The sequence below is a fragment of the Mesoplodon mirus genome (genome assembly GCF_964341445.2).
Source record: "Mesoplodon mirus genome assembly, chromosome: 3".
NCBI classification, from domain to species: domain Eukaryota; kingdom Metazoa; phylum Chordata; class Mammalia; order Artiodactyla; family Ziphiidae; genus Mesoplodon; species Mesoplodon mirus.
The window spans coordinates 32313869-32598508 of record NC_138978.1 but is presented as its reverse complement, the minus strand read 5'-3'; the positions used below and the strand labels follow the sequence as shown (position 1 = coordinate 32598508).

The following is a 284640-nucleotide window of genomic DNA, read 5'->3' as shown; positions in this document are numbered from 1 at the left end:
ACCTGCCTCTGTGCTCTGCCCACACAGCACATCACTTACTCCTCCCCAGCCCACTGTCGGTCGTGGGTCTGTGATTCTGTGAGGACAGGGACTTGGTTCCCTTCATCCCAGGATGTCCAGCTGGCAACAGAGAAAAGGTCCAGAATCATCATTATTGTATGAGGAAGGGAAGAAGGGAAAAACAGGCGGAAAGAAGACAGTTCTGGACATGCTCAGACCCGTGCCTGAGCCTCGGGGTTGATAACTGACGCTTACTGAGAACTTACCTGCCAGGCACTCTTCAAACTGCCAGTCCTACAAAGTGGGTGCTGTTACTCTCCCCACTATACAGAGGAGGAAACTGAGGAGCAGAGAGGTTGACTTGTCTGAAATCACACAGCTGGGAAGAGACAAAGGCAGGATTCAAACGGGAAATCTGGCAGGAGTCATTGCTCTTGACTGCCTCTGGAAAGGCAGATTTCTTTTAAAAAGAGAACTGAGATCTCCTCGCCCCTCAGGCAGCAGGTCAGTTCACTGGGGAGCCGCTCTGGGCTGAGCTGGTCTCCCAGAGGGCTGCATGGATGAATGAGGGGCCTGATCACAGAGGTGGAGACTACGGCCTCCCACCAGGCCCAGGAACATGGCTGTGCTCTGGGCTGGACCTGTCCCTTCTCCCCGACAGAGTAAAAGCCACTCGGTCTCTGTCTGGCTCGCAGCTGTCCGATCTACAAGTGGGCAGACAGGGCAGAACCAACGCGGCCAGGAGAGAGGGGAGATGGGAGCGCAGACAGGAGGTGCAGCTGGAGATGAGCTGTTGCCCTGGGGCCAGACCAATGCAGCCCCAGGGTGTGTGCACGCTCGTTTGTGTGTGTGTGTGTGTGCGTGTGTGTGCTGTCAGCAACGGGAGGCCTCGAGCCTGAAACAGGCAGTGGCGTCCACGTGTGGGGCAGCGAGTGCAGCTCCCCCGTCCCAAAAGGACATGGATTCTAGAAACCACAGGCCAGGGGCTCGCAGCCCCCAGCCCCGTCACCATTACCAAGCCCCCTGCACATTTGCCACCTGGCGTAGACCCAGACTTTGCCTAGACCCACAGAGCGTGCTGGGGGCTTCAGGAGAGGAGAGACCACGTGTGTGATAGGGACCTAGAGGCAGTGTTGATGGCCTTGGGGACTGTCAACCAGGACAAACCAAATCCAAACAAGGATATAGCCAAGGCTGTAGACCAGGCCTGGTGGGGAAACTACAGAATGAGAGCTTGCCTTTAGAAGCTTTCAAGATAGTGAGCTGGGCTGGTGAACGGGTCACCTCTGCCATCTGGCTGGGAGTAGGGAGGGTCTCTCCCAATATGTAGGTACTCAGCTAAAGAATCCTCGGCTGCAGCGAGCCAGCAGCCATCATCTCGTCCTCCCAGCTCCAGGCTGGGGATGGACTTCAGAGTTGATGGAAGAAAAGCAGAGAATAAAATAAGCAGTAATAGATGTTCCCCCGGAGCCCTGTGGGGGCCTGGAAGAGAGAGAAGTTAATCCTGCAAAGCCCTAGCAGGCTCCAGAGTGGATTATCAAAGCGCTAGACTGTGAGGACTCAGAGAAGTTGTGCTCATCTCAATCGGCGAGCCCCATTCGCTATTTTGGCGCGACCCAACCAGTAGAGAAGGCTACAATCTCCAAGTGTGTGGATTGCCAAGAGCTTTTTACATGAAACCTCATGCTCTCCTATGGGAAGTGGATACACAAAGCCGAGGTGATGGGGAAAGGGGACCTTTGGTGACTGTCTGTCTAGGGAAGTGCCCTGTGCTTGGGTCAGGCCGTATGGGTCAGCACATGTGGCTGTGGCTTGGATACAGCCAAAGGAGGTACCCTGATTCTATCTCCAGTGGAGAGAAAAAAGATGCAGAGAACAACAATGCACATTGGCAGTGGTCTGAGAATCACTGTTGGCTGTGATTGCCATGTCCCAGGTGGGACTGCCAGCATAGGACTCACAGACATCCCAGTGGGCCACGTTATCTAGTAGAGTAGGTTGAATTGTGGCCCCCAAAGGGTATGCCCACCTAGATCCTCAAGATGTGACCCTACTTGAAATAAGGGTCTTTGCAGATATAATTAAAGTAAGGATCTCAAGATGAGATCATCCTGGATTAGTGGGCCCTAAATTCAATGACAAATGTCCTCAGAAGAGGATGACAGTCCTAAGAAACAAGTATATTTGGTAACTGTGCCAGTTATCTACTGTTGCATAACAAACTACCCCTAAACCTAGTGGTTTAAAACAACAACAAGTTACTATTTCTGTAATTCTGTGGGCAGGAATTGGGACAGGAGTCAGCTGCATGGTTTTTCTGCTCTGTATGGGTTCAGCTGGGGTCCTGTACTGGCTGCATTCAGCTGGCAAGTGGATCAGGCTGGAAAGTCCAAGATCTCACTCCTATGTCTGGTGCCTAAACACTGCTCCACATGGCCTCTCTCCTCCACCCCCGGACACCCTGCCCCATGTGGCTAGCTTGGGCTTCCTCACAGTATGGTGGTCTCAGGGTAGTCAGCCTTTACATGGCAGCCTGCTTCCAAGAGGGAGTATTATAAGCAACAAAAGTGGAAGTTGCAGCTCTCTTTAAGATTTGGCCTTGGAAGTTAGTCTCGCTTTTGATGTTGGTAAAGGCTGTCAGGGGCCAGCTTAAATTCAAGGGGAGAGAAAACATACTCCAACTCCCAGTGGGAGGAGTAGCAAAGAATATGTAGCGTGGCCATGTTTAACCGCCATAGAGACCAAGACACTTGATGGGGCCACATTCTAAGCCCCAAGTGGTTATTCAAAACCTCAGTCAGGGGCTTCTCTGGTGGCGCAGTGGTTAAGAATCTGCCTGCCAACGCAAGGGAGATGGGTTCGAGCCCTGGTCCGGGAAGAATCCCCCATGCCGTGGAACAACTGGGCCCGTGAGCCACAACTAATGAGCCTGCACTCTGGAGCCTGAGAGCCACAACTACTGACCCCACGTGCCACAACTACTGAAGCCCACGCGCCTAGAGCCCGTGCTCCACAACAAGAGAAGCCACCGAAGTGAGAAGCCCACGCACCGCAACGAAGAGTAGCCCCCACTCGTTGCAACTAGAGAAAGCCCACGCGCAACAATGAAGACCCAACGCAGTCAAAAATAAAATAAATGAAGTAAATAAATTAAAAAAAAAAAAAAACCTCGGTCAGGGCTCTGGCAGGAGAGACACTGCTCGTTCAAAGGGCTCCAAGAGAAGGTTTAATGACTGGACTGTGTGCAGGGGTGGGTGCAGGGTCAAAGGGACCAACAGGCTGCCACCCGACAGAATTCTCCCATTGGCCAGACCCACCGGAAGCCAGAGGGGGTGGGCAGGTGATGCCCTCCGTAGAGGTTCTGCCTCCCGGGGGACTGAGAAGGGTGGGGGTGGGCAAACGCCAGGAGGATCTAGAGGACCTCTGTTTTCAGAGCCGTCCTACACTCACCCTGCTCTGTGCGCTTTTTGTATGTTGTGGCCTCCTCCTGCGCTTTCCTGGATGAGAGACTGAGGCGGGGCAGGGGTGGGCAGGCCTGGGCTGGGCCAGGCTGGGGGCTGAGGGGTGAAGGAGTGCAGGAGTCTGCCCAGCCTGAAGGGGGCCGTCAAGCACTGAGGCTGGGGAGGCTCCTGACCCTGATGCCTGGAGGAGGAGGTGGGATCCCTGCAGGCCTGTGCCCCTGCCCCCACTCCTCTGATGGGCCCCCTGGTCCTAGGACTCAGGGCAGGGCACCCCAAGCCCGACATCCCTCCCCCGGCCATGCCCCACCCTCCCCGCCTTAATGAAGTTCCCTGCCTGACACCTCCTAATTCCCCAGTGATTAACTTCCAGCAGATTAGAACCAGGACAGCTATTTAATTAACACGCATGTCTGAGATTACTCAAGACTCATTAAGACTCCATGATTGACTTGTTAACGTGCAGGAATTCAGTTACTTGCCTGGCACTGAACTCCTGGCCAGGCAGTGAGGGCGGGCTGCAGTAGGGGCTACAATGCCCAGCCCAAGTGCCCTAGTCTGAGGGAAGAGTCAGGCCCGTCCCAGAAGAGCCCCAGCTTGAGGGGAAGAGACACAACTTGACCCCAGGGGAGCCCCAGTCTGAGCAAGAAATCACAACCCTTGTCCCCAGAGAGCCCCAGACTGAGAGGGAAGAGACAGGCTCTATCTCTGAGCATCTCCCAGGTGAGGGGAGACATACATTTCTGACCCCCAGGGAGCTTCCTGACGGGGGAGACCCAACTCATGTTCCCAGAGGACCCTGGTCTGGGGAGGCACAACCTCTCTCTTTGGGTACCCCTGTTCTGAGAGGGACAAGGCAGCCGTCAGAGCAGGGCAGCCTCGCCCCTGTTCCGGGGGTCTCAGCAGAAGAGAAAGACACACACCCATCATTGGAGGCCCCAGGCTGAAGGCAGAGATGTAGCCAAGGCCATGGGGAGCCTGGTCTGAGGGACGACAAGTGGTCCCTTCCCAGGAAAGCCCCGATCCACACAGGGAGACAGGGCACGAGGCCAGTGTCTCCACAGGAGTGAACCACCCTCCACAGGAGTGAACCACCCTCCATAGGAGTGAACCACCCTCCCTCAGGAGGGACCAAGGAACTGGTATTTCCTCGGAGGCTGATGGAAAGGGGTGGGCAGAGTGGGAGAGAGGACACAGAGCCAGTCCCACGTTCCCTCTGCCCGGTCCTGGCTGCCCCATTGCACCCCACACTGGGAGCCTCAAGGATGGGGACCAAGACTGTCGATCTCTACAGCCGAGGTACCGCCCTGCCCAGCCTAGGACTTAAACTGCTCCATTGGAGGAGAATTAATGGTGGAAACTGAGGAGAGAGAGGAGGACCTGGGGAACTGAAGTCTGTCAATGAGGTTAGAATGGCCACGATAATGAGAATGGTAAGTTTCCTGAGCACCTCCTGGACACTGAGCATTCCACACATTGTCTCATTTATTCTTCCTACTTTACAGATGTGAAGACTGAGGTCCAGAGAGGTTAAGTAACTTGTCCAAGGCAACACAGCAGGAAGAGGTGCAACCTGGCTGAAATTCGAGTGGTCTCACCCCTAAACCTCTGCCCTTAATCATTACCCTTTACTACACTCCACCCAAGTCCTCATAAGCCCTGGTGGTCCTGTGGGATGGCCAGCTCACACCTGCTGCTGCAGTTCCTGTGAATTCACACTCCCCAAAGCTGCATTAAGGAAATTCACAAGGGCAGAGAAGCGTGGGTCACTTCTGGAGTCCCCTCTGGAGCCGGTGAAGAAGAAGCCCCACGAAGGAGCCTGGACCACTGTGCCAAGCGGGCCCAGCAGGATGGCGGCAATACAGGGGCAGAAGCTTGGTGCCAATCCCCAGCGAAATTCCCCAACGCATCATTCAGCAGACACTGGCAGCAGAGTGGGGTAGCCGAGACGGGGGGCCCTGGAAGCCAGCAGACCTGGGCTCCAGGCAGGGGCTCTGCCCCCTATAAGCTGTGTGGCCTCAGGCAAGTTACTTCATCTCTCAGAGACTGCTTCCTTACCTGTAAGTCGGAGGTAGTTAATAGTACCTTCCTTATAAGGTTATTTGGGGGAGTAAACGTCATCATGTATATAGAGTCCATAACCATACCTGGCAGATAAAGAGTGCTCACCGTGGTTTGTGGTCACAGGCATTTGCGAACATTTCAGGAAGAAAAGAGAAGGCCCCAGGATCCAACAATGGTTCCCTTTAAAAAAGTACATCTGCAAACCTCCCCTTTGAACAGCAGTCCTGGGATGAGGAGTGCCAGAGAGAACACTTTAGATATTTCAGAAACGCATGGGATGCTCTCCTGGGAGAGCCACATTGATTTCTATAAAATGTGGGCTGGGTAAAATACTGTCATATGTTGATTGAAGCTTGATGAGTGTTGATTAAATGGTTCGGAGGCCATGTCATTGGAGAGGGTCATTTCAAATACATCTGAAGAGGACGAGATGTCATAAAGCTAGAAAGGCCAACAGAAGAATGTCGAATGACTCCTAAAGTCCAAAACAGTGTATTCGGGACAAGAAGACGAAGTGTAACAGGAAAAGGTAAAAGATCTGCTCTCTGAAAACAGATAGGAAAAGAGTTCCACTGTGTGCTGTTTAGCAAACAAAGAAGTAAACAGAAATGATGGTGAGGAGGAAAAAGTGTGTGTGTGTGTGTGTATCCTTATAGAGCTTAAAATATCCTTTAAAATAGCCTGATAATACCTTAAAACATCTTAAAATAGCCTTATATACCTTAAAATATCTCTGGAAACATACATAAGAAATTAATAACTATTTTTTAGTCTGTGGGGAGGAGGACTAAGCCTAGAGGACAGGGGTGTGGGAGGGAACTTTTTCCCTGAAGAATAACCTTTTATAATTTCTTAAATTTTGAACCCTGTGAATGTACTGCCTATTCAAAAATTAAAGTAAAGGATGTTAACACTGGCTATCTCTGGTTGCTGGGGTGATGGATGGTTTTACTTTCTTCTTCCTATTTTTCTGTATTGTCTGAATTTTTCTAATGACCGTGTTTTACATTTTTAAATCAAGAAAAATAATAGAGCTATTAACATTTTCTTTAAAAGTCTGCCTCACTTGCACAGGCTGAGGACCTGGCTGGGCCACAACTTAGGTAACAAGAGTAACATTGCAGGCTTTGCTCTTCCAGAGAAACCATTTAAAAATGGGTGTAGGCTTGCCGAGTGGCCACAGAGAAGAAGAAAGCACGAGCAGAATGACACACTGCTACTCAGGGCAGCAGTCAGAAAGCACTTCCTATCCAGGTTGCTCTGGTAGGCAATGAGCTCCCCATCACCAGAGGTATGCAAACAAAACCTGACAAGTGTGGGCACACTCTTTCAAGCCATTGGTACTAAGCAGGGAACCCACCTCAGAGGTTTGGGCCTGGCTCACAGCCTCTGGCTGCCTGGACCTACTATTCATTACAGGCATAACATCACCTATAATGCAGCAAGTATAAAACTCAATAATATGTACTAAGAAATGATCACAAAAAAGCTAATACCTATTGAGCACTTACTGTGTGCCAGGAACCACTAAGCACTTCTGTAGATTAACTGATTAATTTTCACAACTCTATATGGTAGGCACGGTTATTATCCCCATTTTACAGATGAGGAAATGGAAGCAGGATTGGTTCAAGGGGTTTGCTAGAGAGAACACTATGCTGGAAAGTTTCTCTCTCCCAGTGTTATGGGCTGAACTGTGTCCCCTGAAATTTCTAAATTGAAATTCTAATTCCCAGTACCTCAGAATGTGACTGTCTTTGAAGAGAGAGTCTTTAAAGAAGTAATGAAGGTAAAATGAGGTCTTTAGGGTAGGCCCTAATCCGATATGACTGGTGTCCTTGAAAGAATAGGCGATTAGGACACAGACACACACAGAGACAAGACCATGTGAGGACACAGGGAGATGAGACTACAAGCCAAGGAGAGAGGCCGCAGACGAAACCAAACCTGCCAACACCTTGATCTCAGACTTCTAGCCCCCAGAATTGTGAGAAAATTACTTTCTGTTAAGCCACCCAGTGTGTGGTACTTTGTTATAGCAGCAGCCCTAGCAAACTAACACACCAGTTAGTTATGAACAGGCACCCAGGGATAGGACGTGGCCCCCCAATTATGGGGGCGGGGAGTGCCTGGGCTAGTGCGCAGGTGTGAGTGAGTGTGTGGATGGAACAGGGCCAGTGTGGGGGGGTGTGGGTAAGTGTGCACTGACTTGGGTGTGTGTGTGTGAAACCACATTTTTGGCCATGATGGTGGTGTGTGTGTACAGGCGCGTGGAGTTGTCTGTACACAGGTGTGTGTTCGTTCAGCCTGGCCTGGAAACAGATCCAGAGAGAGACATTGCTGTGCACACACACTCACTCACGCATGTACATCCCCAAGGACCTCCGCTCCTGAGTGCCCAGGACACCTTGGTTGGGAAAGCACTTCTGTACCACCCTTGAGGCTAATGCCAGCAGTGGGAGGTGGCCGGGCCCAGGTTCATTATCCCAGCACACAGTGAGCACTCGTTAGACATTGACCATGATTACCATTATCATTTTAACACAATTTTACAGATGAGGAAACAGGTAAAATGGCCTGCTCAAGGTCACCCATAATAAGCATATGGTAGAAACAGCAATCAAACTCACAGAACCCAATTCCCAGCCAAGTGTTTGTTTCCTCCAATTGGCTCTTTCATACACAGACCTCAACCTTCCCCGGGGGCCATCACACACAGACACACATACGGGTGTCCATCACATACACACCCATGCACAGGTGTCCATCACATACACACATACAGGGGTGTTGGTCACACACATACATGCGTGTAGACACCTGAGTGTAACAAGAAAATAATAGCTAATATTTAGCTCCATAACAGACAGGGCACTTTGTGTGCATGATCCCACTTCATACTCACAGAAACCCTGCAACGTGTCATCTTATCTAACAGACAAGGAAACCGAGGCACAGAGTGGCTCAGGAACTTATGTGAGGTCACCCCACTGTCAGCAGAGGAGCCAAACCCAGCGCTTTTGACGCTCTGGGTTCTGCCTCCCCACGTGCACCTCCCATCTCTCGAGAGCTCTGCAGAGGGATGTAATTATTCATCATACAATGACCTAATATTAAAATGAAATTAGCAGCGGCCTAGGCGTGGGCAGACAGGTCTCCTTCCCTTGTGCTCCTCCCAGGGAAAGCCAGAGCAGTGTTAAATGATCATACATCTGCATAATGGCTTCCTTTGTTCTTTTGCTTCCCGACTAAATTGGCCAGAATTCACACCTCTGTTAAACCCAGAGGCCTCCCGACCAGGGTCTAATTACTGCCACCCATACACAGGGGCGTGATCCGGAAAGGCAGAGCGTCCCTTTCCCTGTGTCTGGGCTGCACGGTCTAGAATTTGGGAATGTTCAAGTTTGGCTGAGGGCACCACGGGGTCGACTGATGGCCCATTTGGAAGATTAAAGGTTGGGCTAAGAGCCTCCAGGATGAAGAGCAAAAGTCATGGGGGCCAGGATGTCTGGTTGAGATGGAGATGAAATTGGTAGAAGGAGATATGGAAGATATGGTCCCTTCGGGGCTTATAAAGCCTGTACCAAACCCTTCTCTCTGGGTCAGGCTGGACCCAGGTCTTTGCTGCCCCTCACACTGTGGAACACGCTACCTGTCGATAAAACCCCCAGAACGTTCTGCCAGCCAAGCAGTCTTGGTCTTAACTTTTGTCACACCACCCACAGCGCTGAAGCCACAGCTATGGGAGGGTGGGTCCTGGTGTCCAAACACGCTCATGAAACGAATATTGAGCAGCTATTTATGTGCTAGGAGCTGAGGATGTCTCAGGGAAGAAGCCACGATCCAGGCCCTCGTAGGGTTTGTGGTCTTGCCTCTGGGCAGGAGGAGCCCCACTCCCCAGGGACAGGGCAGGAGCAGAGAGGGCCCTCCCAGGCCACAGCCCCTCCTAGGACTCACTCTGGGAGAGGCAGGACAGAGGGCAAGAGCCTCCCCCTGTGCACGGCCTGGACTCACAACTCACGGGCTGGAATCCCTAGTGCACAGAGAGAGATGCAGGCACATTCCCAGAAAGGGCAGTAGAAACCCCAGGGATGTCCGTGCAGGGGATGGAGAGGACCCAGCATGAGGGAAAGGGAAGCGTCTCCCTCGCATGCCCCCTCCCTACCCCGCCCCTGTCTACTTTTCCCAGCGCTTCCTCTCTCTCTCTCTCTCTCTCTCTCTCACACACACACACACCTACACACACACACACCTACACACACACACACACACACATACACAGACACATACGACCTCTGGCTCTAAAGACAGATGGTCACCCCCAAAATAAAGAAGTGAAACAAAGAAACCAAAGTGTCCCCCGTGCAGCTTTCAAACCGACACACCCTGTCCCTCACTGCCAACCATCCGAGGTGATGTTGGTGCCCATGGGTGCTCCCACGGGCCACGCAATGAGCAAGTGTTTTACATGCCTGTCTCACTGGTCCTCCCCATACCCGGGTACCCATGGCCACTGCAGCCTGTGCTGGCGTTGGGAGATGAATTTTAACGAGGTGCCCCCTTGAGCTAAGGGATTAGAACAAAGGTGCTGCTGGGAAGGCACAGTGCAGAGTGAGCAGAGGCGTCTTTGTGACTTAAGAAAGGCATCTCAAAGGCATCTCATTCAGCCCATTGGCCAGAGCCTTAAGCAGCGGCCTGGCTTTGTGGAAGCTGTTACTCCCTCCATCTTCCCAGAGGGATGAGGGGGAAGGGGACCCTTGCTGAGGTCACAGCTAGTCACTTACCAGAGGTGGGATTTGAACCAAGGTCTCCAAAGCCAAGGCCCATGCAAACTTTGCTCTTCAGCTTCCAAAAATGCACACACGCCTGTGTGCATACAACCAGATGTGCGTTTACAGTGTGCGAGCTGGACGATGCCTGGGGCATGCCGAGGGACACTTGACACTTTCTTGAGGGGTCTCCCCATCTCAGAAGAAATGTCTCTACCTTCAAGGGAGCCCCTGTCAGAGAGGGAGGCACAGCTGTGCCCTCTGTACTTCCAGAATGAAGAGGGAGATGTAGCCCACCACAAAGAGTCCAGTCTGAGGTAGGAGACATGGCCTGTTCCCAGGGAGTCCAGTCTGGGGGGGGACACATGGCCTTGTCTTCAGGGAGTCCAGTCTGAGGGGGGAGACACGGCGTGTCTTCAGGGAGTCCAGTCTAAGGGGGAGACATGGCCTGTCCTCAAAGAGCCCAGTCTGAGGGCACAGCATGGGGTCTGGACATGTTCTGGACACATTCAACAGGGACATGGAGCCCTATTCTGGGGCTCTCCGTTCTGAAGAGGGTGACAAGACAAACAGAGCGAAGAAGCTCTGGCAGATCAATTTGGCCCTTCACCCTCCAATCAGGCCGTGGACATGGGGCCCCCGGTCCTCCTGCCTGTGGGCCAGGATGAGCCCTGGAGCCGCAGGGGTGAGTCAGGCGGGCAGGGAGGTGGGAGCAGGGACAGGCTTTCACTCAACCACAGCAGCTCCCCGGGGAACATTTTACAACTTCACCTATTCCGAGTCGCCTGCTTGATGGAGCATCCAAAGCAATTCCAGGACTATATTTCATTGTCACATTTATTTGCTAGGGGTGTCAGTCAGGCCCGGAAGTGGGCTGCCCTGCTGTTCCTCGTTCTTTGTTACACACACACAGAGGCACACATCTCCTGAGCACAAACTCACAGTCAGGTACACCTGGAGACACACAGAAGACACCCAGAAACACATAATTAGGCACATGTCATGGTCACACAAACTTGGGGGCCACGAATCAGGGCTACACTGCACAATCCCAGGACACACCGTTCATGTCATTGTTGCTCATATACAGTCATTTATACACACACAACAAGGCACACAGGTTAGTGTCCTTGGTGTACACTGGCCCATGCGCGCACACACACACACACAAGTACACCCTCAGTCACACACAGACACACAGAGAGCCAAAGAACTCAGGCCGAGGGTACCACAACCAGGCCCTTCCTAGGCAGGTGGACAGGAGACACACCACACTCCCAGCCTTCTGGAGACCCCAGATCAGGAGACATGGAGGGGAAGAAGAGCAGGGAGCCCCAAAGGCCGCCTCCTTTCCCCATGAGCTGTGAGAGCTGAGAAGGCCCTGCTACACACACACCCCACACCCCCACCACCACACACACACACACACGCACATGCACACGCACACAGTGGGAACCTCTTCAGCTGCCGAGTTGAAGCCTAACCATTAGCACTAATTACCACACTTGGGGGGAAAGGGATTTAATTAACTCTCCGCTGGGGCTCAAAGGGGAGCCAGGGCCCAGGGCAGCCTTGCTGAGGCTAGGCCTCTCTCTCCTCTCCTCACGTGGCTTTTCAGCTGTGGGGAAGGGTCTCCGGTGAGGGAGTGGAGGGAGTCACATGTCCGGACACCTGAATATATACTGACGTCTATCAGACACATTCAGATGTGCACATGTCTGGTATACACAGACATACCTGGAAGTATCCCGACATACATGTGACCCCACACTTAAAAAGAGATGACAGATAGATAGACAGATAGAGAATGAATGGATGGATGGCAGGATAGATAGTAGATGAAGAGAGAGACAATAGATGGATGGATGGTGGATGGATGGATAATAGATGGGTGGGGGGGAGGGGAAGGAGGAGGGAAAGAGATGAGTGGGTAGGTGGGTGGTGGAGGGATGGAGGAATGAACAGGTACAGTTACACATGATCAGGTACACAAGGAACACACAGAGCCATGTCTAGACACTGTCCTACACCGAGACCTACATTATCATCATCACATACTCACCAGGTACACGGTCTCTCCCCCTCTTCCTCTTCCCTTTCTCTTTTCAGTGAAAGGAGGCTTTATAGCTTAGGGTCGAGAAGTGGATTTGGGTGGCTCTGCCATTTTCTAGGTATGTGCATGTGAACAAGTTTCTTAAGCTCTCTGGGTCTATTCTTCCTCATCTATCAGATGTGTCGGTGTAAGGAATAAAGAAGATGAAAAGTCCTTAGAATACATGAAAAGTGCTTGGAAGAGTACCTAGTACGTAGGAAAGGCTCAATACACCCTAGCTATTAGCGCTGAAGTGGGTATTTCTCCTGAAGGGAACAATCTGAGGATCCCAGAAATATCCAGAACAGGCCTGTGTCCCCAGGGAAAGAAGCTGAGCGCCTGTGGCTTCTCCCTTCCCCAGGAGGGCCCCCCACATACACACCCAGGAGACCAAGTCTTGGACGGAGTCCTAGGGGGCAGTAGGGAGATCCCCTGGAGGTCCCGTGGGGCGGCCATCAGGCAGAGAATCCGCATGTGCCCAGATGGGCTGAGCCAGGCCCGAGCGATCAGCCAAGGAGAACCAGGTTCCAGGGCCTCGGAGCCCCTGGCCCCAAACAATGATATATATTTTCAATTTTCTCAGAGATTATATTTTTCTTCCTCCAGATGTTCATCTTGTGCTTTTTGACCAGGATAAACTGAAAAATAATAGAATCCAGATGGGAAAGAGGTAGTCATTCGTCCTGCCTGCACGGACTGTGGTGCCAACATCAGCCCCCCACCCCACCCCTGGGGGCCGCTAGGGACCGAGAGGTCAGGCCAGAGCAAGATGGGGGATCGGCTGGGGGCGGCTTGCAGGCCCAGGGACATCGCGGCCGCCAGTGGCCTCCTCACAGCCTGGGGCATCAAAGAGCCAGGGTGTGGAACTGGGACACTAGGGTGTGACCTTAACTAACTCACTCACCTCTTAGAGACTCATTTTCCTCATCTGCAAAATGGGGACAATAATTCCTTATTTGCTACCCAAAGAGAGGCTGGGAAATTCAAATGAGTTGCACATGGAAGGGTTTCATGCTACCCCCACCCACATAGGTAGCATCTACAACCCAAAAGGCCCTGGCTTCTCCCACCCACACTCCCAGGGCTCTGGGCCCCAGGGCTGGGTCTAACAAATGGGCCTCCTTATCTCTTCTGCAATTTGCCCTGTCATATCTCCCTGACGCTGGCACATCCCACCCCCGGGACCCTCAACCTCCACTGGACAGATTTCCATAACTCCAGCACCTTGTCTAGCTTAGAAAGACTGCCAAGATGGTCCCTCTTTTTCTGAAAGAACATCAAGGAAGGCAAAACCACAGACTTGAGAGTCTCTGTTAGTGCCTGCTCCTTTGGGAAGTCCTTCCCAGTGTGTAACTCGAATCCACTTTGCTGCAATATAATTGCTTACTCTTATCATGGTGTCAATAGGATCAAAGCCTGGTTGACCAAGGTCTGTCATTTTCCGCCAAACAAAATCTTTCTTTTCCAAAGTTCCATTCATGGTAACGAGGTTGACTAATGAATAAAAAAGACACTGGAGTTGGGAGTTCAAGTACTAACTCTGCCACTTACTGGCTGTGTGACCTTGGACAAGTTACCTAACTTCTCTGAGCCCTGATCTCCATAGGGCTCAGAATCGTGCCTTGCCTGCCTCCAAGGCTGCTGTAAGGAGATGTGGAAGCCCTGGGTAAACGGAAATAATCCCCATCGATGTGAGGGATGCTGGCTCCCAGGGACTTGGTCCCTCCTCCCCTACACCCCAGCTCCATCCTCCCTGCCAAGGTTGAGACTTCATCTCCCCGGAGCAGGAGGGAGGTGATTTGAAGGAGAGAAGCAGAGCTGCTCCCTCTCCGCCCAGAGTAATTGGTGGTAATCCCGCAGCCAACCTATCGCCTCACTTCCAGCTGCAGGGAAGCTGTGGCCTCATCATCCGTCATTAACCGGGGCGCTTCTGGCGGCTCAATTGTAGAACATGATTTTAATAACCCTGGCAGGAGGGGATCATTTTTCTCTTGTCACTTAACTCCAATTCTGTGGGAGAGAGACAGAGACACGAAAAGAGAGAAAGACAAGCTAACTGAGCAGCAGAGACAGAGTAAAAGGAAGAACTAAGAGCAGAAAGTCGGGAGGGAGAGGCATCCAGAGAGCTGAGAACAGGAACGCAGTCGGGGAGAGGGAGAGGGACGGGCAGGGAGAAGCAGGTGAGGAAGCAGCAGACTGGGAGAGCGCCCTTTCTGCCCTGCGGTTCCCATGGCGGCTCCCTCGCCTGACCCCCACCCTTTGCACCCACAGAAGTCATGGGGCGGTCAGGATAAGACACCCCCAACCAGGCAGGCCCGGACTGCTCTCTTGGGCTCTCCCTTCGCGCTCAACTTAGGGCTTCACATGGATAGACAAAGTGCCCCGGGGCTGGGGTGGAGGAGGATGCAAGGAGGGTCCTAGATTTGGGTCCCTTTGCCTAAGATCAGTAATTCCTCCGGGACATGGCTACAGTCCAGTGCAAGAACACAGGAATGGGTCAGACAGATGCCAGGCTGCAGGCCCAGCTCAGCCACTTGCTAGTTGAGTGCTCTTTCCTGACCTTGATGTTCTCATCTATACAATGGGTACATACTTCACACAGTTGTGTGATGAATACATGAGCTGATGTGTGTGCCACACCCCATGTAGTGCAAAGCACATAGAAATAGGTGGGAAATAAAGCCCAGGCCACAGAGAACAGACAGCCTGGGCAACCAAGAGGCCTCTCAGGATAGCAAGGAGCTGGAACAAGGGGCATGCCATGAACTTGTGTTCAGACTTCAAAGGGCCTGACTCTGCCAGCCCTGGGAGACGCTCCACTCCACCAGAAATCACCAGCAGAGGCAGGAAGAGAGCCACAAAGGGGCCTTGGCAGGATTCATGGGACCCTCCTGGGCTGCAGCCCTGCCCCCAGCATAGAGGAGAATTACAAAGCCGCATGAGGTGGGCAAAGCTGGGGATATGGTGCCACCTGCTGGCCATTATGGGAAAGACACAAGAGACGCACTGGAGAGAGGAGAGGGGCTTCTGCAGCCCTCTCGGGTACCAGCTTTGGAGGCCTGACCCAGACTGGGTCCCTGGGTTCTTCTTCCTGCCTCAGGGCCCACCCAGATCTCCTGGCAGGCTGAGAAGAAGGTGGTGACCAGGGCACAGCTCTCCAAGTTGGGCGTTACAGCAGAGACAGCTCCAACGTCTAAATGGCACATTTCCCTCCAAGCCCCAGCAGCTGGGCCCAGCCCTGGGAAAGGAACATTCTTCAAGTTTGCAAGGCTTTGCTGTGGACTTGGGTCTCAGGGAAGAGGGAATCCAGTTCCCGCCTTGGGGGAGCCACAGTCTCGTTGGTGTGAAGTGGCTGAAAGCAGAACCTGCAGTGGCGTGGGCTTGGGAGGCAGGCTAGACAGGGACGCACAAGCCAAGGTCTGCAGGTGAGAAAGAGCCTGGGGAGCTTGGGGTGCAGCTGGGGGCTCTGGAAGTGAGGGGAACCCCATCATGACTCTCATTAACAAGGTGAGACTCATTTCCTCCAAGGACCAGGCCAGGGGACAGGCTTATTCCCAGCTCTGCCCAGTGACTGTAAATGTCATCCCCTCTCTGGGCCTCTGTGTTTCCCAATCTGTGAAATGGGATGATGAGGGGGCACCCAGGTCTGTATCCTGAGCTTAGGGCTCACAGCCCAACGGTGCCACTTCTGATTTCTGCTTTCTCATGTCCAGGAGGAAGCCGTGCTGTTATGAGACCTGCTGGTAATTCCTCTTTCCCAGGAATGGCAGGCAAGCCCAGCAGTGAACTCCGAAGCTGGGCAGGAAGAGGGGGCACCCCATCAGAACAGGGTTTGAGCGAGGGCAGGAGGAAGTGACCAGCATATCCTCAGGCCAGGAAGCAGAGGCTCACAGCTGTCAGACCAGCAGGTGTGGTCTCTGTGACCAAGGAGCCTGGGTCACGGTGTCCCAGGACCCTGGAGAGCTTCCAGGACCGGACTGATGGGCAGGCCTGTGGCCAGCTGAGGCCTCTGTCCTTAGGCTAGGACTTGAGTGGGAGACCTTGCCCTTAGCAGACTGGGGCCCCAGAGCTCCGAGGACTCCCTCACACCCTCCCACCTGGTGTGGGGCTCCTCTGGGCACCCCAACATGCCTGCTGACTCCAGGGATCTGGCAGCCTGAAAGAGGGCAGGAGGCAGCCACCACGGCCCCACTGACCTCCGGCAGAGCCTGCTCATTCCTTACCTCTCCCTGCATGCCTTCTCTGAACCAGGGCATGGTCTGCAATGTGGGGACTTGCCCTCAGAAAGCCCCCATAGGGTGTGGCCACTCGCGTCACGCTTGGGATCATCGTTATTTCCTCCTCCCATTGGAAAAAAAATGTGTCCTGTGTCACCTGTCCCTGGTCACATCCAATCAGTGTCCAAGTCCTCTTAATTCTCCCTCCTTGAAATATCTCAAGTCCATGTTTTTCTCTTATCCCAATGGCCTGGGCCACCTGTGACAGCCTCTGCACGCCCCCAGGTCCTTAACTGTGTGGAAAGATGCCAGTTCCCTCATTTTCCCCAAGCCCCTCGGTGAGTAATTCTCAAAGAGGAGCAGAATCAGATGCCCCGCCTGAGAAGTCACCACCCCCAAAGCACACCTGACTCTTGCTGGCCTGTCCTCACCTCTCACTCCCTAAGGGCTTGGGGTCACAGTCCTCAGGTTTAATCTATGGGTTCCCCCGTTGTCTGCCATGATGGTCCTCACCCACCTTGAGCTGCACAGGGGAACTTTCTCATCCTTGGGGCAGTCTGTCGCTATTTCTGTGGCTCGCCCCGACCCGGACCCTTGAACAATGGTAAAATCCCGCCTCCCGACCCGGGGAATAGAGGCAGCTTCCAGCGCTGGGCTGCTTTATGCTTCCAGCCCCAGGTTTGAGCTGAGGCAATGCTGAGTGCTGAGGAGGGCCCGGCATCACCCAGGGCTTGTCCTGTTTAGGATGCAGCAAATGGTACCTGCAGCCAGCTTGCTCCAACCTTTAACTTACCCCTGAGGTTGGTGGCCCTGCTAAGCCACCCCACCCCCAAGTGAAGAGCAGCAGGAGGGAAATCCCATGGCAGCAGCCCCATGCTGGTGACAGACAGAACAGCACAGGAGCTGAGAGCACAAACTTCAAAGCTAGGCTGCCTGGGTTCTCATCCTGGCTCAGCCACTTTCTGGGTAACCCCAAGCTGGTTACTTAACCTCTCTTGTTCATCTATAAAACAGGGATATTGCTAGTAGCTGCCTCATCAATTCTCATAAAGACTAAATGAGTTAATACGTGTAAAACAGAAAGAATAGTGGCTGGAACATAGCAAGCCATATATGAACATGACATAAATCAAAAATGCGGGCTTCCCTGGTGGCGCAGTGGTTGGGAGTCCGCCTGCCGATGTGGGGGACGCGGGTTCGTGCCCCGGTCTGGGAAGATCCCACATGCCGCGGAGCGGCTGGGCCCGTGAGCCATGGCCGCTGAGCCTGCGCATCTGGAGCCTGTGTTCCGCAACGGGAGAGGCCACAGCAGTGAGAGGCCCACGTACCACCAAAAAAAAAAAAAAAAAAAATACTATCAGTTGGTTCCACTGTCCTTTTGCTCAAGTCGAGATGTCTCCATATACGTATACAGGTTCCATTAGCCACCACCTCCAGTCGACATATGTCCCTTCCCCCGCAAAATAAAACCCACATGGCCCAGCCTCCCTTGCAGGTAGGTCTGGCGTGTCACTATACCCACGCTCTGAAGTGTGGTGTGGCAGCTTCTGGAACTTTACTTGAAAGAAAGCTGGAGCTTGCCTTTTGCAGCCCATCACCCCATCCTCCAATCTGTTTCCTAAAGCATGGATCTGCCATCTTGGGCCATGAGGGAAAGAGCCGCTCCCTGGGGATGGGGAGCAATAAGGTATAAGACTCCTGTTCCATGAACACCCCAGAGCCCCTCACCAGCCCTGCACCTTTACATGACAGAGAAAGTTCTCTCATGTTTAAGCCCCCCAAAACAAACAAATACACCTTCCCAGTTGCCATGTAGATGGAAATAGGGGCCCTGGACTTCGGTATTCCAGCTGGAGAAGCATTTCTCACAGTCAGCAGCCTTCAAAAATCTCCCAGTTCGGGCTTCCCTGGTGGCGCAGTGGTTGAGAGTCCACCTGCCGATCCAGGGGACACGGGTTCGTGCCCCGGTCCGGGCAGATCCCACAAGCTGCGGAGCGGCTGGGCCCGTGAGCCATGGCCACTGAGCCGGCGCGTCCGGAGCCTGTGCTCTGCAACAGGAGAGGCCACAACAGTGAGAGGCCCGCGTACCGCAAAAAAAAAAAAAAAAAAAACCTCCCAGTTCAAGTCAGTTCCAGCAGGGAACCCACATGCTGACGGATGCCTCGCTCACACCCCTGAGGCCACTGGGGCGCCTTCTGAACCCCACCCAGAAGGACAACCCCAGGTGTTGTAGGAAACTGATCAATCCCAGCCGAGAGGTTTTAATTCTCACAGGCAAGAAATGTGAGTACATTAACTTCTGAGGTTCAGCTCCTGGAAGGATCTCTGGTGAGCTTCTCACGCAGGCTTCCTCCAGCAGAAGTCAGGTTTCCCGCTGGGCCTTGACATCCTCTGCCTTCTTGGACCAGAAAAACCAAGCCCTACTAACTAGAGTTCTGTCCCTCTTCAGGTGGTCAAAACGGTCCTGCAGGACTCAGAAGGGCAAACGGCAGTATTTGGAGGCAACCAGGTCTTTCTGATGGTTCCCACTGCCCTTGGCAGTTTCTCATTAGTGAGTCTGCCTACCCCAGTCCCCACTAGAACACAGAGGAGCCTTGGGGAGGGTCCAGCTCCTTCCAGCCAGGCCCCCTGTTCTTCCCTTTGACCCCCACTGTCAGCCAGGGGCCTGATCAGCCCACTGCTCCTTCCTCCCCCTGGAAGGATGGTGCAGACAAGGGCCTGGGCACCACGTGGTGAAAAGCTGCTGTCCCTCACCGCCTCTGAAACTCCCACTCTTTCAAGCGTCCCATTCACCCTGGGGCTCACTTCTGTGGCCTGTAAACAAGTCCCTCACGGGCCTCCCTGGTGGCGCAGTGGTTGGGAGTCCGCCTGCCGATGCAGGGGATGCGGGTTCGTGCCCCGGTCTGGGAGGATCCCATGTGCCGCGGAGCGGCTGGGCCCGTGAGCCATGGCCGCTGGGCCTGCGCATCCGGAGCCTGTGCTCCGCAACGGGAGAGGCCACAACAGTGAGAGGCCCGCATACCGCAAAAAAAAAAAAAAAAAAAAAAACAAGTCCCTCAGGACAAAGCATCCTCATTCCTGAACCTGCTTCAACATGTTTGAAAGCCCAGAACTTGCTGGACATAGAACTGACCTCGGTCTCAGGCTGCCCAGCACGTGAGTGGGCCCATCACCCTTCCATGTTTTGAGACCTCACCCACCCATCGTTCTAGACCTCACCTGAGTGGAAGTCACAGTTGTCTCATCTCTGCTTCTTAAGCTCCTTGGTCTCCCTAGAGGACACCCTGTGGTACTCCTCGGGAGCTCATAACCCTAAGGGTATCAGCGGCCACTCGGCAGGATGGTTATGGGGGAGGTTCCCCTGGATCCATCACTGACCCCAGACTTCGGCTGTTAGTACACCTGAGCCAGGTGAGAGGCTAGATGCCTCTGGTACCTGGACCCATGCAAAGTACCATGAACATGAAGATCTTGCTGCAACCCCTTACCCTGCCCGTTGGCAGCCCCAGCAGAGACCCAGTCACAACTCTCCCGTCCTCCTTGCCTGCTGCAAGCCAGGAGACTGGGGCAGGGAATGGGGGTGGCGCCATTCGTGCTCTGCCGGTGGTGGGGAACCAACAGGTTAGGATCAGGGCTGGGGGAGGAGACAGACAGCTCAAAACCTCAGCTAGAGCTAGGGGGGAACTTGTGTGGTTCGTGGCATGGGGCCTCATGCGAGGTGTGTCAGGCTACCGGCCCACCCACGCATCTATTTAATGGGCCGTGAAAATGAACTACAAACTCTTCCCTTTTGATGCAGTCCTCTTAGAAAGGTGATCTCATCTCTGGCTGATAAAATTTTGTCAGAGTCAAGCCCACTGGGGAGATACCAGCAACAAGACCCGGCCTCAGAGAAATCATTCCTCCTGCCTTCCCTCCTAATACTGAGACGTTTGATGGGAATGTTGAGACTAGTTTCTTTTTCCCCTTCAACTCTCCGTCTGTTGACTATCTTTTAATTTTGTTGATGATGTCATTTGTTTTATAGGAGATTTTTACTTTTATGAGGTAAAAACCTCACGGTGTTTTCCTTTACAGCTTCTGAGCCGTGTGCCTTGCTTAGAAAGGCCTTCTCTGTGCCAAGGAGACACTTTTCAAGACCCAGGTCCAGAGGAAGGACTTGAACCCCGTCTGGGGCAGACAGGCTACCAAGACACTACAGGGGAGCTGCCCCAGGACACTCTGGAGGCTGAGGGAAGGTCTCGGGGCCCAGCAATAACACCTTAGTGGTTGTAGCCAAATGACTGTGCGCTTCTTGTTTCCAAAAGCTTTATATTATGGAGAATTCCAGCCAGAAGGGTAACAGCTCTTCTGGTATCCCTGCCCCCATATTTCTCCAGGCAAGTCCCAGGGCTGAAGTTCCCCTCTTGTTCTACCCCCTTTCCCAGATTCCGCCTCATACCCTTTCTGCAGGGTAGTGGTTCACAGTGGCCTTCCTGCTCAGATCCACTCTGACACCAGCTCGTTTTCTTCTCCCCTTTTGGCCAGCCCTGGAGCATCCAGTCTGCCCCAGGCAATGACCTCTCTGATTGTTTCGTTCCCCACGTCACCTGTTGGAAAAATTCTGCGTCCTAAGTACCAGGGTTGGGCTCAAAGGGACTCCTGATCCTAAGCTGGATTTCTCAGTCCCCATGCTACCAGTCACAGCAGTGGCTGGTGCTGGATTTCCTGGACCCCCTCCGGCCATCAGACCACAGGAGCCATTGGAAAGTTTGGGGCCTAGTAGTGAACACCTCTGGCCGTCCCCATGCTGCAGGGACATCAGCAGGATGGTGGAGCTGGGGACTAATGAAGCACAAGCACAAAGACAGGGGTTCGACCCTCTCCATCAGCCTTCAGCTCCCCCTCCTCACTGCCAGCAATCCTTCTAATAAACCAGCTCCTGGGGGTCCCCATCCTCCATCTCAGCACTCAGCCAGGTTTGCCGGGGGCCTACTCTGGGCCACACACATGGCGGGGAGGGGGGAGCCCTGTACTGGGGCCACAAGCCAAACTGCCCTTGAAACAAGTCAGCTGTCCCCATCACCCACAGCTTTTCTGTCCCCTCTGAGCCTGGCATGGACCACTCGTCTTCATTCGACTCCCCCATGTCCTTTCCCACCTCCGAAATCACCTCCACTGGAAGACTTCCTGGAGAAAACCAGCTCTGCCCGGCGGCTTCCTCTCTGCCAAACCCCCTGGACACTTAGGGACTCAGCCTATGGCACCTGACGCGTGCTCCTCCTGTGACTGCGTGTCTGGCCCAGTAAGATCGCCCAGTAGTCGCCCTCAAAGACAATGACTGTCTTTCCACCTTTCTACATACCTGCTTTCCCAGATCCATCCCCTTCACTCTCACCTCCACATATCTCGGAAACACCGCTGAACAAGCTGTTGGTGCCGCCAAGCCACTGAAGACCAGACCCAGGACAAGACGAGGGGTGTGACTCTGGGTGGAGCCTCCATCAGTAGGACTCCCCCGCACAGAAAGAGAGAGAGAGAGAGACCCAGCCACAAAGTGCAGTTCATTTCCAGGGCCCACCCTCCCCTCTATCCCACCCAGCAGGAGCTCTGGACTTTTCTCTTCCCCCACCTCTCCCCTTCCTCCCCCACCCCAGAGGTCAGCCCCCTGACCTGGGATTCGTCTTCTCTCTTCCATGCCTGGAAACAGCCCTTGTCTTCATTCTCCTATGCTTGTCTTCAGAATTCTATGCACTTATTTTACAGATGTAATAGCTGAGGCCCAGAGAGAGCTACAACGAGTCATGGACCCCCTGGTTCATTAGCTAAAGAGCTGGGGCCCCCCGGACACTTGCACAGCCCCAAAGGCTTTATCCACCAGGTGAGACAACGTGACGGCCTCCTGTCCCTCCACATTCCCTCCTCCCTTGCCCTCTGCCAGTCAGCGCTCCCTTGGTTTCCCCCACCTCCCCTGCTGCTACTGCTCCATCTCCTTCCCAGACTTTTCCTTGGGTCTTGCCCAGGGATCATGGATCCACACTCTGCTCCTCTCTCTCCCATTGATTCCATCCACTTCCTTCCCTTCAGCCCCTCCCTCTGGGTAAAGGGTCCCCAAAGCTCAACTCCAGTCCTTTACTCTCCCTGACCTTGGGTCGTTCCCGAAGTCACCTCTACCTGACCTTGGGGTTGTTAGTAGTAACCAACACTAGCTTATGACTGAGCTCAGTCTCCCCCTGGGGCTCAGATGCATCTGAGGGTTCCCAAGGGGAGAGGGAGGGGGCAGCCACCCTGAGACACGTGCGTGGAGCAGAAGGAACCTGGGCTGCAGGAGAGAGGGACCTCGGGTGGGGGGTGTCATGCTGAGCCTGCAGTCCCCAGGTCTGTCCCAGGGACTCACATCAGAGCTGAGAGCGGCCACAAGGGTTACTGACAGCGCAACTTTCTCCAGGATTTCTGTGATACGCGTGGACAGAAGCAGCCTGGCTTTAGCACCCATGCAACGGGGTGTGACCCAGACCCAGGGCGAGGGCCAGGCTCCTTACTTCTTCAAGGAGCTCAATATAACTTTGATGCCTTGAAGTCTGCAGGAATGTCGATGCCGCTCTGGCTTTGGGGAGTGTCCAGGGGAAGCACCCATGGCATGGCTGGCATAGGTGCCCCTCAGAGGGCCCTGGCAGCTGTGAGTGATGAGGCAGTCTCAGGCCACCTCACAGATGGTGGACATCGAGGGGGTGGGGAGCAGAAGCAGGAACCGGAGGACACAGTGGAGGCCACAAGGTAACTCACGTTAGTTGGCTCTTTTATGAACACCATGCAAACTCCCCTGGAGGCTTCCAGAAATAACTGGACAAGAACTGCAGGCTTCCAGAAATCCCGGTGAACAGATGGGAATAGAAGTCAGCCAAGGACAGGTCGTGTCTATTAAAGTGACTCCACTGATACCTTCCCAGGCTGGTGAGGCCTTGAAGGAGACTCTACACAAAGTTCCCAGCCACCACCAACATCATGAGTCCCTTAAAACCAAATCATTCGGGCTTCCCTGGTGGCGCAGTGGTTGGGAGTCAGTCTGCTGATGCAGGGGACGCAGGTTCGTGCCCCAGTCCGGGAAGATCCCACATGCCGCGAAGCGGCTGGGCCCGTGAGCCATGGCCACTGAGCCTGCACGTCCGGAGCCTGTGCTCCACAACGGGAGAGGCCACAACAGTGAGAGGCCCGTGTACCGCAAAAAAAAAAAAAAAAAAAAAAAAAACCAAATCATTCTTTCAATGAGGCTCCTGTCTCTTTGTCCAGCCACCCAGGCTCAGTGCTATTTTCAAAACAGCTCACATGTGGATGGACCTAGAAACTGTCATACAGAGCGAAGTAAGTCAGGAAGAGAAAAACAAATACCGTATATTAACGCATATATGTGGAATCTGAAAAAGAAACTGGTATAGATGATCTTATTTACAAAGCAGAAATAGAGACAAACGTAGAGAACAAAAGTATGGATACCAAGGGGAAAGGGGGGTGGTGAATTGGGAGATTGGGATTGACATATATACACTATTGATACTATGTATGAAATAGATAAGTACAGAACCCGTGTGCTACAACTACTGAAGCCCGCGCACCCAGAGCCCATGCTCTGCAACAAGAGAAGCCACTGCAATGAGAAGCCTGCGCACCACCACGAAGAGTAGCCCCTGCTCACGGCAGCTAGAGAAAGCCCATGTGCGGCAACGAAGACCCAATATAGCCAAAAATAAAAATGAATTAAATAAATAAATTTATTTTTTTAAAAAATAGATAACTAATGAGAACCTACTGTACAGCACAGGGAACTCTACTCAGTGCTCTGTGGTGACCTAAATGGGAAGGAAATCCAAAAAAGAGGGGATATATGTATGCATATAGCTGATTCAGTAGAAACTAACACAACATTGTAAAGCAACTATACTGCAATAAAAATTTTAAAAAAACACAGCTCACATGTGTTGAACATTTACTCTGGGGCAGACCCCATGCTATGGAGTTTACAGGAATGGTGTTCATTAATCCTTATGGTGACCTTTTTTTTTTTTTTTTAAATTAATTAATTAATTTTTGCTGTGTTGGGTCTTCGTTTCTGCGCGAGGGCTTTCTCCAGTTGTGGCAAGTGGGGGCCACTCCTCATCACGGTGCGCGGGCCTCTCACTATCGCGGCCTCTCCCGTTGTGGAGCACAGGCTCCAGACGCGCAGGCTCAGTAGTTGTGGCTCACGGGCCTAGTTGCTCCGCGGCATGAGGGATCTTCCCAGACCAGGGCTCAAACCTGTGTCCCCTGCATTAGCAGGCGGATTCTCAACCACTGCGCCACCAGGGAAGCCCATGGTGGCCTTTTAAAGTAGATACAATGAAGATCCTTATTCACAGCTGAGGAGATTCAGAAAAGTTACGTAATTTGTACCAGAGTCCTGAGCGAGTGATACAGAGAGCTAAGGTTTGTACGGAGGCAGTCTGGCTCCAGAAGCCCCACTCCTCACCAGCAACCTACACGGCTCCATTGATGGCCAATTCTTCCCCCGCCCCCCCCCCACATCCTCTTGCTGTCGTTGCTACTGCTGCTGTCAAAGTTTTGAAACTCACGTGTGCCTCATCTTTTTCCCAAAAGGACACGAGACGGCTTTATAACAGGAAAGGTTAATTCACTCAACAGATTCATATTCCTCAAGAAAGAAAAACAACACCACCACCGACCTTCAGGGGTGTCATGGGTGCTGTGACTGATCCTGAAATTTGGTTTTGAGCTTCCTGGCAGCCAGGGCAAAAAATGAAACACTGAGTTCCGACACTCTTATTATCGGAAAGGAGGAAGCAGATCAGTTCCTCCACAGGGACAGATATTTCCAGGAAGTAATTCTGAAAGAGGCTTCTCATATGGGGCCTCATGTCAGGGACATGGTGTGACATAATAAAAAAGCAACCTTCTAAACGATGCAAGAGCAGATGGAGGACTTTTAGTATGAAGAGAGAGGGCATCATGCAATCTTGGAAACGACAGACTTAGAGGCTCCAGCATGTGGATTGACTGTAGGCTAGAGCTCAGAAAAGCTAGAATTTCCCCCCACGTGTCTCAGCTATTGTTGGGTTTTGTCTTTTGAGAACTGAAAGCTGCATTTGATTTTCTGAAAGGTCCCAAAGTACTGTGGGGTGAGGGTGGGGCAGAGCCACAGGCTATGGAAACCAGAGATGCCCAAGAAGGGTAGTTCTTCTCTGACAGTTGAGGCTTCAGGCACATATTCATTTATCAGATACTTATTGTGTCCTTTTTGTGCCAGGTTTTGCTCTTGGTGGAGGGAGAACCAATGAAATAAATATGCAAGTTTCCTAACCTCAAGGAATTCAATCATTAATGGGAAAAAGAACATTTTCTTTTAATACCTACTATATGTCAAACCCTGAGATGGGTGCTTTGCATATAGCATCTCATTTAATATTTCTAACAAACCTATACGATAAGTATTATTATTGCCAAGCCCAAAGTACTGGACTCCACACAATGGCACGTGCCCAAACAAGGAGGCCAAAGACCCATCAGCCTCTACACGTCCAAAAGACCTCATCTGGTTGAAGGAACTTTCTTATTCCAAGCACTGATGGAGAGTGCCACATCAACAACATTAAATGATGTCTTCATATATAAAAATGCTCCAAATCAACAAGTAATTTCAGGCATGAGAAATTTCAGGATAGGAAAAAGGGCCTCTGTTCAATGAAACAAACATTTATGGACCAACTTCTCCAAGCCAGGACTTGTACCAAGCAGTGTGAATACCCAAACAGTGAGAAGCCATCCCTGACCTCCAGAAGCACCCCCAGTCTAGTGGAGAAGGAGATATACAAACAGTAACTTTCAACATGATTTGACGAATGCTAAGAGTGAGGTAAGCCCAGGGGTTTGGGGAAGACAGTGGAGTCTTCCCTGGAGGACAGAAGAGTCCTCCAACCTGGAAGAGGATCAGGGAAGGCTTCTGGAAGAAGGCAGCACATGAGATGAGTCTTATAGGATGAGTAAGGTGTATCCAGGTGGGAAAAAATAGTGGTGGGGAGAAAGGGAATTTCAGGCAGTAGAAAGAGCTTGGGCTAAGGCAAGGAAACAGGCAAATAACATGGAAAAGGACTCAGAGTAGAGGGTAGGAGCCACAGAGAAGTTAGGAGAGCATGCAGTTTGAGGCTAGAAGGCATGAAGATGAGATTGGAAAGACTTGAGGAGCTTGGTCTTTATCCTGAGGGCAGTGGGGATAGCTGGAAGGCTTTAACCAGGGAAGAGACTTGATCATATTTTTGCTCTGGGAACTACTCTCTAGCATCAATACAGAGGAAGGTTTAATAACCTGGAGACAGGAAGAACATGAAAGTCATAGAGAGAGAGCAGGGAGTTGCACGAAAAGGAGAAAACCTCTTCCAGCAACATTGTGGATATTGGGCCCTCGCACTACATATAACCAGCTCCTTGAAAGAAAGTGGCTTTGAAAGCATTGCTAGGCTGTTTAACTGAATCACTGTGCTGTACACCTAAAACTAACATGACATTATAAATCAACTATACTTCAATAAGATGAAAATAAAATTTTTAAGCATTGCTAGGCATGTGGGAACAAGGGACTGCTCTAAGCCCACCAACACCATCAGCAGAGAAATAGAAAAAAACTGAGTTTTTCCCATCTGAATGGGAAGGGAGCTGTAAGAAAACAAAGGAGTGAGAGCAAATTCTACTGTCAGGAGACCAAGCCTGGGATAGATTCAAAATGGGGGCCATTGCCTCAACATTAGCCCAGGACCTTCAAGAGAGGCTATAGTGATCCCAGGTCAGTGGTGTCCCTTGACCCCAGACAAAAGCAAAAATCCTCTCTAGAGGACAGCATCCTCAACTTAGATACTCAGAATTCCCAAGGAATATACATATAAACCCACAATTTAAAAAAAATCAAATACACAAGGTGAGAGTGAGCAGAAAAAGCAAACAATAGATTTGGATCCCTAAGGATGTCAGAAATTGTCATTGTTATAGTATATGAAATAAGGGATTAAAATTTTTAGAGAAATAAAGATGAAATTATAAGAGTAATTAAGAAGAGACAATTTTTAAAAATGACTAGTCAGATCTGGAAAAGAACAAAATGGAACTTTTAGAAATGTAAATGATAACTGTTGAAACAGAAAACTCAACAAATGAGTTCAACAGCGTATTAGACACGACCAAAGAGACAAAGAGTGAGCTAGAAGGTAGATCTGAAGAAATTACACAGATTTCAGCACAAAGACATGCAAATGGAAAATCTAAAAGAGACTGAAAAGTTATGGTGGATTGAGTGAAAGTCTCAGAGAGAAAAGGGGAGGTGAGGCAATATTTGAAGAGACGATGGCTGAGAATTTTCCAGAACTGATGAAAGGCATGACTTCACAGATATGGAGAGCATAACATATATCTAACAAGCTCAATAAAAAGAAATCCACATCTAGGCACAGTGTGTTGAAACTGCATAATGCCAAAGACAAAGATCTTAAAAGCAGCTATGTAGAAAAGACATACCACCTACAAAGGAAGAATAATTAGACAACACACCTCAACAGCAACCGTGAAAACCAGAAGACAGGGAATAGCTTCAAAGCACTGAGAGAAAATGACTGTCAACCTAGAATTGTGAACTTAGAAAAACTATCTTTCAAGGCTGAGGGTGAAATGGAGATTTTTTTTTACAGATAAGCACAAAGAGTTTGCCATCAACAAGTTTTTACTAAAGGAACCTCTGAAGGATGTGCTATAAGAAAAAGAGAGAGGGCTTCCCTGGTGGCGCAGTGGTTGAGAGTCCGCCTGCCGATGCAGGGGACACGGGTTTGTGCCCCGGTCCGGGAAGATCCCACATGCCACAGAGCGGCTGGGCCCGTGAGCCATGGCCGCTGAGCCTGCGTGTCCAGAGCCTGTGCTCCGCAATGGGAGAGGCCACAACTGTGAGAGGCCCGCGTACCGCCAAAAAAAAAAAAAAAAGAAAGAAAAAGAGAAATTATCCTAAAAGGAAGGTCTGTGTGGAAGAAAGAATGGTGGGTAAAGAAATTGATAAACATGTAGATAAGTCTACAGAAACATTGTATAAAATAATGACAACATAAGGGAAAGGAAAGGAAAGAACCAAAATACTGCACAGAAATAGTATGTAAACCCTTCGTAGGAGATCAAAGTTGAGGGTTCAAAGCTCTTTGTAAGGTTTGGAAAGAGGTTTAGAAATACTAATAATCTTAGACTTCATTAGGTATGTGGGATAGAATTTCAAAAGCAACCACTAGAAATATGGTAGAGTGTATAAATTCCAAATCAATAAAGGGCATAGAAAAGCATAGAATAAGACAATAAGCAAACTCAATCAATCCAAAGCAGGGAGAAGCAAGAAAGGAAGGGGAGAAAGCATAGGGGAAATAATAGGATACGTAAGAAAACAAAAGTAAGTCCAAGGATATCAATAATCACAATAAACTTTAAAGGATTAAATGTGCCATTTAAAAGACAAAGTGTTAGATTGGATTTTAATTCAGCTCTTTGCTGTTTACGGTGACACATCTAAAACATAAGGAGATGGGTTGAAAGACCATACAAACACTAATCAGAAGAAAGCTGGGATAGCTGCACTAAAATCAGAAGAAGGAAACAAACTTAAGGTGACAAACCTTATTAGGGATAGAAAAGGTCAGTACACAAAGAGTAAAAGTTCACTCTTCCTGGAAGACACAGCAATTCTAAATCTGCATGTACCTCATAAAATACCCTCAAAAAATAGAAAGCAAAATTGACGGAACTGCAGGGCAAAATAGAAAAACCCACTATCATGGGGGTAGATTTGAATACTCACCTCTCCATTATTGGTAGGTCAAGTACATATTACTGTTAAGTCAAAGAGGATTTGAGCAATATAACAAGTGGGGTTTAATGGAAGTTTACGGAACTCTGCATCCGACTACACTTCTCAAGCACAAATTTTTAAAAATTATTTTAATTGGCTACATACTAGGTTATAAAGCAAGTCTCAATTCCAAACAATCAACATCACACAGGTCACGTTTTCTAAGTGCAATGCTTTAAATTAGAATTCAATAACTAACTAATCTGTGGGTTCATTCTTTGGCACACTGTGAAAATACTGTTTCCAAACAAATTACTTAGTAATTGCAAAGGGGGGAATATATTTCAACATGGAGCAATCTGATCCTTGCTATTCTAACCAAGTGATCAAATTTGGCATCAGCAATGGTGAGACACTTGGACCTTTTATGACCTTTTATTGACCCTTTAAGCCTTGTGTTGTTATCCAATATAAGGTAGCAAACATCTCCTGTGACATGGTCTTGCTTCCAATGATTAACCCAAATTCAATCAGGCCTCTAGATCTAATGTTGGGTTTACGGAAAGACAATACTGTATGTAAACAAATTAAAAGCAATCAAGAAGAACAAGTCAGGGACTTCTCTGGTGGCACAGTGGATAAGACTCCGCGTTCCCAATGCAGTGGGCCCCGGGTTCGGTCCCTGCTCAGGGAACTAGATCCCACATGCCTGCCGCAACTAAGAGTTCACGTGCCACAACTAAGGAGCCTGCAAGCCGCAACTAAGAGACCCAGCGCACCAAATAAATAAATAAATAAATGAGAGACACCTAGTTCTCAAAAAAAAAGAACAAGTCAGACAAATCCCAAATGTGAGACACCTGTAACATACCTGGCCTGGATTCTTCAAAAAGGTCAGTGTTAAGGCTTCCCTGGTGGCTCAGTGGTTGAGAGTCCACCTGCTGATGCAGGGGACACGGGTTCGTGCCCCGGTCCGGGAGGACCCCACATGCCGCAGAGCAGCTCAGCCCGTGAGCCATGGCCCCTGAGCCTGCGCGTCTGGAGGCCTGCATACCGCAAAAAAAAAAAAAAAAAAAAAGGTCAGTGTTAGAATAACAAAAAGGTGGGAGGGGCTGTTGTTTAATCGGTTAAAAGTGATTAAACTCCATAAAAAACACGTGGAATTCACTAACCTTAATAGGATCTTGGATCAGTAACAGAGACAGGAAGAGAGGGGGTGGGGAGAGAAAGAGGGGAAGGAGGGGAAAATAGCCATAAAAGACATTCTTGGGACAATTTGGGGACTGAATATTAAATTATACATGCCTTAAAAAAATTATACATACCTAAATAAAAGAATTCAATAAGAAACAAAAATTTTAATCCCCGTACATTTGGAAATTTTAAAGTTTTCTTCTAAGTATAATAATTCATAAGTCAAAGAAGAAATCATAATGGAAATTTTAAAATACTTAGAAGGTTAGTGAAAACAGTGCCTATCAAAATTGTGGGACAGAGCCAAAGAAATATTTCTAGTAAAATAGAGATTCTTGAAAGTTTCTGTTAGAAAAGATGAAAAGACAAAAAATTAATGAACTAAACACCCAACTTAAGAAGTTATAAAAAGAATATAGAGTAAACCCAAAGAAAACAAAACCCCCCAAAAAGTAATGATAAAGCTAAGAAGAGAAATTAATTAAATCAAAGTAAAGAAAATAGAATTAGTGCAAAGCAAAGCAAAAAAAATAAAAAATAAAAACTTGGTATCTTGAAAAGACTAATAAAGAGACAAATCTCGGGACTTTCCTGGTGGTGCAGTGGTTAAGAATCCGCCTGCTAATGCAGGGGATACGGGATCCATCCCTGGTCCGGGAAGATCCCACATGCGGTGGAACAACTAAGCCTGACAGCCACAACTACAGAGCCCGCATACCACAACTACTGAAGCCCGCGCCTAGAGCCCATGCCCTGGAACAGAGATGCCACCGCAATGAGAAGCCCGCGCACCACAACAAAGAGTAGACCCTGCTCGCCAGAGCTAGAGAAAGCCCGCATGCAGCAATGAAGACCCAGTGCAGCCAAAAAATATATAAAGAAAAAGAAATTTAAAAAGAAGAAGACAAATCTCTGGCAATATTGATCAATAGTAAAAGAGGTCACCAAAATTTTGTATTAAAAAAAAATTTAAGGAACATATTACAAATCCAGAAGAGATTAGAAAGACAGAAAGTGAACATTATGAACAACTCTGTATCAGGAAACAGATCATTCCAACTTATACAAACTCTTACAGAGAACTGAAGAAGACAGAGCACTTCCCAGCTCATTCTATGGGGACAGTAGAGCCTTGAGTCCAAAACCTAACAAGGAGGGTATGAGAAAGGAATTCACTCAAGAGCACAAATGCAAAAAAATCCTTAAAAAGGGTATACCAACCTAAATCTAGCAGTGCATAAAAATGATAATATATTATGGCCAATTTGAGTTTACCCTAGAATTGCAAATATATTTAATATTATAAATCTATAAATGTTATTCATCACATTAACAAATTAATCAAGAAAAACTACATTATCTTTTCAATAGATGCAGTAGGAAACATTGGATATGATAAGTTATTCATGATTTTTTAAAACTCTTAAACTAGGGCTATAAAGGAGACTTCTTTTTTTCCAGTTTTATTAAAAAATAATTGACATACATCACTGTATAAGTTTAAGGCATACAGCATGACAGTTTAATTTACATATATTGTGAAATAATTACCACAATAGGTTCAGATAATTTTATCTTCTCATATAAATACAATAAAAAGAAAAGAAAGAGGGGCTTCCCTGGTGGCGCAGTGGTTGAGAGTCCGCCTGCTGATGCAGGGGACACGGGTTCGTGCCCCGGTCCGGGAGGATCCCACATGCCGCGGAGAGGCTGGGCCCGTGAGCCATGGCCGCTGAGCCTGCGCGTCTGGAGCCTGTGCTCCGCAACGGGAGAGGCCACAACAGTGAGAGGCCCGCGTACCACAAAAAAAAAGAAAATTTTTCTTCTTGTGATAAGAATTCTTAGCGTTTACTCTCAACAACTTTCCTATGTATTTCCTATATATATAGCTACAGTCATCATGTGTTGTACATTACACCCCTAGTACTTATTTATCTTATAACTGGAAGTTTGTACCTTTTGACCATCTTCCTCCATTTCCCCTGGAAATTTTTTAAATAATAAAGGTTATCTACCCAAAACCTTTAGAAAACTTTATTCTTAATGGGAAACATTACTATTTCCTTTAAAATAATAAATAAGACAAAGATGCTCACTATCACTGCTTCTCTTCAAAGCCAAACTGGTAGTCCTAGCCAGTGTAGTAAGACAAGAAAATGAAATAAAACACATAAAGGTCAGAAAGAAAGAAATGTGTATCATGCACAGATTACATGTTTATTTACAAAGAAAACCCAAAAATCTACAAATGATGTGATAGCAAAAGAGATTTAACACCGTTGCTAAATTTTTGAACAATGTATAACATTGTTTACTAAAGGCGGAATCTTTATGACCTCAGAACAAGACAGGCTTTCTTCAATAAGGTAAAAAGCAACAACCATAATAGAAAATATGCATAAATTCAATTACATTAAAATTAAGAAATTTCATCCATCAAGACATCACAAAGAAAATGAAAAGACAAGCCACCAACTGGGGGAAATTATTTGCAGCATACACAACTGACAACCCAGTTAAAAACACGAGCAAAAGACATGAACAGGCATTTCTCAGAAGTGTAACATGAAAGATTAATCAACGTATGAAAAGAAGATCAACCTTATTAATAATCAGGAAAATGCAAATTAAGACAACATGAACTACAATTTTACTCCATGCTGGCAAAAATGAAGAAGTCTGACACCACCAAGGGCTGGTAAGGATCTGGATCAACAGGAACTTTTACACTCGGCTGGTGGGAATGTAACTTCGTACAAGAATGTTGGAAAACAAGATTGTGCCAATTGCAAGTTTGAACATTTATATATCCCACTTGCCCAGCAATTCTTCTAAAGAAACTCATGAACTTATGCCTCAAGAGAGATATATAAGAATATCCCTAGTAGGAAAAAAATGGAAACTACCTTAACATCTAATAAGAAATGGGTAAAACTAATTTTTGGTATAGCTACATAATAAAAAAATGAAAATGCTTCAATCACCCATAGCAACATGGCAGAAACATAATGTTGAGAGAAAAAAATCAAGTTGCAGAAGACTGCATTCAGTATGATAGCATTGTTATAAAGTTCAAAAACAATCAAATCAAATAATATATTGTTTATAGAAACATACATATGTGATAACTATATTTTTAAATAGAAAGGAAATAATAGAAACAAAACTCAAGATAGTGGTTACCTCTGGGGGCTGAGGAGACAGGGAGGTAGAATAGGAAGAAATTTACAAGTGGATGAAAAGACATGGGTGAGGGCCTAGATCTGTGCAGTAATACAGTTACCATATCCAATCTGTGCAGTAATACAGTAACCATAAACCACACGTGGTTATTTTGATTTGTATTTAAATTAATTAAAATTAAATAAAATTTAAAATTCAGTTCCTCAAGTCATGCCAGCCAAATTTCAAGTGCTAAATAGCCACATGTGGCCAGTGGCTACTCTACTGGACAGCACAGATTTACAGAACATTTCCATCAACATAGAAAGTTCTATTGGACACCTCTGTTCTAGACCAGAGCTTGGCAAACTTTTTTGTAAAGGGCCAGATGGTAAACTTTTTGGCTTTGCAGAACATAGGGCTCTATCACAACTACTCAACTCTGCTGTTGTACCTCAGAGGCAGCCACAGACTATATGTTAATAAATGGATGTGACTGTGAGCCAGTAAATCCTTATTCATCAAAACAGGCTGGGCCAAATTGGGTTTGTTGACCCCTGTTCTAGACCTCTGTTCTAGTTGGGTGATTGATTGGTAGATGATTATTTTATTATTACATAATTTTCAAGCATTCTTACATATCAAATATTACATAATACATTTTAAAGTACATATCTAGGGACAATTGGTGAGATCTGAATAAGAGCTGTAGATTAGATAATATTATTGTAACAATGTTAATTTCCTGATTTTCATCAGCATACTGTGACCAGGCAAGAGAATATCCTTGTTTTTAGGAAATACAGAGTGGGACGTACTTATGGGTAATGCAGGATCATGTGCCATTTACTGTCAAATGGTTCAGAAAAAAAATCGCCTGTGTATATGCATGTATATATCAAAATACCACAGATCAGGTAGCTTAAACAATAGAAATTTATTTTCTCATAGTTGTAGAGGCTGGAAGTCTAAGATCAAGGTTTTGGCAGAGTTGGTTCCTTCTGAGGCCTCTCTCCTTGTCTTGCAGATGGCCGCCTTCTCCCTGGGTCCTCACATGGTCTTTTCACTGTATGTGAGCATCCCTGGTGGCTCTTCTTCTTCTTATAAGGACACCAGTCATATTGGATTAGGACCCTCTCATAATGGCCTCATATTAACTCAATCACCTCTTTAAAGCCCCTATCTCCAAATATAGTCACTCTCTGCTAGGGGTTGAAACTTCAAGATACGAATTTTGGGGGACACAGTTCAGCCCATAATAGATTGCTAGGTAGATGATAAATTTGGTAAAATGTTAAGGATTTGGATGAAGGGGAGACAGAAGCTTTCTGTACTATTCTTGCAACTCTTCTACAAACCTGAAATGATCTCAAAATTAAGAACTTAAAAACACATGCATATATAATTATATACACTTCCAATAAGGCTAAAAGTTACAATTACAATTTTGCAATGGTATATATGTTATTCTTCAATTACAATTTTACTTTAAAAAATCCATTGGGGCTTCCCTGGTGGCGCAATGGTTAAGAGTACGCCTGCCAATGCAGGAGACACGGGTTCGAGCCCTGGTCCGGGAAGATCCCACATGCCACAGAGCAACTAAGCCCATGTGCCATAACTACTGAGCCTGCGCTCTAGAGCCCGCAAGCCGCAACTACTGGGCCTGTGTGCCACAACTACTGAAGCCTGTGCACCTAGAGCCCGTGCTCCGCAACAAGAGAAGCCACCGCAGTGAGAAGCCTGCACACTGCAACAAAGAGTAGCCCCAGCTCGCCGCAACTAGAGAAATCCCACGTGCAGCAACAAAGACCCAACACAGCCAAAAATAATAAATAAATTTATTAAAACTTTAATTGATTAAAAATTAAAAATCCGTTAAGTCAAAAGGAATAGGAGGCTAATGTTGGCAAATCCAGCAGCACAGCTGAGTCAGGAGAGGACTGGGAAGAATCTGGTGATCAGAAGGTTGTGGGTGATCTAGAGACAGATGTTTCTATGGGGTGATGGGGTGGAAGCTGGGTTCAGCTGGGCAGTAAGGAAGTGGAAATAGCAAATGTTGACAACTCTGTACGACCATTTGGCTGTGAATGGGAGGAGACAGCTATGGTAGTACCAAAAAGGACATTATGTTGAGGGAATGGAAGAAACTGGATCGTGGTGCAGTGCTGCCGGCAGAGCCATGCAGCAAGAAAAGCCCAGAAGCAGCATAGCGTAGACATAGTGGGCACGCGTACAGGATCTGGAGTCAAGCCTCCAGGGCTCAGAACCAGATCTTAGCTCTGCCATTTGCCAGCTCTCTCTCAGTTTTCCCATCTTTGGTATGGGTGATAGTGATAACAGACTCTACCCCACAGAACAGCCATAAAGATTAGATACGTTAATGAATGCAAAGTGTTTAAAGCAGAGCACAGCACCCAGGAAGCACTCAGTAGAGGAAGTTATGGTAGTTATTATTAGTACAAAAGCAGGGGGAGAAATGGTAGTGATCGCTGCGGAAGTGAAAGGAACTTGGAAGAAGGGTGGAAGGAGAAGTTGGTTTTGGACCATGGGAGAGATTCCTCATTTTGGAAAAGGCCAGGATAGGCATGTCTGGGGGTCAGAAAATCAAAGTTAGACTCTCTTACTGGCCAGTTGAGAATTGGTGGGGGGAACTCTTGCAAAGGGACCAAAAGCATCGAAGGGAGAGTTTGGGGACAGAGGACAAGAACAGAGCTTGAGGGATGGTTGAGGGCCCAGGAGAAACTGGAGCCAGGACCAGGCTCCTGCCTGATCTTCCATGAGCATCTTCCCAGGCCCGCCACCAGGACCCGGCGGGCTGGGGAGGGGGAGACAGCCAATGACAGCACGACCCATGAGGTTCTTCTGACCAGGGAGGAGGGAGGACAGGGCTGCAAAGGCACTGAGGGTACAGGTCAGAGAGTCATCAGTGAGTCATTGCTGGGCTGCTGAGGGAGAAGGAAAGGAAGAAAGGCGAGGAGGAGGCTGACAGATGAGGACACGGAGGAACCAAGGCCTGGAGGCCTCTGTGCTCAGAGTGCAGGAGCTACGGGGGAGTGGTGAGAGCTAGATGGAGGGAGAGCTGTGGGTAAAGAGACAGGTGATGGAGTGTGAGGTTTTAGAGGCTGAGCAGTTCCAGGTGACACTGAGGTCCGTAGTGTGACCACAGCATTGGTGGCTAAAAGGGAAAAGCCACAAGGTGACTGGTCAAGGAACTGAAGAACCCAGGTGTGGGTGCATCATCCATGTGGCTGATAAGGCGCCCCCAGATGGTGGCAGGGTGGCCGTGGAGAGGAAGACACCCAAGTCAAGAGTGAGTGGAGGTCAGTAGAAGAGAGGAACGGGGAAAGGTAGAGGGTGAAACAGCTCCACGGGCAAGGGCTTCAAATGAGGGCCCAGGAGCCACATCTGGATGCAACCCTGGGATCAAGAGGAAATCCCACCATATTCCTGGCCCCTGTCGTACCTGGAGCTTGGGAGAAGGAGCTGCCTCCTTTCATAAGGGCCACAGGGAGGTAGTGTGGGAGGGATGGGAGGCAGGCAGAGGTTCTGTGAAGAGTCTAAGGGGGTGGAAGTTTTGCTTCTACAAAAAATATTTGCTGGATTGATGAGCAGGTGGGCAGATGGGTGAATGAATGGGTGAGTGTGATGGATAGATGGATGGATGGATGAGGGGGTGGATAGATGAGTGAGGGGGTGGATAAATGAGTGAGCGGATGGATAGATGGATGGATGGATGGATGGACCAGTGAGTGAGAGGATGAATGGAAAGAAGAGTGAGATGGTGGGACATGCGTGGTGGTGGCAAGGTGACGTGAATAAATAAGTGAATGAATTGAATGACCTGGACATTCCAGGAAACATAGCAGAACAGCGTGGGAGGTCAGAGAGGTGACAGAGCTAATAGGCCAGGCCTTGCCCCAGGAGTCTACACCACTCATTAGAACAGCTACAACCACAGGAGGTTGCAAAAGCCACCATCCCTCTACTCCCTGGGGGCCCCCAGCCCAAAGGCTCACCTGGGGGCAAAAGCCCCCATTTGTGGCCCCTGAGTCTAGACTGGAGGGACAGAGGACACAGGACTAAGGGAACAGACTGGCTACATCTGATGACCCCTCTTCCCTCTCAGGATCCAGGCCAGGTACCCCAGGAAGCAGCAGAAGAATGCAGACCCTAGGTTCTCATCACAGAAGTTATGGACCTGCCTTCACCTCTCTCTTGCCTTAACCATGTTATCTGACTTCTCCTGGCTACTCCTCCTGGCAAGATTTTGAAGAAAAATGTCCCTGTCTTCCACATGCCCACCCCAATGCATGGGGACATGAACCAGCTGCCTGGATCCAGCTACCTCATTTAAGGAAGCCCACGATCAGGGCAGAAGATGGCCCTGCCTGGGGACTCTCTGCCAGCCACAGGGTTGCAGAACAGATAGGTTTCCTCCAAGCCAAGATAAGCATCTGAGCTTTATCTCACCTCAGCCTCTGATTCCACCACCACCACCAGGACCATACCCCCCACCCAGACACACCATGTCAGGCCAAGGCCGGGAGAGCAGAGATAAGGCCCTCCTGGCCAGCAGACCACAAGCGGCAGATGGGGCTGGGGAGGGAGGGGGGGATCTTCCCTTTTGCCCACCCGAAGCTAGAATTCTGCTTCCTTCCCTAGAAGCAGGCCCTCCAGGAGAGCATCTGGGCAGCCATCCCAGCCTCTTCGCAGGTTGGGGCCCTGCATACAGCCCTCCAGCATTCAGCATTGATTATGTCCTAATTGATTTATCTCTCATTTGGGGCACCAATCAAAGGCAGAAAATCCTGCCAATCTGAGCACCAGGGAAGCAGGAGAGTGCAGTATGGGCTGCCACTGGGTGGAAAAGACTCTTCCAGATCCCTTGGCAGATAAACTGATGGCTACTGGTGATCCGTCCGGCCTGAAGACCCAGTCCAACATCCAAACTGCTCAGCACCCTTTCACAGACACCTCCTCCATGCCAGGCCCATGCTGGATACTGGGGTCACACATCCAGTCCTGGGCTTCACAGAGCACCTGGGAACCCGGATGAGCAGGACCTAACCCAGCCTGGAAAATCCAGGGAGGCTTCACAGAGGAGGTGACATTTCAGCTGGATTTTAAAGGATGAAAGGGATTTCTTCAGACACAAAAATAAGGGAGATGGGCATTCTGAGCAGAGGGAAGAGTATTGGAAAGCCCTGGAGCCTCAAAAAGGCAGCACATGATTGGACAGTGATGGTAAATGGAATGGCTGGGGTTTCAGGCCCCTAAGGGGAGGAGGAGGTTGGGAAAGGGGGTATGAAGAGATGAGGCTCCAGCATCGGGGAGGATTAGGGGCTGGCGACGAAGGGACTCAAAGGCCATGAGGATGACTTGGAACTTTATCCCATGGGCAGCGAGGAACCAATGGAGGGTTTTCAGTTGGTCAGTGACATGCTGGGACTTGTGTTTTGGAAGAAGCCCTCCAGATGAGTATAAGAAGGGTGGTAGCCCAGGAACGAAGGCAGGGAGACCGGGAGGAGGTCGTTGCCATCATTCTGAAGAGTAATGATGGTGGCCTGACTCCTGCCGTGGCAGTGAGGTGGGAGAGAAGGGGCAGAACCCACAGGAAAGGGTGACAGGCCAGACGTGGGGCGTAAGAAGCAGGGGGGAGTCCAGGCCAAGTCCAGGTTTCCGGATGCCTGGACAGAAAAGCAGGTTTTCAGGAGAAAAAGTGGAGGAGCTCATGTGGGGGCATGTTTCATTGGGGCATCTGCGGAGTATCAGGGGGAGATGGCGGTCTGAGAGGCAGGACCGTGAGATGCTGCCCGAGGTGGTGCAGAGTCAATGTCATCTCCGGGTCTAGGATGCAGCCCTGACCCCACCACCATCTCCCACCATTTCCAGACGTGTGCTACGTCTTCCTACCTCTTTTTTTTTATTTTTTTTTTTTTGCGGTACGCGGTCCTCTCACTGCTGCGGCCTCTCCCGTTGCGGAGCACAGGCTCCGGACACGCAGGCTCAGCGGCCATGGCTCACGGGCCCAGCCGCTCCACGGCATGTGGGATCTTCCGGGACCGGGGCACGAACCCGTGTCCCCTGCATCGGCAGGCGGACTCTCAACCACTGCGCCACCAGGGAAGCCCTTCCTACCTCTTTAACAGTCTTCAACACACTCTTCCCATTCCAGCCTCCATGCCTTTGTTCTTGCTATTCCGCTGCCCTGAATACCCTTCCCTCCTCGGTACAAATCCCACTCAGCCCTTAAGCTCCAGCTGGAGTTCCACCACAACCCAGGGGCTGGAGCAAAGATCCAGGGTCAGAGGTGGGGTGGGGGTCGAAAGAGAGGTAGTGAGTGTGGTAGAAAATGCAGAGACCTGATTTAGAGCCCAGCTCTGCAGAGAGCTGGCTGTGTGACGTGGGGCTGGTCACTTTCCCTCTCTGGGCCTCAGTTTCCTAACCTTTCAGAGGAGAATAAGGAAAGGTCCTTGTCCTCAGGGAGCTCAGAGTCTAGAAAGGGCCATAAGGGAAAACATGACCTGTGAATTTCGAGGTCTATCAAATGCCCACAGTATGCAAATGAGGGAAAAGTTTATGGAGATAGACTTAGGGGCATTTTCTCTCAGCCTTGAAGAATGGGTAAAATTTCAACAAGCAGAGATGGAGGTGGAGGAGGGCACTCCAGGAAGGGAGGACAGCCTGAGCCAAGGCTGGGAGGCAGAAAGTTCAGGGTGTGTTCAAGGAAGAATGAGTGTCCAGATTCTGGTTCCTTCTGAGTCAACAGCTCAGGGGCTTTTTGTAAGCGGGCAGCCCAAGCTGGGCAGCCTCCAGTAAACACCTGTTTGCACAATCGAGGTCACACACGGGGGCGTGTTTGCACAATGACCTGTTTGCACAATCTCAGCCGACTGCTGTATTCCAGCCAAACCAGCCCCTGGCAGACGAGCAGAGCCTCCGCTTCTGGACACTCACCCTGGCTGGCCCACCTGGCCTCTGCCTGCAGAAACAGAAACCACCCAGCCCGCAGTAGGGCTGCAGACCATGGGGTTCCCCATCCACTGCAGAACTCCCTGACTGGGGTTTCCAGCCCCCAGAGGCCACCCAGTCTGAGGGAGGAGGGGGCGGGGCAGGAGAGCTGGAGGAGGAAGTATCCACAAAGCAGACACTAGGTGTGAGGGAGGGGTTGACTTCACAGCTGTCTTATGCTTTCCAGCTCACCAGAGTAAACATTTATTGAGCATATACTGTGAGCCTGGCTCTGTCCCATGAGCCTCACACGCATTAGTTCACTGATTTCTCTCAAGGATCCCCTGAAGTAAATACTAACATTATCCCCATTTTAAAGATGATGAAACGGAGGCTCAGAGAGCCCAAACAACTTGCCCAGGGCCACACGGCATTAAGTGGGAAGTCAAAGCAGTCTACTCCTCACCCTCTGCTCTTAGCCTCTCTATCTGCTAATGCTTCTTACCTAAGGAAAATTTTTCCTTAAGTCTAATTTTCATTTCAGCTGCGGCAGCTCCATTGCTTGGTGCAGGTCCTCAGTGGAGAATGGAGCACCGATGAGATCAGTAGAGTCTTGCCCTGACATACTGAACTCTGCAGAGCGGAAAGAAAGGAATTTTCTTGAACACCTACCACATGCTTGTTACCATGCTAGGCTCCGTACCTCCCATAGCTCATTTAATCCTCACAAAACCCCTGGGAGGAGTTATTACTCCTGTGGCAGATAAGGAAACTGAAGCTTGGAGAGGGTAAACAGCTTCTCCAAAGTCCACAGTCCAGTAGATCTGCACTGAGAATTCTGGGTGCCCTGTGCTGAGGCCGCAGGCAGAGAAGAGAACGTGGTTTCTGCCCTCAAGGAGCGCACAGTCTAATGAAGGAAGCAGACAGCCAACAGCCGCTGCAGCATTACAGCACCACCAAGGAGGGAGGGCACCCGACCCAGCCCAGAGAGATGCTCAGGGCAGGCAAGGTGCCCAAGCGGTGGCAGTGCCAGGACTTGGCCAGCCGGAGGTGACGGGGGCTCAGCCCCGGAGGGAGGCAGCAATGTGTCCAGGTGAGGGGTGGGGAGACCTGACAAAGGCAGAGAGAGGAGATGAATTTCTGAGTTCTTGATAAGCCTGAGAGCTCCATCAAGGCAGAAACTAGGGCTGCTTTTGCTCACCATCACGCCCCTGCAACCTACTTGAGGAACAAGTTTTCTGAATGATGAACAAAAGGCCCATTCTCCTTCATTAGGAACAGACTGGATGTGACAGTGTGGGGGAGGGGCGTGAAGAATGACTCCTGGGTCCCTGGGTTGGGGGACTTGGGGGTGATATAATTTACCAAGATGAGGTTTGCAGGGATTGGGGACAGGTTTGGTAAAGTGGAGGGAAGATGCATCCATTCAATCGTTCACTCAACGAATATTATGTACTGAGGGCTTCCCATGTGACAGTCAGTGTTGAAGACCCTGGAGATAAAGTTGGTTTTGTTTTTGTTTTTTAATTTTTTTTATTTATTTTTTTTTGGCTGTGTTGGGTCTTCGTTGCTGCACGTGGGCTTTCTCTAGTTGCGGTGAGCGGGAGCTACTCTTCGTTGCAGTGTACAGGCTTCTCACTGCAGTGGCTTCTCTTGTTGTGGAGCATGGGCTCTAGGCACGCAGGCTCAGTAGTTGTGGCATGTGGGCTCTAGAGTGCAGGCTCAGTAGTTGTGGCGCACAGGCTTAGTTGCTCCGTGGCATGTGGGATCTTCCCGGACCACATTCCCCTGCATTGGCAGGTGGATTCTTAATCACTGTGCCACCAGGGAAGTCCCTGGAGATAAAGTTCTAAACAAAACAGACTAAAACACTTGCCCTCATGGAGCTTACATTCTAGTGGGAGGTGGGGCTGGGGGCAGCCAGTGTCAGATGGTGAAAAGGGTAATATTAGGGGGGAAAGAGAGCTAGAGAGTGAGGGGTGGTTGCAATTTTTTTAAAAGGTGGTCAAAGAAGGCCTCAATGAGAAAGTGACATTTGAGCAAAAAACCCAAAGAAGGGGAGGGAGTGACCCATAGAGTGATTTGGGGGAAAAGAGTCCAGGCAGAAGAAACAGCAAGTGCAAAGGCCCAGAGGCAGGAGGGAGCCTAACAAGTCCAAGAAATAACAAGGACAACAGAGTGGCTAGAGCAGAGCAGCAAGGGGGAGAATAATCACAGGAGAGGGGCCAGGGAGGGAATGGGCCCCGGGTTGAGTAGGGCTTTGGAGGTCATTGAAAGGGCTTTGACTTTGAGTGAGATGAGAGCCCTTGGGAGTTTGGGGCAGAGGATGACATGAATTGACTTCTGTTTGAGCCGTACCACACTGGCTGCTGAAGGAACAATAGACAGGTCAGGGGGATGAGGATGAACGGAAGTGGGAGACCAGGGAGGGGGCCACTGCAACGAATCAGGTAAGAGAAAGGATGGCTTAGAGCTGGCTGGTATTGGTTTAAGTGATATTTGTATTTTCCAATTTTTCATCAGGAAAATATCCAAACATATGGCCAAGTTGAACTTTACAGTGAATACCTATCTACCCAGGATTCTGGTTATATTTTGAAAGAAGATTCAATGGGATTTGCTGAGCACGTGAGCCTTCTGGGACACCTCGGGGAGGTTGCTGCAGACAGTTGGATATTTCGTACTGGAACGAGAACTGGAGCCCAGGTCTGCCCCATCACAACAGACTCAGAAACCCACTTTTTCTGAAAAGGATCGTATGTTATAGACACTCTGCTAGTCTGTTGGTACCTAATCTTTATTGCATCATAAACCCAATAAACTGTGAACAGTCTGAACCCTCTTTAGAAAAATGCACAGAAAATTATTTGTAAACAATTGCAGAGGAATTGTGAAAGACATAAAATGTAGTCTGTTTCACTCAATGAAAAAATATTCAGTTTGGCAGAATCACTGTGAGTTAATGTTACTAATCTCTAGTGAGGCTGTGAAGACCAGAGCCTCACAGGCAATCCCCTGCCTTGTCCCCAGAGTCTGCATTCCTCTGTCTGTGTGGCCTTTGGGCAACAGTAAGGAACATGCCATGCAGAGGGAGTGGGGAGGAAGGTACTGTGTTAACAGGATTCCCTGTAACCTGGAGGACGCCCCTCTGAATATTGGGAGGATCAGGGCCCCAAGGCTAGTGCTAAAAAGAGGCTTAGGGCCGAGGGAGCCTTCGAACCAGGGTCTGTCTCCAAGTGATGCTCCCCCAGGGCAGGGGGGTGCGGGGGCATGGGAATGGCACCCAGGCGGGTTGGAGCCTGGGCCCTGCCAGCCTCAGAGCTTTGAGGTCAGGAAATCCGGAGGCAGAGGAGGGGGACAACGTTGCCACATCCCTCTGCCCCTTTAAGACCCCCGAGGCAGGAAGGCTGCCCGGGCCCCACCAGCTTCCCTCCTAGGCTCCTTCCTGGGAGGAAGGGGCTGCCCGTGCCAGCTTCGACAATGCAAGGGCGGGAAGGAGGCTGGGCAGGTGTTGCAATCCGCAGCCCCTGCGCCTGTCAGAGGCCGAGCCATTAACGACAGGGCTGGGGAGAGCAGCCGGGCTGTGGCTGTTTTCAGGAACTTGCCTTGAAGAGGAGAGAAGAGACCAGGGAGGCCAGGCGGACGCCCAGCCGCAGGCTCCAGCGTGAGTAGGGGAGCCCCAGGGAGGGCTGGACCTTGGGCTCGAGGGGACCCTGGAGTCCCAGTTACGCTCCCCCAGCTCTGTCAAGGGCGTGCGTATGCAGGGGGCCTGGGAGCAGAGGTCCTGCCTTTAGGATTTGTCCCTTGGAACCAAGAGCCCTGGACACTGAGTTACTTTTCCTAGGGTGCCCCTGCTTTTCTTTGTATTGGGGAAGTCACAGACAAATATCTCTTTGAGGACACTGATCTGGGCTCAGGAAAGGGCTGGACTCGGGGAAGGGCATACTCATTGTCCCTCTCCCCATCTCTCCCTCAGAACCTATGTCTTAACTGCTCCCGTCTCCATCCCTGTCTAGTTTACTCTCCATCTCTCTTTCCTTCTCAGCCCCTCTCTGGCTTGCCATGCCTCTGAGCTTCTGTCTGTCTGTCTCAGAGTCTGTGCCTCTCTTTTTGTCTCTCATGGTTTCCTTTGTCTCTTGAATCTTAAAATCTCGATTATCTCTTCCTTCTCGGCCTCTGAGTGCCTCGGTCTCTATGTATCAGCATTCTTGTCTCTGGCTCTTTTCTCTCTCCTGCCCCAGTCTTTATCTCTGTGAGTCTCTCTCCATCGTTTTGGTCTGTGTATCTTACTTTCCTACTTTTTCTGCCTGTCTCTCTCTGTCTGAACCACATCTGGGAAGTCCTCTCCCTTGGTTCATTCCCAGCCTCCTCCTCCCCCCAACCCTCTTCCCATGGAAAGAATCCACGTGAAGGGGAGTAGAAAGAACAGGCGAGAGAGGGGTGTGAACTGGAGAAGGTTGGGTGTGATGGGAGGGAAAGGAGAGGAAAGCAGAAAGGGGGGGAGGGGGTGATGCAGTGACCCCAGGGGCCAGCGTGGTGTGCTGGGACTCAGAGAGAGGCCAGAGAGTGAGCCAAGATGGCTGGAGCAAGAGGGCAGACTGGGGGTCCAAGGAGCAGGGGACTCAGAAATGGGGCTTTGACATGTGCCGTGTGACACAGACAAAAGCAAGGTGGCAGTCCTAGGAGGCTGTGACCACGCAGCCTGTAAGCAGGGGAGGGAGGCACTAAACCATGCTGATTCCACAAGGCGGTGTCTTGCTTTATGGAGCCTGAAAATAACATGGTTATTGAGTGCTTCCTCTATGCAGGCTCCGTATTAAGTGCTTTTATCAGGGACCATCTCATTTCATCCTCACCACAACCCTGAGAAGTGGGTGCTATTGTTATCCTTCTTTCACAGATGGGGTAACTGAGGCTCAGAAAAGTGAAGTAACTTGTCCAAGGTCACCAAGCTGGTAAGTGGCGGAGCTGGGGTTCAGACCAGGTGGTCTGACTCAGGACTGGGCCCCCAGAGAGTGAGACCGTGCTCTACCTGGCCCCAGATCCCAGTCAGCTGGGGTAGGGAGCACCCAGGGCTGCCGTGGGGGACCAGGGACTGATGCCAAATGTGCCAACCCTTGGCAACCCTGGGAGAGGATGCCTGGGCCCCTGGGGGTTTGAGGTTGCATTGCCCACTCTGGATAGGAGCCAATGGAGAGGGATGAAGTGGTAATTCGCTGGGCAGGAGGGCTGGGATATGATCAAAAATACATGGAGATGGGCACCAGTGTCCCAAAATCTGGGCCAAGGAGGCTAAATCTTCCCCAACAAGTGTTCATGGGGGATAGTCATACTGGCATGCTGTAAGAAGAAAGTTGCCAACCACTGATTGGTAGACTGGGGTGCTCTGAACAGTTGTGCAGGTTTCTCACTGCACAAAGCTGCCCAGCAAGCAGAGGTTGAAATTCAGCCTATTCTCTAGTTGCCAGGTCCTAGTGTGGGGCTGCATTCGTCCAGAGGAAGGGGCACTTTTTTCTTGATTTGCAAAAAGGTGACTTATGGGCTAGCATTCACCTGGTGTCCTGATACTGCAACACGTAAGGATAGACCAGGGGTTTAAGTAAGACCCAGGCAGGCAGGAATAGCCTTGGGTATCTGGGCATTTCTTATTCACACCTCTGTCTTGGAGGGAGAGAAAAGGGAGAGGAGTTTAATTCTTTCTGAGCTCAGGGGATCAGCTGAGACATCACCTACATGTATGTGTTCATGTATGTACAGGCTGGTGATTCCCACTGACCTGCTACCAAGAGCGTCAATTAGTGCTGGAGGATCAGGTGTGTGGCCCCAAGACCCCAGTGGGAGCAGAGTGGAAAGGCTGGAAGCCCACCCCAGCGGTAGAAACCCATGCATACTTCCTGAGACTAATGAACTAATTAGAGGGAACTAATGCTCCCTCCATCTGGGCACTGTCACCATGACCACAGGATGCTTGGCCCCAGAAGGCCTCCAGAGGTCTGTGCCCAGAATTGGGGGTATCCTCCAGCCCCCCTTCCCTTTAGCCATCTCTGCGGCAGCCAGCTTCCCAAGGTGTAACCTGTCCTCAGCTACTCTGTGGAGTTGTCCCTTTCTGCCAGGGAGCGTCTCTGATATTCACCAGCGTCAGAGGAAAGGACTTTGAGCATGGCTCACCCAGGAGAACCTGCTTGGTACTCATGCATGTGCAACATGGACATGCCAGAGAATTAATACCCCAAGGGACAGCCCTTGACCAACAGGAGGCAGGAATTGTTGAATAAATGTGCCCATTCTCTCAGCCAGCCAAGGGATGAATTGTCCCTTGGGTGGACAGCTCTTGAGGTGTGTTCTACGTGGCTCCTTGGAAGTTTCCAGCAGGATCGAGCCCCAGTTGTCCATAAATGTGACTGGCTTGATGATGAACCCTTGTGTTGGCTTTCCCTCCTACCCATTTCATTCTCCCCACTCCCTCACTCTGTTCCTGGAATCTTCCCAAAAGAAACTCCCTGCATGCAAGCCTTCATCTCAGGCTCTGCTTTGTGGGGGGCTAAGACAGCTAAGACAGAACGGAAGTGGAGAAGAATACCGTTCCCTGCGGCTCCTTTCCCTGCTCTCTCCTGGAAGGCAAATAGAATAATAACAGCAGCTGTCACTTACAGAGTCGTCTCCTATGTGCCAGGCACTGCGTGAAGCCCTTGACTTGTATCATTCTGCATCGTCCTCCCAAAACCCTATGCAGTATAGGCTGTTGTTACCTCAATTTTGCAATGAAACTAGGCTCAGAGAGATCAAGTAACCTGGCCGAAGCCACACTGTGGCAGAGCAAGGACTAAGCTCAGCTCTGACTGCAAAGCCCATGACCTTAACCATCCCCCTCTGCCTCCAGGTGAGCACCAAGCCGGCACCATGGCGGGGCTGGGAGCCTGGAACCTAACGAGAGCTGCTCTGATCATCCTGCTGCTCCCCAGAAGTGAGTGTGGCCAGGAGCGAGGGTGCTGAGGGGAGAGGGGAGCACAGGGAGAGATGCTGGGGGTGGAGGAGGATGGCATTTCCCAGCACTGCCACAGTGCTCCTGGGACTCCCAGAGAATCCTGAAAGAATCAACTGGGCCACAGATGTGGGGTAGCCAGGCTCCCATGCATAGACCTCTGTAGGCAAACCACCACCTCTGAGGAAAAGTGAGAGGACGTGGGCTGGCCAGCCCGGAGAAGGTGGGGTAGACCCAGGTCTTGTCTGCAAATCTGTGCCGTGTTGTCAGAAGGAACCCCTGAGTCCTATGCAGCCTTCACGGGCAGCAAAGGGATCAGGGTGGAAGACGTAAGGAGGCAACTTTAATCATGAAATATAGAATCCCAGGGAATTCCCTGGCAGTCCAGTGGTTAGGACTCTGCGCTTCCACTGCAGGGGGCATGGGTTTGATTCCTCCTCATGAAACTAAGATCCCGCATGCCACATGGCATGGCCAAAAAATAAATAAATAAAATAAAATAAAAAGAATCCCAGGCAGAGCTTTCCAGATTATGGAAACTCTATCCTGATAGGTGGAGAGCCTCCCATCTCTGGGGGTATGAAAGCCAAGGCACAGCAGGGGTCGGCAAACTTTGTCTGATGTAATGTTCAGCTTTGCAGGCCACATACAGTCTCTGTTGTATGTTCCTGTTTGTTTTTTGTTTGGTTTGGTTTTCAACCCTTTCGACATATTAAAAATGTTCTTAGCTGGCAGGCCATACAAAAATAGGCCATCCTAGCCCTGCTGTGGAGGACTCAGTATCAGGTGGAGTTTTGAAGTAAACAGTTGGCAAGTTTCCTTCTAGTCTGAAATTCTGAGTGTGTGGAGTAGTAGAAGCCTCCAAGAACTTGCTCTGTGACCCTAAACAAATTGCTCCTCCTCTTAAGGGCTCAGCATCCCCATCAGCAAAATGGGCTGAAGAACACCTGGGAGAGGAGAGAAGGCATCGTGGGCAAAGTGCAGTGCTTACTCGTTTATTACATACGTATCCACCAAGGGCCTGCTCTGTGCTAGGTGCTGGGAATGCAGCAATGAGTGAAACAGCCAAGGCCTCTGGCCTCACAAAACCCATGGTCTAGTTTGGGGGACAAACAAGCAAATAATCACATGACTACATAATTATGAAAGATAATAAGAGCTTTGGGAAAGTTCAAGGGGCTTGGCCTGGTCTGGTTGGTCAGAACCTGGTCTGGTTCCCTGCAAGACGCCTAAATGTTAACCAGGTGAAGGAGGGGTGGGAGAGAAGCAAAGGAGCAGCTCCAAAAGGATCAGCAGGTACAAAGATCTGGAGATTGGAGGGAGCATGGCGTTTTCAAGAAATAGCAAGAAGGGGCTTCCCTGGTGGCTCAGTGGTTAAGAATTCACCTGCCAATGTAGGGGACATGGGTTCGAGCCCTGGTCCGGGAAGATCCCACATGCCGCGGAGCAACTACGCCCGTACGCCACAACTACTGAGCCTGCGCTCTAGAGCCCGTGAGCCACAACTGCTGAGCCCACATGCCACAGCTACTGAAGCACGTGCACCTAGAGCCCATGCTCCTCAACAAGGAAAGCCACAGCAATGAGAAGCCCGTGCACCGCAACAAAGAGTAGCCCCTGCTCGTTGCAACTAGAGAAAGCCCGTGCACGGCAACGAAGATCCAACGCAGCCAAAGATAAATAAATAAATTTATAAAAAAAAAAAAAAAAAGAAATAGCAAGAAGGCCAGAGTGATGGGAGCTGGAAAAGGATGGTCTGAGCTGGAACCAGGAGGGTTAGGCAGGGGCCAGGCCACAAGGGCTGTGAGAAGGATCTGAGTCTTTATCCTAACCATGGCAGCAAATATTTACATGACAGGCACTGTTCTAAGTGCCTTACACATGTTCTCACATCTAATCCTTCCAGCAAAACTAAGGTAGGGACTTTTTTATCCCCATTTTACAGATGAGAAAACTGAGGCACAGAAAGTCTCAGTGACACATCAAGGTCACATAATTAACAAGCAATAGAACCAGGCTCTAAACCTAGGCAGTCTAGTTCCAACATCCATGCTCTTATCCATCATACCATACTGCCTTTCAGAGGAATAACGTGCCATTGAAGTGCTATGATCCAGATGGGGTAACAATCAGATTTGAAATCTGAAAAGATTGCTGTGGCTGTGGGGTTCCTATCATTCTAACTATTGTTTCACCACTGCTGGGGAGGGGACTAATCTCCCATCTGGTGGTGTGCTGGGGTTGGCTTGCAAGTGCTGATTGTGTACATCTCTTCCCAGGTTCACATTCAGTGATGTCACACTGGTAGCTTGAAATCAGCCACGGTGGGAATATTTACACCAGGGAAAGCAGCCCAGGCTACAAACCGGGATCTGTTTCTCTCTGTATAGCCAGCTGATAAACATTCACCCACACACCGCTATCTTGATCTCACCCCCAGAGCCTCTCACAGTCCCCATACACGTCCTCCCCATTCCAGCAACACATCTTGGGAGGTAAAGCATGAAGGTAAAGGCACAGAGTCTAGGGGTACTGAGTCTAGGAGCCCAGCTCTGTCAGGCAGTGGAGTCACTTATGGCCCCTTCTCTTCCACTCCAGGCCTGGAGCAGTGCGGACACATCAGCCTCTCAGCCCCCATCGTCCGCCTGGGGGATCCCATCACAGCCTCCTGCGTCATCAGCCCGAACTGCAGCCACCTGGACTCGGAATCGCACATTGTATGGAAGCTGGAAGCAGAGCTTCAGCCCGGGGAGACACAGCAGTACCTGCCGAATGGGACCCTGCAGTCCACCATCACCTTGCCCCACCTCAACCGCTCTCGGGCCCTTCTCTCCTGCTGCCTGCACTGGGGCAACAGCCTGCAGATCCTGGACCAGGCTGAGCTACAGGCAGGCTGTGAGTCCCTGTAGCCATCCACCCACTCTGCCTCCAATGCCCTCCTGCCAATACTAACAAGAACTATTCTTTCTTAAGCTCTTGCTCAATAAGCACTTTAAAGGCACAATATCATGTCATCTTCCCTACCAGTGGGTAGTGTTATTTAGCCCCATTTTGCAGATGAGGAAACCGAGGCTCGGGGAGGGTAAGTGACATGCTAAAGGTCACAAACTAATAAGGATGGAGCCAAGATTTATAACAGGCAGTGTGGCTCGAAAGCCAGTATAGTAACCACTACTCCATATGGCTGCCGAGTAAGCCCAAGCCCTCAGCCGTAGGAGAGTGTCTCCAGGGAGCATATTCTCTATGAGCTGGGCTTGCTCCCAGCTTCTCCCCTACCCCAGTCTCAGCCTTCTGTTCAAACTGAGAAGGATGGATTTGTGCCAAGCCAATGCATAACTAGAAACAAAGAAAGACCAAGGTTCTCGTTTAAGAATCAACAATAGTGAAAGCTCACACTACAGAGTATTCACTATATGCCAGGCACTGCTCTGAGCACTGTATACATAGTAAGTCACTCAGCCCTCACAAGAACCCTAGGGGGTAGGTATATTACCATTACCCCCATTTTTCAGATGAGGAAACTGAGGCACAGAGCCGTTAGGTGACTTCAAGATCACACAGCTGATGAATGGCAGAACGAGGATGAAAACCAGATGCTACACTGTTACTGTCAAAGGGGGCAGAGTTGAGAGGGTTGGAGACTCTGTGGTACTTATCCCTGTAGGTGCCTGTAACGTAGCTTCCCCCAGGGCTGCCCCTCTGGGGTCACCCTGCATGGAGACAAGGGAATGACCCAGGGCAAGGAAACGAGGCCAAGTGGTCCCAGTAGGAGTTTTCTGAGTGGTCTTACCTGAAGCCCTCACTCTACCCACCCCATACACAGACCCTCCCGCCACACCCCACAACCTGTCCTGCCTCATGAACCTCACAACCAACAGCCTCACCTGCCAGTGGGAGCCAGGCCCCAACACCCACCTGTCCACCAACTTCACCCTGAAGAGCTTCAAGTGAGTAGGGGTCTCTATGCCAGCTCCCATTCCTTTGGGTACTGGGACAGAGCATGGGTAGGACTGTAGGGGTGGGGAGCCAGAGCCAAAGACGGGAGGGAGAAGGGAGCCTCGCTTTCTTCCCCTGCTTGACACCCAAGCCTGGCCTGTTGGCAGGAGCCGGGGCAACTGCCAGAGGCAGGAAGACTCCATCCCCGACTGCGTACCTGAGGACGGGCAGAGCCACTGCTCCATCCCCCGCAAACACCTACAGCTGTACCAGAATATGGGCATCTGGGTGCAGGCCAAGAACACGCTGGGAACCAGCGTGTCCCCGAAGCTGTGCCTTGTCCCCATGGACGTCGGTGGGTGACACTGAGTGTGGGGGAGGGGAGCGGCCCCCACCATGGGCGGACACAGAGAGGCACGGGGAGGGAAACACAGACCCAGCGACAATGAGACGCTGCAAGACCTAGAGGTAGAGGAGGAGGAGAGAGAAAAACAAAGTGGATGCAGTCGTAGACAGAGCTGTGGAGACACAGACAAGGACGTGGAAGAAACACAGAGGCAAAGAGATACACTCATTAATTCTTTCAGCAAATTTCTTGAAGTGCCCACTCTGCACTAGGCGCTGTTCTAGGTGCTGGGGATACGGCACTAAACAAAAAGGCAAAAATCGTGCCCCTGAAATGTTACATTCTAGTGGGCGAAATAAACAAAATAGAATGTCGGGTAATGGCAGGAAATTGAGCAGGGGGACGCGATGGGGAGAGGGGGCTGTTGCTATTTCAGGAAGGTGGTCAGGGAAGGCCTCACTGAGAAGGTAACATTTGAGAAGATCCTTGGAGGAAATGAGGGAGCAAGCCACTGGATATCTGGAAGGTAAGTGCTCCAGGCAGAGAGAACAACCAGTGCAAAGGCCCTGGGGCAAGAGTATGAAAGAGAGAGAGAAACAGACACATATACAGAGACAGACCTGCAGAAACAGGATGACACAGAGATGAAGAGACACAGAGAGAAACAGAAAGACACAGAGATCCCATAAATCGAGACCCAGAGAAGAAATGGAACCACAGACAGGGAGACAAGTGGAAGCTAGGATAGAGCCCGAGAGGACTGATCAGAGAAAGGGTCTGACGACCCCTCTCTTTGCAGTGAAACTGGAGCCCCCCACACTGTGGGCCCTGGGGTCCAGCCCTAAGGTGGCCCCGCCCCAGCCAGGCTGCCTGAGGTTGCGCTGGGAGACCTGGAAGCCAAGCCTACACATAGATCAGAAGTGTGAGCTGCGCCACCAGCCTCGGCTTGGAGAAGCCAGCTGGGACCTGGTGAGGCGGAGAGCAACCTCAGGAGACTGGGGTGGGGCTGGCTAAGGGCAGGGTAAGTTGAGCTGGCACCGAAGGGCACAGAGATCCAGGCTCAGAGCCACGCCCCCCCCACCAGGTGGGCGCCCTGCCCTCCAGGACCCTCCAGTATGAGCTATGCGGGCTCCTCCCATCCACAGCCTACGCCCTGCAGATGCGCTGCACCCGCTGGCGCCTGCCTGGCCACTGGAGCAACTGGAGCCCCAGCGTGGAGCTGACCACCACACAACGGGGTAAGTGGGTGGTGACAGGCTGGGAGCGGCCATCAGGACCCAGTCTGGCCTCCAGGGCCCTCCCTGACCCACTCTTCCTGCTCCACCCACAGCCCCCACTGTCAGACTAGACACATGGTGGCGTCAAAGGCAGCTGGACCCCAGGACGGTGGACGTGCAGCTGTTCTGGCAGGTAACCCCCTCTGAAGGCCATCCCTCCACCTCTTTCAACCCAAACAGACCCCTGCAAGCTGGGGCTTAGGACTCCAACAGGTCTGGGAGGCTTGGATGCATTTGTAGGTGATTTGCACGCACTTTGCATGTGCCTAGGAAGCTGGGCAGGGCCCTTCTGGAGAGACTACAGTGGAGGACTTATCTAGTTTGGTGCCTGCTGCATACACCGACTTGCTTTTTCCTTCCCTCCCTCCTAGGACCTGGCACAGAGGGAGGAGGGCTGGCTCCCAGCCTGGGGGGCTCAGTTCCTGGGACATGGCCACCCCATCTAGAAGCTCTCCCCTACTCCAGATGAGCTGGGCATCCCCTTATCTTTTTCCCCCTATGCCCACTGCAGCCAGTGCCCCTGGAGGAAGACAGTGGGCAGATCCAAGGGTACCTGGTCTCCTGGAGACCCTCAGACCAGGCTGGGGCAGACCCAATGCTCTGCAACACCACGGAGCTAAACTGTACCTTCCAACTGCCTTCAGAAGCCCGGGAGGTGATCCTTGAGGCCTATAACACAGCTGGGACCTCTCATCCCACCCCAGTGGTCTTCTTGGAGAACGGAGGTAAAGGGGGCCAGCAGCTAGTAGAGCATGATGGTTAAGCATGTAAATTCGGAGGCTAGACTGCCTGGGTTCAAATCTAGCCCTGTCACTTGCTAGCAATGTGATCTGGGCAAGCTACTTACCCTCCCTGGCCTCAGTTTACTCATTTAGCAAATGGGGATGATACAGTATCTAGCTCAAAGCATCGCTGTGAAGATTACGAGTTAAGACATGTGCCTGGCACAAAGTAACTGCTCCATATGTGTTAGCTATTATTATTACCATTAGCCAGAACCAGGTTAATCCGGTGGTGGTGCCTACACACACACAGTCTATTCTGCCAAGGAAATGGGAAAGAAAGCCCTAAGTTTTTCCAGCTAGAACACAGTCCCTGAGTTAACTGCTCATTCTCAGGGGATCAGCCACTACCAACCCCAGGTGCCCCTGAACATGGGTCCTCACGAAGTGAGACTCACAATAACAATAGCTAATATTCCCACTTCCCAGCTATGTGACCCTAGGCAAGTTACTTAACCTCCCTGTCTCAGTTTTCTCATTGCTAAGATGGGGACCGTAGTTGTGCCCCACCATGGGACTGTTAGCAGACTCCGTGAATTAATACCTACCAAGAACCACACAGGGTTAGCTTTCATCATCACCAAGCACTACTCCATGCCAGGCCTGTTTCATGTACCACCTCATTTAATCTGCACCATGACCCTACGAGGTAGAAACTTTTATCATCGTTTCCACCTTACAGATGAGGAAACTGAGGCTCAGATGTTGACTTACCCAAGGTCACCCAGCTTGTAAGTAGCAAAGGCCAGATTGAACCCAGGCATCTGGCTCCAGGGCCTGCATTCTTTTCATCTTCATGTCATCGTCTCCTACTCTGTCTCCAGGCCCACCCCTGGGCAGACTCCACACCGTGGCTCGAGACCCTTACAGCCTCTGGGTGGGCTGGGAGCCCCCCAGCCCTCAGCCTCGGGGCTATGTCATTGAGTGGGGCCTCGGTTCCCCCAGCCCCAGCGGCAGCCCTAAGACCTGGAGGATGGAGCATAATGGAAGCATTGCAGGGACCCTGCTGCAGGGTGAGGCAGGCCTGGGGGGCTGGGCAGGTGGGCAGGGCCCGGGAGAGGAGGGGACATTTTACCTGCCTGACAGTAGGCAAGGGGCGAGCTGAAGCACCCTAAAGAAGCAGATTCCCCAGTCTTTCCTGTTCTTTCACTGTTCTCATCTCACATCCTCAGAATCAGGAAGTCCCTCCTGCAGTCTAACTGGATCCTCTGTTTCCAGCCCTGACTCTGCCACCTTCCCAGCTCTCTCTTCCACTCTGCCCCTTACCCACACCAAATGGTCTGAAGAAGAGACTGCAGAGGCCAGCCCTGCAGAATGAGGCCCAGGTTATCCCTGAAGTCTGAGGTTAGCCCCCGAACATCATCAGAGGCTAGCCCCTAACCAGGGTGCCCCTATTTTCTCTCTACAGAAAACATCAGGCCCTTTCAGCTCTACGAGATCACTGTGACCCCCCTGTACCAGGACACCAAAGGACCCTCCCAGAACATCTATGCTTACTCCCAAGAGATGGGTTCGTCAGCCACCAAGCCTTTTCTCAGAATCCTCTCCTCTCTCTCAAAGCCTGTCTAGGCCCCCAGAATCAGGAATACGAGGGAACATTTTCTTCCTCCCCTACCTCTGGCCCAGAAGAGGCTCTCTCCCAATCCTAAGATTACCTCTGGCTTACACTGCACCCCTGCAGCTGGAAAGAAGTCAGGTGGTAGGGTAATAGAAATTGGGCAGCGAGCACGGCAGAATTCAGGGAGCAAGTCTGGCAAAAACTGATCAGGTGTCACGTGTGATAGAAATTAAACTGAGGACCTGGCATAAACTTAGAGAGTCAGTGGCAGAAATCAAATAATGAACCAGACAAAATCAGGCCTGGCAGAAATCAGGTAGCGAGGCTTTGGAGTCAAAAAGGAGCAGGTTCAAATCCCAGCTCAACCACTTACTAGCAGTCCGTGGGATTCAGGGAAAGTTCCTGGGATAATGAGGCTTGGACACGAGTCCCCCTGGACTCTCTTCTAGCACCCACCCCAACAAAGTGTCCCAGTTCTTGGGTCTGGGGAGCCACAAGAAGTCCAGCTGGGCTCTCCCCGCCGCCCCGCTCCCTGTCAGCCCCTGTACCTCTCTCTTCCGGCAGCCCCCTCCCATGGCCCAGAGCTGCATCTAAGGCACATTGGCAAGACTTGGGCCCAGTTGGAGTGGGTACCCGAGGCCCCTGAGCTGGGGAAGAGCCCCCTTACCCACTACACTATCTTCTGGACCAATGCTCAGGACCGGACCTTCTGTGAGTCTACCCTCAGTGCCCCACAGCCCCAGAAGGCCAGGGAGGGTGGGTTCAGAAGCCTTGGGGAGGCTCAGCAGCCAACCCAGACTCACCATTCTCCTCTCCTCCCAGCCACTGTCCTGAACGCCTCCTCCCATAGCTTTGTCCTCCATGGCCTAGAGCCTTCCAGCTTGTACCATGTCCACCTCATGGCTGCCAGCCAGGCGTGGGCCACCAACAGTACAAGCCTCACCCTGATGACCTTGGCCCTAGGTAAGGGGAGAAGGGGGCTGGCAGGACAAGGCTGTTGGGAGGGTGCCTCACCCAAAGGATCTCCATTTTGCAAGTAGATAAGCCTTGCATGGATCCCCTGATTTGGGGGAGGAGACCCAGCCCAGCCCTTGGATCCCAGTCTGAGGCGGAGACCCCCCAGCCCAGCCCTTGGATCCCAGTCTGAGGGAGGAAGCCCAGCCTCACCTACGTGCACTCTTGCCTCTTCTGGCTTCCCCCTCACTCTAGAGGAGTCTGAGCTGCACATCCTCCTGGGCCTCTTCGGCCTCCTGGTCTTGCTCATCTGCTTCTGTGGGGCTGCCCAGCTCTGCTGCAGACCCAGGTGAGTCCTTTTGAGAGACCTGACACCCAACTAACCCTGACTACAGGGAAGTGCAGACCTCAGTGAGCCGGTCTAGGCTCCTCTCGGCCTTGCCAGGCCTCAGGAGCCAGGTCTGGGGGTCGGGCCCTCCACCTTCTCCTCTCTACATGAAGGGGTCGTCCCTTCAGCTGCTGGGAGTAGGTGGGAGAAAGGATGGAAAGATGGGAGGGCATGCCTGTCCTAGCCTTCACCGGCCCCCTTTTCCAGCAGGAAGAATCCCCTCTGGCCAAGTGTTCCAGACCCGGCCCACAGCAGCCTGGGTTCCTGGGTGCCTACCATCACAACGGAGGTGAGAACACTGGAGGGAGAGGGAAATGGGGCTGGGGGTTAGGCTCCCACCCCGGGCTCAAAGTGAAGGGATACCCCTCTGAGGATGAGTACTCAGGCCTTCCCATCACTTCACCTCTTTGGAGCAAAGCAGACCTGAGTGCGAATCCCTGCTCTACCATTCAAAACCTCAGTCACCTCACTGTGAAATGGGACTAATCCCACGCAGAAGCATTGGGGAAATTCACCAGGCTAAGTCTGAACAGCACATAACACGTGTCAGGAACATATGAGATGCTTTGCATCCTTTGAGTAACCCTTTGAGTTTCAGCAAAGAGCAGCAGGAAGTGGCTGCGGCAGATATCTGAAATGAACCAGGCCCTCACCCCACATCTTTATGTCCAGGATACCTTCCAGCTGCCCAGCCTTCGGGACTCCAGCATGCCACCCATCACCAAGATCACGGTGCTGGAGGAGGAAGAGAAGAAGACAGGACCCTGGGAGTCCAATGACAGCTCAGGGACCTGTGGCCTCCCCAGCCTGGTCCAGGCCTATGTGCTCCAGGGGGACCCAAGAGTACCTTGTACCCAGCCCCAGCCCCAGTCTGGCACCAGTGACCAGGTCCTTTACGTGCAGGTGCTGGGCAGCCCCACAGGCCCACGGCCTGGGCACTACCTCCGCTGCGACTCCACTCAGCCCCTCTTGGGGGGCCTCAGCCCCAGCCCCAAGTCCTATGAGAACCTCTGGTTCCAGACCAGCCCCCTGGGGACCCCAGAGCCCCTAGTCCCAAATCCGGAGGATGACTGTATCTTTGAGACACTGCTTGACTTCCCTCTCCTGCAGGGGCTCCGGGTCAGTGGGGTGGAGGGTCTCGGGGGCTTCTAGGGCTTCCTAGAACTCCCCACCTGGGCCTGCTTCTTGATAAGCCTGGGCTATCCAGAGAAGAGGAGGTCAGTAAGCCCTTCACTAAAAAAAACCCCAGCCCCAGGAAAGGCAGAAAGTCTCCCAGTGTCCCCCTATCTCTGGCCCCTAGAATCCCTCCCCCATCCCCCCAATTTCCATGGGCTGGGCCTCCCACTTCAAAGGCCAGAGAATGTTTTTTCAAGCCCTGCCCACTAGCTTTTTGTACTTGTTTCCTATCATTTCAGTCTCTTAAACTGGCTTATGGTCTGATTTGGTTTGGCTTGGTTTTCAGAAACTCTTGAGTGTGCCTGAATCTCTGTTCTTTTTCTTTTCAGAGCCCTAGAAATCGGGGGGAGGGGGGCTTTACTCCTTAGAATCATTCATTTATTTATTCTTTCCTTAATTCCTTCATTCAGCCAGCCCTCACCTAGCATCTAGGCCCTGTGCTGGCAGCGGGGGTTCCAAAATGACTAGGCTCAGTCCATCCTCAAAGAGTTCCCATTCTAGGGACTTCCCTGGCAGTCGAGTGGTTGGGACACTGCGCTTCCACTGCAGGGGGCATAGGTTCAATCCCTGGTGGGGGAACTAAGATCCCGCATGCTGCACGGCGAGGCCAGAAAAAAAAAAAAAAAAAAAAGAGTTCCCATTCTAGTGATGGAGACTTGAGAAATGACCATTAGGGCACGATGGCCAGGGTTACCGAGGGAGTCACAGAGAACTGTGGGACATGGGGAACAGACCTCAGAAAAGAGTAGCCCCTGTTGCAGAAATGTAATTAAAAACAAAATCTCCTGCCAACCTAGAAAACCTCTCCACAAGGGTAGAAGAGGAAGAAAACTTTGTTTTAATTGGATGAGAATTAAACCAGAATGTCACAGGCATCAGCTCAAGAGTTTGCAAAGATGAAGAGAAATTGTATCTGTTTACACAGCCAAGCAGATACAACTCATTGCGTACATTTTCTCAAGATAATCACTAGTCCTCAAGCAAGAGGACTTGACCGCACTATTTGTCACACAGGAGTCATCCTAAATTCAGCTGGGAAATGGGGTAGCCACCTGGGTTTGCTAATTGCCATTAACCAAAGGAAAAATAAATTTCTCATATCTTTATGAGAGGAGGGAGGTTTGCAACTTGGAGCTGGGCACCTGCTGAAGTTAGGCTCCTACCCTCCAGCAGAAACTGGGAGACAGGGGCTCTATCTTTCTTAATGATTATATTTCAAAGAGCCGGCTCCCAGGTCCTTGAGAAACACATTCCTGGGTTGTAAAACCGGCAAGAGGCTTATTTGGCTTTTAAAAAGGTTTACATACATCTCAAAAGGGCAGAGAAAGAACTCACAGTTACGGGTATTCTAAAGTAAATGCTCTAAGAAAAGCAAGGGGGAGAAGAGTCTTTCCCTTTTTTGCACCAGGGAAAATTAAGATTTATTTTTCCTACTTTTAATTGGCATTTGTCCTTATACCCCTCATTTCACAAATATCAAAGCTAGTATTTCTTGAATACTTACTATATTCCGGGTGCTTTGCACACAACTGCCTCAGTTAACCCTCTAACAACCTAAAAGATAGATACTGTTATTACCACGCCCATTTCATGGTTGAGTAAGCACACTGTGGCCCAGAAAGGTTGAGCGACTTGCACACAGAATCACACAGCCAGTAAACGGCTACTCCAGCCCAGGGCTGTCCAAAATCAGCGACCTTAATCACCACGCTGCAACACTGCCAGAGAAGAGGCTGAAACCTAGTAGTTCTTACAGGGGTCCATCCTGCACTCTGGAGGGAGAGGGGGTGGAAATACTAGGTTGGGGGAAGAAGACACGACAGGCCCCAGGGAAGCCCCCAAGGTAATCGGGGCCCAAGGTCAGGTACATGGAGTAGGATTAAGGGCGGGAGGCATGCTCAAGAAAACGTGGCATCTTAAGAATTTATACAGCACCGCACGACACTAACGATGTCAGGCAACGACCAAGCTCCCTCAATCTCGCGCTACAGCTAACCAGACCTCTCCCCTCGACCCAACTTCGCGTCATCACTGAGTCCGGCCTGCCAATCCATCATCTCGGTCCTCATCTGCTCATCCGGTCTCGCAACTGCACTCGATTGGTCGAGCCTGAGCCAACATGGCGGCGCCCTATAACCAAGTCCGTACCGCGAAAGCGACGGCGGCCGTGGGGCGGGTCCCTCGGGGGTGAGAAGCCAGCATGCTGAGGGCGGCGTGGAGGGCGCTGAGTTCGATTCGGACCCAGGCAGTGACCCAGGCCCCAGTCCTCGGGCTGCCGGGCGGAGGGTGTGCCAAGCTTCTCTCCGTCCAGCGGGACCTTCCCTCACGTCTTGGAGGTGAGTAGCTGAGAAGCCGGACAGCGGAAGTAGGGAAATGGGGTTCGGCGGAGATAGAGGGTACGCGGGAAGAGGTTAGGGGGAGGGGGCGGAGTGTAGCGGCAGAAGAAAGAGTGGTGGGTGGAGAAGAAGTAAGGCGCGGTGGGAGAGACATGGGGTGTTCGGGGTGCGGAAGAAATGGGACTGTGGTTCTTGCAGAGGGGCCAAGACCTTGGAAGAAGGGTAACGCGAGGGCCGTAGACGAGAATCGAGGCTGGAGTGTTGAAGGAGAATGTCCTCAGCCCCCTCTTTTTCGTGTAGGTCTCATCCTCCGGGCCGCCCGCGGATATGCCACCCAGAAACCAGGTAGGAGCTCTTGGGTGGGATTTGGGGCGGAAGAGAGATTAGATTGCCTGGAAAGCTTGGGGTGGCCAAGGGGACAGAGGTCTCTACGTGGAGCCACGGGGGGGGAGGGGGGTGCGGGGGACAGGGGTGGGCCGGAGGTCCTGCGAAGAAGCCCACGTCCACCTTATGACAAAGCCGTGGGCCTGGAGCCTGCATGGAGGGCGAGAGGAGGGGAGGTGGAGGGTGGGATATAGCGCTTCGTGTCCGCCCTTCCGAGGGGGAGGGCCTGGTTTCCCATTCCCAGGCAGTCTGCATAGCTGTTCGGATCTCTTACTAAATCTTAGTGTTATTTAGTTAGTACTATTTGCATAGCGGCAGAGCAGGGGCTGACTGGAGAAGACAAATTGATCTCTCCCATGCCTCTCCCTCACCTACACGCACACACCAAGCCTGAGGGTCTCCTGTGATCTCTATTTGGTGTCTACAATTCAGGCATCTTAAAGTTCAGGGTCCCTCCTCAAGCCCCTTATTTCATTCATGCAGTCAGCCAGAGAGCATTAGTTGGATGTCTGTTCTGTGCTGGGCCGCAGACCAGACGTGGGGGATTCAAAGGGAGTCGACCTCAGTCCGTCCACAGGAGCACCCATCCTAGCGGGACGTCTGATAACTGTAGAGCCAGACAGGTGTGTGAGAAGTGCAGGCACAGCACAGGGTCTTGGGAAAGGCCACCTACTCCCAGCATGAAATATCAAGGCAGAGGCCCACAGGATTTGCAGAGGAGAAACTGAGCCCGGGGTTACCCAGTGCCTTGCTTGAGACCGTGGATGGCTCTGACAAAGTTGGTGAGAAGAGCCAAGTCCGGGAGGATGGGCAGTGAGAGTTGACCCTGGGTGCTTTCCATCCCTCCACTCGACAGTCCAGCCCAGCCGTGAAGATGACCCACCCCCTTCTATGCTGCTCAAGGACTACCAGGACATCCCTGGAATTGAGAAGTAAGCAGGAAGAAATCTCTTTGATGAGGCAGGGGGCCCTGGGAGGATTGGCAAGGAGGGGGCTTTGAGGTAGATGCTTGATGTATCTGCAGCTTGACTATGGAACAGGGCAGAGAGCTCTAGAAGCCCAGGCATGGTGAGGATGAGTGGGCAGCAGGGGCAGATGGAGCACACCTGCTTGTCGTTTTGGTGCTCTGGGTAAAGACCCTCTACCATGAGATACCAAGGAGGCACCATGCCTCACGGGTGTTTGTAGAAATCTTTCATCTCTTGATCCTGTGAGGGAAGAAACAGTGTCCCCATTTTGTAGATTGTCAGACTGCCCGTGTCATACAGCTCCTAAGGGGCAGAGCTGGAGTTTGAATCAAGGGCTGAAAGACACCAAAGCCAGGATCCTCTGCTCAGCCCCTGTCCTGTGCAGTGGGAGCTGGGCAGTCCCTCCAGTCCCTCCCTCTGTACAGTGTGACATGAGAAAGAAACAATGATTGTAGAATTGAAGTGTCTCAAGACAGATTGAACTATATTCCAGCTAAAATGGAAATCCTCTTTTTGCTCTCCCTGTGACAAGCCTGAAACACTTGAGCTGACAGCCCCAATTTTCTGTAGTTATCACATCATTCCACGTTCTCAGCCCAGCAAATCAGATCCGTGCTGACTTTGAATCCCTGAGAAATGGCACCCCACTTCCAGAGAGACTCATGTCGTAAAAGAAATTTTCACTCATCCTTGGTTTTCAAACTAAAATGAAAACAGCATTGCTCCCCTTCCTTCTTCCCACCCACCACCGCCGCCGACACCTGTCTCTCATTGCTATGGTTTTTCCACAGGGTTGATGATGTCGTGAAAAAACTGTTATCTTTGGAAATGGCCAACCAGGTGAGTGGCCTTTGCCAAGCCTTGGCCTCTCTCAGTCCTCTCCTCTGAGATTCCCTCCTACCCTGGTAACACCTCCCAGCCCATGCTTCTCAAGTCACAGCACTTATCCCACTCTCATTCTATATCCACTTGTCAAAACCCCCAGACTGAGCACCTCCAAGGCCAGGACAGTCTTGTTTCCCATTATACCCTTAGCACCTGACAAACAGTAGGTAAAGATAAAGATCTAATGCCTGAATGAGTGAGCACGGTTTGGGGACATTCATCCAACATTCTTCTGTCAGTGGCATTGGCCTTGGGCTCACCTAGATGTGAACAACCATGTGATTGGCCAGAGGCCATACCCTGATGAGCAGAGTAAAGTCACGCCCTGAGCCTTATGGCCTAGTTGCTATGACTGTGGCCCTGGCCCTGGAGGTATAAGGGCTAGTTCTTACAGGGTGGCAGACCTCACAGATGCTCGGTCTCTGTCTTCAACAGAAAGAGAAGCTAAAAATCAAGAAAGAGCAGCTGATGAACAAGGTCGTGGAAAACCCTAAGGACACCGGCTCCCTGGAGGCTCGAAGTTGGTCAGGGGGCCCTGGGGGAGTCAGGGTGCAGGGGAGTCTGCTAGCTGGTACTTGATCCAGGCCCCTCACCTGCAGATACGCTGGTATTAGATGTGGCTTGGTAAAGGGAGAGACGGGAAGGACCAAGGACAGTGAAAACTGGACTCTATCCGTGATGCTGTAGTCAGCACCCAGGTCCTGCCTCGTACCTCTGTATGAGCTCAGGCCAAGCTCCTCAGGAACCAGAGCTTGGCTCTCTCTCCACTCTGCAGCTGAGGTGGTGTGAAAGGGCATGGGGTCAGGGCCAGCACTCTCTGCACTCTCTGCAGTGCTCCCAGAGCTCAGTGTGTGTACAGCAAGGGCCTGCTGTAGTGACAGCCTCTCCTTGGGGCCACCTTCTGCTTTTGCCTTTGCAATATAGGTTTGAGTTAAACAAGAGGATAGCTGAGGGAAGGATATTCTGGGGCTTTAGGAGATGAGTGGGAGCTGATAATTCTGAAAACTCATTAATGAAAACACAGAGATAAGGATGGCAGCTGGAAGAGGCAAGGAGGAGACCCTTGGCAGTTTTGGGATCTTAAATTATTGCATTGGTGAGGACCTCCAGGGCAGTATTGAATCATAAACCATGATAGCAGCCATCCCAGACTAATTCCTGAATTTAACAGGAATCCTCTAAAGTTTTACCATTAAGAACGCTAATTTGGGATTTGGAGTTTGGCATGATACCTTCATGAGATGAAGGAACTTCCCTTCCTTATGCTTTGCTTTCTAAAGGAAAGATAATCCAAAGTCTTTTGAGATCTTGAAGTTCAGAGTGCTCTGGGAGTGATACAGAGGTGTACAAGAGCTTTGGTGATTGTTATTCCTTGAGGTCTTTTTAAAAAAATTTATTTTATTTTATTTATTTTATTCTTGGCTATGTTGGGTCTTCGTTGCTGCACGTGGGCTTTTCTCTGGTTGTGGTGAGCGGGGGCTACTCTTCGTTGCAGTGCGCAGGCTTCTCATCGAGGTGGCTTCCCTCTTTTGCAGAGCACGGGCTCTAGGCACGCGGGCTTCAGTAGTTGCTGCACACAGGCTCAGTAGTTGTGGCGCTCGGGCTTAGTTGGTCCGCGGGATGTGGGATCTTCCCGGACCAGGGCTCAAACCCGTGTCCCCTGCATTGGCAGGCGGATTCTCAACCACTGTGCCACCAGGGAAGCCCTTCCTTGAGGTCTTAAAACATAACCAAGGCCTGGCTCTTCCTTCCTCTGTGCCCGGCTCTCATCCTCTGTGGTTTGTGGTTTCAGTTGTTGCCTTGACTGTCAAGATCCACAGTTATGAAGAACACATGCAGAAACATCGAAAGGTAACCCTTGGGCCTCACTCACAGCTAGCTGGGGGAGAAGAGCCTGAGCGCTGATGGGCTCTGGGTCCAGAGAAACAGCTTGAGAAGCCAGGTGGCTAGAGCAGCAGAGCACCCACCCCTCAGCTGCGATGGGAAGCACACTTCCCTTCCACCTCCAGGGGTGCAATGGGAGGCTTACAGGTCAGTGCTGAGTGTCACTAACGGTCAAGAACACAAACTTCAGAGCAAGGGCACAGCGTGTGGCACATAGTGGGCGCTCAATAAATAGTTGTTGAATGCGTGCATGGAGTCAGATTGCCCCAAGTTCAAATCCCAGCTCTGCCACTGCCACTTACCTGGCTGTGTGGCCCTGGGGAAGTTACATGTCGAAGCCTCAATTCTCCTGTCTGTCAAACGGGGATCATAATAGTACCCGCCGACAGGATTGCAAGGACTCCCTGAAGTAATGGCAGCCAACATGACACGTATAAAGTATTTAGGCCTCATGCTAAATACTTTACATGCATCAGTTCATTTAACCCTTATACTTGTCTTTGTATCCCATTGTACAGAAGAATGAGCTAGGCTGGTGTCATTAAGTTACCCCTCCAGGCACAGGCACACCACTAGGAAATGATGTGCTAGGACTTGAAACTTGGTGATCTTGCTCCAGGGCCCACATTCCTAACCATTCTGCTGGATCTCAGCACAGTGTCGGACACAGAGCTGCTATAATTAGGCAATTGCTGGTATTTTTAATAAACACACAGTTGTGAACACTGACTGGCCCAACTCCACACCTAGCACCTCAGTGTTCCCTGAAGCTAGTTGGGCTGTTCCTTGGAGATCAGAGTTGGAGTCTGGAATGCCAGCCCCACTGAGGGAGCAGTGCCTGGCTGAGGGCAGGGGTTTTCCTAAGCCTTCCCTCCTCTCCACCCCAGCTGATAGTTTGCTGAGCTGTGCAGAGGCTGAGTGGGTGGTGCAGGGGAGAGAGCATGAGATGTGGAGTCAGACCACTAGACCTGGATTCAAGACCTGACCTAACACAAGGTCCCGACCCAGCAGTTCTAGAACCTTTAATGAATCAGTTAACATCTTTGAGCCTTTATTTTCCCATCTGTAAAATGGGAATGACAGTAACACTACCTACCTCAGAGTTGCACTAATATTTGCCTAAGACTGTGGGGAAGTTTCACTACCAGGGTAAAATGACCATCCTTTGTTACTGTGAAGTGGCACACCACTTATTTACATAATACTCAAAGTAATACCAACTCTCATACAGGACAAAGCCCACAAGCGCTATCTGCTGATGAGCATTGACCAGAGGAAAAAGATGCTCAAAAACCTCCGCAAGACCAACTATCCTGTCTTTGAGAAGACATGCAGGGAGCTGGGGATTGAGTACACCTTTCCCCCTCTGTACTACCGAAAAGCCCACCGCCGCTGGGTGACCAAGAAGGCTCTGTGCATTCGGGTACGAGTCGGGACTGCTGCTTTGGTTGGGGCCCCTCCAGGACCGCGGCGGGGAGAGCAGAAGGGAGGGGTCGTCTGTTTCTGAGCAAGGCGTGGAGCTGGCCCCAAGGCTTTCAGGTGGCTCCCAGGGCACGAAGCCCATAGAGAAAGGCTAGGGTGACCATCTGGGGGAGTCACTTCCCACCCCAGATGCTCGGAGTCAGGTTTTGCATAGCATTACAAAGTTTTTTCCTGCCCTCTCTCATCCCCAGGTTTTCCAAGAGGCTCAAAAGCTGAAGAAGCAAAAAAGGGCCTTAAAAGCTGCAGCTGCAGCAGCCCAGAAACAAGGCCAGAAGAACCCAGAGAGCCCTTCCAAGACTGGACCAGAGGCAATCAAAGAAAACCAATAAATGTTAAAATTATGTCTTGCTGCCTTAAAGAATAACAGTAGAGAAGGTGGGGCTCTTAGTGGCCTGAGGACGAGGAGGAATTCATTCCATCATGCAACTCTGGGGTCCCGGGGATATCTGAGGCAGAGTCCCTGCCCTCACACGCCACGGGACGCATTCTCATAACACGCCTCACACACACTCACAGAAACAACCCCCTGTCCTCCAGGGGGCCGTTCAGTGGAGGCAAGACTGAGCACACAGCAGCACAGAGGAGGCGTGAGGAGGCCAGCATAGGAACTGCCTTCTAGACGGGGCCCTATAGGATGAGTGGAAGTTCACCGGGCAGCAATGGGGAGCGAGGGCATCCCGGGCAGAAGGAATTGCAGGTGCAGAGGCAAAGAAGTGTACGGGTGCGTGCTGCATTCAGAGAGCAGAACTGGACATACAGCTTGACGGGTAAGCTGACGCTGGGATATGAGAGGTTTCATATGCTGGCTGAGGAGACTGTACACGGTCCTCTACGGAGAGGGGAGACAGTTATGGTTTGAAAACCAAAGGCGTGATGATGGCAACAAGGCTGTTTGATAGTTAAGCAGCATCAGTGTGGAGGTGGATGGGAGGGGGAGAGATCAGAGCGATTGATTGATTGGGGGGCAGGGGTTTTGGTGTTCAGACTGAGAATCTGGTAGAAGCTACAGGTCCTGTCCCTAAAACTGCACATGTACATAACATTGCTTATAAATTCTGGGGTGTCATGGATAAGCCCTTCCCCACAAAGCCCACCCACTTACACCAAGTTAGGTGCCAAGGCCTTGAAGCCTGAGTATGCTTAGCATGTTTGAAGAACCCAAAGAAGACAGTGTGTCCAAAACTGAGTGAGCAAAGAAGAGTAGGAGGTCTGAGAAGCAAGCAGAAGCCAGGTAATATGGAGCTTGTGGGGTGTATTAGTCTGTTCAGGCTGCCATCTTAAAATACCATAAACTGGGACTTCCCTGGTGGTCCAGTGGTTAAGACTCTGCATTCCCCATGCAGGGGGCCTGGGTTCAATCCCTGGTCAGGGAACTAGATCCTGCAAGCTGCAACTAAGAACCCACATGCCACAACTAAAAGATCCAGTGTGCCACAACTAAGATACAGTGCAGTCAAATAAATAAAATACCATAAACCGAGCGGCTTATACAACAAATTTATTTTCTCACAGTTCTGGAGGCTAGGAATTCCAAGATCAAGGTGCTGGTCTATTTGGTTTCTGATGAGGAATCTATTCCTGGCTTGCAGATGGCTGCCTCCTGACTATGTCCTCACATGTGGAAGGAGAGAGGGATGGGGTGAGAGAGTGAATCTCTTCCTCTTATAAGGGCATTAATCCCATAATGAGGGCTCTACCCTCGCTGCCTAATTCTCATGATCTCCTTAAGACCCCCAAATACCATCACATTGAGGGTTAGGGCTTCAACATTTGAATTTGGGAAGGACAGATATTCAGTCCATATCACTGTGGGGAAGACCTTAGACTTCATTCTGAGTGAGAAGGGAAGCCAGAATTTATAAGCAATGTTTTGTACGTGTGCAATTTTAGGGACAGGACTTGTAGCTTTTATCAGATTCTCAATCTGAACACCAATACCCCTGCCACTGAGGAAAGCCGGAAAGGAAAGAAGGTGTGTTAAAGTGATGTCCAAAGAGCAGCTGGGGACAGGTTTGGGAGTTATGTTTAAAGTGACCCAAGCCATGGGTGTGAGTGAAATTGCCCAGGGAGGGAATGTAAACAAAGAAGAAAGGACCATGTCTGGATGGGAAGAATGATCTCTGAGGGCATAGCCTGAGTCACGAGGAGTAGCTGAGGTTAAGGGGAAGGTGAAGTGAGGGTGCAACAGAGGGCCCAGGATCCTGCAGAATCAGAAGTGAGATGAGAGGGTCAGAACTGAAGATGGGCTGCTCAAATACCACCTCAGGAACAAGAGGGTAGGCCTTTTATGGGGCAGGACTCACAGCTACTTAAGAGGTATTGTGTGGAGGGCCAGGTGCCGACACGTAAGGGGGCTAGTGGAAAGAAGGCAAGAAAAGGAACACATTCGCACATTCGTGGAACAGGCCCTTCGGGAAAGGCATTGTTTTAAGTGCTGCGTTAGGCACATTAACTCATTTAATCTTTAAAGCTGCCTTTACCTATTTGCCCCCCCTCACCATATTGGCATAATTATCCTCATTTTACCGTGAGAGAATTAAGGCTCAGAGAGGTTAGGTAATTTGTCCAAATTCACACAGCTGGTTAGGGGCAGGCAAGGATTCAAACCCACATCTGTCTTGACTCCAAAGCCTATGTTCTGTTCATTATTGTCACACAGCCTAGGGCAAAAAGTGGTCTGAGAAGCTCTGGTAATTAATTACACTGTAGCAAACTCAAAAACCTTTAGCAACCAGGCAGATAGCATAATGCATGAAGGCCAGGTGTAAGATAATGATGCTAAGCTGCTTGTTAAATTCCCATCCTAGTTATATTCCCTTTTGTGCACAGACCAGGCAAGATCAAATCAAAGCCCTGGGCTGCGGCTTTCAACTACTGTATAGTATCCAATGCTGAGATGTCAGTTAAGGACCAAAAAGTCTTCATGGTGAAGCAGTTTCAGTAGAGTGGAGGGAGCTGAATCCAGTGGTAGTGAGGTGGGGAATGAGGATGTTATGGAAATTCAGGTTGTGAGTGTAGACTGCTTTTTTTTTTTTTTTTTTAATATATTTTGACTGCATTGGGTCTTCATTGCTGCGTGCGTGCAGGCTTTCTCTAGTTGCGGAGAGTGGGGGCTACTCTTCGTTGCGGTGCACGGGCTTCTCATTGCGGTGGCTTCTCGTTGCGGAGCACGGGCTCTAGGCACACGGGCTTCAGTAGTTGCGGCATGCAGGCTCAGTAGTTGCAGCACGCAGGCTCTAGAGCCCGAGCTCCACAACAAGAGAAGCCGCCGCAATGAGAAGCCCGTGCACCGCAACTAGAGAAAAGACCGCATGCAGCAACGAAGACCCAATGCAGCCAAAAATAATTTTTTTTTTAACTCGGCTTTGAAAGGAAGGAACGTAGACTCGAGAAGGTGTGGGAAGGACTTGAGCTTGGTATATGTTAAGGGAGGACCTTCCAGTGGTGGATGTGGTTATGAGGAAGAGGAGGTGATGCTCCAAAGAGGGGACGACGCTAATGAGCTGACTTCAGCTGGATTGGGGGGTTATTAAGGCAGTGCGGAAGAAGTCTCTGGAAAGGCAGTTAGAGCCAGAGTGGACAGCCTTGAATGCCATGCAAAGGCATTTCACCTGTGATCTGCCAAACAGTAGAGAGCCACTGAAAGGATGTCATACTGAAAGTGGTGTCTTCTGAAATTTAGCCTAGCAGCCAGGCCCGTGGAGAAGAAAAGAGAGCAATTAATATGGAGAAACAGTAATGCAGATAGAAAGAAATGAAGAGGTAAATTTGAGAAAGATTTTGGTGGAAAAAGCAAAATTGGTGACATAAGAGGACCAGGGGGAGGGAGTTGGAAACCAAGGCTAAGGTTTCAAGTCTGATTGTCTAGAGGGGAAGATGATGAGCAGGTCATAGAAGTATTGAAATTTACAGAAGTGGTTGCTCATCAAAGTAAAAATGTGCAACAGGTGATGAGAAGGTGACCCTGGAGCTCAAGATGGGGGTAAAGTATGTGGTCACTGCCCTCAAAGCAGAGAATTGGATGCCAGGCCTGCTTAACAGCGTGGGGGGTAGATTCGGAGAGCCCCCAGCACGCGTCTTCCGAGAGCGGGACAGACGTGAACAGGCCTGGTTTGCTTCCCAGTGTATGAAACAGGAGGGGCTACACTCCAAGTAGCTTTTAGGGAGGAAATGCAGATAATTCAAGGACTTCTGGTCCTTCCCCCACCTAAAAGTCAGTTACCATTTTATTGAGTGCTTTCGTGGCATTTTGTGATCGCAATAACTCCTCTCCGCCATCCTGGGAGGTGGGTGTCCCCTCCACTTTCCTATGAGGAAGCCCAGGCTCAAAACACCTGCCCCAAGTCAAACAGCGAGGAAACTGCAGAGCTGGGATTAAAACCCAGGTCTGTCTGCCCGGAGTCTGCTCTAAAGGAGTTTTGCTTGGGTTTTCCTGGTTCAGGGGCACGTGGGCACGTGAGCACGCGGCCCGGCGGGGTGAGGGTGACCGCGTGAAAGAAGCCGGGCCGCCAGCCCTGACGGGTACTCACCCATCCGTCGGGGCTCAAGAAACTCAAAACCCGCGCTCCAGAACTAAGGCCCACGCCGCTCCCACCTCCGGCTCGGACCAATCTACCCTGTAGGTCTTCGCCGCCCCGCCCAATACGCGTCCGCCCCCGGGCGCCTCCCAACAAGCGGCCTGTTGATTGGCTCTTCTTTGCCGTCCGCCGTGTTGCCTAGCAACCGGGCTTCGAGGATGCGTCTGAAGGGCCTCCAGGCCTCTGGCTACCAAACCTCCGGGCTCTGCACCAGCTGCGCTCGCTTCCGGCACCATGTCGGTGCGGACGCTACCGCTGCTCTTCTTGAACCTGGGTGGGGAGATGCTTTACATCCTGGATCAGCGGCTGCGAGCCCAGAACATCCCGGGAGACAAGGCCCAAAAAGGTGAGAGGGACCGGGCCCGCACAGCCAGCCCCCGCCCCCGCTCTCGCAGCCAGAGCTCCCCAGCCAGGCCCCTTTACAGACTGACCAACAACCCTGCACCCTGCTCTCTCGTAGCCAGGGACCTCTTTCACAACCCACAGCCCTATCCAGGCAGAGCCCCTCATGAGCAAAGTCCCCAAAAGATCGTTTCACCGCAGAGGGATTTAATACCCCCGTTGGATATTATTAGGGAACCTGAGCCCCCCGCCATTTACTCATCCCCTTAAATTGGAGATGATTTCCCAATCTCTCTTGACAACCGGTCCCTCCCAAATGTGGGAGTCCCAGTGGCCCACGACCTGGCGACACACTCTGCTAGTCCGAGCATCCTCCTTCCCCCCAGGGAAGCTTCTGAGCCTCCATTCCTCTGTGTGGTAGCCTCCTTCATAAACTGGAGGCCAGTCTTGCTAACTTCAGAAGCTATTTCTCGAAAGGTGAGGTTCTGAAGTAACATAGATAAATAAGAAGATAGAAGACAAGTTGTAAATCTTTTCCCTTCACAATTGTTTGGAGAGAATGCAATTGTGGAAGTAATGAGATGAGAGCTTCTAAAGTGCAAAATGTGCCTCCCATGCACAGCACATCTAACCCCAGAGGAATGGCCACCCAGAACTCTCTGCCACCCCTTTTCTCTCCCTTTTTCCCCCTCTTCTCAACCAACAACTGTTTTCACCAAGTTTCCTGGATTAACTATGAAGGAGATATTATATTTCAAGGTAGCGGAAGAAAAGTTGGTATAAAGGTAACTGACATAGCCGCTGGTTAAAACATTTATTCTCTCCAACAGTCTCTGTATGCTCCATTGATGTTAAACATACAAATTCAGATGTTAAGCATACATATTCAGATATTCACTACTCTATCTGTGCAACTGAGTCCAAGTCCATGCATAAAGAGATAAAAGAACTCCCTATAGCATACCTCCGCCATTCATTCTGTACACTGCTGCCAGTGAGTTTTCTAAACTGCAAATCCGTCCATACTTCCTGCTACTTGAAACCCTTTGTCAGCTTTCCACTGCTGTCTGGATGGAGGCCAAGTCCTTGGCAGGACATTTCAGGACCCTTCCTGATCTGGCCTCTGTCCACCTCTGCAGTCCCACCTTTCACCACTGCCTGCCTCCTACTGCTTCTAGGTCTCCATTTAAAGCATGTTCATTCGTGTTTGCATGCTAGTAATTCCCATTCTACCCCACACCTCTCATTTCCATGCTAGTTATCCCCTTGCATCCTGCATTATTCAGCTTAAGAACCATCTCCCTCTCATCTCCGCATGGGAAAGGGCCTGCGCATACTCCCATAGCACCCCAGTGTGTCCCTCTCCACCTCATCGCTGGCCACATTATACTGAAATGGTCTGTATATGCGTCTGTCTCCCCCGTGTGATTGTCTTATTCATCTTTGTATTCCAGCACCTAGCATAATGCCTACAACAGAATAAATCAGTGCTCAGTAAATGTTTGTTGAACTGCTGTTTTGTATGACATTGCCATTTCTTCCTCAAGAGGGTTCTGTTTTCCTTGGCACTATGTTATGTGATTTCTTCTGGGCTATTGGCACTAGTGAGCTGACAGGTAGTTCTTGGACTGGTAGTCTGCATCTTGGAAGGCAGTGTAAATTAGCAGTTAAGAGCATGCTCTCTGGAGTCATACAGATATGGGTCCCAATTCCAGTTTTGCCATTTAACTAGTTGTGTGACCTTGGAGTGTAACCTCTATAAGCCTGTTTCTTTCTCCATAAAAGGGGAATAATAATATGCACCTTACAGTGAATTTGTAACGATCGAATGAGGTCATGTATTTAACACGTTTAACCCAATGAGTAGCAGATGCGGGTCTTTCAGGAGGCAGTCTGGGCAAGACCCTGTGAGTACTAGGGGACTGGCTTCCTTTGTGTTCGGGAGCTGCAGTCCTTCTGGGTTTGCTAGATACAGCTTCAGGGAGTTTCAGCCACCTTTCGTAATTCACCTTCACACACTCATTCCTTCCACAGTTGGGCTGAGTGTCAGATGCCATGTGAGATGCTGGGTGGAGCCTGATGCAGCCCTTCTGCACATTCACTGGAAGTAGGGCTTTTGATCAGTCTGTCCAGTAACTGATTCTAAACCTGGGGGATATGTCTTCCTAATACAACAACAACAAACATTTTGTAAATTTATTTATTTTATTTATTTTATTTTTTTGACTGCGTTGGGGCTTCGTTGCTGCACGTGGGCTTTCTCTAGTTGCGGCGAGCAGGGGCTACTCTTCATTGCAGTGCGCAGGCTTCTCATTGCGGAGCACGGGCTCTAGGTGCGTGGGCTCAGTAGTTGTGGCACGCGGGCTCAGTAGGTGTGTCTCGCGGGCTCTAGAGTACAGGCTCAGTAGTTGTGGTGCACAGGCTCAGTTACTCCGCGGCATGTGAGATCTTCCCAGACCAGGGCTCGAACCGGTGTCCCCTGCATTGGCAGGCGGATTCTTAACCACTGCGCCACCAGGGAAGCCCCAACAAACATTTATTAAGCACTTACCATGTACCATAGACGTCTCTGAACACCTTAGTCCCCACAACTATCTTACCACATAGGTAATACTCCTGTCCCCATTTTACAGATGGAGAAAGTAGGCTAATTTGCCCAGGGTTACATAGCTGGTAAGAGGAAGAGTAAAGGATTTGAACCCAGGTCATCAGACTCCAGAGCTCATACTCTTCACCCGTATCCTTAACTGCTGCCCTGTACTTCCATACCCGAGGGGACTGTGTCAGAATCTTTGTGGGGGGAGTGGGGTGGGGAGGGGACTGGAAGATTGGGAGGAGACAGAGAGGTTTGAAGAAAAACCCAGTATAACCACTGATTTTATAAAAGAAATGACAGAAAGTAGTTGGTTGATGAGGACCTGCAGAAGACAGAGCAAGAAAGCAGGGCAGAGAGTGCGGGATTCAAAACATCGAGAAACACTCATCTCTTCCACCACTTAGAGTTGGTGTAGCTGCAGGAGCAGGGGCCTCTGTGACAAATGCCCCTGCACAGAGGCCTATAAAACACCAGACACGGTAAACTAGTCCTCATTGAAGCTTTGAATGGAAATCGTATTTCTTCTAGATGTTTTCACTGCCTTATACAACTAATTGGTCTCCTGGAGGCCATCCTGCTCCCACAAGACCAGCGCAGATCTTGCAGTTTTCCCCCCAGTGCAGCCTCTAGTTTAGCATTCAACAGAAAGGAAGTGCTCTCTCTGTGGGGCAACTTTTGAGTGTTGCATATTGAATGCGGTCCCATGTTTAAGCAATTGCGAGAATAATAAAAGCTGCCTTTGCCTCACTCCCACCCTCTTAAAGATACTCATCAGTAAGACCCTCTTACATTCTGTCTACGTTCCTCAGTTGACAAGGGGAAACTGGGGCATGGAGCCATTAAGTGATTTTCCCAAGATGCGCAGATCACAGTGTAGTACTGAGCAACCAAACGCTGTGAGGTTCTGTTTTTATGTTTCTAGTTCCAACTTAACAGGCAGCTCTGGATATCCTTGGGCCTACCTCCCACTCAAAATACAAGTAAAGTGGAATTGTCACAAACAAGTCATCTGGAGAAATAATAGAAAAACAGGGCATCCTTTACCTTCCCCGGATCCTCAGGAGGAAAGGGGCCAGAAGCACATAGTACGACAGAGACCTCTGCTGGAGCTGATTGTCACTGCCTGCAGGGATGCCTGGTAGCCCTGGGCATGTGTTCGCCAGCTCTGTTTTGTCAGCAGCAGGTAATCACTGTCCCTTAGGGTAGGTGAGCCCCTCTGTTCCCAAACACACCTTCAAGACGGTTGCAGCTGAATCTCTCTGAATTCCCACAAGCCTATCAGGCAAGACCGCCTGTAAAATAAATGCCACGAAATGATAGAAGATGCGGACATTATGCCAAAGAAGCCAGCATCTGCTTTAAGAAGGCCAGACTCTTGGTGCTGCTTCCCCAGTGTTTTCTCTCCTAAACCCTGTGACTCTTGTGGGAGAAAGATGATGAATTTTCCCAGAGGAGTCTGACATTGCAGTGGGAACCCTTTGCAGTTAGTTAGGACATGGTACTGGCTGTGCTTCCAGGCCAATCTCTTCGAAGCTGTTGGTATTGTGTACTGAAGGCACATATATGCTTTGCTTATAACCTCAGAAATCACCTCTCAAACAATCTAGTGCAAATGTTTCCAAACTACACCAAAATACAAAATGTTTTTGAAATGTGGATGTGTGTAGAACTCTGTTTATCTGTGGGTGGTTTCTCTAGATTGAAATCTCTCCCAAAAAATTAAGGAAAAAAAAAATCACCATTCTTTATGGGTGGTGTCCAAAGTTCTCCAGCAGAGAAAGCAGAATTAGGAGAGAAGCCAGCTAAGTGCCTGATGTGTCTGTTTCATGCCCACAACAACCCTACAAGGTAGGTGCAGTTATCATTCCCCTTTCACAGATGAAGAAACTGAGGTTTAACAAGCTGTTTGAAGTTATCTAGCTAGTAAGTGGTAGAGCCAGGTCTCAACCCATAAAGGGTCTTGATTCTCACAGATTTCTCTAGCCAAGTACATTTTTCCTTATTTGGTCTCTTCTTGGCATCTCCCTGACTACCTTTGTCCTCAGGAGCTTTCTGTACAGTGGCCCCATCGTTATTTCCCTCTTTTTACATGGAAGTCATGCCTCTCTCTATAAAAAGTAAATCAGAAACAAATAGACTTTTTTTCCCTGTTAATTCACATTTCAAGTTTTTTAATTTGAGCGGTTCTGTCTGTACTCTAGAAAGCGAAATCTTACAGTAATAAGAAAATCTGGTTGTGAAGAAAGAAAATCCTTTCTCTCCCTGTTCTTGGGATTATTCTTCCTTGTGGAAGTTAGTGTTTTTAAAAGCCTTGTATTGAATGATGTGTATTTTCAGAGTGTTAGAGGGGATGACTTCTTGAGCCTTTCAAGATAAACCCCAGGGTAGCTAGTCCTCCTGAGCTTCCTCTCCTCCTAAGCCACCCTCTGTAAGATACAGCCTCCCTAGGGCTTTTTTGGAACTTGTTGTTTAACCATCATCCTTTTAAGAGTTTCAAATGGAAGGCAGAGCATTTGCATTAAACATTAATGCAAACATGAAAAATAAAGTTTCATAAGCCAGGTAATTGGAATTGGTATTTTTAAAGCCTCATTGAAAATAACGTTCTTGCTTCATGAACTGGTGTTTTCTTTTTATATGCTTCATGTAGATGAATGGACAGAGGTGGACAGAAAACGAGGTATGCTATTTCGGGGCTGCATGTATTCAGTCTGCATCCACAGGTTCACCCAGTCCTTCATCAGCGGGGCTTAAAGTGGGACCACTCTAAATATTTCCAAATAAAAGAATAGGTGTGAGTTTCTCTTTAGCTGAGACATCGGTTATACATTTGAATCTTTTACTTAAATAAATACAGAGTGGAAGATGAAAACCAAGGGAACATTGGCCAAAGGACCATATTGCACCTGAGGTATTTGTCCCTTTTCATCAGTTCCAAGCTTTGCAAGGATAGCTGGAGCAGTAGCTATATTTCTGGATAGGCTGTCCTATTTAGTCATCCTTAAAACAATTCTGTGATAGCATCGTGTAGCCTAAGAGCTGTTCTGCTTAGCACACGGAGATAACTGTTGAACAACCGAGAAAAATGGAAGCTTATGGCTGCATGGCCGCCAGGATTGCGTGCAGAAGGCATGACACGCATGCAGTATGGCCTTATCATGCCAAATCTTCAGTTTCCTCTTCACCTACAACTAGCAGCAAACCTGAAAAAGTTGTCAATTCCTCAGAATAAAACCTTAGCCTTTCTCACCTTTGACTGTCACGAATATCTTCCATCATTTGACATTTGGGTATAGTTTACCCACGTCATAGCCAATGTCCTCGATATTTTAAGTGCTCTCCCCACACCAAGTATGCTGAGGAGATAATGTATATAATATTTAAGAGCACAAGCATTAAAATCAAACAACCCCATTCTAATTTCAAGTCCACCGTCTGCTGTGTGATCTTGGACTTTAACCTTTCTAAGGCTCACTTTTCCCCCTTGACAGAATTGGATAATAATTCAGAGTTGTCCTGGGGTTTAAATGAGATAATGCATGGAAAGTTCTAAGCCCAGTACCTGGAACATAATAAGGCTTCAAAACATGGTAATCATCCAGAAGTAGTAGCTTCTCTGTTTTACCCTTGGTTCCAAGTTGTATGTTCCCATAAACAATAAAATTTACAGCAGAGGTAGCTGATAAAAACTCAGTTGCTTTCATCAAGAGAATTATTTCATCAGGCCAGGCTCAAAGAAAAGCCCAATCGAAGTGGTTGATACTCTTTTATAATATTTCACAACCATCTTTCACCACTTCTCTTGAGCAATTTTTGGCCCACCTCTTGACGCACGGCAGAATTTCAGGTGAGAAGTGTGGATTTTGAAGACTCTTCGTGTAAGTAATTGAATCACTGGAATTTATCTTAACTTAAGCGTCCAAAAATAATAAGCAGAAACTGACTTCATAATCTGAACCCGGGATTAGAAGCCTGTTATGTTAAGAACTCAGTTATTGACCCTTCCAGTGCACCTGTGAAAAACCACCCCACTCCCTGGCTTTAGTCTCCTGATGAAATCTGGCTGCTAGCACATTCCTGCCTCATGAAAGAATGCAGAGCTCATGAGAGTGCCAGAAACTAACACCAGCACCAACTGACAGATCAGGTTAAAACTATTTCTCAGGTTTAACCTGAATACGGTGTGGGCTGCTACTCTTGGGCAGGGACAAAGGTTACTTCCTCTTTGTGCCCTGATGTTTATGTCAGTGTCTGGTACTCAGCAGGCCTACCTCAACCAAGTGCCAGGTGAAGCACACTGTGAGATATAAGCATGTTAATTTGTGCCCCCAAGCTCTTTCCAAAGAATTAAGTGAAAGGTGGGCTCTCTGGGTGCCAGGGCCCAACCGTAAAACTGCCATTTCCTCTTGGGGACATTTGTGTTCACTGCTCTGCCCACAGGGACAGGGCCTGTTGTACTCTCTTTCCAGCAGGAGGACTTTCTGGAAGTTCTTGTGCAAGGAGCCATGGTGATACATAGCTTATTCACTTCCCCAGGGGAAAGGCTTCATTTTGCTTTTTACTTTGCCAGAGTGGCTAACAATCACCTTGGGATTTTCTTTCCTTTAGAGCTGATTTATTTGAGTCTAAGCTATTTTCCTAGATTCTGCTAAAGGCTCAAAGACCCTAGGGACATATTTCAGCCCTAGGTGCATGGGAGCTCTTTGTAAGCGTGAACATAATCAGAGCTGATGTGATTCTTTAACTTGAATTCTTCCTCTTTGGCACTTCTCCCTGGCCTACATACACCTATAGAAAATTCTTCAGATTCTCTCTTCTGAGGCTTTATATGTGTCTTTCCATTTGTAGCTATTTCCTTGCAAGTTCTACACGTTATATAGGCTGTGGTAAGAAAAATTTCCGAAAGCCCAATTTATTGCAGGTCCTTGCTTGGTTAGGTTAAAGGCAAAAAGGCTGTGCTTGAGGCAAACCCAGAAGAGTTCATCTGTCTCTAGGGAGACAATGGGGAAATGTTAGTGCACATCGAGGGTAAGCTGCGCTGGGTTGGAACTGTCCAGTGTGAGGGATGCCCTGTGTTGGTAATGGATCTGATTCTTCCTCACTAATGGGATGGAGTATAGAGTAAAATCCAAAGGTCAAGTGTGAGTTCAACACTTCTGGAAGGAGTCAGAGTCAGTTCGTTCTTTTGTGTCTGATGGGGGAGTGGGGAGGGAGGTGTTTCCCTTCCCCCTCTCCCCTCTCTCTGTAGCCCTTCCATTTAAGATTTAAGTACGACTAGCGCTCAGCTCCCCGTTCTCCCCAGAACTGCTCTTTGAGATACTTTAAAATGCTGGCCTGAGCCCTCAGTGTACGTCTATCAGTTACTTACAGGGTGCCCGATATCATGACCTTGCCTTCACTGTCTAAGATACAAGGCCACAGCCAGTCACCTGGTGTGTCCCCTGTGTGAGAAAGAGGCGTCTGTATCTTTCAGCAATAATCACCCACGTTTGATCATTGATTTTGTATAATTATGTTAAGTAACCAGTTTTCTTTCAAATTTTAATTACTACGAATGTATCGTCTCAGCATCCATATACACTCACCTTTAGGCAGGGATATATCTGGCTTAATTAAGAATAATCTGTGTTCAACCATACCTGTTCTTATTTCTTGTACCAAAGGGTTTTCCTAGCCCTCAACTAATGTTATTTGAGTAGCACAAAATATCTAAATGAATGAGTGAATGAAAAACTAGAATTATAGAAACTTTGGTTTGCACATGCCTTAGGACCTTTTATTCTCACCGTATGGACATTTTCCATCTGAACAACAGTATGAGACATATCACTACAGTATAATATCAATATTATAGATCATATATAGAAATTAAGGCATCCTAAAATGGTGTTTATCTGAAGTACATATCTTATAGAAACATTAGAAATGTTTTAATCTCTAACCAGTGGGTAGACTTGTCTATTTTTGTAAACTGTTTTGCAAGAAAAAAAAAGAGTCAATTACCATTATAGGTCCCATTTTTATAAAATTTAATTTTAAATAAAAATGTTATAGACTTGCTAAACAAACAAACAAAACAGCATAATGCTGTTTCTCATTTTAAGGTAGAACTCTAATCGAAAAGAATCTTTTTTAAAGATTCTAATAGGAATCTATTTTAAAGAAAGAAGAAACTTATCCCCTATCACCAAGTGAGACAATGTATGTAAAAGTGGTTTGTAACCGTTGAAGCACAGCATATTTGTACATTGTCACATGTATGTTTGCCCTGAGATGGTCTCATAAAGCACTCCTGACCCTGCTTTCTACTGGGACACCTGTGTGGTTTCTCCCCAGGGAGCAGATCTCACCAAACACATCCACATCCACATCCCCACTCTACATAGGCCCAGCTCCTGCATTCCATTCGTACACAGGGAGCATTTCCTGAATAAAGCTTCCGCCAGTACCTTGCTCAGCTGCATCTTCTCTTGTCTCTCCAGTTCTGAATGACATCATCTCAACCATGTTCAATCGAAAGTTTATGGAGGAATTGTTCAGACCCCAAGAGCTCTACTCCAAGAAGGCCCTGAGGACAGTCTACGACCGCCTGGCTCACGCCTCCATCATGAGACTAAACCAGGCCAGCATGGATAAGGTGAGCAGACAGCTGCCTCTGTCCCCTGGGCTGCATTTCTTGTGGATGATCACAGACTGGAGTCAAATGAGATGACGTATGCAGTGGTGCCCGGCAAAAGACAGGCACATGTAAACATGGGTTGTTCTTGAGTTTCAAGTTGGGAAGGACCTCAGAAGTCATCTGCACCAACCCCTGTGTTGTTTATTCCATTATGTCACCCAAAGAGTGTGCTGATTTGCATGTCCATGTTTAGGAACACCTTAACCCAATACAAGCACCCAACCCTAAAAGCTTTAATTCTGCTTCTTCCTTAACAAAGCTCAGCTCTGCAAACCAGGCTTTTTTTTTTTTTTTAAGAAGATGTTTGGGGTAGGAGTTTATTAATTTATTTTTTATTTATTTTTGCTGTGTTGGGTCTTCATTTCTGTGCGAGGGCTTTCTCTAGTTGTAGCAAGCGAGGGCCACTCTTCATCGTGGTGCGCGGGCCTCTCACTATCGTGGCCTCTCTTGTTGCAGAGCGCAGGCTCAGTAGTTATGGCTCACGGGCCTAGTTGCTCCGCGGCATGTGGGATCCTCCCAGACCAGGGCTTGAACCCGTGTCCCCAGCATTAGCAGGCAGATTCTCAACCACTGCGCCACCAGGGAAGCCCCCGGGCATTTTTTTTTTAAAGCAAATTCAAAACTGCTCAGTCTTTATTGGGTTGGCCAAAAAGTTCGTTTGGGCTTTTCCGTAAGATGTTACAGAAAAACCCAAATGAACTTTTTGGCCAACCCAATATTTATAATATATACATATCTGTTTCTTTGCGAAACCAATTTTTGGGTACTCTGATTTTAAAAGGAATAATTCCAAATAAATAATGGCAGAAAATAGATAAATCTCCTGTTCATAAGAATTCCAAACACTTATATAGATACTCTGCCCTCAGCGATAGAGAGCATAACTCCCCACTGCTTGAATGTGGCTGCACTTGGTGACTTCCTTCCAAAGAAGACAGTATGGAAAGGAGGGGGAAAACAGCTAACTTCTCAGTGGAAAAACATGGCAAATATTACCTCAACCAGGTGGTAACATCGACAGTGATAAGCCACGGGGTGGTACCCTGATATGATGTGATGAGGGTAACACTTTGCCTCTGTGATCTTGCCCCCAAAAACCCACAACCCCAGGCTGATCATGAAAAAAACATCAGACAAATATCATTCGGGGGTCATGTTACAAAATACCTGACCAGTCGTCAAAGCTGTCAAGGCCACCAAAAACAAGGAAAGCCAGAGAAACTGTCACAGCCAAAAGGAGCCTGAGGAGACATGATGACTAAATATAATGTGCGATCCTGGAACAGAAATAAGACATTAGGGTAAACTAATAAAATCTGAATAATACATGGACTTCAGTTAGTTTTTAAAATAATGATAATAATAATTCCTTTTCAAGTCCCTTCATTATGTGAATTTTTATAAATCACGAGGACTGACAGTGGGTGCCAGGTGTGCAAAAATCAACACTGTCTCATTGCTGGTACCTGGAAACCTCAGAGAGACAGGCTGCCTTGGACTATGCCCTCTTACCTTCTGCCACTTACCTTTAGAAAGTTACTTTCTTTCCCTGAGCCTTCGTTTTCTCATCTATAAAATGGGGATAATAACAGCTACTTCATCAGTTAGTGGGAAGATTAAGTGAGAAACATAGATATAATGACACTAGAAGGCCTGGCACATAGATGTTCAATAAATGTTCGGTATCTTCTCTTCTCTGCTTGTTCCTCTCCCTCTGCCTTTAAGAAAGTTTAGGTTTCCACTGAGAAAGGACACAGAACTTGGAATAAAAAAACCTGGGTTCAAGTCTTCTTTCTACCAATAGCTCTGAGACGCAATTGACTGAATAACTCATCTGAACTTTCATTTCTTCATCCTATACCTGTTTTTATCCTTTATTCCTAGCAAAGTGCCCTGTACACAACAGGTACTTAATGTTTTTTGTTTTTTATAAATTTATTTATTTGTTTGTTTGTTTATGGCTGCATTGGGTCTTCGTTGCTGCGTGCGGGCTTTCTCTAGATGCGGCGAGCGGGGGTTCCTCTTCGTTGCGGTGTGCAGGCTTCTCACTGCGGTGGCTTCTCTTGTTGCAGAGCACGGGCTCTAGGCGCACAGGCTTCACTAGTTGTGGCTCACGGGCTTAGTTGGTCCGCGGCATGTGGGATCTTCCTGGACCAGGGATCGAACCCATGTCCCCTGCATTGGCAGGTGGATTCTTAACCAGTGCGCCACCAGGGATGTCCCAGGTACTTAATGTTTGATGATGATGACGGAGAGTCTTAAGTCTACATCTTTAGTATCAGACACGCCTGCGTGTGTGCACGCACACACACACCAGGCTGCTCCTGCTGTATGCCACTTTCTAAGCGAGATGTTTATCTGCATGTTGGAGAAAGGGGATTGTGTAGAGGGTTCTAGCACGTGCTTCAGGATCTGACCGTCTTTAGTTTCAAATCTCACCCTACTACTAAGTACCAGCTATGTGAAATTAGGCAAGCTTCTTCATTTTTAAACTTGGGATAATACGTACCTCATAGAGTTCTTGTGAAATTAAAGGAGATCAGTTGAGGCCATGCATATCCACATGCTCGCACAGCACTCAGGTAGCTGTAGTTTAATTCCCAAGCGCACCTCAGATGTGTCCATACCTTCTCTCCCAAACTCCCCTGCCTCCGTCGTAGCATCATGTATCTCCCAGGCACTAAGTTGGAAATGCTGTGGTCCTTTTGGACAGCCCTCAGATCATCTCCCGAATCCAGTCAGGCAAGCACCAGGTGCTGACAGCTTTCCTCCTGAGTGTCACCTGCTCTTCTTTTCCCTTCCTTATCCATCCCCACCATCTTTATTCCAGGCCTTCCATCTGGGTCACTCCAACAAAATTTTTTTCATTCATGCAATCAGTAGATGTTACTGCCACCCTCTTAGGAGCCAGGCACCAGCTAATCCTCCCCACTCCAGTCTCTCCCTTCTCTCGCATCTCATCATGGCCAGAGTCACCAAACTCACTTAATTACTACTTTTATCACATCAGCACAGAGCATTTCAGTAGCCCCCTAATTCCTACGACATCGAGTCTAAATTATCTTGTCCATCTTTCTAAAACCTCTAATATTCCAACCTTGCCGTACCCACCTGTATTTCCCACCACCCCAAACACAAACCATCCCCTCCAATCAGGCTGCTCTCCTCTTTCTCCCAGGAAAATAGCATGGGTATGGCTGCCTCCAGACCCTCACACATGCTGTTCCCCTCCACTAGAATGCCTTTCCCCTCCCTCAGCCAGCTGGAACCTTGCCTTGAGTCTGTAGCAGGCCCAGTTCTTCCACAAAGCCTATCGTGACCACTTTGGTCCTCACCAGTGTCTCACCTCTGATCTTCATGGGTGGTCATACCATACTTGGGGCTTGTTGATCTCTTACTAAGTTTCATTTTTCATCTCATACAGTCGTGGAACTTCATTCTTGCCACTTTCACATGTGTTTTCTCATTTACTCCTCTCAGCTGTTCTGCAATGTTGGGAAATTAGGGAGGTTTTTTTAAAATATTTATTTATCTATTTGGCTGTATCAGGTCTTAGTTGCGGCATGTAGGATCTTCGTTGCAGCACGTGGGCTTCTCTCTAGTTGTGGCACTTCGGGCTCTAGAGCACACGAGCTCAGCAGTTGTGGTGCGTGGGCTCCAGAGCGTGCGGGCTCCAGAGAGTGCGGGCTCAGTAGTTGCAGTGCCCGGGCTCTCTGGTTGTGGCGTGCGGGCTCCAGAGCACACGGGCTCGGTAGCTGCAGCACATGGGCTCTCTAGTTGTGACGCACAGGCTCCAGAGCACACGGGCTCAGTAGTTGTGGCACACAGGCTCAGTAGTTGTGGCGCACGGGCTCTGTAGTTGTGGCATGCGGGCTCCAGAGCACGCAGGCTCAGTAGCTGTGGTACACGGGCTCTCTAGCTGTGGCACATGGGCTCTAGAGTGCACGGACTCAGTAGATCTGGCATTCAGGCTTAGTTGCCCCGTGGCATGTGGGATCTTAGTTCCCCAACTAGGGATCAAACCCGTGTCCCCTGCATTGGAAGGAGGTTTCTTAATCACTGGACCACCAGGGGAGTCCCAGGAATATTTTTTACACATGAGAAAACTCAGGCTTAGAGAGGCGAAGAGACTTGGCCAGGGCCATCCAACAAGTCAGCAGCATGGAGGGCTTGAATTTGGGTTTTCATTCTCCACGTCCAGCACCTTGTCCAGGGCCCCCCAGCTGCCCGTACTGTTTCATGTGTATTCCATCAACAATACATGTAAGCTGGCCAGAAATCCTGGTTTGCCCAGGAATATCCTGGTTTACTCCTGTTGTCCCAGCTTAATTATTACTATCACCCCTTTTTACTCTCAACAGTGTCTTGGTTTGAGTGATGACTAGATATGGTCACTGAGCTGCATGATAAGCCCAGAATTGGTTTCCGGTAAGTGCCGACTGAATCATTGTTTGAGGTTCTGATGTCTGCCTTTATGGTCCTATTTCTTTTATTCATGTATGGGTTGGCAGCTCTATGACCTGATGACAATGGCTTTCAAATATCAAGTATTGCTGTGTCCTCGTCCCAAGGATGTGTTGCTGGTCACTTTCAATCATTTAGATGCCATCAAGGGATTCATCCAAGACTCCCCAACCATCCTGCATCAAGTGGATGAGACTTTCCAGCAGCTGACTGAAGTAAGCGTATCGTCAGTTTATCACCCCTCAGCCCCAATACCCGTTCTCATTCCTCTGTTAAGGACAGGCAGATTCTATGACAAAGAGAACAGGGTGAGGAATGACAAAACCTGCCTCTCCCAGAAAACTCTCAAAATCTACAGGTATCCGTTTTGGAAACACAAGAGACATTATCATCTTATACCCTCTCACTGTTGCCTTCATAATTGGAGAAGCAACGATACAGAGAATAGCTGTTCTCTCCTAACTTTTCTGAAAGGGAGTTGGTGGTGGATGTTCTATAGAATCTTGGGGAACAGGGGAGGTAAAGTGCATGCTGCTCGGTGTGCCACCGTGGGGCTTGTCCCTCAGGCGAGGGTGCAGTGCTGGCCCTCCTGCCCCGCCTGCCCAGCAGCTGAGTCCTCTCCTTGCTCTCTGGCTCCCATCCCTGGGCGCCCACCCACCCCTGCCTGTCTGCACTCTCCATCTCACTTCTGAAGGTGGAATGCTTCTATCTGCTTTGCCTCCGCAGATATACGGGGGTCTCTCTGCGGGGGAGTTCCAGCTGATCCGGCAGACGCTCCTCATCTTCTTCCAGGACCTGCACATCAGGGTGAGTGAGTGGGCGGCCTGGGAACACCCTGCCGCTGCTGTCCTGGGGAGACAGGGTGCAAGTCTTCAGGGCAGACAAGGCTGGGATTCTGCCCAGTTAGCAACATCCTCGGTGTTTGGCTCCATGCTCATAACAAACCTCAGCAGTTTTTCAATGGACCAAGGAAGACAGTGATGCCACCGTTCCCTCCCAGTTACCTTATGTGTTTCTTTAAAATATGGCTTCTTCCCTTGCTTTCCCAGGCCACCAGCCTGATCTCAATTCCAAAAGCTTTTCTCGAGCCTTTATCATCTTGACTTCTCCAGTGTCTGAGCTGTCAGGAGGCTGCCCTCCTGCTGCATGAAACTGTCACCTTGCATGGAGTTTCCTGGCAGCATACCGTCCTGGCCTTCCCTTACCTCTCCCGTCTCTCTGCCTTTCACTCTTTCCTCCCCCTCCTCCTGTCTCCAAACCTTCCCCCTTCTGCCTCTACCCACCCCCTGCTCATGAGGAATCGCTTTCCTCCCCACTTTGGCTTCCACCCTTCCACCTATGACTCCTACAACCTCTACCCAACCCTTGCCCCAGCCCTGCCGTCCAGACCCACATCTCCGCCTGCTTGCTGAGACACTCCCCCATGCCCACAACCTAATGTCTGTAGCTAAACTAGTCTCCACAATTCAAGTCCTGCCCAACTTCCTGGTTTCTTTTCAGAGCGCCACCATTCCCTCACTCACTCGGCTCAGGACCAGAGCATCACACCTTTGAGTTCCCTTCTCTGATCTACTAATTGCTTCTATGGCCCATCGAGTCTGCCTTTTCACTCTCCACGCCCTCCTTTCCATACCTGTCACCACCAGCCCGGCTCAGGCCTTCACACTTCTTGTTGGCTCTTGCGTCCCAGTTGACCCTGCCTCCTCCAGACAATTCTACACCCTAACTTTGAAAAACACATTTCTGAGCTTCTGAATGAGGGGCCTGTCTCTCTTGCACAGGACTTTGTTCCTTCCCAGAATTTAACACACTGGTATGGGAGGGTGGTATGAGCCCAGGCTCAGGAGTCGGGCACTCCTGTGCTTGAATCCCACCTACGGCACAGCTCCATGACCTTGGGCAAATTACTTCCCTGGCGCCTTAGTTTCGTCATCTGAAAAATGGAAATGAGAGTACCTAATTTAGGGTTTTTCAGGAGGATTAAGTGAACCATCACATGTAATATATATGTATTTGCTTGTGTATATATATGTATACACTATAGAATGCTTCTGGAAGGATGTACAGGAAGCTGGTCACGGTGGTTGGCTCCTGGGAGTGGGGAACTGCATGGAGGATAGGGATACAAGAGAGACTGACTTTCCCTCGTGTACCCATTGAACCTTTTTTTTTTTTTTTTTTTTTTGGCCGTGCCACACGGCTTGTGGGATCTTAGTTCCCCGACCAGGGATCGAACTTGTACCCCCTGCATTGGAAGCACAGAGTTCTAACCACTGGACCGCCAGGGAATTCCCACCCTTTGAACCTTTTAAATTTTGTATATGTGCATGTGTAACATAGTCACAAAATAAAATTCAAAAAAAAGAAGAAATAGAATATGCTTAGAACCTGATTGTTATTTCCCTCCTATGGACAGGGAAAGACAAATAGATTTCAACGCTGAGGGCAATTTTATTTTTAACGCCCATGAATAATTTCATTTGCTATGGATGGAGCAATAATAACATCAATATAAATTAAGATCTCTAATAGTCATCAATTAAAATTTAAAATATGAAAGTACAAATAAGATTAAGTTTTGCATTGCTTTAAATATTAAAAACTCTGCATCATATGGCTGTCAAGACTGCATATTTGGACATTATTTTATGGACTGTAGTAATATAAGCAGCCACATTGATTTCTCAATTCTGGCAAGATAAAATTCATTATGATAAAAAGACTTGCCTAATAATAAGTCTATAACAAAATCATTAAAATATATTAAACCACAAAATATATTAAGCTTTAATTGCTAAATGGGCAGGCAATGAAACATCAGAATGTTTATCAAGAGAAATAGGAATCACATATCCTGACATTACTCAGCCACTGATCTGTAACATCTGGCTGCTTTTCCAAATCTGGTCTTTAATGGTATTTCTGCTCAGCTGCAATTTATGATTGCCTATACAGATTCTGTGTTCAAAACAATCTTCATAGTTTTTAGCTTTTTTTAGCAAAACTAACTAAATCAAGAAAACACAGCTCTGAAAACTCCCTTGCTCATTGTTTAACCAAAGCAAATGCAAGACTCCTCATCCTAATGTCCAAAGCTTTCTGTGATATCACAAAACAACGTGAAGTGGGCTTAGTATGGCCAAGGCCTGACCTGTGCCCCAGGCCCCAGAGGCTGCACGAAGATGGATTCCATTTGGAGTCCTGAGCAGTTATGTACAACCGTCTCAAGTCCCAGCCCCCTTCAGCTCTCCAGAGCCCCTCCAGAGTTGCCTCCTAAGAGGTGGGCCCTCAGGTCACCCACCCTCTTCCGAATGCTCCTTCCCACACGTGCATCTTCTATCATGGACTTTCTTCCTGTGCTCCCCCTCTTCCCGTTGTTGGAAAACATAACTCCATCTTCGCCTCTTCACAGCATGGTCCTTACACCTCCACTCTGTTATCCACTCCACTTGGAAATAGTTCATCCCTGGAAACCTAATCCGTCTCACAAATACGTATTGAGTGCCTACTCTACACCAGGCAGTTTTCAGTCCTGAGATACAGAAGTGAACAAGGCAGAGGCCCTGCCCTGCGGAGGTTCTGTACTAGTAGGTAGAGACAAGGAGGACACGTAAATCGTGTTATGGCTCTGATAACTCTTAGGAAGGTGGCCATATACAGTACAGTTATAGAAGGCAACTGGGACAGGATGTTGCCTTAGACCGGCACTGTCCAACAGAGCTTCCTGTCGGTGATGGAAATGTTCTGTATCTGTGCTGTCCAATATGAGAGCCACTAACCACATGTGGTTGTTGAGTACTTGAGATATGGCTAGTTCGACAGAGAGACTGAATTATTGATTTAATTTAAATAGTCATGCTTAACTGGTAGCTACCATACTGGACAGTACATTCGTAGACGATAGAGGCAAGGACAGCCTTTCTGAGGACAGATATTTCAGTTGAGAGCGTAATAACAAAGATCTCAGGGGAGAGCATCTAACCTGAAGGGACAGCGAGTTCAAATGCCATTAGGTAGGAAAAAGCATGATATTCTCCTTGGACAGAGCGAAAGCTAATGAGGATGGAGGGTATCTACGCAGGGGTGATATTTAAAATAAAGTTAACAACCTGTGCAGCATGGGCACTAACTAATCAGAAGAGATGCCAGTCATGAATAAACTGGTACCTACCTACCTAAGTTGACTTAGCTTTAGACCCTAGTAAAGGAGTTTATTCTAAGAGTAAAGCAAAGATCTGGAGCATCTTAAGGTGAGTGGTAACATGATTTGTGTCTGGAAGATGAATTAAATGGGACAAGGGTAGAGGGTAGGACAGCAGTTACAAAATCTAGGTAAAAATGAAAGCACTTGGATTAGGTGGAGACACGTATGGAATATACCTTCAGGGCAGGGCCAGTAAGATTTACTAAGAGTTTGGATGTGGGGAATGAGGGAAGGAAGAAGAAAGAAAAACCCCTAAGTGGCTGGTGCCATTTTCTGAGTGGGGGAAGGACTGAAGGGAAGTGTATTTGAGTAGAAAAAATAATCAATTCTATTTAAATTGGATTTGCTCTCCAAGTAGCAGAGTCAAGTAGGTAGTTGAATACCTAATCCTGGAGCTCAGAGGAGAGTGCCAGGCTGGAGACGTAAATGTGGGAATCGTCGGCATACAGCAGAGAGACGGTATGCGAAGTCTTCTGGCCACCTGAAGGAGGCTGGTCATTCTCCCTCATCCACAGGCAGGATGTGAGAAGCAGAGTCAGCATTCTGCCAGCTTCTCCCCCTCACCTTCCGATCATTATTTTCCTGCCCTCACAAACTTAGGCCTCCTCTTGTAAGGCCAGTCCAGCAACCATTACACCATCCAAAGCCCTGCACTCATCCCTCACTGCTGAAACCGACTGCCAAGTCACTCACCCACATTCACCAAGCATTTACATCCCTGGCTCACTTCCTCTTGGCCACCTGACTCCTACCATCATCCTGTGGAATGTGGGTGCTCATGGAGATGTCTCATCCAGCACTCCAGCCCCACAGCTCCGTGACCTTCATTCCCTCTTTCCATAGGAAACGTGGGTCCTGCCTTCAGGACCTCATCAGAGAAGGGAAAGTGCACTAAGTACCTTGGGTACATTTGGTTCTGACCCAGAAGAGTGTGAAGAGAGAGGACACAATGTGGGCCATGGCCACCTCTACCCAAGAGCATCAGGGAGTCTTCATAGCGGATCCAATAGCTTTTAAAAGAAATAGGTTTGGGGGCCCTGGTGGTCCAATGGTTAGGACTCCATGCTTCCACTGCAGTGGGCCCGGATTTGATCCCTGTTTGGGGAACTAAGATCCCACAAGCCATGTGGTGTGGCCACAAAAAGAAAGAAAGAAAAGAAATAGGTTTTCACCAGGACCATGGGAAAACAGGAGGAGGGGTTAAGAGGACACCATCTCAGTAAAGGCGTAGGCATGTAACCACCTGGTGTCATTGGTGCAGGGGGCCAGAAGGCTGCAAGCAATCGAGTATGGCGAGAACACAGGGTTCAGGGAGGAACGTGGCTATGGAGAGGAACAAGGGTCAACTGGACATTATCTGCCAGGCAGCAGAGAGCCAGTGAAGCAGGAGAGGGACACGGTCAGATAGGAGTTTAGAAGAGTCTCTCTAACAGCCAAATGGAGGATGGATGAAACACAGATGAGAGCGGAGGCAGGGAGACCAGTGTGGAGGCTCTGCAGTGGCCAGGCTGGAGGTGATGAAGGTCTGCACTAGGGAGCAGGGTAGAGAGGAGGGGCCAGACACAGAAGTGATCACCAGGTGGGCAGGGCTTGGCGACTGAAAGGCCGTGGGAAGGTGGTGGGCAGGGAACTCATACTGCTGACTTGGTGACCTGATGGTGTCATTCACTGGGATCAGGTTAGGGAAGACAGCTTGAGCCCTGTTCTGAGCAGGGTGAATTGGAGGTGCATCCCATGGAACCCATAGGTGGACACGTTTAATAGGAAATGGGGTAGATGGGTCAGATGCCCAGGAAGACTGAGTGGAAGCTCCAGATCTGGGAGCCGTCAGCACAGAGGTGAACACTGGCGTATGGGTGTAGATGAGATCACCTCGGAATAAAAAGGGTGGAGTGAGAGGAACAGGGCACGCGAGAGTCACACCTACAGCTGAGGGCCAGCAGAGGGGCTGGGTAAGCAGGCAGACCCAAAAGTCCCATCCAGCCAAGGACAGATTCTCAGGTCAAACACACAGTTGACTTAAATTTGTACATTTCAGATCTATGACATAGTCAACCCTGTTAGAATTAGCTAACAGAGAGTCCAGTACCTACATATGGTCTCACTTCTCTCTCAAAATTTTCCTTCTCCATGCTTATATTCATATCCCTTGGTCACAGAGTCTCAAGGTTAAAAATTCCTTAAAGCCAAACTCTCCAACCAACCCAGTGTGCACATTTTCCCCAAAACATGCCTTGTGCCTGCCCATCTCTGCTTCTGAAGTGTCTTCACACCCACCTTCCTCCTCCAGGCCCAGCTCCAAACCCGCAGTTGCACCTACCCACCCCCTCTGCCTGTGGTCATTCTCCTCAGTGGGCTCATTTGCATATTCCATTCAGCATATCGTGTTTTATAGTGTCGTCGTTTTTCCATTCTATGCTGTGTCCTGTGCCCAATTAGACTGTGATACTGAGAATATTAGTTATCTCTTATTGAGCACTTACTATGTGTCAGGCTCTGTGATAAGTGCTTTTTGTTCATTATCTGACATAGTGGTCAACTAACCCATTGAATAGGTTCTGTTATTATCCCCAGTTTACCAAAGAGAAAGGTGGTGTAACTTACCAAAAAACCCAGAGCCAAGTAGAGGCCCAGCTGAGGTGTGAGCCCAGGCAGTCTAACATCGGCAGGCCAAACTGCCAGCATACAAATCCTTACCACTTGGCACTTTCACTGCCTTGCATGCAGTAGGTGCTTATTCTTGATGATATTACTAATGAAATCTTGTAGAATTTTAGAGTTTCAAGGGACCTTCAAATGTATCTCACTTTACAGATGAGGAAGCTAAGCTCCAATAAAACTGATTTTTTTTTTTTTTTTTTTTTTTTTTTTTTTTTGGCGGTGCTGCGCAGCTTGCGGGATCTTAGCTCCCCAACCAGGGATTGAACCCAGGCCACAGCAGTGAAAGCACAGAGTCCTAACCACTGGACAGGCAGGGAACTCCCCAATAAAATTGATTAACTGCTACAATCTTGATGGGATTTAACCTGCCCAAGGCCTGAATACAGGGCGCACAAAGCAAGGAGTAGAAGTAAGCATCATGTAGGGTTTTCAGGCACAGAGAAGACCTTCAGACTCTAATGCCAGCTGGATCTACCAGTCCAGCACCTAGCTGAGAGCTTGGAGTCAGAAACACAAGGGTTTGAATCCTCAGCCCTGCCCGTTATGAGCTGGCTGGCCTAGAGGAAGTGTCTTAACCTCCGAGCCACCAATTCCTCAACTGTAAAACGGAGATAATGAGGTTCTTATAGCTCAAGCCTCACAGCTGTATAGAAAGTTTGCAAGGAACCAAGGAATGGGTGTGGCATTTGGTGTCAACCTTGGTTTTGAATCCTGGTCCTGTCTCTTATTGTTCTCTTTGGGCAATTTCACTCTGTGGACCTCAGCCTCCTCATCTTTAAGGCAGGGGTAGCACTACTCACCCGGAAGATTTGATGTGTGGCGCCAAAGAAGTTCTGTGTAAAAACGCTACACCTCTGCAGGTGTTAGTTATGGTGAGTTTTTCTCTCTTAGGTAGCATTCTTAAGCCCTTACACAGTTTCCATCCTCAGAATGCATATGTCTATGGAAATATACCAGGAAAAATGACAATAAGTATTTTTTTCCCCAGGTGTCCATATTTCTAAAGGACAAAGTTCAGAATTCCAACGGCCGCTTTGTGTTGCCAGTGTCTGGGCCTCTTCCCTGGGGAACCAAAGTTCCCGGACTCATCAGGTGAATTCTCAACAGTAATTGTGAGACCAACGTTTGGGGTGCTGGGAAACCAGTATGTGGGCCACCACGTAGAATGCAGCCCTGCTGGGGCCCCTCCTTTTCTTCAGTTAAGCACAGCAGTGAGGAGGTGAGGTTCAATCCCAGCTTGTCACCTCGCAGACACTTGAAGCAAACCACCCAGTTCACCAGGATTTATTTCTTCATCTATTGAGTGTTTACTGTGAGGATGAATAAGATAATACTGTAAAAAAAAAAAAAAAAAAAAGATAATACTGTAAATGCTCCAAAGTGTTACACAGCACCCGGCACATAACATGTACTCAGTAAATATTATTAGTATTATTATACTACTATCATTACATCAACCAGCATCTTTATCTTGAAGCAGTGCGTGAATTCCCTTTGGTCCCATAGTACCAAGATTAAAGAAGCCTCTGGGACTCTCCAAGCTTGGAGAACACGTCATCAGGTCGTACTTTGTATTGTAGAACGTTCAACAGCAAAGGCGAAGAAGTGAGGAAGGCAGAATTCAAGCACGGCGGGAGCTATGTCGCTGCCCTCAAAGAAGGGTCTTTTGAACTCTATGGAGACCGAGTCCTGAAACTGGGAACTAATATGTAAGCAAATTCCTCCTTCCCCAAATGAATTCAAGTCCAACGGAGGTCCCTTCACTTAAAAAACCAGCTTGACTTCTGCTATGAAAAATCCCTGCTGACAGTTGGAGGAATTTCCCCTTAGATACAAAGCATGCAGAGCCCCGATGTTTCCAAAGGGCACCTCAGATTTCCCAACATAAGGTAACTTAACAAGTTGAAAAGATAAATAATTTTAAATAGCCATGCAAGAGAACTAGCCAAAACCTTTGTTGCAGTGGCGATCCAAAAGGACCTGGCCTTCATGTACCGATCACGTTTTTTTCAGCGGTACACGTTACTTTGCCAGAGAAAACATTTCCACACAGCTTCCCAGATATTTTGTTTGGGGAAGAAGCAAAATTTGAGTGGTTGACACCCACTTAGTTGTATTCTGTATTCCCAGCGCCTTTCTGGACACTTTTTAATGCCTCAGAATAAAAACTATGCACTATATTTATGAGTTAGAAGGAAGTCAGGGTAAAAGGGCTGGACAATGTTTTCGTGGTTTTCTGTTGCCACCAGGTACAGTGTGAACCGGCCCGTGGAAACCCATATGTCTGGAGCATCAGAGAACTTAGCTGCACAGACACAGGTAAGCTTCTGCCTCCCTTGTTTATCTTCATAGCTTATTTCTAGATACAAGAGTCTGGACGGGGAGAGGGAGGGATCTCTAGATTTCAGAGCTGGCCAACATTTCCCTCATTGTTTGCAATCTTCTCCATTCCGCCTTACCAGTACACAGGTTTTTTGTTTTTTAATTTTATTTATTTATTTATTTTTGGCTGCGTTGGGTCTTCGTTGCTGTGCGCGGGCTTTCTCCAGCTGCAGCGAGCGGGGGCTACTCTCATTGAGGTGCATGGGCTTCTCATTGCGGTGGCTTCTCTTGTTGTGGAGCACGGGCTCTAGGCACACGGGCTTCAGTAGTTGCGGCACATGGGCTCAGTAGTTGTGGATCGCGGGCTCTAGAGCGCAGGCTCAGTAGTTGTGGCGCACGGGCTTAGTTGCTCCATGGCATGTGGGATCTTCCCGGACCAGGGCTCGAACCCGTGTCCCCTGCATTGGCAGGCGGATTCTTAACCACTGTACCACCAGGGAAGTCCCCATCACACAGGTTTTTAATTACAGTTTCTCATGGAGACTTCCAGTGATCTGAATAATTAGGTAATTTTAAGCTTGGCTCCACCACCATAATTAAGCAGGAACCACACACCAGGACATGTGAAATAGCATTGTACCCGTGCTACGAGGTCCGTGGTTGCTGAGTTTAGCACTTGTGTGTATTCTGATCCTTAAAACATCCCTTTTCAATGCTTCCCTGTGTAATGACGTGGAAGCTAAGTTCAAAATGGGGTTTTTGGTTCTCTGAATTCTGTTGTACAAATTTTCACTGAACTAGCTACCAGCTAGCTATAGGACAAATCATGGAATATTCAGTTATTCTGTAAACATTTACTGAACTACGTCTATGGGCTGGGTTCCCAGGACACAGAGCTGGCTTAGATGTGGTCCCATCTTGAGGGGCTTATAAAGACGGTGATGGAACAAATAACTACAACACGGCGGAAGACAGAAGACGCTCGCTGAGCATTCTGAGTAAAGAGCTGTGTCAGAACACATGTCCTGTCCAGCGGGTGGGAGCGGGGGACAGGGAACAAGAAGTCTTTTCAGGGCTTCCCTGGTGGCGCAGTGGTTGAGAGTCCGCCTGCCAATGCAGGGAACACGGGTTCGTGCCCCGGTGCGGGAGGATCCCACATGCCGTGGAGCAGCTGGGCCCGTGAGCCATGGCCGCTGAGCCTACGTGTCCGGAGCCTGTGCTCCGCAGCGGGAGAGGCCACAACAGTGAGAGGCCCGCGTACCGCAAAAAAAAAAAAAAAAAAAAAAAAAAAAAGAAGTCTTTTCAGCGGAGGCGACATTCAAGCAAGGCTGTAGAGTGAAGAAGATACTAAATAGCCCAGAGGGAGAAACAGGCATACAAACCCAGGTGACAGCATGAGCAAAGGCACCCAGAGGCATAGTGTTGGGGAAAGCGGGGAGGCACCTCTCTCCCACATGGCTAGATCATAACATGATAGCAGCAGTGGCCAGAGATTCGCCTGGGCAGGGACATGGGGCCTGACTCAAGAGGCAAAGCAGGGAAAGGCTGGGTTAGAGAGAGCCGGTTAGGAGGAGGGGGGATGGCTGCAGTGGGAGCAGGCAGTGTGAGTGGGAGCCACAGGATGGAAGGGATACGGTGGGGGGACGGGGGGAGGGGTTGTTCACAGTGACCACCTGAGCGCAGTGTGGTCGCTCCCATGGAATGAGTGCCCTTGGACCTGGAGCCTCCAGCCAGGCTACTTGTAAAGGCTGGGGGAACTAGATTGCCTGAAGGAGAAGCAACGTTCTTCTCCTTCAAGGAAGAAGGTAATTTGAGGAGAACGGGGATCCCTGGGGCCTTCCCCTCATCTTGAGAATCTCTGGTTTGTGCCTTGTTAGAGTCCCTCTGCTTCTGACACAGGTTATTTCTCTCTTGGTTAAGCCTGTTTTCTGTGTTTCATTTGGACCCAGTCCTTCCCAGCAGTAACTTAAACTGTTATCGTTTTGCCTTGTTTTATAATACCACCCCGGGGCTCTGGGGTCTCAGCAGAAAATGTGATCACCTTCATGTGGCTAAAAATCATGAAATTGTTCCTGTAGGAAAGCATTGCTCCAAACCCTCTTGCTAAAGAAGAGCTGAATCTCTTGGCCAGGCTGATAGGAGGCATGGAGATTAAGAAACCCAGTGGCCCTGAGCCAGGATTCCGGTTGAATCTCTTCACCACTGATGAAGAGGAAGAGTATGTTTTCAGCCTGTTTCTTTAAAGACCTATATAAAAATCCTAAGTGTGATAAGAACCGAAAAATGACTGTTATAAACCAAAGACACTTACAAACACAGATGTAAAGATCACAAATGAAATACCAGCAAACTCAATAACCTAGTTAAAGAAGAATCCACCAGTATTAAATAGCCTGAACTGTGTGGATTCATTCAAAAAATAGTTCTAATGTTTCATTTAGCAAAGCACAACTCAATGAGAGAATTGGAAGTCAAGGTAATCATGTTAACAAAAGACTGTTAAGAAACCAGAAGGAGATTGGAGCGTGATATCTTTGGGATCAGTCTCCCCCAGAACCAATAGTGGTGGCAATTCACTGAGACTGACGCAGCGCTTTACAGTTTACAGAGCACCTCTGCCTTCATTGTCTCATGTGATGCTCCTCGCAACCAAATATTTGGGATGGGGGCTGCCTTCTATTTCCCTCTCCACTGAAGTGGCAGGTACTGTGGTATGTGTGGGGACCCACAGATGGAGCGGAAGACCTGGGACCTGTCCTCAGGCACTCCCAGTGTCGTAGGAGCATGAACACGTGCACAAGTCACTCGAGCACCATGTCATAAACACTCCAGTGGAGGACACGGCAGCTTGACTTTGCGCCCGCGGATTGAAGGAGTTGGCCACTGAGCTGGGTCTTGGAGTTTGCCAAGCAGAGGAAGGGGAAAAACGTCCTTGGCAGTAGTATATGCAAAGGCACAGAGACATAAAAGGACTTCTTGGAGCGTAGGGTAGGGTGCACTGGTTGGGGACAGGGTAGAAAGTTGAATGGAAAGGGCAGAAGGGGAGGCAGAAAAAGTTGGTTGCCAAATTATCAAGGGCCAGTTTGCCACACTAGCAGGGAGAAAACCCTAACCTTTGACCCATTTCTCTACCATCTTGTGCAGACAGGCAGCGCTAACCAGGCCAGAAGAGTTATTCTATGAAGTTATCAACATCCAAGCTACTCAGGTGTGTGCACGGGGTTACACAAGTCAAATCTTATTCCCCTCCTCATCTTATACTAACATTGAACTTCAAAGGCCCTCCCTTCTCCTCTCTAATCGGCACGTAATGTAGTCCCTATTCTGACAAACAGGTGAGGAACTGAAATGCCTCACAGTGGTGGGAAAATTAACTACCAACTGCACAAAGAGGCCATGGTGCCCACACAGCCTCCTCATTCCCTTCCACCTCTCATTTCTCTCACAGGACCAGCAGACGAATGAAGAGCTGGCTCGGATCATAGGGGAGTTTGAGATCTTGGACCAGCCAAGGCGGAGTGCCAGCAAGGGCGATGATTTGCTTGCCATGATGGATGAGTTATAGCTGTGCTGACCAGGCACGACCCTCCCCCTACGGAGAGGCTTCTTGATGAGGACCCTGGGGGATGCCCCAGGGAGCCAAATGATGCTGCTAGTTTTCTACTAAGTGAAGCCCTTCCTTACCTCTTGTTCCTGTTTATGTCCTAACGGACTGTGCGGGTCTCCCTCGGGGAGCACAGTCTCTGGAAGGCACACACATATTCCTATTTTCAGCAAAATATATTCTGGCTTTTACATTGGACCTTTCCCATGTTCTTGCTAGTGTTATGGCAAAGCATCCAGAGCCACACGTTCAAGCCTGAGAGTCAGTAAGAGGGCGCTCCTGTTGCCGTTTTCATTATAGCTTTGCTCGGGGGACCTACTGCTCACAGATGCCTGTGAATCATCACAAAACTTCAGAGCTTTCTCGGATGTATTCTGCCTCGTGAGTTTTGACGTAAGTGGAAAAGGCAGTTGCCTCAAACAGTCGGGGCCCAGTTTATACAGCCCTCCTCTCCCTGGCACACTGGGAACTGTCACCTCAGAGGCAGAGGGAGCAAGGCCGTGACAGGGAATCCTCAGGCAGGCCCTGCGCAGAGCGCGTGGGTGTCTGTGGTTCTCCGCACATCTCTCTATCCATATGTAGTGTGCACTTATCCCATATGGAAATGTGTACCAAGGAAACAGTTTGCTTTTTAAGAATGATACTTCCTCCTTACCCCCAGAGTCTTCCTCTGCCACTTAGTGTTCTTGCCTTCTAAACACACGCAGCATGATGTGCCATGACATCTGTCTCCTCTGTTTCGCCATTAGTGGCCAAGCAGAGCCTTAAGTTTGATGTACGGGAGGTGCACATGGTGTACCACTTTCCCTTCCGTGCACCAGGTGAGTGACTTCCCTGGGCAGGATGCCAAGTCTAATTGGGATCCATGAGAACCATCTCAGGCCAGGGCTGCCCTGATTGCTTCAGGAAGGAGGGTCAGCCCTCCACCTCACATTCATCCTGAATTGAGTAACTAACTGGCAGGCTCAGGATCAGCCAATATCCAGAGGTCAAGGTACATTCAATCCCATGGAAGCAATATCCAGAACGGCAGAGGGTAGGGGAGAAACTGAGCTGAGCTGATCATTGCCTGAGATTGAGCCAGCCACCAGGACCACTCAGGACCCTTGCACCTTAGCAAGAGTTGAGGCGAACATATTTCTGGAATGCAAGGGTGCCTGTCCTTTAGCTTACCCAAGGCATAGGGTTTGGATACAGAAGGGTAAATCACCCAATAAAGTTGCTTCCTACCCATGAAAGTGACTTTCTTACCCACCAAAGCCCCCAAAAGGTCCACTGAGGAGGAGAAGCACACCGTGCTGTGTAAGCTGCTGCTTACAGGCTTACAAAGTGCCTTCTGTTTTAGTCTCTTTTAAGCAATCTGGCCACCAGTTGGGGTGGCCTGACTGGATGACAAGTGAAGGGGAAGGCTCTGTCCTAGGTCTGGCTGCCACCGCACTGCCACAAACCTGAACTTCACTGTCTGCTCCGAGCTTGTCCTGGGGCCTTGGAGGTGGGCCACGGGCTTCTGAGAAGCAGGCTCCAGCCTCCAGCCTCCACCTATCCCAGAGCCGTGCTGATGATTTCAAACCTATCTGTTCTCTCAGTGAATAAACAAGATACAGATCTCTGGTAAGGCAGCCTGGTGATGAGGCAGTCTTTGAGTTTCATGTCTCTAGACTTGCACAAATGTTGAGAAAAACAAGTTTATTTGCGTGGTGGTTCAGGGTACCCAGGGAAAGCAGGGGAGTCGGGAGGGAGCAAAGGAAAGAGAAGGCAAGGATTACTCTGGCAAGAATGTGGACTGAGTACTGACAAGGCATCATTGTTCATTTAACACCAGGCCACGGGGTCTGAGGGTGTCACACAACAGTGCCCAGTGCGCTCCGAGGGAAGGCACACCGTGGTCCCCATCCCTTCCCCAAATTCACAACGGCGTCTTAGGCAGTTACCCTCACCGAGCCTCAGTTCTCTCATCTGTAAGAAAGGAAAAGAACTAGTTCATTGACTCAAAGCCAGCTTGCCCCAGCTAAGTTGCTGAGTTTACAGATTCTTAGGCCCTGCCCCAGGTGGGGTCTAAGAACTGGAATTTTACCCACGCCGCACTCCCCCACCCCACTCCATGCTTTGGGAGTATATCTGCTCTCTTTCAGCAATTCTGTGACTTACCTCTTCTCAACTAAGTTTTAAACTGTCCTGCTCTTGTTCTTATCATAGTGTTGGAAGGCCCCGTAGAACATGCAAGGCAAAGCTCTAGAAAAGCCTTCTGAACAAAAGTACTTTTTAATGGTTCCCAGAAGAAAGATGTAATAAAAATTGAGAGTGAAGGGCAGGAAAAAAAGGAGGAAATGTACTTAGCCCTTAGTTCTAGGATGAAAGTCATCCCATGCAGTCCACATAATTATGTAACAATTTTAAAAGATAAACTCACTTTTTTCCTTATATCCAGATCCTGGTAGGTGAGAAACAAATTCAAACATCATAACCAGATCCTGGAGATCCCCAAGTCTGAACAGGATCAGATTCCCTCATCCTCTTCCACCTGTTTTGTCACTCTGGTTTACATCCATGGAGACTAACTCAAGCCTCAGGAAACCACAGAAAGACAAATGCAAATTTTAGGGGGAAAAAAAAAAAAAATATATATATATATTAGCATAATACCGAATCGTAAAGACCCAAATTAAAATCCAAAAACTGAAAAACTGATACACTGTTTACCTCCCCCTTCCTCCCTTTGAATTACTCCCTGGAAAACTCCTCATCAGCTGCCAAATTCCTGGACAGCTGGCAGCAGAGGGAGTGAAAAGAAGTGTTTTCAAGGGACTGGGCTGGAGAACCCTCTTCACAGTTGAATCTTTCCTGCCCAGTTTCATGATTCAACGTGAAGTAAATTCTTAGATCATAGTCACCTCTTTCCAGATGAGAATGTCAAGATGCGTTCCAAGGGCCGATGGAAATTATTCTGGATTACTTGATCCCCTTAACACCCCCTACCACCCCACATACACACGCTGTGTTCTTTTTGTTTCTGGCCAGTCGCTCCTCTGATGTCAAAAATAACATTACTTTCTCTGTTAGTTCCCAGAACCACAGGAAACCCCTGCTGCCTTAGGCCTAGCGAGGCCACACCACTAGGTGTGGCCTTTTTTTTTTTTTTTTAATTTCATTATGAAGGTGAAGGACCTGCCAGGGTGGGTCATTAACGCTAGTCCCATATCCTGGGAGAAAAATAAGAGGAAGAAAGTAAAAGTGACTTCTTGAAAGTCACAGAGACAGCTGAAATTACAATAAAGGAAGTTGTTTAAATTCCCATCTCTCACATAATTCATCCAAAACCACTGTCTATAAACTTCATATATTGTTTATTTTAGGGTTACTTGATACATACAACTTTAAAACACACAAAGGATAAAATAAGTATTATAAACAAAGATTTGTAGAGCTGGGGGCAAACCCAAGACTCCTAAATCCTAGATGCACACATTGGCTTCAGATCACTCCACCCTCCTGCTCTTATTAAAATTCCCCAGGGGCTGACTTTTTTTTCAGGTATTCAAGGGGAAGGTCAAGGATGCTTGACTTGGGTTTTCTGGATATCCAGAAGGCCTCTCAGCTTCAGTTACAACTGAGAAGATAATACCTGTGTCATATGCCCTCCGTCGTCTCTCCTCTCTACCTCACCACATCTTTTATCACTTTTTCCCTACCCAGACCCCTTTCTGCACCTCAGAAGTTCACCAGGGACTTCCCTGGTGGTGCAGTGGTTAAGAATCTGCCTGCCACTGCAGGGGATACAGGTTCCATCCCTGGTCCGGGAAGATCCCACATGCCTCAGACCAACTAAGCCCGGCGCCACAACTACTGAGCCCGCGTGCCTAGAGCCCGTGCTCTGCAACAAGAGAAGCCACCGCCATGAGAAGCCCGCTCACCGCAACGAAGAGTAGCCCTCGCTCGCCGCAACTAGAGAAAGCCCGTACGCAGCAATGAAGACCCAACGCAGTCAAAGATTAATTAATTAATTAATTAATTAATTAAATGTTTTTAGAAGTTCACCAACTGGCAGCTGGGGAGCTCCTCGGTCCAAGCCGCTCCCACGCAGCACGGCCTCTGCTCCTCCAGGGCCTCCTCAGCTCACTCACCAGCTCTACAGACTTCTGAGCTGCCTCGCCTTCCTCCCTCCTGCCCCCCATAGCTCCTGCCACTACACAGGTAGGTCCCTTCTCAAGTCTCCAGGCCTCAACTTTGCTGGACCCCACGACCTTCTCTGCTCCCCATTCTCCTTGGCCCTGCTCAAGACCCTTTTCTTCCTAAAACTCTCTCACCCTTGGCCTCGGGGGCTCCAATCCTACTAATTTATTTTCTTTCCCCCACCCCACCAGCCACGCCAGGCCCACTTGCAGGATCTTAGTTCCCTGACCAGGGATCGAACCCATGCTCCCTGAGTGGAAGTGCAGAGTCTTAATCACTGGACCACCAGGAAAGTCCCAAATCCTACTGATTTCTGACCACACTTCCCCTCTCTCCCTCGGTTGCTTCTGATTGAGGATGGCCCGTCTTTGATGCAGGCATTTATGTAGCTGTTTCTAAGTCTGTCAGAACGGCCAGGGCAACTGCTGGAGGATCCTTATTTCGTCCCTGGCGTTTTCCCCCACCCCCATCCTCACTCTCACCTCATCTCTCTCTCACACTCCATTTCTCACCTTCACCCTATCCCCTTCCCTCACCCCAGCGCTCTTGCCCCAGTGCTGACCAAACGTTTTATGTGCCCTGCAGTGCTTAGTTTGCATTCTTCTGCAAATTGTTTTGCATCCCTTTTTTCAGAGAGGCCATTATTTTCAACCAGTACTATTAACTCACAAATCTCTGTATCCCCCGCCTCACTTTGACTGCAGACTCACTTTCCCTGAGATGCTCCATCACCCTAAGCTTAGTGTCTAACACTGATGTCATTTTTATTTATTCAGGACATACTTCTTAAATATAAGACAGTTCTCCATAAAAAGAACCAGAAGTGATGGGTAGAAGTTACCCAAAACTTCTCAACAATGGAGTAAAACAGCTGGCACAGGAGTGAGTTGCTGGTCACTGGAGTCTCAGGCAGTGGTTACAGGGGGATCTGTGGGGGGGGTGGAGTGGGGATTTGGACCCTGGGTGGTAAGTTGGAGCAGGTGACCTGGGAATCGCCCTAACTCTCAGGATTCTGTGATCCTCTGACAACTGGATACAGAACCACAACAGGGCTCATCTAAAGGGGACAGGGAAATTCAAGGCTCTTGAACTCAGTTCAAGTGGACCCTTGTCTGGGTTTGAGGTTGCAAAAAAAGTTGGAACTAATTCTGGCTACTTAGGTAGAGAAGGAATCTACTGAAGGGCTTCAGGCAACTCACAGTTGTCAGGAAGACTGAAGGACCATGGGAAATGGCCAGGAACCGAGGAAGGGCAGGCAGCATAGGAAAGCACTCCAGCGCCAGCAGCATCCCCAGGAATGAGGCACTGGATGACGCAGACACCAGGACGGAGCCTAAACAGTTCCTGCTGGTTCGTGTCACTTGCTCCAGATTTAGAATCTGATAATGCCTGAGTTTATGTCACAAGGCCATGCCATACCTGACAAGGCCTTTAAATCATCTGGAGCGGGAAGCAGAACCTCACCTCCCACTGAAATTCATAGAATGTCAGATTTCCCCAAATGGGAAAGGAGTTCGGTGGCTGAGTAGCCAAAAACTGAGATACCCTCCACAGGCATGACCCCCCAACCCTCTTATTCCTATCGATGGACCACCACCTCTCTGGATACCCAGTGTTAAAATTTAAGTCATTGATTTCCCCCTCTGCAAACCACACTCCAGATTTAATCAGCCCCCAAGGATTCTGATTAGCTTTCTTCAGAGTCTTTAACACTCATCCCTTCTTTCCACCCCACTGCCACCAATTCATTCAGATCCCCATCAGCTTCTCACCACATTCATAAAACCAGTCCCTCCCGCAACTGCTATTTGTAGGGTGAAGCATTTGTGCCTCCTAGGACCTTCTCCCTGTCTCAACACCCAAGAGATGAGCAGGAGAAGCAAGATTTATGTAAATAACTATGGTGAATCTGCATACAACCAGCAAACATATACCAAGCAATACGCTATCAGCGTCACTCCCAATTGGGGTAATCAGGGAAGACTTCAGAAAGGTACAGCAATGGAGCCAGCCTTTGAAGGAGGGATTGGACTTAACATCTATAGATAAAAAGAGAAGATCCCAGGCAGATGGAGCAGGATAGCAAAGGCAGAGACAAGAGTGCAGGGCTTGTCTGGGGGTTGCTGACTCTGGCTAGAAAGGAGAGCAGCAGGTCTCCAATTGTAGTGTACACTGTTAGATGTGCAGATCCCCGGGCTCCACTCCTGAGGCTGTAGATGTGGGGTTGGGTTTAACAAGCATTCCAGATAACTTTAAGGCAACTGGTTCCCAGACCACACTTTAAGAAACACTGGTTGGAGAGTTTGGGTAGAGAACCTGAAGGAGATTCAGCTGGAAAGTAAGTTGGAATCAAATCAATGTCAGCACTGGAAACTTTATTCTGCTAGTGAATTGATTTTTTTCTTAGCAGGTAAGTAAGATCATAACTGTACTTTGAATCTGTTCTCAAAGGATCATGGGACACAAAGGCCAGTAAGATGGCTTTTATAATGAATTAAATGAGAAAAAGAGGGTCTCAACTAGAATGGTGGCAGTCAGAATAAAAAGGCAAGTGAAGGCTGGGAGACAAGTTCCAAAGAATCTTCAGAGTTCAGTGACTGTGACAGATGTGGGTGAATCCGGAAATGATAGAAGTTGTCAAGCGCATTCAAGGTACCCAACTTGGGTAGTTGAAAAATGGTGGTAGCAACCACAGAAATAGAAAAATTCAGAGTAGCAATTCATTTGGGAAGGACTTGATGAACTTGTCCTGTAGACACGCTGAGTTCCAAGTACCAGTGACACATGTGAGAATAAGCAACAGACAGTTGGGAAATGGAGGTCTTCTGTGGAGCAGTCTGGGCTAGAGATGTAGACAAGCAATTCAGCATATAGTAGTAGGTGGCAAAGAGATACTCGACCAAGAAGAGAGCTGGGCCCGGAATACAGCCCCAGAAAAAGCACACATGTTTAGGTAGCAGAATGAAGTGGGGTTAAAAAAAGAGAGATGGAGAAGAAACAATCAGGGAAATGGGTGAAACCAAGTGATACAAAGCCCCAGGGGGAAAAAAATTACGAAGGAGGACGATGGTCAGTATGGTCAATCACTGAGAAGGATCATGGAAGTAAGGACTAAGAAAGAGACAGAGGTTCTCTTAAGAACAAGGAAATCATTAGTAACCTTCTTCAGAGAAGTTAATGGGAGTAGAACTCAAAATACTCGAGAAGAAGCCAGATTACAGTGAGGTGAGTGAGCAGGTGAAAGCCTTCAGGATAGAGCAGCAGTTCTCAAACTTTCAGTCTCAGGACACTTTTGTACTCTTAAAAATTATTGAAGGGACTTCCCTGGTGGTGCAGTGGTTAAGAATCCGCTTGCAAATGCAGGGGACACGGGTTCGACCCCTGTTCCAGGAAGATCCCACATGCCGCGGGGCAGCTAGGCCCGTGCGCCACAACTGCTGAGGCTGTGCTCTAGAGCCCGTGAGCCACCACTACTGAGCCCCCGTGCCACAACTACTGAAGCCCGCACGCCTAGAGTCTGTGCTCTGCAACAAAAGAAGCCTGCGATGAGAAGCCCATGCACCACAATGAAGAGTAGCCCCCGCTCGCTGCAACTAGAGAAAGCCCACGCGCAGCAACGGAGACCCAACGCAACCAAAAATAAATAAGTAAATTTATTTTTTTAAAAAATTATGGAAAACCCCCAAAAGTGTTTGTTTATGTGGGGGATATATATATGTGTGTGTGTGTGTATGTGTGTATATGTATATATATATATATATATATATATATATATATATATATATATATATATGGTAATCACATATATATGAAATTAAAATTTTAATATTAATTCTCTTTTAAATAACAACAGACCCATTAACATTTTTATTTAAAAATAACTATATTTTCCGGGCTTCCCTGGTGGCGCAGTGGTTGAGAGTCCGCCTGCCGATGCAGCGGACACGGGTTCGTGCCCCGGTCCGGGAGGATCCCACATGCCGCGGAGAGGCTGGGCCCATGAGCCATGGCCGCTGAGCCTGCGCGTCCGGAGCCTGTGCTCCGCGACGGGAGAGGCCATGACGGTGAGAGGCCCACGTACCGCAAAAAAATAAAAATAAAAATAAAAATAACTATATTTTCCAAAAGAAAAAATATGGTGAGAAGAGTGACACTGCTTTATAGTTTTGCAAATCTCTTTAATAATGTCTATCACAACAGAAGAGAGTTGGATTCTCATATCTGCTTCTGCATTCAATCCATTGTGCTATGTTGTTTTGGCTGAAGTACATGAAGAAGATCCAGTCTCACACAGAAATGAGGTTGGAAAAGGGACTGCAACTGGAGAACCACTGATATAGAGGCCTCTCCTGAGAAGTTCTACTGTGGAAGGTAGGAAAATAAGAGTAGCATGCATGGAGGAGAAAGACAATTTCAATTTTTAGGATAAGGAGAGACCAGCTGTGATGACTGGTAAAAAGAGAAGGCTCCTGGGGAAGGTGGAAACCAGTGAATGAGAGGATAAAGGAATGACACAAGCCTAACTCTTATTGAGCTTCTCCTGTGTGCCAGGTGCTTTCACACATTAATGAAGGTCACTCAAACCTTAAAACAATTCTCTGAGTTAGTCATTATGTTTTGTTTTTTCTAATGAAATTGAGGCTGAAGAAAGATAAGCAGTTTTTCCAAGGCTATACAGAATGACCTTTTAAAATGTAAATTAGATCCTGTCACTCTCCTTTGATGGCCTATCATTGCACTTCCAGTAACAGATGAGGAAACCTGACGCACAAAGAGGATAATTAACTTGTCTAAAGTCACACAGTTAACAAGGGGCAGATTTAAACCCAGGCACAGCCTCCAGAGCCTGCACTCCTAATCCAGAAATCCAAACGCCTTACCTTGGCTTGCAAAATCCTAAATACCCTGGCTGTTGCCTTCCTCTCCGACTTCTTGTCACACTACTCTTCCCAGTCTTAGTGGCCTTCCCGTTTGTCCAAATTGTCAAGCTCATTTGCACCAGGTCCTTTGCACAAACTGTTCCCTCTAACTGCAATGCTCTTCTCCTAGCGTTCACAAGCTTGGCTTCATGTAATTCATCTCAACTCAGATGTCAAATGTCACCTTCTCAGGACATCCCTGACCGTCCAATAAAAGATCACCCAGTCACTATAACATCGACCCGTTTTAATTCTCTGAAGAAATTTTATCATAATTTTCTTTTTCTCATAGGCGACTCCCCCGCCTCCCCCCCACCCAGTTGATTTAAGGGTCGGGTCATCAGATCACGGAGCTTGTCTCCTTGGTCACCCCTACGACCAGAGCCTGGGAAAGTGTCCGACACACGGTGAAGGTTCAGTGAATACAGCTGGCCCTCCGTATCCGCGAATGCGGAACCCTCCTATACGACGCCACTTCATACAAGGGACTTGAGCATCCCTGGTTTCGGTATTCGCGGGGGTTCTGGAACTAACTGCCCCACGGAGGAGGGACGACCGGATTCGCTGAACGGAAGAAAGACTCCAAAATAGGAGAGAATCCAATGACGTAGGCCGCGGCTGCAGGAGCGCGAGTCACGCGCCCGCGAGGCCTTCTGGGGATTGTAGTTCCGGGCCCGCCGCGGAGTCACGGGCCCTGCGCGCCGCCGCGCTCTCGATGCTCCGGGAGGGCAGAGCGGCCCCTCGGTTGCCATGGCTTGTCAGTTCGGCCGCGGGAGAGGAGCAGCCCGGCTAGGCGGTCGCTAGTTTCGGCGGCGACGCGCAGCGGGACAGCGGAAGGAACGCGCGCGGTGGGTCCGGGAGCCCGGGGCGGAACGCTGGCGAGCCAGGAGCCGCGGAGGCGGCGGGAGCTGGGCCAGCGTCTTCCTCCCGATTGCTGAGCGTAGCTCCTCACCCAAGCCCACTCCCACGCTCTGTGAGTAAAGGGTGACCACCATCCCCCTTTTAGGGATTGGCTAACAGGCTTGAAGAAGCCAAGTGGCTTGCTCGAGGTCGCCCTCCTAGGAAGTGGCCGAGTCCGTCCTCGAGACCAGACCTGCCTCTTTGCAGTCAGTGTGCTGCCCCAGACCCTTGCTTGGACACGTACTCCTGGTGAAGCCTGGGTGGGGTCGTTAGGGTCGGCCGGCCCAGCTCCTAGCCTCTCGTCAGTGGTATGGGTAGCTTGCCACACTTAATGCCACCCTGCACAGCCCTTTCGGTATCCTGAGTGAGGTCTTAAGGAAAGAAAAGAAAGTTCCACCAACTTGCACTCAGGGTCTGAAAATGGGGGATAGATAAGACAAAGTTACATTAATACAGCATCGGGGCATAATCGAAAGCAAAGGAAAATACATTCAGTGTGGTGAGAGCTTGTTAGCCTCATTTAGCCTGTGGTTTAATAGACGTGGAAACAGGTTCAGAGACATTAAGTAACTGTCCTACGTTTACAGAGTGTGGGTGGAGTGGGGAGTCGAACCTCCATTTCTTTACCTTCAAAACGTACGTGCTGCATATGCTACCATTTCTTGTTTTCAATCAATTATCTAGGTTTCTGGTTACGTGGTGGCAGCATCCTGTAGACCAGTCGTTCTCAGTGCGCCCCAGGCCAGTAACATCAGCATCAACTGAGAATGCTTTAGAAGTGCCCATTCTTGAGCCTCACCTCAGACCGACTGAGTCAGAAACTGAAAGGTGGGCCCAGCAGTCTGTTTTAACACGTTCTCCAGGTGATTCTGATGCAGGCGATTGTTTGAGAACTGGTGGTTCACCTAGGGGTCACGTTAAAATGCAGATTCTCTAAGTAGGTCTGGGGAAAGCCTGGAGATTCTGTATTTCTAGCAAGTGCCTGGGTAGCAAGGGTGTAAACTACACTTTAGAGCAGTGATTCTCAAACTCGGATGCACATTAGAATTACCTGGGGAGCTTTTAAAAAATAGGATACCTGGGACCCACCCCTGACCAAATGAATCAGAACCTCTGGGGTGTGGCAGCCAGGTAAAAACTCAGCAGATGACTCTAACATACAGCGAGGGCTCAGAACCACTGGTGTGGGGTTTGGAGTCAGGCAGCGATGGATTTGAATCCCAGCACCTCCGCTTATCACCTGTGTGACCTTGGGCAAGTGACTTAACCTCTCCCGGCCATATTTTCCTCATTTATAAAGTGAGTATAAGTGATCCTTGGCTTGCAGGGTGTTGTGAGGATTCTATGAGGTGTGTACATGAAGCACCTAAGGGTGCTTCATAGACACAGAAATTGGGGAGGTGGGCAGACTTGGGAATGTCTGGGCTGGGGATTTTGTGCTAAAACCAGGTGGAGGTGAGTTAGCAACTGCACCCGCTAGCCTGCCACAGCTCCCCTCTGTGTGCCCCTCCCAGAGCGAGCAGCCGCAGTGTGGAAGAATGGCAGTGAGCCACTCAGTGAAGGAGCGGACCATCTCCGAGAACAGCCTGATCATCCTGCTGCAGGGCCTCCAGGGCCAGGTCACCACCGTGGACCTGCGGGATGAGAGCATGGCCCGCGGACGCATAGACAACGTTGATGCTTTCATGAACATCCGCCTGGCCCAGGTCACCTACACGGACCGTTGGGGGCATCAGGTCGAGCTGGATGACCTCTTTGTGACAGGCCGGAATGTCCGTTACGTCCACATCCCCGATGATGTGAACATCACCGCGACCATTGAGCAGCAGCTGCAGGTCATCCATCGGGTGCGCAACTTTGGCGGCAAGGGGAAAGGCCGGCGGGAATTTCCCTCCAAGAACTATAAGTGAGCCTGTCCCCTCAGCCAGCCCTGGTCCCCACTCAGGTTCCTCCAGAGTTCTACTGAGCCAAAGCCTGCTCTCCCTCCCCGCCCAGCACCTGGGAAGGGAGCAGGGCCAGCCCAGAAGCTGGTGTCTGACAGACATCACCTGTCACAGCTGCCTTTCACAGGGTCCCACCTCCCAGACTCACCCTGGGACCCAGAATTCTAGTTATCTGTCTGTGGCCTTGGGGTAGATGACAGTCCCCCCTTTGGATCATTATTTATCTGAATCTCTGATTTACTGGTTTAGGGAATGTGTCAAATAGTTTTCAACCCTCTCCCAGTGAGGATTATTGAATGTGCTCGGCCTGAGCATCCCCATTTCTCTTGTAATTGTGGTTTTTTTCTCACAAAACTAAATGGGATGCAAACAAGTCTGTGCCTCATGCTTTTCCCTCTGCGCTGGGCTCCCTGTTGGTCCTGTGTCGTAGGGTGCTGGGTCGCAAGCATGACTGCACATTGGAATCACCTATCTCACCCTCACCTATTTGGATTTACTTGGTATGAGGTGTGGCCTGGGCAGTGGGATTTTTTAAGTTTCCCAGGTGATACGAATATGCAGCAAAGCTTGAGAATGTAGGAGAGGCCTTCAGTCTGGTCCGGGGGAAAGTGGCTCTTCTGTTCCGGTTCCCTGTTGAAGAGGTTGGTAGTCTCATTGCTCTTTCCTGAGGTGGAGAGGCTGGAGTAATCCTGGGCCCTCCCCTCAAGTGTGGGAGGTCATCCCACAGCAAGAAATCAGGCTCCGATTCTGAGAGTCATTGGGTCTTCAAGGAAGAAGGCGTTCTCGGGGTTAGAACCCCAGCCTCTGTTGTAGCTGCCTTGCAGCCGTACCAGCCCTGCCACCATCTTGGTAAAAGCGGCTCTGCCCTCTGGAACCAGAGAGTTTGTCTTCATCAAACAAACGTCCACAGCAGCTGCCATGTGCCAGGCCTTCTGCTGAGCGCACATTGTCCAATAAGCTTTGGTCCCTTCTGGAGAGGCGCTTAGAATCTAGCAGAGGAGGTAATCATTTCCTGAGGGAGATTGGAGAGGAGTGTTCATTTGGGCGCTGGCAGCCCACGGTCACTGCATTCACATTCTAGCCCAGTCTGTCCAAGTGTTGTCCCTGGACCACCTCATCAGAACCAACTGAGATGTGTCTAGAAGAGCCACCTTCCTGGCTCCCCAGATTTGAAACAGAACCTGGAACCCGAGAATCTGCATTATCAACACCCACCCACCCACCGTGAATCTTCTGCCTATTGTATTTACTTCATTTCCCAGAGGCCCCAGAAGGCACTTAGACTCTGCCCTTTGCCTTCCGGAGAGAACACTGGGTCCTAGCAGGGAGAAAACCACTTCTCTGAGTTTCCAGGCCCCTTTGACAGCTAGAGTTAAGGGGAGCAGCACAAGAAGACTGCTGGTAAGAGAAACCAGAGGGCAGGCACAGAAAGGGGTTCCTCACTGTGGAAATGTCCATGTTCTCAAACCCAGTGGGGAGAGAGCCACCCCTTCCGGTAAATGATGAACCGGAGGGACGTCCACACACAGCCTCCCTTGCAGACATTTCCCATGTGTCTGCAGATGCCCCCAAACTTGAAGAGGTCTCATGCTGGGAGTTTGGCCTAAGGATGGAGGAGAGGTCTAGGTCTGAGGCTTTTAAATGGTGTGTTTTTACATCGCGAGCAGAGTAAGGAAGAGCCCCCAGGCCAGGGAGCAAAGTGGTGGGGCTTGCACGGGCTGCTGGGAAGAGGGGTTCTGGACATGTTCCATGAGCGTTGTGCACAGATGCCCGCGGGTCTGTATGGTTCTGAGGCAAGGCACTGGGAGGACAGGTGGGAGGGAGGGAACCAGGGTCCACTGAGACACACTCATGCCAAGTCCCTGGGGTAGAGCACAGCTAAGTGTTTAAGCCCCAAGGTTATGGGTCTTGGCATCTGGTCCTGGATTGCTGGGAAAGGCTGGCAGGGGCCCAGGTGTAGGGGTGGAGGGAGCTCAGTGCCCGCCAAGCTATGGCAAGCCACGGGTCATTCATTCCACAAGTAATCTGAGTCACGGTGCTAGCTACTGAGGGAACATCAAGAGAGACAGAGATCCTGCTCTCAGGGAGCTGATGTTCTGGAGGGGGAGACTAACAAAAATAAACAGATAGGCATCATGAAGGAAATAAACAGGGCCCTTTGAGAGAAAATAGGTGGTTTTATTTCAGAAAGTATGGACTGAAGAAGTTAAACTGAGAAGGGGGGTGGGATGAATTGGGAGATTGGGATTGACATATATACACTACTATGTATAAGATAGATAACTAATGAGAGCCTACTGTATAGCACAGGAAACTCTACTCAGTGCTCTGTGGTGACCTAAATAGGAAGGAAATCCAAAAAAGAGGGGATATACGTATACATATAGCTGATTGACTTTGGTATACAGCAGAAACTAACATAACATTGTAAAGCAACTATACTCCAATAAAAATAAAAAGAGAAAGAAAGAAAGAGAAAAAAAAAAAAAACTGAGAAGGAGCGTACCATTTAAAGAGCCAAGGGAAGGCAGAGGAAATCGCCAGTGCAAAGGTCCTGAGGTGAGAAAGCTTGGGGGTTGGGGGCAATAACAGAATACCCTTGTGACTGTTGACAGAGGGGAGGGAGGCAGGAGAAATGGGAAGGGGGTGAGGCAAATGATACAGGGCCTTGTGATTAAGGAGTATAGCTGGTTCCAAGTTCAGGTGTGTAAGAAATATAAATTGAATTTTCTCTAACTCAACTGAATTCATATTTGGCTTCACTCAGCCAGAGTGGCAGAAGCTTAATTGCAGTCAGTTCAGAGTTCCCCATCAGTTTCCTCAGAATTGGTTGAATTCTAGGGCACTTCCTGTGAAGATGCCAAAGCTTGGGCAGGGTAGTCTGAGCTGATGGTGTCTGGTCCAGTCACACTAGCATCCCCTGAGATGTCTTAGTTTTGTACTGGTTTTCTGTCTTCAGCCTGCTCAGGATGCTGCTGAGTTGCTCCTTCCTGACCCATCCCCCTCTCAGTATTCAGATTCTTACTCTACTTTTTCCAGGCCACTCAGGCCCAGGAAATTCCTAGGGTCTTGGGTTAGTTAGGCCCCGCTGTTTGCCCCAGTGCAGCCCACAGCTGTTTCTTCAGAGGGTTTTATTACTTCTTGGTGCTCCACCAAGAAAAGGAGCACAACTCTTCCTGCTTCCCGGGCCCTGATGCCCTCTAGCTCAGAGGCTGAGGAGAAGCTTCTCTATTCTCAGGGACCACCCCCGAAAGTCTCAGTCTCCCAGATCCCCCTTGTTACAGTTTTCTAAATTTGGATCTGCACAGATATTCTTTCCGTTCCTCCCTGAAGGCAAGCCTCTTGGAATTCAGAAGCAAAAAATGAACTCTGCATTCTGTCGTATCATTTGCTTCCTGGCGTAATGTATGCAGAGTAACCTAACTACCTGCACAAGGGAAGGGTGGAGGGACACCAAGGAAAAGATGAAAAACATATTTCAAAACGTCATCGTCCAAGGGCTTCCCTGGTGGCACAGTGGTTGAGAGTCTGCCGATGCAGGGGACGCGGGCTTGTGCCCCGGTCCGAGAGGATCCCACATGCCGCGGAGCGGCTGGGCCTGTGAGCCATGGCCACTGAGCCTGCACGTCCGGAGCCTGTGCTCCGCTATGGGAGAGGCCACAACAGTGAGAGGCCCGCGTACCGCAAAAAAAAAAAAAACAAATGTCATCGTCCCATCGGAGTTTGGGTTTTGTGCTCATTGCTGCAGCCTTTGTTCAAGCCCGCACGTACACCGATGTGCGGATCCCAGTTGCTGACTGAGCCCCCTGGAATTCTGAGCGCTCAGGTGGGATGGCATGCCCCCTCCTCTCCCTCCCCTCCAGGCCTTGGAGAGAAGAGTACAGGATGCTCTCTCATTTGGGGGAGGAGACTCCCAGGGCTCTGAAGAGAGCTGGGTGGCCTGTGGCTTGAAGTTCAGATCTCCCTGGGGGCCACACAAGTGATGTGACATCTCCAGCTCTCAGCTGGATGGGACTTGCAGGAGAGCATCCAGTTCAGTGAGTTCCAGTCTGGCATCCCCAACTGAAGGGTCCCTGAGGACAGCAGGAGTCCCTTGAGTTCTTATCAGTGTTCCAAAGGGACCCAGAGAAACAGCACATAGTATGTGAAGGTTACCCAAGCTAGCTTGGTCTCTGCTTCGGGCTGGAGTTATACCAACTGCGTGGTGGTCACACTGGCTTGCTCCTACTGACCACAAGCTCTTATGGCTGTAATATGAGGCTGTAATGAAGAAAAAGGAAGAAATAACTTGATGCAGATTGTACGGGAGACAAAATCATACCAGATATGAGGCTCATGTGGGTGGAAAATACTAAAAGAAGCTTTCAAGGTGAGAAGGTTGGGAATCACTGATCCAATCCAACTCTGTCATTTTACAGTTGAGGAAACTGAGGTCCACTTTCCTCAGGGGGAAGGTGGAGGCATCTGCCAGGTCCTGTGATTAAGGTAATGGCAGAATGCCAAGATGGTCATCACAGATAGCTACTGCTTGTTGAATCTCACTGTGTGCCAGGCCCTGTGCCAGGGGCTCTACGTGCTCCAGGAGGGCAGGACTGTGGTCTGTTTGGTCCCACTGGATCTCTAGCATCCAGCTCCGTGCTCTGCACATAGCAGGCACTCCATAAATCTTTGTGGAATGAATGAATCATCTCATTTCATCATTACATCAACCCTGGAGGTTTATATTAGTAGCCCATTTTACAGATGAAAAAACAGGCCCAGAGAGGTGAGGTGACTTGCTCAAGGTCGAAGAGCCAGTGAAGAGGAGGGTGGGGATTTGAACTCAGGTCTGTATGCCTGAAACTCCATGATCTTTACTACTGCACTACACTATTCTGCCTCCCAGCCCTCCTGATGCTGGTAACCGGGTAAGATAAGCGGTGCCTCTGCTCACAGTGGTGGTACCCAGCTACCAGGTGTGGGCCTGGCACTCGGAACTTGCCATACCTTGGGTCTAGGGGCTTGGCCACAAAGAGAAGTCAGAAGTCAGCCAGTAGGAAGGGTTTGCTGGGTTCCAGAAGCCTGAGGAAGCGCCCCAGGGTTGAAGGTCTCATCCTCTCCTTCTGTAATAGGCAGATCTGCTGGTACATCCTCAAGCAACCATCTCATGCTGTTGTGACAGGCGTCACTTTGTTATGGCAGCGCCATCTGCCAGCATGCCCAGAGTTGGAGAGCCAGCAGGAGAGTATGTCACCGTGTGTGTGATGCAGCGGTCTCCTCCTGTTGGTGTCCTGGTGACAGTTTTTCATTTCCTCTGGCTGGCACCTTTCCTTTCTATTCATTACCTCTCCTACTCCTCTCTTTCTCTTCCTCCTCCTCCTCTTTGTTAAAATTCTATATTTTGAATTGGCTGAGAGCCTCCTGAGGGTGGGGATGGTGGTGTCAGCTCTAAGTGATTCATCTAGCTGATAATTAGAGCTCTGGAAAACCCAACACTCATTCCTGTCAGTCAGGGCTTCCGGAATCCCTAGGCTTTTCACTTTGTCAGAGAGAGGAGCTTGGGGGGCTGGGCCCCGCTTCTTTGTGCCTGACTTTCGGTCCCCCACTGCATTGAAGCTCGCTAACTGAGAGAAGTATGAGCACTCTTATTCACCAGGTCCCGTGAAAAGCCCTCTCCACACTCACTGGATCCTCACAGTGACCCCACGACGTGTTATCCCTATGTTGACAGATGGGGATAACTTGCACATAGTCACTCAGCTTGTAAGGGACACAGCAAGTACTCAAATCCAGCCTTTTTGGAATCTGCCAGACTTGGTTCAAATCACAGCCCTGCCATTATTAACTGTATGTGTCTTTGGACAGTTTACTTCCCCTCTCAGAGCTCTAGCTGCTTCATCTGTGAAGAGACTCCTTAACGTTGGTGTCTCTAAAGTGCTCAACATGGTGCGTGACATAATACTGGAGCTGCTTCGATTACTACTGTTATTCAGTCCCATCAGCTCAGTGTGCACTAGGCATTCAGGGACAAAGAGATGGACACAGGAGGAAGCAGCCAGACTCACACCAACTCTCACGTCCTGGCACTGCCTGTGTGGAGATGACAAATGCGTGCATACACGTAAGTGCCTGGCCACACACCCTAGGAAAATCCAGCAGAGTGCACACAGGCTTGGACACGTGTGCCCACATGCATACAGAATGACACAGCTGGAAAGACACCCAGGAGTTAGACAGTCATATGCAGCAAGCACCCTGGCTCACACCTGGGAGACAAAGGAGTGGGTCCATGATGGCTGGTGCTGCCACCACGGAGCCCTTCTAGCTGCTTCTGCATGCCAGCGGAGGGAAGCCAGGCTCTCAGAGGGCCCCAGTGAGTCACCAGCCTGATGCAATCCCTTTAAAGGGCTCATCTGCTGGTGCAAGAAGCTGATTCATGGAGGGCGTGGTTGCTGGAGGAGGAGGAGAAAGGGACCGAAACTGCAGCAGGAGGGGCTGAGGTTAGGTGGCTGGAATCGCTAACAGGAACTCTTCACTGTTAACCTCCCTGGTCGAGACTCTAGGGATCTTCAGATTGAAGAGTTGTTTCTACAAAAGCGAGGGCCCCAGAGGGAAATGAATTGTGAGGGCTATGACAGGAATTCCTATCATTGATTGAGCCTCACGGCAGCGCTCGCCGCACAAAGCTCCAGAAACAGAGAAATGGGGGTCAAGGAAGAGCCACTTTTCTGAGAAATACACTACAACTGGCCGACCTTTCAACTGCTGCAGACATCTCCAGACCCGGGAGGGCGAGTGTAGGGCACGCGAGGCTCAGTGGAGTAGGGGCGGGGGCGGTGCCTCCGGCCCCACCTCACCGCAGACATAGCGAAGCGGTAAGTACCGCCTCTTAGGGTCTCAGTGTCCAATCGTTTCCCAGATTTTGGCTCGGACCCCCACCCTGAACCAATCCTCAATCGGATTCTGGCCTCTTGCCTGAAGGCTTCCGCCCATTGTCAAGATGGCTCCCAATCCCTGCGCCGTGGGCTGTAGATACGGGCAAGGGGCGGGGATGCGGCTCGTCCGGGAGGAGGGGGCGGTGCGTCACTTCCGTTGTCAGGTGGCGGCGCCGCAGCCATGGAGGGAGGCGGCGGCAGCGGTGGCGGCGGCTCGGGCGGCTGCGCCGGGAGGCGACGGTGAGCGGCTCCCACGCCCCTGGACCGGCCCCGGCCCCCCGGGACGGAGCGCTGAGCAGCCCCGGCTCCGGACTACGGACTATGGGCGAGCAGCGCTGAGCACCGGGGGAAGGTGAGGGCAGGGGTCCGGGAGCGGGGAGCCGGGCCGGGAGTGCGGGTTGGTGGGGCGGGCCTCAGCGGCCGTAGCGCGGGGACCGGGGTGACAGCCTGAGGCCGTCCGGCTGCGACAGAAATGGCAACAGCGATTGTGCCGTCCTCCGCTGTGGTCTGCCCTTCTCGGGCGGCGGGGGCGGGGGCTCCTGCGCGCCGGGTACCCGGTGGCTGCGGGGCGTCTCGGTCCCGCCGCAACCCTGGGAGGTGGCACTGCCAGCCTTGCCAGGAGTCACTCGTCCAGTCAGTGAAGGCGCCGGATTTGAACCAGCCAGGTTTTTCCCAAGAGACACCCTCTGCCTCTCCACGCTGCCCTCCTAATCCCGAGAGTGACATGAAAGTTGAAACGAGTCCCCAGATAGGACCAGCCCGGGCTTCCACCAGGAGCCCTCACCCATTAGCACGGGCACCATCGCTGCTGGGGAATTTTCGAATCCCGGGAGGTGTTCAGGTGCGGGTCAGAGCTATCTGCTTGCCGGTGCTACGTTTGGCTGGCCTTTTCCAAGGAGAGAGTCTGCTGCTATGGTCACTGTTTCACCTGCTGTGCCCTCTCAGGCCCGCCCATTCCCACACCGCTTGGCAGCACCTTCCAGCCAGTAGATGGGGGCATCGGGATTCCCGATGCCGAGCACCCTGCCACCCCCGCTTCCTAGGTTTGATCCCCGTTTGTTGGCGGAAGGAAGAGATGACAGCCGCCTTCGCTGTCAAGATAGACTTTGCTCTGTATTAAGTCACTGGAGGAAACCGGTTGGCTTTGCTTGGTTTTGAGAGCAGTGAAGAAGAGGGTAGTCACTCTGGGCTGGGCGCCTTCCCTCTTGGCTTAGCTTTGCATGAGATAAGGAAGAGCAGGATATGTAATTGTCAGGCCCAAAGAACCCCTGTTTGTAAACAGTGCTTGTGAGCTGGGCCAGTGCTTGTGAGCTGGGCCAGTGCTTGGTGGCTCTGCTCTGCCAGTTGTTTGTCCCTTAGATCTAGACAGTGTGGAGATAGCCCTCCTTCGTTCATTCATTCATTCATTCATTCCCCACGTGATAACAGCAATGTCCTTGCCTGGAGAGGCAAGTACCCTATATTACAGAGGTTAAGAGTGGGCTTTGGGGCTTCCCTGGTGGCGCAGTGGTTGAGAGTCCACCTGCCGATGCAGGAGACACGGGTTTGTGACCCGGTCCGGGAAGATCCCACATGCCGCAGAGCGGCTGGGCCCGTGAGCCATGGCCGCTGAGCCTGTGCGTCCGGAGCCTGTGCTCCGCAATGGGAGAGGCCACAACAGTGAGAGGCCCGCATACCGCAAAAAAAAAAAAAAAGAGTGGGCTTTGGAGCCAGAATTCCTGAGTTCAAATTCTAGCTCTGCAGCTTTGTAGCTGTGTGACCTTGGGCACATTGTTTAACCTCTCTGTGCCTCAGTGTTCTCAGCTATAAAACAGGGGTGATAACATAGAGTTGTTGTGAAGATTTAAAAAGTTAACACATGTAAAAAACATAGAACCATGTCTGCCACGTAATGAGAGTTCAATAAATGTTAGCTATTCTTATTCCTATTTCAAGGAGCTCACAGTCTGGTTAAGGGAGACTGACCTGTAAATGAATAGTTGAAACGTAGTCTTGAAAAACTAGTAACAGCAAGAACAGAGGGCTGTGGGAGCCCAGGGAAGGAAGCTTCTAGCTCAGCCTGAGTTGGGCGGAGTCGGGGGAGGTTTTGGGGAGGCTTGGAAGAAGCGATGATGCTGGAGCTGCGTCTAGAAGGATGGGAAGGCTCAGCCAGGTGAGAACAAAGGGGCAAGGTACTCCACTTAGACATGTCAACTCAGAGTTTTTCCGGAAACCTCAGATTGTTCAGTATGGTGGTATGAAAGGCAACCTGGTGCCAGGTAAAGCAGTACAGGTTGACAAGGGAATGCCACATTAACAATTTGGGATTTTGTACCAAGGGCAGTGGGGAGCAAGTGAAGAGGTTTTAAGCAGAGGAGTGTCGTGATTAGACTTGTGTTTTAGAATGCTCTCTCTGGAGCCTCAGCAGGAGGGAAGGGAGAAGAGAGGAGAGATTAAAGCACTGGAGACCTCTTCAGAGGCTACTGCAGGCCTCTGAGAGAAGAGAGATGGCGTGGGGTGGGGGATCTTTGCCGAGACAGCACTGTATGCAACTGGTGGCAGGTGACAAGCTCCCTGCATTGCCCTGGGCAGCTCTGCCTGCCCCAGAAGTGCCTGGCACATGTACCCCTCTCTTCCTGAGATTGCAGGTCACTCGAGCAGCTGGGCTGGTGAGGCTGTCCTCTCAGAAGGTCAGTTGTAAGGTCAGTTGCTCCCTGGGGCCTTTAATTTGGCCTTTTGGGAAGGCAGCAGATTGTAGTGGATAAGAGCCTATTTGGGTCTGCTGTCAGACAGAATCTCAGTTCACATCCCAGCCCTGCCAGTCAGTAGAGGTTACTTATTCTTCCAGTTCCCAGCTTTCTCATCTGAGGGAGAGGTGGGCAGTAAGAGTCCTTCCCTTGTAAGGCAGTTGTGAGGACTCAGTAAGATGTTGCAGGTTGGGCATTTAGCACACACTGAGTACAAAATGCTTGGTAAATGTTAGCTGCTGTTGCAGGCTGCAGGAAAGGACTTCTAAGAATTAGTTGAAGCAGTTAGTGGCAACTAAAACTGTGTCCCATTGAGCTGTCAGAAATGTCCTGAGGGATCACAAGACCACAGAATTGTATTGTATTCTCTCCAAAAAAGAAATCTGTGGGGAATTTACCGAGTCTGTATGGGAGCCATGCAGATGATTCAGCTCCGCTCTTTAAAAGAACCATTTTTTAAAATAGAAGTAGGACTGCTGAGGAAAAAAGCAAAAATCATGTTTTAAAGTATACTAGGAGAAAAAGTATTTAGAGTTTGTTCCATGTGTGTCCCTGTTAGTGACCCTAGTCTGTTATCTGAATTAGTACCATCAGGAAGCACACATTGATGTGTGTGGCGACTTAAAATCCGGAACCCCTGTTCCACACACATGAGCTCCCAAGCGTGGCTGAGGATGTGCCGGGTGCCAGGTGCAGAATGAGAATGGCGAGGCACGCCCTGCCCTGGTGGAGCTTGTGGTCTAACAGGGACCAGGCAGGTTCCTAACCAACTGACATTTGCATAGAGTTTGGTGAGTGTCTCATAGGAGTCTGTGCAGCATGTAGTGGGAGTGAGATGAAGGAGTGATTCTCCTGGGGGGTGGGAGAGGTGACTGGGGAGAACTTTGGAGAGCCCTCAGGACTTGAGCTGGATCTTGATGGAAATTGAATCTTGAAGGATGAATAGAGCTTTCTGAGGGTTCATGAAGCACTCCAGGCAGGGAGCAGCAAGGCACAGGCACGGATGCAGGCTGGCGTGTGTGCACACTGTAGGAACCACAAGAGGTTCTGGCACAGGGCGTGAAGGGATCTGGCTTTAGGACATGCTGGAGAGGTAAGCATCAGTGCTAAGATGCTTGAACTTCTTATTCTGTTGGTGATGGGATGCTTTGGTTTAAGGGAGGAAACACCGTTAGACCTGCATCTTGCCAGGAGCCCTCTGGCTTCCGGTGGGGGATGGACTGGGGATAGAACAAGTCTGGAGTCTCTGTAGGAGGCTTTTGCAGTAATCAGAGTAAGGGCTGGTGGGGGCCTGGATCAGGGTAGAGGCAGTTGGGACGCGGAGGAAGGGCATAGATCAGAGCTGTTTGGGGGGAAATCAGCTGGACTCCAGGAATGTTTGGCTGTGATGATTGAGAGAGGAGCAATGATGGCAGGTGACCTCGAGCTTCCCGATTTGGCTGATGGAGTGAATGATAGTGCAGATATAGAGACGGCAGAAGATAATGGTCAGTGAAATCCGCCAGCTCCATTCAGTAAGCCCTCTCATGGGAGAGGGTCAGTTGCAAAGTCTGTGGCACTCTGTCCAGCTTCAGGCCAGGCTTCTCTCTGGTTTTGCCTGCGTCAGCGCCTGGGAAAAGGGCAGCTTCCCTTCCTTCATCTTCCCCCTGCCCAGATTTGCCCAGGAAAGTGAACTTCTTCAGTATTTCAGAAACTCAAGTGGCTGAGTCTGCCAAACTTCTGTGACTTCCTCAGCCTTCCGATGGCCCTAAAGGGCAGCCCTTCCGTCAGGTGCCATCCACACTGATTCAGCAAGTGATGGGTCCTGGACAGCAGCATGCCCTCAGGGGAGAGATGGCCGTTCCCTCTCCCGTGCTCCTGGGGAGATCTTATCGAGAAAGAGACCTTGAGGTTGGATTTACTCCAGAGGCCGGGTCAGCCAACTCAGTCCCTCTTCTCCGGAAGAAGAGATGTCTGCCCCAGGCCACCTGGGATTCACTCAGAACCGTCAGGGAAGTGAGAGGGAGCTGCCTTTGTGCCCTTATCCCCCTGAGCTCTACGAGAGTACAGAGCTAGGCCTGAATCAGACTGGGCTGCAGAGAGGGATGTGCTGGTAGATGGGGCTTCAAACAGGCCCTTTGGAATTGGGGAGATTTTTGCAGGATTTGTCCTTGCGTTTGTGGTGTAAAGAAGGTAGAAGAGAAAGTGGCCTGAGACAAGGGCATTTCTTCCTCCTCCACCTGCTCAGGTGAGACTGTGGCCTTGAAGGTGGCCCCGGGCCCATAGCAGCCCTGCATCTCCTCTCGGGATCTGTAATCAGGATCCGAGAAGGGAAAGGATGGTGTTGCTTGCTTTGATTTACTTACTATCTTAGAGATGTTTCCACTTTGTCTCATGCACGTCTGGGTCATTTTTGGCAATGTTGTGTCATCATTGTTTGTGTAATTTATTCAATAGACTCTCTGCTGATGAACTTAGGTTATTTTCGGCCTTTTGCTCTCCAAACAAAGCTGAAGTGACTATCTGCATATGTGTGGTTTTTCCCACCTTAGGTATCTGCAGGATAAATTCCAGGAGGAGTTGCTGCTTCAAAGAGTATCCTTCATGTTCTTTTTTTTTTTTTTTTTCCCGCGGTATGCGGGCCTCTCACTGTTGTGGCCTCTCCTGTTGTGGAGCACAGGCTCCGGACACGCAGGCTCAGTGGCCATGGTTCATGGGCCTAGCCGCTCCGTGGCATGTGGGATCTTCCCAGACCAGGGCATGAACCCGTGTCCCCTGCATCGGCAGGTGGACTCTCAACCACTGCGCCACCAGGGAAGCCCCCATGTTCATTATTTTTAAAGTAATTTCTTGGCCCCCTTTTAATGAACTGGAGAAGCCTGATTTTCCCTCAGCAAGCAAAGATACTCTTTTGGGTTGACATCCCTCTTCCCAAGGGGCACTGAGAACCCCAGTGGCTGTCACCCTTTTCTGGCTCTTGGCGGTCTGTCTTGGTGTGAGTTGGGGTTCCCTAGAGCTTACACAGTCCAGCAGTCTACAGGTCTGATGGTTTCAAAGAAACTCTAGTTGTTGGAAAGCACCAGAGAAACTGAGAAGGGCTCTTGTCATTTAGGATGAAGCTGTCCCCTCTACATCTGTTTACAGACCATCACCTACTTGCAAAAGAGACCAAGGATCTTTTGGCTTTAGGGAGTCGGTGACCCAAGGGTCCAGAAGGAAGAGAAAGTAGCCTGGACATGGTAGAGGGAACTGGCAAGAGCAGGACTGGTGTGCCTGTCACCTGTCTTCGGGTTTAGGGCAGAGCTAGTTTGAGGTGTGATCAGGGGATAGCAGGTACCTCTAGGGAGAGGCTTGGTTCAGCCTCTTGGGAGACCTTGGGACTGGCATAGCCCAAAATCCTGTGGGGCTTTTGGAGCCCCACTGCTGGCATTGCCACCTTTGGAGAGCAGGAATCCTGCCCCTTTTTGTAGCAGACGTGGAGCCCCTGGCATTACCATGTTTGTGTGACTTCCATGGCTGTGTTCTCCTCCAACTCTGCTCCCAAGGTGGTCCCTCCTGAAGGAACAGGAAGGAAACCAGCCACAAAAGAAGGATCCCCACCACCTTCCAGGTCCTTTGCTAAGTACTCTGCAATATGTGTTGAGGCCTTCTCACAATCTAAGGAAGGAGGGCTTGACTCTGTTTTACAGAGAACCGTCAGACACTGAGGGGTTAAGGAACCCTCAGCCAGCAAGGGCAGAGCCGGATTTCCAGCCCACACTCGTGTGACCCTAGAGCCCATGCCATCCCTTTCCCCGATCCTGGCCAGGCTCTGGCCCCAGGGAGCCCAGGCCACGTGGAATAAAGCCGTAGAGCTGGAAGGGACCTTGACAAAGCTGAAGCAGTCCCTTCTTTTTTCCTAGAAGAATGGAAACTGCCACTGCCTGGAGACAAGTCCTTCCCCTCCTTCCTGCCCTGGGAGTAGTGGGTAAGGAGACCTTCAACCATGTCCCCCAGCATTTAAGGCTCAGATCAGACCTGGCTTCAGAAGCCAGTTCTGCCACTTGCTAGCTGAGTGACCTTGAAGAAATCACTTCCTATCTCCAAACCCAGTTTCCTGCAAAGTAGTAATGAGGATTAAACACAAGGTGTTATTGTCTGTGGCAGGTTCGGCCTGGTGCCTGGCCCGCAGTCAGGACCCAGGGGCTGGCTCCGGTGAGGCCTAGGTGAGCTCTTTGCTGGTGGGCCTGAGTGTCCCGAAAGAGGTGTTATGAACCAGCTTCCAGGTCTCCAGTTTGAACGGTTTGGTGGTCTTCGCAGCCTTTATAGAAACCGGGTGGTGAACAGGCAGTTCCTTACAGGCAAGTTTACAAGTCACCTGAGAGAGTTCCAGTGCACCCGAGTGGTGGTTTGTCCCTTCTGTCCCCCACTCTCCTGATGCAGCCTTGCATCAACATGCAGGCCCACACGTTCGGGGCATTCGCGTGCCATACTCCCTCAAGTGTGCCTTCCCTAAGACCCAGCCTCCCCTGATTCCATTACCACTCTTAATAATTCTAATGGGCTCAGAAATTTTTTTAGATTTTTCAAAATTATTATAGTAGCCTACAATGAAGCAGGTAAACGATATAGAAGAATATAAAATAAAACTCTCCATCTCCTTCGGGCCCCTAGTTCTATTACCTGGAGGTATCCACTGTTAAGTTTCTTCTAGAAATTTCCTATGCATATTCAAGGGTGTGTATAATCATCTTTTTTTTTTACCCAAATGAGATCATCTTATAGTACTGCAGTTTGCTTTTTCTTTTTCATTCATTCATTCATTCATTCATTCATTTATTTATTTATTTATGGCTGCGTTGGGTCTTCATTGCTGCGCGCAGGCTTTCTCTAGTTGCAGTGAGCGGGGGCTACTCTTCATTGCAGTGCGCAGGCTTCTCATTGTGGTGGCTTCTCTTGTGGAGCACGGGCTCTAGGAGCGCGGGCTTCAGTAGTTGTAGCACGTGGGCTCAGTGGTGGTTTTGGCTTGCGGGCTCTAGAGCACAGGGTCAGTAGTTGTGGTGCACGGGCTCAGTTGCTCTGCAGCTTGTGGGGTCTTCCCGGACCAGGGCTCGAACCCGTGTCCCCTGCATTGGCAACTGGTTTCTTAACCACTGTGCCACCAGGGAAGTCTCCTGCAGTTTGTTTTCTTTAGTGTAACATATCCTAGACATCTTCATCTACCAGCAGGTGTGGGCGTAGTCTTAAAGGCTGTGTAGTATTCCCCTGTCTGGACGTACCATGATGGAGTGAACCAGTCCTCTCTTGGCGGACATTTAGATTGTTTCCTGTCAGGGAGAGATGTGTGTGCGTTTTTTTTTTTGTTTTTTTTGTTTTTTTTTTTGCTGTACGCGGGCCTCTCACTGTTGTGGCCTCTCCCGTTGCGGAGCACAGGCTCCGGACGCGCAGGCTCAGTGACCATGGCTCACGGGCCCAGCTGCTCCGCGGCATATGGGATCCTCCCGGACCGGGGCACGAACCCGTGTCCCCTGCATCGGCAGGCGGACTCTCAACCACTGCGCCACCAGGGAAGCCCTGTGTGTGCGTTTTGATATTTGTGGTTTTGTCTTTGTGTTTTTTCCTGCTACCCAGGGCTCTCCAGGGACCCTTATTGAGCACATTCATCTTGGTGAACTTGTGTGAGTGAACCTGGAGGATGAATCCCTAGAACTGGATGTGCTGGGACTGGGGCAAATGCATTTTTGTCTGCTTTGCTGGCTGTGGTTTCACCTTGTCTTCTGCACACCTGTGGGGCCTGTGCAGGGGATTCTGAAGCGGTCAAGGCCTCAGGCCCTGCCCCCAGGAGCTCACCCTCTGGAGAGACACAGGCAAGCATGCTCTCACCCACTCCTGAGCAGAGTATGTGTCAGGGGTGGCTCGTGGCTGGCCTCAGCAACTCGGAGCAGGTGAGGCCCTCGTGTGGGTCCACTTGTCTGAACGGCCCACTGAGGGCCACTCTGATGGCAAAGCCTGCTGTCTGCCTCTGTAATCTTGCCCACCAAGCAGCCACAGCCAGCAGCATTCAGTAAAACTGCAGAAAGTGAACTGTATTGTTCATTCGCAAGGCTGTGAAATTTAATTGAATTTCATTTTTGATAGAGGCAGTTAGAGAAAGGCAGTTTGCTGGCCCCAATCCTAATTACCTTTCTCACGGGATGATTGTAGTGACTTTTGCTGTTAAAAACCATTTAAAGAAGGAGAATCATATGAACCTGGCCCTGGCCCAGGCTTTCCCCTCTGTCGCTCTGGAAATCTGAGGTGGAAGGAAGGAAACGTAACATTTACCTAGTGCCTCCCACACGCTGGCTCCCCGCAGTCCTCAGGGAACCCTGGGCAGGTACAACACTGTCTCTGTCCTCTGGGTGAGGACCCCGTGGAGCAGAGAGACACACGTCTAGGACACAAAGGTGCTCTCAGACTCAGCCAGCCCTTCTTTAGTCACTTGCTGCTTTCAGACTCAGCCAGCCCTTCTTTAGTCACTTGCTGCTTTCTCCTTGCCTGACTTGGGCCATCTTGGGTGTCAAGAACCTGAATTCGGGACTTCCCTGGTGGTCCAGTGGCTAACGCTCCATGCTCCCAATGCAGGGGGCCCAGCTTCGATCCCTGGTCAGGGAACCAGATCCCACAAGCCGCAACTAAAGTTCCCGCATACCACAACTTAAAAAAAAAAAAAGATCCCGAGTGCCGCAACTAAGACCCGGTGCAGCCAAATAAATAAGTAAATATTAAAAACAAAAAGAACCTGAATTCCACGAGGGACCTGTGGCGGGCCTTGTTCCCACTGAGCAAAGCAATAACAGAGGAATAACTGATGGTTTGAGCTGAGGAGGGGTCCCCTTTGTCGCAGGGCAGGCTGGCATGACAGGGGAGGGCTGTCAGTGACTCAGTCTCCCGTCACTGCACATGGCAGAAGGCCCGCCCCACAGAGCTGAGGGACCACCGGGAAGGTCTCCCAGCCAGGGTATTGGCCGCTTCCCCTGGCTACCTCTCTAAATAGGAGATACCAGGGCAGCACAGCCTGAGAAAGAGCTATTAAGTCTGTCCCTTCCTCTTCCAACACCCGCACACAGTGACGGCTTATTCGTTGTCACATCAGCTGCTTCCGGAGGCCCCTGGGAGGGGTGCGCTGGTGGCGGGGCCGGTGATGCTGCCCTGGATGCTCTCTACTGGCTCTCAGAAAAGCTGCCGCTGAAGCCCTTTACCCCGTCCCAGGGACTGGTTTCTTACTCTGTTTATCTTTTCCCCAGAGGGGCCTCCAGGTCCACCTGAGCCTCTTCTCCCAGGATCACTCCAGGATACATCCTCCCAGCCCGGGGCCTTCAGGCCCACTCCCCTCCCCGTCTCTCCCCTCAGCCTTCATGGAGGCCACGGAGGAGCCCAGTGGGGCTTGCTCAGGGCAGGGGGTGAAGAGGGACGTCACTGATTATGTCATCTCCTTGTGTGTGAATCTTGCCTTCTGGAGGAGACTAGAGTTGGACCTCCGAGCTCTAGATGGGTCTGGTGCGGATGTGCTGAGGGGGAGCAGGCTGGCCACTGGGCCCTCAGTCTGGCCGCCCCTCCCACTTCCCACTGGGCTGAGTCACTTCCTCTCTGGCGCTGCAGGTACTCTCCCACACACCCAGCACAGCAGCCTTCCGGGGGTGAGGTTCATCCCGGGCAAGAGAGGAGCTCCGGTTAGTAGCAGCCAGTTCACCTGTCACCCCCAAGGCAAGCGTTTAGAGGAGGATGTGATGGTATGTATTCCTGACAAACTGGAGCTATACGTATCCTGCATTTTAAAATGAACAAAATCGTCACTCTGTTTTGGAACCGTGGAGATGACAGCACATGCATGAATCTTTGTCCTCAGGGAGTCCTGGCTAAAGCTGAGGGTTTACTGATCCACCTCCCCATCCCCCCAGCATCCATCCTGAGCACAGAAGCATATGGCTTCCAGTGGGTTCCTAGGGAGATTGCTTGTGGCCTTCAGGCTCCCAGGGAGAGGGTCCACGCCTGCTTCAGGGATGGCTGTCATTCGACCTCAAAGGAAAAGCCCGTAAACAGAGCCGCCTTCTAGCCAGCCAGCAGGAGTAGAAGGGAACAGGCCACAGGCAGCCTCCTCTGGCCCGGTCAGCTGGGCTAGGGCCTCTAGGCTTTGGTTTTGTCAGCAAACCAAAAAAGGGGGGGAAATCTTTACTTTATAAAGTTGTGAGAATTAAAGAAAATCTAGGAAACACTAAGAATGAACGGTTCCTAGCAAGCAGTAGGTGTCCCTCAAATGCTAGTTTAAAAGGTAGGCACCTGGAGAGACTTGTCACCAGGGAGGTTACCTCAGCAAGGGGTGGGGAACGCTCACCTTTCATCCAGCAGAGACCTCGGGACACCCCTCTTTTACAGATGATGAAACTGAGGCCCACGGAGAGTAAATGACTCTCACAGAGGGTAGGTGACTAGTTCAGGGTCATAAAGCTGATGAGTGACGGAAGCTGAAGTTTGAACCCAGGCCGACCTGACCCCAGAATCCATCCTGCGCTCCCAACTGGCATTTGGGTAACTGGTCCATGGTTCAAAACACCTGGTTCCATGGGCTGCGAATTTCTCTTGGTTCCCTGGGTTGACTTTGTGGATGAAGAGCAAGCCTGTAGGGAAGCTGGGCCACTAGTAGCAGCATATACCTGTGAGTATTGAGGTGCAGTGAGGGTGGCTCCCCGAGTGCTTGGGTCAGGGAGGGGTGGGGGACACTGCCTTGTGGTCTGGTGGGAGGGGGTCTCAGTAACCCAGCCTCTGCGGCACCACAGATGTCTTGGCTGCATCATGTGTTGAGATTTCACACCTCCAGTCCCATTGTTTCTTTCCAGGTGTAGTCAGCTAAATGCATAGCTGGGCCAGAAGGTCTGAGGGAAACGAGTGGTAGGAATTTTTCTGACCAGCAGAAGGACCTTCACACTACAAACCTAGAGTGGCCCAGAGGACCTGTCCCTGGTGTGAGGGGCAGGCCAGGCTGTCACTCACACACTCCCACCCTTTGCTGCAGGAAAGCAGATTTTTTTGCTGGACTCAGCAGAAAGGGGTCTGGTCTGTCTCTTCGCCAGTGAGGGGTTGGTCCGAGGCTGCAGGCATGCTGCGGATGGGTTTCATTCCTCGGGGAGGTTGCCCTCCAGCAGCCAACACTGTCTAAGCACAACCCCTGGCTATCAGCCCAGAACCGCCCCGCCCCGGGCATCCAGGCATTTCTGACCTGGGACTTTTCCTGGACAGACTATTCCCAGCACCACTGCAGCCCAGTTACCTACAGCTGTGACCCCCTGTCTCTCTGGTTTTGGAGTCTGGCTCCTGTCACAAGCTGGTGGACTATCCGTACTTTCTTCTGGGTCCCAATCCAGCGCCTGGCTTCTCGTTGGGTCCTCTCTGTCCCCTGCCCCAATGTGGGCTTTAGTGCCTTCTGGGTGCATAACAGACAGTTCTACACTCTCTGTTTTCTCATTCAGCAGTTTGCCAGGCACTGGGTGGGTTCAGGGAAGCAGAGATGAACTGGGGTTGCTCAGCCTGGAGAGTGGTGGGGACAGGGGAGTCAGACAATGGATACAGCACGGTAGGAGTGGACAGAATGTGCTCTGGGAGCCGGAGGAGAAAAGGACCTGCTGCAGAAGGTGACCCCAGTGAGGACTGAGGGAGAAGGACCAGCCAACCAGGGAGAGGAGGTCAGGGCAAGCGTGTTTATGGCACACTCAGGGAACCGTGAGTCATTTGGTGTGGCTGGATTTATGGGGCATATAAGGGCAGTGAAGCTGGATAGGTAGCCTGGGTCTGGCCAGGCTCACTGAGGAGTTTAGGTTTCTTCTTAAAGACCACAGGAAGCAATGGAGGATGGAGATACTGCAGGCCCAGGTCCCCGAGCAGAGGAGAAAGAGTAGCCTGCTGGCATCTGTTTGTCCAGCCCCAGTTCCACAGGCAGCAGCTGAGGTGGGGGTCTTCTGATGGAGTTGCTCCTGCATCCTTCCTGACCAGCCTGGTGAAGAGCAGTGCCCCACCATCTTGCAGCGCGTGCAGAGAGAAACCCTGTGAAGAAGATGCGCTATAGAAAGACGCCACCAGGTGGCAGACCTGGAGATTGCGCAGAGACCTCATTTCTTTTCCCCCCCATTCCTTTAGCACAGTGTTTGGCCTGGAGAAAGGGGGGCATTCAAAACAGAACTCCTGTTCGCACCAGGCTGGCTCCGCCCAACAAGTGTGAGATTCCAAATTTTGCCACTGTGAGCTGTGTACCCACAAGAAATCCCTTTGAACCTGTAAATCTGGACAACAGATTCCTCCAGGGTCTTGGGAGCTGTTCCAGCAGGTTGCACTTTCTCTTCTGTCTCCGGGCACCTGAGAGTAAATTGCAAACATCATGACCCTTCCCCTCTAAGCACTTTAGCATCTGTCACCTAAGAACAAGGACATTCTCCTATATAACCACAATGCAGTTTTCAAATTCAGGAAATTTAACATCGTATTATCTAATATACAGTCCATATTCAGATTCTGCCAATTGTCCAGTCGTGTTCTGTATAACTTCTTCCTCCCAGGATCACCCATTTCATTTACTCGTCCCGTCTTCAATCTCCTTTAAGTGAGACTCGTTCTTCAGCCTTTCTTTAACTATCTGACATTGATGTTTTTGAAGCATACAGGCCTGTTCTGTTGAATGTCCCTCATTTTAGTTTGTCTCATGATCAGATTGAGGTTATGCATTTTTGGCAAAAAACAAATAAATAACTTAAATGAGGTGGCATCATATCAGGAGTAACATGATGTCAGTTTGTTCTGTTATTAGTGATATAACTGATTATTTGGTTAAGGTTGCAGCTTTGTTTTTTTTTAATTGAGGTATATTTACACATGGTGAATTTCACAGGTCCTTTAACAGTTCAGTCATTTTGACAAATGCACATACCCAGAGTTACAGCCTTTGATCGTAGAAGCTTTACAGCCCAGTGTGTGTGCTCTGTCCCCCTCCCACAATCCTCTGCAAGGGATCCCGGACTAGAGGCACTAGGTCTTAGTTGCAGACCCCTTGCTGCCCCCCAACTTGATCATGATGAAGGACCCATTTGGTATGGCCCCATCATCCTGGACCATCCCTTACTGCACCTTAAGTTGATAATTGCCAGCTGGTGCTCCAGCCTCTGCTCCCCCATAAACCAGTGAACAGAACAAGAGGATGTGATGCTGTGTGCCTCTGCCTGAAAGAATAGGCCCTCCCCTTGACCCGCAAAACAACTGTACTCTGCCCTCTACTACAGAATTGTACCTGGTACTGCCCAGCACCCCTCTTCCTCCTCAGCAGCTCAGCCAACCCCCAGGCCTCCTGTCCTCCCCACACCCAGTTGAACATGTCACTCAGGCTGGCCATCAGGCCACCCACCCCCACCCCGCCTGTAGTCTCAGGCCAGCAGACAGATGGCAGGTTCAAGGTCTCTTAAGCCTTTAGTCTGGTTACTGTCCTCCTTCTGCCCCCCACCCCAAGTCAGTGCCTAACTATCCCTTTCTCCTTGGGCAGGAAGAAAAATTCAAAGCTACTGTTGTTTAGGCTAATAGAAGCACAGTTTATCAAATGCTTATGATATGCCAGTAGGTAGTCTTGCTAACCCTTTTGCATGGGTTATCTCACTTAATCCTTAGACCAACCTTGTAAGGTGGATGCTGTACTCTGGGTTGTGTAGGTACAGCATAAGTATCTCATCTGAGATCTCATCATTGTTAAGTGATGGTATGGTGCTGGGCTTGCAACCAGGTTTGGCTTACTCCAGAGCCCTTGCTCTGACTCAGAGCTTCCCAGCCAGTATGGGTTATGTAGGTCAAGATGGTGATCCCTTTAGCCCAAGAATGACTGGGCTAAGCAGAGGACAGCTGATGTCCCCAGGCCTTTCACCCCCAAGTGCTGTACAGATGTTTCTGTCTGTACTGTGGCATGGGAAAAACCGAGACGCATTGCTCTGACCACATTGTCCTGTGGACAGAGACCCCTTTCTACCTCCCTCCTGGAGCCTGGGTCTGGCCACACAGACCCTTAACTCATGCGTGGCAAATAGGACTGAGGCCAGGGATGGGTGGGAGCATCTGTGTTCATTTCCACATGCCGGGTGGGCTGGACAGAGGGGCAAGGTCCCTGCCTTCGGTAGACACTACCAGAGATAAAGTCCAGAAGACAGAGGCCTACACAGCTCAGGACCTTTTTACTTGTTTTGTTTTCACAGAGCCAGGAAACATGGGGGCGGGGATAGGGACAGCTTGAATCCTGACACCATCGGCTCAGCCTGACCCTGCAGGGTAGACAAGTCCTTAGGCTCCTAGCAGGCATTAGAAGCTGCTGACAAATCGTGGTTACCAGCTGTGGTGTCATCACACACGTACACAGAAGTAGCGCACCGGGCCAGGGTCTGCTGCTTGCTCCTTGCGGGGACCGCCCTTGCACTCTGCCTGCACTTGTTCGGTTTGCAAGGCCACCCATCTCTCCAGGAGCTCTGACGTTGCAGCAAGAAGCCTACAGCGAGAATGAGTGCAGAACTCTCTGCGCGTGTGTGCAGGCCCCATGCTGCCCCTCGTGTTTGGGGGCTGGGGCCTCACGATGGCTCTGCGCTTGTGAGTGTCCGCCGCCTGGGCCCACGCATCTCCTCCTGTGTGGAGGCCTGTGGGCATGTTTCTGGGTGCGAGTAGTGGGCCCCTCCTTGCCTTGACCAGGCTTCAGACTGAGCCTTCAGTCAGGCTACAGCCAGGCTTTCAGACTGAGCCGGGAATGCCTCAGTACCCTCTCTCTGCAGCCCACCTCCTTTGGGGGTTGGTGGTATGTCTACCATATTGAACCATGCCCTGCCATAGGGTGCCCTGCCTGGCTCTGCCCTGCCCAACTGTCCTGTACCCTGTCACACTACAGCACTGGACTGGGCCTTAGAACCTTATGTGGTGCTGATGGCCCAGCCTTTGTTTCCTTCTGGGAAAGCTGGGCTCACATCACCCAGCCGCTTTGGTGCAGGATGACCTTAACAGCAAACTGACAGAGTAGGGCCGGCATCCCCTCCTCTGGGCATGCTGTGATGGCGGACACAGAGCTGAGGCCCACAACTTGCACCCCAGGTTGGGCCAAGCAAAGGGAATCTGCTGCTTTCAGGGTGGAGGAGTGCAGCCTGCAGGCGGGGATGCCTCCCTCCTGGCCTCACCCCTCACACGATTGTTGCCTCCCTGAGCTTCCTGTTGAATCCAGGTTCTAAAGAAACTGGCGTTGACTTGGGAGGACAGCACGTGGAATAGTAGACAGATTTAAAGTTCCAGAGACTTCTAAACCAGGCCTGCTGAGTTCCTGGCAAGCTGAGCTGTGGGCCCAGGAGACACCAGGCAGATGGCTCCCCCTTAGCCAGGCTGGGCCAGGGCCCTTCACCCCAGCCTGAGGACCAGCATCTCTGGAGGGGCCTGGCCTCAAGCCCTTCTGAAACCAGGGTAGCCAGAGCTTCCATATCACAGATCTCACTGGGAAGCCAGGATCCCTCAGAGCGGCCTCCCCGTGGGAGCATCTGTGGGCCACTTAAAGGTGTGTCTCTGGAGGGGGACACATCAGGATGATTTGGGGGGACAGGAGGGGCTTGTTTTTGCTCATCCCACCCGCGAGCCCGCAGCAGCTTCCAGTTGCCCAGACCTGCCTCCTCACACTGCTTGCATCGCCTTCACCAGCTCTGGCGGCGTGAAGGGATGTTCGGGAAGGGAGACAGCCTTGCTGCCACTTCGCCTGCCAGCATCTTTTCCCTCTCCCTGCCCATCTGCTCTCATCCTTCTGTCTGCCTACATTTTGGAGCAACTCCCATGCCATTTGCTTGAGTTGAATCCTTAGTGGGGTGGGTGGGGTCAGGCTGAGCCCACTCACTGTCTGTGCTGCAGCTGCTCCCGGCAAACTGCTGTCTAGACTATGCCTGTGCGTGGGCACCTAGGCAGTGTCTACACAGGTACAGTGACACCACGTGGTGCTCTCCTAGGAACCGGTAAGAGAGGAGTCTTAGCGCTCCAGGGAAGGCAGAGAACAGCGCCAGAATGGTAATGAAATCAACTCATCCACCAGGGCAGGGCGGCTGCAGCACAGGGCTGCTGACCCAGTAGGAACCATCAGCAACTGGAGGGAAGGCGTCCAGCCATTCATAGAGTATCTGCTGGGCCAGGCACTGGGGGTAATTGTTTTATGTAATTTTTTTTCTTTTTTTCTAGTTCTGAGGGATTTTTAGTCTAGTAGTGGGGAAAAGACATTAAGCATATAAGCACACAAATAAATGCATAATCACAAAATATGGAAAGTGCTATGAATGAAAATTACAGGATACCGAGTGAGACTATGACCGTTGGTGTTGGGGACATCAAGAAGGCTTCCCTGAGGAAGTGACATTCACATTGAGAAGGATGCATAGACGTTAGGCAAAGAGTGGGAACACTGTTCTAGACACATTACTGCTGAGCTTTTTAGGATTTTTCTAGAAACAGTTGTGTTCTTCCCTGCTTTTGTGTGAATGACTGAATCTACTTCCAGCATGAGCCTCTTTGGCAGAAGTCACAGCTGAGCCTAACGATGGCTTCTGCTCTGTCTGGGGACTGTCAGGGCCTACTGAGTTACCGGATCCTAGTTACTCTCAGGATGAAATCATGGGTCTGCTCCTCGGCACAGCTCTGAAGACAAATTAGGGTTTGATGGGAGTCAGACCTGGTAGATTGGACTAGAAGGGCATCAGGCCATCTCTCCTACTTTCCAGTTCACTGCATGGAGTCAGTCTCCTGGGGTTTAGAATAAGGGCCAGAATGGCAGCATATGAAGTTATAAGCTAACTAGTGAATATGCACCTGTTATCAGAGTAAGGGTACCTTCTAGGCATAAGAGCAAAAACAAACTAAAGGAAAAGAAGACTATTTGACTACATAGACATTTAGTCTTTTTTTTAAACTAAAAAAAAGTTAAAAGATTAAGAAAAACTACATCCTATGTCAGTTATAGCCTTAATATATAAAGAGCTCCTAAAAACTCACTAAGACTAATACACACAAAGCAGTAAAAAAATAGAAAAAGAATGTGAACTGGGAATTCATAAAAGAAATAATACATATAGCTAGTAAGCATGTAAAACAAGTCCAACTTCATGAATAATTAAGGAATTGTGAAATTAAACAATGATATACTTTTTATTACTCATCAAATCGGCAGCTTTTTAAAATACACATTCCTGGTGCAGGTTCTGGGACTTACTCTACCACACTGCTGATGGTATCAATATATAAATTGGCACAGCCTTCCTGAGAGCAACCTGGCAGTGTATGTCACACACCTTTAAAAATGTGTGCCCCATCTGACCCTATAGTTCCATTTCTTGGAGTTTATCCTGAGGGAGAGAGGCAAATATGCCAAGATGTGTGTGCATAACTGCTAATAAAAAATATAAAAAGTGGGAAGAATCTCGATGTCCATGAATAGGGGTGTGGTCTGATAAATCATGCTATATATTCTTACCAGGGAGACTGTAGCTATTTCAAGTGACGCTACAAAAGAATATGGTCATGCAAGGACGTTAATAATGTTTTTCTTGTTTTGCTCTTTTACGGCTTTATTGAGATATGTTTCACATACCATAAAATTCACCCTCATAATATATTTTAGGTGGGAGAAAAGGAGGCTTAGAAATGGTATCATAGCATGGTCTGAATTTTTGTAATAACGAGAACTGTAAGCATACACACACATACACACAAACAGACACACAGGAAAGTCTGCTTGAATATTAAGATTATGGGTACCTTATTTTTGCATGTCTGTATTTTCTAATGTTTATGCAGGAAATGCCAGTTACTTTTATAAAAAGAAAAAATTACAGAAGCTTAGGGTTCAGTGTTCCCAAGCCCCCTGTGCGAGGGTAAAGTCTACACTCCTAACGTGGCCATCAGGTCCCCTAGATCTGGCCTTTGCTCCCCTCTGTGGGTCACCTATCACCACTCCCTGTACACTCCAGCGACACAGACTACTTGGAGTTTGTTGCTTACGTGCCGTTTCTTACTATGTACGTTTGCTTACCCAGGCCCCTCTGCCTGGAATGACCTTGCTTATTGCCTGGCCCACTCCAGTATCACCTCCTCAGGGAAGTTTTCCCTGAGCCCCTGCACCCACTCTGGGCCAGAGACCGCGGGATTGGGCAGCTGGCCTTCCCCGGGCATCCCTATGACCCTCTGCCCTCCGTATGTGGAGCTCCTCCGTGTACGTGACTTTCCTCGCCCCCCCTCCAGCACACTGCCTTCCCGAGGCGTGAACTGTAGAGAGCTGAAACGAGCAACTGCTTTTTGTTTTGTTTAAATCCAGGTCTAGAGGTTAACGTCTTCTAGAATCTGGCTCCTGTGTCCCCTTTCCTTTTAGGGGAAAGGGATATTTGGGGAGAAGGCCTCACTTTGGGAACAGTCGCTCCAGGGCCAGCTGTCTGTCTCAGGGGACCCCAGTTGGCCTCTGCACAAAACTCTGTGTCCTTCTCTCTGCATTTGACTGGTCCCTTTGAGGTGGGCCAGCTGCCCACCTCTGTAGCCAGTGCATCCAGCTTGAGCCCCTAATTAATCCCCAGTAAAGGAGCCGTGGTCCTTTGTTATCGAGAACCTTCCACGCTCCTCTGGGAGGGGGAGGAGGTGGCAGCGGCAGCTGTGGGATGCGTCCTCAAGTCAGACTCGCAGGCTGGGTTAGCATAAGGAAACTCGCTGACTTGCTCAGTGAGAAGGCTCTTTTCTGTCTCGTCTAGAGCCGAGAATGAAGCGGAGAGCATCAGACAGAGGAGCTGGGGAAACGTCGGCCAGGGCGAAGGCTCTAGGAAGTGGGATTTCTGGAAATAATGCAAAGAGAGCTGGACCGTTCATCCTGGGTAAGCCTCTGACGGCCGGGTGAGTGGGGTGCCGGGGCAGCACAGTTCGACCCGCAGACACGCAGGGTGCAGCGCCTCGCCCACCCCAGCGTGGGAGCCTGACCAACCCTCGGCCACTTTAAATGGAGTCTGTTGATGAGAGGGGAAGGTCGCTCTGCACCAAGAGTTGTTGTTTCTGTTGTAGCCGCACCAGCCTTAGATTAGTGTCAGCTGAGAGATAGACTGCCTCTTCCCCCAGAGAATCCTATGTGTGCCCCCAGGACATCACCCACAGGAAGCAGACAAGCTGCCTTAGAACCCAAGGTACATCATCCAAGGCACTTCTTTGACCATTTTTGGAGGGCACAACTAAGTTCACAAAGTGTTTGGTACAGCTGCAAACTTCTTACAAATTTGGCCCCAAAACCCTGTAGAACTGGTGGTCTGGAGGAGCAGCGGGACCTTTCTGCATGATGTTCGAAGCCCAGCAAGTCTAGACTGCATGTGTAGGGTTGCAGGTGATTTGGGCTCTGAGGACCCCAACTCTCCTAGCAGCCAGAGACTGGGTGTGACTTTTGCTTTGGGACAGCATCTTGGACTTACGAGTACAAGATAGTTCCAGTTCCAGTCACTCGGCAAACAGTTCATGGAGCCTGCTACCTGCTGGGCCTGTGCTATTTGTCAGGGATGCAGCAGTGATTAAGACAGACAAGTTCCTGGGGGAGTTTCCTGGCAGTCCAGTGGTTGGGACTCCACGCTTCCACTTCAGGGGGCGCGGGTTTGATCCCTGGTCGGGGAACTAAAATCCTGCATGCTGAGGGGTGCGGCCAAAAAAAAGAATTGGGCATTGGGCAGGACAGTTGGTTGGAGACACAGAGAGACACACTCTAAAGCTAAAAATAAAGACCATTAAGTTAAAAAAAAAAAAAAAAAAAGACAAGTTCCTGCCCTCACGGAACTTAACATTCTAGTTAGAAAAAGAAACCGAGAGTAAACAACACACGAGGTCATCATGGGGGTGGGGAGGAGGGGTAAGGGCCTTGAAGGAAGCAAACAAGATGGTGTGAGAGTAAGAAGGGTCTAGAGAGAGTGTAGACAAGGAAGGTTCTGTATGAGGAAGTGACAGTCAAGGGTAAGACAGCCAAGGGTAAGAAGGAGCAGCCATGTGAAAAGCAGGGGAAAAGCATTCCAGACAGAAGGAACAGCAAGTGCAAAGGCCCAGAAGCAGGGAGGGGCTTAACATCTCAGGAATGAAGAGTCCAGCATAGCTGGAGTATGGTGAGGAGGGGTGGGGAAACGTGATCAGTTGAAAGCTGGACAGGAACCAAATCATGCAAGACCTTGGAGGCCAAAAAAAGGAATTTTGATTGCATATTAAAAGCAGTGGAGTGCTGTTACGGTTTTTTAGCAGTGCACTGACACTGTGACATTACCTGATTTATGCTCTGAAAGCTCAGGGTGCCGTCACAGGACATCCAGCCGTGTCCATCTCTAAAAGTACAGAAGTTCCCCAAAGCTGATACGTGGCTGTATCAGACCGCCAGGGGAACACCTGTTAAAGGGACAGTTTCCTGGGTCCTCACCCTGGAGTCGCTGATTCAGAGGGCCCAGGTTGCAGCTGGGATCTCTGCTTTAATGCATACTCCTCAGAGATTCCAGCACGCACCCCGTGTTGAGAGCCCCTCTTGAGAAATGTGCCTGTAAAAGCCAGGTGTACGCAGGCAGATGCACACATACTGCTCCAGTTCTGGAGGGGAGACCATGGGTTCAGTGGATGTGAACGTGGTGCCCTCCAGGAGAGAAGATCCAGCCAAAAGCCCACGTGGTGGCACAGTGCCCCACGATGCCATGGTAGACAAGGCTCCTGAGAAGTAAGCCAGTGGCTGTCTGTGCCATAGGTCCCCGTCTGGGCAACTCACCAGTGCCAAGCATCGTGCAGTGTTTGGCGAGGAAAGATGGCACGGATGACTTCTATCAGCTGAAGGTAAGTGAGGCACCAGACATGGCGGGCTGGGGACCCCTGGGACATCCTACCAGCCCGGCTTCTCCCTCCTCCCACCTTCTTCTGCACCACTTGTGAACAAGAGCAGTGCACTTCCTCCTGGGGAGCTCTGTCTGTGCTTGTATCATTTTGCTGTCACATTGGGAAAGACCGTTTCACTTCGTCCACGCACGTGTGGGTGCGTGTGCCAGGGTTGCGTGGGAGGATGTGAAACCCTGCCCCTCCTGTTCTAGTCACTCTGCTCGGAAAAGTAAGGGTTGTGGGGTTTTGTTTTTGTGTGTGTGCCTTCCTAAAGATCCTTACACTTGAGGAGAGGGGCGACCAAGGAATAGAAAGCCAAGAGGAGAGGCAAGGCAAGATGCTGTTGCACACCGAGTACTCCCTGCTCTCCCTCCTCCACACGCAGGATGGGGTGGTTCACCACCACGGGCTCTTCCAGGTGAGTGGCACCTCTCCCGTCCCCACGCCGGCTGGCACTGCTGGGCCCACACCACAGGACCCCCCAGTCTTCCCGCATGCGGAGCAGCGACTTCCTGGCGGGTGGCCTGGAGATCTGGCTGGGCCAGCGAGCTCCTGCTCTGATGGTGGCAGCCTAGCGGGAATGCACGCGGTTTGCAGCTCGCAGGCTTTCTTTGAAGAGCCGCTTTTCCAAGAAAAGAAGAAAGTATGAAGTTATGTAAAGACACGGGCTCTTTCTAGCTGTGTTGTCAGGAGTCAGCCAGGCCAGGGTGGACGGGAGGGCGATGAGGAAGGACGGGCGCCGGGGCACTGTGGATCCCCGCAGTTGCCTTTGGTACCAGTCCTTCTGCCTGCCCAGGCATTTCAGCTTCTCTGGCAGGGGTCCCTGAACCCCATACTCAGATGTTCCAGGTCCGTTAGGAAAGGTGCTAATTGGCGACTGGTACCCTGAAAAGAGCCCTCCCCGGGGCAGAACTGAAATTGCGTCTCCAGAAATGAAGAACCAGGTTCAGAATGCTGGAGGGTGGGGGAGGGTTCCTGCTGAGGCCCCTGTGGAGCTTCTGCACCGCTCTCAGCCAGATGCGCTGGCCAGGCCCACTCATGCTTGGATGGACCTGGTACGCTAGAGGCAGCCTGGTGTCAGGGAAGGCACACAGGTTTTGGAGCGGGCAGTCCTGGATTCAGGTGGTGTGACCTCGAACACGTCACTGCCTAAGCCTCAGATTCGTCATCTGCAAAATGAGAATAATGATAACCGTGCCTACCGTATATGGTGGCGGGAAGAAGAATGAGAGGGTGTAAAGCACCGAGCCGTCCCGGGACATACGTGCTCATCACCGTCGTTATATCAGGCAGTAAGAACTCCTTGTCGGCTTGATTTGTTGAGGGAAAACAAGGGGAAAATGCCTCCCAGCCCCACACATAGATCCCACCGAGGTCTTTATTCTTAGATGTGCAATGAGAGGCACCTCTGAAATCTAGCGTGTCCCTTAAACATGAAATCAAATCGGGGGTGATTATGATTTCCTAGTATTTCATCTCTGGTAGCTTCCAGAGCTTGACCCTGGTGTATATCATTTTGGATAAGAGAACCGGAGCGATTAGAGGTATTTCTAGAGTCCTCTGTGTGCCAGACACTGTGCTGGGCCTCTGGGGAAGAGAGGATGAGAGGTATGATCCTGCTCTTGAGGAGAAACGTGGCGTTCAGTCCCCAGGAGTCCCCCAGTCTGCTGGGGCTGGCACCAAGGGCCTCCTCAAGCTGGGAGGATCGAAGTCCTCATGTTGCACCTGTGTTTTCTCTTACTCGAAATACCTTTTCAGCAAGGAAAATGGGTCCAGAACTACCAACCTTGGGGTTGGTAGTGGTACCCGCTTACCGAGCCCTGGCTTACCGATACCGAGTCCAGGTGCTTACTAAGCACTTGGCATGGTTGTCTTTTCTCTCAGCAACCTGTGACGTAGGGGTTGCTGGCTCCCTTTCACACACGAGGTACCCGGGTTGGAGAGCTTAGGTGAGCCACCCCAGGTCCCGCAGCTAGGACAAGGTGGAGCCAGGGCCTGAACTCAGCCGTCAGGGGCCAGAGCCGTACTCTTAAGCACCATTACACAGCTGCCCAGAAGTCCTGCATCCACGTGATGCAGCAGTTGTCTTGGACACACACAACACTTAGCTTCCCCCATCTTGGACACTGGAAGGAATTTTACATCGGTCATTGCCAGAATCCCTGGTAGTGCCAGGAGGGGAGGATGCCCCGGAGCCCTGAGTGTGCTGCCTGCACACTGAGCTCAGAGGGCCCTTTGGCTTTCAGTGCCCAGCCCTGATCCAAACGCTTTGCAGTAGGATCAAAGCATGAAGTCTGAACCTGAGCTGCTTCAGTCTGAGCCACTGGCTGGGCCTGGCATGGGGGAAACAGGGCAGTGCTGAGCGGCCCATGGGCCTTGCTGCCCAGATCTCAGGCCTCCGCCGCTCTCACACATGCAGGCTTGTTCCAGGCTCCAGAAGAGAGCCCCAAGCCCCTGGCCCTGGCCCTGGCGGGCCCCCAGCCAAGCCCTGGTCTGCCCCCTTCCTCCCAGGACCGCACCTGTGAAATTGTTGAGGACGCAGAATCCAGCCGAATGGTTAAGAAAATGAAGAAGCGCATCTGCCTCGTCCTCGACTGCCTCTGCGCACACGACTTCAGCGACAAGACCGCCGACCTGATCAACCTGCAGCACTACGTCATCAAGGAGAAGAGGCTCAGCGAGCGGGAGACCGTGGTCATCTTCTACGACGTGGTGCGCGTGGTGGAGGCCCTGCACCAGGTGAGGTTCCGCCCCGGCGGCTCCCGCCTTCTCTCCATGGAAAGCCGCCCTTCTGCTGCCACTCAGCGGAAGCAGCTCTGTCCCACCCTCACCCAGGTGTGCTTTGCAGCTGGGAACACCCAGAAGGAAAGTGGCCGGATGACACGCACACCTGAGGACACGGTGCTGCAGGCCTCAGCCCACGGCCCTGGGGAGGTGCGGGCAGCCCAGCAGAGCCCCGCGCAGAAATGCCCCAGCAGTCTAGAGGCTAAGTGGGAGATACCCACTGGGTGCAGCCACAGCCTGTCTCTGAGCTTTTCCTAGGGCGCGGGGGGTGTCGGGAACCCCGAGGTGCAGGTTAGGAGAGCCTGGGCCTCCTGCAGACACACAGCTTCTGCGGGCCGAGCCTGCAGTACTTGGTCGTCGGAGCCATGAGAGTTCATCTCTGACCCCAGATCTAGGCAGGTGCTTGGGATTTTTTGGTTTCTTTTTTGATTCTTGGTTTTTTGGTGGGATGTTTGGTAAAGGCAGAGAGAGGAGTGGTTTTCTCCATTGGCTGCTGCCCTAAGGGGAGAAAGAACTGGCGTAAACACCCTGTGTGGGGCAAAGACTGCCTGGGCTCACACGTTCCCCAGTTCGTCCGCGTGGTTAACGAGGCCCTAAGTGGTCCGGATCTGTCTGTGGCTTGCAAGTCAAGGTCCAAGCCTAAAGAGACATGTCTTCCGCAACACCTGGAGAGCCCACCTCTTACAGGCTAGGCCCGACCCTGGCTCTCATCTTCACAGTGCAGACCATGTGCCTGTTGTTTTCCAGAAAAACATTGTGCACAGAGACCTGAAGCTTGGGAACATGGTGCTCAATAAGAGGTAAGCTTCGCTTTTCTTCTTTCGTGATGTAACCTCGGGGTTGGGACAGGCTACGTGCTGCAACTACCCAGAGCCCTGCAGCGTCCCCATGGGGATTCTGACTCATGGGGCCAGGGGATGGGATGCTTGCTTCTGTCTTTTGCCACATGGGAATATGGTGCTTGCTAAGAAGGGGAGCCTTAAAGGCCACAGAAAGGGAGCTCTGGGAAGGATTTCAGCAGTCCCCCTGGTCCATTCATTTGTCATGCCCAGTGGGTACACCGTAAATGACTATAAAAAATAGACCAATAGGTGACAGAATGACAGATGAGCAAAACAGGCTTTGTCGTGGGTCAGGTTCCCAGGAAACGGACTCTGAGAAGTACGTGCAGGAAGTTTACTGAGGCGTGCTCTCAGGGAGAAGGGGGCAGGATTGGGCTGAGGGAGAAGCTAAACTCGGGGCAGTCACGACGGGGCCTCAGCCTGGAAAGCCAGGGGGCCCTTCAGATGCCCCAAATCAAGTCCGGGGGCACATGGCCCTGTATCCCGACTGTGACCAGCCACCGAATGCAGGCTGCTCCCGGGGCCATAGCTTTGGGCAAGGCAGCTTCCTTTGGCTGAGGGGACTTCCTGGAAAAGGACACAGCTGTGAGTGGTCAGAAGCTGACATTCCCAGTAGCAGGGAGGGAGCACCTCGATATTCGAGGGGATCTGGGCGGCTCACCCCAGCATCCTCGGTGAGCCAGTGGCAGGGGGAGATCACATGAGGCTCCTGCCTCAGGCTGTCACCCCGCTCGGGCAGAGGGTCTGGGCCCCTTCTGAGTGATCTGGGGCAATGGTAGAGGGACACCAACCATGCAGGGTCCCAGGACCGATGGGAGGAGAGCCCACCCTGTGTGTCACCAAGATCCTAGGGCCGGGAAGGGCACACCTCCCTCACCCGCTCTCCCTGAGCCTCTCATCCTCACCTCTCTCTCACCTCCCGGTGTTAAAGTGGGTCGGAGGGTTTGCAAATGGCAGGCAGCACATGCCTCATGGCAAAAGTGGTGTGGTGGGGGATTTGTTCCATAACGTGGTTGCCCGCCCTGGAGGGGCCTGGGCCCACTATCCCTATGAAGTGGCCAGAGCCACACTGGTCACAGGAAAAGGAGCTCTGGAGAGGGGCATGGGGCACCCGACCCTGCAGTGCCAGCCCGAGATGCCACTGGGAGGATGCTGCTGCCCCTCGGCACTCGGCATGTCCCCAGCCCCACCCGGCACTGGTGCTGCAGACGGTCTCCCAGAGCTTGCCACCTGGGGGCGACCGGAGGGCAGCTGTCACTGTATGAGGGCCAATGTGCAGAGGACGGAGGGGGCAGAGACTCTGGCCATCTCAGTTCATGAAGGATGAGTAAAGATTTGCCTGCTTGGGGCTTCCCTGGTGGTGCAGTGGTTGGGAGTCCGCCTGCCGATGCGGGGGGCGCGGGTTCATGCCCCAGTCCGGGAGGATCCCACGTGCGGCGGAGTGGCTGGGCCCATGAGCCATGGCCGCTGAGCCTGCACGTCCGGAGTCTGTGCTCCGCAGCAGGAGGGGGCACAGCAGTGAGAGGCCCGCGTACCGCAAAAAAAAAAAAAAAAAAAAAAGATTTGCCTGCTTGAGAAAAGTGAAGTGGTTAAAACCTGGTCCTGTCGTGCTGCACGGGGAGGAGGGAAGGAAACAGGAGTTCCAGGGCTGCTTGAACCCTTGACCAGGCGAGAGAGAGTTAGGAAAGCCAGGGAAGAATGGGCCCTGGGGGTCAGACCTGGCTCACAGCACACCACTGCCTCTTAATTACCCTTGAGACCGTGAGCACTTGTTCCTTTGATTATTCACCTGTTGATTAAGCCATTCATGTGTTGAGAAGCTGCTGTGGCACCAGGCACTCTTCTGAGCTTCCGTGTCCTCATCTGTGAAAGCAGAGATGATTATGCCTTCCTGCAGAGACTGCCCCTCGTAAGCGCACCCTGTGCTAGCCAGCCGGGCCTGCAGGGCCTGTATGCTCGCTCCCTCTGGGGATGAGGCCTGCTGTGTGGCGAGTGGCCAACGAGGATGCCAGTGGCCAGGTCCCGAGGCACCCCAGCCCCAGCTCTGAACTGCACAAGGAGAGAGGAGGTGTCGGAAAGTGCAGGCCATCCTGGCCCTGAGAGCGTATTGTCTTCGTGTCGGGAGACTCGGATCCCAGCCTTCCGTGGGATGTTGGGCCAGTCACCATCCCACTCTGGGCTCCAGGCTCACTGTTCACAAAGTCCGTCTGGCTGCAGAGCCCACAGTCTCCCAGGCTTCCGTGCAGCCATTCATTGGCTCTAAGTGAGCATCCCGAGGGTGCTTATGGGCATGCACCATCAGGGGCTCCTGCGCTGCTAACCAGGCCAGCACCCCAGGCCTCTTTGTCTCTGTGGTGGCTTGGCTCCTGGCTCCCACTTCTCCAGGCCCCCCTAGGTTCTGGGAATGTAGTCGGAAGGTGACACCTCTCTTGAGTAATGCCAGTGTAGCTATAGCAGCTCTTCTGTGAGTGTCCATGCGTGTGTGTGTCTGTGTGCGTGCATGTGCACGCATGGGTGTGTTTCCCTGGGATCGCAGAGCACCCACACCTCATTCGGACCCTGGGTCTTGGCTGCACATCCTTTAACCCTATAATCCCCTGTCTGTCTTGGGCAGACAGAGGTTCTGGCCGCCTCTCACTTGAGTCACGGGTGCCAGGAAGGCGCCGGGTGTGCTGCAGGGACCCACGCTGGCCGCCCAGTGCCTGCTTCCATGTGTCCACGCGTGCACCCCTCCCCTCTTGGGGCCTCGCTTTCATCCTTGCGAAGTCAAGGGTGGACCTGGAGGAGCTCCAGCCCCTTCCTGCCCATCAGGCCAGGCCCTAAGTCCAGCTGGAGAGGCAGCAGACGAGCTGGAGGCTCCCAGCAGGACAGAGCGCTCCCAGGGAGGGAAACAGGGAGAAGGATTTGCAAGGCAGCTGCTAGTTCCCCTGCTGTGGATAAAGGGCAAGGGTCGCCATCTGAAATCCCCTCTGAGGTTGGCTGTGGGTTCTTTCTCCGTCCTCCTTGCTTTCCGCATGGGCACGTTGCACGCCCAGTTCCTAGAAAAGCAGACACACTGTGGTAGCCCAGAGGGCCATAGCTGAAGAGTGACTCACTGAGCAGGCCTTCCTGACACGGAGCTCTCTCCTTGCATCCCTGCTGCCCTTGCCCCTCCTGCCAGGACCAGCCTGGGGAGTCTGGACTCCCAGGGATCTGTGCGCTGCGCTGACTGGGGCAATGGTGGCGGGCAGGGAGCATCGCCAGGCTTCGGGAGGGCTGGGAGCTGACCGTGCGGTTTCCTGTGGGAGAGGCTCCAACCCGGTCCTGCCGCCCACCCTGCAGAGTCTCGGCCGAGCTTTTCTCGGGCCCCACGGGCAGAGAGGGCTGGCAGGTCCTGCCAGCAGAGTGGAGTGGAAGGCCAGCACGCGGGCACGTGTGCTCCAGGGCCTGTCGTCACAGTGTGGCTCCTCTCACCCGCGACCTCAGCACGCTGTCTTCCCTGGGGTCTCCACTGGTAACCTCCACCAGCTGTGCCCACCGTCTGAGGATGAGATATAATCCGAGCTGGCCCTTAGTAATCAGTCACTGTTTGCCAGGCCCTGGATTCAGCGCTTTCCCTGGGATTATCTTCTTATCTTGTTAAGTCCTAACACAGCCCTGGGAGTTAGGTGCTAATGTTTTCCGTTTTACAGATGAGGAAATTGAGGTTTAACAGAGATTAAATAACATGACCAAGATCACACAGCCAGGAAGTGGCAGAGCCAGGACTAGAACCCGGGGATCTGACTCCCAAGCCCACCAGACTCTCCCCTGCGCGGTCCTCCTCCCAGCGTCTCAGGCCTCCAGCTGCCGTGGCCAGCTCTGACCAGGCGAGAAAACGCAGTGCGTCTGCTCTGTGGGGCCCTCGTGGACAAGAGGCCTGAGCAGGCCGTATTCAGTGACACGGGCGGTTCTGAGCGGGGGCAGCCCACTTCTTGACGTGATCCTTGCCCGAGACCCTTCGCCTGCCCTCTCAGACTCTAACTGCCCCGGGGGCCACCAGGCAGGTTTCCATGGCATCTGCCAGGGCAGGCCTGTATGGAGGGCAAGGGCCAGCGTTTCCATTTGGAATGCCGGGGACAGACTGGCCTTTGTTTTGCACCAAGCCCTTGCCCGCAGAATTCCCCAAGAAAGCTGAGGGGCTCTCGGAGCCTCGTGCGCGCAGCCGCACACACCTGTGCCTCTGAGCCAACCTCTTCTCCCCCTGGAGGCTCTTCTACGGAGAGGCCGCCCGAGGCCCCTGGTGGGGCTTCCCTTCCTGCCGTCCTCCCAGGCTTCTCCGCCCAGCCAGCCGGCTGACACGGCAGAGGGGCCCTTCCTCCCTGTGCCCCCCAACACAGGCCGAGGAGGCTCTGCACCCGCACCCCACGTCCCCAGGGGTGGCGTACGGCGTCCTCTCTGGGCCCGTTCTTGTTCTCATTGTGAGCCTCCTAGAAAGGACCAGAGCCCAAAGCTGCACTCACCACGGCTCTCTCAGATGGGGGATCTGTGGTTTTCTAGCCAGTGCAGAGTCTGCTGTACAAGACAAGGGGTGAGTCAGCTTGGATGGAACGGAAGGGAAAGCCAGGTGCTGGGCATTGTCCCGGGACCCAGTGGGTACCCCACTGGTGTCACTCAGAGGGCGGAGTCCGAGGTCAGACAGACCTGGGCTGGATCCTGCTCCACTCCTCACTAGCTCTGTGACCCTGGGCAAGTCTCTCCACTTCTCTGTGTCCTGATTGCATCATCTGTGAAGTGGGCCGTGAGAATGTCTCCCTTGTAGGCTGTTGTGAGGGGTGAATGAAAACAGTCCCCGTCGGGCACTCCAGCCAGGGTCTGCGCTTACTAAGCATTAGGTTTTTTGGGGTTTTTTAAATTTTTCTTTCCTTTTCCTTTTTTTTTAAAAATTTATTTTAATTTATTTTTATTTTTTTGGCTGCATTGGGTCTTCGTTGCTGCACGTGGGCTTTCTCTAGTTGCGGCGAGTGGGGGCTACTCTTCGCTGTGGTGCACGGGCTTCTCATTGCGGTGGCTTCTCTTGGTGCGGAGCACGGGCTCTAAGCACGCGGGCTTCAGTAGTGGTGGCTCGCAGGCTCTAGAGCGCAAGCTCAGTAGTTGTGGCACGTGGGCTCCATAGTTGTGGCTCGCGGGCTCTAGGGCACAGGCTCAGTAGTTGTGGTGCACGGGCTTAGTTGCCCCGCGGCATGTGGGATCTTCCCGGACCGGGGCTCGAACCCGTGTCCCCTGCACTGGCAGGCGGACTCTTAACCCCTGCGCCACCAGGGAGGCCCGACATTGGTTTTTAGTACTGTTGGTGCCGCTGCGATAATAATAAAAGTGATGACCAAAGGGGTCAGCACTGGGGGACTGAAGGGAGGCACTCAAGGAAGGCCTCCAAGACTCTGCTGGACTTCCTCCTCCTCCTGTGTAAATGAGGGAACCAGACTAGGTCTCCAGTTCCTCCCAGTCTACTGATAGATACTATGTGTATGGAGATTGAGGAAATCTCTGCAGTTTTTCCAAGCCCTAAGCTGTAGCCCCAAGACTCAGCCAGGGCGCAGGTTCAGAGGAGCACCCTGAAGCTCCCCTGGTCAGAGCGACTGAGATCCCTGCGGGGACGGCTCAGCAGGTGGCAACCAAGCTTGACTGGCCTGTGTCAGCACCCCCAGTGGCACTCCCCATGCAGCTATGGGGAGGCCGGGGGGGCCGATGGAGAAGAAAAGGACGTGGGTGTGATTCCTCTGCTCCTTGGACGAGAGGTGGGGACAGCTGGGGCGCCCGCGGGTACAGACACCGAGGTTTGTTCACTCTCTGCCTCCCGCCCCCAGGACTCATCGGATAACCATCACCAACTTCTGCCTCGGGAAGCATCTCGTGAGCGAGGGGGACCTGCTGAAGGACCAGAGGGGGAGCCCCGCCTACATCAGTCCAGACGTGCTCAGCGGTATGTGCAGGGCGCCAGGCAGCAGGCCCTGGGGCCTCACACAGCCAGGCTCTGCAGCCGTTCATTCAGTCAACAAACTATCTATGGGTGTGCCCCGGGCTAGGTGCTGGGGCTTCAGTGGTGGCCCAAACCAGTACTGTCCCTCCAGGTACAAAATTTGGGGTCCCATGGAGGAAGAAGATGGTAATCATTACACTAGTTACTCTCTGAGATTAGTGCTTGGAAGGAAAGAAATGTGATTTTTGTGAGCATGAAGAATGGGCACTTGAAGACCCTCCCCAGGAAAGTGGCCTTCGAGCTGAGGTTGTGAGAATAGATAGGAGCCCACGAGGGGTGTGACTGGGCGAAGGTGGCGCCACATAGTTGAGGAACCACAGAAGGCCCCTGAGGCTGCCACTCAGAAAGTTCAGCGGGAGGCCAGAGAGGTGGGTGGGGGTCCGGCCGCGCAAGGCCTAATGGAGGCCCTGTTGAGAAACGCCATCCTTTAATTCAAGTGCGAGAGGACGCCGCTGAAAAGGTCTTCACTGAGGCTACCGTGATGAGACTTGCATTTCAAAGATATCACTCCCTTTGTTTGTTCATTCATTCATTCATTCATTCTGCTGGTATTTACCGAGGGCCTGCCACGTATGAGGCTCTGTTCTAGACACTTTGGATACAGCAGTGAACAGTCAGACAAACATCCTGCCTCCATGGATGGTGAGCTGACTTTCTAGTGGGGCTGAGACAGGTAATACACAAAATAAGTCAATTATGTAGCTGTCACCTTCTGATAAACTGTTAGTGCTGGGTGCTGTACTGAGCATATGACAGGCATCATCTGTATAAAACCACACAGCTACGCTGTGAGGTAAAATTTTTACAGATGGGAAAATTGAGGCTCAGAGAGATCAGACCTCTTGTTCGAAGTCACAGCTAATAGTAAACCAGAAAACCAGGAGGCTCGATCCCAGGGCTGCCTCCTGCCCAAGCCCACGCTTCTGTTTCACCGTAGGCTTTCTTTCCTTTCTTGCTTGTCCTTCGCCACATGGGGGTCCCTCTCTCTGTCCTGATCCCTCCGGGGACCAAGGGCTCACATCCTCTCCCATCCCTGCGATGCGAAGGTTTCAGGGTTGTCTACAGGGCCCATTATCCCCAGCACTCACACACGTGCCTCCCTCCTCACAGTGGCAGAAGCAGCCTCTTCCCGAGTTGTCACGTGTCTTCCTGTATAGCAAGGCCGCTGTAACTTGCCACGAGCCTTTGCGATCTCCTTGGAGGCCTTCTCCCAGCTGAGGGTTCCTCTGGAGCATCAGGCCTCTCCCAGGGCTACCTCTGCAGAGGGCAGTGGTGCCACTCTCCAGGCCTGGGGATTTGGGGTGGAGTCCCTGTGGCCTCTGCTAGAAGGATCTGAGTGCCAGGGGTGCATCCCAACTCCCTGAGCACCCCTCCCCCACCAGCCCAGCCCAGCCTGGATACCCTCCCTGAGAGTCCCGAAAGCATCCCTGTAGTTGACGGAGCCAGAGCTGTGTCAGAGGTGCGGTCTGTGACTATGTGCAGGCCTGGGGGTGGATGGGCTGCCTCTGGTCAGGCCTCCTCAGCAGTGCCAGGCTGGGGTGGCCTCCACGTGCAGTCACTCCCACCTGCTGCCCTCGGCCTCTCTCTCTGGCTCTTCCAGACTCATGCCAGTCTTGAAGGATGAAACAGAGGAACCCCCTGCATCAGAAAGAGACCTGGACTGGGAGACCAGAGACCCGGGCTCTGGGACTGGCCTTGTTAATACCCAGCTGTGTGACTTTGGCCCTCAACGCCCCTCTCTGAGCCTCAGTCTCCTTGTGGGTTAAAAGCTGAAAACAGTTCTGCCTCGCTACATTGTTAAGAGGATGAAGTGGGGCGACTCAAGTGGGTTTTGATCCCAGGTCTGCCTTTCATTGACTCTGTGTGCCAAGCACAGACCTCAGCACTGGGCCTGGCCTTGCCCTCACAGTTCATAGTCTGTTTAGTACCTGTGTGACCTTGGGAAAGGTACTGACCTCTCTCGGCCTCTATTTTCTCATCTATAAAATCGGGATGATAATAGCCCCTACTTCATTAGGTCCCTGTGGGATTAAATAAGGCCATAACCTAGTATCTGGCTCAGTAAACCATAACTGGCATTGTCATTACCAAAAGGAAAGCTTGAAGTTCACTGTCCCCTCAAAAGTCAAAGCTCAGGGAAAAGTCGCCTGACAGAGCTCCTGGGAGAGCTTGTCTGCTACAGAGGCCGGACCAGCGCCCGAGGGCTCGCGGTCAGTAGAGCAGGGCTGGTGCTGTGAGGAGGAGGCGTGAAATGTGCCCAGGAGGGTGGGCTGCACAAGGCCAGGTGTGACCCCTTCCCCTCAGGGGGTCACGCCAAGGCGGGGCATCCCCCTGTGGAGCCGGGTCTCCAGAGCACGAGTGGGAACCAGCCTGAGGAGCGGAGGAGGAACGAGCATGGCAGAAGCTCAAGGACTGGGCCCGTGTGGCTTGCTCTGGGAGGAAGCATGGGGCGGGGGTTGACTGGAAGTGAGGGTGCCAAGGCGGAGGGGCCCTGTGGGTAGGACTTCAGGCGCGAAGCCAGTAAGCCGAGGGAGTGCCAGGGCCGTTCTCCACCAGCCCTGGGCTGAGTGTGCGTGTGTCCGTGTGCCCTGCAGGCCGGCCGTACCGGGGCAAGCCGAGCGACATGTGGGCCCTGGGCGTGGTGCTCTTCACCATGCTCTACGGCCAGTTCCCCTTCTACGACAGCATCCCGCAGGAGCTCTTCCGCAAGATCAAGGCCGCCGAGTACACCATCCCCGAGTGAGTCCTCCCTCCCTGGAGTCCAGCCCTTCAGGCTTGAGGGCTGGAAACGACACAGTGAGGCTTAGAGTCCTGGGTCCAAGACCCAGCACCAGCCCACCCCGCCTGAGCCTCTCCCTCTCTCTCTCCTGCATCAGGGACGGGCGGGTTTCTGAGAACACCGTGTGTCTCATCCGGAAACTGCTGGTCCTCGACCCCCAGCAGCGCCTGGCTGCTGCCGACGTCCTGGAGGCCCTCAGTGCCATCATTGCATCGTGGTGAGTGGGCAGGGGCAAGGCCGGGTTCTGCCCACCTGTAGGCACTGCCCTGCCTCCCCAGAAAAGTAGCCTGAGGTTGGGCCCGTTTCTCCTCCAGGCAGAGGCAGATCTCCAGATTCTCCTGATGGGCAGGGTTGGGAGGGTGCAGGCAGAGCTCAGGGTTGAGCATCTCCTGCGTGCCAGTCCATGCCAACTATGGGATGGGTACTACCTCACTGAGTTCTCACCACAGCCTGCGAGGTGGAAGTTGTCCCCCATTTATTGGGTGAGGGAATTCCCAGGCAGTCCAGTGGTTAGGACTCTGCGCTTTCACTGCCGAGGGCCTGGGTTCAATCCCTCGTCAGGGAACTAAGATCCCACAAGCCTCGTGGCCGATATATATAGAGAGTGAGCTGGGACCTATCCCAGGTCTGTTGATTCCAGCCAAGTCTCAGAGCAGTGGGGACCTGGCCCTTTGGGGGAGGAGGGCCTGGGCTGCCTGGAGCCAGCCTGACTCACCTGCCTCCCCTGCAGGCAGTCCCTGTCCGCTCTGAGCGGGCCTTTGCAGGTGGTTCCTGACATCGATGACCAAATGAGCAACGCAGACAGCTCCCAGGAGGTGAGTTGGGGAGGGCAGGCTGGGCAGGGCTGCAGGGCCCCCTCGGGCCCTCTCCCAGCCAGGGCCTCCTTGGCCTCTCCCCAGCCCTTGGAGCTGGGAAAGACAGACCTGAGTCCTCAGCCTGAGCTGCCTGGGGCCTGCCTTGGGTCTGGCTCAGCTGGCAGTTCCGTGGCCTGAGAGAAGGGGTGTGAGGCAGTCGAGGAGGAGGCCCCACGGTGGGGAGGCCTCACGGCAGCTCAGCCTGGCCCTCCCTCAGCTTCCTCTTCCTGCCCAGGCCCTGGCTCTGCCACATGCCGGCCCTTTAAACGGTCACACTGGTCTGCGCCTCTGACTCACAGGGTTCTCTCTTGCCCTTCCTGCTTTTAGTTTTTCAGATGATTCATTTTCTCCCAGTTTTCTCTCCTCCCCTGTTGCCTGCACTGGAGAAAGTGCTGGGCCCGGGGTCGGGGCGGAGACCAGGGCGCAAGGCGGCAGCTAGCGGGGTGATCCTAGGGTGCGTCCTGGAGGGCAGGGCTTTGGTGTAAGGACCCTCCCTCTCTGGGCCACCCTGGAGTCCCACAGCAAGCACTGGGCAGGGAGGACCGGACAGAGCCAGCCTGGGACTACAGCAGAGCCTCTTGGCCCTCGAAGAGAGAGCTCCAGGCCCTGCCCCCCAGCTCCCACCCCCTCCCAGGGCTCTTCAGCAGCTAGCATGTAGTGAGTGCCCCCCCAGTACGCCTCATTCAATCCACACTACAGGCCTGTGTGTCCTGTGTTCTTATTTCACTGAAGAGGAAACGGGTTCAGAGAGGCAAAGTAATTTTCCCAAAGTCGCACAGCTTGGAAGTAGTGGCTGAGCCTTGAACCCAAGTCTGAGTCCACAGCCCTGCTCTCCCCCTCTGATGATTAGCACAGGGACCACCCACTTCAGTTTGTGACTGTGCCTGGGCTGTCCCAGGGAGCTCAGCCTGGGGCAAGACGGAGAAACAGGGTTGCCCGGGTGCTGGCACCCCAGCCCCAGGCCGCTCTCTTAACACTTGACCTGCCCCGGTCCCTCGAGAGCCTCTGTGAGGGGAGACTACTGCCCCATTTCCCGGGGGCGGGTGGGACACTAAGCCTTCTGAGGGACCTCTTCCAAGGTCAGTGAGTTACGGGAGATCACAGGTCTGAGCGACACCCAGGGTGGCCAGCAAGGCGAGGTCCAGGTTGGCTGGAGGGCTTCCGGGACCCACACCCTGGGCCACTAGATCGGGCCCAAGGGTGTGGTGCCTGGGGAGGGAGGCCCTTGAGGCGGGCCAGCTGACACGGCCCTGCTCTTCCCTCTTGCATTTCTGCCTCTCGCTCTCTGCCTCTCTCTCTGTCTCTGCCGGGCTCCGTGGGTCTCTCTCTGCCGCGCAGGCCAAGGTGACAGAGGAGTGCTCCCAGTACGAGTTTGAGAACTACATGCGGCAGCAGCTGCTGCTGGCCGAGGAGAAGAGCTCCGTGCACGAGGCCCGCAGCTGGGGGCCCAGGCGGCAGCTGGGCAGCGTGCCACCCGTGCGACGGCTGGGCCACGACGCGCAGCCCGTGAACCCCTTGGACGCAGCCATCCTGGCGCAGCGCTACCTGCGGAAATAGCAGCCTCGGGCAGGGGCACCGGCACCACCCACCACCTCTTCCCGGCCCCCAGCCGACAGCCTGGCTGCCCGGCTGGGCCCCGTAGCGCTGAACTCTCTCCCGGGCCGCACCGGGGACGGGGCAGGGACAGCCCAGGTCACACATGGGGTCAGCAGAGGTACCACGAAGCTACCTTTTGGAATGATTGCTTGATTGTTTGGTTTTTTAATCTGAGAAGCCTAGATAACTAATCTGCTTTTAATCATGACGTTTTAATCTACCTCTGTCTCTTTAACCATGCTGTCTCTGGACTGAGTGAGAGGGAGGAGGAGGGAGCCCGCCCGCCCGGGGCCCGACCGACCCACTGACCCCCCCGGGGGCAGCTGCCCCCCACAGTCCACATAAGCTGAAAGTGCAGCTCGCTGCTGGCTCCCAACATGAATGCCCGCTCCCCACTGCCCTCCCAGGCCCCTCGCAGTCTGTTTTCCTCCCTCCCCTTCTGACCCCAGGCCCCTCAGTCCAAGCTTTGGAAAACTGTCACCTCATCTTAAGCGGAATTCAAATGTATTTATTTTTGTACTGAAACCAACTTCTCTCCCATCTCTAGGTGGCTCGGCCCATGCCACTCCCTGCCCCCAGCCTGGCTGGACAGCAGGGAGTCCACAGCCCCCGATGGGCCCCCTCCTCGCCCCCAGGCTCAGAAGCCCCTTCTGGCCGGTCCCCTTCCACCTCCAGCCCACCAGTCCCTCCTTGTTTCTGGTGACGCGGAGGCCTTTCTACACTTGGTTCTTTCTCTCCCATCTCAGCTTCTCTGAGGTGCTGTACACCCGCATCAACCCTGGTTTCCTCTTCCACCCCTCACCGTGGTACCGAGGTGACGCCGACGTGGATGGGAAGGGTGCCTGGTGGGGGGCTGGTGAGGGGTGCTCTGGGCCAGCTGTGAACAGGCGGCCCTGTCTGCACGCCGTCTCACTCCCCTCACTCCTCTATGTTCAGAGAACCGTGGGGGCATCTCCTCTCCCGCCCCTGCCTCGTAGTAGAGGTGGTGTCTCTCCCAGCAGACCACCAGGGGCGCCAGGGTCCTTCCTGGGGGTGCAGGGCTCGTGGGGAGAACCGTAGGGACTGGGGGGCCCAGCCTGGCCTGAGAACAGCCCTGCTGCCCTTTTTGAGCCGAGATTTTGAAGTGGATGCCCGTCTTGCCAGAAACGCTGTTCTCACCAGAATGCCCTCCTTCCCGCTCTCCCACACTGGACTTGGCCCTGTCCAGTGCCAAGCAAAGACCTTCCCCTGGCCTACCCTCCCCAGACCCCTCAGAGCAGCTGAGCGTTCCCCTTCAGGCAGCCCTGGGCCCTCGGGCCCTTCCTGCCTGCATTCTCCCCAGTGGGGAGGTGACAGAGGCCTGTGTGACCTTGTTTCCCAGGGTGTGAGCTGCCCCCTCCCCAAAAGCTGACTCACTGTGAGTGACTTGGGCAAGGTCCCAAACCTCCTTGTGCCTCAGTTTCCCCATCTGGAAAAAATGGGGCCACCTCTTGCCAGCAGTAGCAGGGCCGCCCACGCCCCTTCCTCCCCAAGCCTCCATCCCAGCACGTGGGCGCCTCGTGCCTCTGCCTCAGTGGGTCCGTGGGAGCCCGCCTGAGCCCAGCACTTACTCCCCTGAGCACCGGCTCAGCCCCCCTCAGCCGTCCAGCTGCTGAGAGCCAGGGTCTCGTGCTGGGGTGGGGAGGGGCGGGGGCGTGGGGCGGGATGCCCTCTTTTCTATATTTATTTCAAAAAGAAGTCTCCTAAAGGAGTAGAAATGCAGTCCGGCCCAGGGCTCCCAGCCCCTGTGACTGTCCTCCCGTGAGGGCTTCACCCAAGCCCCTTGTCCGGCAGCCTGCCCAGACCCTCCGGGCCTGCTTGCCTGGTGGTCTTTCTCCTCCTTTTCATAGCAATATCCTCCAGGTCTGCAAAGCCTGTCAGACAGACTGGTCCCTTCCAAGGTCAGCCCATGTGTCTGATTAATTTCTGGCAAAGCAAATGAGAGGAGTTTGGGTCTGCCCTCACTGGGTGTCACACGCTGAGAGAAGTCCTATTGTAAAAAAACAAAACGGGAAAAGTCACAAAAAAGTTTGTATAAAGTCATATTTTTGTACTACATGGGGACTCTTCCTGCATGTCAGCAATAAAACTTCCTGATCTGGAGCCAGCGTGGCCTGTGTCGTCTCTTACCCTCCTTGCCGCGTCTCCCATCTCTCCCACCCAGCCAGGCAGCACAGGATTCCTGTAGCTCTTGGCTCTGCCACCAGTTGCCCTGGACGGGCGCTCCCTCACCCTGGCAGCCATCACTGTCTTGAATGGGGGAGGGGGCCAGAACCTCCCAGCAGTCTCCCGGCCCCGTTGGTCCAGCCTCCCGCCAAGTGCCCAAGGGGGAACTCACTCCCCCCTTGGCTTGGCTCAGCCCAGACCTGCAGACTTGCGCAGGAAGGAGGTGTCCCAGAGCAGCTGCCACTATCAGGGTATCGATCCTCTCTCCCCTCCAAACAGCCATCTGGGATGGGGGAACCCTAGCCAGACAGACTGCCCGTGTGCCCACGTGCCCATCCAGAGCAGCTGGGGTAAGAAGCACCAGGCCAGGCCTTTTCCTGCACCACCCTCCTCTCCATAGGAAACCAAGGGGGGTTCCTTCCTTCCTTTCTTCTTTCCTTCCTTCCTTCGCCTAAATTTAGACTTTGCAGATTGAGCACTGGAGCAGTGAAGCTAGAGGTGGGCTGGCCCTGTCCCCAGCACACCACGGCGCACAGGCAGACCCACTCTTGTGCTGGAACCCACACAGGCCCAGGTCACGAAAGGAGCAGAGATCCGTGCCAGAGGAGCCCCTTCCCTGGCAGGTGTCCACACAGCAAGAGGGGGTGGCGCCTCCCCAAGGTGTGGGAAGGCCCTTATTCTTTGCAAATTCTTCAGGGCAGGCCCCGGGGCCGCCATCCCTCCCTGTTCCCACAGCTACCCCAGCAGCCAGGTGGCCCCTATCTTCCTGGCCACTCCCGAGTCTGTACAAATGTTGCCTGTTGCCTTATCTGTGGCACTGCCCCGGATGCAGCGCCAGAAGCCGCCCCACTCCCAGCCCACCCGGGCCACACTCTGCTCCACCAGCCACGCCCCCTGGGCCTCATCTCCATGTTGGCCTCCCTCTTGTGCCCCCCCACCCAATCATCCTCTGTTCTGCACACAGTTATCACCTGGGCACCTATGTGTCAGGCTTAACTTCAGCAACACCCAAGACAGCAAGTCGCATGCGTCCAGGGACTTTGTATTGCTCATTGTGTCCTCAGCACCTAGAACTGGCTGGATGCGCAGCTGTCAGGCCAGAACTGTTGTTTCATTGATCTAAACTTCTTAGATTGCCCTTTACCAGTTTTTCTTGTGAGCCCTGGAAGCAAAGCAAGGGGAAAGTACCAGAAAGGCGGGTGTGATCAACAGCCTCCTAGGTTCCTGAGGAGTCAAACAAGAACCGAGATGTTTCCACCAGTGTTAGCCACCGCCTGGTCCCCTGTGTCCTCAGGCAGAACAGCTTCAGAGAGAAGCCAGCCTGGAGCTGTGGCGCTGTCGCCCGCGGGAAAGGAAGTGAGGAGACAGAGGCTCGGAGGCTGAGCTGTGCAACCTCCAAAGCCAGGTTAGCCTTGACTTCCTGCCTCTTTCCCTCTCGTACCCCATGCCCTCTGTTGAGCCTGCTGGCCAGCCAGGCAAAACCTGACCACGCCTCACAGCTCCTGAGACCACCCCGTCTGAGCCCCCTTTTCTCCCTGCTCCCACTCTTCCCCTGCAGCAGCCCAGGGGCCACAGGTCAGCCAGAGCGAGCCTTTTAAAAGTCCAATGTTGTTCCTCTCCTGCTTAACATCCCTCCCGCCATGGCTTCTGTACACACAGGGTAACATCCAGAGGCCTGTGTGTGGCTTAGAAAGCACTCTCCTCCAGGCCCCGTCTGACTTCCCAGCCCTCCCCTCCCTCACTGTCCCCAGCCACGCAGCCTCCTTGCTGACCCCAAAGGAGCCCTCCTTGCTGACCCCAAAGGAGCCAAGCAGCTTCTACCTCAAAGCCTTTGCATTAGCTTTTTTTCTGGGAGGCTCTTCCCCCAGATATGTGCATGGCTCACTTCCCTCGGCTCAAAATCTCACCTCCTCGGAGAGGTTGTCCCTGGCCACGGCCACTGGGTCTTCCCTAGCCCCTTCCCCTGCTTTATTTCCCTTCATTGTGCTTATCACAGCCTGACACTACAAGGTATGTGTGATTATCGATTATATCCGTCTCCCCTACTCGGATGTTGAGCTCCACGAGGGCGGGAGGATTTTCTGTGTGTCCATGGCGGGGTGGGGGGGGGAATTGGGGGGGTGGTCGTCACAATGACAGAGGTCAGGGGGTGCTGCTGGCATTTGGGGGGCGGGGGCCAAAGCTCCAGACAACCCCAGAAGGAGGACAGAGTCTACATCCTGCTCGACATGAGTGAAGAATGTGTTTATAATTACCAGAGCCAAGACTCTAACTACATTTTATATATAAACACAGAGGACTTGTGTATACATAATATACACTGAATTTTCTGGGAAGGCAACTACTGTGTAAAGTGAAGGAAATTTGTACTTTGTTTTGTTCAGAACTTTACCAAGAGTTCACAGTTTCAGACACAGACATAATATATCCCAGCATCGGTCTGCACTCGTAGCTGTCACCTTCCTGGCAATTAATTACTTCACAAATACACAGCATTGCCCTTTATTTCTTTTATATTACAGGACAAAAAGATATGTACATTTTTAAATTATATTATCTATATTAATTTAGTTATATAATTATTCGATTTAATTATATATTAATTTTAATTAGAGGTGGGTCTATTCGCCATAAATTTCATTTCAGGAGCATACAAGAAGCAATTAGAAAATATCATGAAGGGAATTCCCTGGCGGTCCAGTGGTTAGGACTCCGCGCTTCCACTTCTGGGGGCACAGGTTCAATCCCTGGTCAGGGAACTAAGATCCTGCATGCCTCACGGCACAGCCAAAAAAAAAAAAAAAAAGGAAAGAAAGAAAATATCATGAAAAGGCAGCTTTGGGTCTGACAGGATGGAGAACCATGGCCTAGAGCTGCCCAGTGGAAGACTGTTAGGGAACATAGCTCTGAAGTTCAAATCCAGGCCCTCCCATTTACCTCCATGTGACTGTACACAGGCTACTTGACCTCTCTGAGCCTCACTCTCCTCCTCTGTAAAATGGGAGTCATGCTACAAACTACACAGGGTTCGTGGGAGGATTTGAAGTGCTGAGACAAGCACGGCGTTTAGCAAAGTGCCAGGTACCTAGAGAATACTTAGTATCCATAACCGTTATTTACTCGTTTTGCAGACTTTCACAGTGCCTCTTCCCAGCAGCTGTCCCAGGTGCTGAGGGGGCATTCAGAGGACTGCGCAGGTCTTAGGAGGCCTTGAGTGAGTCCCCTTCCTCCTCCACCCAAGACCTAGGCAGCCCCTGACCTCCAGGTGGGCTGAGGCCCCAGTGTCTGGAGCAGAGCAGCCAGGGCCAGCCTCGACCTGGGCCACTGGGGAAGGGGGCGGAGTGAGGCTTTGCCTCGAGCCCTGAATGTGCCACAGGCCTCCCGAGGGCCCTCCCAGAGGCTCTGGATCTCTCCGCCTTCTGACCACCCATTAACACCCGTCTTTCCCGTATGTCATCTTAGGAACACTCTGCACCTCCCAAGGTGACAAATCTTTAGTCTCACAGGCAGACAGGAAGACAGAAAGGCAACCAACAAATGGGCAGGTGGGCAGGCAGCAGGTCAGCCACAGGCCGACAGACAAGGAGGAAATCAGGAGGCGGACAGGTGGGACGCAAGCCAGGCAGGCAGGTGACATATATGCAGAGAGATCCCAGCCAGCATGACCAGAAAGGAGGTGGCTGGGCAGACCTACAGACAGGCCGGTGGGCGGGCAGAGGCAGACAGAAAAGCAGATAGGCAGGTGGCCAGGAGGGCATGGGGATGGGGGGGGGGTGAGGGGGGATGGCCCACATGGACCAAAGGCTTCGGGCCCTCTCCCAGGGCCTCGAGGAGCAGCCCCCAGCTTCTTTGAACCCTCCAAGGCAAGGCTGCCCCTTCTCCCACCTGGCCTGGCTTGGCCACGTGCATCCCTCTGGAGAAGGCAGCCCTCTGGGTAGCTCTCTCTGAGGGACCAGCAACCAGCTCAAGCCCCACCCTGCTCCAACATAGCCATCTGCTTCACCAGGGTTGAGTCACACCTGACCCACTCCAAACACACAAGTCACACGCCAACCCAAACACAGACACACCCTTGTCCGTAGGTAGCGATACCCAGAGATCTGCATAGCACAGATGCGCGGAAACAGCTTAACACAAACACATCCAATATCTTAGAGCCCCCACTCAGAGAGGCATGCACGTGGACCCACACGGAGACACAGGTATGTGCCATACAAACCGACGCACAGCACCCTCACACTCAGGGTCAGTCATACACGCACGGCCGCAGCACACACTGATACCCAAGTGGACCGGCAGACATCCAACATGTCAGTGCAACCCATGGAAACCCACAGCCAGGGGTCAGATTCCAGCCTCAGCTTCCCCTTGCAGTCCTGGCCAGGTCTTCCTCCCACCCCGCCCCGGTCTCTCCTGGCTGACGCCTCCTGCAGGAGACCTGCAGTGCAGCATCCAGAACTCTCTTCTCTCCTGTCCCCTGGGCGACCTCAGCCACTCCCCGGTGTTCAGTCCACCTTGTCTTGAGGATTCGCAAACACACTCCCAAGGCCGGACTCCTCTGGACTGCGTCTGCGTGTCTGACGGCTCCACCCAGATACTTATGGACCTCTCAAATCTAACCACCTGAAATGAAACCTGGATTCTCTAAATCCTGCTCCCCACCTGAGCTTTCCTCAGGTGCTCAGGCCCAATACCAAGCAGCTGTCCTGCATTCCTGCTTCCCTCACATCCTCATGCAATCCAGGGAGTCCTGCTGCCGCTCCCTTCAGAATCTCAGCCTGGCTCACCTCCTCCACTGGCCCTCCTGGTCCAAGCCCTCGGCCACTGCTGGCCTGGATGGCTGCCAGCCTGCTCACTGTTCTCCAGGCTTCCATTCTTCCCCTGCGGCCCCATCCTACCCTGAGCGCCCAGGGGGACCTCTCCGAAGTGCATCAGAGAACCATGACACTCTCCTGATGGAAACTCTCCAGGGACCCCAACCACACTTGCGAAACATCCAAGCTCCTCCGCAGGCCCACCAGCCCCTTCACAATCACCCCATCACCCGTCCCCGCGCCTCGCTGCCCCTGGGAGAGGTGCCCCCAGACGCTCCTACCTCAGGGCCCTCGGCCTCTTTCCTGCCCTGACACTCTCCTCCAGATCCTGGCACAGCTGCCCGCTCTTCTGGATTCAAGCCTCTGCCCCGTGTCACCTGTGAGAGCTGCCCCAGGTGTTCTTCATCACCCTTCCCCACTCCATCGCCCTCTGAGCACTTCGGAGCACCCAAGACCATCTTCTTCACGTACTGTCTCTCCGCCTTAGCGTCAGTTCCAAGAGGGCAAAGATTTGTGTCTGTTCTGTTTACTGCTAAACCCCATTACCAGGAAGTGCTAAGCAGACCAGTTAGCATTTGTTGACTAGTGGCTGAACGGATTTATACACAGACATAGCCACCCCACAAAAATGCTCAAGCAGATACAACACGAAAATAGACACACAAATATAGGAATATGGGCAGAAATACCTCCACACATGCTCACAAAACAGACTAAACAGTCACAGAGACATCAAGAGTCCCTTCCCCTCCCCGTGGGAGTCATCCTAGTCGTTTCCCTAACCAGATCTGCCCTCTGCTTGAACCCAGTCTCAGGACTGGGAGTGGGGGTCTCCAGACTGGACAGAGAAGGGGGTCACTGGCCCACAGGCCTCAGGCTGTGCCTTCAGCTATGTCTGCAATTTCCTCTCCCCTTCCTTCCCTCCTCCTCTCTAAGGCTCCTGCCAAGAAGGCCTCCCCCTCACCCCATCCCAGCACAGGAAGGGGGGCCCAAAAGCGGGGGCCTGGGAGTCTGGGCAGGAAGAAGACCCGGCTGCATGCTGATCACACACACACTGCAGGCACAAGCCCTGAGCCTGCGTGGAAATGCGTGCACGTGCACCAGCAGGTTTAGCCCAGAGCCAAACACACCTCTGCCCCTGTGCAGAAGAGCACAGGGGCCAGCAGAGGCCCCGGGCTTGGTTCTGCAAGGCTGGCCTAGGCCTGGCTTGAAGCCAGAGTCCAACATTCATTAACCCTGCGTGACCAGAGCTGGGCCAGCTGGCCACACTCACTGCCTGGGCCCTGGGAGGAGGGGATGAGAACCCCGGCCCTGGATTGTGGCTGAGGGTCTGGGGGAGGAGGGTTGGTATCTGAGCTAGGGAAAGGGGCAGTCTTCCCTGGGTGAGGGGGCCTCCTGGGAGGAAGAGCAAGGTTTAGGGAAGGGGTTAAGAGCCCATGGTCAGAGAACAGTGGATTCAAATCCTGACCGTCTGGGTTAAGTTATTCAATCCCTCTGTGACTCAGTGGACTCATCTGTCAAGTGGGGATAATGGTCCCCACGTTATAGGGTTGTTAGGATTAAATGAAAAGATATTGTAAAGGGTTTAACATTGCCTGGCACCTAGGGAGAACTCCATCCTCGGTATTACTGTTGTTATTAGCAGCCTGGGGGCGGGTTCCTGCAACCGGCCTCCCCAGCGGTTTCCTGTCGGGGAGCAGACGGCCCCTCAGGCCTCGGCCCGGCCCCACCCCTCCTCCCTGCAGCCCTCCTCTCCCCTTCCTCTCCCGGCCCTTTTCCTCCCCGCCTCCCCCGCCCCGCCCCGCCCCGTCCCTCCTCTTTCCTCGGAGGAAACTTTCCGCCGGCTGGTCCATCGGCCCTTGTCCGGCCCGCGCTGCCGCGGCCTGGGATCCGAGCTGGGCGGGCAGGTGACCGGGACCGGACGGGGCGGGAGCGGCCGGGCCCCGGGTGTCTGCGGCCGCCGGACGCGCCGGGGCCGGGCAGCGGGGAAGCGGGGCGCTGACGGTGAGTGAGCCCGGGCCTCCGGGCCCGGGGGTCCCCGCGGGGCGGGCGGGATGGGAGAGGGAGGCGGCTTCCCTTCCCGGAGCCCGCCCAGGGAGTAAGGAAGGCGCCCGCGTCTCTCTCCTCCATCCCGATTCCCGGACGGCGAAAGCGGGCCTCGTTTAGGGAGCCCACCAGGGGACGGAGCCTCCTGCGGCTCACTCCCCCGACCCTCAGGTGTTGGGGCGTCCGAGCCCAGGGGAAGGGTCCCCCAGCCAGGGCCCAGGTCGGCAACGAGGTTAGGAAGCCGCTCTCTCCAGGGTGGAGCCTGGATGGGGCTGCCCTTCCAGGGAGCAGAGCTGCCCCGAGGAGAAAGCGGGGTCAGGGTCGGCTCCAGAGGGGGAGGAGGGTCTGACCTTGCTGACCTCGCAGGCTGACAGGGGAGCTGCGCCCCCAGAGAAGCATGGATGCCCCGCGAAGGGACATGGAGTTGCTCAGCAACAGCCTGGCGGCCTACGCACACATCCGCGGTGAGGGCAGACCCCGGGACCTGGACCCCTCCCTGCCTCCTCAGGCCCCACTCCACCCCTTCCCTCCCCTCCTCCCCGCCCCTGCCACTGTAACCACCCTTAGCCAGTCACTTACTCCCAAACCGCCCCCCACTCCCCCGACTGCCCGATGGCGGCTACCTAAGGTCCCTCAAATAGAGGGCACTGTCCTTGCCCCCCAAACTTAGAACCTGAGTCTTTTAGAGATGGGATGACTCCCAGGCACCAGGCCCCCTCCGTGACTTCTGACCTCTGACCCCCAGCTAACCCCGAGAGCTTCGGCCTCTACTTCGTGCTGGGTGTCTGCTTTGGCCTGCTGCTCACCCTGTGCCTACTAGTCATCAGCATCTCCTGCGCACCCCGCCCGCGGCCCCGAGGCCCCACTCCGCGCCGGGACCCCTGCAGCAGCACCCTGGAGGCCGAGGACGACGACGACGACGACGATGAGGACACGGTGACTCGGCCGGGCCCCGAAGTGTCCGCGGAGCCCGACGGGCCCCTGAGCGTCAACGTCTTCACTTCGGCTGAGGAGCTGGAGCGGGCACAGCGGCTAGAGGAGCGGGAACGGATCCTGCGGGAGATCTGGCGCACTGGACAGCCAGACCTGCTGGGCACCGGCACGCTGGGGCCCAGCCCCACGGGCACGGGCACCCTGGGCCGCATGCACTATTACTGACCGGCCCCCAGAGCCTACTGGATATGCACAGGGGCTTCAAGCTGCCCCAGGACCTTTGGACTGCCCCTGCCCATGGTGCTATGGAGGCCCCGCCCCCACGGCTCCCCTGGTGCTATTGGGCCTGGATTCCCGTCCCCTGGGAGACACCCTTCCCCCGTCCAGCCAGAAGGCCCAGGGGGTAGGGCAGGACGCAGGGTCCCCATCCCCTCTCTGGGGGACGGTTAAGAGGTGACGTGACCAATGAAAGCTGCATTCTCAGTGACTCAGTCTCCCTCTGTTATCCTTCCCCCTAATGACTCCCAAGCTCTTGCCATGCAGGGGGCCCTAGGGCTGAGACCCCTTTACCAGGCTGACCACCTCCTTCCACCCACCCGACGCCTCAGCACACATGCTTGCGTTCAATTCACACATGGCAAAAACACACTCCTGCACCCACACTTCACCGCCTCACCACAGACGCACACACAAAAATCAACCGCATTCCTCACAAATGCATTCCTTACCGGCAAACGCCCGGGTACACGTTGCCCCTATCCCTACAAATGCCCTAGGTTTATGCATCATTGCAATCACACACACGCGCGTGCGCGCGCACACAAGGCCTCGGAACCCTAACCTTGACGCTAAGGCGCTGTTAGCCCCAATGTAACCTGGGGTGCCTGAGCTGGGCTGTGGAGTTCCTGTGTCACTGCGTTCCTGGGAGTCCCTCAGAGCGGACAGTGGAGGCAACTGGGAGGGGTCCGGGCTGGAGAGCCGGCCCGCCCGGCCCCTCCCCTGGCGCACAGCTGGATTCTGGAATCCGGCCCCCGGGCAGAGGCCCGACCCCTCCTGGGCCCCTCCTGCCGGCCATTTCTCCAGCGCGGGGACTAGCGTCCGAAGGAGACACCCTCCCCCCTCGCCATCCGGTGGATAAAAATAGCCATGCGCAGGCCCTGGGAGCGGTAATGGAAGCCACATGTTGGCCAGATGTGCCCAGGAGCGGCTGCCAGGAAAGCGGAGGGACAGGAGCGCGGAACGCCAGCCCCGCCCTGCCGCGCAGACCCCGCCCTACAGGGACCAGGGAGGCGTGGCGCACGTACACGGCAGTTTACTTTCTTGCGTTTCCCAAGATCGTGTGCAAGGACGTGGGTGGCCGGAGCCCGACTTCGCTCCAGGTCCCGCTGTAGTCCCTCCCTGGCCCACCCTCAGTGCGTCTGCGTCTGCGTCTGCGCTTGGATGGAACCCAGGTTCCGGGACTCCTGGGTCCTCCGCGTCATCTGAACCTAGTGGAGAGAGGGCGTCTGGGGAGTGCCAGCCGCCCACCCCCACCCCATCCCCGCCCCGCCGGGGACCCGCACCCCACCCACCTCCAGCAACACGCGCTTCCCCCTCTCGCTCTTCAGCTCCTCCCAGATGTCAGTCAGCTTCTTTCTGCGGACGCGAGACCGAGGGGAAGGGGTGCGCCGGGCAGGCCCAGAGCCCGCACCCCTCTCCTCCCCTCCCCGCACCCCTCCCCACACCCCTCCCCACTTACTCCAGCTGCACCCCCATCAGCTCCAGCGACCTCCTTAAAGCCTCCACCTCGTCCTTTATCCCCACCAGGTCGTCTCTGTCACTTTTGCTATCTGTGAGATTTTGCGGGGCTAAGGGGTGGAGGGTGGGAGTCATTTGGGGCTCTGGAGTCCACACGATAGGATGTGGATTCTTCTGAGCAGGGGATACCTCTTCGGGGGACACCTCCTCTTTGGGGGTAGCCTCATTCTTCGCTGGTGCCTCCTCCAGGGGAGTGGTAGCCTCTTCCTGGGGGTAGGCCTTCTCAAGGGCAGGCATAGACCCTGACTTGGACTTGGACTCAGACTGGAGAGGGGAGCTGTCCCTCTTATCCAGGGGACGTTTCACCGTGCAGAGGGGGTGCTTCTCTGGCATGTGAACCTCCTCTTGGGATTGAGCCTCACTGGCCCCAAGAGACCTGGTGTTTAGCAGGGCTTCCTCCGGAGAGAAGTGATGGAACTGAGTGTTGTCTCGGGTGGAGGCCTCTTCAGAGAGCACCTGTTTGGTGGTCAAGACCTTTCCTAGGGTGTGGGCCTCGTCCCCAGGAGGGGCCATCTTTGGACCAGGTGGGACTTCTGCGACTGGGGCCTCATGCACAGAAAAGACCCTGTCTGGTCTGGGGGCTTTGTCCTCCAGAGTTGGGGTCTCCTCTAGTATAGGGACCTTATCTGGAGTTAGGGATTCCCCTGGAGTGGGGGCCTTATCTGGAGACAAGGTCTTCTCTGGGCTGCGGGCATTGTCCAGAGATGAGGTCTTCTCTGGGCTGCCGGCCTTATCCAGAGATGGGGTCTTCTCTAGGCTGGGGGTCTTGTCCAGAGTTGGGGTTTTATTCACACGAGGGGCCTTTGTAAGGCTGCTCTGCTCTTTGCCCTGTGGGGATGGGGGAGAGGTCTCAGCCGAGGGCTAGGTACCTTGACAGTTTGAGTCTGGTTACCCTTGGCCTGGGATCCTTCACACCACAGCCCTGAGAACCAGACTCTGCCCAAGATCCCCACTCTCCCAAGTCTTGGGCCTCTCACCTGACTGGCTGCAGAGCGTTGCTGTGAAGCCTGGGCTTTGGCTCCCCTTCTGCCACTCTGGCCTGGACACCCACTGAGGAAACTGGAGCCTGTGAGAGCAGACCCTCAGGGGCCCGGGCCTACTTGGACCCCAAGCCTCTCCCCATCTCTGTCCCTCAGCACAACATCCCAGGCCTCACCCCACTGCAGGGAGGCATCGACACTTACTGGAGTTTCGGGAAGGGCGCTTCTGACTGTCTCCGCTGGATGTCCAAGATGGCCTGAAACATGTCCCCATCAGAACCGGGGATGGGGGCAGGGAGCAGCATTTCTTCTGTACCCTCCTCTTTCCCCCTCCGCCACCCTGCTCCTTACTTGGCTTTGCTTGGCCCAGTCGGGGCTGTCACCAGCTTCTTGACCGTAGGGAGGGCTGTTCGGGGCATCATCTTTTTGGGTTCCTTAATAGGAGCTGGGAGGGGAGAGGGGAGTGGGGCCTTTGTTCACTCATCCATTCATCTGTCACCGTGCTGTGCACAGGGGACTAGTGACAGGAGATGAATTATATTTGACTCTGACTCCTGGGAGCTCTGGGGACATTGACCATGGGAGCACCCCAAAGAGTTGTCAGGGAAGGCTTCGTGGGGAGATGGCTCCATATCCTGCCAGTTTTTAATCCATGCTTTTCAAAGACCTGTACTCAGCTTAGTGCCCATGGCTGGTTCAGACTCTTCTCCTTCCTGGACCAAGGCAACATCCTTCCCCCTTCCAGTCCACGCTCCCTTTTCTGTCTTCTCTATCACATCTACTCCCTAAGAGATCTCACCCAGTCTTATGGGTTTTATTATCATCAATAAGCCAACAACTCCTAAATTTTCATCTCTAGCCCCTTCCTCTTCTCTGAACTCCAGACTCATACCCGACCGCCCTCTCAATATTTCCACTTAACTTAGCATCACACACTTACCACAGCCAGAACTAAACTCTTGCTTCCCAACCTCCTTGCCCTCAGAAGCGGCCCCTTTCCCACTGCTCCCCATCTTACCCACTCACTCAGACGACAAAGTGAGGAGTCCTCCTTGACGCCTTTATTCCCGTATGCTGCACATGCAAACCATCGGTAAGTCCTGTCTGCTCTAAACGCATTCTGAATCCAGCCACTCATCCACACCTCCACCACTAAGCACTCCAGATTGAGTCACACGGTCTTCACTAGGACTGTCGCAGCAGCCTCCAACCCGGGCTTGGGCTGCACCCACCCCGCCTATGGTATGCTCTCCCCACAGCAGCCAGAATGAGCTCATGTTCTACTGGGGAAGCAGACATAAACAAAAGGAATAGACTATGTAGTGTGTTAGAGATTTATTAGTAGTACAGAGGAAGAATAAGCAGGCGAATGTATGATTTTAAATGAGATGGTCCTGAGAAGGCCATACTGAGAAGGTGACATCAGAGTGAGCATCTGAAGGCAGTCACACAAGTGACATTCATATCCACGGACACAGGAACAGCTACTCTGGCACATGCACACATGCTGAAACTGACTTGCACACACAATATCACACATAGATACAAACAAAATCCCCTGAGGGTCGCAGTGGGCGAAAGCATGGATCCTATAGCCAGACAGCAGACTTGGAATTCCTGCTCTATTACTCGCCAATTGTGTGAGAACTTGGTTGGTAATTTAACCTTTCTGTGCCCCCATGTCCTCATCCATAAAACATGGATAACAAGAATACACATCCTGGGCTTCCCTGGTGGCGCCATGGTTGAGAGTCCGCCTGCCGATGCAGGGGACACAGGTTCGTGCCCCAGTCCGGGAGGATCCCACATGCCGCGGAGCGGCTGGGCCCGTGAGCCATGGCCGCTGAGCCTGCGCGTCCGGAGCCTGTGCTCCGCAACGGGAGAGGCCACAACAGAGAGAGGCCCGCGTACCGCCAAAAAAAAAAAAAAAGAATACACATCCTGTAGGGTTGTTGTGAGGTTTGAGTGACTTAATCCACATGAGGTGCTTAGTGTCTGCCATACAGTCAAAGCTCAGTAAATGTTAACTTTGACTCCTGCTTCTTGTAGTGTGGCTGATCAGGTGCTCTGTGGGGCCCTCCCACTAGAGAGCAATTATATCCTGCTTAGAATACAATTTTAAGGCACTGTTGGACATAAAAGAGGTAGGAGAAGCCCACAAAAAAGGGAGGAACTGGGGCCAGAAAGGAAGTGTGAGGGCAGCACGACTTTGTGGCTACAGAGCCTGGGGCCAGTGATGAGGGGCAGGTGCCCCATGTTCTGCTCCTCTGGTTCATCACAGGCCCAGAGCTCGGCAGCCAGACAGCAGCGAAAGCCTTGCACCACCTTCCTCCGGAAGGCTGAAGCGGTCTCCGGTGGTTGGTGCCCTCTGGCTACTGGCAGAAGTAAAAGCAAGTCATCGCTGGAAGAAGTTTTCCCCTACAGATGTGTACCGAACTCCCCCACACTGAGATCATACACAAAGATCCTAAAACACACGAGAGAGCAGGCCACTGAGAGCAGGAGTCAGCAGATGCAACACACAGCAGATACTGGAAGTGTCAGGAAAAGAACACAGCATAGCTACATATAGTATATTTGAAGAAATGAAGGATGAGCATGCAACAAAAGGACCATTAGGAATAAACAGGAAGATTTTGCAGGGAAAAAAAAAAGAATTCTGTACTACTAGAGATGATAAATAGCATACATGAAATAAAATGCAATGTGTAGGCTAAATAGCAGATTAAACCTAGATAAAAATCTAGAGAGAGAATTAGTAAACTAAAAGTAGAATGAGACAAGGAGTGAAAAATTGAAAGCAATGTTCAAAGGAAGAGGTAATAGAAGCAGGGTTTGACTATGGCCGAGTGAGGTAGGTGGTGGTTAAATACTCACTCCACACAGCAACTATAAAGCTGGATAAAAATGGCAAAACATGGGGCTTCCCTGGTGGCGCAGTGGTTGAGAGTCTGCCTGCCGCTGCACGGGACACGGGTTCGTGCCCCGGTCCAGGAAGATCCCACATGCCACGGAGCGCCTAGGCCCATGAGCCATGGCCGCTGAGCCTGCGCGTCCAGAGCCTGTGCTCCACAACGGGAGAGGCCACAACAGTGAGAGGCCCATGTACCACAAAAAAAAAAAAAAAAAAAATTATCTCCTTTAGGACTTCCCTGGTGGCACAGTGGTTGGGAATCCGCCTGCTAATGCAGGAGACACAGGTTCGATCACTGCTCCAGGGGGATCCCACATGCCACGGAGCAACTAAGCCTGTGAGCCACAACTGCTGAAGCCCGCATGCCTAGAGCCCACGTGCCGCAACGAGGAAGGGCCCCCGCTCGCCGCAACTAGAGAAAGCCTGAGTGCAGTAATGAGGACCCAACGCAGCCAAAAATAAAATAAATAAATAAATTTATTTTTTTTAAAAATGGCAAAACAACCATTTCAGTGCTTGGATACTGACCAAAGACATAAAATAATTAGAGAAGTACTTGTGCTTGACGGTGTTCTTGCCTGCTCCCATACCTCCCCCACCCCCTACTACCTTGGTCCATGTGGACGTTCTGCAGGGTGGGATAGGTGGAGGATGAACAGCTTTACTGCCATGGTTGAAGAAAACTCAATCAATATGGGGTGCAACCTTGGATTTGGCATTGGTTTCATTGATATGACACCAAAAGCACAAGCAACCAAAGAAAAAATAGGTCAGTGGGACTTCATCAAAATTTTAAACTTTTGCGCACAAAGGACACCATCAAGAAAGTGAAAAGAGGGCTTCCCTGGTGGCGCAGTGGTTGAGAGTCCGCCTGCCGATGCAGGGGACACGGGTTCGTGCCCTGGTCTGGGAGGATCCCACATGCCGCAGAGCGGCTGGGCCCGTGAGCCATGGCCACTGAGCCTGGGCGTCCGGAGCCTGTGCTCTGCAACGGGAGAGGCCACAACAGTGAGAGGCCCGCATACGGCAAAAAAAAAAAAAAAAAAAAGAAAGTGAAAAGACAACCCAAAGAATGGGGGAAAATATTTGCAAATCATATATATGATAAGGGTCTTTTATCTAGAATATATAAAGAACTCCAACAACTCAACAGTAAAAAGTCAACCCAATTAAAAAATGGGCAAAGGATTCAGATAGATTTTTTCAACATCATTAGCTGTCAAAGAAATGCAAAGCAAAACCACGATGAGATAGCATTTCATACCCACTAGGATGGTTGCAATCAAAAGACAGATAATAACAAGTACTGGTGTGAATGTGGAGAAACTGGAGCCCTCATACACTGTTGGTGGGAATATAAAATGGTGCAACCACTTTGGAAAACAGTCTGCCAGTTCTTCCCAAAGTTAAACCAGAGTTATCATATCACCTAGCAATTCCTTTCATAGGTATATACCCAACAGAAATGGAAACACGTCAACATAAAATCTTGTACACTAATAAAGTTCATAGCCAAAAAGTAGAAACAATCCAAATATCCATCAACAAATGAATGGAAAAAGTGATACAATAGAATATTACTGGGCAATAAAAACAAATTAAGTGCAACACATACTACAAAATGGATAAACCTTGAAAACATTATTCGACGTGAAAGAAGCCCATTAAGAAGACCATATATTGTATGATATCATGTATATGAAATGTAGGCAGATCTATCAAGACAAAGTAGATTAGTGGTTGTCTTGGGATGAGGAGGGGAGAATGGGGAGACTGGTGGGGTAATGGCTAAAGAGTACAGTGGGTGACGAAAACATTCTAAAATTGTGGTGGTGTTGCACAACTATGACTCTACTAAACACCACCGAATTGTACATTCAAATGAGTGAATTGTATGGTGTGTCAATATATCTCAACAAAGCTGTTAACCCCCATTCCCCAAAAACGGTGGCAGGACAGATTTGGCCCACAGACCGTAATTTGCTAACTCTTAACCTAAACACCCCAATAAAAGGCAGAGATTGTCAGACTGAATTAAAAAAGCAAGATCCAACTATATACTGTGGACAACAGATTCAAAGACACAAATAGGTTGACAGTAAAATAGGTTGACAGTAAAAGATTGGAGAAAGATATATCACATAAATAGTAACTATAATAATAACCATATATTAATATCAGACAAAACACAAACTTCAAGATGGGAAAAATTACTAAAGATAAAGAGGGAGAGGTTATAATGATAAACAGGTAAGTACATCAGGAAGAGATAACAATGACAAACGTACATGTGCCTAACAACAAAGCCTCAAAATATATAAAGCAAACACTGACAGAATTGAAAGGAGAAATAATTCAAAAATAATAGCTGGAGATTTTGTTCAGGAGAAAGGTTAAGACTTTGAATTTAGACTTGTAAAGTTAAATATACATGGTAAATTTCAAGAGCAACCACTAAAATAATAACAATAAAGTGTACTAATTCTAAATTGATGAAAAAAGTGAAATAAGAAAAAAAGGAGAAAATAAACATTTAAAAATATTGTAAAATAATTATGATTAATATAGTCTAAACTCATCAATTTATCACCAAAGAAAAACACTGACAAGCTAGAGTAAAAAAACAAAGGTGAGAGGGCAGACAGCAGAAGCAAGAAGAACTACAATCCTGCAGCCTGTGGAACAAAAAACACATTCACAGAAAGATAGACAAGATGAAAAGGCAGAGGGCTATGTACCAGATGAAGGAACAAGATAAAACCCCAGAAAAACAACTAAATGAAGTGGAGATAGGCAACCTTCCAGAAAAAGAATTCAGAATAATGATAGTGAAGATGATCCAGGACCTCGGAAAAACAATGGAGGCAAAGATCGAGAAGATGCAAGAAACGCTTAACAAAGACCTAGAAGAATTAAAGAACAAACAGAGATGAACAATACAATAACTGAAATGAAAACTACACTAGAAGGAATCAATAGCAGAATAACTGAGGCAGAAGAATGGATAAGCAACCTGGAAGACAGAACGGTGGAATTCACTGCTGCAGAACAGAATAAAGAAAAAAGAATGAAAAGAAATGAAGACCGCCTAAGAGACCTCCGGGACAACATTAAACACAACAACATTCACATTATAGGGGTCCCAGAAGGAGAAGAGGGAAAGAAAGGACCAGAGAAAATATTTGAAGAGATTATAGTCCAAAACTTCCCTAACATGAGAAAGGAAATAGCCACCCACCTCCAGGAAGTGCAGCGAGTCCCATACAGCATAAACCCAAGGAGAAACACGTCGAGACACATAGTAATGAAATTGGCAAAAATTAAAGACAAAGAAAAATTATTGAAAGCAGCAAGGGAAAAACGACAAATAACATACAAGGGAACTCCCATAAGGTTAACAGCTGATTTCTCAGCAGAAACTCTACAAGCCAGAAGGGAGTGGCATGATATACTTAAAGTGATGAAAGGGAAGAACCTACAACCAAGATTACTGTACCCGGCAAGGATCTCATTCAGATTCGATGGAGAAATCAAAAGCTTTACAGACAAGCAAAAGCTAATAGAATTCAGCACCACCAAACCAGCTCTACAACAAATGCTAAAGGAACTTCTCTAAGTGGGAAACACAAGAGAAGAAAAGGACCTACAAAAACAAACCCAAAACAATTAAGAAAATGGTTATAGGAACATACATATCGATAATTACCTTAAACGTGAATGGATTAAATGCTCCAACCAAAACACGCAGGCTTCCTGAACGGATACAAAAACAAGACCCATATATATGCTGTCTACAAGAGACCCACTTCAGACCTAGGGACACATACAGACTGAAAGTGAGGGGATGGAAAAAGATATTCCATGCAAATGGAAATCAAAAGAAAGCTGGAGTAGCAATACTCATATCAGATAAAACAGACTTTAAAATAAAGAATGTTACAAGAGACAAGGAAGGACACTACATAATGATCAAGGGATCAATCCAAGAAGAAGATATAACAATTATAAATATATATGCACCCAACATAGGACCACCTCAATACATAAGGCAACTGCTAACAGCTATAAAAGAGGAAATCGACAGTACACAATAATAGTGGGGGACTTCAACACCTCACTTACACCAATGGACAGATCATCCAAAATGAAAATAAATAAGGAAACAGAAGCTTTAAATGACATAATAGACCAGATAGATTTAATTGATATTTATAGGACATTCCATCCCAAAACAGATTACACTTTCTTCTCAAGTGTCCATGGAACATTCTCCAGGATAGATCACATCTTGGGTCACAAATCAAGCCTCAGTAAATTTAAGAAAATTGAAATCATATCATGCATCTTTTCTGACCACAACGCTATGAGATTAGAAATGAATTACAGGGAAAAAAACACAGGGCTTCCCTGGTGGCTCAGTGGTTGAAAATCCACCTGCCAATGCAGGGGATACAGGTTCGAACCCTGGTCCAGGAAGACCCCACATGCCGCGGAGCAACTAAGCTCATGCGCCACAACTACTGAGCCCGCACACCACAACTACTGAAGCCTGTGCACCTAGAGCCTATGCTCCACAACAAGAGAAGCCACCACAATGAGAAGCCCACTCGCCGCAACGAGAGAAAGCCTGTGAGCAGCAATAAAGACCCAACGCAGCCATAAATAAAATGAATAAAAATTTTTTAAAAACACACAAAAAACACAAACACATGGAGGCTAAACAATACATTACTAACTAACCAAGAGATCACTGAAGAAATCAAAGAGGAAATCAAAAAATACCTAGAGACAAATGACAATGAAAACATGATGATTCAAAACCCATGGGATGCAGCAAAAGCAGTTCTAAGAGGGAAGTTTATAGCTATACAAGCCTACCTCAAGAAACAAGAAAAATCTCAAATAAACAATCTAACTTCATACCTAAAGGAACTAGAGAAAGAAGAACAAACAATATCCAAAGTTAGCAGAAGGAGAGAAATCATAAATCAGAGCAGAAATAAATGAAATAGAAACAAAGAAAACAATAGCAAAGATCAATAAAACTAAAAGCTGGTTCTTTGAGAAGATAAACAAAATTGATAAGACATTAGCCAGACTCATCAAGAAAAAGAGGGAGACAACTCAAATCAATAAAATTAGAAACGAAAAAGAAGTTACAACAGACACCGCAGAAATACAAAGCATCCTAAGAGACTACTACAAGCAACTCTATGCCAATAAAATGGACAACCTGGAAGAAATGGACAAATTCTTAGAAATGTATAACCTTCCAAGACTGAATCAGGAAGAAACAGAAAATAGGAACAGACCAATCACAAGTAATGAAATTGAAACTGTGAATAAAAATCTTCCAACGAACAAAAGTCCAAGACTAGATTGCTTCACAGGCGAATTCTATCAAACATTTAGAGAAGAGCTAAAACCCATCCTTCTCAAACTCTTCCAAAAAATTGCAGAGGAAGGAACACTCCCAAACTCATTCTATGAGGCCACCATCACCCTGATACCAAAACCAGACAAAGATACTACAAAAAAGAAAATTACAGGGGCTTCCCTGGTGGCGCAGTGGTTAAGAATCCGCCTGCCAATGCAGGGTACACGGGTTCGAGCCCTGGTCCGGGAAGATCCCACATGCCACGGAGCAACTAAGCCCGTGAGCCACAACTACTGAGCCTGCGCTCTAGAGCCCACAAGCCACAACTACTGAAGCCCACATACCCAGAGCCCATGCTCCGCAACAAGAGAAGCCACCGCGATGAGAAGCCCGTGCACCGTAACAAAGAGTGGCCCCCGCTCGCTGCAACTAGAGAAAGCCCGCGCATAGCAACGGAGACCCAACACAGCCAAAAATAAATTAAATAAAATAAATTTATATATTAAAAAAAAAAAAAAAAGAAAGAAAATTACAGACCAATATCACTGATGAATATAGATGCAAAAGGGCTTCCCTGGTGGCGCAGTGGTTGAGAATCTGCCTGCTAATGCAGGGGACACGGGTTCGAGCCCTGGTCTGAGAAGATCCCACATGCTGCAGAGCAACTAGGCCCGTGAGCCACAACTACTGAGCCTGCGCGTCTGGAGCCTGTGCTCCGCAACAAGAGAGGCCACGACAGTGAGAGGCCCGCGCACCACGATGAAGAGTGGACCCCTATTGCCACAACTAGAGAAAGCCCTTGCACAGAAATGAAGACCCAACACAGCCAAAAATAAAAATAAATAAAAATTAAAAGAAGGCTCAACATTAAAAAAAAAAAAAAGCTTCATTAAAAAAAATCCTCAACAAAATACTAGCAAACAGAATCCAACAACACATTAAAAGAATCATACACCACGATCAAGTGGGATTTATCCCAGGGATGCAAGGATTCTTCAATGTATGCAAATCAATGTGATACACCATATTAACAAATTGAAGAAGAAAAACCATATGATCATCCCAATAGATGCAGAAAAAGCTTTTGACAAAATTCAACACCCTTTTATGATAAAAACTCTCCAGAAAGTAGGCATAGAAGGAACCTACCTCAACATAATAAAGGCCATATATGACAAACCCACAGAAAACATCATTCTCAATGGTGAAAAACTGAAAGCATTTCCTCTAAGACCAGGAACAAGACAAGGATGTCCACTCTCACCACTATTATTCAACACAGTTTTGGAAGTCCTAGCCATGGCAATGAGAGAAGAAAAAGAAATAAAAGGAATACAAATTGGAAAAGAAGAAGTAAAACTGTCACTGTTCGCAGATGACATGATACTATACATAGAGAATCCTAAAAATGCCACCAGAAAACTACTAGAGCTAATCAATGAATTTGGTAAAGTTGCAGGATACAAAATTAATGCACAGAATCTCTTGCATTCCTATACACTAATGATGAAAAATCTGAACGAGAAATTAAGGAAACACTCCCATTTACCACTGCAACCAAAAGAATGAAATACCTAGGAATAAACCTACCTAGGGAGACAAAAGACCTGTATGCAGAAAACTATAAGACACTGATGAAAGAAATTAAAGATGATACCAACAGATGGAGAGATATACCATGTTCTTGGATTGGAAGAATCAATATTGTGAAAATGCCTATACTACCCAAAGCAATATACAGATTCAATGCAATCCCTATCAAATTGCCAATGGCATTTTTTATGGAACTAGAACAAAAAGTCTTAAAATTTGTATGGAGACACAAAAGACCCCGAATAGCCAAAGCAGTCTTGAGGGCAAAAAACGGAGCTGGAGGAAAAAGACTCCCTTACTTTAGACTGTACTATAGAGCTACAGTAATCAAGACAATATGGTACTGGCACAAAAACAGAGATATAGATCAATGGAACAGGATAGAAAGCCCAGAGATAAACCCACGCACCTATGGTCAAGTAATCTATGACAAAGGAGGCAAGGATATACAATGGAGAAAAGACAGTCTCTTCAATAAGTGGTGCTGGGAAAACTGGACAGCTACGTGTAAAAGAAGGAAATTAGAACACTCCCTAACACCATACACAAAAATAAACTCAAAATGGATTAGAGACCTAAATGTAAGACCGGACACTATAAAACTCTTAGAGGAAAACATAGGAACAACATTCTTTGACATAAATCACAGCAAGATCTTTTTTGATCCACTTCCTAGAGTAATGGAAATAAAAACAAAAATAAACAAATGGGACCTAATGAAACTTCAAAGCTTTTGCACAGCAAAGGAAATGAAAAACAAGACGAAAAGACAACACTCAGAATGGGAGAAAATATTTGCAAACGAATCAATGGACAAAGGATTATCTCCAAAATATATAAACAGCTCACGCAGCTCAATATGAAAGAAACAACCCAATCCAAAAATGGGCAGAAGACCTAGACATTTCTCCAGAGAAGACATACAGATGGTCAAGAAGCACATGAAAAGCTGCTCAACATCACTAATTATTAGAGAAATGCAAATCAAAACTACAATGAGGTATCACCTCATACCAGTTAGAATGGGAATCATCAGAAAATCCACAAACAACAAATGAAAAAACTAAAAAAACTAAAAATAGAATTACCATATGACCCAGCAATCTCACTACTGGGCATATACCCAGAGAAAACCATAATTCAAAAAGACACATGCACCCCAATGTTCATTGCAGCACTATTTACAATAGCCAGGTCATGGAAGCAACCTAAATGCCCATCAACAGACGAATGGATAAAGATGTGGCACATATATACAATGAAATAATACTCAGCCATAAAAAGGAACGAAATTGGGTCATTTGTTGAGACGTGGATGGATCTAGAGACTGTCATACAGAGTGAAGTAAGTCAGAAAGAGAAAAACAAATATTATATATTAACGCATGTATGTTGAACCTAGAAAAATGGTATAGATGAACCGGTTTGCAGGACAGAAGTTGAGACACAGATGTAGAGAACAAACGTATGGACACCAAGGGGGGAAAGCCGTGGTGGGGTGGGGATGGTGGTGTGATGAATTGGCAATTGGGATTGACATGTATACACTGATGTGTATAAAATTGATGACTAATAAGAACCTGCTGTATAAAAAAATAAAATGAAACTCAAAAATTAACAAAAAACAAAGGTACTTTCTAGAGATCTTTTGCAAAACAACATGCATATAGTTAACACTATTGTACACTTAAAAATGGTTAGGATGGTAAATCTTACATATTTCTTACCACAATTTTTTTTATTTTTCTGTGCCGTGGCTTATGGGATCTTAGTTCCCCAACCAGGGATCGAACCTGGGCCCTTGGCATTGAGAGCGCAGAGTCCTAACCACTGGACCACCAAGGAAATCCCTTACCACAGTTTTTTTAAAAGGTACAATAGAGAAGTTTTTTTTAAAGTATGTGAATATAGTAACAAGAGACTGAATAAGAATATAGTAACAAGACATTGAACAAGATATAGTAACAAGAGATTGAACAAAAAAACAGTGGAAAAAATAAATATTAGAAATGAAAAAGGACTATAATGGCAAATACCAATGAGATTAAAAAGATTATAAGAGGGGACTGCCCTGGTGGCGCAGTGGTTAAGAATCCGCTTGCCAATGCAGGGGACATGCGTTGGAGCCCTGGTGTGGAAAGATCCCACATGCCGTGGAGCAACTAAGGCCGTGCACCACAACTACTGAGCTTGCGCTCTAGAGCCTGCAAGCTACAACTACTGAGCCCATGTGCCACAACTACTGAGCCTACGCACCTAGAGCCCATGCTCTGCAACAAGAGAAGCCACTGCAATGAGAAGCCCGCACAGCGCAATTAAGAGTAACTACCACTAGCCGCAACTAGAGAAAGCCTGCACGCAGCAACAAAGACCTAATGCAGCCAAAAATAAATAAATAAAATAAATTTTAAAAAAAACATTATAAGAGAATATTATGAACAACTTTATATAAATAGTCAGAAAACGTCGATTAAATAGATAATTTAAAAATATAACTCACTAAAGCTGATTCAAGAATTTTAGTGAGATTTTTGGCCAGCCATGGTTACCCAGGGACCAGGAGACAGAATGCTGTTTGTGCCAGTCTCCTGAGGTGTGAGGTTTCCTCTCCCTCTGAATTCCAAGGTGAAGCCCTTTAAAGAGCAGTTGTAAAGAGGTCTTTGCAGATGTAATCAAGTTACGAGGAGCTCATACTGCATTAGGGTGGACCCTAACCCAGTGACTGGGGTAGGTATCCTTATTAGAAGAGGGAAATTTGGACACAGACACAGAGGGCAGAAGACCTTGTAAAGACAGAGGCAGAGAATGGAGTGATGCATCTACAAGCCAAAGATTGCCAGGAGCTGAGAAGAAGCAAGGAAATATTCTTCCCCTAGAACCTTCACAGAGAACATGGCCATGCCAACATCCAGATTTTGGGTTTCCAGGTTCCAAAAATGTGAGATATTTGTGTTGTTTTAAGCCAGGAGAAGGCAGGAAGGCAGGCAGGCAGGCAGGCAGGAAGGAAGGGAGGGAGGGAGGAAGGGAAGGAGGGAAGGAGGGAAGGAAGAGGGGGAAGAAGGGAAGGAAGAGGGGGAAGGAAGGTGAGAGAAAGAAAGGGAGGGAGGGAGGGAAAGAGAGAAAAAGAAAAAGAGAAAGAAAGAGAGAGAGAGAGAGAGAGAGAAAGGGGGGGAGGGAGGGAGGAAGGGAGGAAGGGAAAGAGAGAAAAAGAGAAAGAAAGAAAGAAAGAAAGAAAGGAAGGAAGGAAGAGAGAGAGAGAAAGAGAGAAACAAAGGGAAGTGGTACAGGGAAAACTGGACAGCTACAAGTAAAAGAATGAAATTAGAACGCTCCCTAACACCATACACAAAAATAAACTCAAAATGGATTAAAGACCTAAATTTAAGACTGGACACTATAAAACTCTTAGAGGAAAACATAGGAAGAACACTCTTGGACATAAATCACAGCAAGATCTTTTATGACCCATCTACTAGAGTAATGGAAATAAAAACAAAAATAAACAAATGGAACCTAATGAAATTTAAAAGCTTTTGCACAGCAAAGAAAACCATAAACAAGATGAAAAGACAACCCTCAGAATGGGATAAAATATTTGCAAACGAATCAACAGACAAAGGATTAATCTCCAAAATATACAAACAGCTCATGCAGCTCAATATTAAAAAAAAAAAAACCCAATCAAAAAAATGGACAGAAGACCTAAATAGACATTTCTCCAAAGAAGACATACAGATGGGCAAGAGGCACATGAAAAGATGCTCAACATTACTAATCATTAGAGAAATGCAAGTCAAAACTACAATGAGGTATCACCTCACACCAGTTAGAATGGGAATCATCAGAAAATCCACAAACAATAAATGCTGGAGAGGGTGTGGAGAAAAGGGAACCCTCTTGCACTGCTGGTGGGAATGTAAATCGATACAGCCACTATGGAGAACAGTATGGAGGTTCCTCTAAAAACTAAAAATAGGGCTTCCCTGGTGACGCAGTGCTTGAGAGTCCACCTGCCGATGCAGGGGACACAGGTTCGTGCCCTGGTCCAGGAGGATCCCACATGCCACGGAGCGGCTGGGCCTGTGAGCCATGGCCACTGGGCCTGCACGTCCGGAGCCTGTGCTCCGCAATGGGAGAGGCTACAACAGTGAGAGGCCTGCGTACAGCAAAAAAAAAAACAAAACAGAAAACAACTAAAAATAGAATTACCATATGACCCAGCAATCCCACTACTGGGCATATTACCCAGAGAAAACCATAATTCAAAAAGACACATGCACCCCAATGTTCTTTGCAGCACTATTTACAATAGCCAGCTCGTGGAAGTAACCTAAATGTCCATTGACAGACGAATGGATAAAGAAGATGTGGTACATATATACAATGGAATATTACTCAGCCATAAAAAGGAATGAAATTGGGTCATTTGTAGAGACATAGATGGACCTAGAGACTGTCATACAGAGTGAAGTAAGTCAGAAAGAGAGAAACAAATATCATATATTAACGCATATTTGTGGAATCTAGAAAAATGGTACAGATGAACCGGTTTGCAAGGCAGAGAAAGAGACACAGATGTAGAGAACAAACGTATGGACACCAAAGGGGGAAAGGAGGGGGTGGGATGAATTGGGAGATTAGGATTAACATATATACACTAACATGTATAAAATAGAGAACTAATGAGAACCTGCTGTATAGCACAGGGAACTCTAGTTCACTTCGCTGTACAGTAGAAACTAACACAACATTGTAAAACAACTATACCCCAATTAAAATATATATATACATATATATATTAAAAACACTATGCACTTAAAAAAAAGGGGAAGAAAGAGAGAGAGAGAAAGAGAGAGGGGAAGAGAGAGACAGAGGGAGAGAGGGAGGGAAGGGAGGGAGGGAGGGAGGAAGGAAGAAAGAAAGAATTTTAGCCAGAAGCCAGACTTGCTTATAACTATAAAGAAATTGAAGTAGTTTAAAATCTTCCCATAATGGAAGAAAAGAGGACCAGATGAATGTACAAGCAAGTTTTACCAGCTTTCAAGGAAAGATGATTCCCATCTTATGTAAGATCTAAAAGATATTTTAAAAACAAAAAAACATATTCCTTAACTCATTCATGGGGCCAGTATAATACTGATAATCAGATGAAGACAGTAAAAACAAATGCAAAAATCTGAAGGAAAAGAAAAAAAACTGGGAAGGTATCCCAACAGTATATGAAAAAATAATAAACCATGACCAATTTGAATTTATCCCAGGAATACAAGGGTGGCTTAATATTAGAAAATTCTACAAATATCTTTATTACATTGATAGATTAAAGAAGAAAACCCATATAATAATTTCAAAAGATTCATATAAACAATTTGAGAAAATTCGACACCCATTCTTGATAAAAATTCTAAGCAAAAGAAACAGAAAGACCTTCCTTAACCACACAAAAATATACCTACAAAAGATCTAAGCAAACATCATCGTTAAAGGGAAAAAGTTTGAAGCATTCCATTTAAAATCAGGAACATGGTAATGATGTTCAGCATCACTATTTCTATTCAATATTGTATTGCGATCCTAGCCACTAGAGTAAAACAAGAAAATGAAATTAAAAGATATAAGATGTTGGGCTTCCCTGGTGGCGCGGTAGTTGGGAGTCCGTCTGCCGATGCAGGGGACACGGGTTCGTGCCCCGGTCAGGGAGGATCCCACGTGCCGCAGAGCAGCTGGGTTCGTGAGCCATGGCCGCTGAGCCTGTGCATCCGGAGCCTGTGCTCCACAACGGGAGGGGCCACAGCAGTGAGAGGCCCGCGTACCGCAAAAAAAAAAAAAAAAAAAAAAGATGTAAGATGTGGAAAGGAGAGAGCCAAACTGTCATTACTCACAGATTAAATGACTGTCTTCATAGAAAACCTATTAAGGATTTACAGATAAATTACTGAAATTATCAGCACTATGGCTGGCTATAAAATCAATATACAAAAATCAGTGCATTTCTATAGTCCTGTAATAAATAATAAAAAGGATATCTAGGGCTTCCCTGGTGGCGCAGTGGTTGGGAGTCCACCTGCCGATGCAGGGGACACGGGTTCGTGCCCCGGTCCGGGAAGATCCCACATGCCACGGAGCGGCTGGGCCTGTGAGCCATGGCCGCTGAGCCTGCATGTCTGGAGCCTGTGCTCCACAACGGGAGAGGCCACAGCGGTGAGAGTCCCGCGTACGGCAAAAAAAAAAAAAAAAAAAAAAGGATATCTAATTTTTAAAATGACACAATAAAACCACATGCAGAAATAATAAATGGCGCTAGAACAAGTGACTGTCCATATGGAAAAAAGTATAATTAGATCACTCATTAAAATCAATGCTGCATAGATAAAAGCATTTAAAAATGAAAAGCAACACTTTAAAAGTTTTAAAGAAAATATAAATGGACTATTTTTCTGAATTTGGGGCAGGAAGGATTGCTTAAACAAGAAAAAACCTGCTAACTATTAAAGATAAGATTGACATGTTTGCATTAAAATTAACTCCTAGATAAATATTGTATGTTATCATTTATATGTGCTTATCACTTATATGTAGAATCTAAAAAACAAAACAAACAAACAAATATAACAAAATAGAAACAGACTCATAGACATAGAGAACAAACTAGTGGTTACTTGTGGGGAGAGGGAAGGGTGTGGGGCAAGACAGGGGTAGGGGATTAAAAGGTACAAACTACTCTGTGTAAAATAATTAATGGGAATTCCCTGGTGGTCCAGTGGTTAGGACTTGGTGCTTTCACTGCTGTGGTCCTGGGTTCAATCCCTGGTCAGGGATCCCACATAAAAATAAATTTTAAAAAACAAACAAACAAACAAACAAATAAATAAGCTACATGGTGGGAATATAAATTGGTACAACCACTATGGAGGACAGTATGGAGGTTCCTTAAAAAACTAAAAATAGAACTACCATATATTCCACCAATCCCACTCCTGGGCATATATCTGGAGAAAACCATAATTTAAAAAGATACCGGCACCCCAATGTTCACTTCAGCACTATTTACAATAGCCAGGACATGGAGACAACCTAAATGTCCATCGACAGAGGAATAGATAGAGAAGATGTGGTACATACATACAATGGAATATTACTCAGCCATAAAAAAGAACGAAATAATGCCATTTGCAGCAACATGGATGGACCTAGAGATTATCACACTAAATGAAGTAAGTCAAACAGAGAAAGACAAATATCATATGGTATCACTAATATGTGGAATCTAATTTTTTTAATGATATATAAATAAATAAATAAGCTAAAAGGATTTATTGTACAGCACAGGGAATATAGCCAATATTTTGCAATAACTTTAAATGGAGTATAAGTTGTAAAGATTTTGAATCACTATGTTGTACACCTGAAACTAATATAATATTGTAAATCAACTATACTTCAAAAAAATTTTTTTAATTTAGAACTCCTATTCATCAAAAACCTCATTAAAAAAAAGAAAAGCCACAAACTGAAAGTATCTACAACATGTATAACACATAATTCAGAATATATAAAGAACTTCAACAATTATTACTAACCAGGGAAATACAAATGAAGTCCACAATGAGATGCTATTTTGTGCTAGATTCATGAAAATAATGAAATCTGGTAATACCAAGTGTTGAAGAGGATTTGGATCAGTTTGATCTCTTATACACCAATGGTGGGGTGGTAAAAGTGTACAATTCCTTTGGAAACCAATGTGACTTAACCTCGTAAAAGCTGAACATTTACATACCCTACACTCTAGCAGTACCACTCCTAGGACTATACCCTAGAGAAACATTATACCTGCACACCGGAAGACAGGCACATGATAGTGTTTATGGCAGCACTATTTGTAATAGTAAAGACTAGAGCCCTGCTGCGTCTGGTTCCAGCCTTGCAACCTCATCACAGCCCTCCTAGACCCTCTTGTCTTTACTACTCAGCTCCTGAAACAGGAGTCCTGCTGCCAGAGGCTGGGCAAGTCCCTGAAAACACACACCATATCCAGAGAGCAGCTCCCAGGGGACTGAAGGCTTGAGGCAGACCTGGGGTCAGCAGTGGCTACTGGTTTATATTGGAAAGATAAAGGAGATTTTCTGTTTCCTGTTTTATAAATGTACATTTTTCACTTGGCGTCTTAGCTAATGTTTGTGTTTAAAATATATTAAACATCTAGTATTGCCGTTTTCTACTTGGCTTTAGCAAACAACAATAAATGAATTAAAAAAATAAAATAAAATAAAAATAAAAACTAGAAACAACGAAAATGTCCTACATCAGGAATAGACCAGATACATAAATTGCGTTCAGTTCCACAAGGAATAGTATACAGCAGAGAAAAAGAAATGAACTCCGTCTACACACAACATGGATGAATCTTAGAAACATAATGTTGACTGAAAACAGCAAGTCCCAGAAGACCATAAACATATGATGCTATTTTTATAGACCTCAAAAACAAACAAAAATAAATTAAGTGATACATTGTTTAGGCACATACCAAAGTGAGTACATTTAAAAACTCAAGGGAATTATTCAAAATTCAGGGTAGTGGTTAGGCTTACCTTTGATGTGGGGGAAGTAGCAGAAGGGAAAGAGAGGGGCACACAAACCATTACCAATTTCTAGTTCTTGGGTTTGGGTGACAGACCATGGGCACTCATTATTAAGTTTTAAAACACATATTATGTATAGTTTTTGATTATGTGAAATATTACATTAAACCATAAATTAAAGACACATCCCACAAATACAGTGATGCATAAACAGAACTATTCACTGACACACTTAATAGATACATGAACACACAGTCTCAAAGACCCAGATACACTGATCCATACATTTCCTTACAAAATGAAACAAACCTAAATATTCATTCATGAGAATGACAGCCACATGCTCTGGAGAGAACAGGAACATACTAACACACACAAAGTGACACATTCCTAACACTGACCACATACATTCCTACCAGTCCCATGGGGAGGTACCTCCTAAGGGGGTGTACTGGACCACTGGGAAACTATGGGTGTTTATGAGCAACTCCCAGAGATCGTCTGGTGGATCGTCTCCCAGAGATCACCCCCCCAATCCCAGGCTTCCCGGGCACCCACCTGATTCCCGGGATACCACTTTCCGTGGGACCAGCTTCTTGATCTATGCAGAAAAGAAGTGTCAGAATCTGAAGAGGAGCCCTCACATTTCTAGGTCCACCCTCATTTGTGGGTAGCCCTCCAGCTGTGTCCCGTGAGAGCCACAACCCCCAACTTTGTCCAGAGTAGCCTGCCCCTTGCCACCTGAGTGCCTGGCTTCGTACTCACCGGGGGTGGTGGGAGCACAAAGTTATCTGGGAAAAGTCCTCTTCTGCCTTGAGACTCTCCTTCCCACCAGCCCTTATCCTCTGTGGTCTGGGAGAGCAAGATGCCGTGGGGAGGTGAGCCAGATCCCCACGCTCCTTCCTTCCCCAAGCCCACCCTTCTCAACACCCCCGTCCCTGTGCCCTCCCCTGCCCTGTGCCTTTCACACCTTCCTCAGTACTTTCACCTCGTCCCCCCTCCGCAGCGCCAACTCGTCTGGGGCCTCGGGATGGTAGTCAAACAGGACCCTGTAGGTCTCAGGGTGGGAGACTGAAGGGAGGTCAGTTCCTGATGCCAAACCCCCTCCCCAAACCATTCATCGGTTCCCTCCTCCATCAGTCTAGCTGGGTCCCCCCTCCCCCCAGGTCAGAGTGGCTTGTGGGGGAGGATTTGAAGGACCCTTTGGCTGGGTGCTCACCTGTCCGCAGGTAGTCTGGAGAGCTGTCATAGGTCAGGCTGCTCAGCTAGTGGGGGCAGGGGGAGGAACAAGCTGAGCCCCCCAACACCTCCGCCCGCCCCCCCCACAGCCAAGAGGAACTCACCACCTTTGCCCACTCCACCCAATTTACCTTGGGAGCCCGCTGGGGACCAAGGCTGATTGAAGGCATGCCTGGGTTATCAAGGCCTGGTGGGGGATAGTGAGGTTAGGGGCGGGTGCTAATTCAGTTCAGGTCATGGGAGAGGTCAAAGGGGTGATGGGGCAAGATGTGTGGATCACACGCTCAGGCCACTGGGGAGGGTCACTGAAGATTGTAGAGTCTGGTCACAGGGGTTCACGGGGTCACGGGGTCACAGGGTCCAGGTCTCACTTGGGGGCCCACTGTCCAGCAACTCCACAAAGTTGGATGGGAAGGCTCCCAGCTGCCCGTTCTTCTTCCCCAGCCACCAGCCGTCCTCAATCTGGGGAGGGGGGAGGACGAAGGGGCATCTGGTTCTGCCCCAAGGGCCTCCCTAGGCATCTTAAACCCTGGTTCACCCCCCTCTCCCGATTCTGCCCGATGACCCCTCTCCTCCCTTGCTCCCCAACTTTCCCATTTCTGTGCCCCTCATCAGTACCATCATCCATACCCTCACTGCACCCATGTCCCCTCATCCGGAGACATACTCCATTATCTCCCCCCAAACCCTCTCATCATCTCATCCCCTCACCTCCTTTATCATTTCCACAATCTCCCCAGCTTGCAGCTTCAGCTCGTCCTCCTGCTCCGGGCTGTAGCTGAAGTTCACTTTGCACCATCTTTGAGGGCCCGGAGATTCGACGGGGTGACCTGGGGTCGGACGAGAGTGAGGCCGCTGGAGCCTCGAGACCCAAGCCCCAGTCCGCTGAGCTGGGGGAGGGGCGGGCCGCGAGTGCTCCCTTAGTACCCCAGGCCCCGCCCCAGGGCGGAGCATTGTACTCGAGAACCAATCACGGGCCGCACAGAGGCCACGCAGTCCCGCCCAGAGCCGCGCCAGGCTCGGCGAGCTGGGAAGACCAGGGCGGTGGGGGGAGGCGGGTGCTGCGCGCGCCCGCCCACCGCCCTGGCTCTCACCTCGGCGGCGCGCACAGCGCGGTCTCGGCGCCTCCCCCGAGCCGCGAAGAGTCTCAGGGATCTCCTACGAATGAGCGCACGGGCAGGGGGCGCTCTCAGATCCCGGGGGCGCGCGCTGAGAGCCACCCCACCCCCCGCCCGACCTCCGGCCCGGCCTCACCTGCACCAGGCACTCGGGGAAGAGGCCACAACGGCCCCCCAGCTCTCCACGCAGCCAGCCCCGTGCGGGCCCCTTGCACACCTGCCGGACCACGTCCCCGGGCGCCAGGCTCAGCTCGTCCTTTTTCTGCGCGCTGTATCCGGCCAGGACCAGCACCTCTGCGGGCGGAGGATGGCGCGGGCACGCGGCTCAGAAGAGCCCATTCAGAGCCGACTGGCCATGGCGCGAGTCCCAGGCCCCGTGTGGACAGCGGGAGAGTGGGGTGGTGGTGTAGGCTTTTATCGCTATTTCCACGCAGTTGCATAGAAGAGCTACCCCAAACCCTCTGCACATACCCATGGCTTCCGGGGCGCCTTCCGGAGCCGAGCAAGAAGGATGGTGCAGTCGCGTTCGCAGCCGATACTGGGTCCAGGTAGGGTGGGACAAGCAGCGAGATTGTGAAGCCAAGGAGGCGGAGACGCGAGCCGATAGGTCGGGCTCCAGGTGCAAGGAGTGGGTATGGGAGAGGGGGCGGCCCAATTCGGCAGGTTCGGTCCCCGGACCAGGAGTGAGGACTCCGGGATCTCTGGCCAGTGCTGGGGTCACAGCTCCCCGACATGATCTTGTCCGCCTAGCCACCTAAGTTTCAGTCTAGCCACCTTCCTTCCTTCTCCCAGCCTTAGCCCTGAGGCTCCCACCCACCATTACTGGCCTACCCCCTCCGGGCTGACAAGCTTTTAGCTGCAGGGGAGGTGGGAAGAGGCACATACCAGCAGGCAGCAACCGCTCTCGGGCGGGTCCTGGGTGGACGGGGTGGTTGCTCTGTGCGCACAAACCTATTGCTGCTTTCCCTGGGAGGCATATTCCTCCCTGGACTCCCTTTCAAGGGAAGAGGAAGAGCACAAAAACCCTTTCTTCAGGCCAAGGGGGCCTCGTTTGGTTTCAGAAAACATCCCCGGATTCTCCCAGGGAGAAGACAGGAAGAAGGGAACTTCAGGAGCTTTCAAGGCTCCTGCTCTCCTGCAGCCAAGGCCAACGCTGGCAAAGGCTGAAGGTTAGTGCCAGTCCCACGTGGGCTAGGCTAACTTTCAGGTCATCTTCCTGCTTAGTGGCGAACGTACAAAGCCGAGCCTGAGCTCTACAACCACTTCATCTGTTGCTACCCCGGGTTAATGGAGACTCTTCACTGCAGCATGGAGCCCACTTTTGTGCTGCATCGAACAGCAGCTGGAGTGACTTAAGCAGCTTTATGAAAAGATATTTTTCAAAAACTCTGTGAGCCTCAAAAAAAAAAAAAAAAAGAAAAAAAGAAAGCCGAGCCTGTTATCCACACCCCTTGACCTCTGCCCCACCACTTTGGAAGCCAAAGTCCTTGCTTGACACCAGAGTGAAAAAATCTGGTTCTCCTAGGGCGTCCAAGGTACAGGATATGAAGCAAAATCACTGGAAAGGGAAAGAGGAGCTATTACCCAACGCAGGATTGGCTGAGGTCCTCCTAGAACAACCGAATGGGCTGGAAAGGACAGAGCTGAGCAACAGTCTGGGCCCAGCCCTCCCCCCAGACACCTGGTTTTTCAGGTTCCCTGAAGCTGCTATGGGAGACACCCCCCCAACACACACACTCAGGGTGACAATGACCAGAGCCCATTTACATCTGCCACTTCATTTATTTTTTTATTTGCAGGAGGAGTTGAAACAAATTTTAAGGGTATTTTCATTTTTTTTCCCTAAACATGAATCATTCAAGTAAAACCAACTTAACTATAGAAATGTAGCAAAGTAAGGGGAAAGTAGCATAACAACCCAAGAGGCAAAGGTTGGAGGGGGGGAAGAGGTGGGTGCAGTCCGCATATAACATATGCATAAATGCCATATGATTCACCTGCTCAGGACCGCCTCCCCAGAAGGCAAGCACAAGGACCCATTTTTAAGAGGATGTTTTCCCCCCAAACATCTGAGAATGTTTCAACTTAAAGCTTAAGGTTAAAAAAAGAAAAAGGAAAAGAAAAAAACAAAACAAAAAACCCCCACAAACCACCCAGCCATAACCACCTTCCTTAATCGATCATAGGAGTTTCTTTTCATTTTATAAAAAGATTAATAAAAAATATTGAAAAAATTATTTTCTCATCTTATATTTGTAAAGATAATAGAAGTCAGAAGTTTCTTAGAAAACAGACCAGAAACTGCCACATCCAGTTTCCACCCCTGTTGCTGAGAGGATCAGCAGGACTAGAAAGTTTGGGATACTGGAGCTGCTGGTGGAGAAGGGGAAGCCCAGCCCAGAAGAAATCAGAAAATATTGGGGGGGAGGGGAGGTGCACACATGGGGTGTGGTTAGGAACAACACCATGTGATACATGGCTGCGCAGAAAAGGGGAACACAAGGTGGTCAGAAAGGCCTTGAACTCCTCCTCGACATACAAAACCAACTTTTACAAAGATCCAAGCAGTTTGGTCCCAAACTGAGGTGAACACTTCAATGTTTATTCACATGCTTTGTTTTCTCTTTTCAGAATCAAAGTTGCCCAAATTAAATCTTTCCGCTAATGTTACTATATATGCCTAAAAAAGGGGGGGGAGGGGCTTTTAAAATCAGGATAAGGGAGAAGAGATTGAAAATCGTCAAATTAGTCCTCTTAGCTCCAAATGAAATGAAATGAAGAATAAAACTGTTGGTTTCTAATAGGGAACAAACCAAAATCCAAGTATCGCTCTGCCCTCCCTACCCCAGCCCCACCCCACACAGCAACAAATGAGAACCACACAGCTAAAGCCCAACGTGGTGTGTTCTGCTCAAGAGCTGGGCCTGACCCCAGGCCCCACAGCCGGCTGCCTCTGTCCGGCGGGACACAGCGCCAGGGATGCTTTCGGCTGTAGTAGGAGTTCTGCATGGCTGGTGGCGGGTAGGGGTGGGATTTTCAGAATCTTCTCGAGGCTCCTCTGTTTAGCTCCTCACCAGCCATCTTCCCAGCGCCTCTCCCTTGGGCAGGGGCTCCCATCAAGGTGGCCTCTACTCAGCTGTAGGCTGTAAATTGTCCTTCTCTTCTCGGTTCTCTGTCCCACTCTCGTCATCTTCAATCTCCCCTTCCTCCCCACTGAACTTGTCGTGGGCCCATTTGGGGCTGGTGCTGGATTTCCGGAACATGAACCGGCCCCGACCCCGAGGAAAGGCTCCTCGGCCCCGGCCCCGGCTCACCCACTTCTCACTGCCCTCACCTTCACGGTCATCATGCTGAAAGGAAAGAAGACTGCCATCAGTGCCAGAGTGAACAAGAGCAGCCAGAACCCTCTCCTCTGAACCCACCCAAATGTGACTTTCTCAAATGAACCTATGCCCTGTCCCCCACTCTAAAAATGCTACTGATTCAGATCTAAGAGAATATTCAGTTGAGTTCCTTGAATTCTAAGGCAGTAGTTTAGGCATTATAATGATGATGATGATAAAATCTTCACTCAAAGACCTTTTCCTGCATTATCTCCTTTAATCCTCACATCTACCCTACCCTGTCGTTATCACCCTCCACTACACAGATGCGAAAACAGGCAGAGGAACTTTAAGTAACTCCGTATTATTTAGAACACTGTCCCTCAAAGGGTGGGTTTGAGAAAGCAAATCACCCCTAAGTGTGAACCTATGATCTGAGTTGTCAGGAAGCTAAGAGATGAAGCAACACAGAACACACACATAGTTGGGACTCCAGCTCTCCCCAACACTCCCCCTCAGCCAAGAACAGGCGGTGAGACCAAGGGAAAGTGATCTGCTCATGGTCTCAGACCAGTTATCGGCAAAGGCAGGACCAGAACCCAGCCTCCTTGTATCCCTCCCCTCTTTAGTTTTATGCAAGGAGGCAGTGTGGCAGAGTAGGAAAAACAAAACCTACAATTCAAACAATCCCTGGTCAGATGATCACATGAGAAGAGAAGAAGGGATCCAATGAGAAAGAATGAATGACAAAGCATTTTGAAAAGTCACTGTTACCTCATCAGCCCCACGGCTTCAAAGAGTCTAAACCCTCCACCCACACAAGCAGTGCCTTAGGCCCCTGAGGGGTTAGCTCAGCTAAAGGGCCGGCTGCTTATTCACTAGCCTAAATGAATCAGGCTGGTAATGCTCCTTCAGGGGACAGATGGGGCAGGGAAAGGGGCTTTGTGTGGCCTTTAATCCTTCCCTTAAGCAGCCCCACTCCAGTACCTATCCTGGGCCCAGGCAACATTTCCCTAGATATAGGTTCAAGGGTTCTCTAGGAGTCCCAAAGTAGCTACCAGCAGCCCTAGAAAAGTGAAGTTGGCTATGCACAGTAATTTACACAGCAACCTGTTTCCTAGCTTCCTGTTTCCATGCCCGTCCTCGGGGGTGATGAAGAGACTCAGCTGCAAGTTGACCTTGGTTACAACACTCAAGAGTCACATCTGCTTGGATCTGAGCCTGCTGTTGAGCAAAGCCAAAAGAGCTCTCTCACTGGCCAGGTAATTCAGCTTAGCAGAGCCCTACCCTGAGAGGCAGAGAGGCTCAGATGGTGCCTGGCACCTGACAATGACCAACAGCTTAGAAGAGAGAAGCCCCAGTGGCGTTTCATTTTGGAGGCAGGTCCCCTTCCTCAAAAAGAGATCCTGAGCTGTCTTTCCTGTCAATCTTGTGCTGGGACAGGGTGGAACTGCAGCCTCAGGGGAAGGTTATGGTTCTATCCCTTGCATAAAGGCTGGAGGGAGGCTTAGGTTAGGGTGGGTGAGCAGTAAAACAACTTCACAGACTAGAAAGGCAAGAGCAACCTTTCCCGCTTACCCTGGAATCCATAAAACGTCTTAGATAACGCTCTCAAGGTCAGGACTACCTCTTTAGAGAAAACTCAACTCGCCAGCACTATGCCACCCCACAAGTACGCACGTACCCAGTGTAGCGCCTGCACACGTATTTAATCACAGTTCTGCAAAGACCAATTAAGGCCTCGGTATCAGCTAGTGTGTGTGCCGAAGGCCCCCTGGCCCTTCCTGGTTGTCCCCAGACACATACCAAGTAATACTTCTTGCTTTTGGGTGTGTACTCGGGGTCCCATTCTTCCTCCCGGTTTCTCTTCTGAAACTCGTTGTTGCTGCTGCTGCTGTTGTTACCAGAGTAGTTGCCTCTGCCCCAGCCTCTTCCTCTGGCTCGAAATTGCTGTGGCAATAAACGGGGGAAAGGAACAAAGGGACCATGTAAGGAATGGAGAAAAACAATTCCTTGCCTTCTATTCAAACACTTTTCTGGCACAAAGCAGACAACTGTCCTCCAGTCAGTATGCTGGTCAACTGGTTTCTAGTCATTCCCTTTCCATTCATCTCAAGTCTACAGCCTAGACAGAGGACAGAATGGCATAAGGGCCTCCCTACATACAGCAGGAGTCAAGACAAGTGAGGAAGTTCGGAAGAGAAGCCCTAAGAGACTTTCTGGCTAAGTGATTATGAACAGAAAAAAACAAACAAAAACACTAAAAACGGAAAGCCTGGGAATTGGGAAACCACAGATTCTAGGGTCTTTAGGCTGAATTACTTGTATCAAGGGCAACAAAATAAATATTCTGATAAGGACATAATTAGACTTGGTGGGAGTAAGGGCTTAGAGAAAGGGAGAGGGGGCAGGGCCTTACAAAGGTCCCTCGAGCTCTGCCTCCTCTGTCACTTGGACCCACAAAGTCTTTGGTCCCCAGTCTTGATTTGTCAAAGCCCGTGGTGCTCTCCTCTCTCTCCTCTGTCTCTTCAGTGTACTCTTCCGCTTTGTAGGAGTGGGATGACTGGGAGGAAGAGGATGATGACCTGGACCGGTCTCGTGCTCTCCGGTGCTTCCTTTGAAAATAGAAGAGGCAGGGAGATCAGTAAGCCTCTAGGGTACAGCCTTTGGCTGGGGGCTCATGGATAAGCAGCACAGGGCAATCAGGAGTGTGTCTGTGATGAATACACTGAAAGCTAGTAACCTGAAAAACGAACTCACCCCCAACATACACACCCAGGGAACCTGGGGAGCTTCCTCCCAATTCTGTCAGTCATGCTGAGTGACATATCTACGTCCAAGCCTGTGATGAACATGGGACATACACAGAAGGAGCAACAAAACATAGTCTGTGGCCTCTGGCAGCTCAGCCTAATACATGTGCACGAATCAGAAAAGCAGAAGGAAACTAACACTGTATTGAAAGTCACGGAGTATCTGGTACCAGGACAGGCTTTATATATTACCATCTGTTTTGGCTTTACATTCGTTTTATTTCTCATAAGAAAAACACTACCTGTCTTGGGACAGTGCTCTTAAGACTGAAAAAACAAAGTGCTTAAAAACTCTATACTGACACAGCAGGTATATAGTAAATGGCAATTATGATCATTCAGTATTATTTCCCTCTTTTTATAGCTAAGAATTGCAGGTGACAGAGCTGAGTAGGCCTGGATTCAAACTTGCCTCCGACTAATTATACCACTACTCCACAAACCACTTTCCAGTGAGCTCAAACAGCTTTTGTCATTAAGGACATGATCTGTCGAAACTCTTCCCAGAGTTATTTCCCATCCTTCCCTTCATCTGGGGGAAATTACAGACTAGGGACCCATCAGACTAATATGATGAGTCACGGTCTGTGGTCAACTGGTTTCTCGTTGGGGTTGGGGCCAGTCCTGCCATGTGGTGCTGGAGAAGGGCACCAACCACATCTAAGGTGGCAGAAAGGCTGGCTCCCAGGAGCAGAGAAGGACTTACAGGGAGAAGCCAGCCTGTGTCAGTAACCGATCACTGCCCTCCTCCACTACGGAAAGTACCTTGCAACCCCCCAGCCCACCCCCAAACATTCAAAAAGATCAAAGACTTAACATGTTTGAATCCTACTGGCGCCTTCTAGCATTTACTCTTAAAAAGGGGGAATCTAAGTTATTGTCATAGGATTCTTATAACTCAAATGTTTGACTCCTAGAAATCAGTGTCGTTTCAAGAGGTTTTCAAACATAAGACTCCAAAAAGCCCCATATGAGTCCCAACACTGCCTTTTATTAGTTGTGTGATCTTGGGTGAGCCATTCTTCAGTCATATGAGAAAAAGTTCTTCTAAACTGAAGTGTGATATACAATGAAAAGTGACATAATTATCATTTTTCTTCTTGCCCCAGTCACAAAATACTACGGTTGCAAGAGACTTGGTCAAGGTTACACAACAAGTCAGAGGTAGAGGCATGTGTCCCAGGGAAAGAAATCAGGATCAGTCATCCAAGTCCAACCCTGAAATGCTTGAGGGGTTCTGCTCCCTTTCCACCAGTGACAGTGCTGAAGACTACTATACCCCCACCTCCATTCCCTGTTGAGGATTATCAGATTTTTATCTGTGGGCAGCCCTGAAAGCTGCTAAGGCTCATAATGTGTAAGTAACTGAGTGGAAGGGTAGACAAAGTGGAACAGAAGATCTGAGTTTTGATGTCAGTTGTTACTGTGTGATCTTAGACAAATCGTTCTGAGCTTACTTCTTTATCTTTCAAATGGGCAAAACAGGTAGCTACTAACTATCCAACTTATCTCAAAGGACTGTTATCAGAAAATGGATACGAAAGTGCTTGCCAGCTAAAGTTCAGAAACACAGAAGTGGTGTAGCTTCTTACAGGAAGGTGTGGGGTTTCAATTGTGCTACCTTTAATGAGACATGATTGAAAAGTCATGGAACATTCAAAAATGTAAACAGAGACAAGACCTTGGCATAAATGCTGCCTTATGAAGTTCAACAATGCTACCTTTGTTTAAAGAATATTTGTAACACTTCTCTTAGAAGTGTCTGTGAAACCAGTTTAAAAGGCATTTAAGATCAACAATCTTGTCCTATCTAGTTCCACCCTGTTTCTCTGACCAAACAGTATTATTACCTGACAACAACTTTGAGCCATTTCTAAAACATAACCTTCCCAAGAAGATTTGTGATGAGAAAGGACATGTCAAAGAACATGGCCAAAACAAATGCAAAAGGAATTCCCCTATGATTTTCCACACTGTCCCTAGAGCCAAATTAACTGCCCATCTCCCAGGAGGCCTCCTTTAGACAAGGATCATGCCTACTTTCATGCTGAAGTTCTATTTTCAATCTAGGGACCTTAATTGACAGTTAAAAAAAAAGAAACTGTGTAAGTGGCCATCGTTCCTAACCCCAAGTTCTCTGGCTTGGAGGGTCTGCCATATAGCCTAATGGTGGGCAGACAAAGAAATCCACTCAGGAGTCTGAATGAGGTGACAGACAGGGGCTTACGTACTTCTGCTTCTTTGATCCTTTATGAGTTTTCTCAGTTTTCTCGGCTGATCTTTCCCTCGAGTGGCTTGAGTCTCGGGAATCCACTGATTCTCTTGATTTACCTCGTTTAAGATCTCTCTCTTTATGTTTTTTACGACGTTCGATATCAAGGCGGAGATCAACAGGATCATCTTTGTATTTTCCCTCAGCCTGCCAAAAGAGAAATCAAAATTTAGGTTTTGGGGATTCAGGGCTACCAACTCAACCACCCCACGAGCTGTGGCTTCCACTCCACTGGAGTGGTGCAGAGGAAGCACTGGGAATGTGAGGCACCTCGCCCAAGCTCAGGAGGGATACAGGATGGTCCACAGAAGTCGCTTCATGAGGATCCCTACAGAGCCCAAACCAGTTCTCTAAAATAATGATGATGACCTTCTGCATATGCTACACACACACGTACACGCACCTCACTTTGCTGTTTCCCTCTGTGGCCCAGTAAAGACTGGCTAGCCGACAAGTTGAGAAGGCCAAAATCAACTCTGGAAGGTGTTGGTTAGGCTGGCTCAGGCTTAGTCACCGCCAAGAATGGAAATGCTGTTATCTCCCCCTACCTACACTGTGGCAGCTGCCCTGGGCCTATCCTCTACTTGGAATTCTCTCTCAGTACTGAGTCCAATGACAGACAGTGGGAGACTCAATCAGCCTTCCAAAATGTTTAGTTGTATTAAATTTCTCTAGAAAAGGCATATCAAAACCCATAACGAATTCATAATGTGGCAATACTAAGTCAAAGTTTATTTTTAAAAAAAGGAAGGGAGGGAGGGAGGGAGGAAGGAAGGAAGAAAAGAGAAAAAGAAAACCTCTTTCGCTAACTTTCTAGGAAGTGTAACCTATCAGGGTATGTATGTTGCAGATACAGCATGAGCCCAGCAATAACAGTGGCCTTCTACCCCAAACTACCATGCCACGGGCTTTCAACAGCTCTTTAGAATCTCAGCGAGCAGAGGTGCAATGTGGTTTCAGGCACATAATACACTAAGATTTGTCTCATGGAAGTAAAGCCTCCCCTAGGGACTTCCCTGGAGGTCCAGTGGTTAAGACTCCATGCTTTCACTGCCGAGGGCCCAGGTTCAATTCCTGGGTTCAGGAACTAAGATCCCACAAGCTGCACAGTGCAGCCAAAAAAAAAAAAAAACCGCAACAAAAAACTCCCTAAAAAGAGGAAGCGAGGGCCTCCCTGGTGGCGCAGTGGTTGAGAGTCCGTCTGCCGATGCAGGGGATACGGGTTCGTGCCCCGGTCTGGGAGGATCCCATATGCCGCGGAGCGGCTGGGCCCGTGAGCCATGGCCGCTGAGCCTGCGCGTCCGGAGCCTGTGCTCCGCAACGGGAGAGGCCACAACAGTGAGAGGCCCGCGTACGGGAAAAAAAAAAAAAAAAAAAAAAAAAAAAGAGGAAGCGATGAGTAGTTCACTTAGCATTAACGTTTTACTTATACAAACAACTAAGCTTTTTGTTGAAATAATTTAATTAACAGGAGTGGTAGGTAGTAAGTTGGTTTATTTTATCACATGGTTTTCTTTTGACAGAGGGAATGGGGCCTCTGTACCCTCCAAAGACAAAAAAAGAGAAGAAAAACGCAGCTGCAGCTCCCTTAGGCAGTGCCCACAGCACCTCTAATGAGTAGGCTATGTGGGGCAGAGAGGACGGAATCTCTTCTGATGTTTCAAAACCTTGCATTTCACATGGTTAGTGCCAAGCCGGTGGGTACTTGGAGAAAAAAGAAAAGGGGGATGGGAGAGAAGAGAGATTGTGCAAGAGTGCCTCTCATTACATTCAACCAACAAGACAAATTTACTTGGAAAACTTGAAAATTACTATTTTTAGAAAAGGTTTCAGCAGCATCGGAAGAGCCATCTCTAATTTTAAATTACAACTCTATATGGGAATGGTGGTCAAGAAATACTAAGATTTTTAAGAACCCAAATCTAGTACCTCATAGTAAAAGACTGCACACAAGCTTTAACCTCTTAATAACAGTGTTTACGTGCACATCATTACAAATGTAGCTGGGCTATCAAAGCAATGCTTAGCTTTAAAGTAACAGTAATCGACAGATGATAGATATGGTACAATGTTAGAAAAAAATCTGGACTAGCTGCTTAAAACAGTCTACTAAGTTAAGATATGAATATTTCACTCTTCTCTGACATGCATGTCTTTTTGAAATCATGGTTGGAAATAGTGCATGTATATAGTTGATTTGATAATACTTACAAGCAGAAAAATATCACAAAAAGTTTCTTCTCTCATCATGGGCACTTGTTCCAAAACTCCTCTCTTTTTTTTCTCAAGCTCACCTCAATAGACTTTGGGGTCATTTACCATATTCTAACCACTTCACAAAGGTTGTTGATACATTTAATAAAAATTAACCCTTTGTAGTTCATTTTTAGAATTATGCCCATCCTTAAAAGAAAAACACAAACTTAAGTAGAGAGTAATTTAAACAAACACATTTCTGTCAAGTTCATGCCCAACGCACTCATTTTGTTGGAATTACTGATCAAAGCAACAGTTCACCTTGTAGCCAGGTTCCCGGGGACTTTTCATTTCGTCATGAGCCAAACCATGTTTTCTGAATGTACTGGGGGAAATGTCTATCCTCCTAAAATTGAAAACACAAAAATTGTTTAACATTCCATAGTGTGAATATAGCACCTCAGTTCGTAAGTAGAGTGGTGCAAATCATAGGCATTCCTTTTTATTACACTTCTGTTGTTTGCTTATATACTTACACTCTCCCATAGATGTGCATGAGTATGTGTGCATGCACAACACATACACACACACTCTCCCTCCCTCCCTCTCTCTCTCTCTCCCAACTTTCCAAACTCAAACAGAAAAAAACATCTTATTCCACCCAGTACCGTTACAGCCAGGAAAACAGACTCACCTACAGCCATGCCTATAATTTCAAATTCACATCAAGATTATCTATGCCCTGCTAACTTCAAAAAGCAGTTTTCATCTTGGGAATTAAAATATAATGGCCCTTGGGACTTCCCTGGTGGCGCAATGGATAAGAATCCACCTGCCAATGCAGGGGACACGGGTTCGATCCCTGGTCCGGGAAGATCCCACATGCCATGAAGCAACTAAGCCCATGCACTACAACTACTGAGCCTGCGCTCTAGAGCCCGTGAGCCACAACTACTGAAGCCCGCGTGCTTAGAGCCCGTGTTCCGCAACAACAGAAACCACTGCTCAAGGAGAAGCCTGCGCACTGAAGTGAAGAGTAGCCCCCGCTCGCCACAAGTAGAAAAAGCCCGCGCGCAGCAAAGACCCAACGCAGCCAAAAAAAAAAATTTTCATATTTAAAAAAATACAATAAAAATAAATACAATAAAATAAAATATAATGGCCCATTATTCACCAATAGGATGAGGTCTAAGTGAGAAACAACTGTCTGGCATGACATAAATCCCAAAAGACCCTAAATCCAAGACTGTTGTGCAAACATGGTCCTCCTACCTACTGCAAAGGCTCAAGAGCTGACTGTTAAATACTTAAAGACCAACTTTGTTTCTAGACAAAGTCCCTATTTGCTGAATGAATAGTCTCCAAAACCGAATGTTTAAACCTCTGGGCTTTTAAACCCTTTGACATAATCCTATAAGCTCTCCCACCTCCAGCCCCCACCTGCTGCAAATTCTTCCAAAGGAAGGACTAATATATGAAATACATGGGTTGCTTAAAGAAACAATATCTAGGGCTTCCCTGGTGGCGCAGTGGTTGAGAGTCCGCCTGCTGATACAGGAGACACAGGTTCGTGCGCCAGTCTGGGAAGATCCCACATGCCGCAGAGCGGCTGGGCCCATGAGCCATGGCCGCTGAGCCTGCGCTCCGCAACGGGAGAGGCCACAGCAGTGAGAGGCCCGCGTACCGCAAAAAAAAAAACACCACATCTACTCTATGTAAAGAAAGCTCACAGTGATCTTGGGTTACTGTCTGCCAGCTCCCAAGAATACAAGGGTTCATTTATACCAAAAGGGCTGTTTTCCTCAGGCCCAAAGTGAGAAACTTATAGTCATCAAAGCATACCCTTTCCACTACAAACCACCACTATCCTAGAGCCTGGAGGGTGTTACCTTAAATTCTGCTGATAATGCAACTAACAAGTTGCAAAAACAAGACAAGTTTATTATCTGATGAGCAGACTTTTATGACCGCCTCTAGTGTAAGGCTGAGGTCCTCACCTGTGAATCTCTGGGCTTTTCTTGTTTTTAGCTGCCTCCTGCTCGGTTCCTCTCTTTAGGTATTTAGTAAAGCGTTCATGCAATGTCATTCCTGAGGACCCAAAGTGATGCTCTGTGGGGAGTCAAAGAAAAACATATCAGGCTATCAAAGGCACACCCAACATTCAACTCGTGTGCATGGACCTGCAACCAGAGATGTGACTAAAGTAGTCAAGTCCATATAAAAAACATATTAGGAAGAAGAAGGAAAAATAGCTGGTTCAGACAAAATCCAACGTCTGATTTCCACTGTAGGACATGGATACAAAGAGAGAAACTAGAGCTTACTATCCTTTGATTCAGAACACCAGCTCCTGCTTGAGTTCCAATTTCAGATGGAACCTGTAACTGGCCCAAACCCAGCTTCTACATCACATTCCCCAGCCTGTCCACCTCCATTTGCCCAGGAGATGGCAAAATAATGTGGGGAAGATATCCATACCCCAAGATCTACAAGAAGCCTCTAGAGGATTCTACCTACTAGACAGGAAGAGACAGAGGGGCTGGGAAAGCCACCTTTCATACCTCCTTTTCAAGCAAGTTAAACCTTCACATGAAGGATTTTACCTATTCTCATGATCACAGGTTACCACTAGCATTTCATAATGTTCAGCTCTGTAATTAAAAAAATGGAAACTTCTCCCTGGAAGAAATTTCCTTCAAGCTAGCCCCTAGCTTCAAAGGCCCCTATCAATGAGATAAAGATCCCTGATAGACTCCCTCATTCCCCCACTCACATCCTTCTGCTTGTTAGAGAGGAAGCTAAGCACGTGGAAAGGGAGCCTGAGCAGGCTGGCGTCTGCACTCACCTTTAACATGGTGAACGATGGTCACTATATGCTGGGCAAACAGTTCTGAAGGGCTCCGCTGAGACTGAGCTGACTGTATGTGCTGGAAAATGGATCGAAATTCCTGTTCCTTTTTGTTGCTATGAACTAGATCCCGACAAAGCTTTCGTTCCTGAGCCAATAAGCCACTGGGTCTGAAAAAGAAACACAGGGAGGCCCAATGTAACAAGATATACAGAAAGTCAGAACGTTTAAATCCTGAAAATGAAAAGCGTGCTTTAAAAGAGTTAAATTTATCTGTAAAGTTCCTTTCTTAATTCCTACCAAAGTAAAAAGTAACCTCAATGCACCGTAACTATGGAAAAAGGCATCCAAGCTCTCTCTCTTCCCTTTTCCCTGTTGGAATTTAATAGGAACAAATGGGTAGGATGAAGCATTAAACCTCAGTGATTCTGTTCTGGGGGTCTCTGCTGGTTTTAACAGATAACGAACAGGAAGGTGTTTTAACAGACCAACTAGTTTGGCCACCCAGGGCCACTCAGTGAAGCGACACAATGCAGCAAGAGTGGGATGTGGCTAGAATGCTGTTCAGGAGACTTCCAACTGGCTTTGCAGTTTTTACACCACATAAAAAGCAGCCTGGGCCTCATCACTCTTTCCTGAAGTTCTCCTGCCCCCAGCCCCAACTTTAAAACTGTTACATTATTTCATGAAGACCTGTAATAATAGATATTGTGACTTAGCTAAGAATGGAAAAATGGACCCTGCATGGCTCCACAGGCAAAAGACATCTCAAGCACATTTAGGAAGGCAACAGGACGGGGGTGGAATGGGGCCGGCAGGGGGGCTTACAATGTGATGAATAGAGTGCAAGAGAGAAGCAGAGGGGACCCAGCATCAAAAAAGCCAGTCACGGGCTTCCCTGGTGGCGCAGTGGTTGGGAGTCCACCTGCCGATGCAGGGGACACGGGTTCGTGCCCTGGTCCGGGAGGATCCCACATGCCGCGGTGCGGCTGGGCCCGTGAGCCATGGCCGCTGGGCCTGCGCGTCCAGAGCCTGTGCTCCGCGACGGGAGAGGCCACAGCAGTGAGAGGCCCGCGTACCACAGAAAAACAAAACAAAACAAAACAAAAAGCCAGTCACTATAGTCTAAAAAGATGCTTCACCACTATGATACTGCCCCCAACATATAACCACTCAGTGATGCACACTTCTCCACTGAAAACAGAGACACGAAGGTATCCACACTGAAAATGAGACAGCGGGGAAATACATGAGGGGCCTGTCCTCGTTCCAGAATGACCTCGGGGAGAAAGGTTAGGCTACTAAAGCCCTGAGGGTCAAGATGGACTACAGCTCACCTGGCAAGGTCCTCATCAAAAGAGTCCATCCGGACATTGACCTGGGCCTCTCGAGTAATGGAAAAGGAAGACTTCCCCGTGGAAAAGTCTCCTTTGGCTCCTAGCTTCTCTCGGCTCTCAGAGGTCTTTCTTGGGGGAGGTGATGAGCTTTTCTCCTGGACTGCTTTGTAAGCAGTCACTCGGAAATTTTTTTCAGGCACAAATCCCCTGTGCCCACTTTCGGTTCTCTTGGGTCCTCCCCGATCCTCCTTTTTGGATCTCTCTGAGAAAGACTCTTCCTCCAACTCCTCCGTTTTTCTTTGCTTTTCCTTCCCTGGAGGTGCGTACATCAGGCCCTCCCATTTGCCTGACTTTTCCTCCTCCTGGTTTTTGTTTGCACCTGCTACAACTTTCGACATGAATTTGGGTTCATCATCAAACTCAGATTCCTTCCTTCCTTTACCCTTGTCTTTATCTTGATCATCCATCTCCTCCTTGTGGAAGTCAGCCATCTTCTTCTCAAAGTCATCTCGGAGCTTATACCTTTTAGGAGACTGGCTACCCCGAAAAGGCTTCTCAGTATCAGTTTTGGGAGCAAATGGATCAGATTTCATTTTTGTATCACCCAAGCCCGCATCAGAGAAGCTCCCTTTCTCTTTCATTTTCTCTTTATCAGTATTTGTTTGTTTCTGTTCCTTATCCTTTCCATTCTCTGTCTTCTGCTCATCTAGATACCTAGTTATGAAAACACAAGGGAGACACACAAGAGGTTTCTTAAGCAACTTGATCTAAAATAAACTAGCACCATGTGCGTACGGTCTTAGGTTTTTGCTTCTCTAACAAGCATGTCTTGTGGATTCCAGTGTTACAAAAGGAGTCTTGGTTACCTTCTATTAATTTCTAAAAAACTGCTCTTCACAGATCTATGAACTTGGCATTTAAGAGAAAACTATATGGTCTATGGAGTTGTATACTATAAAAACAAACAAAAAGAAAATAGCAAAGGCAATTTTTAGGATACTGAAAAACAAAAACCTACTTACCTGTAAGTGGTCTAGGAAAAAAAAAATTTAAGGTCTTATCCGACCTTCACTCAGTCACTTAAAATCTGCTTTCAGCAAAGTTAACATAGAATGTTCAACCTTGGACTGTTTTGCTTTTATACAACTCACATTTGGAAATACAAGTCTCAAAAGAGACTTCAAATTTGCTTCAAGTCACCTAGAAGATCTAAGTATGAATATACTGCAAACACAAATAAAAACAGAATACATGTTAATTGGGGGAGGGGGCAAAAACCATCCTACTCATTCTTATGGAAAAGCAGAGCTCATGCCCAAGTGTTCTAATGAGATTCACAGTCCTGGCAAGGAACAAAACTTGTATTTCAAAGCAGACTTACTGAAAGCTGCAAAGTACAGATTCTGAACGTCTCATTTGTACCATGAATGGAAAAAGTCTGATGTTACAGTTGCATTAATATGGCAAAAAAGAACCAAAGGACAGCAGGGCAGCAAAGAATATGCTAATAAAAGGAAAAGGTGGGGGCAGGAGGGGAACCACCTGCTCTGTAAGGCCCTCTTAACAACCTGGTCCCAATACAAATTCCCTGTATGTCTCTGCCACCCCAATCCATCCAACCACATAAAAAAGATTCAAGTTCCAACTCAGCGTGTCCCCCAGGGTAGAAAGACAGAGACACTGATACGTCCTCTCCTAATACACAGCCTGGTTGGCTTCTACTGGGACATACACCCACTTTGTGATTTTAAAACAAGGTCTTCCTGGACTAAGCCTTGGACTTTCCCATTCTGCCCAGTCTCCTCAACTGGAGGGTGTGAGGGTGGGAGGGTACAGCTCTTCACCATGATGGACTGACGCAGATCGATCACAGGAGATGGTGGGTCCTAGAGGGTCTAACAGCTCCAACAGCCATTTATTTTGGTAAAGACCACATTTTTTGATGGCTGACCCACAAATCTCTACTGTTCTCTGGCTTATACTGGTAGAATCCAAGGCAAACTTTAAATGTGAAAACATCATTGCAGAGTAGTCTAAAGAAACTTTATGCTGCAATACAAGTTCAGAAAGGCAGGAAAACTAGAGTTAAGCTAAAGGTTTCCTGGGGTGATGCTTTAAAGTTTGCTAAATGAAAAGTTAAGGAAATGGGATTACCTTATTACCATTAATCAGAGCTCTACAGATCACATTACAACTAAACTGCCAGCTGGTGAGATAAAAACAACCAGACAGGGGAAACAAGATACTTGCCTCTTTGTATAGGCTGCTCCGCCTGGAGCAGCAGCCTCCTCTTTCTGAGATGAGCCGTATGTGGAGCCAGTGGCCGGTGGACTCTTACCCACGGGGCTCTTTTTGGATGGACTCAAGGACCCCGAGCCATGGTCAAACTGACCTTGGTGTGTCCCAGCCTGGTACCCAGCACCACTCTGCAGAGCTGAGCCCATCTGGGATGTGCTGGAAAGCGGAGGGCTAGGTTTGGGCACAGGGCTAGGACGAGGAGACCGCCTCCTCACCACCACAGACTGGAGGGGGCTTTTGAGAGCCGGGCTTCGCTCCCGAGGGCTCAGCTCAGACACGGCTGAGGCCCGTGACGCAGAACCAGCACTGTACGTGCTGGCATCTGGCCACGGCTTTGAGCTCTCAGACGCTTTTGTGTCTTGAGAGGTGCCTCCAGAGAACGGCTGCTCCTTGGCCTCATCTCCCTGGTTATCCCCGGCAGCCTGAGACGGCCGGCTATCCTTGGAAGAAGACTTTTTCTCCTTTGCAGACTTGCGCTTAGAAGATTCAACTCGGCTGTGGTTGGAGGAAGAACGAGAGGATGAGGAACGCCTTGACCTGTCAGAGGAAGACTTATCGGAGTTTCTAGAATGGCTCCTGGACCTTGGTGAAGGGGACCTTCTCTTTGGGGACCGGGATCGGGAACGGCCCCGACGAGGACTGTATGCCTGCCGATAATTCTGCCAATTTGAGCGGTAGTTTCCATAGCCTCCTCGGTTATACTGGCCCCATGGATAAAAGCCTCTGTTGCGCCCACGGAAATAATAGGGCCTTCTATAGCCTCTGTTGTGACCTCGGAAATCCCGATTCTGATATACTCTTGGGTGATTTCTCTCTCTGTTATGAGCTGGAGAATATGATCTGGAACGAGACCTAGAACTGAAAGAGGGGCAGGGGAAGGAAGAAATGTTTGAATTTTTGACACAAGCATTTTTACTCAAGAAAAACCTGCCAACAAAGAGGTAAATCCCTCTTCTTATGTATCATTTAATTACAGTTGTTTTCAAACAAAAGGTACAAACCTAAATAATTAATTCTACTCTTATGGCCACATTAAGTACAAAAATAAAGAATCACTAACAAATGAGACACTGAGATGCTTCATTAATACTGTAGCACATTCTAAATGGAGATGTATTTCTATAGTGACTGAGAGAATATAAAAATGTTCCTAATGTAGTAAACTAAACAAACACCATTTTAATATAGTATACTAATTGCTAAGAGTTCCACAGGCACAGAGGATTTTACAGGTAGGTCCCTGGGTCACTGGAGGTGATCCCTGCATGCTGTGGTACCCAGACAGGTAACTATTCAGATCCTCTAGCCCCACACTGCTTACTCCCCATCCTATCCAACTCTCTCTGTCTGTGCAGGGCTAATTTCTTAGCTTCCACTAAGACTTGGGGTTGTATAAAAAAAGTTACAACAGGGGCTTCCCTGGTGGCGCAGTTGAGAGTCCGCCTGCCAATGCAGGGGACGTGGGTTCGTGCCCCGGTCCGGGAGGATCCCACATGCCGGCTAGGCCCGTGAGCCATGGCTGCTGAGCCTGTGCGTCTGGAGCCTGTGCTCCGCGACGGGAGAGGCCACAACAGTGAGAGGCCCACGTACCGCAAAAAAAAAAAATCCTGATCATAAAAAAAGTTACAACAGGTCTAAACCAAAGAATGCTTAAATAGGGACTTAGAGAACTCATCTGTTCAAAGCTTAAAAGAATTTTAACTGAAATCAGATCAGCAAAACATACAAATATTGTTTTTTGTTTTTTTTTTAAACTGGGAATCTGGAAATGGTCTCATTATCTAGGTCAAGTTTCTGTGGCTGAACTACAAGGTCTTACCCAGGTGCCACAAGAGGGCACCATGTGACCATAAGACACCGAAACACACAAGAGGGTAGCAAAGATGAACTACAAAAACAGTCCCACACTTGCCCATCTTTAAGGTCAACCTAAAGCCTAGTGTTGTTCTTCTTCATTTAACAATACAGAACTCTAATTTAGCAAAGGTACATTTCCAGACCGGTGGGGATTCAAAAGTAACATAACTCTGTAAAAATTACATGTTCACAAATGCCAGGCTTGTCAATGACAGGGAGCTGTTTCCATCAAAAGGCAAAAACTGTATTTGTTGGTGTGGAAAATCCAGTGGTGTTCTTTGATACCACTTGTCGTGTCAACTATGATATAGAGCATTAATTAGTCACTACTCCTAAGCAGTTAACTAGAAATATGTAAAATTACTAGAAAACTCCAAAAATATTTTCTTTACATATGTAATAAAAACCCTTCAGTTCATAAGCAAGGCTTCTCATATCAGACCTAACTGGAAACAAATGCAAATGTGACAGGTTTTAACAACTAAACAGAATGTTATTTTTAGAAAGAAACTTACACTTAGAAGATAAAGTGGGATTGGTTTCCCACTACTTACTACCCACCACGCTCAGGTTCTTTATCTACTCCAAGAACAACAGGAACCAGTGAAGATGCAGCATAGTGATGGTTGTTAATGGTTGCTATTTAAGTACAATTTAAAAAAACAAACTTACCTTTCACACTTTTCATTCGAAAATAGAACAATATAAGAAGGAAGGGAGAGGCAGATGCAGCTATGAAACTGAACATGACCCAATTTAACGGCTGTACTTGAGGGAGGTGATGCACCAGCAGCACTAAGGAGGGTTTTATTCATGTCCCCATCCTCAGAGGCTACTGCTGCTTCTGTCACCAGTTACTAGTGAGGGCCCTGCGGCATACTGCATCCAAAACCCGCAGTCACTGCACAGGTGCAGGAATATGAGTCTCTGCAGATTGCAAATTAATTTATTTATGAGAAGTCATTTAAAAGGATACAACAGTCTGTGAAATACAAGGAAACAACCAATTTTCTCCAATTCTGTAGAACTCAGCAGTTAAGTTAATTTAAAGGCAGGGTTTCTCAAACTCTCTGGACAGTATACTTTCCTTGTAGGAGAGGGAAAACAAAAGAAAAAAAATCACGAAACAGATAAGCCAGAATTAAAAATTGAACATCCAGTGGCAAATTTATCTGTTTCTAAAAAACAGAGAAGTCAGACTTGAATCAAATATAAAAACATGTTTTCTAGTGGAGATATTCCTCCAAAATAATCTTCCAGGTATTAGGACAGCACATGGAGTGGCTCTAGACCTACCCCAGCACATATTGCCTGCGTAAGATATCTTTCCCTCATTTGCCAAGTTGATGACCATGCCAAATGATCTGTAGAATAAGGAGAAGCAATCTGTCCAGACAGATCCGCCCAGAACTCCAGCTATCACAAATACTTCAGAGCTGGTTAACATTTTTCAATTTGGGTTATGTCAGTTCAATTTTCTCTCTCAGTTTTGGTTGTACAGCCTCTTCTTTTTGAACCAATTATTTAGTTTCCATTTACTAGATTAAGTTTTAAAGAACCAAATGAGCTGAAACTGAGATTTAAGCAAACCAGATCAAAGACTCTGGGTGCAAGGTAGGAGTTTACTAAGAGTCTCTGCTCGGTCCAATGGCCTTGATAGCAACTTCCTGGAGTAGATATATTTAGTGGACTTTCCCTCATTTTGGGGGGTTGGGGGGTGGGGGTGGGGTTTGAAAAGATAAAAGAGAATTTTACTTACATACAGACTCTGACACAATTGGGCAACAGAGAGACTACCTAGCACAGGCCTCAAACAAAGTTTGGTATAAAAATGTGTGTCCAAGAAACATGGGAGAGAAAAATCATGTTAGGATTGGTTACCCTCAAGGTCTAATGTTATCTTAAAAAAGAAAAAAAAAAAATGGAGTGCTTTTGAGTGAGAGACTCAAAGTTTATAACTTCCTGTTCTACACTATATGGGAGTCATTAACATTTATGCACACCTATTTTTTGTTCAATCTCTGCTCTGAAATTAATTTTCAGACAGGCTTCTCACAGATTCCACGTAAGAATTAACTTATTCTTGGGCTTCCCTGGTGGTGCAGTGGTTAAGAATCCACCTGCCAATGCAGGGGACACGGGTTCCAGCCCTGGTCCAGGAAGATCCCACATGTCGTGGCGCAACGAAGCCTGTGTGCCACAACTACTGGGCCTGTGCTCTAGAGCCCGCGAACCACAACTACTGAACCCACGTGCCACAACTACTGAAGCCCGCATGCCTAGAGCCCGTGGTCCGCAACAGGAGAAGCCACCACAATGAGAAGCCCACACACCGCAAGGAGGAGTAGCCCCTGCTCGCTACAACTAGAGAAAGCTCGCACACAGCAATGAAGACCCAACACAGCCAAAAATAATAAATAAATAAAAATAAATAAATGTATTAAAAAAAGAATTAACTTATTCTTGTTGGGAGGGTGGGGGTGGGGGGGAAGCCTACCAACCATTTGTTTATAGACTCTTTTAGAAGTAGGACTATGGAAACCATCAAGAATAAAGATTAATAACAACTATTCCTGAGTTTATTTTAAACTGCATAATTCATTTAAGAGAAGGGCTCTAGATACTCATCTAAAATAATCAGCAGGGGCGCCAAGTGGTAAAACTGAGAAATTGTCTCCTTGCCTACTGCAGCTCTGACAAAAAGAATGAAATTGTACAAAGATCCCCTTTTGGTATTTAAACATTTAGATACATCAATATTTCTCTAATACACATATAGAAACTTATATTTACTAACAGGTTCTTATCTACTCACAAAAGAAAGTTTTAAAGAATGAAAAACCGAACTCATAACACAACAAAAGAGGAAAGATGCTGGAAGTTTGGCATTATATTCCAAGACATAGCTGAAATAGGAAATAATCCAACTAAAGGTGTAGAAATTGACTAAATTAAAGAATACCAGCAATAAATTCAAAAGAATTATTTGCACATTTACTAAGGCAAAGTGATGTCTACAATAGTGATTTTTAGGCAGTTGCAAGATGTGTTTTACTAAATAGATGCAGCCTGTTAGTAGTTGGCGTATCAGGTATATATATACAAAGGACTCCTGATTAAGTTTTTTAAGGTTTAATTATTTTAGTGAGTTAAGGTTTCTTTTCCTTGCAATGTTGATCATACTATTAATCCTCTTAGCTATCCTTTCTTTGCTGATGATGCAAATAAACCTTGGTCCAAGCCTCCAAAAATAATCTGAAAAATAATCAGGTGTAGAGGTTTGAAGCAAGAAGCTTAAATAAAAATAAAATGCTCTTTCTTCCACAGTGGATGAAAAACAGTTATGTGCTGGCAGGAAAGAAAAGGAATTAGGCCAACAGCATGGCAATCAAAGATGATTTGAAACTGTAACATTTGAAGAGATCTGGAATATCTTACAGCCCAACACTCCACCTCAAGCCAACCCCGCACCTCCATGTGACACTCACAGAAAGGGTCTAACAAAAGATCTTCAGAGACCTATACTGACCAATCAATGATTATCTCATTATACAATCACACCCCCTTACCTCAGCCTGCGTTTCCTTGAACGAGAGACAGACCGACTTCTGGACCGAGACTTCGAAAATGAACGAGAACGAGATCTTGATGCAGATCTTGATCGAGAAGAGCGAGATCCAGACTTAGATTTGTTTGTTTTTGACATCTCTAAAGAGAGGGTCGCTTTTCAATTACACCTAATGTAAGAAAATAGAATCAAACAAATGAGTGAGGCCCTTTGCAAATGAGTGAGTCTCTTGAACTTCCATGGACACTTAGAAACAAACAAAAAAAGATGAAATGACTGTTAAAACCAAACCAAACAAAACACCCTTTGCCCTTTTACCAAGGGGGATTTCTAAGCAGTACAATTCCCAACATACCAACCCACAGCAGCAAATGGAAAACCTGACCTGTAACTCTAACTGGGGAACACCATGAAACACAGACAAAAATGAGGAGAGCTATCGATAACCTGGGGCACACAGTCTTTTCTCAATAAGCAGACAAGTTTTGCAAACTAAGTTAACTGTTAATAAAAGTACTGAGGGCTTCCCCGGTGGCACAGTGGTTGAAGAGTCCACCTGCCGATGCAGGGGACACAGGTTCGTGCCCCGGTCCGGGAAGATCCCACATGCCGCAGAGCGGCTAGGCCTGTGAGCCATGGCCGCTGAGCCTGCACCTCCGCAACGGGAGAGGGCATGACAGTGAGAGGCCCGCGTACCGCAAAATAAATAAATAAATAAATAAAAATATAAATGAATGAATGAATGAATGAATGAACTGAGATGACCTGAGACAGGCTTCCCAGTCCTCACAGAAGAAACTCTATGCAATGACATCTTGGTTATAGAGTTTGTGGCACATCTTTCCATTTCCCTACTTCCTGGACCCTGAATCCATGAGGCATATCCTTAATATTTACTTCAAAGGAAAAGGTTTAAAGTGTGAGAGATTCTGTAATCTCCTTTACACCTACAATTATGTATTACACCTATAATTATAATCATACATCTGCTCATTACATCTATAGTTATATCTTTCCATTTTGTATTTTTCTAATTTTTATCTTCTTTTTTATCTTCTTCAGTATTACCAAGTACCTATGTATATTATTTATCTTAGCAAAGAATTAAAATCTGTTTATTTGTGCTCAAAAAAAACAGTGTGACAGAATATCCTCAAATATTGTAACACCACAACAGGATGTACTACATCCTGTAAAATATAGGATTTTTTTTTTGGCTGCGTTGGGTCTTCGTTGCTGCGCACTGGCTTTCTCTAGTTGTGGCGAGCAGGGGCTACTCTTCTCGTTGCGGTGCGCGGGCTACTCATTGCGGTGGCTTCTCTTGTTGCAGAGCACGGGCTCTAGGCGCGCGTGCTTCAGTACTTGTGGCTCGCGGGCTCTAGAGCGCAGGCTCAGTAGTTGTGGCGCACGGGCTTAGCAGCTCTGCAGCACGTGGGATCTTCCTGGACCAGGGCTCGAACCCACGTCCCCTGCATTGGCAGGCAGATTGTTAACCACTGCGCCACCAGAGAAGTCCCAAAATACAGGATATTAATCCATAAACATAGGACTAAAGTAATTTATAAGGAGAAGAACCTCTACTTTCTTCTAGCCCATCACTAGCTTCAAGAGTCAACCTTCTTTCAGGGTCATTTTCCCATGAAAAAAGCAAAACTGTTTTTTCTTTTTTTTTTCAAAGATCAGAAAGCTAGTTAATACCCAAACCAGACCAGAACTCCAGGACTTATCCTATCACACCTCGCTGCCTCACTGCCTAACAAAAGAGTCTTTTATGTAATGTTGCGCCTGGCTTGTGAAGGGAAAACAATAGAAAACAATAATCAATGAACATTTCACCCTCCCCTATCTCTCAGATTTTCTTGCTATTCAGATCCCAACTCAAAAGCTATCTCCCCAGAGGTTTGCCCTGGCCACCCAATCAAAAGCAGCCACCCAGTCATTCTCTAAGGTCTAGTCCAGTACCTTGTTTTCTTCTTCCCAGCACTAAATCCAGTACTTGAAACTTGTTTACTTTGTACTTGTTTACTTTGTTTTTCCTCCTCTACCCAAGTAGGATGTAAGCTCCCACCAGCAGAAATCTCATCTTTCTTATTTACTGCTGTATCCTCAATGCCCAGAACAGCAAACACTTAAACAGTATTTTTATTAACTTAACCTCAAGGAGGGTATTATTACATCACTTTTTACAGATGCCGATACTGAGACATAAAGAAGGTAACTAACTTGCCCAAGGGCACTCTGCTTTAAGTGGCAGGGCTGGGATTTGAACCCAGGTGACCTGGCTCTAAACCAGTGCTCTTAACTACCATTATACAGCCTCGGCAGAGCAGTGTCTGGCACACAGAAGGCATGCAGAGACTTGTGGGATGAATAAATGATTCAAGTCTCCACTCTTACTGAGTTTAGGATCTGGTAAAGAAGGCAAGACAGAGACCAACTGAAAGGTGGTATCTGTTTATAATTACTATATTCAAGTTTTAGATTTGAATTTTAAGAACTTTTGGAAAGGCAAAGAAGTCCGAGAAGCTGCTATAGCTCCAGCTCATAAGGGAAATAACCATAATCTCAGAGACATAAATTTAGAAGACTGAGAAAGTGCTAGGAAGCCAGAGACAAACAGTGATGAGTAAGAGATTGCTAAATGAGGATACCAAAGACCTACAGTCTAGATCCTGCCAAAAGGATCAAACTGTTACATGCTTTAGCAAGGTCAAAGATGTTTCAGTCTGAAACCAATTTTTGGAAGTAGCGTCATTATACAAAGCCAGGGTAGAGGAATAAGTTATTTAGAGATATGAGGTGGAGGTGTAAATAAGCAATTTACAGAAACTGAATACTGAAAATACATTGTTTTTCTGGTTGGCCTTCAGCATATTTGGGGATTCTCTAGGTTCATTCTTGCTAAATGGCTTTTTTCTGTTACAAGTCTAGGGGTATCTTTTCCTAGCAACTTCTCTGTCCAGTCTTCAATTTAGCTTAGGCTAGAAATAAATACCCTTTTAGATCAGTTACACAATGGGTGGACAATATCAGACTTTAAAAGAAAAGGGGAGGGAATTCCCTGGTGGTCCAGTGGTTAGGAGTCCTCACTTTCACTCCCGGGGGGCAAAGTTCAATCTCTGGTCGGGAAACTAAGATCCTGCAAGCCTGCGCTGCCCGGCAGGAAAAACGGAAAAAAAGAAAAAGAAAAAAGGAGAAGGGGGAACAAGTCAGTAGAAAAGGAAATACTCATTTCAACTCCAAGTCACTGGAAAATTAAGAACCTAATTTTCATGAAGAGGAAGAAAAAGTCGTCATCTAAATACAGATAGAGAGACTTCCCTGGTGGTCCAGTGGCTAAGACTCCACACTCCCAATGCAGGAAGCCCGGGTTCAATCCCTGGTCAGGGAACTAGATCCCACATGCATGCTGCAACTAAGAGTTCGCATGCCACAACTAAGGAGTCTGCAAGCCACAACTAAGGAGCACATGTGCCACAACTATGGAGAACACGTGCCACAACTAAGGAGCCCACTGGTAGCAACTAAGACCCGACACAACCAAGTGAACAAATAGAAAGAAGGCAAAGTATTTTTTAAAAATACAGCTAGTGGGCTTCCCTGGTGGCGCAGTGGTTGAGAGTCTGCCTGCCAATGCAGGGGACACGGGTTCGTGCCCCGGTCCGGGAAGATCCCACATGCCGCAAAGTGGCTAGGCCCGTGAGCCATGGCCGCTGAGCCTGCACGTCAGGAGCTCCGCAACGGGAGAGGGCCGCATACCGCAAAAAAAAAAAAAAAAAAAAAATACAGATAGAGACAAATATAACACTTCTACCTATATTAAATTTACTAGAATTGACAAATGTACTCAAGAGTCACAATACTGTGACACCACCCTCACTCCTAGAACTTCTTTAATGTGAACTGAAACTAATTTTAAAACATCACTACTCCCTGAGAGTTAAGAGGAATAACTTTGGATGATACAAAACCAGAGCTGGAAATAAATCAATGAATATCTTAACTCATTCAAGAGAACTCTAGAGAGTGGACAAACAATGGTAAATTAAAGTAGACTTGGTCTTTGCCTCCATGGAACTTATAATCTAGAGTTACAGATAGATCATAACCAAGCAAGCAAGCAAAAATGTAATTTCAAATTCTGGTAAGTACTAGGAAGAAGGCAAAGAACGCATAATGTTGGCAAATTTATTAAGTGTGGTAGTGAGTTATTTAGACAGGATGGTCCAGAGATGGCATTTAAGCAGTCACCTGAAGACTATGAAAGAGCAAGTCACACAAAAAAGGAAAAGGTCCAGAAGACTGAGAAGTCTCTTCTCCTGATATACATAAATAGATTTCATGTATATAAACATTTTATACAAACATTTTAGTGTAAGGTAGGGACAACCATAACTAAGGCTATCTGATTAAATTACCAAAATTCATTCAAAACAACTCGCAGTTCTACTTTGAAGACCTTTAAAACTTCATTGTGTTTACACATAGCTTTTCCCATTTCTAACATTTCTTCCATGTCCATGCTCTAAAAATAGTATGGAAAATATGACAGACAAATATCACCTTGAAAATCAACTTAGCACGTTTTACATGTTACAAGTATTGGGTTGGCCAAAAAGTTCGTTCCGGTTCTTCTTTAAGAAGTTTGGTTTCTGTTCAAATTAAAATTTCCCCCAAAGGAAGTTTTGTTTCTTCAGCAATGCCCACTCTTCCTGGACATGCTGTTTCATTCAGAATAAAATAGCCATGTTCCTACACCAGCAATATAAAAGAATCCACCTATTGAACAAGTAGTACTCAGCATGTTAGCAGGCAGAAATATAGGATCCAGTCCCTAAACTCCTAGTTAAGGGCTGGTATGATCCAAATACCCTCAACTTTCCAACATCCTTCAGATGACATGGTTTCATATCCACATTATCACCCTGTTTGCCACTGAATCAATTCCAGTTTGTCCTCCTTCACTGGGATACTCAGAACTAAATGTAATTCACCAAATTTGGCCTATTATAAAACTATTTAGACACTACTAATGCATCCTAAGATTTCTCTTTCTAGCAGCCATGCCACATGTTGATTCAGAGTGAGATGAGTCACTAGGCCCTCAAATCCTTTCTCATAAACCCTTCTTCAGCTGCAAGATATCCTCCTCCTCCATCTTGTATTTATACCACTGTTGTTCTACCCTCCCCCCTTTTTATTTAAAACCCAAGTGTAGAATTTCAAACAGCCTTCTGAAATGGTTTCAGATATAATTCTGTCACTTGGAGGAAGGGTTCATCTTTAACCTGCACAGCCATGTGAGAGGGTAATTTCCAGACCGACCACCCTTTTTAAAGCCCAAGCCTTCTCCACCAAGCCACTGGTCCTTGGAAGAGCAGATACATTTTAACGTAAAACAAAACAAAGGCCTTAAGGTATATAATTACATGGCTTTTATGTCATTAAAAATACAGATCTTATTTTTCAACTCCAAGCAACAAGAATAATATTGGCAGCGAGGGCCAAAGCAAGCTTCTCTAAATCAAAGACTCTCAAAGATAAGAAAGAATTCAATTACTCCTCTCCCCTTCTCACTCCAGATTGTTAAGTTTCTTCTTAGTGTCCCTAGTGACTATGCCAGCATTGTGTTTGGCACATGGTAGGTGTCTTGCTGAATTCACCAGAAGGAACACTTCGGTAGTTAAATTTAATACTGTTTGCCCCATGTTTGGAACACTGTGGATAGGTTACATTTGGCAGGAGACTGAGTTCCTAAAACTAAGTAGTGCCAAATACAGCTTCTCAATGGGCTGCCCTGGGGCTCCAACCTTGGCAGCCCTAAATGGTCAAGCTACTGGGTTGGCCAAAAAGTTCGTTCGGATCTTCCGTTAAGATGTTACTGTTTATTTTCTTTCATAGAAAGAGGATTTACTACTAATCAAGCAAATAAAACTTTAAGGCAAACATACTATAACCTGAAAACAAAACAACAACATAACACACCCACAGCCTTCCTAATATGTAAAACCAATTCAAAACTAAGTCCTTTAAAGCTCTCTGAACCCATGAAAGGACACAGGAATTGAGCTGGGCCAGGGAACTATTGCGTATGGTGAACAGTCTGATCTCTGGATATCTACACCTAACTGTTTTGAATGACTCCACTGCTGTAACTTAATATTTGTACAGGGTTTTGCTGAGCAAACCACTTTTTTTTCCTTTTCTCATTTCCATTAATATGAAACTTACTATCTCACAGGATATTCAATTTCCTCAAGAATCTTATGCACCTTAAAGAGCATAATCACAGCATTTCTCATGGTTTTAACTCTCACTTCAATATCCACATTACAACCAATTTAAAAACCAAAGTACTAGGTATTCTTTTTAGCACCAACCTCTTTCTCCAGCACCACCTGTTTCCCTGCAGCAATGAAGCAGACAGAGTTGCCTCTTTTTAAAAAAAAATAGATCTTTATTGTAGTATAATTGCTTCACGATACTGTGTTAGTTTCTGTTGTACACCAAAGTGAATCAGCCACATGCATACATATATCCCCATATCCCCTCCCCCCTGAGCCTCCCTGTGACCCTCCCTATCCCACCCCACTAGGTCATTGCAAAGCACTGAGCTGATCTCCCTGTGCTATGCTGCTGCTTCCCACTAGCTAACTATTTTACATTCGGTAGTGTATATAAGAGTTGCCTCTATCTTACTTTCTTATATTATTAGAATATATTAATAACATCATGAAACTTTCATCACTAATTCTTACTCCAAGGACTCATGACTAATTCAAGGAAGAAGGAGTGTTACAAAGGAACAACAGTTATTTTAATCTGTTTAATTTGGGTTACAGGACCCAAATAAGATCTAAGCCTAGAGAATTTCAGGACAGGATCACTAAACACCACCCTCTAAAAGTTAACTAAATGGTGACCTAAATGGGAAGGAAACCTAAAAAAGAGTGGATATATGTATACGTATAACTGATTCAGTTTGCTGCACAGCAGAAACACAACAGTGTAAAGCAACTATACTCCAATAAAAATTAATTTTAAAAAAATGGAAAAAAAACTAATAGTCAAAACAATGGATAAGAACAATTAACTATGGAAATCTTCCCAAGAAATAGCCTTCCAAAAAGAAATGCAAAAATCTCACCATAAGACTTAGAATCCTTTTAGTCAAGTCCCTAATTTAAGACGGAAAATTCTGTAAGATACACTGACACACTGAAATGTGTAACATCTATGACATGATTTTATAAACACAAATTTTAGTAATGAATGAATACTGACGGGGAAAATGAAGCATGGGAATTTGCATCTTCTTGTAGTTCAGAGGAAAAAAAAGACTATGATTTAATGACTATAACATACATACATACATATATTTATTTATTTAAGCCGTACCTCGCAGCTCGTGGGACCTTAGTTCCCTGACCAGGGACTGAATCCGGGCCCTCGGCAGTGAAAGCATGGAGTCCTAACCACTGGACCGCCAGAGAATTCCCCGTAACAATTATTTAAAGAAAAAATATCCACCTAGAAGTAGGGGGACCAGAGAGTTCAAATCTAAAAGTTAACAAACAGTGTATAGTCCAATAAAAGATTATTGCCCTGCTCTGGCTGAGACAGGCTAGGGGTGGGGGTGTGACATTTGTATCTAGCAATTTAAGGTTTCCAGGATATTTGGGTTGACAATGGGGAAAAGGACTTTATCAATAAATTGGGACTATCCTGAAAAACCAGGACTCATCATTTCTTCAAGGACAACTCAGCTACCCTGATTTGATGGACTTACTATTTAAGAATGTCTAGCTTCTCTTGCTCTGTATTTTAGAATACATTCATCAAAGATCCTTTTATTGGGTTAGCGAAAAAGTTCATTCGTTTTTTTCCGAAAGATGGCTCTAGTAGCATGTAGTTGTCTTTAACTTCATTCAAGACAATCCTGTTAGATTGTATGTGACAGCTGTCATATCTGTGCATTAAAAAAAAAATTATCAAAACTGGTGAACTTTTGTGTAGCCATTTTAGTATTGAAGATGGAAGAAAAAAAGCAATGTTTTCAGCATCTTATGCTTTATTATTTCAAGAAAGGTAAAAACGTAACTGAAATGCAAAAAAGATCCGCACAGTGTATGGAAAGGGTGCTGTGACTAATCGAACACGTCAAAAGTGGTTTGTGAAGTTTTGTGCTGGAGATTTCCTGCTGGACAATGCTCCACAGTTGGGTAGACCAGTTGAAGTTGATAGCAATCAAATTGAGACATTAACTGAGAACAATCAATGTTATACCATGAGGGAGACAGCTGACATACTCAAAATATCCAAATCAAGTGCTGAAAATCATTTGCACCAGCTTGGTTATGTTAATTGCTTTGATGTTTGGGTTCCACGTAAGCGAAAAAAACCTTCTTAACCATATTTCCTCATGCAATTCTCTACTTAAACATAACGAAAACATTCCATTTTTAAAACAAATTATGACGGGCGATGAAAAGTGGATACTGTACAATAATGTGGAATGGAAGAGATAGTGGGGCAAGCAAAATGAACCACCACCAACCACATCAAAGGCCAGTCTTCATCCAAAGAAGGTGATGTGGTGTATATGGTGGGATTGGAAGGGAATCCTCTATTATGAGCTCCTTCTGGAACACCAAACGACTTTTTTTAAAAACACTTTTTTGAGGACTTCCCTGGTGGTCCAGTGGTAAAGAATCTGCCTTCCAATGCAGGGTACATGGGTTCAATCCCTGGTCAGTGATCCAAGATCCCACTTGCCGTGGGGCAACTGAGCCCACGTGCCACAACTACTTGAGCCCGCACCAGAACTAGAGAGAAGTCCGTGCACCGCAACAAAGACCCGATGCAGCCAAAACTTTTAAAATAAAATAAATAAATAAATAGGTTTTTTTGGCTGCACCTCATGGCATGTGGGATCTTAGTTCCTTGACCAGGAACTGAACCCGTGCCCCTTGCATTGGAAGGGTGGAGTCTTAACCACTGGACCGCCAGGGAAGTCCCAGAAAACTAAATGATTAATTCCAACAAGTACTGCTCCCAATTAGACCGACTGAAAGCAGCACTCAACAAACAGCATCCAGAATTAGTCAACAGAAAACGCGTAATCTTCCATCAGGACAACGCAAGGCTGAATGTTTCTTTGAAAACTGTTATAGCTCGGCTGGGAAGTTCTTTTGTTTTCTTTTAAATAATAACAGTAGATCCAACCACCTTCTTCTTCTTTTTTAAAAAAATATTTATTTACTTTATTTATTCTTATTTCTCTTGGGTACATACCTAGGAGTGGTATTGCTTAGTCATGTGGTAATTCTATGCTTAACTTTGTGGGGTACTGCCAGACTAAATTCCAAAGCAGCTACACCATTTTACTTTCCCACCAGCAGTGTATGAGGGTTCCAATTTCTCTACATCTCCAACACTTTATTACTGTCTTTTTTATTATAGCCATCCTAGTGGGTGTGAAGTGGTATCTCATTATGGTTTTGTTTTTGGTTTTTTTGTGTGGTACGTGGGCCTCTCACTGTTGTGGCCTCTCCCGTTGCGGAGCGCAGGCTCAGCAGCCATGGCTCACGGGCCCAGCCACTCCGCAGCATGTGGGATCTTCCCGGACCGGGGCACGAACCCGTGTCCCCTGCATCGGCAGGCGGACTCTCAACCACTGCACCACCAGGGAAGCCCTATGGTTTTTTTGTTTAATATTTACTTATTTGGCTGCACCAGGTCTTAGTTGCGGCACGAGGGCTGTTAGTTGCAGCAGGCAGGATCTAGCTCCCTGACCAGGGATGAAACCTGGGCCCCCTGCACTGGGAGCGCAGGGTCTTAACCACTGGACCACCAGGGAAGTCCCTCATTATGGTTTTGATTTGTAATTCCCTAATGGCTAACCGTGTTGACAATCTTTTCATATGTTTATTGACTATTTGTGTATCTTAAGAGAAATATCAATTCAGATCCTTTGTCCATTTTTAAGTTGAATTATTTCTTTTTATTACTGAGTCGTAAGGCTTTCTAAATTATGGATATAGATTCCTTATTAGACATATACTTTGCAAGAAGTTTCTCCCACTTTGTAGGTTGTTCTTCCATTTTCTTGACTCTGACCTTTAAAGAAAAGGGATTTTGTTAGTTTTTTTTATAAAGTCTGATTTATCTTATTCTTTTGTTCCTTGTGCTTTTGGTGTCATATCTAAGAAGGGTTTGCTCAAGGTCACAAAGATTTATTCCTAGGTTTCCTTCTAAGAATTTTATAGTTTTAGTTCTTGCATTTAGGTCCATGATCCATTTTGATTTATATTTTATGTTATAGTGCGAGGTAAGGGTCCAACTCCATTCTTTTGCATGTGGATATCCAGATGTCCTAGTACCATTTGTTGAAAAGACTAGTCTTATCCTACTGAAATGTCTTGGCATCTTGGTAAAAAATAAATAAATAAATAAATAACTGATCATAAATGTGAGGGTTTATTTCTGAATTCTCAATTTTATTCCATTGATCTGTATGTCTATGCTTATGCCAAAACCAGTTTGATTACTGTAGCCTTGTAGTACATTCCGAAATCAGAAAGTGTAGGTTTTTCAACTTCCTCCTGCTCAAAGACAATTTTGGCTGAGTCCCCTACATTTTCATATGAATTTTATTTTTTTAATTAATTAATGTATTTATTTATGGTTGCATTGGGTCTTCGTTGCTGCACGCAGACTTTCTCTAGTTGCGGCGAGCAGGGGCTACTCTTTGTTGCGGTGTGCGGGCTTCTCATTGTGGTGGCTTCTCTTGTTGTGCAGCATGGGCTCTAGGCGCGTGGGCTTCAGTAGTTGTGGCACAAGGGCTCAGTAATTGTGGCTTGCGGGCTCTAGAGTGCAGGCTCAGTAGTTGTGGTACACAGGCTTAGTTGCTCCGCGGCATGTGGGATCTTCCTGGACCAGGGCTGGAACCCATGTCCCCTGCATTGGCAGGAGGACTCTTATTAACCACTGTGCCACCAGGGAAGTCCCTCATAAGAATTTTAGATTCAGCACATCAATTTCTACAAAAAAGCCAGCTGGGATTTTGACAAAAATTGTCTTGAATCTGTAGATCAATTTGGAGAGAACTGCCATCTTAACAACATTAAGTCTTCCAACTCATGAACATGCGACGTCTTTCCACAGTGTTTTGTAGTTTTCAGAGTACAAATTTTGTGCTCATTTTGTTAAATTCATTCCTAAGTATTTTGCTCTTTTTGATGCTACTGGAAATGAACTGTTTTTCTATGTCATTTTGATTGCTCACTGCTGGTGTATAGAAATACAATTCATTCTTTTTTTAAAATAATTTTATTTATTTTTGGCTGTGTCGGGTCTCTGTTGCTGCACGCAGGCTGCTCTAGTTGCGGCAAGCGGGAGCTTCTCTTATTGCGAAGCATGGGCCCTAGGCACGCAGGCTTCAGTAGGTGTAGCACTTGGGTTCAGTAGTTGTGGCACGCAGGCTCCAGGGCACACAAGCTTCAGTAGTTGTGGCACATGGGCTCAGTAGTTGTGGCGCACGGGCTTAGTTGCTCCACAGCATGTGGGAATCTTCCCGGACCAGGGATTGAGCCCGTGTCCCTTGCATTGGCAGGCAGATTCTTAACCACTGCACCACGAGCAAGTCCCAGAGAAATACAATTCATTCTTGTATATTCATCTTGTATCCTGTAACATTACTGAATTCATTTAATAGTTCTAATAGTTTTCAGTGGATTCCTTAAGATTTTCTACATAAGATCATATCACCTGCAAAAGAGATAGTTTTACTTCTTCCTTGCCAAGTTAGATGGCTTTTATTTCATTTTCTTGCCTAACTGCCCTGGCTAGAACATCTGGTACAATGTTGAATAGAAATGACAAAAGTGGACATTCTTCTCTTGTCCCTGAACTTAGGGTGAAAACATTCAGTCTTCCTTCCACCTTTAAGTACAATGATACCTGTAGGTTTTTCACAGATGACTAATATCAGATTGAGGAAGTTCCCTTCTATTCCTAGTTGGTTTAATATTTTTATTATGAAAATATGTTGGATTTTTTTTTTACTGTATTTATTGAGATGATCAAGTAGCTTTGGTCCTTTATTCTACTGTATTACATTATTTGATTTTCAACAGTTACCACTTAACACCTGTTTTTAAAATAGGTCTTAAAATTAGTCTTTTCCCTGTTTATGGATCTCTAACATAACCTTAATAGAAGAGGAAGAGTCTCTGAGGACTGACCCCATGTAGGCCTGCACTCCCTGTCCCTTGCCCAGGCCCCAGGACTGTTGTCTCTGCTCTGCCAAGAGGACAGCATACTTTTCCAGATCAGATGGCACTATATTTGGTAACTGTTAGGTAACACAAGAGTGCTAACCAAATAAATGTAACAATTCAGGATACCAAACCCAGGAAGCCACTAAATTACCTAGTAAGAGATCACGTCTGATTTGTTGTTCTCCATTTTATGCACAGTGCTTAGCCACAGAGTGGACACTTGGTATGTGCTAATGAACAGGCACTTTCTCTTCATCACACAAGCAGGAATAATAAAAGATCAGTTCACCAAATATTAACAATACAATCCAAGAATAAAACTAAGTATGTATCACAGTCCTAATCACTACAGCTAAACTAAAAGTTGAGCTCATTCGTATTCCTTGTACATTTTCCTCAAAGGCAGAGAGGTCAAACTGATCTCAATGTTAGGGAGACACACTTCATTTAGCAGTGCCAGGTTAGAGTGAAACTCCACCGCCAGCAAGTCCAGTCAAGACAGCCCTGCTCTCAACAGTCACTAAAGGCAAGAAGCAGAAAATTCTTGGTGAACAAAATGACTGAAATAAAGAAGAGACAGATCCAAACATCAGCCAAGAAAGAAATTCACCATCATAAAGGGCTGTAGGCAAAGGAGGGGGCCTGAGTGTGTGCTCTGTGTGCCTCTGGATAGTTAGGGGCAGGAAAGCAGAACTCGGGTGAAATATTAAACACGTTTACTATTTTATGCTTTCCTCTGGAGATTATCCTCTCCTGAGCAAAAGAGGGAGGGAAAGGGAAACAGAATCAAGAGCAGCTGTAGGTATCTCTAGGGAAACACTTTTCCAAGACTTCACCCCCGCCCCCCAACATCCCTGAAGAAATCAAATCAGAGACCCCTTCCTGACAGTTACTCTATTAAGCAGCTCTCTTAAACTATTAAATAAATCCATAAATATAACACTAATTTCTGACGTCTTAAAATTCACAGAGGCAAATACCCACATGTGCGCTTAGCACCCTCGTAAAAGGAGAGGAAGGTCCTTTGGGGAGAATGGCAATTTTATTGCTTAAACAACTTAAGGATATAATAAAAAGGTTTGCCCTTGCCTGTGTTATAAAATCATAGCTATTCTGGAGTTTAGTACTAAACTTCTTAAACTTTAAACATTGTATTCTATGTAATTTGGTAGAACTTGTTTTTAAAATGAGTAATATGAAGGTACAGATGTACATGTAAGACATATCTGGGCTCCCCTGGTGGCGCAGTGGTTGAGAGTCCACCTGCCGCAAGGGACGCGGGTTCGTGCCCTGGTCCGGGAAGATCCCACATGCCACGGAGAGGCTGGGCCCGTGAGCCATGGCCGCTGAGCCTGCGCGTCCAGAGCCTGTGCTCCGCGACGGGAGAGGCCACAACAGTGAGAGGCCCGTGTACCGCAAAAAAAAAAAAAAAAAAAAAGATATATCTACATAAGCACATGCAGCAAACTATTAGTAGTGGTTACCTCTGTGGAGCAGAAAGAAAGACATGAAGAGGAAGGGGGCAAGAGAAGGGAAAGACATGAAATGGGGCAGACAGGATAAGAGCATGTGCTTCTTACTTTACATATAAATGTTTTTAGCTAATGAGTTTACAGGTGACTTCCCCCTAACAGTCTTTTACAAAGTTGTTGACATTCATAGCGTTAATGGTGTTAATTCTTTTAATGTGGAATCAAACATCTACCTACTTTCTTCTGAGATATCTTAAAGATCTAGACTAGTAATTTCCACAAGACCCTAAATAAATAAAACTGTACTTTATTCAAAGTCCATTTCAGGAAAACTTCATTACAATGGAATTTTTTCCCTCTTTTATGACTTTAAAGAAGGTTAAGAAAGGCCAGCCTTATAGCCAGCTGGGCTCTTTTTTTTTTTTTTTTTTTAGTGTTTTTATTATGGAGGCATTGATTCAAACGTACACAAAAGTAGAAAAGAACAGTGTAAGGAACCCAAGTACATCCGTCATCCAGCTTAAAAAATTATCAACTCTTTGCAGGTGGGCTCCATTCATGGTCAAAATCCTAATAAGTCTGGGTGGATATAGCCAGTCTCTGCAGCTATTTCCCCATACCTTTTCCATAAAAAAATATTAGAGAATCCTTCCATTAAAAAATCCAGGCCTGCGGGAGTTCCCTGGTGGTCTAGCAGTGAGGATTTGGCGCTTTCACTGCAGAGGACTGGGTTCAATCCCTGGTCAGGGGACTGAGATGCCACAAGAGGAGCAGTGAAAAAAAAAATCTTTTTTAATCCAGACATGCAATGAGGGGACCCAAAAGGCTCACCTCTACATGCTTCTCCATGTGTGCTCTGCAAATAAGTCTAAAAGGAGAATCACTTACCAGCAAATAACAATTACTGATTTCAGTTCAAACACATTTAAAGTAAATTCCAAAGTGCAACCTTAAACTACCTCCTAATTACAGGACATGAGTAGTCCAAAATACCATTCCCACTGTGGGTTGTTTCAGCAACTTGTTTTTAGAAGTGTGACTACTTCATAACAACTGAGAAATTATTATGAGAGGGGAGAAAATACACATTCATAAACTATATTTTGGGGTTAGCAAGCCAAAAAATGCTAAAGCTTCTAATTCTGTGAAGTCCAAAAGCCACTGTAAAACCAAAAGCCACTGTAAAAATTGTGAGCTCACTTCAACTGTTTATTTGGCATTTGGGGGATTATTTGACATTGTAATTTTTTTACCAGTGTGCTTTTATCCTAGCCTTACTATCAACTTCCCTGAAAATAACCTTTTTATTAATGACAGCATATATTTTAGTTAACTTATGCTAATAATGGACTTGTTTACAAAACAAATTCTCAATTGTTCTTCCTATATTGGTTGTTGTCAGGCTGGAAGGAATTCAGAGGAACCAGCTCCAAAAACTTCACAGAAACAATTCAGCACACAGGGACCCCTGTGTTCAGAAACTGGAGAGTGAAGGGAAGCCAATAAAGCCCACACCCTCAGAGAAACAGTATCTGGCCTTCGGTTCTTGTGTCAAGTAACTACAGCAACAAAAGGCCCAACTCTGTGTACTGTTTTCACTATGTCAAAAAAACTAACTCATGCTAGGTATCCATTGACACACAGATAATTTTTCTGAGTATTAAGAAGCTTCCCTGAGGGTAAGCTCTGAAGCATTTATTGGGTTGGCCAAAAAGTTCGTTCAGTTAATGAATAAGCTGTTCGATAAAGTGGGTGGTGAAAATGAAGAGTGTACTTAAAACCGAACGAACTTTTTGGCCAACCCAATAGTTTAAATGTACATCAATTAAGGAATGGCAAGCCTCACATAAAAATACACATGGATAATTTATAATAATAAAAGAGTTTTTTCCCCCTAGGTCAAGAATACTGCCAGTGTGGGAAGTACTGGCCAGCTGGATAAGCCAGCTCTTATCCACAAAGGTTCAATTCCAAGTCCTCCAAAAGTCAATCTCTGTCCTTCCTTTGCCAGCCCTGATTTCTCTGGACAGCAAACAGGAGCACTGTGTTATTTGTCTCTTAGAAAATTCGTAATAAACTGCACAGCAAAAACAGGAAAAAAAATGAGGACTCTTTGCCATCATTTCAAACTTGAGGAAAATAAGTAATTCCTTTCTAACAGTATTGCTACTTACGTTGGATGCTTTGGGCTCCCAAATGCAAAACAGACCTGTTCTGACAGAGTTCTTTTCCAAAAGCCACCAGATACCAGTATTCTGTAGGTGAGCGTGGGGACTGTGGGCTCCTGTCTAACCAGCAGGGCGCCCATCCTACCTCAGAGAGTCTTCTTGACTTCCCTCCTTTAGAGCCCAAGCACCAGTCATCAACTAATAAATAACATGTTATTCTAGCCTCCTGTTTGGCTGTTATAAACTGCTTTCTTCCCTCTCCTATCAGGACCTCCGATCAGGGCAGAAGTGATCTTCTTCATTGCCACTGGTGAGCAATGAAAAGCTAAAAATAAGTAAATAAATAATGGGCACCTTAAATGAGAGAAATTTACCAAAACTAAACTTATGCTCCTAATAAACACAAAACCCCTTATTTGAAGCAGGTGTTTTTAACCTCTCTGTGCCTATTTTTCATCAATAAAATGAGGATTTGGAACAGCTCTACCAACGGCAAAAAAAACTTAAAAATGTTTACACAAACAGAAGAAGATTCCTCATCCTTACTTCAGCCATGTCCTAAAAATGGAATTAAGTGGTGAGGGTTAAACTTTTTGCTTTTAGGGCTTCCCTGGTGGCGCAGTGGTTAACCATCTGCCTGCCAATGCAGGGGACACGGGTTCGAGCCCTGGTCTGGGGAAGATCCCACATGCCGCAGAGCAACTAAGTCCCTGCACAACTACTGAGCCTGTGCTCTACAGCTCGCGAACCACAACTACTGAGCCTGCGTGCCACAAATGCTGAAGCCCGCGTGCCTAGAGCCCGTGCTCCACAACAAGAGAAGCCACAGCAATGAGAAGGCTGCGCACCACAATGAAGAGTAGCCCCTGCTCGCCACAACTAAAGAAAGCCTGTGCACAGCAGACACAGCCAAAAATAAATTTATTAAAAAAAAATTTTTTTTGCTTTAAAAAAGAATCATCCCTCCACTTCCATCCTATCAACTCTGAAATTTACTGTAGAAGAAATAATTTAAGTTTCATAACATATTCTACCACTTTATAAAAACCAGTGCATCTGCCTGAAAATAGCTGACCAGGGACTTGATTACTTACCTTCTGACTGTACTTAAACTATCACTTGCATGGGGGCAATTCACCGACACCAAATTCAGGCGACACCAAATTCAGGCAACACCAACCTCACTTGGGAAAGAGGAGTTTCCAGAGCGAGTCAGGGCTCTGCAACAGACTCCGTCAGGCAGAGGGACACTGCCGCTAGCTGCTTTCCATCACACAGCCAGCAAGAGGTCACATTTCCTTCCTGCTCTTCAGAGACAGAATTAGTTTCTCTGTTCCAAAGACATGGCAAACTCCACCCCTTCCATCTTTCATTTTTTAAAGGAACAGGACCGCTACTTCTCAGTAACTTGGAAAAGCAGGAAAAATTCAGTGAGATAGCTATTTTCCATATGGCACAGAATACAGCATGCCACTAATTATTTCAGGCCTGATTTCCACAAAGGAATAAGAGTTTCATAAATGTTTCTCTTTCTTTGTGTTTTGTTTATTTTAAAAAACACCAGAGAAAAGATTGAATAATTTAAGATCAAAATGACAAAACTTTGCTGGGAAACCCCTTTATTCATTCTTTCCATCAACTGCTGTTTCTCCCCCAATCAGAAATAAAAACATATGAAAATCTTAAGATAGCTGGGATATTATGTAAGTCACAGAAAGCAACATAATTTAATCAATCAATGCTGGAAAATTCTGAAAAATACACACAAGTAATAAACTTAGGTCTCAAGCCACCAGTCTGAAAAAAGCTAGTAAAAGAAAATATATGCAAGCAATTTTACACACCAATTTCTTCTATTATTAATTAAGTATGCCTCCTAGAAGGTGGTAAACTCAACTTCATCTGCCTGCACTGTGTTTTAAATATATGGTTTACCTAACAACAAAAGGAAGTGACTTGGAATAAGAAAGGCATTCTGGGGGACTTTCAGGAAGTAACAGTCTTTGTAGATTTCAGTTTATTCATTTGTTAAAGGTGGTTAATACGGAACATACAACTTAACTTCTAAAGTTTCAGGGGACTTCCCTGGTTGTCCAGTGGCTAAGACTCCGTGGTACTCCCAATGCAGGGGGCCTGGGTTCAATCCCTAGTCAGGGAACTAGATCCCACATGCCGCAACTAAAAAAAAAAAAAAAAGATCCTGGGCTTCCCTGGTGGCACAGTGGTTGAGAGTCCGCCTGCCGATGCAGGGGACACGGGTTCGTGCCCCAGTCCGGGAAGATCCCACACGGCGTGGAGCAGCTGGGCCTGTGAGCCATGGCCGCTGAGCCTGCGCGTCTGGAGCCTGTGCTCTGCAGCGGGAGAGGCCACAACAGTGAGAGGCCCACGTACCGCAAAAAAAAAAAAGATCCTGCATGCCGCAACCAAAAGATCCTGTGTGCCACAACCCTGGCGCAGCCAAACAAACAAACAAACAAAGTTTCAGCTTAGTAGACTGGGCTTCATAAACATAAATAGGACTTCACACCAAGCGCTGGTTACTGGAAAGGTAAATACACAATCATTTCACAATTTTTTAAATAGTTTTGCTTTCTCATTAAAGCAGGTTTCACAATCTCTGTACTTTACTTTGGTAAAATTATTGTGAGTATACTCTCCCAAAAAATACCACGGCCCAACAAGTACCGAGAGCATGTTTCTGTTCATTCTATCAGATTTTATTGAACGCTTACTCCACGCTAAGTACTCTGCTGGATGCAGAAAACAAGAAAATCCTGTTGTAATTATAGATAGAAAATATCTTTTCAGGCTCATAATGTGACTTGGGAAGTTTTCTTTTGCTTGTACTAAAGTCAGAAAGGAAGTCACTAGTTTTTTTATTTTTTTTTATTTTTTTATTTTTGCTGTGTTGGGTCTTTGTTTCTGTGTGAGGCCTTTCTCTAGTTGTGGCAAGCGGGGGCCACTCTTCATCACAGTGCGCGGGCCTCTCACTATCGCAGCCTCTCTTGTTGCGGAGCACAGACTCCAGACGTGCAGGCTCAGTAGTTGTGGCTCACGTGCCCAGTTGCTCCGCGGCATGTGGGATCTTCCCAGACCAGGGCTCGAACCCGTGTCCCCTGCATTAGCAGGCAGATTCTCAACCACTGCGCCACCAGGGAAGCCCCGGAAGTCACTAGTTTTGAAATCTTTTCCAAGTCATATCCCCTCCCCAAATTGAAGTTTTCTTATGTGTTAAAAATAGGGCTTACACTTTAGTTAATAATAGTGTATCAATACTGGTTCATTAATTGTGACAAATGTACCATTCTAATGTAAGATGTTAATAATAGAAGAAATTGGGCATAGGGGATATAGGGACTGTTACAGGTTAAACTCTGTCTCCCTAACCCTAAAATGTATATATTGAAGTCCTAATACCAAGCACCTCAGAACGTGACCTCATTTGTAGACAGGGTCTTTACAGATATGAATGGTATCCTTATAAAAGGGGAAATCTGGACACAGAGATATGTGGCGAGAAGACGATATGAAGAGAAATAGGGAGAAGACAGCCATCTAATACAAGCCGACGAGAGAGAACTTGGAAGAGACCTTCCCTCACAGGTCTCAGAAGGAGCCAATCCAATCCTGCCAACCTCTTTTTTTTTTTTTAATATAAAATTTTTTTTTTTGGCTGCATTGGGTCTTCATTGCTGTGCGCGGGCTTTCTCTAGTTGTGGCGAGCAGGGGCTACTCTTAGTTGCAGTGCGCGGGCTTCTCACTGCAGTGGCTTCTCTTGCTGCGGAGCACAGGCTCTAGGCGCACGGGCTTCAGTAGTTGTGGCACATGGGCTCAGTAGTTGTGGCTCGCAAGCTCTAGAGCACAGGCTCGGCAGTTGTGGCACAGGGACTTAGTTGCTCCCCGGCATGTGGGATCTTCCCGGACCAGGGCTCGAACCCGTGTCCCCTGCATTGGCAGGCAGATTCTTAACCACTGTGCCACCAGGGAAGCCCCTGCCAACCTCTTGATTTTTGTACTTCTAGCCTTCAGATCTGTGGGACGATATATTGCTATTGCTTAAGCCGCCCAGTTTGTGATACTTTGTTATGGCAGCCCTAGCAAACTAATACAGGAATTCTGTACAATTCTTGCAATTTTCTGTAAATCTTATTCTCAAACAAAACGTTTATTAAAAAAAAAAAAAAAAAAAGACAGGGGTAATGGTGCCCACATCTCACAATTATGAGAAGACCAAAGCAGATAGATAATTGGGAAATCCCTGCTCAGCGGAAAGAGAATCCATAATCCCAATACACAGTAAGCAAACAGCTAGGACTAGAATCCAGGTTTCATTTAGTGTTTTCCATAACACAATGTTATTTCAAGATGGGCATATAAAGGCGGGTGTAAGTGAGGGAATATGCCGAAGCAAATTACCAATCTGAAATGCCCTGTCCCAAATGAAGAGAACCTTAAGAGAGTCACTTTATAATACTGGGCTAGGTTCTGCAGTGAGTAGTGGCTTTGGCACCAAAAAAAAACTGGGTTCAAATCTTGGCTCCTCCACCCATTAGCTGGACAAGATACTTACTCTCTCAATCTTCCAAACATGACCTACACCTCACAAGACCGCCACAGGAATTAAAAAGTGTATGTAAACTGCCTGCCATTCAACATGTGACTTCACACCTTAAGCTATGTTTAGCTACAACTCTAGAGTGGTGAGATGGAGATATTTAGGAACTTCTCTGAGAGCAAACAGACTTCACCACTGATTCTATTTTCCTGCTATTAGTAAACAATCAGATATCTTCCTACACAGAACAATAATGTGTTTTATAGCTTTATTAGCTAAACTGGCATGTGTTGCACTGAAAAGGTGCAGAGAAGCAAAAAAAGGTCAAATTCTAGGGTCCTGACCTTTGTAGAATAAATCCCTTTGCTGCTGGATGGTAGCAGGGAAAAATCAACAGCAAACTGAGGGGCCTTTCATTTAGAACTTACTCATCTAATATTCCCAATGTAGGCAACTTATGGTATCTTCTCCTGAGAATTTGCTCAATGGGTGTCTATTAGGCTCAGGATCATCTATGCAATTAACCTTTCATCATTAGAGAAATAGAATGAACAGCACAGACAGCAACTTAAATAATCTTCGATTCACCCCAGAAGCTCCTCCTCTCCTATATCCCTAGGGTAGGCTGATGGCAATTTTAGTTACTGTTTTAAATGTGTTACCATTGGGGAATATATCCTTCCCATTTTTTAGAGGAACTCTCAGATTTCCTGACTTAATAAAGATACTACAGGCTCTGTTAACTAATCACCTATGGCCTCCTTCCAGCTCTCATTATGATAAACCTTTTTAAAAACTAAGTTTAGGGCTTCCTTGGTGGTGCAGTGGTTGAGAGTCCGCCTGCTGATGCAGGGGACGCGGGTTCGTGCCCCGGTCCGGGAAGATCCCACATGCCACGGAGCGGCTGGGCCCGTGAGCCATGGCCGCTGAGCCTGCGCGTCCAGAGTCTGTGCTCCGCAACGGGAGAAGCCACCAAAAAAAAAAAAAAACCACTAAGTTTAACAGCCAATCATGACACAACTATTTTTTTAATTAAGTTATTATTACTAAGACCTTGGGCTGAACCAGTGGTATATATTGCAGTCACCTACAGAGCTTTTTAAAAAGTCCATCTATCAAGATTCTTATTCAGGAAACCAGGATAGGAGTTCCGATCCACTGGTTTACGGACATTCTTTACAGACTCCAAGGACTAGGACTGTGTTCTCTCTTCATCCCACCATCAATACACAGAAAGCCACTGCTTACACGGAGTTGTACATAAAGCTTGTTCTACATAAAGTCTGTTTACAACTCTCTTAGCAGATAAGTTGTTTGACATCTTTTACAGACGTTAGCCTTTTGGGGATAAAATCAGCTTCCCCAAACAAGTCTATCACACAGAGGTTTAGAAGAGGGAAAAATGTATGTTTTTAAATTTATTTCCTTATATGTTAAACTATCACTGCTTTGAATGATGTTCACAACATGGCAGGGTTTTCAATAACTTTCAATAACTAGATCACATCAATTTATCCATTCCTTCAGAAGTATGAACCCTAAGAGCTGCAGTGTCCCATATACATGTAGCTACCATGCACCTGAAATGTGGCTGGCCTGAACTGGGATGAGCTGTAGGTATAAAATACAGGATTTCAAAGACTTAGTACAAAACTCAGAATGTAAAATACTTCGTTAAGGATTTTTTATATTAATTACATGTTGAAATGAGAATGTGTTGGATATATTAAATTACATTAATATATCATTAAAATTAATTTCACCTGCTTCTTTTTATTTAGTTTCTTAATGTGGATGCTAGGAAATTTGAAACTACATGTGGCTCACACTGGACTTCTCTTGGATGGCACTGTCCTAAAGGACAACAATGATTATGTCTTTTTCTTTTCAAATGCTCAAGTTTTGAACCTTATCCAATATTAGTCACTTTTAAATTCATCATTTATTTTTGCAGTTTCTAGTCTTCATCCACTAAGACTTTCCTGTTGAGATAACCACCTGATGTCTTTCCATTTATATCTACACTTTACCAGATAAGTTGAGGGGGAAAAAAAAGAGATGTCTTAAATACACACACAACTTTACGTAAGAAACCAAAAATAATTTCAAGATCTGCTATCATTCTGGACCTTACCAGTCACCTGAGTCTACAAAAGAAATCAAGAACCCAACCTGTTGCTTCTAAATCTAAAACGAATTCATTAAGGCACTATTCAAAGCTATCTAAATTTAGAGACCACTCAACTACCCCAAGCGCAGATAGATCCAGACACTGAACCAGACCTCAGTTCAGATACATATGATCAGTGCAACTCCCCTCTCTGGCTCATAAGGAACAGCATATTAACTACATAGACAAATAGGTCTAATTCTTTTCTGTAACATCTTGTATTTGTTGTTTTTTTTTAAAGGAACAAAATTGAATTCATCAGATTTATATATGAAAGCTCCAGCTTGCCATAATTTCAAGATTCTAAATGATCTGACTCCTGCCTACTTCTCCAACATCATCTCAAACCACTCTCTCCTGAATCAATCACTCTACCGGAGTCACAAAGGCCTTCTTTCTGTTCCTTGAACACTTACAAGCATTTATAGTCTCAGCACCTTTATACTTGCAGTTCTCGCTACATGAACACCCTTCTGCAGTCTAAAGCATGGTTGGCTCCTTTCTCATCCTTCAGATCTCAGCTTGTCACCTAACTCGAAAAGGTATTCCTTGGCATTCTACCTAATGACACCTCACTGTTATCTTGTAGTCGTATTTCTTTCCTACACTTAGGAAATCTGAAACTATCGTATCTGCCTTCCCAAACTAGAATGTAAGCTCCCCAAGAATGGGGGTCCTGTTTGTCTTGCTCATTGCCGGTTATCCCTAGCAACAGAGAACAGGCACAGTAACAAGTACTCAAGTGTCTACTGACTGAATTAATCAAAAGAATTAAAAAGCAGCTTTAAAGGACAAAGGATCTTAGAGGGGAAAATCCAGTACACTTATTTTTTAAATTATGCAACTGGCTTCCTATGTACATGTCCTTCTAGTCTTTGTTTTCTAGTTTCCAATACTTAAGTCTCTTGAAGAACTGTCATAGTTCCACAGGGTGAAAAATAAGAAGTATGGAAATATCAATTATATTTTGCTTACTGAGCCTGGAGAGAGAAGAAACGCTTGTTATCACTAAGTATTTAAAGATGAAATAAGGCAACAATAATAAAAACACTGAGTATTAGTGAATAGTTGGGACAACTGATTAATGACTTAATACAAAATGTTAGATTCCTTCTTCTTACCATAAACAAAACCAAAAAAAGGTAGGAAAAATCATCAGGATGATGATGTTGTGATAACAACATCCCAGCTGCCTAGAGCACATGTTCAGAATGAAGCAGATTAGAAAAATATCTCTAAGGGGACTTCCCTGGTGGTGCAGTGGTTAGGACTCCGCGCTCCCAATGCAAGGGGCCTGGGTTCAACCCCGGGCCGGGGAACTAGATCCCACATGCATGCCGCAACTAACTGTTCGCATGCCACAGCTAAGGAGCTGGTGAGCCACAACTAAAAGGAGCCCTCAAGCCGCAACTAAGGAGCCCGCCTGCCACAAGACCAGGTGCAACCAAATAAATAAATAAATATTTTTTTTAAAAAAAGAAAATATCTCTAAGATAAAATTTATAATATAACCAAAATGCTTAAAGTATTGAGGAAGAATTCACACTTCTGGGTAGAGTTTAGAAAGAAATTACTGATAAGAACACAGAAACTAAACAAAACAGACCAGAAAAAGATAATTATTAACAATAGAGAAAACAAAAAGTTGTACAGAAAAAAGAAAATTAACCACAGCATGACATCTGTCTGTGAACAAGCTATACATAACCTTAATATTGTTAAGTGAATACTGCTCTAACCAAAATTCAATTACAACCAGAGTGACAATAAATGTGGACATGTGAGGTGGTCAGAGAATTCTACCACTATCCAAAGTAGAAAGTTAATAGATAATACCCAAAACTGGAAAATCCATAAGTAGCAAAATAAGCTTATTATTTTAGAGGTAATATCAAAAGAAACAGTAAAGAGTTGGAAATGATTGCTTCTAGGGACTGAAAAAGGGGCGGGAGGGACTGTTTTTCATAAAAAGCCCTGTGGAGGGTTTACCTGGTGGCACAGTGGTTGAGAGTCCGCCTGCCGATGCAGGGGACATGGGTTCGTGCCCCGGTCCGGGAAGATCCCACATGCCACGGAGCGACTGGGCCCGTGAGCCATGGCCGCTGAGCCTGCGTGTCCAGAGCCTGTGCTCCGGAACAGGAGAGGCCACAACAGTGAGAGGCCCGCGTACCACAAAAAAAAAAAAAAAGCCCTGTGGAGCTGATGGTCTGACATGACTACGTACAGGGTTTCTGTACATGTATTAATAAAAAGTAAAACAAAAAAGGTTTAAATAAATATATAAAATGTTTTTTTTAATTTAAGAGAAGAAACTGTACTATGGGGGGAAATCAACTGTATGCATAAATTTATTCATGTCCATCACACAGTTACCTCACACACGGAAAAATGAGAGAAAAGCCTAAATGTTTACCAAAAAGGAACTAGCTAGATAAATTATATGGCACATCCAATGATGAAATGCCATGAGTCATTTAAAAATGCAAACAGAGAAAACTTTTCTTGTTAACAAGAACCAAGTGACAAAAGAGCACAACTCCAATTTTGATTATATACACACATATCAGAGTAACATATGCATGACAAGGGACTGTTCACCAAACTATTAACAGTGACTATATATGTGTCAAGTTTATGGCTGATCTTTTTCAGTATGTCCAAGTGAATAAACATGTGTTATTTAAAAACTCAAAAGTTAGTTAAAATAAGAAAGTAACTGCTGATTCTACAACTTGGGATGGAATCAGAGAGGAGAGCAAGGCTACTTTATCAGCCTATTTCAGTTTTTTAAACTGAAAGATAAATATTGTTTATTAATAAGAACCCAGAACTTCTATTAAGGAATCTTCTGGATAAACAACATAAGACTGGCTTTATAAGCCAATGAAGTTATTATTAGTTCCTTTTACCACCATGCATTTACCTTATTTGAACAATGATTCGACTTGCACCAGACCCCAAACAGACACTACCTCAAAGAATACTGGCAGTGCCGCGCTGGCTTCTCCAATTTACAAAGTCAGGATACAACTCTGGAATGAGAAGAAATAAGCAGTGATAAAATAGCTACCCAAACCTTGCAGATTGCATCTTGAAATACAGATGCTTGTAATCTATAAGCAGAAACCCTCCTCTAGCCCTCAACTTAACTCCAAGTGGACACAGGATTCTCTCCCAAAGTATACTGGCCTGAGGGCCTCTCATACTCATTTTCATCCATCCAACTTCCTATAGTAAGGTTGGAAAGTATGGAAAGCTAAAACCTTCCTCTTGTAACCTGATACTTTCACTGGCAATATTTCAGGTGCTATGGTTTGCATTATACAAGTTTAATTTGCAACTCCATAATTCAACCTGGAGAATAACTTCAGAAGAATTAGATGCCTGAAACAAAAAACTTTCAAGTATGCTGAACTAAGTTTAACAAATACATTTCAAGTTAAAGTAACTCCCCACACTCATCCCTCGAAGCACAAAAAAAACCCTTCAGATCCAGTTGTTTAAATATTCCCAGATCCAAATACTACTAACATGGCCATATAGCAAAGCAATGTAGTATTATCCCAAACAAACAGGAAAACGAAGTTCCAAGATCAGCAAGCTCAATATGTAATTAACATCCTCACTCCTAAATTAAAGTTTTTTTCGTTCATTCATAATACTGTAAAGTAGGAAGGCACCTAAGAATTAAATAATCTGAAGACGTAGTCTTGACATTAATCTTCTCTTTTTTCAGTTATTCATTGACTCAATCAAGGATACCCACCTTAGCTTTCTCTGAAACCTGTGGTTTGCACATAGCTGAATCCTTGCCTATTTAGCCAGGAAAGAAAAGAATGCATTTCCTTAAGCTATAGTCTCTCAGTAGTGGGGAGCCCTCAACTCCCCTCTCAGCAAACTCCTACTCATTCTTACGAGGGTCTCCTTCCCCAGCAAGCTGTCCCTGGCTCACCCAGGCTGGGTTAGGTATTGCTTCTGTTACCCTAGACATGGTTCTCCTTACACGCATATCATTATGTCTGTTAATATGTCTACTTACCTCACAAGGCTGCAAACTCTATATACCTAACACTGATATGTGTCCACTGAATAAACTGAATACACAAGTAATAAACTCTTGACCTATACCAAAGGTTATCAGGTAATTAACATTACAAAGAGGCAACAAAAACCTACTCTTAAAACTAAGACTTATCCAGATTAAATTACTATTCAGTCAGACCATTCGGCAAATTAATGACAATGTTGGTATATATTCGCTTAGTTGATAAACAGCAAAAATACAGCACTTACAAAAACTCTTTCTTTCACAATACTTTTGCATATATTCTTGCAAGTCATTCTGGGAATTCATCCTAGGTTTCATCAGCCGAAACCTTCCCTGTTTCTAACTGCAGAGGCACAGGGCTCATGACATCGGTCAGCTTGAGGGAACTCCCGATGACCGCTACAAAACTGGGAACCGCTTACTCTACAATGCACTGATTAAAGAACTATTCCAATACATCCACCTTTAAAATTCTAGCCAGTTAACAAACACACACACACAATCTTCCTCTTTCTACCCCATCATGTTTCTTCCCTATTAATTAACCTCTTCTCCGACACTGGCAAGAATTTTCTCATTGCAACAAATCTTCAATTTTTCATTGTTGCAATGGGTGGAGAAGCAAATCTGAGGCTCTGGCCCTTAGTTATTCTATGACAGCAAGGAGACACCTGAAGCCCTAAGTCACCTGCCACCAATTTTTATGCACCCCCAAACTTGTCCTGCTTGAGTCATCGGGACAGTGATAGGCATGCTTTTCAGCCTCCTTCTCCTGACCTGCCTTTCATCAGATACCAGTATTTTAGCAAGGACGCCACAGCACTACCGACAATATATCTTTTTCCCTTCTACACAATTTCCATTTTAACTGTCCACTTACTTCAACAAAAAGTTTATGAAGTACCTACTACATTGCCAGGCACTATTTTAGGCAACAGAGATTCAGCAATTAAAAATCTCCTCAGGGACTTCCCTGGTGGCCCAGTGGTTAAGACTCCACCTACCAACTCAGGAGATACGGGTTTCATCCCTGGTCTGGGAGGATCCCACATGCTTTGGAACAACTAAGCCCGTGAGCCACACCTACTGAGCCTGCGTGCCACAACTACTGAAGCCCGCACACCTAGAGCCTGTGCTCCACAACGAGAGAAGCCACCTCGATGAGAAGCCAGCGCACTGCAACGAGGAGTAGCCCCCGCTCACTGCAACTAGAGAAAGCTGGCGCACAGCAACGAAGACCCAACGCAGGCAAAAATAAATAAATTTTTAAAATATCTCTTCATTCCTGGAGCTTACATTCTAAGGGGCAGGTGGGAACACATAAGGAATAAGAGTTACTCTTTTATGTACTGTGGTCAGAGAAGGCAAAGATGAACAGAAACAGTATGCTGTACTTTATCTGAAGGCAAAAGAGACCAAATAGAGGAAAGAGGAAGTGCAAAAGACCCTGCGGAGGGAACATGCCTGGTGTATCTGAGGAAGACAGAAAGAGTGGCTGCAATGCCAAAAGTTTCCAAGGAACAGGTGGAAGATCAGGTCAGAGACATGGGTGAATGGAAAGGGCCTTGCAAGCCATCGTAAGGACTTTTGTTTTCCTACAGGTTATGTAGGGAACCACAGCACTGTTCTGAGCAGGGGAGTAAAGACCAGAATCATGTTCTAAAAGGATCTTGGCTGCTGAGTGTAGAACAGACCTTAACAGGGCAAGAGCAGAAGAAATTGTTAGATATTGCCTACAATTATCCAGGAAAAGGACAGCAGTGGCTTAGACTAGAGTGCAGCTCAGAATGCCCCCACGTTCCATACACTATACCTTACGTAACAACATAGTTCCTAAATCCAAACAGTGAGCACTAACATTCTAAGTTTTTACTTCCTACAGTTAAAGCATTTTTACTTCCTACAGTTAAAAAAGATTTGAAATGTTTTTTCTTATCTCACCTCAAGCACCCGATAATCTTTTTTTTTTTTTTTGCGGTATGCGGGTCTTCCACTGTTGTGGTCCCTCCCGTTGCGGAGCACAGGCTCTGGACGCACAGGCTCAGCGGCCATGGCTCACGGGCCCAGCTGCTCCGCGGCATGTGGGATCCTCCCAGACCGGGGCACGAACCCGTGTCCCCCGCATCGGCAGGCGGACTCTCAACCACTGCGCCACCAGGGAAGCCGCCCCTTATCATCTTTTATTGAGAAATACAGAAGATAAGGAAGCACAAAGATGACCTTGTCTGCTCCTATGAACCTGAGGTCAAAGCTAGTCCTTTAAACCACCATGCAGGGACTTCCCTGGAGGTCCAGTGGTTAAGAATCTGCCTTCCAATGCAGGGGACGCAGGTTCAATCCCTGGTCGGGGACTAAGATCCCGCATGCCGCACTGCACAGCCAAAAAGAGAAAAAGACCACCAGGCACACGTTGCTTCTACAATACTTAAGGACTAATGTGTCTACTTTCAAAATCAAGTTGAATAAAAGTGAACAAAAGGGCTTCCCTGGTGGCACAGTGGTTAGGAATCCACCTTCCAATGCAGGGGACATGGGTTTGAGCCCTGGTCTGGAAGATCCCACATGCTGCGGAGCAACAAAGCCCACACGCCACAACTACTGAGCCTGTGCTCTACAGCCCGTGAGCCACAACTACTGAAGCCCTCGTGCCTAGAGCCCGTGCTCTGCAACAAGAGAAGCCACTGCAATGAGAAGTCCTCGCACTGCAACGAAGAGTAGCCTCCACTCGCCGCAACTAGAGAAAAGCCGGCAGGCAGCAACAAAGACCCTACGCAGCCAAAAATGAATGAATAAACAAATAAATAGGAACAAAAGAGGACTGTGTCTTCTATTCAAGTTAACCCAAAGTAGCCAATGACAAAATTTAATCTTATCCACTCCCCACTGGAAAAAATACTAGGAATTGGTAAGATTATGACAGCTAGGCAAATAAACCTTTAGTGTTTTACCATAGAAAACTGTGCAATGTCTTGCTCCAAGCAGCTTCCCTGGTATGAACCAGGGACCAATACTGAATCTAAAACTGGTGAAATTACTATGAATGGTTTTGAAGAGAAAGACAGATACTTCCAAATGTGTCCAGTATACAGGGCCTTCTTCGCTTGGCGGGGTGAGCAAGCAAATGATGTCACACAGCCCAACCTGTTTTTGTACCACGTATGAGTTAAGAACAGTTTCTACTGTTCTTTTTTTTTTTTTGGCTGCCTGCTCAGTTTGCAGGATCTCAGTTCCCCGACCAGGGATCAAAGCCAGGCCCCCCTGCAGTGGAAGTGCAGAGTCCTAACCACCGGGCCATCAGGGAATTCCCAAATTTCTACATTTTTTTTTAATGGCAGAAAAATATCAAAAGTATTTCATGACGTGTGAAAATTCTATGAAATTCCAATTTCAGTATCCATGAAGTTTTACTGGAACACAGCCAGGTTCATTTGTTTATAGATAACTGCTTTCACACTACAGCAGCAGAGTAGTTGCAAAAGTGACTAAAAGCAGTAGTCTCACCACTTTGCACTGCTACAAATTGTGGTAAAGCAATTGCAACTAAAAAGCATTTCAGGGACTTCCCTGGTGGCACAGTGGTTAAGAATCCGCCTGCCAATGCGGGGGAAATGGGTTCAAGCCCTGGTCCAGGAAGATCTCACATGCCGCGGAGCAACTAAGCCTGTGTGCCACAACTACTGAGCCTGCAAGCCACAACTACTGAAGCCCGTGCACCTAGAGCCTGTGCTCCACAACGAGAAGCCACTGCAATGAGAAACCCACGCGCCGAAACAGAATAGCCCCCACCTGCTGCAACTAGAGAAAGCCCACGTGCGGCAACGAAGACTCAAAACAGCCAAAAATAAATAAATAAATAAATCTTAAAAATAAATAAATAAAAATAGAAAGCATTTCAAGTACCATGTATTCTGTCATATCACACATGGAGTGTGGGTGCTTTTTTTAAATCCAATTAGATGGCAACACATTGTATTTATTATGAAATGACACCATAGCTGTGCCAAGAACACAATATGTGTCGACATTACCAAACTAAGCACTCACACAGTATTCCCAACTCACAGGAAACCAACTGCTGGAAATTTTTTAACAATTTAAAACAGAGTATCTTATCACAACAGAAAACCTTCACAAAAACAAAATAAAAATAAACAAAAATAAGGCTACAACCAAAGTAAGTTTCTGAGTGTTGTATCTGTTAGCATAAGGAGAAAAGTCGTTTATCTATAGTGAGTTAATTAAATTATGTTTGACTGCAAGAGCCCAAAAAATGTGTCTTGAGAAAATGAACTTGTTTAAGACTATTAGCCTTTTGGTTTGAAGGGTTGAAGACAATGGGAGCAATATAAATAGTCAATTAAAAACAGGGCAGGTGGAGAGGAAGGGTGCTAACCTAAGTTAACTATGGAAATAAGTGAAATGAGAAGATAAAAAGCAAAAGGAACTGCATATAACTACTGCATTCTACTTGTTAAAGTTTTCTAGTTGTAAAGTTGTTAAAGGGTACAGGTTAACAATCCTGAAACCACTACACTACATGTATACTGGAATTAATGAGTAAATGGGCGGCAAATGGTGAGAGCCAAGTTTCTCACTGTTGGGAGTGGGAGGTTATAGATAAAAAAGGAAGAGACTAGAATGATCAACGAGGTACTGGATTAGAGTTAGAGATATCAGTAATTCATGTCCAGCTTAATACAAATACAAATGAAGATATGTAGAAATATGAAATACTCAGATATTTCTATAAGCATATGGAATATATGTGTTAGTATACAGATGTATTTCCTTGCTTTGTCAGCTGAGAAGATCTGGAAGCAATAACCCTCCAGTAGGAATGTGCACACCTAGCACCCAGATCTTGATTTCTAATACCATTCTCCAATAAAAGAAACCAGGGCCCCTGGGAGAAATGGCTGAATCTAGGGCTGGGGGAGGGGACTCACAGTATGAGCTTGGGAGTATCTTATAGTCCCAGAAAGTAAGGAAGAGCTAAACAACAACAACAAAAAACACCACCACACACAATAAAGGGGGTATGTCAAAAGGACACTCCTGTCCAACTGAAAGAGCTCTCAATAGTAAAAATCAAAAAATTAGAACAGGGCTTCCCTGGTGGCGCAGTGGTTGAGAGTCCGCCTGCCGATGCAGGGGACACGGGTTCGTGCCCCGGTCCGGGAGGATCCCACATGCCACGGAGCGGCTGGGCCCGTGAGCCATGGCCGCTGAGCCTGCGCGTCCGGAGCCTGTGCTCCGCAACGGGAGAGGCCACAGCAGTGAGAGGCCCGCGTACCGCAAAAAAAAAAAAAAAAAAAAAAAAAAGAACAAAATAAAGTACTGGATTATAACAAAAATACCCATGAGTCCATACTGATATAAATAAGTGACTGAATAAATAAATAAATGGATGAGAAAAAACCAATCTCCCAGGCAGAATTACAAATAATTCATGTATATACGCCACCCTCAAGGAGGTGGACTATAGCTATCCACTCCTTAAGTGGAGGTGAGTATGCCTAGCGATTTTCTTCCAAAGAGTACACTGTGGCAGGGAGGGGAGGGAGTAATTTTTTGGAGAAACCTAGCCAGATAATCACAGTTAACAAGAAGTCACACTGATAGCATGTATTCCTTGATATGATATGGCACTTTACCTCTGTGTTCTTTCTCCCCCAAATCCATAACACTAGTATAAATCATTAGAAAAATGTTAGACAAATTCCAATTGAGGGACATTCTAAAGTACAGCTAACCAGTACTCCTCAAAATTGTCAAGGTCACCAAAAATAAATGTGAGAAATTGTCACAGCCAAGAGAAGCCTAAGGAGACACAACAACTTAATGTATATCCTAGATGAGATCCTGGAACAGAAAAAGGACATTAGGTAAAAACTAAGGAAATCTGGGGACTTCCCTGGTGGTCCAGTGGTTAAGACTCTGTGCTTCCACTGCAGGGAGCATGGGTTCGATCCCTGGTCAAGGAACTAAAGATCCCACATGCCACGCTGTACGGCCAAAAATTTTTTTTAAATTAAAAATTAAAAAAAAAAAAGGGCTTCCCTGGTGGCACAGTGGTTGAGAGTCCTCCTGCTCATGCAGGGGACACGGGTTCGTGCCCCGGTCTGGGAAGATCCCACATGCCACGGAGCAGCTAGGCCCGTGAGCCATGGCCGCTGAGCCTGCGTGTCCGGAGCCTGTGCTCCACAACAGGAGAGGCCACAACAGTGAGGCCCGTGTACCGAAAAAAAAAAAAAAAAGAAAAAACCCTAAGGAAGGGCCTCCCTGGTGGCGCAGTGGTTGGGAGTCCGCCTGCCGATGCAGGGGATACGGGTTCGTGCCCCGGTCTGGGAGGATCCCATATGCCGCGGAGCGGCTGGGCCCGTGGGCCATGGCCGCTGGGCCTGCGCGTCCGGAGCCTGTGCTCCGCAACGGGGGAGGCCACAACAGTGAGAGGCCCGCGTACCGCAAAAAAAAAAAAAAAACCCTAAGGAAATCTGAATGAAGTATGAATTTTAGTTAGTAAGAATATACCAATGTACCAATATTGGTACATTAGTTGTGACCAATGTACCATACTAATGCAAGGTGTTAACAGGGAAAATGGATATGGGGTATATATAGGAACACCCTGTACTATTTTCTGAGACTGTCTGTAAATCAAACTGTTCAAAATAAATTTATTTTTTAAAAAAGGCAAATGATTGTGGGTGGTGTTCCATGGCTCTTGATGATTCAACAGATACTACTGATACTGCTCAGTTTTTTAGTGACGTCAATGCTGAGTTTGAAGTGACTGAACACTATGAACAAAACAGTCTGTGTGGAACAACCACTGGCAAGAATCTTTTCACAAAGGTTGAGAGAACATTAATTCGATACAATCTGAACTTGAATCTGCTAAGATGTGCAGAAATAATGGTGGTAAAAACGTGTGGAGAAGAAAGGGCTTAGCTGGACAAATTTACAAAGCCTGTGAAAATGTAAAGTATTTCAAGCAAATGGTTTATTCACTGTACTGTTCATCAGCAAGTATTCTGCAAAAAGAATCACATGCTATTGACCCAGTATTGTCAACAGTGACCTTCATTTGCTCTCAATCCACTTCTGTAGTGGATTCATCAGTTTTATGAATTTCTGTCAGAAACAGAAGGTGAATCCTGACTCGCCTACTGAACAGCAGTTAAATGGCTTAGCAGCCATAAAATTTTATTGTGATTTTTTTTTTTAAGCTCAAGGCTGAATTTGAGGGACTTCCCTGGTGGTCCAGTGGGTAAGACTCCGTTTTCCCAATGCAGGGGGTCCAGGTTCAATCCCTGGTCGGGGAACTAGATCCCACATGCATGCTGCAAACTAAGAGTCTGCATGCCACAACTAAGGGTTCACATGCCACAACTAAAGATCCCGCATGCCGCAACGAAGACACGGCACAGCCTAAATAAATACTCTAAAAAAAAGACTGAATTTGAAATTTTTCTGAAGACGAATCACCCTTAAACACTATTACTGAATACTTAATGGGTTTGGAAATTAGCTTTTGCTGCACACTTAATAACGTCTCTTAATAAATCCATTTGAAAATGAACAAGACAAACCAGCACTTCTATGGGAAACATACTACAGCAAGTTAAAATGAACATACATTGTTTGAATCACAAGTAATGTTACTTTTTTCATTTCCCATACTGTCGAAAGTTAAAACAAGTAATGAGATCTCCAGTCCCACACAAATTTGAAGCAGACATATTTTCTTAGCTCAAACTACAGTTTTACCATATTTCCTCAATGCAAGTACAAAGGAAATCTCCATATTTCAAAATCCACCTAAACACAACTGAGGAACTTCCATCTAATCTTCAATTGGAAATGATTAATGTGCAGTGTAAGGGCAGGCTAAAAAGCAAATATCGAGAAAAGAATCTAACAGAATTCTATAAAGCCTTCCAAGTGATAAATATGCTCAATTAAAATCATATGCTCCAAAAAAAATCATTTGCTCATGGATTAAGATTAGTATTTGGCAGGACCTGTGTGAAAAACGTTTTCAAAGATGACATATGGGGACTTGCCTGGTGGCACAGTGGTTAAGAATCCGCCTGCCAATGCCAGGGACACGGGTTTGAGCCCTGGTCCGGAATAGATCCCACATGCCTCAGAGCAACTAAGCCCGTCCGCCACAACTACTGAGCCCACACACCTCAACTACTGAAGCTCGAGAGCCTAGAGCCCGTGCTCTGCAACAAGAGAAGCCACCGCAATGAGAAGCCCGCACACCGCAACGAAGAGTAGCCCCCACTCGCCACAACTAGAGGAAGCCTGCGCACAGCAACGAAGACCCAACGCAGACAAAAATAATAAATAAAATTTTTTTAAAAGATGACATTTATAAAATCTCACTACAAATTTCATCAACAGATGAACATTTGCCATCAATTGCTATGGACCCCAATTAAAAGAAGTGCTATCCCCCCAAAAGAATCCTATTCTTCTCACTAACACACCTATATTATAAAAACTGTATTCAATTTACATAATTTGCCTAACACGGTCATTTAGTGCAAATGGCCAAACAAGAATAAACCCTTAATGAACAGTAATTCTCAAAACTGTAGGGTCTCAAATGGTAGAAAATGTCATTTTTAAATGCTTATGCCCAGCAACTTACAGTAAAGCAAATAAAGCAAATAAAGCAAATAAAATTAGTAATCCATCATCCCAAAGCAATCTGCAAAGCACTAACCAATAAATAATAAAAAAGAACACATGCTCTAAAACTAGACTACCTAGATTTGATTGATTCCCACTCCACCAACTTAGACCTGTGATAAATTTCTTAATTAAATCTCACTATCTCTGTTTCTTTACCTGTAAAACTGGTTCTTACTACAAAGGGTTATGAAAATTGAATAAATTAATATGCATAAAGTTACTGAAAGTGCTTAGCACACCATTAGTCCTCAATAATAATAATTATGAATCAGGCCACTGTCAAAATGACAGAGTTAAAAGACAACAAGACTTCAACTAGCTGGTATGGATAGTCACAAGTTCATTAAACAATTATGTTCTCTCTATCTTGATAATTCAGAATCTGGATTTATGGCAGACTCAGAATAGAAGACACTACATCTTCCAAATCTCTTAAAGAAGCAGAACACTCTGGCAACGAACCCAAACCTATACTTGATTCCAGGCTGAATGAGCCTGACCCCTAAATGACACCATTATTCTGTGCCCCAGGTTCTCAATTTACAACAGAGAGAGACGGATCAACATGCCATCTGTGTATCTGACAGTTCCTACCTAGACAGGTGATTTTTAAAATCTTGCTCTCAGGCTATGCAGAGGTGCCTCGGGGCAAAATTATAACCTTCTCATCTGAATCCTCTGGCCTATTCAGCATAGAAGACTGTCAGGAAATCCTAACAGCTACTTTTCCAGAATTTATTTTGTCACATTACAACTTTTTATAAGCTATCACCATTTCCTTACAATTTAAGCCTCTATTTCCTTGAAAAATACTAATCATGCAATATTACTAGACTATTTTGCTCCTTGAAGGCAAGTACCAGATCAAACTCCTTTTTTTGGATTCCCCGGTGTTGAATAACAAAACGAGTAAATACTAGCTAAATAATATATATTTTTTTTACTATGGTAAAATATACGTAACACAAGATATACCATTTTAACCATTTTTAGGCGTACAGTGCAGATCAGTGGCATTCAGCCCATTCCCACTGGTATGCAACCATCACCACCATCCATCTCCAGAACTCTTCCATCTCCCCAACACAAACCATGCACCTGTTAAACAGTAACACCCCCACCACCGCAACCACCACTCTACTGTCTCCATGAAGTTGACTAATCTAGGTATCTCACGCAAGTGGAATCATACAGTGTTGTCCTTTTACGTCTAACTTATGTCACCTAGCATGTTTTCAAAGTTCAGCCATGTTGTGGCACATATACAGTTTTTAAAATGGTAAAAACATGTACAGAATCATAGAACTTGAGATATTAACTTAAACTGTTTCATTTGCCTCAGCAAACTTAAAATGTTTCTTTTTATCTAGTTTTTTCATTTTAGTAATACATGCACAGTAAAAATTTCAAACTGTATAAGAGTACATAATGAAAAGAGGTCTCCTTCCTAATTTCTACCCTCCCTATCCTCTACTTCCAGTTCCCCTCTCAGGTTTAATTTTTTACTTTGGAACACAACTGCCAACCACATGTTGCCTTGCCTTAAGGATGTCCTATTAGTAAGATAGTTAGTTAGTTGGGGGACTTCCCTGGTGGTCCAGTGGTTAAGAATCCATCTTGCAATGCAGGGGATCCCTGCTCGGGGTACTGAGATCCCACATGCTGCAGGACAACTAAGCCCACACACTGCAACTACTGAGCCCGCACGCCACAACAAAAGATCCACATGCCGCAACTAAGACCCAACACAGCCCTAAATAAATAAATACATACATATACATTAAAAAAAAAGATCCAAAACAATGAACATAAAACATTTCACAAGTATTTCACTGAGTTAACATTCATTGAGTGCACCCAATGGATAATGTCTTTGCTAGGCAGCATATTGAGGCAATAAAGAGAACAGACTTTGGCGTCACATAAAAACTAGTTTAGGGCTTCTCTGGTGGTGCAGTGGTTGAGAGTCTGCCTGCCGATGCAGGTGACACGGGTTTGTGCCCCGGTCCGGGAAGATCCCACGTGCCGCAGAGTGGCTGGGCCCGTGAGCCATGGCCACTGAGCCTACGTGTCCAGAGCCTGTGCTCTGCAACAGGAGAGGCCCGCGTACCACAAAAAACAAACAAACAAACAAACAAACAAAAAAAAACTAGTTTAAAGCATTTTGACTCCTTTAAGTCTCAGTTTCCTGATCTATAAAATAAGGGCAACACTATCTCATAAGCTACTGAAATGATTAAATGAGGAAAACATCTAAATCATAGTACAGTACACAGTAATATAGCAAGGACTCAAATAATAGTAATAAATAATTGTTAATTTCCTTCACTGGGCACTATGGAAAGCACAAAGATGAATCAGAAAATCTGTGCCCTTTTAAGGCGCTTATAATAAAACAGAGCAGTTTATCTCTGCTCAGTATTATCATTATCTGCCAAGACCCTGGTATTAACACAACTTCCAACCTACATTTATAACTTTTATGGCTCTGTTTCTAAACCTCACTGAAATAGTTATTTGTTATTTCTCCTAGCACTAGGAGAATAAAGAGAAAGTTCATTATCATCAGACCATGTATAGGGTGTGCAGCCCTGAGTCAGTCTACAGCTAGCTTTAATCAAAGAGCAGAGAGTTGTGTGATTAAGAGACCATGATCCACTCCAATCTGAACCAGAAGCATATCAGAGTTATGGACAAATCTCACTAGAATTAGAGTCACAAAGCATTAAGAATTGGAAGCACTCTTAAGAGATTATCTAAACTACAACTAGTTTTTACAGAAGGAAACCTGAACCCAGATAAAGGAAGAGATTTGCCCAAGAAGATGAGGCAAAACTAGAGCTAAAGGCCCTTAGCTCTCAGTGTGTCCCAGTTCTTTCCACATCATCATGCTACCTTTTACCTGTTAAAGAACCTTAAACCACAAACTTCATCCACTCTGCTCTAATTTCTCACTTTTCTTCCCAGTTACTTATTATCTAACAGGAAAAAATATTTTTTAAATGTGCTTTATGAAATCTGTCTTCCCTAAATAATCTATTATTTGCCTTAAACTTACACTACTGGAAGCTACAGGGAGATGCTAACTAAAAATAAATCTAATTCACTAAAAGCCTATTTGAAATGAAATTTCAATCCACAAAAAAACTCTTAATTTTATTTTATTTATTTATTTTTCGGCCATGCTGTGTGGCTTACGGATCTTAGTTCCCTGACCAGGGATTGAACCCAGGCCACGGCAGTGAAAGCAGCAAGTCCTAACCACTGGACCACCACGGAATTCCCAAAAAACTTAATTTCAGAGTTGGAAAAGCGGATGGTACAGAGTATTATCTTCCACAACTGCTTACTTTCACTAAAAAAATTTATCCAAAATAGTAATCTGATTAACCCATTTAACCCAGAGCATCAGACAAGGATAACCAACTTCTAAATGAGTCACATTTCCTCTCAACTGTAAACAAGCAACAGGAAAGAGACTAAATTTGATGCCGGAATACTCTGTTACAAATATTTGTGACATTATTCCAGCAACAAATTTGGATATGATCATGTCATGCTGGAGAACCTACTAAAGTACATTCACCTTCAGAGATTTTTTCTTTCTTATTTTTCCTTTTTAAATTACAAATTGGAAGAAGCTACTCTGTTTGACACAAAGATCAAAACTACTTCCCAGAGTACTGTCAAATAAAAACTTACTTTCAAACAAACTAAGAAATAGTCTTATCAGCAATTTTGGAACTCTACCCAAAATGTCCACATATATTCTGGTTCTGCTAATTCTAGAAATAAATTTGCAACTGCTTTGTAAATTTGCTGATGTTAACTCAACATCAATTTACAAACACCTTTAGGGATGTAAACCTCTTCTTCCCACAAAATGCCCAAATCCCAAGGCCACCTAGCCACTCCTAAGTACAGGGTTTCTCACAAAATGCATCTTATTTCCAAAACATTTATAAGCAATGTAACTGCTCACCACTTACCCCTACCTCACATCACAAAAAATAAACTCCAAGTGGACTAAAAAAAAAAAAAAAAAAAAAAGCATATAAACAAACATTAAATGTGAAAAGCTTTAAAACATTTAGAAGAAAATATAGAAGAATATTTGTACAAATTCCGGGTAGAGGATTTGAAACAAGTTATAAGTATAAACCATAGACGTAAAGATTGATAAATATGTCTATATGCTTTAGAAAATCAAAACGAAACCACATACTAGGAGAGTGTATTTGCAATACACATAAACAAAGGATTAAAATCCAGACTCTATATAAAGAACTTCTACAAATCAATAAAAAAGGCAAAAAGCTCAATTATTCAGATAAAAAAAGATTAGTTTATTAAATACTTATTGAACACGTATGCCAGGCACTGTCCTTGGCACTAGAGATACAACACTGACAAGAGGAGAAAGTCTCTCATCTTGTGGTTGGTGGGGCAAGACATACACTCAAGTAACTATATACTGTATGTCAAATGATGATAAACGCTAAAAATAAAGTGGGCTAAGGGGATGATCAATTAAAAAAAGAAAAAACCTATATGGCTAATACACATATGCAAAGATATTCATTTTCACTACTAATCAGAGAAATACAATTTAAAACTATAATAAAATATTTCATACTCACAAGAATGGCAAAAAATTTTAAAGTCTAACAACATCATGTGCCATTAAGATGTACAACAACAGAAATGCATATATTGGGAGTATAAACTGGTATAATTCCTCTGGAGAATAATATTATAGTTAAAGATGTGCACATCCTGTGAACCAGAAATTCCAGTTTTAGGTATAAACCCTAGAGAAATTATCTCAAGTCAGTAGAAAATATATACAAGAATATTCTTGGCAGCGCTGAGTACAAACAGGATACAGTACAAAACGGATAAATAAAAACTGGCACTTTCATACAATGAACACTATAAAACAGTGAAAATGAAGAACACACATACCATGAATGAATCTCACAAACAGAAGCCTGAGCAGAAAACGAAGTTACAAAAACAACTTCTTGGTATCAAGAATCAAGAGCTAGGGACTTCCCTAGTGGTCCGGTGGTTAAGAATCAGCCTTCCAATGCAGGGGACACAGGTTCAATCCCTGGTCAGGGAACTAGGATCCCACATGCTGTGGGAAAACTAAGCCCCCACGCCTCAGCTACAGAGCCCACACAGTCGGGAGCCTGCACACCACAACTAGAGGGAAGCCCACACGCCGCAACGAAAACCCGACGCAGCCAAAAATAAATAAATAAATAAACATTTTAAAAAAAAAAAAGCAACAACAAAAAAAGGAGGGGCTGGGCTTCCCTGGTGGCGCAGTGGTTGGGAGTCCACCTGCGGGTTCGTGCCCCGGTCCAGGAAGATCCCACATGCCGCGGAGCGGCTGGGCCCGTGAGCCATGGCCGCTGAGCCTGCGCGTCCGCAGCCTGTGCTCCGCAACGGGAGAGGCCACAACAGTGAGAGGCCCATGTACCGCAAAAAAAAAAAAAAAAAAAAAAAAAAGGAAAAAACGCTAAAAAAAAAAAAAAAAAAAAGAAGCAAGAACTTCTTGGTATCAGTTGGTATTGAACAATTTACATGAAGTTTAAAAACACAAAAATACTATATTTTGTTTACGAAAGCAAACATTTTTAATTGAAGTCTAGAAAAATGCGTAAGTATCATAAACACCAAGTTAGAAGAGAGGATAGGGGAGATGGGGAGAACAATTCTAGAAGACTTAGCTATGGAGGTAAAGCTTTATTTCTTAAATTTATTAAACTGATCTCTTAAATAGTCAATACAGGGGCACCAGTTATACAGTATTATTCTTTGTACTTTCTACATGTCTTCAGATTGCATACTTTAAAACCATGAAAAAAATGCTGTACAATGCTGAACACTGTTGTTGTGCTCACTTTAGACTTCATTTCTCAGTCCCTCTCTAGAGGAAAAAAGGATTAATACAATTCTCTATAATAGTGACAGAGAAGTACAAGCATTCCCACGTACCTCATAAGCTTCTTGGCCACACACATTTAAACTTCTGCAAACAACTGCCAAAGATTGAAATAGGACTCATAAAGCAATGCTCTTAAGGTTAAATCAAAGAAACAACTCCACACTGAAGGACAAGCATATGAAAGTGTATGTTGAGGGTAATTCCCTGGCAGTCCACTGGTTAGGACTCTGCGCTTCCACTGCAGGGGGCACGGGTTCCATCCCTGGCTGGGGAACTAAGATTCAGCAAGTTGTGCAGCACAGCCAAAAATAAAATAAAATAATCCTTTCTTAAAAAAAAAAAAAGAAAGAAAGAAAAAAAAATATATGTTGAATACAAGCAGAGTGATTAAGAGTAAGAATTTTGTAAATGTGACCGACATGGATTAGAATCCTGACTCCACTACTGTGCAGGCTTGAACAAGGTGTGTAATCTTACTAAGTTTCTCATATCAAAAAACAGATACACTGATCTTATAAAATTACCCTAGGATTAAAGGAATTAATGTATGTAAAGCACATAGCACACTGTATTCTAAAAGGGCAGTTTGAAAAATAAAAAGTTGGAAGGGAAAGGATAACAGCGGATACGCTCAACAATGAGAATTTCATTTTCCCAAATTGTTGCAGTAGTGAATCAAGATTTTATACTTAAATTAAGGCTTTTTCCCCCAGTAACATGCTTACATAACCACCAAACAACAAATTAAATCCTTAAAGATATTTCCATTTCCAGAATCACCTTTAAAAAAACTGAGCTGATACTCAAATATCTGTCCAATGCAAAGCAGAGATCCAGCTAAATCCTTAGCATTTTGTTTAATTCCACATTGGGTCCAATTCAGGTGCTGACTACTCAGGGAGAAAAAAAATTACACTAAACGCTATATAACTTGTATCAAGAAATACAGTCAAGGGACTTCCCTGGCGGTCCAGTGGTTAAGACTCCGCGCTCTCAATGCCGAGGGCACAGGTTTGATCCCTGATCAGGGAACTAAGATCCCACATGCCGCACAGCGCAGCCAAAAAAAAAAAAAAGAAACATAGTCAAGAAAAAGTTGAATATTTTCTACAGAAAACTAGATTATTCATGAGTTACTATATGAAAGGCTGAGTTTTGTACACATAATGCATCCAAAAAGTGTATCCAGGACTTACAATTTTGATGTGAACAATGTTTTCCTACACAGTAAAAGGAGTAAAGGCAGGAGGATGAACAATACAGAAGACAAAGCCTGTATCCCTACAGCTCTGCAATGATATTTAATACAGAACAAGGAAACCAAAGATCCTCTCCTCAGAAAGCACCTCCTATTTCTTGTTCACAGCTCTAGGATTAGTTACCAGAATAAGATCAGGTGAGAAAGGAAAGGTCAAGATTCCAGATGGAATAACACATTGTTATAATATTATATATACACATTATATCTGGAACTTAAGTTACAGCTTATGTATACTTTTGACCAGCACATAAAATCTTTTTTTTTTTTTTTTTTGGTATGCGGGCCTCTCACTGTTGTGGCCTCTCCTGTTGCGGAGCACAGGCTCTGGACGCGCAGGCTCAGCGGCCATGGCTCACGGGCCCAGCCGCCCCATGCCATGTGGGATCTTCCTGGACCGGGGCACGAACCCATGTCCCCTGCATCGGCAGGCGGACTTCTCAGCCACTGCGCCACCAGGGAAGCCCTCAGCACATAAAATCTTAGTTTCCTAAAAACCCCAGCAATGCTAGTTGACAACTTCAAAATTAAAGTTAACCTTTGATTTACATTCATGGCTCATGTATGAAAATACCTCAACACATTAATGGTCAGGGCAGGTACCAGATTTTATCAGGAAGCTGCTCTTTGGGCTAACCATGTTAAAATTTTTTTCATTAAGCTGCCTTCTCTCAAAGAGAAGATGTTTCAAAAATATTAAAAAGTGATAATAAATGATATGACAAAGCATTTGCAATAGTTAAATGACACTCTATGTATCATTCATTCAATGAATTTTGGATCCACTGCTTCTGAACCAAGAGTCCAACAATTTGTTGAAGAGATGGTTCACTGCAGTGGCTAAACTCAAATGACATTCAAAACAATTACATTTGACAATTTCTAGTGCTCAACTAACACTGTTCATTCAACTGTCAAAACAGCACAAGGAAAAAAAAACAGCACCAGACTAACTCTATTTATGCCTAAACTTACGTGACATAGGATTTTCATCACTTTTACATGTCCAAACCATTTAATAACCATTTAGTAATAAAAGAAATGATGGCATGTGACTATGCTAAGTTGCGTAAGATACTGAACTATACAGTTTTTCATGTATTCTTTGTATTAGTGTCAAAATATATATACTGTAATTCTCTCAAAATAAGAAAGGAAGGAAGGAAGGCGTATTTTCATTTTAAAGACGGAAAGACACAAAAAGCTAGGCAACGGGGATTCCCTGGTTGCGCAGTGGTTGAGAGTCCGCCTGCAGATGCAGGGGACACGGGTTCGTGCCCCGGTCCAGGAAGATCCCACATGCTGCAGAGCGGCTGGGCCCGTGAGCCATGGCCGCTGAGCCTGCGCGTCCAGAGCAACGGGATAGGCCACAACAGTGAGAGGCCCACGTACCGCAAAAAAAAAAGAAAAAAAAGCTAGGCAACGGAATTCCCTGGGGGTCCAGTGGTTAGGACTCTGCACTCTCACTGCTGAGGGCCCGGGTTCAATCCTTGGTCAAGGAACTAAAATCCCACAAGCCATGCTGAGCGGCCAAAAAAAAAAAAAAGTTAGGCAAATATTATTGATTCTGAAATACATCTTCTGTCATTCTACTTACAGCAAGGCGAATCAAAAAGCCTCTGCAGTCGGCTGGTAGATTCAAGTCCATTTATTCTTGAAGAGAAATTTAAATAATTTAACTCTGGATCTAATAAGCATGACAATAACAAAATGGGATGTTCTGTTATGTGAGGACTCTCCTCATTTACTGGTCAATCCACTCCCTGGACCCTTACTCTGGGCAATATAGCAGTTGCTAAGAATGGAAGTTTAGAGTCAGACCTAGGTTCAAATCTTATCTCTTCCTAAATTGATCTCTTATGCCTCAACTTACCATTTGTAAAACAAGAAACTCTTCACTTACCCTGTAAAATACAGGATTAAATGAGATAATGCATGTAAAGTGCTTAAATAAGCATTTACTTTGAAAATAATCTCAATCTATAAAAGTTCTTCTTTAATATTTAGGTTGACCTTATATTCAGGTTTGCTCAAGATAGTTTACACTTGCTGTCCCAGTGTATTAACAGCATCCCCTCTCTCAATAGTGTCCTGGTTTAAAAAGATAAATTATATGATCACAATTACTAATTTGACAAAAATAAATCTAACTTGAGACAAACATCATTAAATCAGAGGAAAGGGAACTATTCCAGCTAAGAACTGGCACTCAAAATCTCTCTATCCAAGCACGTATAAATTAAAGAAATGATGGTCACATTTAGGTGTGTAAATTTTACCTCCCTGTCCTCCCCCAAAAAGGGACTCATAAGAGTTCAATCATAAATATTGAACTCGGGCTTCCCTGGTGGCGCAGTGGTCGAGAGTCCGCCTGCTGATGCAGGGGACACGGGTTCGTGCCCCAGTCTGGGAAGATCCCACATGCCGCGGAGCGGCTTGGCCCGTGAGCCATGGCCGCCGATCCTGCGCGTCCGGAGCCTGTGCTCCGCAACGGGAGAGGCCACAACAGTGAGAGGCCCGCATACCGCTAGCTAAATAAATAAATGAATGAATGAATGAATGAATGAATAAATAAATAAATAAATAAATATTGAACTCTAGCTAATGATATGCATGTTGAAGCATTTAAATATAAGATGTACTGATTTCTGCAACTTACTTTAAAATACTTCAAAAAAAAAATAAGGGGCTTCCCTGGTGGTGCAGTGGTTGAAAATCTGCCTGCCGATGCAGGGGACACGGGTTCGAGCCCTGGTCTGGGAAGATCCCACATGCCACGGAGCAGCTAGCCCCGTGAGCCGCAATTACTGAGCCTGTGCGTCTGGAGCCTGTGCTCCGCAACAAGAGAGGCCACGATAGTGAGAGGCCCGCGCACCGCGATGAGGAGTGGCCCCCACTTGCCGCAACTAGAGAAAGCCCTCGCACAGAAACGAAGACCCAACACAGCCATAAATAAATAAATAAATAAATAAAATTTTAAAAAAATAAGGAAATGGGCAAAGGACTTGAACAAATATTTCTCAAAAGAAGATATACAAATGGTCCACAGCATATGAAAAGAGAACATCACTAATCAATAGGGAAATGCTAACCAAAGCTACCCCACACCCATTAGAATGGCTACTATTTAAAAAAAAAAAAAGAAAAGAGGAAGGAAGGAGGGGGGGAGGGAGGGAGGAAATGCTGGTGAGGATGTGGAAAAATTGGCGCTGTAGTTGGGAATGTAAATGGTGCAGCCACTGTGGAAAACAGCAGAGAATGGCAGTTCCTCAAAAAACTAAACATAGAATTACCATATGATCCAGCAATTCCACTTCTGGGTATATACTCAAAAGGACTGAAAGCGAGGTCTTGAAGAGATATTTGTATACCTAGGTTCACAGCAGCATTATTCACAATAGCTAAAACATGGAAACAACCCAAGTGTCTGACTGATGGATAAACGGATAAGCAAAATGTGGTATAAACCTACATACAGTGGAATATTATGAAGGGAAATTCTGACATGTTACAACATGAATGAACCTTGAGGACGTTATGCTAACTGAAGTGAGCTAGTCACAAAAAGACAAATACTCTTTGATTACCCTTATATGAGGTACTTAGAGCAGTCTAAACCTTACAGACAAAGTAGAATGACGGTTGTCAGAGGCTGGGGATGGAAGGGAGAATGGGGACTGACTATTTAATGGGGTATAGAGTATCGACTTTGCAAGATGAAACATTCTGGAGATGAACAGTGATGATGGCTGCACAACAGTGAATGTACTTAATACCACTGAACTGCACACTTAAAAATTATTATCATGGTAGATTTTATGTTCTGTATATTTAGCCACAACAAAAAAACCTGGAAAAAAAATACGGTGGAGTGATGAGTATAAAGATATGTGATTTAAAAAAAAAAGATATGTGATAAAGTAAACATAGCAAAATGCTAACAAATGTAGAATCTAGGTGGCGGGCATATGGGTACTCACTGTACAATTCTTTCAACTTTTCTGCATGCTTGAAATCTTTCATAATAAAACACTGGAGGAAAAAAAAAATCAAAGAAATTTTCATCCCTACGAAAAACACTTGATGCAGAGCAACTAACCTACCCAGTGTAAGAGAAACATGAGCCTAAAGGGATGAGAGAATGTAAAAGCCAACTTACACTAAATCTTCTAAAAGTTCATTTTAGCCACATTCAATGGGATTCTCACAACTGTAATAACACTAACACAGTGGGAATATATTTGCCTACCCTAGCCCCAAAATAACAAATTAAGATTTAGCTCATCCAACATAAATAACCAATATTCTGAAGGCAATATTTGAAGCCCCGATTTAAGCAATAAATCCATCCACTTCTAAAAAATAACTAACCTGGACAGAAATTAAATCCTAAAAGTATATCAATCAGAAAAGATCTGTATACCACATTATTTTCATTTTAGTACGTGCCTAGCACTTAGCAGACATTTAATAAGTATTTAATGCCCTCTTTCCCCAAAAAAAGAAAAGCCAAACAACATCAAAAACAATCCATGTATGAATCTCAATTCCAGTTCCTGCTCAGTTGTTTTTAAAGTGAAGAACAGAAACTCTAATAGGTTAAAAAAAATTCTAATCCAGAACTAGGAGGTTTAGCAAAATTGTCCCCACGTTTTCCCCTTTGGCCACAGAGGTAGCATTCTCTCTGCATTCTGAACAAACCCATTGTGGGCTAAGAGGTAAAGAGAGTTTAAATATTATGAAAATGGTGATGCATAAATGATAGCCAAAGCAAAGTCCAAAATTCTTTTGTAAACTCTAAGGGGAGAAAACTGCAACTACTATGAGGCCCCACCTATCGTATGCAGAAGCAATGCTGACAAAAACATGAAAAGACAATCTAGATCCACGCTAACAGAACTTTCTGAGATGAGGAAAATGTTCCATATCTATGCTACTCAAAATGGCAGCCACCATTCACATGTTGCTGCTATTGACCACCTGAAATATGGCTAGTGTGAAAACTATACTAAGTATACTAAATAAGTATACTAAGTATTTAATTTTAATTAACTCAAAGTGAGCTAGCCACATTTGGCTAGTGGCTACCAAAATGAACTGTGCAGATCTAGACCACAGACCACATATTTAAGGTAATTTTTCTCCAACAGAATCTAAAGCTCAGTACACGCTTAATAAACACTGACTAAGGAGGAAATGGAGAGTCAGAAAGGCTTTTGAACAGAACAAAAGCATCAGTTCTGGGCATTTTTCTACACATTGTATTATGTCAACAAATTTGGTGCTCCCATCTACATCTCTTTTCTACCTAGCATTCCACTGTACACACATGCTATAACATAAGCAGTTCCCTAGTGTTGTACATTTAGGTTGTCTTTAATTTTTCACTTAACATAACACTGTAATGATTATCCTTATCTTTAAGGACCTGTGCAATTATTTCCTTATGGTATATTCCTAAAAGCACAGGTACATTGTGTTCTCCAGAACAGCTACAGCACCTTATATTGCTACCAGGCGTACTTGAGAATGTCCATTTCCCCACACCCTCACCAACAATAACCGTTATATTGTTTTTTTTTATCATGAGGGAGATCTGAGGGAAAAAATGGTATTTCATTTTTTATTTAATCTGTATCTCTTGTTTTCACGTGATTTATTTTGTCAAGTTAATGTAATTTTCAAAAAGGTTAGCCAACTGTTCCAGAGCTGTTTATTGAATAATTAAGTCATCCTTCCCTCACAATCTTGAAATATCAACTTAATCATGTACTCAGCACTTTCCATATGCTATCAGTTGAGGGCTCTGGGTGTTTCTCACTGTCCTTTCAGATTTAATGCCATATAACTACTTCCCTTTCCCAAGCAGCTAACAAGCAATCCATCTTCCATATATAATAAAATTAATTTGTTGAATCCCTACTATTAGCCCTGGCACTGGGCTAACCATCTAGCCATCACAATAACCCTTGCTGGAGGTAGATAAGAGATTTCGATCTCCATCTGAAGTTGAACAGATACACTGAAGGGTTAAGCAACTAGCCCCAAGGTCCCAGTTTAATTAAAAACAACAACAAAAAACTTCTGATAAGAAACAAGGCCTTCCATTTCTCATCTCATTCCAAGGTCTCTAGGTACCACAGATCATATAACTCCATGACCATGCCCTATTAAATGAACACTACAGCTGAAAATATTCTGCTAAAAGTGGAACAGAAAATATCCCCTACCAAACCCCAAAGTATAAAATATCAATGCAGCACCTCAGACTGAAATTGGGGTGGGCTATTCAGAGCCTGGCCAGCTTAGCCTCCTTCCCTCATAATGCCTGAGGCACCTCCTCATTCCAGAGTATTTTAAAACCTCCTGTCCCACCTACACTTGGCTAAACTTACCAAAAATTCAAGGAAAACAATCATGACCACAGCCTACCTAGAGTTACCTCAGTTTTACGGAACAGCCTTTAGAAAATGAGTTTTGAATACAAATTTTTATAAATTATTATAACTCATATATAATAGATGTACACATTTTAAAGATACAGTTCAGTGAGTTTTGACAAAATATACTATGTAAACACCACCCTAACCCAACAATAGAATACTTTTATCACTCCAGTAAGTACCCTCTTGCCCCTTGGCAATCTCCTCACCAACCGCCATACAAGTTATTTTCAACAGGTAGCTTAACAGAATCTGAGTAAGCTAGAACTCGATAGTGGGAGCACTTCCAGAGACTGTCACCCAGTCAGCCATTTATTTATTCCCATATTAATTCATCCTTTCTCTCAATATTTACTAAGCCTCTTCTATTTAACAGAGAATGTCCTAGGTGTGGGGATTCAGCAGTGAATCAAACAAATCCCTGCTTCACTCTCTAAAAAGGTGAAGACACAATAGATGAAAAATAAATGATGTAATATCCCATAGTAATAACGCAGGGTTGGGGAGGGGTATTGGTTAATGATCAGAGTACCATTATAGATAAGGTCGTCAAGAAAAGCCTCTCTCAGAACACTTTCCAATGTGATACATGCATACAAAGGGACATCAAAACTGCCAGAGTGAGACTTCCCTGGAGGTCTTAGGACTCCGTGCTTCCACTGTAGGGGGTGCGGGGTTTGATCCCTGGTCTCCCTGGTCAGGAAACTAAGATCCCACATCCCGCATGCTGTGCAGCCAAAAAAAAGGCTTTGTAAAGGATAACTTTATTACACCTGAAACAAGATTTTTTTTTACATTAAAAAATTTACCCAATTCTTTTTCTTTATTGGGCAACCCCACTCTGGCGCCTGACCAACTTCCTCAATCTCCTTCATTTTTAAAGTTTTTTTCTGATAGCCCATAATCTGGTAGCCAAAGGTTTTAGTCAAGACTCTAGGACACATAGGACACATCCTTTAGATACAATGGGATCATCTTCCGGGAAGCCCTGATACAATGGAGAGACCTGGAGTGATGAAATCTCTACGGTAACTTCAGAAAGCAGTCTCACCTCTATGACTTCCTCTATCAATCCCTTCTGTAGGGACTTCCCCGGTGGTCCAGTGGCTAAAACTCCATGCTCCCAATGCAGGGGCACCGGGTTCAATCCCTAGTCAGGGAACTAGATCCCACATGCCTCTACTAAGTGTTCGCATGCCGCAATGTGTTGCACACCACAACTAAGTGTTGCATGCTGCAACTAAGATCCAGCGCAGCCAAATAATTTTTTTTTAATCCTTTATGTATCCTGACCTTTTTATTAAAACAGACAAAAATAAAATTGAGTTATGAACCTCTCCAAAATACGCACAGGATTTCTGAAAGCATAGCGATGGACTTCACAAACGCATACATTAAATACACACACACACACACACACACACACTTTTGCCTCAGGACAGGCGCCAAAAGTCGTCTAATTAGACGTTCAGCAACTTCTCTTTGCTTGGCCTTCTATCTTCTGAAACAAGCCAAGCTCTGCAGTTACTGCATTCCAGATGCTAAAAAGCAAATCAGGCAGAACAAAAATGAGGACACCGCACACGTGCCAGCTAAAAAGGCATGGGCAGGGGTCAGATCAATGCCTTTTGCTTTCTAAAAGCCCTTGGGTTTCTTTAGTACGGAAACAAAATAATTCAATGTTTTGGGCCCTCCCCTCCCCACTGCACTGCTCCACCTTCCTCTTCTGAAGTTATCTAAAATTTCCTCTTTTTTTTAAAGAAGAAACAAAGGAAAGAAATAAAGCACCAAAGCAGAAAGAAATTTTTTTAGTGGTGATATAAGGACATGCCCAACTATAAAAGATTGCTGCTGCAAGCAGAAACACAGGTCCATCACTGCCAGATCTGATATTTCAAAGCAGCCTGAATCCACATTTTTACATGAAATCTCCCTGTTTTTCAATGTTGACAACTAATTCAAATTTACAACACTGTGTGAGCCAAACAAAACACATCTGCCGACTGGATTTAGTCCATGAGCCTTCAGTCTTCAACATCTGCCATAAAAAGAAAAATACATGGTTCTTTCAGTGGTAGAGCTCTAACTCTGTGGAAAAAAGCACACCCTATGCTTCCAGTAACACACTATCATCTGAAAAATACACTACAAAATATATAAACATACATATGAAACCCCTGTTAGAAGGAGAGCAAGAAGAAAACAATCTCACTCTTCACACACTGAGGTGCTCCATTTCTACCACTAAAATAGGAACTGTAAACAAAACCCAATGGAAGAAAACAGTAGGAATGGATACGGATTTTCGTGAAACTGAGCTCACTAATGTTCAGCTTCCTCACTCAGTATGTGCATCGGCCTGTAACTCCTAGAGAAAAAGAAACTAAAAGGCGACTTTTCTATGGCACAGCATTTAACTTTGATTTAAAACAAACAAAAAACGAGTTCCCTAAAGAAAGGCAACCCTGGGCTTCCTTGGTGGCGCAGTGGTTGAGAATCCGCCTGCCAATGCAGGGGACACGGGTTCGAGCCCTGGTCCGGGAAGACCCCACATGCCGTGGAGCAACTAAGCCTGTGTGCCCCAACTACTGAGCCTGTGCTCTAGAGCCCATGAGCCACAACTACCGAGCCCGCATGCCACAACTACTGAAGCCCTTGCGCCTAGAGCCCATGCTCCACAACAGTAGAAGGCACTGCAATGAGAAACCCACGCGCCGCAACAAAAAGTAGTCCCCACTCACCACAACTAGAGAAAGCCAGCACGCAGCAATGAAGACCCAATGCAGCCAAAAGTAAATAAATAAAATAAATTTATTTTTAAAAAAAAAGGCAAGCTTTTAGAAAGGGTACCCATGACTCTTAACTCTCCTGGTAAGCCACGGGCAATTACTTTTTTATGGGTTACAAACCTACACAAAGAGCCCACGTGCAGCAACTAAGACCTGGTGCAGCCAAAAAAAAAAAAAAAAAAAAAAAAAACCTGCATTACAAACTCTAGAGCACTGGCTCTTAAATTTTGAGACTCTAATGACTGATGGAAGGTAATGACCCTTTGAGAAAATGCACTTCCCTCACTAAACTTTTAGAGTTCATGAGCTCCCTGTAGTCCATGGACCGTACTAAGAACGTCTTGCTCTAGAGAATATTAAAACTACCTAATCTGAAAACCCTCTGCTTCTTCCCACCAACGCATCTCCACTCCATCTCTCTACTCCAGGCAACTATCATCTCCAGGCTATACCAGTACAAAAGCCTCTTAACTGACAGCCCCACAATCCATCTTCTACACCCCTGGCAAAAAACGATTTTAAAATGTAAATCTGGGGACTTCCCTGGTGGCGTAGTCGCAGTGGTTAAGAATCCGCCTGCCAATGCAGGGGACACGGGTTCGAGCCCTGGTCTGGGAAGATCCCACATGCCGCGGAGCAACTAAGCCCGTGCGCCACACCTACTGAGCCTGCGCGTCTGGAGCCTGTGCTCCGCAACAAGAGAGGCCGCCACAGTGAGAGGCCCGCGCACCGCAATGAAGAGTGGTCCCCGCTTGCCGCAACTGGAGAAAGCCCTCGCACAGAAACGAAGCCCCAACACGGCCAAAAATAAATAAGTTAATTAAAAAAAAAAAAAAAGGAAAGAAAGAATCCGCCTGCCAACGCAGAGGACACGGGTTTGAGCCCTGGTCCGGGAAGATCCCACATGCCGCGGAGCAACTAAGCCCGTGCGCCACACCTACTGAGCCTGCGCTCTGGAGCCCGCAAGCCACACCTGCTGAGCCCGTGTGCCACAACTACCGAAGCCCGCGTGCCTAGAGCCAGGGCTCCACAACGAGAAGCCACTGCAGTGAGAAGCCCGCGCACCACAACGAAGAGTAGCCCCCGCTCACCGCAACTAGAGAAAGCCCGCGTGCAGCAACAGAGACCAAGTGCAGCCAAAAATAAAGCATAAATTAATTAAAGAATACCTGTACTAGTTACGCTATTAAACTAATATGCTGAAGAACTACAGCTGCTGCTTCTGTAACTACTGTTACCACCATCACCGCGAGAACTGGACTGTACCTGGTCTGCAGACTAAAAACACCAGTCTCCAAAACCGGAGATCTTTCACTAGCGCTAAGAGATGTAAAAAGCAGAGACGGAATCGTATTTAAAGGCTTTTAGTTAAACAGTTCCTAACAGAAACTTCAATCCACTCTTCTACAAAATGCAATCAAGCTCAAATGGCTGCAGAAAAAACCTGCTTTTGATATTGCTAAAGTATGTATACTAATTCACAAAACAAACTTCCCAGTAGAGAACAAACTAAGCCCAGTTTGTTCCACACGTTGTTCATGGCAGCAGCCAGCTTAGCTTTGGCTCTTTAACAGGCTTGATACACACATCAGTCTGTCTAGATCACAGGAAAAACTACAACAAACCGTACTGCCACAAACAAGAAAAGGGAGGGCCATCTGAAAGGGAAAGAAAAAGATGGTGTGATAGCTGCCTTTCCACTCTGGGCCTACAACCTATAAATTCTAAAAGTGACGATAATGATACTAGTGCTTAATACCTGGTAGGTAATGAGCTAAGCGGTTTTCAATTTACCTCATTTCACCTTCACAATTACCCTATAAAATAACCAGTGTTGCCGCTATTTTGCAGATAAGGAAACTGAAGGACCTGGAAGTGAAGCTCCTCGACCTGAAACCAAAAGCTAGCAGAGCCAAAACTTGAACCCAGGCAGCTGGCTCCAGGATCCTTCCGTTACGCTGCCACCAGAAGCTTCATCGGCTCTCTCCCGCCAGGCTCTACCACGCTCTCAGAGGCTTTTCCTTCAACCCAATGAACAGCCTCCTCGTAAACACTCAACTACCACTGATGGCTCCAACTGCTGGGCACCAGCGCTACTCGCCAGTTTCTGCCGCCATACTCCATCCCTAAGACTTAGAAGAGCAAAGAGGATAACTGATAAAAGTTGCTTGGGTGCTAAGGGAGACGAAGAAAATTACCTTATTCAGGCAGAACACACGCCAATTACCACTGGAACACAAGTCGGCCTCACCTCCAGCGCAAGAGAAATGAAAGTGGGCGCACCAATGTTCCGGTGATAAATTTGGACTATGCCTCCTCTGGCCACAAGGCAGGAAAGAACGGAAGCGGTACCAACATTTACTGAGTGCCAGCCACATGCGCCCTAGAAGAAGACAGATCCAGGCCAATGGAGATTAGGCTGGGGGGAAGGGCACTCAAGAGTTCCGGGAAAAGGAGAAATCCAAATAATAGGATTCACCCGACTAAGGGGGGAGACAGAGGAGGTGGAGGCCCCTCCCTGGCAGCTTGCAAGCAAGAAAAAGGATAGGGGGTGCTCCGGAGAAAACGCGGCCCTGAGCGTCGTGAGCTAGGCCGGAGCGAGGGGAAGCCCTGAAGGGCGGGGAGGGGGAGGAGCCGGAGCGAGCAGGGCCCGCTCAGAAGAAGCCGAGGAGAAGGCGAGGGGGAGCGGCTCCGCGCCAGGCCTGCCGGGCACCGTGAGCCAGCGGCCGCGGAGAAAAGATAAAAGACGAAACGACTGGAGCAGACTGAGCTGCCCTAATTCCCATCAAGGGCTCTCACTCACCTGGGCCCACCTCAGCGGCAGCAGCAGCCTCGCAACGGCACAACCGGCCCGAACCTGCCCCCGCCCGACAGCGCGCCCCGCGTCTCAGCTCTCCGGCGGCTTCAGCTGCGGCGTCGCCCCGTGGCCTCCTGGGAAATGTAGTCCTAGGTCCCGCCTTCCTGGCCAGCTTGACGGTCTACGGAACTACGTTTCCCACAAGGCAAGGCGAGCGCCGGGCCCGCCGATTTGCGTCACGCGCCAGGTTGTCGGCAGTCACGTGGGCTGCTCCGTTCCATCCCCTCCCCCCGCCTGGGTGGACTGGGGAAGAAGGTGGGAGGTGGACGGAAGGGGCGGGGGCGTTGCTGGCGCCAAGGCCCCCACCATTTTGGAAGCAGCCTGGAGCAAGGGCCTGAGCCCCACCCACTCGCGGCCTGCCTTCGTAGTCGGAAAGTCTCTGAGCTGGGAATCTGCTAGCCTGGCTTTCGGTCTCTACCCTGCTACTTCTCGCTTCGTGACCTTGAGCAAATCTCCCCTCTCTGAGCCTCAGTTTCCTCCCCTATGAAATGAGACTCCTAATTTCTACCCCACAGAGTTGTTGCGGGACTCCGACAAAGTACGGCACACGAAAGCATCTACTACCCTGAAAGCGCGACTCAAAATGAATTTGTTTTTATTGTGACAGTGTGCGCCTATGGAGACCCAGAAGCCCGGGTGGGCAAAGCTCTCTCCACTCTCATCTCCCGCCACCGCTGCCCCCAACTCCCAACGACAATGGGAGCACATAAAGAGATTTTAAAGACTGTGGTTCCTGTAAAGCTTATTAAATAAGTGGATGCCCTCACCTATAGAACCAGAAATTTCCCGGGAGGTATAGCCTTGGAATCTGCATTATAAACAGACTTCTCCAGTGATTCTTAACGCACATAGAAGTTTGACAACCACGGCATTTATCAAGGTTTTTGCACAGGCTGGTTTGCGCTAGAATTCCTACCGCACTGAACGCCAATCTTTAAGACTGAGTTCCACTGTCACCTCTTCTGTGAAGCCTTCCAAGTTTACGAGCTCCTCCTCATCTCTGTCCTCCCACAGTACCTTTCCATCTTATAATTATCAAGGACTGTGTTTGTCTTCCCCACCAGACTGTGAGCTCTTTAGAACAAAGATCAGTTTTGATGGATTTCTGCATCCCCAGGGCAATGTAAACAAAATAAAAGTGAAAAAAATATTGAATCTATTCTTCCTGCGAGAAAAACTCACTAGGCTCAACTCAGATCTCACATGGTGCCCCATCAGCTCTCACCCTTACTGGCCTCAGCAGCATTCCTTCCACACTGTTTTCTTTCTTTGAGCATTTCCTGTAGGCTGCATTCTGTGTACTGCTTCTTGAAAGGTTCTGTTTCATTTTCAATTCACAGATTTTCTGAGTGTCTACTATAGGCTATGCCTAGTGCAAGATACTAGGAACACGGTGGTAAACTAGGTAGATACAAAAATACATAGTCATTACTCTTTATTCCCAAAACACCTCTGTGTTCCATCTCTTACACCTTTCTCCTACCTCTGCCCTTTCCCTAGCCCATAAACTTACCCCATAGTTCCAGCCTCCTCTCTCTCTTCTCATTCAACCTCTCTCCCTGAGTGACCTCTCTCCTTAAGTGATTGGCACACTCAGGTAGCTTTTACAGCTCTTCTGTGAATTTTACTCCCTTCTCTATGTCTTAGCATCAACTCAGTTCCAGACGTTTGTCACCATACCCTGATTTCCCACTGGTATCTCAAACGGAACCTGCGGAAAGCTGAACGCTTTTCTCCAATAAGCATTACCTAGTTGATTGTGCATATGTCTGTATTCTTCACGCAGCTTGGAGTGCCTCTCAAGGAAAAGAACACCTTATCCCTCCACTCATTTACTGAGCACCTACTATGGTCCAGGCCCTGTACTAGAAGCTCAGGAGGAAAATGGTGAAATACATGTGGTCCCTGTCTTCACAGAGCTTAATTCTAACTGGAGAGACAACATTAAGGAGTCGATCACATGCATAATTAATTACTACTTGTGATAAGGGCAACACAGGAGATTATATGAGACATATATATATAAAACAACACAGAATAGGGGTTGGCAAACTGTGGCCTACGGGCCAATTCTAGCCCGCCTCCAGTTTTTTTATGGCCAGAAGCTAGGAATTGTTTTTTCATTTTAAATGGTTGAAAAAAATCAAAAGAATACTAATATTTCATGACACATGGGAAGTATATATGAAATTCAAAGTTCAGCACCCATAAATTTGTTTATGTATTTTCAATGGCTGCTATGACCCTGAGTTGAATAGGTGCGATGCTCTATGACCTGCAAAACCTGAAGTATTTATTATGTGCCCCTTATAGAAAACGTTTGCTGATTCTTGACAGAATCCCAAGGTCCTGACCTAGACTTGAAGGTCAGAGGAGGCTTCCCTGAGGAAATGACCGATAAACTTACAGTTAACTAGGTTGAGAATTGGGGAAGAGCATTCATTCCAGACAGAAGAAAAAACACACGGGAAAGCCCTGTGGCCTGAAGGAATTTGGCACATCCTAAATATTGTTAGGCCTACTTTTGACTCTGGAGTGTAACAGGAACTAAAGCACAGTGAGCTTAGTGAGGTTACATCCTGCTGGGTCGGGTAGTCCAAGTTGAGGATATTGGATTTTACTCTCAGAGCAATGGGAAGCCATTGAAAGGTGTATAAGCAGGGGAGGGATTCAGATTTCCTTTTTTAAAGGATTAAATAGGGGGACTTCCCTGGCGATCCAGTGGTTAAGACTCCGTGCTTCCACTGCAGGGCGCACGGGTTCAATCCCTGGTCAAGGAACTAAAATCCTGCATGCTGCGCAGCATGGCCAAAAAAAAAAAAAAAAAAGGATTAAATAAATTTCCTAAACGATTAAATGAAATTCCTATTTTAAAGGATTATTCAGTGTGAGAATGGATTAGGGCAAACTAGAATGAAAGTGGAGAGCAATTTAGGAGGTATATCACAAAAGTTCAAATGAGAAGACACAGTGGCTTGATCTAGTGTGTTTTCAGTGGGGATGAAAAAAAGTAAGCAGATTCAAAAGATACTTAGGGGGAATTCCCTGGTGGCGCAGTGGTTAAGAATCCACCTGCCAATGCAGGGGACACGTGGATTCGAGCCCTGGTCCGTGAAGATCCCACACGCTGCGGAGCAACTAAGCCCGTGCACCACAACTACTGAGCCTGTGCTCTAGAGCCCGCGAGCCACAACTACTGCAGCCCCACCCCCACAACAAGAGAAGCCACCGCAATGAGAAGCCCACACACCGCAACAAAGAGTAGCCCCTGCTCGCCCCAACTAGAGAAAGCCTGCACGCAGCAACAAAGACCCAAAAAACACAGCCAAAAAAAATTTTTTTTTTTTTTTTTTTTGCGGTATGCGGGCCTCTCACTGTCGTGGCCTCTCCCATTGTGGAGCACAGGCTCCGGACGTGCAGGCTCACTGGCCATGGCTCACAGGCCCAGCTGCTCCACGGCATGTGGGATCTTCCCGGACCAGGGCACGAAGCCGTGTCCCCTGCATCGGCAGGCAGATTCTCAACCGCTGCGCCACCAGGGAAGCCCCCCCAAAATTTTTTTTAAAAAGAAAGAAAGATACTTAGGAGATCAAATCTACTGGTCTTGGTGATTGGATGAAAGGGGGAGAGAAGGAGTCAAGGTTGACCCCTAGGTTTCTGGCATGAGCAGCTGTGTGGATGGATTGCTATTACTGCCTCCCTACCCCACTCTTCTTGTACAAGTCTCCCCACACTCATCACGATGTATTGAAATCATCCGTTACATGCCCGTGTCTCCCACAGACAGCCATCTCCTGGAAGGCGACAATGAGCTTGTTCTTTGTCTTCCTAGGGCCTGGCAGTGAGCTAGGCATAGAGTTGGCCGCAGTAAATGTGTATGAACTTTTCTTCAGTTCTTATTTCTGTTTCTAACAGGAACTCTCTATCCTTCTGACTGCTCAGGTTCAAAATCTCAGAGGAATCCTGGCTTCCTCTTTCTACCTCATCTACCATATGGCATCAGTCACAAAGTCCCATGTATTCTGTCCCCAGAACATCTGGTGAATCTCCTAGTACCCTGTTTCAGGCCTTCACATGTCTTAACACGTGCAAAGTGATTAGAACAGGGCCTGGGCCAGAGTAAAGGTTATATAAGTGTTGGCTATGATTAAGGACTCTTCCTCAGTCTCCCTGCCTCCTGCTTCTTTCCATTCAGGCCATCTTTCAGAAGGTAGTCCGAGTGCTCTCTCTCAAGTACAACTCTGATCTGAAGCCCTGGCTCCAGTGCTCTCAAGACCAAATCCTAAATCCTCAGTGTGGCCTACAAGGTCCCATGTGGCCTAACCTCTGATTATCTTCCCAGCTACACCTTCACCTTCAAAGGCATTCCATTGCCACTGGGATGAAGGGCAAACTCAAGGCCTTCCAGCATCTAGACTCAATGTCCTCACCAGCCTCAGCTCTTTCATACACAATGCTCCAGTTGTGTGTACTTGTCTTGACCATACTCTGGGTTTCCTGCCTCCTCATGCCAGCTCATGCCCTTCCTCCCCAATGGCCCCATCTATCAAAGGCTTATCTTGTCACTTCAGGGTCCCCCTCCGTCAGGAGTACCCCAACATCTACTCTGTATTTGTCAGATCCTACCTTATATTGTGGTTTCTGCACATTTCATTCCTCCACCACCTGGGAGCAAATGGATCGGCCATCTGTTGCCGTGCCTGCTCAGCATCTTTCCAATCCTCCTCCTCTGGTGACAGCACTCTGATAATCCTTTGAGATGACTTCATTCCCCCACTCTGGCTGATGAGCACATTTCATTCCTTTGGCCACAGTTATTGGTAGGTGGCTCAAACCAGGCTAGCAGAGAGAGTGAACATCAGCCTGAGACCTATGCTGGAACACTGAGAAAACAGCCCTCTCTTTCTTCTAGGGTTGCTAAACTAGAAGAATAGCAACCTGGACTTGTTTTTTTTGGCTGTGTTGGGTCTTCATTGCTGCATGCAGGCTTTCTCTAGTTGCAGAGAACGGGGGCTACTCTTTGTTGCAGTACGCGGACTTCTCGTTGCTGTGGCTTCTCTTGTTGTTGAGTACGGGCTCTAGGAGCACGGGCTTCAGTAGTTGTGGCACGCGGGCTCAGTAGTTGTGGCTCGCCGGCTCTAGAGCGCAGGCTCAGTAGTTGTGGCGCATGGGCTTAGTTGCTCTGCGGCATGTGGGATCTTCCCGGACCAGGGATCGAACCTGTGTCCCCTGCATTGGTAGGCGGATTCTTAACCATTGCACCACCAGGGAAGTCCCCATCCTGGACTTGTTAATGGTCATCTTTGCCATTATTTGGAGAGAGGCTTCTTGAGAATAAAGCCAACAGAGTTGGAAAGCAGAGCCATGAGTTGAGAAAGACAAATTTTCAGCTATACCAATTTGAGGCCTTGGATTCGGCCATGCCTGAAATTAGTAGCACCTTGACTTTTCCATACATGAGCTAATAAATGCGTTCATTCGAAATGAGTATCTGTCACTTCTGTGCTGGAGTCATGAATAGCAGACTGAAGCTGCTTGGGCTATCTGTTGTGTACAAGAGACTTTCAGAGAAGGAAGTTGGGAGGGGAAATCAGAAGAGACTGGGACTAGCACCAGTGTGTGACCCTCTAAGCTTGAAGGTCCACCTGTGGAAAAGAGGAGCAGTTACCTTTGCTGTTGCTCAGACCAACCAAAGTGCCTTCACCTCCATCTCTGCTTTGCAGAAGAACCAAACCAAACATTCTGGTCAAGGTAACAGTTGCTTGTTTTGCTGATGATCATTGGGAAGAGGAGGCTTTTAATGGCTGAGCTTAAGCAGGAGGTGGTTACTACTTAGCCAGTTGGCTAGTATCTACCATCAGAGAATACTCTAGTCCAGTGGTTCCTAAACTTGTCTGCACATTGGAGTCATCTTGGGATATTTTAAAAATTCTGACACCCAGGCCACATCCCAGACCAAGTAAATCACAATCTCTGGGGGTAGAACACAGGCATGGCTTTTTTTTTTTTTTTTTTTTTTGCCATGCAAGTTCTTAGTTCCCTGACCAGGGATCGAACCCATGCCCCCTGCAGTCCTGCAGTGGAAGCGCAGAGTCCTAACCACTGAAACGCCAGGGAATTCCCGCTATTTTTGAAGTTTCCAACATCAGACACGTTTGGGAACCACTGCCAAAGGTCCCATCTTCCTGTTCCCAAGGCTTACACTTCTATAAAGCAGAGATTCTCCACCAAGTTGACATTAGATCACTTGGGGACTTTTTTTTTTTAATATTTATTTTATTTATTTATTATTTTGGCTGCACCGGGTCTTAGTTGCGGCATGCAGACTTCTTAGTTGTGGCATGTGAACTCTTAGCTGTGGCATGCATGTGGGATCTAGTTCCCTGACCAGGGATTGAACCCGGGCCCCTTGTATTGGGAGCACAGAGTCTTACCCACTGGACCACCAGGGAAGTCCCTGGGATTTTTTGTGTGTGTGTGTGGTACGCGGGCCTCTCACTGTTGTGGCCTCTCCCGTTATGGAGCACAGGCTCCGGATGCGCAGGCTCAGCAGCCATGGCTCATGGGCCTAGCCACTCCGCGGCATGTGGGATCTTCCCGGTCCAGGACACGAACCCGTGTCCCCTTCATCGGCAGGCGGACTCTCAACCACTGCGCCACCAGGGAAGTCCCCGGGATTTTTTTTTTTTTAGTGTCCATGTCTGGACCTCACCTTCAGAAATTCTGATTCAGTGGTTTGGGGTGAGACCCCAATACTGGCTGCTATAGACTGAATGTTTGTGCCCATCCCAAATTCATGTTGAAACCTAACCCCCAAGGTGCTGGTATCTGGCAGTGGAATCTCTGGGAGTGATTAAGTCATAAAGGTGGAGCCTTCATGAATGGGATTAGTGCCCTTATAAAAGAGACCAGGGGAATTCCCTGGTAGTCCCGTGGTTAGGAGTCCACACTTCCACGGCAGGGGACACGGGTTCAGCCCCTGGTTGGGGAACTAAGATCCCGCAAGCTGTGCAGTGCAGCCAAAAAATAAAAAAATAAAGAACCATTGTAGTTATAAAGAAAAAAGAGAGAGGGAGAGAGACCCCAGAGAATTCCTACCCCCACCCCCACTCCCATTCCCTTTCTCATTCGCTTGCTCTTCCCCTAAGGCAAAAGAATGTTTTGTGGGAAGGATGAGGCTGAGAGAAGCTTCAACAAGCAAATAAGACTCTGGCTCCCCTCCCTTTTCAGATCTCCTCCTCCTGCCTTCCATGTGGTGAATACATGGCCAGGGCGCCATCAGATTTCTAGAGGCAAGTCTGGAGATCTACCTCTCTCATCCCACTCTCAGGGTTGGCCCAAGGATTGGGTAGGTTTGTCTGTCCTGCTCAGACTGTCCCTTAGGTGGGTCTTGCCAAGGCCTAGACATGGGAGGGGAAAGGTTTTGAGTTTAGGTCCAAATATAAGCAATTAGCAATAAAACTGATTTGGCTCTCCATCCTACTGCCTTGACTGGCTGGTCTGAACTCAGGGTTTGGGGCGGGGTGGTGTACGTAAGTATCACTCTCACACCCCAGCACCAGCATTTGTACCAGCTTCCATTCATTGGTTTTCTCACTGAACCGGACTGCACTGTGTCCTGTGTCCTCTGTATATTCCCCAAGCACAGAGACTGCCACAGAAGTTCTCAATATATATAAACTGACTCAGGTCTTGGGAATTCCCTGGCAGTCCAGCAGTTAAGACTCCACGCTTCCACTGCAGGGGGGCACGGGTTCCGTCCCTGGTCAGGGAACTAAGATCCCAAATGGTGCATGGCAGGGCCAAAAAGTAAAAAAAGAAAAAAATTGAGTCAGGTCGTCTCTGAATTCCTACCCCATTTAGGAGATAGGAAGGGATACAAAATATACAAATGGGACATAGTATGATTCCTGCTCTCGGGGTCTCCAGTGACCAACAGCCCAGGAGGGGCAGGGAAGACTTCCCAAAGAGGAGACATTCAGCTGATTCCTTAAAGATGGAGGGGTGTCACAGGAAAAGTGGGAAGGTGCGGAAGTATGAAAGGTTCATCTAAGGGAATATTGTGCTCCCTCAAGGGCACTTGGAAGGGCTGTTCTCGATGAGAGCCCCATCCCCACCCCCCCATCCCCACGAACAGCTTCACTACGGTTCTCCTCAATCCACTTATGTGGGCAGATCAAGAGACTGAGACAGACACTTAGAGAAGGAACCAGTACCAGACACAGAAGGAGAAGAGACTCCTAGAATAGGGCCTGTGGACAAGCAGCATGTGGCACCAACCACCAGTTGCTGCTCTTTTTCTTTTTTTTTTTACTGTATAATGTATTTTTTTTTATTTTATTTTTTTATCTTTTTTTTTTGTATAATGTATTTTTTATCATACTTAATTTCTAGTTCAACAATCATTCTATCAAACATCTAAAATGCATCCTTTGGTTTATGCATTTTACAATCCACTTAGAGAAAAAAAGTAAACATCTTTTTCAGTTGACTCATCTGTAAAATTGGAGAGGAGGTGCTGCGCTTTTCCCACCTTGGCTCTGAGCAACTTCCTTTTGCAGTTGGGGCATCACCTTTGGGGATGGCAGTAAATATAACATCACTGACCCCTCCTGGACTCTGATTTGATAGAGCCGGGTACCGGTAAAGCCAGTTATTCCCAGGGAAGTCGGCGTCAGGCCTCAGAGGATCACCACAGGCCCGGCTCCTGACTGGGATTCAGGCCTTAGAAGCTTCCTCCCCAACCCCCTCTTGCATCAGAAGCAGAAGCCTAAACCTCAGTGATCTATCTCCCCCAAGCTACTTCAGAAGAGGGGACTTATTCCTCCCTGACACATTTTATTTATAAGACCTGCTTTTTTGAAACAGCTGCTGTTTTATCTTTTGTCTAACTCAGTGGTTCTCAACTGGCGTGGATTTTGTCCCCACAGTGAACATTTGGCAATGACTGGACACACTTTTGGTTGTCACAACCTGGGGGTGGGGCTGGGGGTGGGGCATGGTACTACTGACATATGGTGAGTAGAGGCCAGGGATGCTGCTAAACATCCTACAATGCACAGGACAGCCCCTGACAACACAGAATTATCCTGCCCAAAATATCAATAGTGCTGAGGCTGAGAAACTCTTCATCTTGCTTAGGGAGAAAAAAGTTTAGTAACACTAGCTTTAAAATATCCCCGTGGTCTGGTCAGCAATAACTAACACAAGGCTGTCGTCTTGCAACTCATCCATAGATTCGTGCTTGCTCTCCTTTCCCTGGGTCCTGTATGGGGAGGAGTGGAGGTTGTGGTATGGGGGATGCTGCAGAAGTAGATAAGGATCAGGTGGGGATGAGAGATGGGGGTCACACAGGGCAAAAATCACAGGCTTTAGAGTCAGATCTGAGTTCATATTCCAGCCTTGACTACTTCTTTTTTTTTTTTTTTTTTTTTAGTATTTACTTTTTTGGCTGTGCCAGGTCTTAGCTGCGGCCTGTGGGATCTTCATTGCCGCGTGAGGGATCTTTAGTTGCAGCATGCGGGAACTTTAGTTGTGGCATGTAGGATCTAGTTCCCTGACCAGGGATCGAACCCCGGGTCCCCTAAATTGGGAGCACAGAGCCTTAGCTGCTGGACCACCAGGGAAGTTGTTTGAGTACTTCTTTTTTTTGTTTGTTTAGGTTTTTTTTGCAGTACACGGGCCTCTCACGTTGCAGAGCACAGGCTCCGGACGCACAGGCCTAGCGGCCATGGCTCACGGGCCCAGCCGCTCCACGGCATGTGGGATCTTCCCGGACCGGGGCACGAACGCGCGTCCCCTTCATTGGCAGGCAGATTCTTAAACACTGCGCCACCAGGGAAGCCCCTGCTTGCCTACTTCTTTAGCTGTGTGTCTTTAGGCAAGTGACTTTCCCTCTCTAGGCCTTGGTTTTCTCCTCTGTAAAATAGGACAACTCCTACCTTACAGGGTCCAGGTACTCAGCTATGGCTATGACTTCATCCTGAGGTAGTCACAAGCCATCAGAGGAAGCCTGTGAGCCAGGGGGAGGCAAATCAGCTCTGAGTGGTCGCTGGGGCAACCTGGAGGTGAAATTACTTACGCTCACAGTGTCTGCATTTAGTTCCCTCCAGGCAGGTCCAGTCTAGCTGTAATCTCTCCTTTCATGGCCTATACTCTTCCTTTTGTTTAGTTCAGTACCTCAGCGGGTTGTTGCCACCACAGTAATCTGACTAGAGCAGAGAAATACATTGAGGTTGTAATTTGCATTTTGGTCTCCTTGCTGTGGGTGAGTTTCCTCCTTTTTGCCTGGGGGTGGGGACTGAGGCTGTCAAAGGTTGCCAGGCATCAAAAGACATCCCCCAGGCAGGGCTTTTGTTTACTAAGGCCCCGGCTCTAGGAGACTAAAAGCTGGGTTATTCCAGAGTACAGGGCTCCCAGCCTCCAGGCTGGGGAGGGGAAGAAGTGGCCCCATCCAAAAAGGTTTGAAGGTTTTCCCAAGCTTGAGAAAGTGAACAGGGGTCTGCGTGTCTTGACTGTGGCTGTTGTCTTTCCTTGAGTAATAGGGACTTTGCACCACTCCCACTCTGATCTCCCAGGACCTCTGATGGGCCTGCAGAGCTTCTGTTTGCTCGGATGGGGATGGGTGTGAGTACGTGTGAGTACTAAGAATGCTGGCTTGGGAGTCACAGCAAAAGACCACTGTGGCTAAGCCAAGCAGGTCCACGAGGATAAATCAAAGTTGATTGACGATTAAACAGTCCTGCCCTGAATATTCTAGATCGGATAAACACAGGAATTAAACACAGTGCTTTAGAGGGGTGGGGGCATTATAAAAAATTAAATTATGTAAACTTACAATTAAATAAAGTATATTCAAAGGTAATAACATTCAAAGTGTGTCACTTCCTAATTATTTTACTGCACTTTGCTATTACACATGCTCTTGGGGTTATTCGTGTCTACATGGTGGAAACGCTACATAACGGTGCACTGCTGCTGGCCTCTTCCCAGCAGCACCTTCAGTGACATCAGGTTGGCAGCTTGAATTTGGCGGTGGTGGGAGTATTTACACCACGGAAATTGGCAAATGCTACAGATCTTTCCCTAACACACCCCTCCCCCTTTCCCTCAAGTCGTTTGTAAACATTTTACCAGCACAACACTGGGTAGAGGATTCCCAAAACATGACAGTGATTGAATTTCCCACCAACTTGGCTGGCAGGGGGTTTGGAGCAGATAATGTGATTTAAAGAAATAAATAAATATGACATGCCTTACGTCTGAGTATTGTGGGTAAAATGAATACTTGCTACAAATACCTAGTCCAGACATACTTGGGGACTCGTCTCTCCCTCCTCCCTTAGAGACAAGAGTGTATACCCACTCACAAAGCACCCCCTAGAGCACCCCCAAAACACCCTGTGGTGCCTTCTGGATGGAATAAGACCCGAAAAGCCATGAGGACAGGTACTTTGTTCATGGCTGATTCAGCAGATCTTCAGACCCCTTCTCAGTCTCAGCAACTCTCCCAGTTTGCCGCCTGGCTTCAGAATCAGGGCAGTTGAAGCCATGCGGGGAGCAAAGGGGGTTCTGGATGGGAGAACCAGAACGAGCCAGAAACCAGGAATTGGCTCTCAAGCACATGGATCTACTTGGGAGCAGGGAAGATTGTCAGTCAGGGGCAATTCCTCCCCAGGGAACATTTGGCAATGTCCAGAGACATTTTTTGGTTGTCACATTTGGGGGGAAGGGTGCTACTGGCATCTGGTGGGCAGAGTCCAGGATGCTGTTAAACACCCTACAATGCACAAGACAGCCACCCCTCAATCCCACATCAGAGAATTTCCTGCCCCAAACATCAATAGTGCTGAGGATGAGAAACTGGAGTAGGAGACACAGTGGGGAGACACTCAGACAGGGCAGCGTCTAAGAAGAGATAAAGGAAAGGTCTGCTGGCCGGGTAGCTACTCATCCCTCCCTCCCCCACAAAACCCACTTCTGTGGGTGGCCATTCAGTCTATTATTTTGTGTCCTGTCCTGGTTCTCTAGTCTCTCTCTGGTGATGTCCCTGTTTATCTCAGTTTATCTCCTGGTCTCTTTTTCTCACTCTCAGCCGTGCCATCTGCTCTGGCTGGATCCTTGTGTTCTGAGACGTGAGACAAGCTTTTGGCATTCGTACTCCCTCGGCCACACTTATCACTCCAGCTGCCTTGGCCTGGGAGCTGGGCCAGGAGCTTAGCAAACGGGAGGGTATAAAGACAGGGGGCTAAAGGGTCCCACACCTCCCACCACCCATCTTGCCTTTGCCCCGAGGGCCCTACCTGTCTGTCTCCCTGAGGCCTGGAGCTCCAAACTGCTGTCGCCCCCCAGGGCCTGGTACCTGAGTCAGCCTGTCCAAGTAACCTTGCTCAACCCACAGATCCCTTCCTCCCCACCCCCAGCTCCTTAAATTTCTCCTCTAGCTTAGTCCAGCAGCTGTTACAAAACAACTGGAGTTAGGCAGCTCCTCCTGACCCGGGGCAGTAAGTGACACCAGGCTCATGACTGCCCCTGAGCCCAGTAACTTCTGCCAAGTAACCAGGCACTTGTGGCCTCTGCCCTGGTCCTGGTTTCCAGGACCCAGAGCCCAGAGCTCAGAGCCACGACAAGGTGCCCGGTGCTTGGAACCCAGTACTCAGCATCCAGGCTCAATTACCAGTGCCCATCATCAGGACCCAGGGCCTGGTGCCAGGGCTACTGACCCTGCCCCTCCCACTCACCACCCCTGGCAGACCCTGGCGGCCTAGGCTGCTGTGTGCAGGTGGGCACTGTGTGAGGACAAGGACACTGCAGAAAAGTCTAGTGGCAATTTTTAAAATAAATTGGAGCGACTTTTAAAGTAAAAATTATTCAAATCAAGATTTAAAATAAACGACTTCCCTCGTGGCACAAGTGGTTGAGAATCTGCCTGCCAATGCAGGGGATACGGGTTCAAGCCCTGGTCTGGGAAGATCCCACATGCTGCGGAGCAACTAAGCCTGCGTGCCACAACTACTGAGCCTGCGCTCTAGAGCCCGTGAGCCACAACTACTGTGAGCCCACGCGCAGCAACTACTGAAGCCTGCATGCCTAGAGCCCATACTCCGCAACAAGAGAGAAGCCACTGCAATAAGCCCGTGCGCCACAACGAAGAGTAGCCCCCGTTCTCCACAAATAGAGGAAGCCCACACGCAGCAAGGAAGACCCAACGCAGCCAAAAAAAAAATTTTTTTTCTCAAAAAGATTTAAAATAAAAATCGGGGAAAGGGAACTTCCCTGGTCCAGTGGGCAAGACTCCATGTTCCCAGTGCAGGGGGCCCAGGTTCGATCCCTGGTCAGGGAACTAGATACTGCATGCTGCAACTAAAGACCCAGAGCAGCCAATTAAATAAGTATTAAAAAAAAAATTGGGGAAAAGCCCAGCAGTATGGGCAGAGGGAAGAGAAAAGCTGGGGTATAGGGTTGCCGGATAAAATAGAGGCTGTTCAGTTAAATTTGAATTCAGGTAACAACAAAGAATTTTTTTTTTTTTGGCCATACCACCAGGCTTGCGGGATCTTAGATACCCAACCAGGGATTGAACCCAGGCCCTCGGCAGTGAAAGCGCAGAGTCCTAACCACTGGACCAACAAGGAATTCCCAACAAAGACTTTTTTTTTAATTAATTAATTAATTTTTGGCTGTGTTGGGTCTTCGTTGCTGCGCGTGGGCTTTCTCTAGTTGCAGCGAGCGAGGGCTACTCTTCGTTGAGGCACACAGGCTTCTCATTGCGGTGGCTTCTCTTGCTGCGGAGCACGGGCTCTAGCTGTTTGGGCTTCAGTAGTTGTGGCTCGCGGGCTTAGTTGCTCCGCGGCATGTGGGATCTTCCAGGACCAGGGCTCAAACCCATGTCCCCTGCATTGGCAGGTGGATTCTTAACCACTGCGCCACCAGGGAAGCCCCCTTTCATCCACTCTTTAAAACGATTTTTTGACCAAGTGATATAGTCACATGCTTTAAAATTCCATAGGGACAAAAGAACATGCAATGAAATGTCTCTTCTGCCCTGCCTCTCAGCCACCCAATTCCCTTCCCCACTTCCCTGTGTGTCCTTCCAGAGACATCTTACTGCCACAGCCTCATAACTGTCTTCCTGCCTGCAGTCTGGCCCACCTGCCTCTATAGTGTGGCCAGCTGGTGTTTCACCTCCAATCACATTACTTTCTGACTTAAAACCCTGCTGTGGTTTTCCATGCCATGGGATGAAGAACAAAATTCCCAGCTAATCAGGATACAAGGCGTTCGGTGCCTGATTCCTGCTCATCTACCTGGACATTTGGCACCATCCCGGCTGGTCTGACACGCCACCGCAGAAACACAACCCGCCAAGTAGTCTCCCTCACTCTCCCAACTGTTCTGGCGTCCATGTTCTTGCTCATGTTTCTCTGTCAGACATTTATTGCACACAGACAGCATCTATGGTGTGCCCAGCACTGGGGGCTATGAGGGACATGGTGGACAACAAAACTGAAATGTCCCTGCTCCTGTCACTCAAGTTCTGGCAGAGGAGCATTTAATAGACAAATCATTTAAATAAAGCATTTGTTGTGCTAGGGTAGGTCCAGAGCTCTGGGGTCAAAGAAGTCCTCCTGGAAGAAGAGCTATTTAATTGAACAGTCATCAGCCAACTAAGGGTGGGAGACGGGCAGGCAGGGAAGAGCGTCCCAGGCCCAGGAAACGGTTCACTGGGAGAAGTCACAAATCCAGGGTTGGGGGAACACAGAGAAGAGAGGAAGGGTGTGGGAGCTGCAGGGTTAGCAGCCCTCAGGGAGCCACTCTACAGGGTTTGCGTTTTATCCTAAAGGCCTGAGGGGATTTACGCAGGGGAGTGTGTGGGCACATCTGTGGCTGTTCTGAAGAGACTGGATTGGAGGAGAGGACCTTGTTGCTGTTTCTAGGATGGCAGAAATGACGCAGCCTGGGCCAGCGAGAGGGCACTTGGGATGGAGTAGGAGATATCACAGAGGTGAGGCGGCAGGAGGAGTGACTTCCCAGGGATCTTGCTTGAGAGGCTGGTGGGTCCTGTGATGCTCTCTGGTGATATTTCTAAGTCCAGATTTGGACTTGAATTGGTGGTGCCTGCAAGATGTCCAAGCCAAGACGTCCAGCAGACATGTATGTTGTCAACCTCGGGAAGAAGGTCTGGACTGGAGATTCTTTTTTTTTTTTTTTTTTTTTTTTGCGGTATGCGGGCCTCTCACTGTTGTGGCCTCCCCCGTTGCGGAGCACAGGCTCCGGATGCGCAGGCCCAGCGGCCATGGCTCACGGGCCCAGCCGCTCCGCGGCATATGGGATCCTCCCAGACCGGGGCACGAACCCGTATCCCCTGCATCGGCAGGCGGACTCTCAACCACTGCGCCACCAGGGAGGCCCTCTTTTTTTTTTTAATTTAATTTTAATAGTGTGTCCTCTTTTTAAAAATATGTATATATTTATTTATGTTTGGCTGCATTTGTCTTCGTTGTTGTGCACGGGCTTCTCACTGTGGTGGCTTCTCTTGTGGTGGAGCACGGGCTCTAAGTGTGCAGGCTTCAGTAGTTGGGGCTTGCAGGCTCTATAGCACAGACTCAGTAGTTGTGGTGCACAGGCTTAGTTGCTCTGTGGCATGTGGGATCTTCCCAGACCAGGGATCGAACCCACGTGCCCTGCATTGGCAGGCGGATTCTTAACCACTGCGCCACCAGGGAAGCCCTGGCCTGGAGATTCTTATTTGGGAGTCATTAGCAAAAAGTTAACCGAAAAATGTTATCTACCCCTTATCAACTGTTAGACACTTTTCTAAGTTTTTTTTTTTTTTGGCCGTGCTGCACAGCTTGCAGGATCTTAGTTCGAATGTTCGAACCCCGGCTCTCAGCAGTGAAAGCACGAAGTCCTAACCACTGGACAGCCAGGGAATTCCTTCTAAGTTCTTACATACTTTAATTTATTGATTTCTTACAACAACCCTATGAGGTATTGTGCCTTCACTCTTTTTAAATTTTATTTTATTTCATTTTTTGGTCTCATGCAGGGCCTTTTTTTTTTTTAATGTATTTTTATTATTTATTTATTTATTTTTGGCTGCGGTGGGTCTTCGTTGCGATGCACGGGTTTCTCATTGCGGTGGCTTCTCTTGTTGCGGAGCACAGGCTCTAGGCGCGCGGGCTTCAGTAGTTGTGGCACGCGGGCTCAGTAGTTGTGGCTTGCGGGCTCTAGAGCACAGGCTCAGTAGTTGTGGTGCACAGGCTTAGCTGGTCCGCGGCATGTGGAATCTTCCCTGACCAGGGCTCGAGCCCGTGTCCCCTGCATCGGCAGGCAGATTCTCAACCACTGTGCCACCAGGAAAGCCCCAGGAGAAGCATTTTTTAACTGATGTTGTTTAAAATTGCCAATGGGTGGTGATGATAAAAAGCAGGCCAATTTTTAGGTTTTTTTATTATGATTCTTTAATTCTCTACCTTTATTGCCCACACCTGGGGCACACCCAAACCATCATTCTACCCTTGTTGGCCATTACTAGCGATGCTGGGACCCAAATCCACCTGGCAACAGTGGACCAGAGCTGTTTTCGAGGCATAACGTTCTCAGTTCTCAACCCTTAATTTAAAGGAGCTTCTCGGAAGTTGTCTCCTATGGGTAGCCGCCCCTGAGATCTGGATCAAATATTTCTCCTTTATATTCCTATCACATCCTGTGCCTGGTTCTGTCACTGACCTCTTAGGTTGCATTCAATGCCTCCTTCTACATCTAGACTGAGCACCCTGAAAGTACGGACCTGGCCCTATGTATCACAATGTTCTGGCCACATCGAGGTATGTCTAAAGAGGCTGTCCCGAAGCGGAGTGGTTTGGGGAAGGGGCTGGTAGTACACAGGAGGTGTTGTTGAGCAGCCCCAGGATGTCAAGGCCCCTCAGTTAGGGACGGGGTCTTGCAACTAACAAGACTCTTTTATTCTATGTGTTAGCTCAAGGAATGCCTCACCCAGACCACTAACCCTAATTTGCAGGCGAGGAAATCGAAGCTCACAGAGGTCACAAGAATAGTCCAAAGTTATAGAGTGAGTCACTGGCCAGGACTGGACACTCACTTCCTGACCTCTCTGCCAGGACCCTGGCCACAGCCCTGCCTCTGGTTCCATCAGCTCCGGCCTCACCTAGCTCGCCAATGTGCTCATTTAACCACCAGGGGGAGCCAGATGCCCGTTCATGGAGTAGCCAGGCCCAGGCTGAGGGGTGGAATGACCGCTCCTTTGACCGAGGCCCATCCGGACTGACGCCCGCCCGTGAAGCTGGTAAAGAAAGTAGCGAGAGGATTGGGCGGTTATAAGAGAGCCGACGCTCAGGAGCGGTGGAGGCTGGGATGAAGGGAGGAGGAGGGAAGGGCATTTGTTGCCTCCTCTGGCCCTGCTGGGAAAGGGACAGAACTGGAGAAAGGGAGGGCTCTCCGGAGCACAGGCTTCTGCCCCCGCCTCCACTCTGCTCGGTCTTGCTCAGGAACAGACCGGACATTCCTAAAGCTCAGGCAGGAAACCAGGAAATAGACCAGGAGGCCAGCCTCTCTGCAGCCTGGCCAGTTCTTCCAAAGCAACCCCCCGTGATGTGCCAGAGGACCCAGGCCCCAGGCGCCTGGGCACTGCACCCTCCTAGAACGTCCCCTGCACTCTTCCCTCCTGGCCTCCAGGCCCCTTCCTCCCAGCCTATGGTTTCAGACCCATTCCCAGAGCTCCAGACCTGTAGGAGAAACTGTTATCCACCACCAACTTCTAGGTCAAACTCATGATCTGTCCCCCTAAACCTGGGTCTCTTCCAGAGTTCCTTCTCTCAGTGAATGATACCAGTATCCATCTGCTTATTTGCCTCAGAAAACTTCGAGTCATCCTTGACTTTCCTTTCTTTTCCCCATTTTTTCAGTTCCTCTGTCTAACTCTCGGTTTCCACCACTCACTGGAGGGAGGGCCCATCATGTCTCACCAGAATTGGTGCTCTTGTTCGGACTCCCTACTGTCACTCCTCTCTCCTTCTCCTCTGAATCCCCTCTCCATGTGGTAGCTTCTGATAATCTTTTCAGATCATCAATCTGATCATGTCACCCACCTGCTGAAATCTCTCAACAGCTTCCCAGTGCTCTTGCAATAAAGACCATACTCTTAGTATGGCCAGTCAGGTCCTGCATGGTCTGGTCCTTCCTCCCTCTCTGGCCCCACCCTCCCTCTCACTCTCTCTGTTCCAACTACACTGGCTGTGGTCATCACAGGGCCTTTGCACCTGCTCTTTTCTCTGCACAGAATTCCAGCCTTCTGCCTTGTTAACTCCTATTCCCTCAGATCTCTGCTCCAGCATTGCTTTCTCAGGGACACCCTCCTCTTGACCTCCCTGACCAGGTCAGATTCCTCATTATTCACTCTCCCAGCACCACATACTTCTCCTTCGTGTACCTATCATAGTTGTAATTGTCCATTTGGTTGTAGTATTATTTTTAATATTTTATTTATTTATTTGGCCACGCCGGGTCTTAGTTGCAGCACGTGGAATCTTCGTTGCCGCATGAGGGCTCATGCGGGATCCCACAAGAGCGGCATGTGGGATCTAGTTTCCTGACCAGAAATTGAACCCGGGCTCCCTGCATTGGGAGCGAGGAGTCAACCACTGGACCACCAGGGGAGTCCAGGTTGTAGTATTAAAGTAATGTCTGTTTCTTTCACTAGACTTTAAGTTCCGTGAGCATAAGGACCCTGTCAATTTTTGCTCACTTGAAAATCTCCAGCACCTCTGTCCATATATATATATTCTTTTTCAGGTACTTTTCCATTACAGTTTATTACAATATATTGAATATAGTTCCCTGTGCTATATGGTAAGACCTTATTGTTTATCTATTTTATATATAGTAGTGTGTATCTCTTAATCCTAAACTCCTAATTTATCCCTTTCCCAGCTTGTGGGATCTTAGTTCCCCAACCAGGGATCAAACCCTGGCCCTCGGCAGTGAAGGCACAGAGTCCTAACCACTGGACCACTAGGGAATCCGCTTTCCCCTTTGGTAATGTCTGACTTACTTCACTTAGTATGATCATCTCTATCAACGGGCCTTCCTTAATTCAACAAATATTGAGCACCTATTGTACCAGACACTGAGGACTCAGTGATGAGTAAAAACAGACCACTTCAGATCTGTCTACAATCCTCCAAATACTCAAATATACCTCCTTTCCATGCAGTGCCTATGCACATGCTTTTTTTTTTTTTTTTTTTTTTGCGGTACGCGGGCCTCTCACTGCTGTGGCCTCTTGCGTTGCGGAGCACAGGCTCTGGACGCGCAGGCTCAGCGGCCATGGCTCACGGGCCCAGCCGCTCCGCGGCATGTGGGATCCTCCCGGACCGGGGCATGAACCCATGTCCCCTGCATTGGCAGGCGGACTCTCAACCACTGCGCCACCAGGGAAGCCATATGCACATGCTTTTTTCCCTGTCTAGAAAAGGCTTCTCTTTCCTCTCCTTTCTCCATTCCTGACTTTGCCCAGTCAACACCTACCACCCATCAGATCTCAGATTCAGCACCATTTATTCAGGGATATCTTATCTGATTACAACATAGGTCCACCTGTTAGATGCTCTTATTGCTCAGATATTCCACCTTCATAGCACTTAATCACATTTGCTATTTTCACTTTTGTTCTGTGGTTTTTTGGTTAATACCCATCTTCCCAGGAAGCTCCAAGAGCTTCCAAGTCTGGTTTTGCTTACCATCCTATCCCTCTGGTCCTCCACAATTGATTGAATGAATAAGTAAGTGATTCTCCTGCAGCAGTATTCAGAGGGTACTGCCTTCAGGGAAATGGCACCTCTGCTTTGGTGTAAATATGAGCTGGGGGCTGGGAGGGGTGTCAAAGGAGCTCTCACTAAGGAGAGGGCTTAGAAGCTGTTAGTCCCTTCCCTGCCCCTCTCATCCCCGACACCTGTGACTTGGCCCTGCCCACCACTCCTCCCCCCACCCCAGCTCTCCCCATTGTTCACAGTGCCCCAGTAGCACTGGTCCTGCCCCCACTCCTCTGGGGCTTCTCACACCCTGATGCCACCCCCTGCAACTCTTCTCCCTGCTCTTTTTCACACGGCTTGCTCCACCTCATCATTCAAGTCAAGTTGAAATGCTGCATCTTTAGAGGACACTTTCTCTGAGTAGGTCTCCCTGTTGTTGGCTATCTTTTCATCCAGTTCATTTCCTTCATCTCAGCTCGCAGGGAAATGCATTTATATATTTATCATCTAGGTCCCTAGATGTGTTAGAAGCTTTTGGCCACAGTAACAGAAAACCCAACTCCACTGGCTTAAACACAAGGAAAGTAGTCTAGTGGTAGGAATGGTTTTGAGGTGGGTTAATTCAGTGAGATTCTCAAGGTTTTTAAGTTCCCCCCACCTCACTGCTCTGCCTCCTGGATGTTGGCTTTGTCCTCAGGTTAGCAGGATGGATGCAGCAATTCCAGGCATCACAGTTGGACTTCACGTCATACTAGTAGAGTTTTCTCCTCATTATGGGTCTTAGTTAACTATTGCTGTGTAAGAAGTTATCACAAAACTTAGTTTTCTTTTGTTTTTGTTTTTTTTTCCGGTACGTGGGCCTCTCACTGTTGCGGCCTCTCCCATTGCGGAGCACAGGCTCCGGACGCGCAGGCTCAGCGGCCATGGTTCACGGGCCCAGCTGCTCCGCGGCATGTGGGATCTTCCTGGACCGGGGCACGAAGCCGTGTCCCCTGCATCGGCAGGCGGACTCTCAACCACTGCGCCACCAGGGAAGCCCCACAAAACTTAGTTTAAAATAACATTTTAACTGGAGTGGCTTAGCTGGTTGGTTCTGGCAGGTCTCTCATGAGGTTATTGTCAAGCTTTTGACCAGGGCTGAAGTCACCTGAAGGCTTAACTGTGGCTGGAGGATCCACTTCCAAGCTTATTCACGTGGCTGTTGGCAGGAGGCTTTGGTCCGTCCATACGTGGGCCT

The 284640-nt window shown here is 48.1% G+C and overlaps 8 protein-coding genes across 24 annotated transcripts; 6 read left to right on the top strand and 2 right to left on the bottom strand.

The window, feature by feature from the left end:
- Positions 1-44322: 44322 nt before the first annotated feature.
- Positions 44323-58433, top strand: CSF3R (colony stimulating factor 3 receptor). Of its 5 annotated transcripts, none has more exons than XM_082612649.1 (17): positions 44323-44409; positions 45646-45700; positions 47626-47709; positions 50326-50622; positions 51551-51674; positions 51831-52018; positions 52809-52978; positions 53094-53247; positions 53340-53419; positions 53798-54011; positions 54893-55081; positions 55477-55578; positions 56191-56337; positions 56449-56589; positions 56836-56929; positions 57179-57257; positions 57641-58433. In XM_082612649.1, exons 3-17 carry the CDS (start codon positions 47646-47648, stop codon positions 58118-58120), a joined length of 2523 nt encoding a protein of 840 aa, XP_082468775.1. In that variant the 5' UTR covers positions 44323-44409; positions 45646-45700; positions 47626-47645; the 3' UTR covers positions 58121-58433. The 5 variants fall into 5 exon arrangements, with proteins under 5 accessions (XP_082468775.1, XP_082468774.1, XP_082468773.1 ...); XM_082612648.1 differs by having other exon boundaries at positions 57176-57257; XM_082612647.1 differs by having other exon boundaries at positions 56191-56589.
- A 1817-nt stretch (positions 58434-60250) lies between these two features.
- MRPS15 (mitochondrial ribosomal protein S15) lies at positions 60251-66424 on the top strand. Its single transcript, XM_082616147.1, has 8 exons — positions 60251-60480; positions 60781-60825; positions 61721-61796; positions 62624-62672; positions 63153-63237; positions 64510-64568; positions 65833-66024; positions 66275-66424. The coding sequence occupies exons 1-8, from the start codon at positions 60345-60347 to the stop codon at positions 66410-66412; spliced, it is 780 nt and encodes a 259-aa protein (XP_082472273.1). The 5' UTR covers positions 60251-60344; the 3' UTR covers positions 66413-66424.
- Positions 66425-70834: 4410 nt separating this feature from the next.
- Positions 70835-97730, top strand: OSCP1 (organic solute carrier partner 1). The gene is made up of 10 exons (XM_082612897.1): positions 70835-71006; positions 80081-80235; positions 84789-84956; positions 85468-85548; positions 92595-92698; positions 93187-93315; positions 93856-93925; positions 96007-96146; positions 97073-97136; positions 97377-97730. Exons 1-10 carry the CDS (start codon positions 70895-70897, stop codon positions 97491-97493), a joined length of 1140 nt encoding a protein of 379 aa, XP_082469023.1. The 5' UTR covers positions 70835-70894; the 3' UTR covers positions 97494-97730.
- A 9546-nt stretch (positions 97731-107276) lies between these two features.
- Positions 107277-109837, top strand: LSM10 (LSM10, U7 small nuclear RNA associated). 4 transcript variants are annotated; one of them, XR_014293490.1, is made up of 3 exons: positions 107366-107594; positions 108206-108349; positions 108685-109026. XR_014293490.1 is itself a non-coding variant. In XM_082614892.1 (3 exons), the coding sequence occupies exon 3, from the start codon at positions 109060-109062 to the stop codon at positions 109429-109431; it is 372 nt and encodes a 123-aa protein (XP_082471018.1). In that variant the 5' UTR covers positions 107366-107594; positions 108206-108349; positions 109036-109059; the 3' UTR covers positions 109432-109837. The 4 variants fall into 4 exon arrangements, 3 of the variants coding, with proteins under 3 accessions (XP_082471019.1, XP_082471018.1, XP_082471017.1); XM_082614892.1 differs by lacking the exon at positions 108685-109026 and adding an exon at positions 109036-109837; XM_082614893.1 differs by lacking the exons at positions 108206-108349; positions 108685-109026 and adding an exon at positions 109036-109837 and having other exon boundaries at positions 107277-107469.
- Positions 109838-115971: 6134 nt separating this feature from the next.
- STK40 (serine/threonine kinase 40) lies at positions 115972-154957 on the top strand. 7 transcript variants are annotated; one of them, XM_082614030.1, is made up of 12 exons: positions 115972-116318; positions 126704-126834; positions 135862-135981; positions 137859-137944; positions 138258-138401; positions 140495-140722; positions 141515-141567; positions 147435-147550; positions 150202-150346; positions 150484-150603; positions 151117-151201; positions 152579-154957. In XM_082614030.1, the coding sequence occupies exons 3-12, from the start codon at positions 135870-135872 to the stop codon at positions 152795-152797; spliced, it is 1308 nt and encodes a 435-aa protein (XP_082470156.1). In that variant the 5' UTR covers positions 115972-116318; positions 126704-126834; positions 135862-135869; the 3' UTR covers positions 152798-154957. The 7 variants fall into 7 exon arrangements, 6 of the variants coding, with proteins under 6 accessions (XP_082470156.1, XP_082470158.1, XP_082470154.1 ...); XR_014293404.1 differs by lacking the exons at positions 115972-116318; positions 126704-126834 and adding an exon at positions 116543-116730 and having other exon boundaries at positions 152579-152954; positions 153384-154957; XM_082614028.1 differs by lacking the exon at positions 115972-116318 and adding an exon at positions 116543-116730.
- Positions 154958-161650: 6693 nt separating this feature from the next.
- EVA1B (eva-1 homolog B) lies at positions 161651-163300 on the top strand. Its single transcript, XM_082614764.1, has 3 exons — positions 161651-161838; positions 162247-162344; positions 162626-163300. Exons 2-3 carry the CDS (start codon positions 162278-162280, stop codon positions 163036-163038), a joined length of 480 nt encoding a protein of 159 aa, XP_082470890.1. The 5' UTR covers positions 161651-161838; positions 162247-162277; the 3' UTR covers positions 163039-163300.
- Positions 163301-163940: 640 nt separating this feature from the next.
- SH3D21 (SH3 domain containing 21) lies at positions 163941-187722 on the bottom strand. Its single transcript, XM_082614708.1, has 17 exons — positions 187302-187722; positions 186888-186954; positions 186553-186710; positions 186393-186456; positions 186010-186128; positions 185670-185760; positions 185430-185485; positions 185279-185324; positions 185030-185130; positions 184825-184911; positions 184618-184660; positions 165942-166035; positions 165795-165847; positions 165588-165676; positions 164552-165438; positions 164385-164448; positions 163941-164300 (listed from the first exon to the last, which is right to left on the bottom strand). Exons 2-17 carry the CDS (start codon positions 186889-186891, stop codon positions 164223-164225), a joined length of 2034 nt encoding a protein of 677 aa, XP_082470834.1. The 5' UTR covers positions 186892-186954; positions 187302-187722; the 3' UTR covers positions 163941-164222.
- Positions 187723-188186: 464 nt separating this feature from the next.
- Positions 188187-263749, bottom strand: THRAP3 (thyroid hormone receptor associated protein 3). 4 transcript variants are annotated; one of them, XM_082615306.1, is made up of 12 exons: positions 263578-263749; positions 234547-234606; positions 208930-209097; positions 203456-204361; positions 201206-201919; positions 199866-200038; positions 199018-199129; positions 197342-197426; positions 194784-194971; positions 192159-192354; positions 191546-191689; positions 188187-189766 (listed from the first exon to the last, which is right to left on the bottom strand). In XM_082615306.1, exons 3-12 carry the CDS (start codon positions 209064-209066, stop codon positions 189545-189547), a joined length of 2877 nt encoding a protein of 958 aa, XP_082471432.1. In that variant the 5' UTR covers positions 209067-209097; positions 234547-234606; positions 263578-263749; the 3' UTR covers positions 188187-189544. The 4 variants fall into 4 exon arrangements, with proteins under 4 accessions (XP_082471432.1, XP_082471430.1, XP_082471431.1 ...); XM_082615304.1 differs by having other exon boundaries at positions 234498-234606; positions 263578-263748; XM_082615305.1 differs by lacking the exon at positions 263578-263749 and adding an exon at positions 262973-263160 and having other exon boundaries at positions 234498-234606.
- Between the last annotated feature and the right edge of the window lie 20891 nt (positions 263750-284640).

Excerpts from the sequence above, each read along its gene's own strand:
- STK40 (XM_082614032.1), top strand. The coding sequence starts at position 135,870 with ATGAAGCGGAGAGCATCAGACAGAGGAGCTGGGGAAACGTCGGCCAGG. Across the intron at positions 140,723-141,514 it reads TGGTGGAGGCCCTGCACCAG|AAAAACATTGTGCACAGAGA; the intron begins GTGAGGTTCCGC and ends GTTGTTTTCCAG. Across the intron at positions 147,551-150,201 it reads CAGTCCAGACGTGCTCAGCG|GCCGGCCGTACCGGGGCAAG; the intron begins GTATGTGCAGGG and ends TGTGCCCTGCAG.
- SH3D21 (XM_082614708.1), bottom strand. Across the intron at positions 186,457-186,552 it reads TCCCCGAGTGCCTGGTGCAG|GAGATCCCTGAGACTCTTCG; the intron begins GTGAGGCCGGGC and ends GCTCATTCGTAG. Across the intron at positions 166,036-184,617 it reads AGTGGTATCCCGGGAATCAG|CTCCTATTAAGGAACCCAAA; the intron begins GTGGGTGCCCGG and ends CTCCCCTCCCAG.
- LSM10 (XM_082614893.1), top strand. The coding sequence starts at position 109,060 with ATGGCAGTGAGCCACTCAGTGAAGGAGCGGACCATCTCCGAGAACAGC.
- CSF3R (XM_082612646.1), top strand. The coding sequence starts at position 47,646 with ATGGCGGGGCTGGGAGCCTGGAACCTAACGAGAGCTGCTCTGATCATC. Across the intron at positions 52,019-52,808 it reads CCTTGTCCCCATGGACGTCG|TGAAACTGGAGCCCCCCACA; the intron begins GTGGGTGACACT and ends CTCTCTTTGCAG. Across the intron at positions 55,579-56,190 it reads TGCTTACTCCCAAGAGATGG|CCCCCTCCCATGGCCCAGAG; the intron begins GTTCGTCAGCCA and ends CTCTTCCGGCAG.
- EVA1B (XM_082614764.1), top strand. The coding sequence starts at position 162,278 with ATGGATGCCCCGCGAAGGGACATGGAGTTGCTCAGCAACAGCCTGGCG. Across the intron at positions 162,345-162,625 it reads GGCCTACGCACACATCCGCG|CTAACCCCGAGAGCTTCGGC; the intron begins GTGAGGGCAGAC and ends TCTGACCCCCAG.
- OSCP1 (XM_082612897.1), top strand. The coding sequence starts at position 70,895 with ATGTCGGTGCGGACGCTACCGCTGCTCTTCTTGAACCTGGGTGGGGAG. Across the intron at positions 71,007-80,080 it reads GGGAGACAAGGCCCAAAAAG|TTCTGAATGACATCATCTCA; the intron begins GTGAGAGGGACC and ends TTGTCTCTCCAG. Across the intron at positions 80,236-84,788 it reads ACCAGGCCAGCATGGATAAG|CTCTATGACCTGATGACAAT; the intron begins GTGAGCAGACAG and ends ATGGGTTGGCAG.
- MRPS15 (XM_082616147.1), top strand. The coding sequence starts at position 60,345 with ATGCTGAGGGCGGCGTGGAGGGCGCTGAGTTCGATTCGGACCCAGGCA. Across the intron at positions 62,673-63,152 it reads CTTTGGAAATGGCCAACCAG|AAAGAGAAGCTAAAAATCAA; the intron begins GTGAGTGGCCTT and ends TGTCTTCAACAG. Across the intron at positions 64,569-65,832 it reads ACATGCAGAAACATCGAAAG|GACAAAGCCCACAAGCGCTA; the intron begins GTAACCCTTGGG and ends ACTCTCATACAG.
- THRAP3 (XM_082615306.1), bottom strand. The coding sequence starts at position 209,066 with ATGTCAAAAACAAACAAATCTAAGTCTGGATCTCGCTCTTCTCGATCA. Across the intron at positions 204,362-208,929 it reads TCAAGGAAACGCAGGCTGAG|TTCTAGGTCTCGTTCCAGAT; the intron begins GTAAGGGGGTGT and ends CCCCTCTTTCAG. Across the intron at positions 200,039-201,205 it reads TTTGATGAGGACCTTGCCAG|ACCCAGTGGCTTATTGGCTC; the intron begins GTGAGCTGTAGT and ends TTTCTTTTTCAG.